General features: G+C 38.0%; 4 protein-coding genes across 14 annotated transcripts; 1 reads left to right on the plus strand and 3 right to left on the minus strand.

The window, feature by feature from the left end:
* Positions 1–9,590: 9,590 nt before the first annotated feature.
* Positions 9,591–28,281, minus strand: MYOZ2 (myozenin 2). Of its 2 annotated transcripts, XM_005510655.3 has the most exons (6): positions 28,107–28,278; positions 27,445–27,548; positions 21,890–22,059; positions 18,531–18,660; positions 16,598–16,781; positions 9,591–10,022 (listed from the first exon to the last, which is right to left on the minus strand). In XM_005510655.3, the coding sequence occupies exons 2-6, from the start codon at positions 27,518–27,520 to the stop codon at positions 9,791–9,793; spliced, it is 792 nt and encodes a 263-aa protein (XP_005510712.1). In that variant the 5' UTR covers positions 27,521–27,548; positions 28,107–28,278; the 3' UTR covers positions 9,591–9,790. The 2 variants fall into 2 exon arrangements, with proteins under 2 accessions (XP_005510712.1, XP_021154290.1); XM_021298615.2 differs by lacking the exon at positions 27,445–27,548 and having other exon boundaries at positions 28,107–28,281.
* Positions 28,282–49,702: 21,421 nt separating this feature from the next.
* SYNPO2 (synaptopodin 2) lies at positions 49,703–141,339 on the minus strand. Of its 4 annotated transcripts, none has more exons than XM_005510652.4 (5): positions 141,105–141,339; positions 81,860–82,011; positions 76,770–77,563; positions 71,239–73,421; positions 49,703–53,475 (listed from the first exon to the last, which is right to left on the minus strand). In XM_005510652.4, the coding sequence occupies exons 1-5, from the start codon at positions 141,231–141,233 to the stop codon at positions 52,909–52,911; spliced, it is 3,825 nt and encodes a 1,274-aa protein (XP_005510709.2). In that variant the 5' UTR covers positions 141,234–141,339; the 3' UTR covers positions 49,703–52,908. The 4 variants fall into 4 exon arrangements, with proteins under 4 accessions (XP_005510709.2, XP_064918820.1, XP_064918822.1 ...); XM_065062750.1 differs by lacking the exon at positions 49,703–53,475 and adding an exon at positions 55,350–65,224; XM_065062749.1 differs by lacking the exon at positions 49,703–53,475 and adding an exon at positions 67,783–68,165.
* SEC24D (SEC24 homolog D, COPII coat complex component) lies at positions 141,312–209,735 on the plus strand. Of its 2 annotated transcripts, XM_021298611.2 has the most exons (24): positions 141,312–141,452; positions 152,930–153,105; positions 157,525–157,719; positions 159,626–159,752; positions 161,201–161,349; positions 163,281–163,538; positions 164,332–164,453; positions 167,936–168,047; positions 169,363–169,490; positions 188,509–188,647; positions 190,370–190,485; positions 193,254–193,378; positions 197,351–197,542; positions 198,160–198,253; positions 200,616–200,732; positions 201,199–201,369; positions 202,008–202,104; positions 202,726–202,871; positions 204,080–204,218; positions 204,683–204,801; positions 206,159–206,338; positions 206,871–207,062; positions 207,544–207,633; positions 208,036–209,735. In XM_021298611.2, exons 3-24 carry the CDS (start codon positions 157,569–157,571, stop codon positions 208,174–208,176), a joined length of 3,105 nt encoding a protein of 1,034 aa, XP_021154286.1. In that variant the 5' UTR covers positions 141,312–141,452; positions 152,930–153,105; positions 157,525–157,568; the 3' UTR covers positions 208,177–209,735. The 2 variants fall into 2 exon arrangements, with proteins under 2 accessions (XP_021154286.1, XP_064918824.1); XM_065062752.1 differs by lacking the exons at positions 141,312–141,452; positions 152,930–153,105 and adding an exon at positions 154,592–154,798.
* On the minus strand, positions 197,965–240,638 carry METTL14 (methyltransferase 14, N6-adenosine-methyltransferase non-catalytic subunit). 6 transcript variants are annotated; one of them, XR_010472554.1, is made up of 14 exons: positions 233,879–240,638; positions 233,297–233,385; positions 232,468–232,555; positions 227,692–227,772; positions 227,218–227,305; positions 224,492–224,582; positions 222,875–223,016; positions 220,215–220,307; positions 218,766–218,882; positions 215,901–216,111; positions 213,392–213,715; positions 211,143–211,249; positions 203,373–203,503; positions 197,965–198,269 (listed from the first exon to the last, which is right to left on the minus strand). XR_010472554.1 is itself a non-coding variant. In XM_065062763.1 (12 exons), exons 1-11 carry the CDS (start codon positions 234,083–234,085, stop codon positions 213,402–213,404), a joined length of 1,521 nt encoding a protein of 506 aa, XP_064918835.1. In that variant the 5' UTR covers positions 234,086–240,638; the 3' UTR covers positions 197,965–198,269; positions 213,392–213,401. The 6 variants fall into 6 exon arrangements, 3 of the variants coding, with proteins under 3 accessions (XP_064918835.1, XP_064918834.1, XP_064918833.1); XR_010472553.1 differs by having other exon boundaries at positions 211,143–211,538; XR_010472555.1 differs by lacking the exon at positions 203,373–203,503.
* Positions 240,639–243,793: the final 3,155 nt, after the last annotated feature.

Consider the following 243,793-nt stretch of genomic DNA (forward strand, 5'->3'; position numbering starts at 1 on the left):
CCAGTAAGAATGAATGTTTGCAACAGAAAGATAAAAGAATGAGAGAGAGGCTCCCTCAAAAAGCTCATTCCTTGGATTCACATGTGGCTAAATTGAGCTTTTTGGGTGAAATACAACATGAAGTCAAACTAAGACAGAAAAGCAGTATTCAATGAATACAAAAATTAGGAATACTGTGGTGGTTAACATTACAAAATATGCAGTCTGTCTCATTAAAACTTGAAAATACATGAAATTTCTCCGATAATAGAATACAAAAATGTTCACAAGTATTTAAAAACCTGATTTTGTCCTGAGAAATTGAACATTTAAAATCAATGAATTCAGTCCACACCTCAGTCTATACCTAAGCAAAATTTAACAAGGTTGTGTTATAGAATAGGCTAATTTAAAAAAAAAAAAAATAAATAAATAATAAAAAAAAAACACGCCAAACCAACAACCAAACCCAAACCAGATGGTTTGTTAAGTGTTCTCAGTGTTTATTGCATTTCAGGATTTAGCTTATCCTTTTTTATTTTAATTTATTTTAATCCTTTCTGAAGTTATATGTGGTCCGTAGTGTAATATAAAATGTTTAGCCCTACTTCTGTGCACAGAAGCTAGTATTCATTTGAAAACCAGTAAATTACTTTACACATGTAAAATTTATGTATATATATATGAGTTCAATCTGTACAAAATTTAAAACCCAGTATTCAGAGAAAATGATGACTTTGTGAATATTATCATGCTGAGACATCCCTACTTTTTTCTGTTTCCAAAGCTAGCTAGTTCAAATGCCTCCATAGTATGGTCTGCTTGAATTGTGGAGGAATCTATGGGAATGTGGTTTTTTAAGTTGCCAGATTAATTTAAAGCCACATCAATTTTAACCTTTAGTAAAAACTTTTCTTTTAGTCCCTGGTTATTAATTCTCTTGTAAAGCCATGTCAGTACTATTTTTCTGGACAAGCAATGGAGGAGTAGGAACGACTTGCTTTTGGAGTCGAGTGAAGGTTTTCTTTGGGAGACTCAAAGCTGAAGTTAACAAATGATTAGTTTTCTGTAACATGGAGAGGACATGGACAGTAAGGTAGCTTGGCTTTTTGTAGAGTCCAAACACTTTTTAGCTTCTCCTTGTACAGATTAAAAAAAAATCTGGAGGAGATAAAAAAAAAATCAAGGAAATGGAAGTAAGTAGGATAAAACATCTTTTTCATAGATCATGCCAACCTTGCTTACTTTCTTTCTGTAATACAGTAACTCCTTTTCTAGATGAATGCAATTGTTAAACTGAAGAAGAGAGGAATTAGTAAATTAATTGTCAGATGAGCGAAGAAATACCTCAGAGGGAAAGATGGCAATATGTTATGCTGAATGGCAAGGGAAGGTTCTTAGAGCTCTGTCCAAAAATTTATATTGGAGCTGATATTGTTTAATATCTCCATTAGTGATCTTGGCACAAAAACTAGAACTTGCTAATTAAATTTGTTGACATCACAAAGGTGAGAAACAGTTTGTGTAGGGTGGTGGTGTACCAGAATAATTGGATGACCTTGAAGAGCAGAAAAATAAAATGTGATAGATTAGAATAATATAAAATACAAGGTCAGGGGCTTGGGACTGATAAGAAAGGCTCAGAGCTTGTCGGATAGTAGATAAGAGAATGAGAAAAATGGATGTATAAGCCAAAGAAAGGGCGGCTGTGAGCTACTGATTTGATGTTACTGTAGAAAATGTAAATTTAGCCCTGAATTTCTTTTACAGATAAGGAAGTACCAATACCATGTGCAGTACATGTGGCTGGTGAAACTTCATCTCTAAAACTGAGAACAGATCTGGAAAGCCACATGCAAGAAATTGAACTTAGAAGAGCTGTAAAATAAATAAGTATACAGTTAAAAAAAATCCTTACTAAAAGGGAGGAGTGGACAACAAACTGAAAGAACTTGGATTATTCAGTTTAGCCAAGTGTAAAAGACCTTACAGTTTTTGAATATACTAATTGAAGCAAATATGACAGGAAAGGAAGCTTGTTTTAATTTAAAGGAAAAAAAAAAAGCTTTTGTTAAGAAATTACTATAAGCTGGGTATGAATAAATTTAGAGTGGAAAGTAAGGGAAGGTTTTTTAACTGTCAAAGGCTCTCAACATTGCTAAGAGAAAATCTGATTGTTATATGATACAGTGATCTATAATGTGCAAGTGAGATACTGTAGAATGGAACTTGTTTTGTCCTGTGTTTCATTAAGGTGTAGTTAGAGCACACTCGGGGCTAAACTGTCTCATATATAGTAGTTTAAAGCAACCTTAGTCTAAACCAGGCTGATACAGGGGGTAGAGACAATTGTTAGATTTCTCCGCAGTGCTGCAAGTGATAGATACAAGCACTATGCTGAACAGTGTGCTGTTGGTGGTTTCTCTTTCCTTAGAAGAGAATCAGCAGGGTTGGGATAAATGCCTCCTATCTTCATCTCATGCAACTGCAGAGTTGCAGGTCTGCTTTACCACTTTCTTCCCACTGTGCTTCTGATTGCCACATTTTCCTTTCTCTGTCCCTATTTTATAGGACATAACTGAATGAATGGTAGAGTAGTATCATTAAATACATGGAGACATTTTCGTTTTTATTTTGAACTGTATGTAGTGTCACTTTCTTTTCACAAACCATGCATTAATGAAATGTATCGCTACAAACCCCATTTTAGTTCAGTAAATCTTGCTGTAACTCATCAGCTTTATCTTCTTCCTCTTTGAATGGCATGTTCTTTTGATTTTTTTCCTTGCCAGCAAATAGTCAAAATATTCTCATTATGAACCTGTGGAATGACATATTGCTAGAATTCAGCTGCCAGAATTAAGCATTGCTTGGCTTGTTGACATATGGTAGGCCAGCCTAGGAAGAGCCTGTCATGCCTCAAATGTTTGTTTATAGTCATTTGTAGTTATCTTGCGTAGTCATCTTTCAGTAATCTTGAGTGTAATGACTACAGTAACTACTGTTTAAAGTTAATATTTTGCCCAGCTTGAGTAACTTGGCTCTACAGAGGAGTTTTACAAAGGAAAAGGAAGTCGAATGCTACTGTCTAGACTACTGCATGGCTGCTGGTGTTTCCACTGTCGGAATTCTTAGCCTGCTGCTCTCCATGCCACTTAAGATCTCAATCCCTACACTGTCCTTTTAAATGCTTCTCCACTCTTTTCCTGCTCCTGATGTATTTTCTTGCAGAAGAATCCTGTCATGTTATGAGAAGAAGATTTGAACCTTTTTTTTTTTTGAAGATGACTGTCCAGATGTCCATCAGAACTACAGAGAAATCCAGTTCTAAGTTATACCTTCCACACAAAGCAGCCTGAGGGCATTCCTGCATTAATGAGTACAGCCAGCTCTGAACTGGCAAAGTTCAGGCTGTTCTTTGTACAAACCCCACTGAATATTTTAATCTCCATTTGCTTTTGAAAAAACAGTTGGCTCACAATATTCAGTCTTATTGTTACTATTACAGTGATTTATAAATCCTCTGCCTCTTGGAAGTGTTATTTAGTATTGTCTGAAAATGTCTCTCTGAAGTAGGGCAGTATAGCAAATGCTAGGCCAGGTGTTTTGGACAAAAAGTGTGTTCACAGGAAATACAATTTCCATCTGAAAATATAACATTTTTTAATTCAGCTAGTTTTGTCCAAATATAATAAGAAAGAAGTTACTTGGGCTTTTTAAAAACTAAAGTTATGTCTTTCTATTTAAAAACATTCCAAATACTAATTTGTTGATACTTACTTTGGTCAGTGAAAATCTGCCCCCTGTAGAATGGAATTTGTTATTTCAAATAAAATGAAAGCAGAATATTATTCTACCAGTAATAATTCATGTATTTGTTATGCGTGATAGCCTGGAATATTTTGCATATACTCTTGTACACCTATTTTTTACTTTATTTTTTTTTTTTACCATGAAATGTCTTGTTTAAAATGAACAAACAAACAAAAACCCAAACAAACAAAACAATAAACAAAAACAAATAAACAAAAAACCAAAACAAAAACCACCAACGTGCATTAGTGTTTCTATTTTATCAATAAGAACAAATTGTATATGTTCTGTCCAAAAGCAGTCTGTGATGGACCTGGGTAACAAAGCTTGGATTTTTCAGACTTCTTTTTCCCCAAGACTCTTCTTGTGTTCTGATTAGTAAAGTGAAACATTCCTTTCTCTTTTATCCATTTTCCTCAAACTTTGTATAATAATCATAACTTACTGAAAAACTTACCTTGATATACATGTGTAGTTAACATGTGGAACATGGTGAGTGTGGACACGGGGAGGGTGAGATCTCGCTGCACAGGATCAGGAGTCTTGCCAAAGGTGTAGCTGAGGTCAGGTTTTTGTGTTCCCTGCAGCGCCTGTGCTCTGTGTAGGAGATTTTAAGTTAACACTGGCTCTGTCTGGTTCTAACTTACATTTTAAGTGTTCTCATTCACATGTGGAAATTGGCTTTCCTCTAACTGATCCCATAATGGGTGTTTTGATGTAAATTAATAAACATATGTGCAAGTGTCACTTACTAGAATTGTCATAGTAGTTTAACATATGATTTTCATAAGACAGCTAGGACTTCTGGATTCTTCTAGTATATTATCAATCTTTGACAGCACACTGTAGAAGATATTTCTGGAAAGAAATTGGCTAAATGTGGGGTGATCTTTCTCATGCAGCTTTCTGCTTTCCAGTGATAGGTCCCAGATTCAGCTCGTATAGTAGCCATTGTCCATAATAGGCATAGTTACCACTATGAATTTATTTAATCCTGGTTTTAAGTTATTAATAGTTTTTGACCCACAACATCCTATAGCAGCAGGTTCCACATTTCAAGGCACTTTTTGAAAAAGTATTTATTCTGTTAATTTTAAATTTGTTTCCCTGTCATTTTATTAAGAGTCAGTTTGTTCCTGTGTTATTGTTCCCTCCTCATCTTCTCCATACCATTCATAGAGACCTCTGTCGTAACTTCCTTTATTTGTGCTTAGATAGTCTAATCACCATTTCCTTGTTTTTCATTGTCTTTTTATTTTCTGAGTCTCCTTTACTCTTAAACCATGTTAACTTTTTTAGAAGGAAGGGTTAAAGCTCTACAGTAGTTTTACTTACTCTGAACACTTAGCCTGCAGATTGTTTATCATAACGTATTATTTCCTTGAAAGGATTTTGCTCTTTCAGCTGCTTTTTAATTTCATCTTAATATAAATCTTTTATATTAAATTTTTGTTTCTTAAACTATATCAGTATGTTGACTGCACGCTATAACTTTTTAATCTATATTCTCACACCCAATTACGTAACAGCTCTGTGGCAAACATGTAATTTATAAATAATTTAGAGCACTTTATTTGTTTTTGAACAGTATGTAGCCTCTGGGAATAATGAAGGAGCCAGCACTGCATGGCTTGTCAGCCCTGTGGGGATCTTCTGGTATTTCTGTCTAGACTAATAGTAATTTATAGAACCCACACTGAGAAATTCTAAGCTAACATACATAGGATTTTATGTTCCACAGTCTTACTATATTTTATCCTGTTGTTTTAGGGATGGCCTGGCATATTTTGTGCTGGTTAGTAAGGCCATCTGACAACTGAAGCAGAATGCAGGTTATTCATGACTGCTCTGAAAATATTTTTTAGAAAATCTTGGTAGATACGTGCTCATTTTTTCCCCTACATTTCCATGCAGTTTCCCAGAGATGTGTGAGGCATGTTAGGGTTATTTGCACTTTGTCATACGTACCGTGCAAAATGGACTGCTTATGTAGTTAGGTCCAGCTCTACAATCTCAAACATCCTTCTTATGCTGAACGCATAGTAGCTTTGGTAGTGGCATACATTTCAATTTCAGTTACAAATACACATTTGAGGTGTGATAAATGCCACGAATGATGAAACTGTCTGCACAGAGGTCAGTGCCAAACCCCTTGTTTGTTTTCACTGGGATCAGAATTCCACCTCCAGTGGGTTTTTCATGCTTCTGATTGAGACAATGCATATTACATTAATTAACACAGAAATACTCTGAAACAATAGAATAATATTTTATTTCCGCAATTATTGTTTGTATGGGTTATGCAGGGGGGAAAGCAGCCAAGACATGCTGATATATTTAAGGCATCTAAGATGTGAGTATGCAGCTAAAATAAATATACATCTGAAGTACAAGATTAGGTATAAACAAAATGTTTCTGGACAGTAATAAGGTAACAGCATGAATTGTTCATTTCCTGGTACTGACCCATAATCTCTGTTACACAATAACTAGAAAACAATCGGCTGCAACTTTTTGTTGAAATTGGGAGAAAGACCATATGTCATTTCTATTACTGAATTCATGCAGACATACCTTATACCAGACAAGCAAATAGCATGCCATCAGAAATCAACATCACAGAGACTGTGGCCTACTGGATTCAAGAATGAATTTCAGATCATCTGCTGTATGAAGTACTTCTGAAGTTACTTCAGTGCTGCCAGTGAGGGACTTACATATTAGGGTAATTTGGCTTATGAGCTCAACTAAGTAAAATGAGATATGAATACATACTTTTAATGAGTCTGGTCAAAGTATGTGAAGTAGGAATGTCATAAGTGATACCGATAAGCATAGTTTCAGACCATAACTGTATAGGCTTAAAATACAAACTCCTTCTGATGACTGTTATAGCTGATATCAATTTTATCCTCAACACTGCAGGCAGCATAGGCCATGAACCCTGGCTTTTCATGTCAAAAGAGGTTTAAGGTGCAAATGTTTTAAAAAAACCCTTATATTCATGGAGCTACTCAGAAGTAGCTTACTTCTTTTCTACATAGTATAATCACAGGGTATTTTATATAGATTGGGAAAGAGCAGATATATTTTCTTAATCCACCACACTTTTAGTGAAAACAGTTAAATGAATTTTTGAGTTCGCTTTCCACTGCTGCAATGGGTACCTTAATTTAAATAAAAATGAAGCTTAAAAAACTTTGGAAACAAAGACTTCTAGACATTTAAAACGATATATTTACTCTCACCACTCTTCTGCCTTTTTGTCTTACCCTTTAGACTCTTTCTCTTTTGGAAGCCAATAGGGGTGTCATGTGATAAAGTGTAGATGACCTTATAAACACATTTTCTAAAATATTTATGTACCTGTGATCTATGTTTGTGTAAAGCTGTGCTTATGTGATTTTTCCATTTCAGCTGTATTCCTTAAACAAAAATGAGCTTTTAGAAGCACCACTGAAAAATTAAAAATATGTATTTGTTGATCTTTCCAGACATATAACTAAAGAAACCTTTATTCTCTCACTTCAGAGCCATCTCTTTGTCTAAAAAAATTAATACAAATATTGGCCTCTGAAGTTCCTCATCATTATTTACCCAAAGCTAATCTTTCCTCTAGTTACAGGATTCATTTCAAGTGCCATATTAATTATCTCACAAAATAAATGCAGGTGCTAAACCCCATTGAAGTCAATAGAGAATCTGAATTCCCAGTCTTAACAAGACATCTTCCTTTGTGGCTAAGGAATTGTTTTTTGGCAGAGAGATTTGTTCATTGCAGTGGGACTTGCACAATCAGGCTACCTCTAGGCTGATGCACCCAGGGAACATTCCTGGACACTGGCACTCGATCCTTGGTGGTGTTGAACACTCAGAACATTGCGCAGTCCTACCTTGTGCCAATGAATGTTCTCCCAAACAATTCCTAAGTGTGGTTCAAAAGTTTAGTGTGGCCAAGAGCCTGTTCCCAATAGGGGAAAAGCCACCCAGTATGGCAAGTTTAAATAGTATGGTGGCAAACTCTTCTCCGACCAGTGACCTTAGTTTTAAAAAGAGCTGTCTGGACACATCTGATTTACTACTGTATATGTTCACCCTATGGTAGTAGAGCCAGGAGAACTGGAGGCACAGAGTTCTTATTCTTCTGCTGTAGCTGATGATTGTAGCTGAGTGCTGAATTAGAGCTACCAGTTTTGCTGTGACACAGCTCATTTCAGAAGTCTCAGACTGAATTAGAGGACTTAAGGACTGTCACTAATTTCCAGACACATCCAGTGCTGTTATTTGGACCATCAACTGAACACATGGATAGCAGGCTCAGTACTTCTCTAACATCTTAAGCCTCCTGAGCTCATTCTGCCCCAGTGGATCTGTAGATGTATAAGAAAGTAAACTTACCATTATGTATGTTGTGTAAGAAGCAAGATGGTATATTCTGCATGTATAGGTTATTTTTATAGAGTATACAATAAATTTTGTGTTCCTTCTTCATGGGATGCACTGTGCAGGTGCTGTGCACTGATTTTCTCTCATTTCTGTTCAAATGGGCTTGTGAATGCTCATGGTGGCTCATAAAAAAACCAAATTCCTCTTGTTTGCATTGCTCCTCATGGTATTTTTTTTTCTTTAGCCTTTGTATTTTTAGGCTTGAAGAATTCATATTTTTTGTCATTGTCCATATAATTGTTATACAATGTCCACAGTTAGTGTCCCCAAACTAATCACTAATCACCAAAACCATAAAGAAAGTATCTGGAAAAACATGTTACCATAGACCTTGCAAAATTTTATGAATATTCTGATTTAAAGAAAAAAATAGTATCTGAGATACTCAGAAGCCTCTTGGATGTTGCATATACACCTGGAGACCATAATGGCCTGGAGAAGCACTCAGGATTTACGAGAGGAGAGTAGCCTGTTGCTTGAAGCCGAGTATCCTGTTTCAAAACACAAACAAACTAAACTGTATATTAGAGTATCCAAATTGGTATTTGCCTATTACTAGAATGTAGTTGTAACCTGAAAAATTATGCTGAAAACCAGCACCCTCTTACTGATTTTTGCCTGCCTTCCTGTATAGTTACAGATGCTTAAGAAGAGCCTGATACTTGTATTTCTAAAATGTCAGAGCTTGCCAGCATATTGAGAGCAAGAAAACCCGCATGCTTTTAAGTCCCAGTATATACTATGGCTGTAGGGGAAAAGGTGTATGAAATTTCTTTTTAGTAACAATAAAGCATTTGTGGTAACATAACTCAGCGACACTAATTTGGTATGTTTGACATAACCAGTCATTGGCAGGTTTTTTAGTTGTGATTAACACAAACATTCTAGACTCATCCAGGAAATACCTTTGTAATTTTTCATACCACTTTGTAATATTTGTCATTGCCAAATTCGTTGCATTTTCTGTAAACAAATCCAGGTGACATGAATATTGATGTCCATAATTAAAGCTGAGTAAGAGTCAGAAAGGAAGAAAATGGCCTCAACTTGCTGTCACTGAAGTAATGACAAAATTCTTAATTTTGGCTGAAAGCGGGGTTGGGACAAAAGGTTGTTTTGTCAGAGCTTATCTTGAGCGGGCAGTATTTGGAGTGCACTGAGTGCACTGTTGTGGTATTGCGCAGTTATTTTGCCATAATCAGCATACTTATCAAATAAAATCCCTTGATAATCGTGTCACTTTTTTTCTTTTTTCTTAATACACCTGTTCTTGAATGGCAAACAAACATTTTAGAAATATTGTAGTTTTCACTGGAGTAAGAGAAGATGTGGAAACACAAAAAAAATCTCAGTTGATATTTCCAAATTCCTTTATTTGTATTATGTCTACAGATGAAACTAAGTGCCAGAAAAGAGACACTGCATCAGACATTAATACTTATACTCCAGCTGCCAAGGAGAAATTTTGTCAGTAGCCTTTAGTAATATTTGGACCAAAAATACATGGATGTGCAGCTTTCAGCATTTTGTACGATGTAGAGTGCAGCTTCTCTCACAGGTCCTCTGTTTCTGGAACAGTGTCAGAATCAGAAGGCTGAATGAACACAACAGGAATATTCTCGGACGTCCATCCTTTAGGAGTCCTATTGAAGGATCTTCTGGTAGCGAGAGGGTTTGCAAGGATCATGAATCTGGGATCATTTAGCATCAGTAGATTATAATCTGGTACCTTGAATTTAACCAACTTTGATGCTCTCTCAAAACCACCAAAGGGAGTGGCAACCCTGTAGATAGTAGAAATAAAAGTGAAACATGAGTTTAAAAAGATCTGTTTTCCTTCCAGGAGCTGAAAAGAACAGAAGCTAGTTTAATTATGCAGATTTGGTACAGTTTCTTGTTTACATTTTCAGGCTTTTGGGGAAAGTACACTGATTGTTTTTCTGGCAAATTCTCTTTAAAATCTTATTTATTTTCCCTTAGATAAAGCCTCCAGCCTTCTTCAAAATTCAAATGCACTGAAAAGCTGAGGGAAGATGTTGCAAGAAAACCTTGTCGTTGGTGAGTCACAGTTGCTGAACTTCTTTTGTTGGTGATGAGTTGATAAGTCTGAAAACATAGTTCAACACATTCTCTCTAGTAGCTAATTAGTTTAGGAAGTTCTCACCCCATTTTCTCCTATCCCCAGTTGCTTGTTCCTCCTGCTACACTACGTTTCAGCTCCATATTGTTGTACCAGTTAGAATATGTGTGGGTTGTGCTGTATAAGCTTGAGTCACTTATGTGATCTGGGTTAAACAAAGACCCTTCAAAACAAAGGAGCATTTTAAAATCCAAATTATTTAAGAAATCTGTTTTATATCATTACACTCAAACAATCGTGGCAAAACAAGTGAGGAGGCAGTAAAGTGTAATGTGAAGCAAGAGGGGAACAGCCAAAGACAACAGGCTCTGGAAAGGAGGGGAATGGGTGAGGACTTCTTACACCAGTTTTGTTTCTGAAGAAAATGTTTGTGTAACTAAACCTTGAAACACTGGCTGAAAGTGACCCCTAGTCTGCAGACAGTATTTTTCACGTTATTTAAATGTAAATGTTCCATCAGGCGATAAGTTATAGAAAGTAAAAGATAAGAAATAGTAAGCAGGAACTGACTGTTACGTGTATTTGCAAACATTTTAGAACAACAGTGTTTCCAAATACCTCCCATGATTATTCTATATTTGAGTTTCTGTCTACTTTTTCCAGACTTCTTTGTATAAGCAAATGTGACTAAAGAGACTATTACATGTGCATTTTGATCAGCTGTATAACTTTGTTTGAATATTTTCTGACCAGGTGAGAGTGTCAGATTTCTAAACTACATATGAACACCTGATTTCTACAAATTGATGTACATGTGGCATGTGAAAAGGAATTTTTGTTGAAATAGAATTTCACCAACAGGTTTTGTGTGTTTGATACAAAACACCAGATCTCCTGGTTTATATTTCCAGTGTTTCCAGGTGTTACAGCAGAAGCCCAGACAAATCAATACCAACAGAAACTAAAATTATTTGAAGATCTGAGTCGGATTTTTAGCAAGACAACTATAGCTAAAACCTAGGGACAGCAAAGTACACAAAAATAGAGGTTAATTCAGCTAAATGAATCCATGACCTAAAAGAAATGGTACTGCTCTGTCATTACACAGATAATTCACTGAATTTCAGTACGAGCAGCATTTGTCAAAGGGGATGGCGTTAACTCCAAAGGGTCAATCCTGTAAGATCATGAAAGTTCTGGGCATGCACACATACTGACAGACGAGTGTGGCTTTGGGTTAAGCTCTAAAACTGTTTCTCAAATGAAGACAAGGCAAGATTTTGCAGCAGCAGCCAGTCTAGCCGTTAAACTCTCTTGAGGTCAAAGGAAATTCTTTATATGAAGTGCCTCTGGTATCAAGCTTTTCTTGTGAGACTGTCTTCTAGGTCACAGTGTCAAATTGGATACTGTATGATACTGATTAAAAATAATTGCTTGGTAATTGGCACAGAGTGAATGTAGTGATCTACATCTTACAGGATAATAACAATTGTTTTAATTGCTGCTCTAATTAAGATATACATTCTCACATTGTTATCATACTTAATTCTTATCAATATGTAAATTAAAGGTATAATCAATGTGAACAGAACAATAATAGCTGTATAAAATGCAAAACAATTTTAAAGTGTAAGACTTCCTCTTTGTAGTATATTTTGGTTTTAAATACAGCATTTTTCTGTAGCTAACAGAAACGGGGGGGGCATTCTGTGGAAATTTAAATCTCTTTTGTGGGGAAAAAAACCCATGTATTCCTATACAAAGTCTGGCCTCAGAGAGTTAGACATTCCTGCATGCTAGGCAGAAGCACATGACGATTGGCATAAAGGAGAGTACAGTAGTGGGCTAATTGATGCTAATTTTCCCTTGCAGCAGCAGTATATTTTTGTGAGCAGTAACTCGTCAGACAACATGGTGTTGTAATGTCCTGTGTTGTGTGCACATCAACTGTATCACTTGAGCTCTGAGTCATTGTATAGAAGCCTAAAACTCATGTGTAAAAAATTCCAGTAGTCATTGCTCATCGTAAGGGCAGAAATGCTGGTTCAGAGCCATAGGAAGTGGCACCAGGAAGTATAAGAGAGTGTTTAATATTCACTTTGTATATTCCTAAAAAGTCGGTGAATGATTTAACAACAGCAGGCACAACCACATTTATTTTTAGCTGTTGTTTTAGCAGGGCTTCTGGTTTTGGAGTTTATTGTTGTTTTTCTTGTTTGTTTTGTTTTGTTTTCCACAATCTTTCTTATTGAACATTGTATTGTCTCAACATAAGAGACTACTTGTAGTTGATTATTTGGGAAAACCTGAAGAAATATTTTAATTGTATTGGATTATCAGCTTCAATTACATAATTTCCAAAAATGTGAGTTTTGTGTTTTAAAATGGGACTACCATTCTTAGAACGTTCTGCTTATTGTTAATTCTGTGCAAAGAGGAGACAGAAGAGCAGAGAACCTGACCCTATAAAATGCTCAGAGCTTCATGATGCAAGAGCTAATGCGTATTTCACAGGGGGTTTTAGGTGCTAAGGAACCAGCTAAACACCCAGCTTCCACGAATCTCACATCACTTCAAGTTAGGCAACCAGAATTCATTTGAGACTCTGGATCTCAGCATTTTTACAATAGAGTTTATAATCCATTAATCGATAAAAGCAGAGCACATTCCAGATGCATGGGATTCCTGTAGTGCTTTTAAACAATAGTCTTTAGGAATTGAGAAAGCTGAGCAATAATTTATCTGGTAGAAGAGGCAGAACTAGTCAGACCTGCTTGTCTTATGTGAGCAAGATGTAGTGCTTTGTATGTCACTCATAATCCAACTTTGACATTTTATCCAGCTCCAAGAAAACAGGTGGAATAAAAGTACTAATTTCATTAATATTACGAACTCCTCAACAAATGTAGATTCATGCTGTCTTTCCCACAGATGATTACTATGTGCTTCCACACTGGTAAAAGAGGCAAGAAAATTTTTCATCAGCAAATAGTGCTTAAATCCTAATAGGAATTAATCTCCAAAAGAAATCAGATGGCATGGCTCTGCAGCATTTCTCTGCTAGCACGGATTCATTTTCATCCATGAGGAAGATGGGTAGTTGTGTCTGAACAATCTGTTCAGAGATTTTTCTCAGAACCCAGTTTCTCTGATCCTACATTCTGTCTAGTGCTATGTGCTGTTAAACCAGTACTAGATGTCTTACAAAAAGCCCTGCCTCAGAAGACAAATGTGCTTGACATTTGTTGCCACCACGTCTTCCTTTATGGACCTGCCAGCATTGAAAGAGTCAAGTCTGCAGGGATCTTATTAGACCCCAACTAATACCCCAATGAATTCAAAAGCTTCTGATTCTGCTGCTGTCATAAATTCTGCACTGCTACATGATATAGAGACCATGAGTCCAGAGACTTAATTGCTCGTAGTGGAAAAAAACCCATCTGAATGATGTTCAGCGTTGAATATACTTTTAAGCCATGCATGTGTGCACCTATTCCAACACATCAGACATCCTAGCTGCTAAAGTTGTGTTGCTTTTGCAGTTGATTGTGTAACAAGGAAAGCTGAAGGGAAACTTGATATGGCCTGTAAAGACTTGAATGCCATTTTAACAGATACCACTGAATGAACTGGGAAGAATGTCAGTCCCATTTCCTTTGGGAGTCCTATGCATCACACTTACTGTTAACCACACCCCCGCCTGACTAATGGTGACTGTACCAGTGTTTTGCAGTAGAATAAACATAAAGGCACTTTGCCGAATGATGAAGCATGATAGAAAGCCTTGACTGATACCCTCACTGATAACAAAATGGTGTCATTATATCACACTTTAATTTGTTTGATACACTATCATTTGCTTTCTCTCCAAGACTGCAATTAAAGAATTCAAGGATGCTGTGACCTAGATGCACAGAATGACTTAGTAGGATCTAGGCACAGAAGTCCAAAGAGATATCTCACCCTATGCGTAAGCCCATAGGCTGTGAAATTCCTGAAATGCCTCATATTTTCCTTGTACAAGTGCTTGTACAGATATGCCTTTATCTTAGATCTACTGGCTGGTGCACCTATCTCATACCAAGGCTCATCCGTGATTCTCTAATTAATAATGTCTTGCCTAAACTTCCGTGCTTGAAAACACACATGATATGCTACTGCAGCAAGCTTTGAGCAAAATAGCATATCACGGCACTTCGACTCAAAATCCATGGCTGTTGGTGTTGAACTTCTGTGTCAGATAATGGTATGTCTGTGACCAGAGCTGTTCTGCAGGAGATTTTGAGATTTGGATTCTCTTCAGCCTGAGGGCATCTCTTTGTAAGCGTGGACCTGACTGCCCCAGCAAATGCCATAACCAGCAAAACTGCTACCCAAAAATAAAAAGTTACTTAGATTAGACAGAGTGGGACTCTTAGCCTAGACATCAGTCTGTACAACTAATAGCAAAAGACTATAAATCCTGCTTTCTGCTCCTAAGTCTCTTTGTTTCCTTTACTGGGTAATAATTAAAGTGCATTTAAAGGTCTGGCAACTCAGATGTGGGCCCTGGTTTCTCTTTCCCCAAGTGAGTTTCTTAAGTGTTCAGCTAGAGAAGGAGGATGTTTACTCCTTCTAACCCAAAGAGGTTTAGTATTTTCTGTACTATGGCACAGGTCTTAATAAGGGAAGTGAAGAATGTTCTTACCTCTTCTGTGGAAGAGCCAGAAACTGGGTTGTTACACCCCTCCTCAGGGCTTGATATTCCTGTCACACATTCTGACTGGCCACATTCTAGGAAAATGCTCTTTCCAAATAAATGAAGCTTATTGTTTATACATATTTTAAAAGAATTTATGTGACCCCTGTTCAGCTGTTGGAAAGGGGAACCTTAATCTAATCCTGACTTGAAGGCATGCAGCCAGAATTAGGTGCAGATGGCCTTAGCAAAGAGAAATTTAAGTCACATTTAGTCTTCACTGTAATATTGTCTGTTGTTTAGCTTGGTATGCAGTGTGCTGGTTTGAATCCCATAATCAGATATCTCACTCTCCTGTGCATTTTTAGGAGTGTAGGTATCTAAGTCATGGCTGTAAAGTCCTCTCCAAGAGGCTAGTATCTTGAATTTCAGTTTTGTGAATTCTCTGTTTCTTTTTGGATCTACTCCTTCTTGCTCGAAAACATAAATCTGAGCATACTGTATCTAACAAACAGCTTTTCTAGGTCCACCAGACATCCTTTAATATTCTTCTGGATGTGGATTTCTTCCATGAGGAGAGTTGTGTTGGATTATATCTGTATGCCTTGTGTTTTGAGTTTACCAGTTTCACAGTCTAGATCTGGATTTATGTGCTGAGTTTTAAGTTTTTATGGCAGTTACAAGAGAGAATATTGACCTTTCCCCTACATGAAATTTGGACTGTGGTGTGCCACAGTTCTGCCATGTCATACATAGAGAAAAACCCTCATAGAAATAAATTGGACAGCTAACAGAATATGGGCCCATGGAGCAGCTAAAAATCCACAAAGAAGCCATCAGATGCCATCTCAATACACACACCCCTGTTAATGGGGCCTCTGTTCCCTGTCTGATCCTGTCTTTCACAGTAATGACTTGCATGCTGGACTCAGAATCTGTCTTGTGAGAGGGAGAACTGATTCTGCCTCTATTCCATGTGTATGTATCTTTGGCAGGTTTTTTTGTTCAGTGGTGTGGTTTTTTTGTTGGTTTGTTTTTCAGTTACAATAACCATAGTACCTAGACTGTGCTGTTACTGTTCCAATGTCAGCAGCTGTGGCACATCTCTCTGAGTTGTATGTGTCACTTTGTCTGCTGAGAAGAGCGTGCCACACAGACTTAATTATTAACATGGTTATGTATTATCTTGCTTTCTTTCTCTTTTCCCCTCTTTCTCTCTCTTTATCTCCCTCAGTCTCTTTCTTTCTCCTTTCCTTTATTTCTCCCTTTCTCCCTTCCTCTCCTTCTCCCTCTCTTTCCTCCACCCTCTTTCTCTCTCCTTCCTTCCTTCCTTCCTTCCTTCCTTCCTTCCTTAATTCATCTTACATACTTGGTTCTAGAATTTAATTTCAGGTCCATACTTCAGAGAGACACTACTTTTTTCCTTAAAGATCTTGTTTGCCACTTCTAATCTGTGTGTTTGTGTGTGTGTGTGTGTGTGTTCATTTTTATGCATATACTTGCAAAGACAGGTGGTAGGCTTTTTTTACAGCTGGTAGAAACATTTCATTTCATAGTAATTTTTCTCTGCACTTTAAAATTCAGCGTCCATTCAGAATTACCTGTTAAAGCTCCTGTAGTCAGGCAGTTCTGGCTTTGCTTCAGGTTTAAAAAGTTTAGGATATAAAGCTTCCAGCAGCTCTGGATCATCCCTAATGGCTTCTATCCAGGGAGACTGATAATACTTTGGCACAGCAGTAGTGTTGAACTTTTCAGGAGGAATTTCTTTCAGTGGTCCAGAATATCCTACAAGGCGATCAAGGTAAAACCATTATAACAATACTTTGCATTTTCTGCTTTCTTACCACCATCCTATGTAACTAGGAAGTAATATACCATCATTTCACAGGTAAAATAAACAATTGGATCAAGTCACTTGGCCAAAGATACGCAGAAGCAGAATGCTGGGAAGAGGGAATTTGTAGCCTTTTAGATAACTGCTCCCAAGTATTCTACCCTCTTTTGAGGCTAAATTTATTTTAGTTTTCTATAAATTTGGTTTTATCACCATAAGCGTTTGTTTGAAGCCAGACTATATCTACGCAGCTTTTGGGCTGAATTAATAAAAAGATTTTTAAAACAGCCTTTTGGTTAAAACTAAGACAATTACATAGTCTTTGGGTGAATTTTTCCAAAAGTATTGAAAAGAGTTAGGATCATAGCCATTATAGTGGAGGTTTTGTTTTTACCTCCACCTTAGGTGCTTTAAAATGTCCTGCCTACTTGGTTCTCTGGTCCTTTTCATTATCTGAAAAAGTGAAGAACCAGTTGTTTTCTCTGCATAATAATCTGAGGATCAGGCTGGGATCAGAATTTTACTAAGTAAGTAAATTCCATATTCAATGTGTTTTCTTCTAAAGCCAAGTACAATATGGCAGGAATAAACTGGGAGTGGAGTGAGGGGTGCACAGAGCCAGACCATAATGTACAAGTTGAAGAATTAAAACCAGCAAGGTAATACCCAATTATATGAGTTATACTATTTGTTTGAAAAACAAGGGAAATTATTCTACCCACTACATCTAGCTCTTTAAATCAATGTTATTTTCTTCTATAAGCTTAAAAGACTTCTGTGGTTTAATATCTACTTATTTTTCCAGAAGTAAACAAAATCTTTTTTTGCCTAAAGAAGGTCTTGAAGATTTCTATCATGTCTTAGCAATGGAAGTCACCTCTGTTTTCATTGTGTTTGACTCATGGATGCACAGTCTCAGTAGTCACTTACAGAGCACCGTTGACCTACTTTACATAGTCTGGAAAAGGTCTGCACAAAACATGCATTGAGTAATTCTGAACAAAGAATGAATTTGTAAAAACCCCAGTCTGCTCATGGATAATTCATAAACAGGAAGAAGTGCTATATCGCTGAATAAATTAATTAAAACAAATTACCCTTCTCTGGTCTTTAAAGAATACAAAATAAGGCCTTCTTGTGGTTCACTGTTTTAAATAAAGAAAACAGTATCCTCACAGTTAAGGACTTAAAAAAGAACAGTTTATACAGCCAGAGGCAAATTCCTTTTTGAGTTGATCTGTAAAGGTTTCTAGCAAAACCTGCAGTGACTTCAGATTCACATTTATGGGTAATTAAACTACAATGGACAACTTTCAGACTGTTGAGTACGGTGTTGCATATTAGAAAGAAAGGTTTGGAAACAAAAAATCACTATATTAATCTGATTTAAAATCTGAGGATCTGTTTCTCAGTGTTTATAAGATCAGTAAATATAGGAGCAGTCTCTCCTGATCTTAATGCATGTTTTCAGTTTAGGGAAAAGTAGTACAAAAGGCATATCAAATCTTAAAAAATGAACAGAAACAATCAAAGAACACTGCTTTACATTTCTGTGAATAATTATCTGACTCAAATTTATTGATTTCTAATACTAAGTCCACTAACAATTTCTTGTTAAAGATACTGTTTTATAAAGAGGTCCTTCCTCTGCTGTGAAATGAGAACTGAGTATATTTAATGTCTGTAAACTCATATATTACCTGGGGCAATGTTGTCAGGATGCGGTGGGCTCCGGGGATCAGGTGTATTAGGAGGTGTCATTGGGGCATGCTGGGGAATTCCTTCAACGCTGAGGCCGTCCATTTTAATACTTGGTATGGGCTCTCCATGCTGCATTCAAATAGAAATAAATGTCATTAACCAAACCAAGATAACAACAAAAAACACACAAACCAACCAACCAACCAGAGGGGGAAAAAAACAAAACCAAACAGCAAAACAGAACACAAGCCTCTTATTCTCTGTTGAGGGTTGGAGTGTGACTCCAATTTATAGCCCAGATATGAGATCCAGGGTATACTATCCAAAGGCCAACCATCCTGGTGTTTGGTAGGCTGTTTGCTAGATCGCATTTCCCAGGCTATGTAGGCAAAAATGAATCATTTTTCAGTGTTAAGAACAGTATCCCAGCACAATTTTAAATGTCTGTATCACAAGTCTGTGAATACTATATTGAAAGTATTGGAGGTGGTGCGAGCTATGATAGATCAGCAAGTCTCCTGAAGCCTCCTAACAATCCAACTGATTTGTCTGACCTTTTCCTACATTTGGGATATTGAAATATCGATGTGCAGTCTACAGAGTTCATCTCATCTGCTACTCACACCAGCCACCACAACCTCTACCTGTGCTTGTGGACTCTGTGGTTCACAGCAAAGGCCAGATCTGGTCACTTTGGCAGAGTGGCCCCTAACGTGTTCCTTAGGTCACTAGGCATCAGGAGCTGTTATGTGCCAGACAGAGCAGCCTTGCTAACCAAAGATTCAAGAAATCTGGCAAATTTGAGCCATTTGAGTTTCAAAGCACTGATTCTTCAAAGCTTCTCTTCCCATATTAGTTGAAAACTCACTGCGTTTGTTTAATTGCTTTTGCTTGGGATTTTCTTTTCCTTTATTTATAATAGAAATAACAAATTCAGTACAGATCACTTTCTGGAGATTAACGATATGCTGTTATTTTCCACCCTCCTATCAGGTCATCAGTTCTGAGGAAACATCCAAAGGCTTAATCATTGTTGCATAAATATAGAGTTAGAGTCTCATAAGAAGTCAGTATCTTATTTTAGCTATGACACATAGGCTAAAAGCAATTTAAATATAGACTGGTTTATAGTAAGAGTTTCTTAAAGTAGGAAAGCAAACAAATAATACTTGCTTAACCTTGAAACAAAAAAAGATCAAGGCAGTATGTTTTGTAGCCATCCTGAAGTATGTTAGAGAGATTAATTTGGCAGCCAGAATCATAAAGATGATGAAGACACCACCAGTGGTGGCTAAATAGGCATTTAAGAGACAGGAACAGAAACCAAAGAGGCTTCATTACTTCCCATGGCAGAACATCATACTGACTCTACTGCACTTGTAGTCTGTGTTTTTGTAGGAAGAAGTAGACTAGAGGGAACTGATCTGTCAGACTGAACTGGATACAGAAATTCTGATGAGATTGGTGGTGTGCTCAGAATTTATCTGGATACCTTCTAACACTCAATAGAAGGAGAGATTGGAGGGACAGTATTCATAGATAGGCTTCTGAATCATAGTGTTTTAATAATAGTTTTAGGTGTTCAATAGAGCTATGCAGATTTTTTATATGGGATTTCTTTTGTGCAGATTTATTTTTAAAAGGCAGATTTATCAAAACTCAAACATGATTTCATTTAATCCCTGTGTAATTTGATTTCTATTGAATGAGTGATGAAGAGAAGTTTGAAATATCTGCACCATAACAAATTAAAAGTAAATTTTTTCTTCTGTGGCATGGGGCATTAAGACATACTTTTCTTCCCAAGTAAAGTTCATTTTTTTTATTTGGGAAATGTAAATGTCAGAGAATTGCAAACCTTTACAGCCAACGGAGCATAGAAAATTCCTTCTTCAATAAGAGAAAAAAATGTTTTAGAGATTTCAGCTGTGATATTGGAAATATTGAATTCAGCTTCCATAACAGCCTCTCTGAATGTTGTGAAATCCATCAACATTTTGGTTAGCATGGACAACAGCAGATTGCAAATGCTTCTTCTATTATCTACTCCCAAAGCCTCTATATGAGATGCAACTAGACAAAAAGTTTCCTTAGAGTCAACAAATTGCATTCATTTTTTTTCTGATTAATTTATAAGCGTGTGTGTTTTCTTTAGTAAAATGCAACATAACATGAGTAAGCCCTTTGGTGTTTTGCTGTTCTGATTAATACATTATTTGTTTCCTGTTTATACTGAAACAAACTTTAGATTACATCACTACAACACATTACATGTAGTTACGATTTTTCTTATCCCAAGAAAAGATTCAGGAAGAATTGAGTCAAAATCTTTGTATCAATTCTATAGGAGTTGGATGCTAACACAATCATAGCACCAGCTATGCAATGATTAGTTGTAAAAGCTTCAGGGAAAGGGAATTGCTGTTCTAAAGAAATATTTCCTAGCTTGAATAATAATAACAAAGTTCTGTAGCATCTTATCATCTTCAAAGCAACTTAAAAGTACTGGGACAAATTCTGCCTCTTTAGTCATGTACCTTCATATCTGAAATCAGTGGGGATGCATACATGTGACTGGGAAGCAGAATTTAATACAATACTGGAATTAGAGGGACTGTCTACATGCTGTATTAGACTGGGCGTAGAGTATTCATGTTCAGATAGTTCAACCTCACAGCTGGCTGGAGAGTTAGGTAAAATTTGTGAATGTTGTTGTCCCTGTTTTCAGATATTAAGCAAAAGGTTTAAATATTTTGCAAAGGCCACAGATGAGACGAATGCCAGGTGCATTTAGTTCCTGCCATGAGGATTGGCAGGGTATCACTAACGCTTTAACCCAATTCCTGAATGACTAGTTCAAAGAATAATTGTCTTTTGGTGATGAGCTTCATCCTTTCTCTCCTTGTTGAGACAGGCAGGCCAGAGATGTATTAGTGCCCTTTTGCTACCTGGAAATCACATTGAGACCACAAACCTATTTTAATAATTATACTTACTAGTTGCATGAAGCAGACTTTTATTTCTTGCAGCCTTTGAATAACATTAACTAGTTAATTTTCAATAGCCAACGAGCCAATTATTACAGGATAAGCACTCTGATCACTAGTAACCTGAATCAGTTTGAATTAGAACAGTTTGAATCTGACATCTTTAAGTGTTGAAGTCTTCAGATACTTTGTCTGTAGGAGCTCAATAAAATACAAATGGCTCACTTCATATTAGCCTCATTCTACTACAAGATTTTGGTTTTATTCTTCCTGAAACTACAAATAAATCATGCACAATGTGTGTCATGAGCACCAAGAGAACCCCAGGCTAGTCTCACTTTTCCATTAATAAGTTTTTACAGAATACTTACATTTCTTGGCTTGTTTGCTACATAATGATAATTTTCGTACGTGTATTTGTCAGATCTCCGCTGACGTCTCTTGAAGAGTCTTGCACCTCTGTTGCTGAGTGTTGATAGTTCCTCTACCATTATATCTCTGGGGGTGCTGACCTTTTTTCCAAGGTTTAAGCTGGGTGAAACTGCAATACAACGGATAAATACATACCTCTGTTTTTCTTAAATGCCTGATATTGCATACCCTACACCTGAAATCCAACATGTTAATGCATACTTATCTAACACAACATAGTTTTGGACGGTGTTAGTGAAATTAATAATTCTTCCAAAATTTTGGAGCAGAGTATTGAACACCATGAACCTGCTCTTTTTTTTTTTTTTAAGATGCTAAGCACCCCAAGCTCCAAATTTACTTGTTGAATGGCATTCAGCTACTATGAAAATCAGATCTGTAATTTCCTACACACTGTCTTAATAGCAAACTGGTAAAAACTGGCTTCTGCTGAAACCAGGAACAAAATTCCATCAGACCCCAGTTTTCCCAAATCAAACCTTCAGCTTTGTGTGTACTGCATTGGATAGATAAGCAGGTAACCATTTTTAAAGACACCTACCAGTTTATTTTTGCTTATAAACATTTTATTTACACTTATTATTTAATATTTTGCTTGCTTTTGAAATCCAGGGCATGTTTTGTACTTTGAGAAAAGTTTACATTAGAAAGTCTGTATTAAATAGTATTTTTTAAGCTGTTTTTAAAGAAGCTTTCAAAATACGGCTCAAGGTGTTGAAAATTAGAGCCTTAACAAAGAATTACAATATGCATCTAGGAACTGGTACATTTAGAACATTTTCTTTTTTGTTCTCTCTAAGAGGAAACTGAATTACTAGGTGCAATACTATTTTATTCACTGCTTGGGAAAAAATTCTATCTTTGTCTTTAATTTAGTGACCTCCTGGGGCATTTGAAAATGAAGATGCACAAGCAGGGGAAGGGGAGATCAATTTGGTCTGTAAATGGGGGACTCTCAATATCAGAGATTCTACTGGTCACCTTTGTGGTAATATTCTGGAAACTGGGATGCTGATGGCAATCAGCAAACTGTTGATTAGTGACTGAACTCTCTCACTAGATGCCCTCAACCTATAGATAAAGCTTATACCTCAGATTGTAGTAACTTCAACACTGAACAAACTGCTTTCTACTAATTTATTTCTGCTTAGAAGGTAGTAGAATGTAACAAATATAACAATAAGCAGATCACAGAGTAAGAACAGAATTTTTAAGAAAACAATTCCTATTGCCACTTAATATTTATCATTTTATTAATTGAAATTGTTCTCCTCAGTTGTGCATAAGCTTCAGCATGAAAAATAGGAAGATGCAGTGTGCTTTGAGGATTATGTCAATGGTCTGGTGTTTTTCTTTGATCAACTTATTCAAAGTCACATTCTATTCTTTCTTTAAGAAGACATTCTATTCTTCACATATTCTTATGGTCTACAGGATTTAAATTCTGATCTTTGACATACATTTTAATGCATTAAAATGAAACGAAAGCAAATTATATGTAAGACACTGTATCTTGCTTCCAGAATAAGCACACAAGAAGCACATAAATTAACTGCAGAAAGTACCTAATGTCAAAGTTAATATTGCATGTGACAGGGGGGAAGTTATTTTTATTTTCAGAGTTTCACTTTGAGTACATGGCATGTTCAACATGGCCTATGTCTCCTAGTAACTTTATGTTGGAAAAACAATGTGGTTTACTGACAGGTAGGAAAACTTAGTTGAGACAAGTACATTAAATATTTAGCCTAAACTGTTTAGACAAACCTTTTCCTTGTAGTAAATCAAATGAGTTTGTGGGCCCTGGAGTGCATCACTGTTCATCCTCTTCTGTTCATGCTGGTTTCAGTTGAAGTTTTGCAATTGATTTAGCTGGAGCAGGAGCAAGCTAACTGTATTAGGAGCTAGAGCATGCACCTCTACTTTAAAAATAGTATACACAAAGAATCCTAACACTGTCCTGTTATTTAAGAGGTAACTACAAAACTGGGAGTTCTTAACGTGGAAGAAAATGACTCAGCTTGCCCAATGCAGCTGTATCAGTGACAGATAGTAGCAGGGGTTTGGCTCTGTGGTTGAGATAATTACCCTAGTTATTGGCCCATGGCCTGAAATCTTGACCCACGAGTCATATTTTGATTTTGTCATTTCTTGAGATCACTCCAGGGGTATGGACTGTTGGATGGTTTTATATGAGTAAGGAGTAAGAAATCTACCCATCAAATTAGCAACATTTTCACGCAGAAAAAGCTTTATTGTACACAGAGTGGGTAGTATGTACATCTTCAGAGACTACGGTGCCAAGGTGATCTCTGTCCAAACCACTCAGTATTCTTCTGGGACACGCCGGATGTTAACTATTTTTGGCCTTGCTGTTCCCTTACATGTGTACCGTTCTTGTTAATGTTAACTGAAGGCTCCAACGTACTTTGTAACCCACAGTTGTGTATTATTCTGTATCCAGGCAGCATCCCAAAAACTTAGGTGTGAAGTTCATTTGAATCCCTTGCCAACTAAAATCTAATCATCTGTCTAGTTTTATGATGTGTCTATGGATTGTTTCAGTGTCAGTGCAGGAGAGGTGATGAAGAATGAGAAAAGGAGGACATTTAGAGGATGACAGAAAGCAAACATCAATGTCATAAATGGACATTGTAAACTAACACTGGAAGTTTAATTCATAGTTTAATCCAAATCTTAACCTTTTATCTTAATTTCTCTATTTGTTCCTGCTAAGTCCAGTGCATAAAATCACAGCCGACTCTATTTAAATATGATTTATATAGTTCCTCCTGCATTCATTGCAGATTCTCCCTTTAATCCTCCAGTTTTCGATCTTCTAAATACCTTCATCTAGATTATAAATTTTAATAATGAATATCAGACAGCCTGTTTGTTGTATTATCAGAGATAAAATTTTTGTAGCTGTATCATGAAAGATAGTTAATCGTGTAGCTACTGAAGAATGCATTTAAGAAATCATATAGAACTATAGATATTTAAGTGTAATGGAAGGCTAGCCTGAGGAACTCCAAGGGCTTCCTTAAACATGTATATACATACATCTTTACCTTAACCAAGTAGCCTTAGAAATGTTATGATTAATCCAGTCTGCTAGTGGAAAACCAAGGGGTTGGGGAAATCACTACAACCACACGCCGGTTTACTACTACAGTCTCTCCTTCTAGACCATAAGAGGGTTTACTTTTGTCTATTCTTGCAGCATTTTATGACACATAGAACATCTCCAAAACACAGTCATGTCCCACACGCCAACAGGAGATGCGAACTTTCAGTCATTACCAACCTTGCCTAAATCTAGGACACTGACAAAAACTTGGCTGATTTTGTATCTTATCAACTGTTTCTGCTATGAATATCTTTTAAAAAGGAATTTGAGATTCACTGTTTTCCTGCAAGTGTTACAATAAAAAAGGGCTGAAATAAAAACGCAGTAGGTATGCTCTCTGGCTGTCATTCCAAACTACTGGGGCTTGCATTACAGAGTCTTCTGTTACTGTTTACCTCCATTAACTATGGAGAGTTTCATGGGTCCGTGAGACTGGCTGAAAAAGTACATTTAATTTTTATGTAATTACCAGGTACAGGACCTTCATTAATAATATTAATGCAAACTCCAGAAAGACAGCAGTTAGCCTGCCAGATACAGATCTCAGATTAAGCTTGTTGAATTAACAATTAGGGGGAAAAAAAATAATAGAGCTGAATTCAGTAATATAAAATACAGATTTCTTTTTGATTTTTCCAAGAGTTGTTCAGATTTGGTTCAAATCACTTTGTGCGATTACAACTTTGGTTATCCTTCTGTTTCTTAACTGGTTTCACTGAGCTTGCACAGTTACGTATTTCAGACTTTCATCACACCCAGTTCATTAAATGTCATATTTTTTATAACATTTAAATATTCCAGGCATTCAAAGAAGATGCAAAAGTAGAATGTACACTTAAGGAGCTGGTATGGCTTTAGTGGCCACCTATCACAGCATATCTTGTAGGATAAACTGTTATATCTATGTGTATGGATATAAACTTGACAGCAAATCTGATAATAAATAATAAAGGACAGATGATGTGAGGCAAATGCCAAGCATCAGCACAGATTATCCATTAACTCCAATGATTTCAGGGGCTGTATGCTAGATTTATTGACATTGCTGTCAATATTATCAACATTTACTATGTCAAATGTTCCAAACACATGAAAAGCCATTTTTTTAAACCTTTGGGTCTACAGTAACAAACAAAACAAAACAAACAAAACCCAAACAACAACAAACAAAACAAAACAAACAACAACAACAAAAAAGCAAACAAAGAAAGAAAGAAACAAAAAAGTTGTAATGAAATCTGTAAGGGCAGACTGGCTTTCACTTAAGTGTGTGTTCGGTGGAGAACAGAAAAAGGAAGGAGGTATTTGCTTAGGAATAGAAACTACAGGAAAAAAAAAGGAAATATCAGGAGTAGGACCAGGCACTGAAACTTGTAGCTTCTTTTTCTGAAAACCTTATGTGTCTTGTCCTGCTCTTCCTGCCATCAAAATGGCCAGTGATTGAGTACAGAAACCATCCACAGATTCTTTGGAACAAAAGCCCACAAGAAAGATTTACAATACTGGAATTTAATATGCAGTGTTTTATCCTATGTGAGTGGTATGATTTTCATAAATTCTAAATATTGATGGATCTCCCTGGTTTTTCAGTGAGGCTTGTGAGGTGCTTATCACTTTAAAAAACTGATCTTTGATGTAGATGGTAAACAAGTTTCACAGGACTGGAAGGGTCTCCAAAAGCATCCAGCATATACCTAATGGAAGCCAAGCAGATTTGTATTCTTAACTGAGTTAATTGCTGCTTAAGGTGTCACACTAGAACTGTAATTTTAAGAATCTGTTTTAGAAAATCAAACTACCTTCTTGTAAGTGTCTGCGTTTTCATCAGTGCAACAACAGAAGAGTAAGATTTCTGTATATCAGATTAATTGGTGGCTGTGCGTTAGAGAAATTTGCCAAATGCTAGTAAAATTTGTTAGTTACAAAGGAAGCTTGAGAGGAAGGTACAGAGATGTAAACAATTGTTTCAAAATTTTTTATCATTCATACAAAATGCAGCGTGAAACAGAGCTAAAAAAGAGGATACAGAGCAGCGTGTTTCTTACATGATAGCCTTTTGAATGGAATGAAGTCATGTTATTAACCCCAAATAATATTCAGAAAGGCTATCCTAGCAGAATGTACATCAGCTGTTAGATTACTTCATTCCTCCACAGCAGTTGTTCATCTGAAAATAGCTTTCAAATGAAAAGAGGCAACTACAAAAGGATTAGTTACCATAGGCAGCATGATACTCCCACAAGATTATTTATGGCAAAACACCCATAGACAAAGCTGTAAGAGAGTTAAACTCTATGATTAAAAAATATATTAGGGAGGGCTAGAGGACATTGCATATACAGTAAGCTGTGTACAGCGCTATACCATTTCTTTGTATTTCATCCATAATGGCTGATGCTTGTTGTTTCCTCTCTTTGACCATGGCAGAATGTGATAACATTGTGATTTTCTGATACGATTTTTCCTTGCTGAAAAAAAACAACACATTTTTACATTGTTGAGCTAGCTTGCACAATTCAGCTAACTTTAATTTCTAATAGCCTGTTTAGAATGGCTGAATAGTGAATTTAGTTATTTCTGATTTAGAAACATTGTGCTGTTAGTCGTGCAAAAAGCACTGGCAGTTTTTGCTTGCAGACAGATGCTAGGAAATGCTCTGATGGATAGATGATTCGAAGGAATGAACTTTGAGTTGGCTACATAAATTCTGTAGCAAAATCAGTGTCAATAGTCTAGGCCTTCTCACACCTACACATTATATTAAAAAGATGTAAAGTCATAACTAGTATTTTAATTACATCTTGATTTATTATTTCAGACATGCTATAATTGACATTTCTTAATCTAATAAAGAATTTGAGGAATTAAATGAGATGCTCTGGCATCTTTAAAGAAAGCGCATTTCTGACTAGGTAAAAAATGAAACATATTTTTAGTTGCAGAGTCAAGAGGTTACATAAATGTCTTTAATATGACAGCTTGTAGGACAGACAATGTCAAAATATTTCAGGAAACAATACACTTACCCTACTGTTTTGTTGTGCAGAAAAAAGCACTCTCAACCCCTTAGTTGAAGCTTCAGGAGTTAGTTACGTTTAGGGATGACCTGCCTGGTCCAGGATGGTTTCTACCCTTCTGCTTGGGTCTGCATGGTACCTAGTACCGAGACAAACTGGGGGCTGATCCTCTTCAAAGAGGCTGGCATCCAGCTGACATCAACTAGTTAAATATAGAATCAAACACTCCAGCCACTCATATCTTCCTGGCGAAAGAAGAGAACAGAAAAGATTCAACTGCACCCACAACAAAAAGAGTTTATATCCCTCTCAGAACTTATTAGAAGATTTAATTGAATGCTCCCCTCATACTCATACAGATCATCTCCTCATCACCTCTGAAAATAATAATCTCTGTGTTACAACCAGGAAAGAGACATTTAAAAATAAGGTGTTAAATATATAAATGTGCAAGACTATACCAGATGAGAATGGCATGAGCTAATCCCTTAGTGAAAGATGACACCGTGTTTCAATAGTAGCTGATGGCTAAAGTCAGGGGCAGATGACTGATACACGAAGTCTGTTCTGAAAAATAACTGAGAAAAGTTTCAGTATTATATGTGGTAGGGAGTAATTTCTCAACAAGCACAGACCTTGCAAACTGTTATTCAAAGTCTCTTCACGTTCTTTGTGCATTAGGAACAGAAACCTGCAGTAATTTGAACCTTAGTAATATTCAACATTCCAGGATACTGTTGTATCAGTTTATTGAAGAAATGCATGATGTGTTCAGCACAAATATTTTGTGACAGCAACTAACTTCAGACAGAAAGAAACAGTGGCAGAAGGAAGTGTTCCCCCTTACTATCCTGTCTGAATGAAGCTGTCTGAATTGTGGAGCAGTAAAGGAAGATGAAGCTTCTGAATATCGGATTCAGATTTGGGAGGTTTCTTTTTCTTATGGAAAAATATGGTCCTGTTTGGCTTGGAGGATTGATCAGAAAATTGCTTGGAAGGTACAGAGATGCTTGATACAGTGCACTAAAAGTCTACCCGTCCAACTGAAAAATGGCATTATTTTTTCATCAAGCTTTCTGTTCCTAGGCTTAGCTCTACAAGACATTTTTCTGAGGTCCTAGACATCTCTGTCCCAAAGAGGTGTTCATTTTCATCCTTGCAATCAGAATTTACCTGCTATTGTTACTCATTGGTAATTCTTTTCTAGTTTTTGTACTTGGGTCAGCCACTTTGAAAAGTACCAGCAAGCATGGTCCAAGTCTTGGTTAAATCTTATCTATTCAACTAAAGGCCAAGACTGTTCTGTGATTCAGCCCCAAGCTGCCAAGCGAGACTGAAGGGGAGTCTGGCAAGGGTTCCTGCTACTCAGTATTTTCAGTGATGAATTAGAGAATGTCACTTAAATGCCAACCTAGGAAAATTATAAGTGATCTGGAGGGAAGAACTTGAATGTTAAATTAACTTGATGAACTGGAAAAAAAAAAAAAAGAAAATAATAAGAACAAAATCAAATCAAATTCAGTAAAACCACATCCAAGTGAAGGTGGACACTCATGATAACAATCTCTTAACATGTAAAATGACTCTCCAATCTTGTTCACAAAGTTTGGAATAAGAAGTATTCAGCTAATTTTATATTATAAGTATAGATGCAATATTAGGAAGAACTTTCTGTCTTGGAGAATAGCTGGTGTTGGACCACATCACTCACCGATGTTGTGGAAAGAATCTTCTTGGCAATTTTTAAAAGCAGGTAGTTCAGACATCCTGGTCCTGCCTCAGGACATGGGTATGAACTTGATGACTTTAGATTTCACTTTTAGCCTTAAGTTTTGTATAATTCACATGGAAACAGATACTCCCTAGATAGGAGTAACAATTATTTAGCAATCCCCTGGGTGACCTATTGGAATTGATAACTGGAATTAGCTTCTATTTTTGCAGTTTTATTTCCAGCACTTAGTAAATCCAGGAGCTCCTGTTTGGCCTTCAGAAAGGGACAGTACTCACAGATTTCAGTTACACACATATGTTTTGTTTGTGTTTTAAGATTTTCGCAAGCTTTCACTTATGCATCCAGGACTTGCTTCTGATTGTGTTTGTGATATTTTATTATCTGAACAATGGAAATAGAATAATATCAGATGTTACATTTGGTGGCTCTGAGAAAAAATGTGAAGACAAACACTGAGATGTTTGGAAGTTTTGTGAATTCAACCTACTTATTTGTGATATTTGTGTACAAGTCCAAGTGTTTGTGGCAATATATGCAGTTCAGCAAAGTGCTTCTCATTAGAGTTTTAGGAATGTTTTTAGTACTTTTGTTTATTTTGAGACAATTTTCTATTTTATGTATTATCATTTACTGCATTGTTGGACTTCAAAAGTATATTTTATTCCAGACGAAAAGTGTGACAGCAATTTACAGATGACACAACTTGGAACTTTACAGGCAGATATTTCTCTCTGTAAATTTAATCATTTAGAAGTTGAACTTTAAAACACTTTGTAAGATGACTATCCTAGAATTTAATTTACTACTTACTAGTGTATCAAGATTTTGTGACTGACTTAAATAGAAATAAGCATATGTCACTGCAGTAAAGAATGTTTAACTGTCATAGTTGCAAAACCAGAACTGATCCTGTCGAATGCTTTTATAATGCTCAAAGGAATTCAGGGCCCCATAAAATATACAAAGTTGCTAAAACATCACATATATGTATACATGACTAATAGAATGTCCATAATAAAGAATAAATGTTGAGGAAGGTGAAAGAATTACAGTACCATGCTACCTCATAACAAAATCCAACCTCACATTTCAATGAGAAGTATTGGTTAGCAAGTAGCGATCTAGGATGATTAAGCCTGCAAACAGGGACACCATTTACCTGCCATTTCTCTTTGACCAAGGAAGACTTTCCTTTTTATTGCCTGTTCCAGCTCCTTGTGGGATCCTTCCCACCACACTGCTTCCTCTGAATTGCATAATTGACCAGAAAGGAGGCCCAGGCTGGCAAGTGGGAAAAGTCTGAACTGCATACAGTCATCCAGTTTTGTAACTCATTTCTCCCTCATTTTCTCTCCTTTTCAGTCCTTTTCTTTGCTTCTTGTCTCTTCTCTTCAACATGGAAAAGAATGAGTTACTGTAGTTTTATCTCAAAACCAACCTAATCTAGAGGCAATTTAAGTGTTGAATAATGCCTGAATTCTTAGCAGGTGCTTAAATTCATCCTGAGACTGTGACTGCCATATGTGCTTAATTTTATGGCATGAATTTAGATCAATGGACTATTCAGGGTATTAAAGTTAATATATGTATAATGTCTTATTCATAGTGTGAGTGAAATCAAGAGGTTCAGGGATTAGATATGTCTGTTTGTAAAAAAGGGGGTTGTGGTTACTACACAAGAACAAAGTCGCTGCTCAGTTAGTGGCAACTGACTTTTCTTTATACCTTTTAGCTTTAGACAGCTATTTACAGGTATAACGGTCACTGTGAAATACCTGACTGGAGCCAAAGAATAAATCAGGCAGAGGGTAAACTGCCAACAGTTGTGTTTTGTTTTGTTTTGTTTTTGAATTAAACTGCTCCTTAGGTTAATAAAGCATCACAAAAACAAGGGATGCAGGAGTTTCCCTCCTGAAGAAAAGTTCCACTCTCTTCTCTTGCAGTATTTAATTTCAGTAGTAGTCACAATAGAAGTATTGAATTTTTTAAGTACAGACAAGTGGACAATGTTGCAGCCAAATTCACCTCACAATGGATTTCCATGTGTCTATAGGACTTGTTTAGTTTGTGCTAAAATCAGATTATGTGTATGTAACAAAGAAATGAATGTGAGTAGAGAAAAAAATATTGTTTCATTTGCCAAGCTATGAGTTGCTAAAGAAAGCCTGTATTTTAATGTATTTCCTAATATATTTCCTAATATTTTAATATATTTGTATTTAATATATTTGCTAAAAGACAGTCCTAAAGAGGACTGTCACATTTTCTGTCACAGGTCATTCCAACTCGTATTTTTGCCTCTAATGCATTGAAAAATTTTCTTTGTTGGTTCTCTCACCTTCAGGGAAATCTGAAGACATGTTTCTCCCAAATTTGGTGTGATTTAACTGAATGAATGTTGTTCCTGACAGTAGTAGATAGGCTTGTTATGTCTTTGTAAAAGTTAAATCCCGAAGAAGACAGACCTACAGTCCTGCTTTTACTTAAATCTGAAGTTGAGCTAACCTAAACCTCCCACAGGTGTTGCAAATGAACTAAATCCTGTTATTGTTATAAATTTTCACAAAATGCTTCTTATATTCCAACAATGGCAGTATAGGGTTCCCTATGTTCACTTCTAAATTCAAATTCATCTGAATGAAAAAATTGTAGAGTTATCTAGAACATACTTCCCTGTCACGGTTGAGATGGACAAACGACATAGACCAAGTTCCTTTTATGTACAAATAGCAATCTTCATTTATTGCCACAAACGCCTTTTTATGTAGTCTTTACCAGCTCAAGTGTCTTATTGCTATTGGTTACAAGTTGCAGTAGTAACATCTCATTGGCTAATTTTGCTATCATCAAGGTTACTCTTTTACTCCCTTCTCTCTCACAGGTACACCTTAATACCTCTGGATACTCCTTTACTCCCATCTTTCTCACGGGTAGACCTTAATATCTTCAAGGCTAATCTCTGTTCCTATGCCCTCCGTCAGGGAATCAACGGACCCACCGTAGTCCCCCACACTTCTCTGTCTATGAAAAGTGTGCAAAAACATTTTAATGAATGTGTCCAGTTTTAAGTTTGCTTAGGGAAAAAAAAAATCATTGTTTTTTAAGCTGAAAAATCAAGTATTTTCACTTCAGTTATGTGCTGGATTGATAGTTTCTCTGTAGCTACATTGGACAAACTGGTAAGAGATCAATATATTTGAGGTATTGATATAATGTATTCAAGAATGTATGATGTATTCGATACATTATGTATTTTCAAAATACAGGGTGTTTTAAAAAGGTGGTCCAAAATCGAAATCATTATATCTTTGAAACTGGGTCCATCTTTTTGAAACACCCTGTATTGTTAGTGTTGTCTTTCTGTTCAAGATGCAATTATTATCACTCTTTTACTGGAATCCATAGGAAGGCGTTCTGAGATTAAGTATTCTCATTATCTTCAAGTTTTTTTAAAGAAAATGATATGGTTCATTTTGTATGATTTACATTTGCCGCATCACATCTAGTAACAATGTACATAGCAAGCTTGCAACCTCCTACCCCCTTCATTCACCACCCCCCCACCCCAACCCCCCCCGCAAAGAAAAATGACCTGAAGGAAGACAACAGGTAAATGTTGTCCTTGTTCACAGGCTCACAGGCTGGCTTAATCATCCTAGTTTGCCACGTGTCATTGAAAAGCATGGCTTGATAGTTATTATAAGTCTCTGGAGACTGTGGTCCACATTTGACTGAAGTTAAATGATCTGTAATGATAGGTACAAGAGGCAAAGAACATTGTCCAACAGCATTTTTTTGATGCTGTGGCACCCTTCTGCATTTAAGACAGATACACTAGAAATACATTTTCTGTGTAGACGTCATGATGAAACGGGGCTTCATTTTTTCCTGGAGGCATAACATCACCTCTGGCACTTAATGAGAATGCTGCAATTGCCTCAGCAGCCCCAGGGATGCTGTGGTACTGCTGGGGTGGCTGTAGTTCAGTCTACAAGAACAACTGATTAGGGGTGACTTCTTAAGGTTTATCACTTATAGTTGGCTCACATTTTCATGCTTTATTTCCAGTCTTTGAGAGTTGAAAGACTGTCATTACAAAAAACAAACAAAAAAACAAAAAAAAAGGAAGCTGAGATTGTGATTTAATCCCAAGAACTAAGGCCACAAGTACAGGCCTGTACTGTCAAAGACTTATACAGAGCCAGCAGCTGGCCAGAAAGCTTTAATTTAGTATTTGTGTTTTCTGATCATCACTAGTTGAAAACTCATTCATTTCTGTGGGTGGTCCACTGCACTGTGAGGCTGACATATTGCTTTTTTTTTTCATCCAAAGGATAGAAGCTTCTCACTAATTATAACAGCATTACAGTTAGACATAGTGTCACAAGCATGTATTGTACTTACAAAATAAGAAGCTCTTAGAGAAGCCTCGCTTCTTAAATTTCTCTTTGGCAGGTCAGTGTTTGTCTGGAAATAAGTCTTTTTCATACTGCATTTAATTCTAACTTCTTTATACACATCCAGTGAATCTAAGGATTTGGATACCTGAAATGTTTTTTATTCACTTTTGGTGCTGGTACTATGTTTTTTAAAGAAACCATTCTGAAAGAAAAATTAGTTCAAAGAAAAGACTCTGAACTTACCATTCTGACAATGTGTTGAACTACTTCTGTTTGCTGAAACATCAAATTGGCAGAGTATCTTGAGGCTTTTGTTTTTGAAGGTAAAGGGGGAAGTTCTAGTCCAAAATATGTTTCATAATGTTACAGTATGTAGCATGTTTTTAAAGCATTCGATGATGCAGATCCAACTCAAACCTCAATGTATATGTGGGTTTTTTTGAGCTCTATTGATACTATTAGATCAGCTGATTAATTCATACTTATTCTCCTAGCTTTGTATTGACAAATCTGACCATTCAGAGTTAAGATCCACAATCTGGACAATGGTTTATAAATAATGTGTGCTTTCAACTGCACTGGGGAAGGTACGTGCTAATTTTTGTCTGACATGCACTTCAGGCATCTTTTCAGTTTTCTGAAAATAAGCTAACAAAAAGCTGTGATTACTGTGAATGCAAAACCTGGAAATTGAAAACAAAACCAAACGTAAACACCAACTATAACAAAACACAGAAACAACAAAAAACCCCACGCAAACAACACCAACAACAAAAACCAAAATCACCACTATGAAAATTGAGATTAAATCCTGAAATCTTGACAGCATTGCTGTCCTGACTCTGCTTTGCTGCTCTTTGTCAGTCCTGACTCACAGGAAAAATACTTGCTTTCTTCATATCCATTTAATTCTTTTCTGTCTGTTAAGGCGGCCACAAGCTTGCCAAATACGCCCAGTGATTTTGGTGGTACTCATTATGCAAGTATCTTCTCAGTAGGAGTTAGGAGACGGTCACTGAAATGCCAGCAGATGATAAATCTTTGCATGTGGGTTTTTTCTCACTTACACTGCTGTGAATCAGAGGAGTCTCCAGAAAAGTGAGCTGAGTCCAGCTCCTGTTTGTGAAAGCAGAAATAGGACCACGCACATTAGAGCGGTGCCATCAGCAGCAACAGCAGTGCATGCTCAGCCATAGAGATGTTCAGGCCAGACGTTGTCCCTGGTTTCACAGCCTGACTTCGAAGTGGCTCCACCAATTAAAGCTGTTCTGCAACTCCTAAGGGTTCCTCAGCCTATGTCTAATATAATTTGTCTGAGCAGTGTTTTAAAAGCTTCTCTCAACAACCAACTCCAAACTTAGCCACCAGGCTTAAAATGTTGCTCTAACTTCTATAACTTTGGTGGTTTGAAACTAACTCAGAGAAGACAAGACTTCTTTTATGAGCAGGGCAAGTGTCTTTATATGTGGTTTACAGATCATATGTTTGTTTTAAAGTCAGAACAGTGTGAACTTTTAAAAATCAACAAGGAAGAGAGCAAAATTCCACCGTGTAAAAATTAGCCTTTAAATGGTAAACACTGGGAAACAAAGCTGAAAATAATCAGTAGGGAAAACTTGTGGTTTAAAGAAAAATAAACTCCTGCTCCTACCAGTAAACACCTGTTCAATTTTATGTATGCTTGGTCTACTGATTGCTAGAGGGCAACAGATCCAGAGCAAGACTGGACTAATTGAAGCACAAGTTCAAGAACGCTTCAGCAGAAAGGTGGTCTGCAGGAGAAAATAGAAGCTTTCAGAGCTTGAAACAAATTTGAACAGAAAGAAGAGTACTTCACAGTACTTGAACTGTTTTTCTTACATCCAAGCATAAGCAATATCAAGCCTGTGTTTATTAAATATGACTTATATAGCTTTTCATGCTGAAATAATTTTAAACTAAACATAAAAACTGCTAACCTGAGAATTACACCTGCGTGTAAAGGCAAAGAAGATGGAGTTGTGACTAAGTAAGAGCACTGTGGCATGCACTCAAAGGAACTGTGTTGGCAGGAAGGAGTTGACCTCAAAAAAAAAAAGGGGGGGGGAAGGGAAGGGAATCAGGTGGCCAAGTGTTTTGTAAGGAAATAGTTGGCAGGAAAACCTTGTATACATATATATTAAAAAAAAAAAAAAAAAAGTACAAATAAGGTGGAAAAGCTTACTTTATTGCTTCCTTTCTTTTTTTTTCCACCCTTGAGAAAGAGACTAGTTATCAACATTTTGACTTGCTTCAAAAACAGGCAGCCTGGCTGGCGGCCATAGCTAGCCCTGCTGTGAAAACATTTCTGTGGCTGATACTAATACTTTATGGTAACCGTTACCATCCGGCAAGAAGCACTCTACAGAAGTTTAACACAGTAGCTGTTTTATTGCTGATGTGTTTCAATTATTTTTAGCACTTTTTCCTGAAACAAATATATAAAGCAAGCACATTTTCTGTAAGGTATAGAATAAACAGAGTATTAGAGATGACACCAGTAATAGAAGCAAGCCATATTGCAAAGCCATCCCTTACAGCCTATCAATAAAGTAAAGGTGTTGCAGGGAAAGTAGTTTATTATAAGAAAAGTGCTGACAGTAGTCTTATATCTAGATGTCTCCATTTTTATTTAGTATTTTGCTAAAACCAGGTGCTCAGCATTGCTTCAGTTTGTTCCTTCATCATTTGGTACTCTGTATGGTTTTATCATCTTGGATGAGAGCTTTGCATAGTACTTCAGTGGACTTCTGGTTGACAACCAATGTCAGTGTTCTTTTAGTAACTCGGGTTTCATTTTTTATTTTAGTTCTTTCCCCTAGCTGATAAACTTACTGGGTACAAACTCACGTGGGTATATTTTTTATTTGTATAGTTTTTTTTAGGCCAATTGAATTCTCCCAAAAAGGAGAACGTGCCTTCTTCTATAATTATGAACTGCATCCAGAGGTCATCATCTTCTGAAGCAGAATTTTCTTCTGTTGGTTTATTTGTGTTCCAGACATATTCTTTTGTCAACATGATGTATATAATCTAACATAACTTCTAACTACTACTTTCACAAGGCCCTAGAGTGTATCATCATCCACTACATTCCAGCCATTAACTGAAAAACATTAAGCTATTTTCCCTTTAGGAAAGTAACAATTTCTCATTTTGTTAATAAACAAAATGTCATCCATCTGCTTTATGGTTAATCCTTGACCATATTCTCCCCAGCACTAGAAATACAGAAGCCAGATCACAGTACAGTCCTGCAGCTTCACAACCACCTGGTATGTCATATCACAAGTACACAGCTTATATATAAATGTGATTTATGTTGGCAAACATTCTGCCAGAAGAATTGATGGCAATTAATCTAGCAGCTACTGGAAGTTCTTGTGACTTTTTAATCAGATATGCCTTATTTTCACTTAAAACATGTCCAAGCATAGTAGGACAAAGTAGGTAAAATTCATTTAAGAAATTTAGTAAATAAAGTAATTTCATAGCTGACACATTTTCCAAATATATTTTTAACAGTATGTTCTAAATGTTTTCTACTGTCGTACTGCTTAAGGATCAGCTAGATATCTTACCAAGGGGATGTACCATGTTGTAAGCAGAGTAGATCTGTAGGGTTTATAGGCTTTGTAAGTTGTGTGAGTTCCTTTTGATGTTTTCTGTAATGGAAGTATCTGACATAAAAAGACTAGCAGATTTACTTGCTGAATTTCAAGCTGAGTCATGTAACTTAAATTTCCTTTTTGGTTAGTAAAACAGAGGGGATTTTTTACTGTTGCTGCTTATTGCCAGTGATATAGGGGTTAAATTTGTGAGATGCAGAAGGTTAAGCTGGAGGTTCAAGTTCTGCCTCCTCTGGCCCAGGAAGTAACTTGTGCATCATGGGGCATCCAATGTATCTACCACAGTTCAGTTTCATTGGAGAGACACAGCTTCTCTCCAAGCACATAGCACTGTCTGCATCTCCTAAACAGGAGACTGTAACTTTGCTACAGGCTTCAGGGACAAATGAGCTGTTACCCCCAAGCACAGTGTCTCCTACTCCCTGCTTCTTGCACCAGTGAAACAATCTGCAACTGCTGTGTCACTGAGAGAGACAAGCTTCCCTGTATCAGCCTGCCTGTGCCCCCACAGCCCCTTACTGGAGTCATGGCATTGAAGCCTCCCTTTCCCCACTGCCATGACAGAGGAATGATGAAGAACATCACCCCTCTAGAGGCTGTTCTCCTTGCCGAGTTGCATCCTGCGACAGGAAGGACCCAGATAATTTGACTTCCCTTTCAAAGTCACTGTGTTGGCTCTGCTACAGGTTGGAAAGCTGACCCCAGCGACTAGTAGACCTGAGCTAAAAATCCTATTTCTCGATGCAGACTTGTGTATGAGTGCCTGTGACCAAGCGCCTAATCCTGTTTTGCAAGAAAAATGGGGAATTAATCAGATACTCAGGCTGCCCTGAGGAAAAAAATGTTGTGAACACGTGTTATAATCCCTTAAATTGAGGTGAGTCTATCCTGGAAACTGTAGCACTGTTCCAAGACAAGTGTCACCCTAGGTAACAGGGTTTCTTTCCAAGACATTCCTTCATCTGGCTACAGTTGCTATTTGTAAGTGACTCAGACTAGTGTCTCAAAGTTTGGAGGAACCTTCAGTCCTGACACAGAGCAACTCTGTTAATTTTGCTGTATCCCAGATCATCTGGGGTAAGGGAGGTCTTGTGCTAATGGTACTGCTGAGTTTTAGGCCTCAGTGTCACAGGGATGATACTATTCTTTATGAGCCAGGGATATGTTGTGCTGTGGATATTCTGGTATTAGGTGTAACAGGTTGTAATTCTTCTACCTTAACATATCCCTGATGCTATACTCCAAAGAATACTTTACTGTAAATTTGAACAAATAACGGGAAATCTATTTGTGATTTAGAGCAGCTGAGGTCTCCCTCAGTGGCAAAGCTCTTGTTCACTTCAGAGAGTGCAGGATCAAATCCCCTTTCAGAGACATGAAGCATATTTCAGTAAGTACACATTACATAACTTGTCCCACATTTCTTTCTCTTTTTAGTATCCCACTGTTATGAAAATTATGTTCCCATTAATCATTATAGCTGCTCATCTTTTTCTGTGAAAATAAATTACCCTCTGCTGCCCTTCTTGTACAGAAACATATTTAAATTAAAACAAATATATATACATGATTGGTTCAGGGAAGGGAGTGTCAGCTAATGGGGGCTTTGCTACTGCAAAAGTATGAAACCAGGATTTGTCTCTGTACTCAGTGGATTGCAATGCTGTGTGGTAGTGTCACTTGCCAAATAAGATTTCCCCTTTAGTACACACATATCTTCTTTGAATGTCAATGGAAACTGCATGCATTCACTGCAGGGAGACCTGCAGTTTCATCTTAAATGTAATATTGAATCCTACAGCCTATTGTATCATATCTACATCTGAAAACACATTGGATGGAAAAGCGGTACTTTCTAGAAAGCACCTATACGACTAGCAAAAAAACAGAAGGCCTCTAAATTCCTGCTTAAGATTGTACTGACTTTACTGAGACTGCTTTTAGAAAGCATTTAAAATGTGGCTGTCTAAAACTGCATATGCAGCCCTATATTCAGGCTACAAAACAATGGGCTGATTTTAAGACATGATGGGCATTTATGCATTTTACTGGGTTTGGGTATCAACACTTCAGAAAAGTAAGTAAATTTTATTTACATGCTTTGAACATGGATTTAATGACTTAACTTATCCAACACCGTAAATATAGAGGCTAGGTTATTTTTAGCTTTCACAATGTGATACTGGGCAAAAGGACTTTCAAAATGCAGATTACTGGTTACAAAACCACAAACTTGGACCAATATTTTTCAGTGACTGCCTATTCACCTTTCTTTTTATTCAGGACATTAATTGGGAAGACTGAGATAGCAAGCTGAAGGGTGGTGGCGGGTGATCCTCAGGGAACAGATACTATATTTACAGGTCAGTTTTCTCCTGTGAAGAGATCTGAGGAAAACTCACCCTCAGGACAGATTGAATTTTCTTTTAAAGTATAAGAAATGAGTTGAGGATTGGTTGTACATGGAAAATGAGTTTCTTATTTGGCCCCTGAAGAGAGATGAATTTACATTGGTCTTGTGAAAGAGCACATGTTATATTTCAGAAAATATGCAATATAAAAAAGACCAGAAGTTTTAGGGCAAAATAGTTTAATTTCACTCAGACAAGGAAGTACTTAAGAGTCAAGATTTTCTGGTGACCTATTTAATTTTGTGGTGAAAGATTAAATCCTGACTTAGTGGAGGTAGCAGAAATTAATAAGCCATCCAAATGAACTTTCTAGTCATCTTCAGCTGACAATCATACGACCATTTTATTACCATGCAATATTTGCTGACGTTATAGATATTAAGTGTCAGTTAACATCCAGGCTTGTGAAGCAGGAACACCTGGATATGTTTTAAAAGCTTTCAGAGACTACTCATTTAATAAAGTAGCAGAATGAATATTTACTAGTAAGGTGACACTTCTCAAGTTTTATCTCTGACATTTGTGGAGGTTCTTCCCAAGGTGTTTTTACATAGGCGGACTCATTATTAGCAGAGAAGAAGTAGGATCTCTTGGTTTTTCTGTTGTATTTTGTTTCGTTTTGTTTCCAGAATCAGAATTGAAATGTAGACTCAATTTTTGCAGTTATGCTCTGGCTGAACTGGTTTTCCATTTGGTGTTTTCATTATCAAAGAAGCTCCAGAGTGTCTGTCTTGTCACAATTCATTTTGCTAAGGAAAAAGACATGCCTTTGCCCACCACCAAAGCCATCTCCATGTGAAAATGGAGATTTTTCTTTCAGAAACTCCAGCCCAACTTGAAAAAGATTCAACACTCTTGTTGTCACCATTAAAAAAAAATAAATACTTTTTTTTTTTAAATTGTATTTGGTCTTTTTCTTTCCTATCTCACGTTTAGGGAACCAATTGCTGCACTCAGTGGTGCAAATCATTAGCAACCATTTTTAGTGAATTTTTACTAAGTGGTACTGAAGATGTTGCTGTTCTACCTTGTGACATTTTCAGTGTTTGGCTATTTCCTGGTGATCCAATTAGCTTCTACGTTAGTTGGAACACTTAATGGCTGAAATGTAGATAGCCTATAGTTGAACAGATATTCCTTTTGTAAAGATAACATAAAGTGCCGAATTAGAAGTACCGTTTCTTTGTTGCGGTGTCATCAAGATGTATCATGACCTTATCTTTCAAAAGTTGTAACACTGTTTCCAAATAAATTTAAAAAGCTCTGCATATCAATACCTAACCTCATTACATTAAATTGAACACTGTATCATCTTAAGCAAGTAGAAACTTTAAAACTGTAACAAATCACAACTGAAGTGGTGTTACTGTATTATACCCTCTAAATATACTTTTCAATTTGACTCCTATGAAATGCAAATTGTAGTAGTTTGCACTGTGCAGAACACATCTGCTATACTACTGTGCAGTTCTGAGGATGATTTCTAAGTTGATGATTCATTCTTGGCATTTCTTCATGTTTTTCTTTAGCTGTTATTAGAGTCATACGCAAAAGATCCCCCAGGGAGGAGATTGCCATAGTAAGTACAGGTTTTACAGTATTTTTGGAAGGTATACAATAGGTTGGACACTATTCTTTACCAAGCATGAGCAACAGCATTGGAAGTAATACCTGCTGGATTACTATATCCAAATGAGACCATGAACAGGCTGTCTCTTTCATTTTTTTATACATGGTCTACTGCATCACAATAATAATGAATTCAAGTGCATAGCTTTTAAACATGGAGAATCAAAGACCAAATTTTGATCCATAGTTCCATCTTTGCATAGATGGCTACAAGAAGAAGTGTTTTTAAATAGTGCAAGGAACATTCTGCTCTTACAACAGGCTTAATGTTGTTGTTCGTATTTCTTTCTTCACAGATTCGCTTAGTTTAGAAACATTCCACAACTAATGGGCTTGTTAGATGGCAGAAAACAAAACTCCTACCGTCTCATATTTTCCGCTTTACGGGAGTCCAGCCATGCCATAGATATTTTCCATTCTCAGTCTTGATATCCTACAGATGTGGAATTAAAACTCCTTCCACTATATGGGAATGCATCATGGAGTTGTACATGTGTGTTTTACTTCACTGAGTAATCTCTCCATTACTTTAGCCACACTGAATGTGGGCATTGTGCCCAGTGGAATAACACTTGTACCAACACTTTTATACACCTTAATTCACATAAAGCTTATCTGTAAAATCAAATAGAAACTGCCAGCACTTGCAGATTATTTACTTTTCCAAATTCCTCTTTTGCTTGGGATAGTAAACAGAACTAAAAGGAACCAGGAACTATTGAATGCAAAAGCAGTAAAGCTTGTGTTTGTAGGGTTATGGAACTTCAAGTTGTCTTTATAATTCCATCCCTCTTGAAAAATATACTGCAAGAATAAAAGTCATTGGTGCAGGGCTTAGGGCTTTCTTGAGTGGAGTACCAGGAGTGTAAAGCTTATTTCCCCAAAAATGTGGACTCCCTTTTGTCTGAAAACTGAAACTGGTGCTATTCTTCAATTTCATTTCGCTAGGAAAAAATGTATCTATAAAACAGAGAATATACACACATAAATACAAAGGCTGAAAGTTTTTTTTCATAAGGAAATATTATCTTAATGCTATGATATTTGATTTAGAATAAATAGTTATAACATGTAGCCATAGGAAAGAAGAGGCATGCATAAGTGATATCTTAGGGAGTACAGGTACAATGTTTTTGCTTTTTTTCCTGTATTGTATTTACTACTAGAAATGAAACTAAAATAAACAGCCATATAATACTATCATTATCCTATTTGGAAGTGAAAGATAACTTAGGCGTGCATGGCAAGGAAGCTGGAGACACCAAAGTCTGCATGATTTTCAACAGTCTACATAACACGTTTTAATTATACCAACTTCCTTCTCTTTCTCCAGTCTCTGTTGAGCCACTTACTATTAGTATCTTGAACAGAAATGGCTAATACTTAAATTGTGTTTGCAGTGGCTGAACTTTGTGGATATGTATTACATAAACTTACTATGGGTTGATAGTTATACTAAGGCTGTTCCTTACTACTTTGCTTTTAAGGAAGATTCACTAGCAATGTGGGTGTTGTTTTCTATTCATGTACTTTCTCTCATTCCCAAAAAAATCTGTTTCCAGGAATTAGTATTGATAATTCATTAGAACAGATATTATTTTTCTTTAAGCTTTTTGTTTATAAAAATACTCTGCCGGTGAACTGTTTTTATCTACATTTATTATAATGCCACCTTTTTAGAAGCAGAGGTTAGTTGTTAACTCTGCTTTGTTGAGAAAGAAGTGGCAAGTTTGACAAGTTTTAGTCACTTTTTAAAATTAATTGTTCAGCTTCTTATTAAAGCCGTTTTCAGGGAGTCACAAAAGAACCTCTTATACCACCTACAGTGACATAATTTTTCTTGTATGTCATCTCCCCAGGTTAATGAAAGAGACTCTTGGCATAAACATGCCTTGTGTTGATTAACTGCCTTCATTTGGGGCCTTTAAATTTGGCTGTGTTATTCTTTTCCCTTCAGTGGCAGAGTTGAGCACATTGGTAACAGCTGAGTGTGTATTTTATATTACTGTTAGGATAGATTAAAAAAAAAATGTTCTCCTTAGTAACAGACATCATCAAGACCATCTGAGTCTTGAGACTGAACACATTGCCGGTGATGATTTGGCACACTGACTCAAGGGGAAACTCAAAGATTCTGATAATTTGCATGGGGTTTGTTGCTTTATTATAGACTTTGAGTGAGACTAGAGTGGTGACATGGCAGAAGACAGGTGCTTCCTTTATGATAAGAAAAAATGCAGATTTCCCCTTTTATTTCTTCGGGGTTTGTTTTGGTTTGATTGTTGTTGTTATGTTTTTGTGGGTGTTCATTTGTTTGTTTTTAAACTAATCCTTCTACTGCCCTTTGAGGTTAATCCCTATTCACCCTGCCGTGGTTACTATCAGTAAACAACTCCAAAGCCTTCCATTCTCATTGCAGAATTTGGTGAATTTTGTCTGACAGACTGGGCCGTAACTTGGTCAGCCTTGAATCACTAGATTGTTTCTTCAAAGGATTTGGAGCTCCCTTGCTATTTCTTTACCAAGCTATAAGAATGTAATTGTGCTGGTTGTTAAGTATGCACTACTACTATGAATAGTTCAGGGATTATAGGTGAAGGTAAGAGCCAGGAATGCCTGCATTGAAATCCACTGTTGCCATTGTCTTAACAGCCTTGGGCAATTCACATGTTCTTTCATTGTCATGTGTTCTTGTGTTTGTAAAATGACATAATGACATCCATCCACCCCATGGTGTTGAGGTCAGGAATAATTAGCTAGTATCTGTGTGGTAGTCATTAAATAGTGCTGTATGAATACCTTCTATATCATCTTATTTGTCCCAAACTGTAAAGTTTTATGGTATTTGAGTTCCTCTTCTGTTGCAGCATATATGTAGGCTACCTGCTAATTACATGGTTTGGTGTCTGATGTTCAGACTGATCTCCTTCACTGTACCATGTCTTGTCTGTTGAAACGGAGGCCTTGTCAGGCAGAGAATAATATATTAGCTTATATGGTTTATGAACCATTGTCCTCTATTGGACAGTGCTAGCCTTTAAGTTAAAGTGCTCATCTTGTTTTTAGCTTGTAAGATGGACAATGGAACAACACACTAAACATTTCTTCAGGAATTTAACTGAGTTTTGAAAAAGGCAATTGCATTGTCAGTACTTGGGCACTTCAGGATCTTCCCCTTCCTGAGCCATTAACAAAGATTAGATTTCACTGATTATGAAGATTTGCAAACAACTGTTTATGGACACTTACCTGGTAATTCAGCCAGCCTGAATTTTGTGTCAGACTCACTTGTGTCTTCATCAGCTAAGGAAACAGAAATATCTAACAGCTACAGCCTAGCCCAGCCAAACCACACAGCTCAATTTTTGGTAAACTTGAGCGATAAAACCCATGATAATATGCTATGAGTAAGTTTGAATTGTTTAGTGACGAAGTAACTGACTTGTAGCAAAAAATAAATGAAATTCACTTGCCAATTTAGTTATTGCAGCTAAGTACAGGTGCACATAGTGTCTTCACATTGTTTAGTGTCTATAACGTGCTCGTTTGCTCAGCTCTTTCATAAAAGAGGATAAAATTAAAGACAGTCTCTTAGATTTGATTATTTTACTGTCATGATATACCCATATGTCTTGGTCAGGGCATGAAGTCTCCAGTGGCAGAAAGACATTACGGACCACAAACCCATTTAGAATACTGCCCAGCACTATTGCCTTCTAACTTGTCTTAGTTCTGTTTTCTTGTACTCCCCCAGCTGTCTTGCTGTCCTGCTGTCTGTGCTAGTCATTGGGTAACAGGGACCAGAGACACATGTTCCAGAGATTGCAACAGTCCCTAAAATGCCATGGAACCATGGAAACCCACTACATCCTACATTCTAATATAACAGCATCTTTCTGCTTCTCTGTTAAGATATGATTTTTTGAGTTTTGTTTTTCCTCTCTTGGTCTCTGCCTGTCTCACATCATCTGTGGTCTGTGAGCATTCTGTGTGTGTATAGGTGAGAGTTCATGACAATGCACTGCCTGTTTGCCTTAACTAAGCTTTATCAGGAAGTATATATGCTTTGTCAAAAATTATAATGCATCTACTACACTATAGTGTATGAATTTGAGATAATGAATAACAGAAAAAAAATTAAAACAGGGGAAAGTAATAAGTATCAAAGTAAGACACAGTTACCACATGCTTTGGCAATGTCCTTAATTCTCACTTACTGTAGATTTGAACTTAGTCCTAAAGCACTTTTATGTTCTCTGCCCTCTGGTGCACAGTTTATGGCAGAACATTTGAAGGAGTAGAAACTATTATAAGGGTCACAAGGAAAAATAAAGCTACTGTTGTTACTGTCTGAATGTTATCTGTCCAAACATCTACCAGCTGCCATCCTAGCCTGTATTCATACTGCTATTCATTTGAGGTTAAATACAGAGGAGTCACATCTAACTCCAGTAATATACATCCAAACCACAGTGATCTGTATCTATTATAATTCTGCCGGAGTAAATATTAGCCCATTAAAACACAGGAGGGGATGACTAATGATTGGCTCCTTTAGGAAACTTCCATGTCAATTTTTAAAAAGTTTAACATCTGTGGTTTGATCTGTGGCTACCAAGATAACAATAATCACTATCCTTGGCTGGATTATCTGCTTTGTTGATGATCCATGTCACAAGTACAGAACTACACGATCTGACCTCTGTAAACCTAGATGAGCTTGGAGTGCTGTAAGTATGTGTCCAGGGCCCTAGGACTTAGTTTCTCACACCAGATCAAGTCTGGCTGGATAAGAAGCAAATTCAAGTTCAGCACTGCATTAGCATGGTTATATAGCTGCAGAGACTGAGCTGGCGTCGCACGCCCAGGCAGGGTGGTTTCAGAGCTGTAAAGTCCTCTCAAATGTCATTGTACCAGGATGTACCATAACATGAAAAACACCTCAGGTCCATAAAGAGAGGCATGTATTCTGTTTCTTTGTTTGCTATGTTGTCTTTTTATTTTACTATTTAGCTTAATGAGGAGTTGCTTGTAACCATGTACTTATCCTAATGGGACCCAAATTGAAATTTCACTTCCCATAATAGCTTCAGCCTTTAAAAAAAACAATTAATATGCCAAAGATTTTGCAATACTTGTACTGAAGAGATATCTGTACATGTAGAAAGAGAGAGGGAGGTGTATAATCACTCATCTTCTAGCACTCTTCGCACTGTCAAAAACTCTTCAATCCTCATCTGTCCAAATATCCTGTAGACTTAGAATCCAGTCCACTGATTTTAGGCATTTGTTTGGAGGTGGAGTGAATTTCTTTTTAAGAATACCTCTCCACATTGATTACACAGGGGGCCAAGACAGTAACTTGAGCTTCAACAGAGTCCCAGCTGAGATAACTATTCATACATCTGCACATTGAAAAGGGCAATTTTCTAACAGAAGATGACGTTAGAAAATCTGATTAATGCCCCTTACTGTTTTGTCGATCACGTTTTTTTTTAAACTACAGGCTTCAAAATACTATGGAACTGCTGACACCAGTTCAGTGCTTGTGAATTGTGTTTTGTGGTCCTGTGTATTTCTCTGTGAGGTGAAATCCTTGTCCTGCTGACATCCGTGGCAAATTAGTAGAACTCGCATTGACTTAGGTGAGATCAGGATTTTGCTCCATGTTCTGATATGCAAACTATTCAATAGGGAAGAGATTTGCAGTTAACTGTAAATATTAACTGTCTTGAACAGACCTGAAAATCAGAGTAGCTGATGAGCACCCAACCAATATCCTATGTGCTGTTTATGTTTTCAAGCTTTCCTGTTAGAAAATAATCAGAAATACTGTAAAGCATATGCTGACTTTATACTGAATCTTTTTTTTAAAAAAAAACCTGGTTTTTCTGATATTAAAATCAAGTGCATCCATTAGTAACAGAAAATGACTAATTAAGATGGCTTAGCAAATTATTAATAATATTGAAAAATGGCAATTGTTTTATAACTGCCATAGTCCTGTGAGGTTGTCCATGCTGGTAAAAGATACCAATGCATCTATTATTCTGATTCTGAATGCTGTGAAATTTCTTATTTTCCCTTTTTGCCTTGAGCAAATTCTGCTTATCTACAACCTGCTTAAAATCACTATTTACACACTGTCTACGCAATTATTTTTCCAGCAATTAGCATATCTTTAATAGGGTTCTCTATTTATATTGAAAAAATAAGTCACCAACCTCTGCACTATTTAGACAAAATTATACTCAGGTTTTGATTTATTTCAGAGGTGAAAATAGATCTGGGTATTATTAATAGCTAGGAGTTTATCAACACCTTCTTTTGTATCTGTGTGTCACTTACATTGTAGCCTTCCAGCTTATTGGGACTGTACTGCAGCACAGTATGTTCTCCTAGTTCTCTATTAATGTCTATTCATTAATCATTACTTTTCTGTCTACTTAAAAAAAAAAAGCGTGAGTGTGTGTGCACACAAACACTCCTGAGGTCATTTTGTTTTGAATATAGAATATGTCAGTCCTTTTTTTAGGATTGAAAGTGTGTGAACAAACACCAAACACTTTAGAGCATACTGAGCACCGTTTCTGACTCAGCAGCAACACAGCCTCTTTTTAAAATCCAATAAAATAGCCAGTGAACAATGTAAAAGCACTAGTGTTCAGTTTGAGGAGAACTGGATACTGGCCTGGAAACATCCACCTTTCTGAACCTGAATTACTCATTGCACCAAATATTAATTCCACTGGATTCACATTCAGTAATTGAGCAGTCTGCCTCACTGTAGTCATTCTAAATGCTCTTAAATGTTGCTGAATTTACCAGAAAATCTAGAGCATGTCAATAAACCCAAAGTACATTCTCTGGAGGGTAAGACATCATACAGAACCAATGACTGTTTATGTGTGTAGTGAGATTTTTAATGTATTGCAAATTACTGAAGTCAAAGGAGTTATGTTAAGCTGAATCTGGTTTATACCGAAGAAGAATGAAAGTGTAACCATGAAAAGGAATAATACTGAGTCTCTTACTACATTGTAAACCCTTTGTAGAGCAAAACTATTGTCAAACTTTATCAGTTTCCCAAGTTTTACATGCATCAATATTTTTTCTTGTATTGGGGGAAAATTCTGCTTGCTTTACAAAAGCAAAACAAACCCCTCATTTGTGATTCATTTCACATAAATTGTGAACATTTAATCTGGCTTTTTGCAGATAGATTGTGCATGTTCTGCTTATTTCTTTAAGGCTATTCACCCAAATAGCCAGAATAGTGTAAAGACTGTGTTCAAAATTTCTTCTCAAAAATTATTCTCAAAATTTATTTCTTTTTTAAATAGTATGTTTCAATTCAGAATAAACAATAAGAGAATACAGCAATGCAGCCCTTACAAACAAACCTACAGGAACTAAACAGAGGTTTAGATGCATGTAAAGTAGACAAGTAATTATAGTAAGTACACGTTAGTTGCAGCTTTTTACAGTGGGCATGTAAATGTTCAAACAATAGAAACTGCTCTGACCATCTTATTTTACCTGGGTAGACTGTGCTTCACTGCGTTTCCTTCCTCTGCTTTGTCAGTATGAAAACGAAATTCTACCGAATTTGATAAGTTGCCATTTGACCCGATGCTGATTTAAGCTTCTAGAAGCTCATATCAGCATGAGGTCACCGACAGGCAAAGTCAGTGAATCTAAAAATGGTGCAGAAAAAAGAGATTAGGCTTTACTTGGGTTCAGATTATTTAAACAAACAGACAAGAATTTAGGGAAAACAAAATTGTGTTTCTAACCTGATTGGTCAAATCACTTTATTAAATGATATGATTTACATCTCTGGCATGCACTCTGAAATAAAGTGTCCTTTGCAGTGAACAAGAAGTCTTTATAAGTGAAAAGCCTTTTATAAAGATAATACAGTCTTTGCTACTAGGCAGAAATGCAACGTGAATAGATATTTGGTTGTGTTAAAGCAAACCAAAATGAAAACAAATTATGAACAAGAGTTGTGAACATCATCATCTAACATAACTAAGGAAACTAAATTTTCAGTTATATTGTGTATTCAATACTCTGCATATTAACAGAGACATCTCTGAGGGCACACAGAAAAAACCACTTATTTAAAATATCAAGAGAATTTTATCCTCACATTTACTGAGCAGATCTGTGCATTCAAAATCAAATGTAAGAAATACTTGCATTAATGTATTCAAAGCTCACACACAACAGTCACAACTATATGACAGAAGGATGCATTGCTAGTGGAGGAATGTGGTGAAGAACAGAAAGTGAAAAATGCCATGTGATTCTTCATATAGCTCTGTGTGCAATAATATTTCATTTACTCATCTGGGCCTGTTGCTTCCATTGGAATCAGTGCATTATCTCAATCTGATTTTAGCCTCATACCCATTGTAAATGAGGCTATGTGATCTGTCTGCATACCTGTGTGTATGTCATCCTCTCATTAATAACTTTGAAAATGTTTATTTGTTTCATTTTTATGTGGCAGTGCAACAGATCTTAAAGCCAGTCCATTGCCCACAGACCTTGTAAAAATAGACGGCTGGCTGGAGGATGAATACGCTTAGCAGTGTTGCTATTGAGGAAAATGCTGCAGCGTGAACTCATTCCTTATTAGATAAGAGAGAATCAATATGGGAGAGCTAGTAAATCCTCAGCAGCAGGAAAAAAAATCCATAGTAGATCATGTTAAACACCCAAGTTAGTCTATGACAAGATATAAGGTATGAAGCCACATGAAACTCAACATCACTAAGTCTCGTCTTCAGAGAAGTACTTAATGATGGATTCCGTCTCATGAATAGAAGATTATTATAAGGCTACACTTTGTTTTTTCTTGGGACATTGACAGAATGTCAGTGATTTCTCTGAAACTCCTGATTCTACTGTTGTTACATGTTTATTGCATTTTTGGGGAGGATTTAGAGCTTTAACCTCAAGTGTTTATTGCTATGTGATAGCAGTAGTAAATCCTTTTTACTATCACTTTGTATCATATTTTTTCATAATATCAAAACTTAAAAATACTTTTGGCAATTTTTAATTGCATGTACCTTAAAATTATGCACACATTTTGTTTTGTGAGATGTGTGACCTTACAATTCACAACATTGGTTTCAATGAGAATTCAAAAATTAGGCATTTGATTCTGAGAATTAAAATAATAGTATTGGGTAAAAATATGCCTTACTTCAAGCTCATTAATCTGATTTCCAGTTTAACAATCTAAAGGATATAGTTCAAAAGAGAAACCTGAACTTGACTTGAATACAGGGAATCATTTAGAGAATTACTGCCAACTTAAACTTATTAAGAGCATATTTTTCATGTAATTATTTGTTCTTATGGGAAGTTCCAGATCAATTGAACTTGAGTTTTCATCTTTCCTTTATGCCAGTTACATTTTATAATTTCTATAATGGAAAATTCTTTGCAGATGCGAATGTTCTTTAGTATAGTCTTTCTTCCTGTATATATGTTTTAGTTCTTTCTAATCCAAACACTTTACTCATGGTTGACAACCTTACTGAAACTAAAGATAATTAACAGTGCTTCTGCAGTAATTTTAGTTGACAGTGCTTGACAGATGCTTGGAGAATGCCCCACCAAATGAGGAGAATGCAGAGCACTTTGTAAAACTTGGGGTATTCATTTAATGCTTTAACAACATCTAAACTACCCAATAAGCTTAGGTTATATATATTTTTAAGCAACACAATTCTGTTGTTTAAATAACCTGTAAATGCAAGATATGTAACACCAGCAAAAACCATTTATCATCTCTTCAGATCCATCAAGATAATTGAATTGTAACCAACTGTCCAAATATTTGCTACTCTTGCTAGACTCATACCATGTAACACATGTCGTAAACTCTCTTTCACATACCAGTTTCTATGTAGAACAGGTATTGTTCTTGATAAACAACTTATCTATGTCTTCCAAACTAGGAATACAAATCAAAATCTTTCTAAACATTGAACTACCTAGAGACTAAGAAAAACTGCAGAGCCACTCAGATTACTAGGCACCGTAGCATTAAATGTTCAGCAAGTAGTGCATTTCACTGAGAAATAAAGGCTGTTCAGCCTCTGACTTGTTTGACAGTTTATTACAAAATTAACTTGCAATCCAGTTTAAAGACATTCTAGATACTTTCCTTATCCTTTTTGTTGTTCAAGTATCATGGTACTGATATCTACTAGAAACACCTTTCTTCCTGTTGTGTTCAGATTATTTGATTAATTACAGTATGTAAGACTTTATTTGGACTGTCTTTAAATCCATCTGAAATGGATGGCTGCATAAGATAGCATATATCTACTTGTTGTAACGATTCAGGTACCATGACCACAGATGTATTTTCACTATTACCACAGTAAAAGTATTTCTTGATTTACTTTGTTAGCTCTTCTTAAAAATGCAGTAAAGAAAACATACGACACATAAGCCAGTGCTTCCAAGTATTCCACTTCCTTTGGAACTTTCCCAAGTCTGGTATATCTAGTACCTTGGAACTCAGATGTCAAACACACCCAGAAAACTTACAAGATCCCATAAAATACTTCTTGCCTTTAAAATGCCTGCTTTACATTTTTTTTTTTTTAATTTATTCCACATTAACTTAACTACAAGCACTTGTATTGTCTCCATCTACATCCTTTCTAGATTTTTATATCGAGCACATTGGTTCCCCCACTTTCATCCCACTCCTCACCCCCAAGAAATATGTGGTTTTGCCTTCTGACAAACAGAACAATCTTAGGCTAGGTGTAAAACTGAGTCTATTCTAGAGGTTGCTAGACCTGCAGTCATGTGAAAACTGTGCTCCATTCACTTTTGCCTTCTAATTTCTTTAGTTCAGAGATGGTCAGGCCAGCAAGAAACTTTCCTTCTCCAACTCAAATCTAAGGCTTGTTAAGCTGGAAGAAGGGAAAATATGCCAGGCCTTTCAGCTGCTCATGTTGGACGCCTCCATCCCCTTGGCTGTGGATTGTAGTTTGAATCAGCTGTTGACAAGCAATAGTCAGACCTGGAATCCATGGACATTATATCAGGATCTGTTCTGGACCGTTGACTGCAGTAAGCATACTGCAGCTGAGAGCCGGCCTGCGTGGTGGCACTTGGCACAGACAGGGAGCTTTTGGGGGGTGATACAAGGCCCGATTTCTTCCCTCCTAATAAGGCTATACTACCACTTGGGGCTGGAGGCTCATAAGAAACCTTTTGTTTCCATTCATCTGGTGGCTGAGGAAGTGTTTTCCTGCGAGCAGCTGATACTACATTAGCAGCAATGGATTCTTCCATATTTTGGGGCCCAAAAGCTTCATCCACCAGGCCAAGAGGGGATCTTGCAGCTGCTTCCCAGGGAGTCAGTCTCTTGCCAGGCTTGTCGGCTGCTGCATCTGGCTTGCTAACGTAGTCAGGGGCAGGCTGAAATACAAGAGGAGAAGGAGGAGACATGGCTCGAGAAACGAATGAAGAAGGTCTCCCAGGAAGCGATAATGAGCGTCCACTGCTTCTTTCCTAGGAAAACAAAATGTGAAATATAGCTACAGTTATTTATCAACAAAAAAAGGAAGTCCTTTCCTTTCCAACCTGGAAAAACAGACCGTGAAAACACATGACATCCTGGCATTCCCTTTCTATGTATATGGGTATTTTAATTTCTTAATTTAGTGGAAAAGAAGAGATATTAAGAAGAAGGCAAAGAAACAGGAACAAAGACAAAACAAATTGAGTTTTCGAGGAAAGTAAATAGACCAAAGACAGGCTTTGACTGAAAAGGCACAATTACATTAGCAACTGTACAGCTTTTCCACTACTTAGCTAGTGTGCCTTGTTCTGAAAAGGCCATTCTTAATAATGGAAAAGGAAGTCATGTTGTGACAGTTCCATGTATGTTTACGTGATTCTTTCCAACATGCAGACACAGCCTAATTTATTTGATAACAGGCTCTGTCTAAGACATCTGTCCAAAAACATATCTTTGGCAATCTCCTTTTGAGAAAGGCGTTTCTTACTCTAAAATCATTAGACTTATCATACATTTCACTTTTCAGGGCACAGAAATGAACACAAAAAATTACAGACGTTAATGCAACGATTCACTTAATACTCTTGCAGGACGCTACTTAACCTGGCTTCTTTAAAAGGCAATGCCCTCAAAATTTCAGTACATTCCGACCCATTTATAGGAGCAATCCATTCATGTTTGACAAATCCTAATCTTCTTAGTAATGCAGCACTTTGAAACAAAAACTGTGTTCATGAGGAGGTTCTGCTGCAACAGTCATGGGCAGAGTGCGAAACAGGTAGAGTCTTTTCCCCAAGCCAGCCGTGTTCTTTGTCTTACACAGACAAATGACATTGTTCTTACAGAGTAGCTTTTATACATATGTGGTTCCTAAACAAATTGATTTACGCTCACTGATTCATATCCTGAGGTTTAAATGCCTTTAACTCTGAAATCCAGTGTGAAATTCCAGGCTCTTTTGCCAAAGGCTTTGCTAGAATTTCATTCAAATGACATTGGCCTGTGTTACTTTTCCTAATAAGCTCCTAAAATACATTGATCATGAACTAGAACCCAGCCAGTACGTATCTGATTGTACAATGTGTAGCTTATCTAGCAAAGATTCACATAGAAATGTCACATTTTATAGGCTTTTCTGTCACGGGATCTTGACACATTTGAGAAATGTGAAAGATCTCTGCTTCACACAGTCTTTGAAGTTGTGTTTTAATATCAGCCTTCTACATGAGAGATGAAAATTCAGAAAGAGGCTACTGATTTCGTTATTTTCAGACAGTTTGGTGGTGCTCAGTCTGAATCTCTTTTAAAAAGTGTAGAGTGACACACAGAGGTTTTGTAATGAGAGTTTTGACAAGTTTCACAACTAATGCTTCAGAACAGGACTGTCCTTTCACCTCTTAGATATGACCAGTTATTCCCAGTTTGCAGCTCCAGAGCGGAAACTCCGCAACATTGTTAATGCTACCCACACACACTTATAGGAAATTTTCATAAGGTTCAACTTCTATCCAGAAAAAAATACTTCATTTTGGGCAGTTTAGCTCAGTTAATTTTTAAGAATCCTCACGTAAGCCTTGAGATCATCAGGCATTCAAATGTGGCTGATCAGATCATCAGATCATCACATACAGACGGGTCCCAAGTGAGTACTCTAAGATGGTAGCATATAAACAAAAAGCACAGTTTATCCATTTTTTCCTCCATTGATTAAGCAATATACTCTCAAGAATGTAAGAATAGATTGAAGTTTCTCCATTTCTTCACCTGTTGAGAGGGATATTTTTTCTTACCTGGAAAATAAAGAGTCCAGGTAATAGATCATGCTTGGGGCCAATGAGTGGCAGACCCATATAGGCTGGTCAGAATACTTCTCCTTCCTCTAATGTATTGCAATTGCTTTCTTCATTAAATCCACATAAAAGAGCTTATTCTGCAAGCCTGGTTAGTGCATTTTTAAAAAATTATTGGCAAGAATGTATTATTAAAACAGACAAAATCAAAATAAATATTCAAAATTAGATACAGTTTCTATTAGAAATTAATCTGATAACTTGAACCACTTGAAGGTTGTGCAGAGAGATTAAAAAGTTGATCAAATGTATCTACGTGTGTTAACTGTTCTCAAGAGGTTTCTAGAACATCGTCTATGAGCAGAGAGAAAAATTCCCCTTTGTTTAATGGAGATTCCAGTTCCAAGTCCCACAAGTAGTTCGTAGGACTCTAGAGATACAGAAGGAAATGATACCATTGAAAGAAGTGTTACATAAAATATCTGACATTTCAAGACAAATGAAGATACTGTATAGTCTGTAATGTTTAGAGAAAAACTCCAGAGTTCGTCAAGTTGCAGAAGTATCTTTTTGGCCTAACCATTAGAAATAGAGCAGGAGAATGGTGAGTTATCAAGTGCATTTCATTGTTTGTCTGACAAAACAGGCCATTCTACTATGATACAAAGATAGAAGTTCAACTTGTAAACACAGAAATAGTGTAGACAAAATTGAATATTCATATAATGGAGAGTTCTGCATTTTTTTAGTACAGGTGGTAGAGCAGATTCAAGCGAAAATCAAGGTCATTAATGAAAAGTAAGATATTATTCTATGATGATGGAAACTATTGTATGGATAGCTTTGTTATCATATAAGGCAAAGAAAGGGAACTGGCAGAAGAGAGCTAAAATGACCTAATAGAAAAACCTTCTGTATGAATCAAACAATACAGTGTACAGGAACTAGCACACAGTCTTGACAACCAGATTTGGCAAGGAGTGTTTCACTGCTTTGAGAATTTCCTATGTCCTTAATTTGGAAGACCTAAGACCTAACTTCAAATCATATCTATCCACAGCGTCAGGCACATTGTGCAAATGATAAATTCAGCATATAAGGGTTTTGTAAAAAAGCAGACTCAAATACTGATAATCTGGAGAACAGTATTACATCTTTCCAGTTGCTCTTTATGTGGGACAAGGGGAAGTGAAATACTTTGGATATGGAAGATTTTGGTCTTATAGGAAAATAAAAATATTTTCTCCGCTTTTGTATGAGATTCTGTTCAGTTTATTAGCTTTTGTACAGCATGGGTCTGTGTTTGGCTGGAATGTTAGGCCTTGCAGGAAGATAAGCAGTCAGCAAACTGGAACATCACTAGTGCCTTAGGGATGAGCTTGGTTATACTAAAATTCCTTGTATTCGTTCTTTGTTTTGTTTTTAACTGTAGTCAGGCTCTCAGAGACAAAATGGCTAGGTAAGAATCTAAACAGTTCATACTTTCTCATGAAGAAAAGAATGTTACATTATGTAAGGATGACTTTCCTTGGCTCTAAATAGGTGTGATTTCATCTATAGATGAAAACATCTGTCATTGATTTTTTGAATGGAATTTGATTTACAGATTGCCAGGTAACCTGGCCAGTGAGACATTGTCCTAATTTATCTGGAAAAAAATCTTTCTGCAAAAGCTGATAAATATTCTCATTTTCTACCTCAGAACCCCAAGATAGGAGTGATTCTTTCAAGTCTTGTCCATTTTGCCAAGGTACTATTTGAATGCACTGGCTTTCAATTTGCCAGAGTAGCTTACACCTATGTTTTTTTATTGGCCTCCTGGATCTTGCATATTTCTAGACTTCATCTTAATAGGGTCATCTGAGAGACTTTGTTCTGATGGAAGAACAGACCAGGTTATCCAAAGAATTCTGCAGTGGACAACTTTGTTAGATGCCAAGTATCTCGTTTGGAGACTAGGTACATTGGGTACAGTGAACACATCCAATAAGATCTGTATCACTGAAGAGAAGCAAGGACTGCTTCCTTCTGGATGGTTGTCATAACTATGCAGAAGAGGGATTGAAGACTCAGAAGATCCAAGAAGGTGACAAGATAGTGAGCCTTAGTTGTTTTGAATTACAGTCTTCTACAATAAACAGGAGTTGTCATCATCATCTACATTCCCATAAGCTCACAGAGAATGAAACAAAATTTTATATTAATTTTCTTTTTAATAAACTTGGGAAAATTAAATACCAGCTTTGGCCTGAAGCAATTCTACTGATTTATATAAAGCGGTTACTTGAAGCAGTTATACCCCTTTGGATTTAGCAGAATATTTTTCTGATTTTCATGTCTCTTTCAGAGAAAGTTATTGAATTTCTTTCATCACCCAAGGAAGAAATATAGAAAATGTATCAGATTCGTGCAGTGTGCTGTAATACCTCAGTGCTTACCTTAAGGAACAGGAATTTAGTCTCTGAGTCTACTGACTGCTAAGGTTGTTATGGTAGTATCTGTTGTAATAAAAGTAATCCAATAGCACCCTACACAGCAGATTTTTGCACATTGCATAGTGACACAGTTTTGCAATAATTTATTGAGTTTAAAAGAAGAATATTTCTGTCTATCCCAACTTTGTTCTGAAATTGAATAATCTTTGGCTTCAGAATATATAATATCACCACATTTTTTCACACTCTATGGTAGATAGGTTTTAGGCACTTGTAGAAAAGCATGATTTTGCTAAAATATGAGTGTATCTTAAAGGCAGAAACTGAGAAATGATCAGTATTGCCTTTATCATTGCAGTTAATTTTTATTATTTACAGTGGTGTTCCTAGACGGAGAGCCTAGGTCTGAACATTTCTAAACTTAAAGTGGATCTGTATTTTATACTGATAAATGGACTTCTATCACTGCTTTGGTGTTCAGCCCCTCCAAACTAACACAAACTTTGGAATTAAGGCAATATTTATCCACTAGAATTCATTAATCATTTACTGGACAGCAGCAGCAAGACGTACTCATACTTTCTGGTTTTTTGCCATCATATTTAATACTTGGAGATACATCTTTCAACAAGCATGTACTCAAATGAATGCACAAACCCCAGATCATAAGTGAGATGGTGGGCAATACAGAGTAAAATAGAAAATAACTATTCTACCCCTGTCTCCCTTAAGCTAGAAGAAGATCATAAAAAGAGGGTAGAGATTTTCCATTCTTCTTCCCAGAAATGAAGGGAGAGGGGAAAGAAGAGTAATATGCTACCAGAATTATTAAACTATTCCATGTTGTATTACTGTAATGTTGTTGTAAAAAAAGCATTACAATACTGTACCAGTACTCTAAATATTATCCTGCAAAACAAACCAGAACCCCATGCAGACATCAGTTGGTTTTTTGGGTTTTTTTTTGTTTCTATTGCCCTGTGGGAATATTTTCAGAAAGATCTTTTCTACAATAATGATTGAAGGGTAAGTTATTCTTGGATGTCAAGAAGAGTAAAAGCAGTTCAGAGGTGTCCATTGCAATCAGAATTTAACAGGTGCTGACTGCCCAGGTGTCAATGCAAACAGATTAAACTTTAGCTTTAGGTAACATTGATTTTTAAAATGAAAACTATTTTTAAACTGATCAATGAAGCAAACATTTATTGTACCACAAGCATCTTTGATATTTTTGTGTATTAACATAAACTAAAATGAACATAACATAATCTCCAAAAGAAACTATTTCAGTATATAAGCAAATGAATGTAAACACAGTACTTATAAAAGGTGTGTGCACATACAGATCTGTTTAATATAAGCAGGAGTGTGAATGTGTACTTTTGATTCAATAATATCCGAATCAATCATCCAGAAAAATCAGTTAATTGGAACTTACTCTTATTTCAAATTTCTTGATAATTCTGGAAAGCTGAGAGACAAGAAAAGCAATACTTTGTTTCATAAAACAGTGCAAACTTTAAAGGCAAGAGTCTGAAAGATATTGTTCGTCTTACAGACCAATGGGGAATACAAAATACTACTTAGGGAAATTATTTCACAATAACTCTTTTTCTGTCTCAGCTAGCACATCTCCTTAACAAGGAAAAACTGTTGATATGTTTGCATGCTGAAACTGCCTTTTCAGCAGTTAAGGAGGCATATATTAAATTGTCAAGAAAACTCAAGACTTCTTTTCACAAGTAGGTTGGACTCTTAATAGTCCATGTGTTAGTGAAACTCTCTGCAACATAGACTCCCACCTGATTCAGTCACTTAGTTGTCTAAGTCATTAAGGCAGTTTTATCTTTTCTTTTACTCCTTTTATCTTTTCTTTTACTCCTTTTAATCCAGTCCTTAATCCTATATCAAAACATGTTCAACTGTGAGTTAACACTAGTGCCTGGCTAATGTTTACATGAAAAAGGGGAGCAGATAAAACAGTTGTGCTATCTCAAAAAATAACCACCTTTGTACAAAGCTCAGTCTGAAGCATTTCTCGTTTTGCTTTCTGTGGGCTTGTAATGGCTACTGCAGTTAGAGACATAACCACTGAGAAATAGCAAGACAAAATAACTAATGCTTGCTTTTTATGCCTTCTTAATTCTTCCCTTCTTTCTATTTCTTTTACACATAAACAAGTACTTCAGATTTTTAAACTGAACTGCATATAGAAGGGAGACATATTGCTAATCTTGTAGTTTTTTTAATCCCAAATCATTTACAATTTAAACTTAACATAATGAAAATTTCATTCCTCTCTGAAATGCTGCCAGCTCTGCAGTAAATGCTACAGCTACAGCTATACAAATATTAAAAAAATGAAATAAAATGGGAAAAACTTGTTTATTTGAAACTCTGAAAATAATTTATAGCAGGCTAAATTTGAAATGCAGTGTTTTGGTGAATTGGGATATTAGTGGCTGGAGAGGCAGAGAATCTTACCTTTATAACAATTAAATTCTTGTCAGTGGCTGTACTGAGACTAGCAATAGATGAGAATCCCATAGTTCATGTCTGATCCTAACTTCCTCCAAGCTGCCTTACCGGGGCTGGTTTTCAAAAATTGTTAGGGAATTTTAGAACTGGAGCCTCATTTATTCTAAGTTTAGATTGTTTATAACTGTGGTATTACTTCAGGTGAGAATAGTCTTTTCATTATTATTATACAAACGAATGAAACCATTATTGTCAACTATCTTACATAAGTTTTGTAACAAATTCTGCTTTTGACAAGAAAGTCTTTTTAGTTGTCACGTAATGGTAGAGGAGAAAAGTAAGATATTATAATTAAGCCTTCACTACTGCAAAATGGAAAAGAAACATGAGAGTGCTGCTAAACTGTCATGAATTAGTTATTCAGTTAGCTCAGTTTGCATCTGTGTAAATGAAAGAAAATAAGTGCTTTCCATTATCATTTATTCTTTATCCATATAATATTATCAAAGTACCATACAGCTATGTCTAGAAAAAGCAAATGGCTGGAACTTATTTGTCCATAGGCATCTTGGCTTTCCTTGCAATAGACAGTTTACTTCTTGTAAGGAAGAATATTTGCTGCCACCTTCTGGACTTTTGTATTACACAGCTTAGAGAAAGGTCTTAGAAGAAAAAGCCTTTTGAATAGACATTTGAAAAACAAGTGTGCAGTTGTTTCTAGTTTCTGACCTTGATATTTTGTCTGAACAAGGAAAGGGTTTTTAATTGATACAAAGTAAATGCTAATTATATTTTTTTCTAAAATCAAAGAAAATAAATATAAATTACATTGTAATACTTGAAGGTGGTAGCAGTATTGTTGCTGAACATATCCAAACTAAAAGATAAATTATCCAGTTCCTTATAATTTTCTTATGAAATATTTCAAACTGAAATTTTCAGTCTTTTCTTTTTCTTATTTACTTTATTCCAAATGATGCATTTCAACCAAATGAACCTATATAGTTCAGCCATTTTGAAGAGTGAGAGCAGGGAAAAATACATGTCAATTAAAAAAATTCTAGCATCCTTTTCCTTGAAAAGTGGTACCACTACATGCTTTAGAACTGGTTTGATACTAATCGTTGTATCTGATGTGTCTCATATTTCCATGCAAACCTTCCTATGTGTATTCAAGTTGAGAAGCTTAGATAGGCTCTTTAAGAACACCTTGCTTTGCAGAGCTAGCTCCTGAGAGCTCTATTAGCAGCATTAATATTCTGTTAGGCAGCAGGACTTTATTCGTTATCACAGGTCTAAGCTCCTGTAGGCTGTGATGTCTTTGGACACCACATAGGAGAATGAGAAGACTGTTCTTGTGCTTTCTCTGTCTGTCTAAACTGCAGGCTATGTGGAACCTCACAGGCTGGAGAAGTCACTGGGTGTTCCACAACTCCTGTGCTGGCTGCACAGCTGGATTTTCACACCAAACAATTCGTGCATGCAGCATATAGTGCATACCCACACCTCTGCCCACCATCGGCTCTGGACCTGAGCCTGCACACTCACTGATGAGCCCTGAGATGGACTGCAGAGCACAGCTGCCCCTTGACAGAGCCCACAACCTCCTGTCTGGGCCCAAGCAGCCTTGAAGGAGACAACATCTGATCTGAGTATGGGAGGGGGCAAGAAGCTGACTTTCAACAGGGTGGAAGGAACACACAAGGGAAGGACAGAAAATTCTGTGACTGGACAAAGCAAAACGAGGAGTTGGTAATACTTGATACAGAAAGAAAAACTTGTTTTCAGTACTGGCTTGGAGAGTGTTGAGACTAGAACCTGATGGCCAAGGTACCTGAGTTTAGATGAGAAACCTAAGGAATGGAAAATTGACCTATGTAGCTTGCAATGAAGCTACTATAAGGAGACCAGGAAAAGAGAAAGATTAAGAAATGAGGCAAGGAAGGTATATTTGGAGAAAATAACCTGTACCCACTACTGTATACTTTTCTCCAGAGTTCCACAGAATTATTCCCCAGAGAAATTGAGTTGGTCCTTCCTCAGTCTCTCTGCTGTCAGAAAAGACCGTGAAAGAAACCAGTCTTATCTTCCCAGTGCTGATTGACAGAGATGATGTCAGCATGTGTTTGCTGCCAGTCACTGTAGCAGCATGGTGGCAGTTGGCGATGGTGGTTCAGGCCATGCTGGAGGACCCTGTTGGTTACAGTATGCTTTATGATAGTATTCCAGAATTTGGTTTGTTGTTCTTAGAAAACCCTTGGGTCTGAAGTTGGAAGGTCAAGTATTCAAAAGCAATGAAATGCAAGGATCATTGCCCAGTACATACGCATTTTGGTTAAATTTCAGGACCTCTGCCCCATCCAGTGCTGTTTCAGGGCTTCATTTAGAAAATACTAAGATTCTATAGCAAAGGAGTATATTGTGCAAAAAGTGTTTTCGTTGGTTGGATTTCACAGCTCGTCACTGAGGATTCCCTTTCTGGGCTTCCACTGGAGTCCTGTGATCTGTTAACCATCACAGACTTATGTTAAGGATCACATACTTTCATATGGTAACTAGTTCCCATGCTACCGGACTCTGAAAATACTAGGTGTCTTGTCATTTGTAAAATGTGGTGGTGTGAAAATGAACTATAGCTTCTGAATGACTTGGACACTAACAAAAAAACTATGAGGAAATAGTTCTGCCTGAAGAGCACACTTTGAAGAGTGTACATTAAGTCAAGAATGCTGCTAAGCACAGGATAATGTCAAAACAACACAGTGAAGGAGCTGTTTGTCAGATGAGCGGTACCATTCTGTGCCCTGAATTGAGTCAGGAATCCTACAGAACAAAATAGCACATGGCGACGTGATCACAGATGTTTTTATCACACACATGCACTAGAGAGTTGGATTAAGGTGATACAGACAACATTCATTCCAAGTGCCTCATTTTGCAATCTAAGCAGTAGTGTTTAATATTGTTTGGTGGTTTTTTTTTCATAATTACATATACATAAGCTCAGGTGCTTACTTCAGTACTGTTCCTGTAGAAGTACTAAGTGTGTCAAGTTTCTCTACCAAAATGCATGGCTGAAAGTAATCTTAGGATGAGAGAAGTTATACATCTGAAATGATCACAGCTGTGCAACAGAGTACAGAGCAGGTGCAGATTTACATCCCCATAAGAAGTTCTGTTGCTGCCTCTCATTTTGTGAAATCTTTTTTTTTAATGGAACACCATCATCACCATTTTCTTTCTCATTTGTCACACCTCTGCACTTTCTGACATCAGCCAAACAAGCAGCAAGGTATCTGAAAAAATTTACAGCCCACTTCAGTACCTAAAAGATATTCAAGTAGCATGGGTAGGACTAGCAGATATGTTTGTACATATCTAAAGCTATATAATTAGCTGAAGAAAACTAAACTGCAAGCAGATTTTGAGGTTTTCTTCTCGTCCTATCTCTGACTGGGAAAGTTATCAAGACTGTAGAAAGAAAATGAAGTGTACCCAGATGACCCTGCTTTGCTTTTGTTCACAGTAATGAAGTTGTGTACGAACAACAACCTGCACAACGAGACTGTACAAAGTAACATTCTCACAAATCAAAGAAAAATCAGTAGCACCTATTGACATTTTTTGGAAAAAAAAATAAAGGTTTTTTTTTCCCCAAAAAAATTTCTTTAAAAACTGAAAATATTCATTCATAGACTATTACTGCATGAAGACTTTTGCTTCTGATATAGGTATACTGAATTCTTTCCAAGCAATTAAAGCTCATACTGAAATCAATGACTGTTATGTTCCATGTGACCCTTTGTAATCTAACATGCATATGGTGATTTGGATTTTATTTCTATAATGTTCTTCCTTTCCTTCTGTTTGTTGCTCTTTTCTTAAACCAGTTAAAATCTATTATTTCAGGTATAGATGGAAATGTCAAGAGAATTACTCTATCTGTTCAACAGTTGAGCCTTTACATGTATTTAGCAATGACTTGGTTACTTTCATAGCAGTTTATCCTTCGATTGCCTGGAGTTCTGAGGGGAACTCTCTGTTGTAACAACTCTGTCTCAAACCATACAAAACAATCAAGGTTCCTTGTCTGAAAACACTTAGTATTGTGATATCAATTACCCCACACAGGAAGCGTTCATCCAGAAAGTCAATCTGTAAGCATGGTTCTGTAAGATATTTTTCTCATAGCTGTTTCCTCAGCCCAAAGGAACGTGCAGTTATTATAACATTCTAACACATTACTTTGTGCAGGTTTCATATGCACTGTAGTTAAAAACAGTTTGCCAAGGCCAGTACAAACAAGAATAGATTTTTTCCTCTGAAAACTGCAGAGGATAACAGGAGACTTGATTAGCATGCTATATCAAGAAAAAAGTCTTTTCCTGCCTTACTCAAGGAAGCAAATGTTAAAACCATGGAAATATCATCATATGGTTAGTCTTAGCTTGTAGAGGAAGAGTTCAAGTCTGCTTCTGTAGAGATCCTTCCAACACAGAATTTCACTGAGCTTCAGGATTTTTCCTACTTTTTAAATCATTTGATAAAAAACCTAGAATGCTTCCTGAAAAGCACTTGCCAAACATAGCTCTCGAGTGGTTCCAACTCCTCCCTTGTGTAACCATGTACAAAGGTAATGTTTACTATAAAGTAAGAACAGTCGTTGTCATGGTGGCACCAAGTGTGCTATGAAATCATAAGGCTCACATATTTTCCCAAGAAATCTACCATCAGGAAGTAAATTCAGAACTTCTGAATCCATGGGTTTTTGAAGATCTTGACAAGTTTCTTCTTTGTGTAACGTTTCTAATTCAAGCTGAGTAGACTGATTATAAAATAACATTGTGCCAAGCTGTGTAATTAAGGTTTGCACTTGCCATGCTGAACTGCCAAAGCGATCATTGGACTCCTGGATGTTTGACTTCAGGCAAAGAAAGTTGTATCATGGTTTTTTTTAAAAGGCAAGACTGGAAGAGTGGATCTTTTTAAAACCAATCATTTTTTATTCTTAAAGCTATGGAATCTGGAAAAGGATCCTGGAAAAAGAGAGGAGAAAGATTTTGCAAATCATTAGTTGTGAAGAGTGCTGTCCTTCCACTGGTATTTCCCTACCTCATCATGGAGAGGGGATTCCTCGCACAGATGCTGGAGCAGCAGAGCATGATGGTAAGCCTGGTCCTTTGTTGAGGTGTTGTCCAGGGTACTTGATAAACAGTGCTCCTCCCAGATCACATCAGCTGATATCGAGTTCTCTTTATAAATGCTTATCATCTTTTATCAGAGTTCACCTTAGCACTTTTGAAAACTCTCATGTATAGGAGCTATCTAGGGTAATATGTTTGTATATCTGGTGTTTCTCAGAGCAATAGTCTATTGATACGGCCTGGTTTTTTTTAGAGCTCACTTTTTTCTTTTTGCTGGGTATTAGCATTTTGTTTCTTTCACAATATGTTTTTGCAAATAGTAGAGGAAAAAAAAAAATCATACCCACTCTGTCATCCAAGAGTAATCTAGAACATTTCAACAAATTTGAGGGAGCTGGGGTTGTTTAGTCTAGAGAAGAGGAGGCTTAGAGGTGACCTCATCACTCTCTAGAACTACCTGAAGGGAAGTTATAGCCAGGTGGGGATTGGTCTCTTCTCCCAGGCAGTTAGCAATAGGACAAGGGGGCATGGGCTTAAACTCTACCAGGGGAAATTTAGGCTGGATATTAGAAAGAAATTCTTTACAGAGAGAGTGATCAGGCATTGGAATGGCCTGCCCAGGGAGATAGTGGACTCGCCGTCCCTAGAGGTTTTTAAACTGAGATTGGACATGGCACTTAGTGCCATGATCTAGTAAACGGACTAGAGTTGGACCAAGGGTTGGACTCGATGATCTCTGAGGTCTTTTCCAACCCAGTCGATTCTGTGATTCTGTGAAAAGTCTGGAAATAGTCAGCCATCTCTGTGCAGAATAATTAAATCCTTCTTGCTGATTGTTTTCTTTTCTTGTACTTCTGTATTTCATGATCGTCTGAGAGGTATTTTATCCTCTTGAGTCTGCTTTTTTTCTGGAGTTTTCTTCCCACTGCTTGGTTGCCTCTAATCCTAGTAGTATTTTCTCTCAAAATTGCTGTTCTACCAATCAACACTAGTTTTCCTATCTGAACCACACACCAGCCCCTCACATCCTATTTTTTGGGGCCTGCTAATAACTCTACCTTTTAGTATTTCTTTACTCAAAATACAAATTTATGAGAATTCTGAACATTCATTTTAGTGTGAATGATAACAGCACTCTGCCAACAAGAAAATCAACTCTTTGCTACATCGTTGCTGTGGTGACAGCAAAATAGGTCACTGCAGTTTTAGGGCTGATTTGTGTCTTGACTCTTGAATGTCTCATATAAAATAAAATTAAGCATACAAAATAAAATGAATGAAACAAAAATAGGTATATAAAATTAGGATCAGTGCAAGAGGACTTCAGATCAAAATTATCTGAAACCTTTTGGTGGTTGATCTCAGAATGGCATTGTCTTGATCTCAAAGTGAATAGCCCGTGTCTAGGAGAGAAGTGGGCATTCCCTGCTGCAAGTCTGAATTAGAGTGTATTATAAAGTCCCATGGCATTGACCAGGTGCTTTTGGAAACAAGCAGCTTATTGTCACTGGATATTGTCCCATGTCTTAGGACAATGCAAAATTATTTCTTCCGTAAGAGAGCAGAAAGAAAAAGAATAAGGCTTACTTGTAAGAAACAGTAACGTATATTCTGTAAATGTTCCTGCAGAAAAAGAAACATTTGAATAATACCTTTCTGTTTGTTTCATAATATGTTATCTTTTGCTGAGCAGGAACATGGTAAGAATGGTTCCCTTAGAGAAGCTGGGAGAAGTTAAACAGTTCTTTGTTCCGGAACTAAATTTTGTCTTTTATTTTCGCAACATAAATTCTAACTTTTTGTCTAAAAGCTACTCATCTCCAAAACAGAAGTTTTCAATTCAGGTTTTATAATAAGAGGTTTATAACTGAATCAGAAATTGAAAGTGTATAAACCCTTGATTGAGGTAGCCATTTCTGTGAAAGGGCTGTGTAGAATGTGAGATCCAAACTGGTGCAGTATAATACGTCCGGTATGTGCTATAATTAAATATGCTAAACAAAACATATAAGACTTCAATTCCTCTTTTAATGTGAACATACTGGAAGCATTGTTATTAGGGGTGGCCCAAAATCCACTGTTAAATATGCTTACATAGTAAATATAAGAATTGCATCTTGGTAGCCTTGTCATGTCATATTAAAATAATTCTAATAGCTCTTTCAGAAAACCATTTACAGAACCTCATTGCCATTTCAAAGTGAAATTTCAGATGGTACTCTCTACACAAACCATTCATTTGCTTGACATTGCAGCTATGTTTGACGTCATCGTTAGCTTTTAATTCGGACCCATGACAATGAACAGATCAACTTTCCTCTAAATATCTGCTTCCCAAGAGATGTCATCTTGGATAAAATTGTTAATTTAAGTAGGCTAGTCTTCTGAAATATTAATAAGAATTACAGACTTACCTGATTAGTAAAAAGAGTCTTGAAGCCAAGTTGGATCCAAGCACTATGCATGTAGAATGATGTACGTGTATGACAATGAATTCAGAGTTGGGCTTTGAATGGGATTTTCAAAGGATCTTAACTGAGTTAACAGCACTGGTGTCACAGGGGCTTTTAACTCTTATTGATGCTTTAAAAAATCCTTCTGTCATTGCTATAGGCCACGTGACATACTTGCATTTGAACAACAGCAAAAAATCCAAATGTGATCAAAATCCAAATTTTCAGCATAGACGCACTTCCTTTTCTTTTGGACAAAGTAAAGAGAAGGTAGGCTAATAGCTATATTTTATAATGCTATCACAGAAGCTGACTTTTCGCTTTTTGCTGTAAACATACATATGATTTAGTTGACTTCCTAAGTGAACTTCTGGGTTGTACTGAAAATGAAAGAAATAGCAAAATTATTTTAAAGATGACAAGTATGCATTTCTGTCTTCAGGTGAATTTAGTTCTAGACAGATGGCTGAAAAAACTGAAATAATTCCGTTTCAGTCCACAGCTCTCCTCTATCTCCTATTAACTTGACTTTTCTCTTTCTAGTGACCTGATTTCCTTTGGGTGAGAATATAACCCAGTTTTACCTCTTGTTTCCTCTGCTGATAATTAGAATAATAACACTTATTATTTCTTACTTGGAAAGTGGTATGCCATGTAGGCGTACATATGCTGGAAGTTAGATTTCAGTAATCCCCATATTTCACACAGGATACTCAGTAGCTGGTGACCAATTCCAAAGTTACTGCCCTAAGCCTGAGATGAACTGGTGGCCATGCTGTGTAAGCTGCTGGGTTGCGTTAGTAGCCACGTGCATCAACATCAACACTTGTGGTAGAAGTACAAAACTGCTAAAAATCTCCTAATTAAGGAAATATTCTTGGCGTGGTAGGGTGAACAAGTACAGAAATGTGATTATAATTGGCAAATGTATTTCACAGGAGGAGACTGTTAAATAAAAGGCTGATTGGATTGCTATGTATCTCCCTAGCAGCAGTACCCTTATCTTTGGTAGGGGATGTTTATTCCAAGTAGATACTAGTATCTTAGACTTCTAAAATAGTGTATATAACTTCAGATAAAACTTTTACTAGAGGAGAATGAGGAAAGGAAAGGAAAGGAAAGGAAAGGAAAGGAAAGGAAAGGAAAGGAAAGGAAAGGAAAGGAAAGGAAAGGAAAGGAAAGGAAAGGAAAGGAAAGGAAAGGAAAGGAAAGGAAAGGAAAGGAAAGGAAAGGAAAGGAAAGGAAAGGAAAGGAAAGGAAAGGAAAGGAAAGGAAAGGAAAGGAAAGGAAAGGAAAGGGGAGAGGAGAAGAGAAGAGGGGAGGGGAGGGGAGGGGAGGAGATTTCATATTAACAGCTTGCATAGAAAGTATATTTCCCCAAAAATGTACTGTCAGTCTGTGCAGGTAAGTGAAACAAAGATATAGCAACCAAACTGAAGGAAAAGAAAAACCAAACAGGCAGAGAGAAAAGGGACAAGTTTAATGGTAGAAGAAAAAATACAGATATTGACAGTGCAAAACAGATAGAAGGGAGATCTCCAAAGGATTAGAATATTGCTACTTTCTGTTTCCAGACAAATGCAGTGTAATTCTTTGTTGAGTTTTTCAAACTATTTTCTTCAAAATTTCCCATCATTCTCCTGAATTTTAAGAGAGAGAGGGATCACTTGGTCATTTTTTTCTAATGCAATCAGTATCCCAATCCAAAGTTAAAAGGGAGAGTAGGATTTTGGTGATCCAAAATTCAGAGTGATTTTTATTAGCTTGATTAGACTTTGATTCCAGTCTGCTTTCTGCATGTGCAGCTAAATCTTCTCAAATTTGACTGCAGTTTGAGTTACCATCAGGAGACCAAACTAAGGAGATTTTGTTCTTTCTGGGGAATGGTGTCTTCATCACAATATATAGTTCTACTGAAAGACCCTATGATAAAAAAAATCCATAATCTGGTCTGTGTCTAGCTGGATGGTAGTTTAAACAAATGTATCAACAGATTCTGCCACCACAGAGTGATGCTTTAATCTTTAGTTTCATGCTTGGGATGGATTTTTATACCCTTAGTTGTGTGAAACAACACCTTGCTTCAAACCTAGCACCACTGATGCTAACAGGACTGCTCACTGAAAAACATGCTGATTATTCTAATATAGCTCCTTGAGTTCAGCAAGCCTCCGTATTCACTGCGATATTATACAGTAGGTTTCAAGACCACAGACCCTTAAGAATTTTATACAGTAGCAGTATTTCAATCCTTAGTCCTCAGTATGACAAGTAAAAGGTGAAAGTATAAGACCAGAGTAAAAAGATTTAAAGTGGGAATAAGCATTGTAAGGCCCCAAGTGAAAGTTATAAAAGGTGTACAAGAGACCAATAGAAAGGCATGGTCATATTTATGATTTACTGTTAAGTGCTAATTCTGGCATATACTACTCTGGTTTCAAGAATCAGTACTCTTGAATATATGTATCACTCCATTCCCAATCACTGTGCTTTCACAAGAAACTATTGGATTACATTGCAGCTGTAAAATGCAGCACACCTCTCTGACTGTTCAATAATTTTGATTTACTGGCTTCTATCTCACTTGGTGGAGTCAAGGCAAACTTTGGCTAAACGTATGTCTGCACTTGCGATGTCAAATTTCCCCAAAATGGGAAATCTTTAACAATTTTTCCAGCTGTGTCTCCATCTCTTTTAAGTTAGTTTTCAGAATACTCCAGCATCCCTTATAGCACATTCTCTGTGAAATCACAGAGGCAATTCAATATTTTGGATCACAGCTGATCCACATAGCTTACAAACTAAGCCCCTGGCTGATCAATCAGATTCCAGTGGAAGGACCTTTGAGCCAGGACAGATTCTGACTGAATTCAGTGACGTTCTGTGCAGGCCAAAGGTCTATCCAGTTGTATTCTGCTAGTGATCAGTCAGAGTCTAATACTATATCTATTTTATGCTATGTTAGTAATACATATCACTATTAATATCATTTAATAAGGCACTTCTTAAAAAAAAAAAAAAGTCCTCAAATCCTCAAATCCCTACGTCATTAGAACATAGTTGGGGAGGGGGGCAGAAAAAAAGATCTTCTCTAACAGTTGGACACACCAGGAATATTGCTTACTGTTGTTTCTATTATAGTAGTCCTGAAGCAAAAACCTAGTGTCCTGCTTACTTAATACAATGGTATCTATTCATTTCAGGATGTTATGTGTATAAATCATCTGATAATATGCATAAATGTGCTAAAATTTGTCTCTATTTTTATTCCTTAGAAAAGTTCAAGTATTTTGGACCCAGATTTCAGGTGATATATCTGACGTTATTAAGCTAAGGAATACTATTGGCACTGTTTGTGCGCCAGGTTACCACTGCAAACAATTGCTTGCAAGCAAAATGGACACTAAGTTTCAGCTATAAGGTTTACTCTTCAATAATTGATGGCTTCCACACCTGTGCAGTGACGCCAGCTTTCTTTGCTGAAAATTTTGGCCTTGGAGCAATAAACGAAGAGGATTTGGTGTTTTCTGGCTTAGAAAAGGCAGAGTAACCTGTAGGTGAATAGGATTCATTTACAGGGGTAGAGGCATTTGACTGGAACGAAGGTTGTGAAGTGTAGGCTGGCACAGAGTACACAGAAGATGCCCGGGCGTTAGGAGGAGAGCCAGCACTAGGCGGTCTGAAAGGTAGAACTTGCTTTGAAGTGGGCGACTTCAAGGTCTGCTTAATAGCTAGGCTTTCCTTAGGACTAGGAGGTTGAAAAGTGAATAAAGATGCATCAAGTTGATAGGGTTTATGTTTCATGATATCCAAAGCATTGAGACCTTTCTTGGGTTTTCTTTTTGTATTTTTGGTAGCAGCAGTGGACATAGAGGAAGGCTTGGTAGCAGCAGAAGGAAAAGATGGGCAGTGGATGGGATTATAGGCAACAGGTGGGGGTGCCCGGACATTAGATGAATATTTCCAAGAAGCTGGTAATGATGGAGTTGGAGATGAGGCTCGTGCCATGTTTGCCTGCACAGTCTCTGAATCTACCACATACTTCTCCATTCGAGAGTGCCTTCTGGCAAATAACTGTGCTCCTTTTCCACGCATCTCTGGTGGCATCTCAAAGGTTGACTTTGTTCCTCCGGCACTTGGTGTGACTGGTGTCTTGGGTGTATGGTTTGGACTTGCTAGGGTTGCTTGAGGCCCTTTGAAAGGACCAGCTAGGTTAAGAGTACTTGGGGGATGGACAGGAGAATGCGGATACTGTGGAGATTTGAGTGGTGCAGGATATGCTGCCTGAGGTGAGGCTGGTGCTGGGAAGGAAGGAGCCTTGTTAGAAGCCACAGCTGGAGGTGACCAAACTGGTGAAACTGGGGTACCAGCAGGAGGAGAGACCTTGAGTGAAGGCTTTGGAGCAACAGGTGGAGGGGCCTTTTGTTTAGATGCTTGAGTCTGCATGAAATTGCAAGCTTCTGCTCCCAAACTGAGGTAGTCTTCTTCAGGTCCTGACTCAAAACCAGCTCCAGTACCTTTTTTGCCCTCTGCATTGTGCACAAGGGACAACAGGGCAGGGTTAGGACTTACTTTGGGTGTTTCTTTGAAATTGAACATAGGTTTTGAAGTGCTTCTTCTCTTTGCCTCTTGCAGTATCCCAGTTCTTTTGGCTGGCACTGCAATCCTTTCATCTCTGGATGCTATGTGTTCTGTTGGCTCGGCAGGTGACCACACCGTTGGGGCATGTCTGCTGGCTACAGGAGCTGAAACAGGTCTGTAGAAAGCCTCAGGTGGTGGGCTAATAGAGCAGTAAGGAGGTGGTCCTGGTATATCCGAAAGAGGACTGGTGACATTTCTTGTGGGTGAAAATGGTGCAGCTGCTCTGTTTTGAACTCCAGAAGGGAAGGGCTTAGCTGTTTTATTCAAAGACGCTGCTTTTTGAGATTCAGAGGACTGAAAAGAGAGGTTTGTGTGTGGTGCTAAGCCAAAGCCATTTTGCTGTACAATTTTGCTATGATTCTGGCTCATGTCTGTGTAGCTTTTGCTCATGCAGGTCTGCTGTCTTGATATTTCTTCTTCTTTTGTTTGATAGGCTGAAGAGCTTACTCTCTGGAAGTTCTCTGACATGGTGGCTTCCCTTTGTTCCTCTGTATGCATTGTGCGTGCCTTCAGCTCCTCTTGCTCAGCTGTAATCTGATCCATCCTCTGCCGTCTCTTGGCAAACATGAGGGCCCCTTTACCTGTGCTCTCTGGAAGCGTCTGCATCTCGTCTCCACCTTTTGTCTTCTTTTCAACCTCAAGTAGACCACTGTCCCAGTCAAACGTCAGAATCTTGCTGTCGTCAATGTCAGAGAAGAAATCTTCATCTATTTCTGACTCACTTGTTGCAAGCAAACTCACTTCAAAAGTGTTTTCTTTGTCACCCTCTTCACCTTCACCTTCACCTTCTTCACCCTCGTCTTCGTCACGTTCTAACTCCCCGGTACCGTAGCTGACTAAAGTATATTTCCTTGCCCTTTGACGACGCTTCTTGAACATCAACACCCCCTTGGAATTGGGATTGGGGGCTGCTGTCAGCAGCAATGCAATACTTTTACATTTAGATTTGGCTTCTTTGACCTGCTTCTCTGACAGACTCTCACTTCGCCGGAGCCCTGTGGAAATAATTGATGTGCACATTTAATTACGCGCAGCCCACAAAAATATAAGGAGACTAACAAGAAATACTGCATTTATCAATACTGAAATTTACCCAATGTCTCCTTCCCCCATATTAAAACATTCATTTTCTTCTGCATGGAGGCATCATTATACCTAAGGTTTTCCTACACCATCAACTGTGTTGTAAATACCGTACCCAGCATTCCACAGAGTCACACCTACACAAGTTCAAAGGCTACATCACTTTCTTTAGAACTTTCTTAGTTCAACAGGAGCGTTATATGGGTCTTTATTTCTAGCTTTCTCAATTCTTATTCCCAAAAGGAATCTTGGCAGCAACAGGCAGATGATAATTGCTCATTTTTTAAGTTTCTATGCCTCATACTTATGAAGTGTTTGACCACAGTTCCTAGGCTTAGAGCAGACATTCCCAGGCAGCCAGACTCATGACTGCTTAACATCTGAGACCAAGTAAAACTGAGTGTATTCTGTCTAATGGTGGTAGCAGCTTCTGCCATTTATGTATTTACTTTACTCATATGCATTACAAAATATATGTAGTTGATAAAACTGAGTATGCTTCTGTGTATTGGCTATTTAAAAGCAAGTATACATCCACAAAAGCATATACAGAAACTTTTAGCATTAAGTATCAGCCCCTTGGAAGACATGGGAGCTTGGCCATGGTACTCAAGGAAAACAGGTTTCAGTCTTTTAACAAGTGTCACTTGCCTGAAACATAATCCAAAATTGTATAGGATAATACAGTTCCAGAATATTTACTTTAAAAGTGTGGCAAGAATGGGTACGCAATTAAGAACTGAATGGAGGAGGCTCAGCTAACTTCTCAAGAGTATTCGCTAGCATATATCAATAATACGTATTTCTTAAAGCATGAATTATTGGTTTTCATCAAGTCACATGGAGCAGGAATAGATGCAGCTGTAAAGCTGATAGAGGCACTGTACATCTGCATGACTTCTCCCTTGTTATGTGACATGGAGCGTGTGCCTCATGGGGCAACACAGGCCAGGTGCCGTCCCTGTTTCTTTAGCCTCCTTATATTCTACCACTGCATCCCATGAATGAGGCCCTCAATAGTTTCTTCTTTTAAAAAATCTAGAATTTAAAGTTTTTTCTGCCTAAATTAATGCTCCCCTTCCACTTAATTTCAAAAGGAAAAAGTGTGCCTCTGATGTTTGAGAATAGAACAGTAAATTATTTAGTATCTTCTGCTAGCATAAATAAAGGGAACTCATTAAAGAAAGCAATGTGGTGTGTTTTCTATTAATAATCCTTTTAGCCATTTCAGTAGATGGAGTCTGATACTTCTCCTGTTAAAGACAACTGGAGTTTTGCCATGCCAGATGACAGCATGGCTGGACCAATGGTTCTCACAAGAACATATAAAAGAGAAAGGAGCATGACACCCAAACCCACAATTTGTAATATTTTATTTTGAGAGGGCCAAATCACAAAATCCTTGGCCCAGTCCTTTGAAAATCCAAATGCTTACAGTAGTCACTGAAGACATTTTCCAAAAGTATGGGCTTTAGTACTGGAGTGCCTCTGCAAACAGAAATGGTTGCCCTCCATGTCTAAGTGCTACACTTTAAAATTAACTACTTGTATCAGCAGTGAGTGATTTTCCTAGGAAACAGAATCAGCAGGTACCCATACAGTTCTGTGGGAAGCAAAAATTGAAACTTTTTATTTTGCTAGCATGTTTCTTCTTAATTATTAATCAGTAGTTTCAAAAGATGGCAGAACAAATGCCACCTGCTTGGGTAAATAGAATCTGATTACTATTTACATAGAAAATTTCTGCTAAAGAGTTCAAACACCTATAATAAATATTCTGCCCTAGTTTAGACTTAAATGATGCATTATAATTTTTAATTAAAAAAACCCAGGCACATTATTTGCTGCACACAGGTTATTCTCTTATGCTTGCCATATGATGATGATGATGATGATTATTATTATTATTATTATTATTATTATTATAATAGATTAATTCAGTGGTTCCCTAAGGATAACAATCAGCCACTATATTAGAAGGAATTGATATTGTCGAGATGTGAAAAAGACAGAACCTATGTCTTACTTGAGATAAGAGTTTATGATGTAATATATAGTTCATTCTTTATACTTTTGCCTTAATAGAAAGGCACTGCAAGTAATTCTCTAAGACAGGCACAGTCGCACAGTTGGTTCTGACTTCACAGCCAAAATGTAAAGCATGTGCACTTTTCTTTTATGCTTCATTTAATATGCCAAAAATATGTGGATTGCATACAGACACTTAGGCATAAGTAACTTCTTAATCCACTTGCCAATAAGATACAGATGGTTATCATGCTAAAAATATGCTTACAGAGGAATTAGCAGCGGGTTAGCGGACTAATTCCAACACTGCAAATGAAATAGCTTGTTGCTACAGTATATCACTGCACACATTCAAGCACCTTTGACATACTGCTACTAAATCCGCGGACAGGATTCTTAACATTGTTGGGAAAGAGCAAGCAACCAATAGAAAGGTCCCAAATAAATAAATGAATAGACAGATAAAGAAATAAATAAAGAGATGCATGGAATGTATATACACTCAGTAAATTAATGTTGAATCCAGTCGCAAGTTTACTTTCACGTAAACTTCTTGGATGCATTTTGAAGCTGACCTCTGGGTATGGGAGTCAGAAGAAATAGCATGTTCACTTTACAGTCTAGAGAAGACTGACAAAACTGAAAGGATCATGTAACACTTAAACACATGCTAGTGTCTGTCAAAATCACTTCTACAGGCAACATCAAGTTTTTCTACTAGCCTTTTTTGTTATTAACTTTTAAGAGCAGTGGCATGGCTTTGATTTTAGATGATGCAAATGGCAACACAAAGTTTTTGCTATAAAAGGAGAAATCTACAGGATTCACTTAAACATGTGCAAGCAACATGCTTTTTTTGTTAATATTCTACAGATTGCCTCTGAATATACATTAGAAGACCAGCAGAACACATCTTTTGGGAGATGTATTTTTAGTTGGACAAAGTAATGGGTTAGTTTCAAAGTAGAGGTGTACTCAGCAGAGTTATTCGGCACAGTTAAGGCAGGGGTATACTCTTGGCTCACCACCAGGAGCATTGTATTACTCTGAAAAAAATATATAAAGCAAGAACAGAAACATTTTTTAAAAGAAAAAGAGAGAGCAGAAGTTGGAAAACTGCAGAAAAAAACCCTAAACATTTTTTTCTAATGCAGTCTAAATTCTGAAATTAATGTTTAAAGTTACAAACTATACCCTCAGACAGTGCAAATGATTATATGGGACATACTTACTTGCGTGCCTCGCCCTGTGCTTGAGAGGTCTGTGATCCCTTTCCAAGTGCTGGTTGTCTTCTCCCTGCTCTGTGCCTTCTGATGAGATTGCAAAGGAGAGAAGGGAAGGAGGTGCTTCGGACTGCCCTCCTTCCACTTGAGAATCAACACACCCCCTTTCAGCTACAGACCTGGCTGCTTCCTTCTCCCTGTCCAAACAGTCCAGGATCACCTCCACCCTGGGGAGAGATGGAACTGCACCTTGGATCCTCTTGACCTCTTTGCTACTGGAAAACTGGACTACTTTGCTTGACCACTGGATGTTGCCCTCTTTCACACCCAGGGGAATTGCCATTACAGGGCTAGTCCCATCTTGTTGTGCACTGGGTCCTCTTCCTGCAGGGCTGCATTTTTCTGCCCCCAAGAGAGTCACAGCAGGAGCATTGGTGCCCTTGTGCCTGTCATTTGAGAGGGACAACTGCAGCTCAACCATAGTGCTTGGCCTTTTTTCTTCTGTATTCCCTCTGAAAGCAGCCTCATCTGTTACAAGCACTTTGGAGGTGCCTATCACTTTAGGAGTAATTCTGTGGCTTTGTGTGGTCTCTTGTTTAATTTCAGAAAAGTGTGTGTTGCTTTCTCCTTCTCCCTGCTGAGTCTCGCAGTATATCTCTGTGATGCATAGATCTCCATGGGGTATCTCCTTTGCTGTGTTATTTTGCAGTGTAGTGCTCTCCCTATAGTCCTCATTTTTCATGTTATCATGCTTTCCATTTTCTCTTTCAGCACTCAAGGTTTCATTTGTTCCACTGGAGGATCTGCACATACACAAACAAGTAATTCAAGAAATTAAGGTGCTGTAAGCACAGCAATGTAAGTACAGTTACTAAAACAATTTCTGTATAGTGTTTCCCCCCCTATATTAACTGTGGTACCTGCTAGCAGGTCCATTTAAGTAGAAGAATTTTCCCAGAATGTAGAGGTCTTAAATTAAAGCACCTTTGTGTCTTTCAAAATTCTTCAACTTAACAGTTATGGGAAATTACACTGTTGCGGTAGAACTGTGATCCTACTACCATCCTTCTTCATTGTTGAATTATATCATTCCTAACATCAGCATGCTTTCACAGACACATTCATGTTCTAGTATCTCCAGACAAATGCTACTGAGACTTCTGGGACAGCCTTCTTCATATTTCACACATGCATGAGAAAGTTAATTTTGCATGACACCAGAATCGTGGTTAATTTTTGCCTCTGTGGCTACTACTGCAGCTGTTTTAGGCACCATCCTCACGTACAGTTCCTGTCCCAAATAGTTTACTGTCTGAGGAACAGACAAGTACTGGGTGAGGATCAGAGGGAGGGGAATGCATACTTAAAATACACATTCAGAAAATTCTTATGAGGTTCATTATTCTTATGGATCATGCAATAATTAGAAAAGTATGGGCCAGTTGCAGTGATCCAGTGAAAAAGGGCAGCAAATTAATGAAATATTTCCTAGTTATTGAAAAATACACATTTCTTACTGGCGAAGGTTGCTTTGGCTTCCTGAATGATATAACTCAGTGTAGCTCCCTTTTTTAAACTACTAATTCTCCTGGCCCAGTTAGGCTGTTTTACTGGTGTTAGGACTCCTAGTGTAATCCAGCTTCTTCTTTCAGTATTCTGGGCCATACTGACTACTATTGATTCAAGAAGAAACCTTCTCTGTACATTAATAACGCAGCATGTTATTAAGGCTTTCCGTCGGCTAGAAAGTAGCAAAGCACTTTTTCAAGTGAAGGAAGTGGTGGTTACCCTCAGTAAAGTATTAATATCTAGTATTACAGAGATTTCTGAACTTAAAAATGAGTCCCAGGTATTCTGAAAGTTTGGATACCCTACAAAGAAAGGCTGGAAGAAGCAACAGAAGAAACAAATCTGTCAGTGCACTGAAGAAGCTTCAATATCACTTGATTTCTAACCACGTAGCATACTGTTTGTAGCAGTCTGGGTCTGCCTCAAATAGCACAAAATGTATAACACCCATTAAACCACATATGGAACTACATAAAGGTCAGACAGATTTTAATTTAGGGAGCTCCTTGTGTGTGCTGCTGGATTCCATCATATTATGCTATTTGGATGATCAATTGTACTGCTCTTAAGTACAGATAAATTACAGAAATCTGTAAACATTTCCTTGTAAGATATGAGACGGGAGGCTGGGCCAGTAAATGCTAGCCTTTATTGGTAGCTGAGTGATTGTGTGTATGTGTGAGAGAGAAAGATTTCCACCTTAAAAGGCCCTTGCTACTTATGGATGTGCTTCTACTCTATATAGACATAAATGCGTATCCATGTGTCAAGAGGCAGAATACTGCGTCTGATCTCTTTTTCGGAATTTAAGACTCTGTTTTGTCAAATTATTGGTTTTGTTTTAGGTCTTTCCAGCTCACTGCAGAAACGACACCCCTGGTGTGATTCCAGGAAGGAAGCAGAACTCATGGAGTCAGCACGGCAGGGTTTGTCTCAATCATGTTTTACTCCCTCCGTGGTGCATTTCATTCTGGTACGCACTGAGCACACTCCCTGCTTCCCCCTAGAAATTTTCTTTCTAAACTCAGCGGTAGCCCAAGAGCTGCTAACACTGATGTGAAAAGGGCAGGCTAGTGTTCCTGTTTCTGTCCCCATGCTTGATGTTCCCCGGCTACATCTGTTCAGCATTTCTTGGGAAGGACAGTAGGATGCTCCCTCACATGGCATCTGGAGAGTTCCTGCCTTGCAGTGTTATCTCTGTCCTCTGATCCTGGAAACAGAAGATTTTGTGGGCGCTGCTGGTCAGTCACTGACTGTGGTTTACATGGGATTGGAAAAACTTTTTGTAGACATTGAAGGCCAAATAGCATTTTTAAAACTACTTTAAAAGCCAAATTTTCCTCCCAGTGAGCTCAGTAAGAGCAGAATTAGGCCAACGATGAATGCATCTTTCATGCAAATATTTCAGGAACAGTCAGAAGCATCCCAAGGAGAAATATTCTTCCCTGCCAGCAAAAGAGGCTTGGATGCAAAAATCACCATTGGAACACCACTTTGATTAGGCATTATTCTTTGATTATTTTCAGCATTTTTTTGAGATGGCTGCTAACAAATGGCTTCTCAAGAAAGGAAGGATTTGCCCCTCATTGTTCTCAGAGGATGCTAAAACACATCCTGAAAAATCCTGCTAGTCATAGTGCTGAGTGGACTAGTACCCACAAAGGAGGAGGCAGGGGAGGAGAAGTGTTTCAGTTTATTTTCACCTACCCTGGAAGATATTGACAGTAGGGGCTGGGAGTTGGAGAAGATGAGCTGATGAGGAGGAATTCAAAGATTCTCATAGTGAGTTCCTTTAGAAAATGTTAGTCACTTTCAGAGCCAGCCAGCTGTTGAGCAACTGCAAGTTTTTAAAAATTCATAACAGAGTTTTGTTCCATGAAACACTGAATTATGTCATCTAAGCACTCTGGTTTGGTTCTGATTGTCAGGATATGTATTGCCCTTCATCATACATGCAGACAGGGGCAATGGAGTGAATGAAAGATGTGCTGTCACTTTCAGCTAGAATGTAATGTGGCCTTTAGACCAACTGAAATATCAGTTATAGCACAGCAACAGGCAGGACTCAAAGTGTATGGAGCTATTTCTATGACTGCAGACAGCCAGTCAGCCACAAATACAATTTTTACTAGTGCAGTTCTAGTAGTCATGTTATAAGTTAAAAATATAAGAATGCAGATTTCACATGAGGAGCATTCAAATAGTACAGTGCTGAACCAGAAACAAAAGTATGCACTATGGAGAAGGTAAGCTGTAATCCTCAGCTATCACTGTTCCTCTGATCTCAGCACATTGATCCATTACTCAGCCCGAGACAACATGAACAGACAGGCCATGCAAAATATCCACTCCTTGAGAACATCTTCTTTTGAAGGCAGATTGTAACTGAAATACTAGACACTTCAGGAAAGTTCCTTTGTGCAGGTTGCAGAAAGCTCAGAGGAATTTCATGTGCTGTTGAGACATCCCTGGTAACCAGAGGCAAGTGCCTTTTTTGTACCAGAGCCCTTTCAGACTTTCCAGGGTCGCTGCTCTGTTAGCTGTTGTCATGAGTCCTGACCCCTTCTGTCCTCCTGCTCCTGCCTGTGGGAGAGCAGACACGGGGAACTGCAGTAGCTGAGGGGAAGCTCTAATTCCTTACAAGGAATATGGAAGTCTCAGGTCTTTTCTTCCTCCTCTTACCCACACTGAAGGCAATTCAGAGTTCATCTTCTCTGAATTCACAGTCTGGGGAGAATGCACTTACTATAGGCAGTTGTGAACTCAAGATTGCATATAGCACACTGAATAAAATTACGGAAAGTCACTAGAATAGACTGATGTGCAGTGAGTAGTAATGCTGGCTTCATTGCAAATTTACGTGAAGGTTCTCTAAGAAGCTCAAAGCATTTTCAAGGAAAACTGAAATTCACTATCACTATTTTGTAAATGGAGAAGTTGAGACCCAGAGAGCTGTGACTTGCCCCACCTCACCTAGTGAAATGATAACAGCTCCAGAAATAGAGTTCATTGTTGCCAGACCCTCTCCCCCTCCTGACTGCTGACACATTTTGCCACCCAAGAAGACCATTTGCCATGTCATCATCAAGGCATATCTGTGTAACAGTTTCTCCATCTATACAGTCTTTGCTTTTTGTAAACCTCACTTCCCTATCTATGGGGAAAAACAACACTTCACTGCTTCAAAGGGGTGGAAAGAATAATTGAACTGAAGACTCTCTGGTATGCAGATATGGTAGCAGGCACCTTGTAAGTATTAAGAATACTTAATAAAATAAAATCATTACATTTGGAGACTGTACTCTTAATTCTGTGCCTGAACTGTGCTGTTCAAATTATACACATTAATTCCTTCAGATCAAATCCTCTGTCTTCCTTCCCTATTCTATACAGATAAGCAGAGTTACAAACATAAGAGAACTATAAGAAGCTCACAGTATATGTCTGCAAAATGAGTGCATTCAAAACCAGCATATTCCACATGGTTCACTGAACAGAATTGCACCAAAGCATTCTGAGCATTCTTGTACCTCTTGATAAGCATCTGCAGGACGTCAGTCAGGCTTTCCATCAGAACAATGACTTCAGCATAGGTTAAGTCTCCACAAGGCTGGCCATTGATAGATACCACCTCATCTCCCTCACACAGTCCAGCCTTAGCTGCTTTGCTCTTGCTGCGAACCTACAGTGAGTCAAAAACAAATGCCAAATTGAACAATTAGTCTTCATTTGAAAAGAGCAACAACCGTGTCTTCAACTCACTTTTGTCTGTACAAAAGAAAAAGGATCGGTATTATTGATCATAAACTAATTTCTAGTAACACAAATTAATAACCTGTCCCAGTCGAGGTTAATACTGTTCTGGCCAATAATAAAAAATACAAGAACTTCTGCTTTACTAAGGTTGTAAACTAGATGTCAAACAGGCTGGAGTTTTTTATTTTCAGGGAGACATAGAAGTTTAGGACAGCAATCAATCAGAGTTTAACAGAAATGCAAAAGAATCTCATTAGTTTCTCCTAAAATGAAAGGCTACTAGAGCTGAAATCTATGCCAAGATTTTAAAAGAAGAATGTATAACTTCAGACTCCTCTGGGCAGAATGTCAGTGTCTAAATGCTGTTAGAGCAGTAGGTGTGCGGACTTCTGGTGTATTCTACACTTTTTGTTAGATGCCCAACTGTAGGTTTAGTTGCCAAACCAGAAACATCTGAATCACTGGAGATCCTAAATCCATGTTTAGTCATCTGAGTAAGTGCTCCAATTTACTGAAGTTAAGAGATGCCTGTTACGATTTAGCCTTCCCAGTCAAGTACTCATTCAATAATCTTATGCAGCTTGATTTTTGTTGTTTCACTCCTTTTTGCACTGGCAGCATGTTATAACTTATCATAGTCTTTGTATAACAAAACCTAGACAGCTTTAACACCACTCAAAGTATGCCATACAGTTGCCTGCTATTTTTAAAGTACATATTTGGCAAACAGTATGTTATATTAACCAGGATGCTTGCAGGAGTCTATTTTAGAATGACACATACACATAAAAGGGCTGTCCTTGGGCTCTTTGCTCTCAGTCTTCTACCTATCTGTGCGAGTACTGTGGCTTTATACAATATTCAGTTGTGGGTTGATACATTATCCTTATAAAACCTCATAGCATTTTCTTGAAAATTTTTGAAGTAGTGTAGTTCTACCACATTCACAGCAGCAGAGTCAGTCCCCACTGACTCTAGGAAAGTTACTTTTGCTATACGCCAGATCTGAGGGGGCAACTGTCCCACAGACACATGGAATTAGCCCCAATATACTATTAGGCTGCGGGGCTGCTACCTAAGATTAATTTCTGGGGGCAATTTTGAAAAGTTTCTTAGAGTCACGGTGATATGTAGAATGAAGAGTGAGACTGCATGTTTTTCTGTGATGGGGCCATATATCTTTGTTGTTTCAATTTATACATACCCATATGTCATATTATGGCTTTTTGAGCAGTGAAGAAACAGAAGCCTGGTGCATACAGAAGCCAGTTTCTACCTTGCCTTGTTAACATTTACAAATATGGAGTGGTATGCTGCTCTGTTTATCTGCCCCTAGGCAAGAGCATAAACATCCCTGTACTTTGGGAAGAAATGATGGTTTACACAGTGTTTAGAATGTTTTGCTTCATATATGAGCTAGGATTTGGGCTGAGTTTTTTGTTGATGGTTTGTGGGGTTTTGTTTTGTTTTTAATAGGAGGGTATGCTATTAAAATTTTACAAGACATCTTAGATCTGAATGTAAATATTTAACGTGGATGCTAGGGAGAAATTAGAGTGACCTTCTTTCAAAAAACATATAAACAGCAATTACAGCAACATGTGAACTCTGAAATAGTATAATGTGATGCTTAGATTATGAGAAGAAAACTTCCTGTTTCTTTATTGTCTGAGAATTTGGGGTCACTTCTGTCATAGATTACCACTCCAGTCTCAGGAAAGAAACTGTTACCCATTCCCTAACGTCAGTGATTTATGTCAAAAAGCAGAAGTACAAATGTACCATGTTAATAGGTCTACGTGACTTGCTAGATGGCTCAACAAGTTTCATAATATTTAAACAGACTCCTTGGTAGCATTCGAAGAAAATAGACAAAGGCATTGAATTTCCTTTTAAAGTTCTTGAAAGGGCCTCTCGGTCCATTTTGCTGCCTTGTGAATTGTCGAAGGATCACAATTGTGAGGTATTTGGACCTTCATAAAATCTCAGCCCCTTCTTTGGTCATGCAGGAAAGAAATTACTGTAAGTTCCTATACCTCACTGCATTTCAGTTCCTGTGCACACTAGAGCAAATTTTCTGTCAGTATTATACTTCCAGGCTGACCCATATACATCAAACATTTTGCCATTGCAGGGTCTCACTGGACATGCTGGACCTATTAATTGTTCTCCTGACCGTCAGCCTTTTCCCCAGCCTCCCCTAGAGGCACCTGTGCCTCCCAAATTTGAATAATGTCTATATAAGCTCACCTCAGTTTTCTCCTTTTTATTTGGTGTTTCTATCAGGGGGATAAAAGGGAGGAGAGAGCACTGACAAAAAAAGGCGAAGGCAGGTTGTATAGTAAATTATAGCAGGTTGCCGCTAGGGTAGAAATATACCATCATCATTTTTGTTATTTTAGCCTCAGGATATTACCAGGTTACTCAGTAATATGTAGAGTATCTTACCAGGCAAGCTGTAATTGTTTTTGGTTTAGTTTATTTGCCTTCATTGGAAACCCACAAAAATGAACAAATTATTTAGTCATGTAAACCAAAACTTTTCAGATTTCTGGGGAAAAAACAACAACAAAACACACACAGAGAAGATTTGTGGAAACCAGGATCTTCCTGGTAAAATATGTGTTTAGCAGACATTTTTCTCTCAAAAGAAGTTTTGGCAGAAAGCCTTTGATGAGCCCACTGGGAGACAAACGCTGCCTTTGTTAGCAGAAATATGACTTGGTGACACTGGGGACATAAGTAAGCTTTATCCAGTTCTTGCGAACTTAAAGCAAAGCATATTTTGGTGTAAAGCAGAAGAGATTCTTCCAAAACCGGTGATTTCTCTTGCTTTATAGTGCAGCCCAGGCTTCCTCCGTTACTTGTTTCTCCTATCTGCTTTAGGCTGGAGTTTTCTTTGGAAAGGAAAACTTTTTCTTCCTGTAAAACTTGTGAATGGGATCTCAGTACTAGTAAAACATATTTGTAAGAATTTTCTTAGTTTTTCAATGCTTGCAGTACCGCTGTAACACAGGGAAGCTGAGCCTGTACCTTTAATGCTGAACCTGTGAAGACAGCAGCTGCCCCTGGGGTATGTTGAAGTCCTTTAGCCCACTTTTCCCTGGTGCTGCCCCTATTGCTTTTCTGCCCCTCAGTCAGGACTCTTCCTTTTTATTACTCAAGTTATGTATAATGCACTTGTTAGAATGCCTTGGTTTTCCTCCAGTCACAAAATTTCCATTGAAATGACAATGGAAATATCGACTCCGAATTCCAAAAGTTTTAAAGAAATTGTTATACAAGGTGTATTGGCATTGCAGCAGTACTGACCTTAGTTCTATGCATGTTCTGCCCATCAGGAATTTTACACTTCTGAATTTTTAACAGTATTCAAGTGTCGTACATAAACAGTTGTACATAAATCTGATTTCAAGTTATTCTGAGCCATTTATTATAATATTCTCTAATTTCAGGTGTTTAGATTGCTGTTGCTAGAAGGTGTGAAGAACAGTGCTGGATTACTTGGACAATTTACCTGAAGTATGTAATTTCTTTTAGTTCCCAGATTACTCTTCTATCCAGAATTTCCCATGAGCAGGACTGCCCCTTGCTACTTAAAATGTCAAGTGCTGAGCAATTCCTCATATCCACAGAGGTGTTACTCTTAGGGGAAACGTCCTTTGTGAAGAACTTACCCTGTATGCTCCCTGTTATCTGAGCACCAAGGAGACACCAGGAGCCCCTGTGAGCTGCAGGACAAGGCCATGGGAGCTGGGGCGGAGGAGCGGGGGGAAGCTGCTCCCCCCACACCTGGTATCTATTCACAATCTGCTGCTGCACAGAGGCACTGGGGGCTGTCCAGAGGCTCTTCAGGAGGCTTCATAAAGGCTTGGGCTGAAAACTGGGAGTAAGTTCTGGGTGTTGGGAGGCACTGGTGAGGGAGCACCTCTCAAAGACACAGGTATGTGGGTGGAAATGTGTGGGACAGTAACTTGCTGTGGGATGCTGCTAGGGCTGGAGTAGTCACGAGTACCTGCAGCACGTGGGAATTTCACTGTTTCTTAATCAGTGCAAGATTAATAAACTGAGGAATACAGAGCGGCTGTGTCCATGCTAGTGTGGGGCAAAGTAGGGGGTTTGTAGAGGAAGCTAATGCTGAGTGCCCAGCCTTTGTGCTATGTATGCTGTAGTGTTTTTACTTTCAGACCAGCTTTAGTCTCATTCTGTCACCTGGAGACTACTTGCCAGGTAGCATGTACTAAATCTGCTCCTTTGATTTCATCTGAAAGCAGTTTAGTTTGTACAACACAAAACTATTCCATGCTATGAAATAACATGTCGTATACCTAGATAATAGGGAAACTTGCTTCAGAAAATGTAATCCTGATGAAGCTAAAGAGCTGAAGTAGATGCACCTGTTACTTGTTGTGGCTCCAAGTGGATGCATAGACAGCAACTGGGGCTCAGTTTACCAGCTGATGATCTTGGTTGTGCGTCTGAGTCCTATAATAAGCAGATCAGAGAGTGGAGGTATGTTGAACCTGATAACAAGGTCAATGAGTTGTAGTTTAAAGTGAGGCAAATGGACTTGAGGACACTCTGCAGTCCTGGTCCTACAATTGTGCAACTAAGAAATTGTTAGGATGTTTCACAGTCTTGTTTTTATTGGTGACTTTTGGGAAAGATGATGTATATCTTAATCTGATTCTGGTGTGCTGCAGGAGTACACACCTGTATCTGAGATGCGTGTTGAAGTGATGTGCTTCAGATGTAGCCTGACAGAGCAATCAGGCTCAATGATTGCTTAGCCTGCCCGGGCAACCAGACTGAGAAAATTCATAAGCACAATCCATTTAGCCTAAACTTTTATCTATTGAAGTAAAACTTTTGTGGCTTTAAAGTATATATCTGTATTATTCACAGTTATTCACAGTTCAAAGCAAGCTTTCCAAACTGTGAGTTATTCTGACAAGTATTTATTGATCCTTTTTCAGTTTGCTAGCAGCTTTTAGACAACAGAACAGAAAATATTTCCACTGAATGTAGTGGAAATACGCTTCTCTGCTATTGAAGGTCCCTTGCTTGTATAAACAGAGTAGATTATTTCATTGAGGGGTCACCTCTGGAAGAACCTATTCAGTTGAATATCCTATCTGATTCCTGAAGCCTCTTCTGAACTGTTGTATGGCCCTCAAGGCTTGAAGCTGGTTTCAGTGAACCTTATTTACACGTGTTAAGTCCTCAGGGAAGCTACAGTTTAAAGTGTTAGTCTTGAGTTTCTGATGGCTGGCCTTGTGTTTTGTTATGTTGAAACATGTTGCCCAGAATAGCATGGCTTACCAGGCAAACTGTAGATCAGTTGTCCATTTTCATTATTGTTTGCTACTTCAGTTATGTCAGCTGCAAACTTTACCAGTAGTGACTTCGTGTTTTCTTTTAGAGTTATGTTTATGCATCAATAACCAAGAGTGAAGGGTGCTTAATAGGGATATGCCCTTTGACTACTGTTATGACCCTGTTGAATAATTATTTCAAATTTAAGGTTACTTTCTCAGACGCAACAGCTATTCAGCTTTTAAAGTAGTATTTTTTACTACAGTAGCAATCTATGCCCTTAGATGTCCTGCCATTATTAATAATGCAGAACTGTGTTTAAGAAATAACTATTGAATAGTCCCTTTGAATGAAAATAATAACATTTGGATTACAATACTTATTCTGTACAGTCACTTCAATCTCACCGTTATCTAATAGAGTAGATTTGTTTAAATGTGGCTGGTGTTGAGGTGTCTTGTTTTTCCCCATGAAATAGGTGACCTATTTTCTGTTTAGAGAAAGTTAATCAGTCTAGGTCTTCACATGATACAGAAATTGTGTATTTTTTTTTATTCTATAAGTAGGTTCTACCTACCTGCCACTTTACACAACTTTCTGCATGCAACATTAAGATTTTAGTGTCTCTTTTCAGGGATTGTCTGGCAGGTAACCAAGTAACCATTAGTGAGGGTTTTTTTAGGCCTTCCCCCTGATGGTTATCTTTACACTTGTCTGAGGCAGGAATATGCAATTTGGTGGTAAGCACAGTTAAAACTTCTCACATGATGTCAGTATATTGTTTCACACTTGTAAACACAAGTATCAGTTCTGTCTATTTGTGTTGAGAACTGTTTCTGGGTACAAAAGTATCATGTGAATTAAATTACTGTTATAAGGGGGTTTTTTAGGTTTCCAGAAATACTGATTCTTTTACTCTTGGAAAAAATGTGTCTGAGCACAGAACAAGATGTTTGGTTTCTTAGGTATAACTGTTTAATAGTAATGTTATATAGATAAAAAAGGGAAAGAAGCAGAGACAGTAGGTATCAGTATGCTGGAAATGGGGACTTGGGCTAGGAGTGTGGAGACCGTGCCTCTTCTTTCTATGTTCATACTGGTGTCAAAGCAACACATGTTTGATGCACTCTTTTAATAATATTTTTCCCTAAAAGAAACAATTCAAGTTTTAACATTTGACACCCTGAATACAGATCTGATGTTTCCAAATCTAGAACTTTTTTTATACAGTCAGATATCTTAAACAGAAGGTAAAATTAAGTAAAAAATCCAAGTTAAATGGACTATGTACTAGAAATACCAAGGAAGTCAACTGACTTGAATGTGACTTAGTCTTTGCTGTAAAAGAGGTGGTGATTCAAAGTGATTCAAGAGACAGGGACAGTGATGAAGTAATCCAAAATCCAAGCAATTAAAGTTGTATTCTGCTTGCTGACAAAGTGATGAATAGTACTGCAGGTGAAGTGCACAAAGCGTACATAGAACTCAGCTTTTCCACTTAAATAAATGCAACATAGTATTGCCACAATTAAAGGCCTGCCTGCTAGTTGCTGCAATCAATTTAGCTAGCTAGCATATTTCTCTTTAATATGCTTAAGGCCAGCATGAATGAGCTAATGTAGTCAATATTTAGTTTAATTTTATCAGACATTAGCTTGTGCTTTCCAGAAGTTAATTTCTCATGAATTGATTAGCTATGTGTTAGTCATGAAGTTCAGGATCTGGAATCACAGATCAGTGTTTCCTTTAGAGAGTATTTAAAAAAAGACACTTCAGCACTTCTCTTATGAAACGCTACAGCAAAGGCAGTGGCTAGTGAATGTATTTAAATATATTTAAAAGTTATCTGTCACTCAAATAGAATTAGCAATGTACAATGCTTTATTATGAGCAGGAAGCAGTAGCACTCAGTGGCACAACTAATATTGTATCAGTGGGTTTAGTTGTATGAAATTAGGGTTTTAAAAATGAAGTTACAAATTAATTCAGGCAGTTAATAAATTTGGGCTCTAAGGCCTTGTTTTACAATGTTTATCCATGTGGGAGTCCTTCAGACGAAATAAAATAACCTTCAGCTAGTTAGCTTTTTGGTTTTTAGATATAAACATCTGTACAGCAAGTTAAGCCTGCCACATAAAGGGTTTGGGTTTTTTAGGGGTCCTTTAAACAGCTCACGGACTTTGCTGACCTTGCTAAGTCGAAATCCTGGGTTTCAGCTCACAACTTAGTGCAAACCAGCATTTCCCAGTGCTCCTCAGTCCAGAGCACCAGCCCTTCCACCAACAGTGTTCTGAACTCTCCCAGGCAGCTTGTGGGAGACAGGTGAGAAACTCCATAGTCACATAATCAATAGAGGTGACACACTGACAAACTTGCATTCCTTCTCCTTTTTTTTTGGGAGGGTGTGTGGGGGGGTCGTTTTGTTTTTTTTCCTGCGGGGGGGGTTTGCTTGCTTATTTTGGGGTTTTTGTTGTTGCTGTTTTTTATTGGGGGGGCATTGTTGTTGTTTTTTGTGATTTGTTTTTTATTTTTAAACTCTGGTTTACAATATGAACATTGCAATGTATTTCCATGTTTATCTGAAAACAAACTGTCAATTTCTCGCTTTAAATCAATACCTTTGAAAACAAAGATATGGCCTATCAACCAGCCTGTAGATCTTGTTTCATACAAGGAATTAAGGCCTTTCCTGGTATAATCCCATTAAAGATGCTTTGACCCAAATCATGCTTTGGAAGCTAAGTAATGACTACAAATTATAGGGTGTATGCTTAAAATACTGAGGCAATCGGAAGAAAAAAGGGAAGAAAAAAACCCAAACCAAACAACTAACAAAAACCTACTAAAGCCATCATAAGTTAGACCACCTGTTTTACTGGCTGATAAATCTAGGCTTGTGAAGTTGGCCTGTGCTTGTGTGTTATTAATGTCTCTATGAACATGCCATTCAGCTCTTGAGCTTATTCTGGGTTTTCAGGCACACGGAATTGGTGCTCATACAACAGTTTTTTATGCATTAAATCTGTCTATGCAACAGATAGCTTTCTCTTACGTGGTTAACATGCAACTCCTATTCTAATTACACAGTAACAATGGCGTCTTCAGCAAGAAAGCAAATGTCTTCACAGCTATTACCTTGCCATCTCTTCCTCATACTTAGCTTAGTGTTCAAAACATTGCTCAAAATTTGTCTAAAATTCATCTCTTTAATACTGTGCTTGTGAAGGTCATTGGTGACACACGGATATTGGAGATAATGATTTGCTTTAGATAGACAGGTGGGCAAATCTAAGGTCAGGAAGTATTTGGTTTTCCTGGCCCACATGTCAGGGTAACAAAACAAGGCACCCTGCAGTTGGTTATCAGACCTTGTGCCTGTATATGAGGAAAACTGAATGACCTTTGTGTTCTTAGTTTCCTCTTTGAACATGGTTATAAAGAGAAAGTAGTTTTTGGTAGATAGATATAGATGAGCAGACAAGAAAAAGTCATCAGATCTTCAGGCTTGAGGCTCTGTGTCCACTTAAATTCATTTGAAATACCAGGTTTTCATCTAAACTGAAGGCCTGGTATTTTAGGCAGGCCAGAGCTCCAGGTTGGGGATTAAATCTTAAGCAAGCTGGGATATATACTATTGAGATAACACTGTCATAAGCTGGAGTTTGAGTGGGATGACTTACCTGTATAGGAGTATTCTGTATACAGATTCTAAAAATCCATGAGAGCTTTATACATTTTACTGTTAGGGCCTCTTTAGAGCTGGTATACCAAATTTTAGTATTTTCATTAGCCTTGCCTGTATTTGAGTAGAGTCTACTGCATGGTGTGGCTCAAGCCATTTGCATCTGTGATGCTTGGAGGTGAGTTGCATCAAGCTGATAGCAGTTCCTGTCACCTCCATACTGAATTTCTGCACCAGACAAGCTAGTTTCCTTTAGACTCAGTCACAGTGAAAGACAGAGTGTAAAACCTTCAGACAAGGCAAATTCATCAGGGGTGGGAGATCCAACATCTCCCCAGCTCCTCTGTTTGCATGGGCATGCAATAAAGAGCCTTGCCCCTAGAGCACGTTAGGTGCTAAAACTTGAATGCTGTGACATTAGCCAGTATAAATAGACAGTATAAGTATAGTAAAATAGTTTTCTGTATTTTACCTTTGAAGTCACTGTGTTTCTATTCTTTGGAGAGTATATGTAGAATTTGCATAGCAGGGCTAGTGAGATGATGTAAATGTCTGTAAATTAACTGGGTTAAACAAAGATGCTTGTAAGCTATCTCCTGAATGCTTTTCCTGAGAGGAAGCTTTGAATAATGAAGTATCTTTGGCTTGCAAGATAAGGACAGAAATATTTCCTGTCACCAAATTCTTCCCTGTAGCAAGATAATGATATTGGGAATTTGGCAGTTCAGCACACTCTTTTCTGCTTCTAGTCTTAAGGGAGGGCTCCTGGACACATCCAGTGTTGTTGAGATGACTTTCATGTTTGTCTCTGAAGTTAATTATATTTCTAAATGGGTTCCAAAGGGAAAAAATACAACATTAGGGAGATCAAAGGAGAAGAGTTAATAAGTTCACTCATATTTTTGTTACTTAATGTTCTTTAGTGTCTGATACAATTCTGGAACTGTTGGATTAAATCTAAAATGTCTTTCTAGAAAATGAGGTGGGATGTTACTCTTTGAGTTCATAGGAGTGCTGCCATTTATTGTCACCAAACTGAAAGGTTCTGGTTTTAGTTACCAACTCACAGCTAAAGCAAAACTTTAGTCATGGTTTACTCATGTAAAAGTTCACAGAAGATTCTTGCAGAGGGGTGGCTGTACCTCCTGGTTATTGGTTTACTTGTTGTTTAACTCTGTATCCAGTCAGTCCTCCCGTCGTACTGTGCATGTGAAATCACACCTTTTGGACACAGTTTCAGTTTGGCAACGGCTGTCTCCTACTTCCCATCATGTGAGAAGAACTTATATAAAGGTGCAGTTCTCCTCATAGTGTATTTGACAAATACAGAAGAATCTATTTCCTTGATACAGCTCCTTACACCTACTGTCATGGGAGGGTTAAAGAACATGTTTGACCATTTATATATTGATGGAGCACTTGTGCCATTGGAATTGGAGAGCAGACTGATCTCAGTGAAAAGAAAAGCTTGCTCAATTTCCCAAAAGCTGTGCCTAATGTACTAGTGTATCATCTTGCTAGCAGTTGCCTTTCTCTGGCAGATATCCAGAGTTAGCAGCTGAAGAAGGGATGAGATAATGACCTCTGAAATATTGAACTGGTATGCTGGCAATGCAGAAAATTTCCCAATAGTGAGCTTGGGTACAGCACTTAGGGTCTTTTTTTCACTTTGTACAACACTTCTACTGTAATTCAGTGCATAGACTGGCTATGGATTATCTTTATTTGGAGTGTACTACTGCATACTTGGTGTATCAAAACTAAAATGTGCTGATTTTTCTTTTCTACTAGTGCTGCTGGTGGATTGGTGAACATCTCACAAGGAGAGGAATGATGCTGTTGCCTCTCAGTAGTGGGCTGTGCATTGTCTGCTCTTTTCCATTCCCCTTTTCTTCTTGCCCTGCTTGAATAGTGACTGGCTATATGCTTTCTGGCTTATTTTCAAATCCTAACCAACTTTGATATTTCCATGAACATGGTAGCTATGTTTTCATTTCTTCTTTCCCACCACTCCCTGTACAGAGAGATAATTGAATTGTCAGTGCTTCTTTGGGACTGACAAAGTAATGTGTCTTTACTGAGTGCTTTAGTGTATAGGTAGCATTAAAAGTCTTTTGACTACAGCATAGCTTATGGCCTGAAGAAAAGAATTTGTGTTGATAAGGTTAAAGGAGAATAATATAGTCTAATATAGGCAAGAAATAGAAATGCCTATAATCGGCTTACTGGACAGTTTGAGGCAACATTGGAAGTGCTACAACAGACAGTCCCTGTGGTAAGCATATCCACTGCCTGATCTTGAGCTGAAGTCTTGTCACTGATGCAGCAGAGGAACTGCTACTTACTTGCAGTTAGTATGGTCTTAAGACCATGCACTAAGTTTTTCTAGTAGAAAAACTGGCACATTTCTTATACCAAAATTGCAGTCAAAGGACAGGTAAAAGAAAGGTAAAAAGCAAAAGCTGTTATCTGAAAGTGCTTATCTTCTAGTGGTGCTAAGATAATAATAGGGTATGTGTACGCTGTTACAAAGAGAAAAGCACTTCTAGCCTAGACTTATGGCTGCTGGTAGAAAGCAGCAAAGGTATGTGAGAAGTAGCTAAAAATGTAAGTGCTTTCAGACCTGCAATTCAGTTTCTTAAAACGAACAAAAAACCCACACACACTAACTTAAACAACTCCACGATTCTTTTCCTGTTCATTTCCATAAAAGAATGGGAAGGAAAGTGACCATATTCTTCTTTGTTTAACTGTGAGATACATGATATGAGGTATTTTTAGTCCATTCTATTGAGGTTGTATCACACCATGCATCACTGTAAAACAAAGATGTATAAGCTAGCTGCAGAACTATAAAGGGGGATAACTGTATGAGGAAGATACTGAACCAGAAGTCTGAACCATGCCAGCAGTTGCCTTCCTCTGGGAAGAGGAATTGCAGGTCCTTGTAGGCAAATGGAGGGAAAAAGAGAGGAGACAGAAACAGAGGCAGGGATACTGCAGTCAGGATACTGCTCAGCTCTGAAATACATTCATATAGCTTTAGCTATAACTAGAACAAACTGAATACACTAAGTGGTTTAGGAATGGCTTATTTGTCTGTGCTGGAGGCTGGATGGGCCAGCTGTCAGTCTTGACTAAAGCTGGAGTTATAGGCTCCAAATCCAAGGCTGCAGTTGGCAGTAACACAGATGCTGTGGTCAATGCTGAGAGGCTGACCTACTGTCTGTGGCTAAGGTAGAATTGTTGCAAAGTTAAGGACTCATTTGGTTTGACTTCTTTTAACTTGAGGACAGTTTGAGGATTTCAGTGCTACTTATTGCTTCTAACTCACTGCAATAATTCTGGGTAAAGGAACAGAAGAAAAGAGCAGTGTTCACACAGAGCAAGCTTGCATTCAGCCACCATGAAATGGGTTCTAAGTTTAATAGCTGGTTTCTTGCCTTGTCTGAGCTTTTGTGAAGTTTGGAGTTGTCCTGAGGTTTGTCTTAGGAGAACAGAGGCAGGCTTTTGAGTTCAGGCTGCAGCTAGTTTTCTCGTACCTCAGATTTGTAAAATTATCTACATAATCTAGGATAAACTAATTGCTGAGAAGAAGTTTATGAATGAGATTGAAGCAGATTTGAAAGTGCCAGCTGTTACTGGTTACAGAGCCTGCAGAGCCAGTAGGCTGAAATCTGATAATTCACCATTTTCTTCCAAGACAAAATTTTGCTGCCCTTTGGCACAGACCTGATCAATAGTAGAGGGTGCATAATCCCAGGAACATCACTGGGAGCTCCAGACCACTTTTGGCATCTTCGTAGCTGTGGGTCAAAGATAACAAGGAAGAGAAGAGAGTTGATTTGAATAAGAAAATAGACTCTTACCAGCTGAAAAGTTACCCAGTGCTGTGATAAGAATGGTGCTGAGATATGAAAATCTCCTGTCTTGGCAGGAGAATGGTGGTTTTTGGAAGGAAAGAGTTTGCTGGAGATCATTGTACTTTTCTGAAATTAATTCAAAGCATGTTTGTGTAACTTGGTTTGTCCTGTTACCTGCCTTTCAGACTATGCAATGTTTTGAGAGGGGAACAAGGGATATGTGCAGCTTTTGGGGGGTGGCAGGAAGAGGGGCAACTGGCTTCTTAATTAGTGACAGACAAGCTATAAATCCATCTTACTAGCAGGCTTACTGAGCCGCTCAGGTACTACTGTGCACTGTGTCAAACCCACTCATTCCTAGCTTCATATCCTGTATCAATTACTCTGTCCTGTGTGGCTCCCCTGTCTCACTTTCACTGCATTGGTCATCTGCCCAGCTTCTCTTGAAGTGGGGGGAGAGGGAACAGGCAGAGAGAGAAAAGGAGGGAGGGTTCTCATTATAAATCTGGATATGAGATGACACATTTAATCCTTAGAGCAAAGCAGGTCCAGTGACAGTTCAAATGAAATCGTTGCTCGGTCTCCTCAGCCCATTCCCTGAAATGGCATTGTTTATGACAGTCCCTTAACATTATGTCATAAGTTTGCAAATATACAAGTATGGCATATGATCATCCTCCCAAAAGGAATAGCAAAGGCAGCAAGAAGAAACAAATGCCGTCTTGCAGGTTTCTGTTTCAGTGAGGGCTGTAGCTATCACTGTCAATGATGTCAAGGTTATACTGAAATGTGTGCCCACAGATGATGTATTTCTTGCTACTTGCCTCACTGCTGAGGCAGCAAGTCAGTCAATGCCAGAAGGATCATGAAGAGGTAACTAGAAGCTTTGCCTCACTTCCAAAGGAGAAAGCAGTGGCACTGTGTTTATTAAGAGATCTTCCTCTGTGCACAATGCTCAGCACAATTGGGCCAGATTACAGGGTGGGGGTCTTTTTGGACTGCATTAGAACAAATGAGTCAGATTGTTCAAAGAAACCAAATAACATGGCCATCTGGTGAATGCAGTATCTAGATAATATACTTTAAACAGTTATTGTATTATGCACAGATAAAATGGCCAGTGTGCTCTTCAAATGAAAGCACAAAGCTCCCAGACTCAGCTGAGCTCAATACAGGCACTGAGGTCCAGCTGTCATTACTTACAGTCATTTGTAGCTGGACTGCTCAACTAAATAAAACTTACAGTTAGACTAAAGAAAATGGCCTGCTGCGAAAGCTGGTAGCTTTGTTTACTAGGATTTGGCATTAAACCCCATCATATTGTTCTCTCTTGAATGATTTCTGTTTTGTTCACTTTTCAGAATAACTCAGCTAGACTCAAGCTTATCTACGTCCCTGAAAATTGTCTACTGATCAACTTTCAGAATTGCCTGTTTCACTGTTTTGCCCAAATTTCACTATTCCCTGTCATTTCTCTACTTGCCTGAGTCCTCATATCTTAGTTTATGGAAAAAAGTTGTATTGGCTAATGGCTTTAGCCATGAAACACAGATTCAGACAAATTTCCCAGGACTCACTGTTTAAAACAAACAAAAGTATGCAATCTATTCCTCAGTCTTCTAATTTACTTAGCATCCCTCACACTTAGGGTGTATGTTTTGCAACAGATTTCATTGAACTTTAAAATGGTCATGGTTGAATTGATGCAAAGCATCACATAAAATTCTTCTTTCTTTTTCAATGGCTTATTCTGAAATGGCTTTAATTCAAAATAATTATAAATAGGAATAAGAATGTTTATTACAAAGATTTACTATGTCACTTTCTCAATACTTCCTTGTGTAGGCGATACTTGAATCCAGTTATCAATTTGTTTCATAAAATTGACAGGGAGATTAGTATGCATGAGCTGCCTTTCTGCTCTTACATAAAATACTGTATAAGGCTATATATCAGAATTCCAGTATGGAGCCAGCCAGAGTAAAAATGAAGTATCTTGCAAGTAGAGCATGCGACTTGCACTGGAACCGGAGGCCAAAAGATTCTCAAGGTAGGTTAGAATCATATACCCATCTCTTCTTTCAGATTTTAAGATCAGTACTTGCTTGTAGTTCTTCATTTGGAAATAATAGCACTTTCAATTTCATGTTAAATATGTTGCCAGGGGAATATTGGAGTGATGGAGGAATAATTTCTTTGGCATGGCAAAGGGATAGTTGTAGTTGGAACATCGAGGAAATGCCGTTTTACTCAGTGTAACTGTGGAGGCTGAGCCAGATTTCTGGCTCTCCTGTCAATAGTCCATCTGTGGCTGTTGCCCTTGCACCGTTGTGTCTGAGCATGTCTGACACTGAGGTGCTGAGCTCTATTTAATACTCCTGGGCTTAGTGCTCTGAAGAATGAGACCTCCTATTCTTGCAGTCTCCAATTCAGGCATGTTGGCAGTCAGCTTTTTCTGTCCCTGACTTTAGTAAGAGCAAGTTGTCAGTATTTTCTAAAGCTGGACAAGAGGATTTGTGCTACCTTTGCCCTTTCTTTTCTGTGTATTCTCAAGAAGAATATCTGCCTGAGAACTGGAAGAACTGCTACACTGATGTGCAAGATTTGTTTGCTTGTTTTCATCTGTTCTCAGTGCAAGAGTTGGGCTTAACTCATGATATCTTGCCCAGTCAGGCAGTCTGGGAATGCTGGCAGTTGCCTATGAGGGCAGCAGGGGGGAAAGAAAGGGTGTTATTTTTGAGGAGCTGTAAATCCAGCACCTTTTGCCAGTGCTGCATTCTCTTTTTATTGCTTGCTTCTAAGAAGCTATTGCTGCAACAGCCCTGGCTGCAAACAAAATCTCATTTACTCAAAAGTTCAAGACAGGACAGGTCGTGCATTTTGCACATTTGTGGGACACTTGTAAAAGAAACACACAGTGCGCTTTCCAAAAGCTTCAGCTTGAAATGCAACAGTTTCCATGCTGCCTGGAGCTTCAATGTCAAAGAGATTTCTATTTTTAGAGAGAGATTCTACTCAAAGAGCTATATAAGGCTATGCTGGGGAGACCTTTGATTTTTATAATATAAGAATACTTTGTTACTCAGTGGGGTAGAAAAAATTCTGTGTAAAACTGGAAAACACTAAAATACTCTGACTTGGATGTCTTTGTAGGGGAGAGGGAACTGAGATGAGAACTGAAGCCCCAGTGTTTGGTTTATAATATTCTAGTTTCTCTCAACTCCTTGAAAAAATTGCTTTAGCCATTAAAAATGCCAGAGAAGGCTCTTTATCATGAGTCATGATGCAAGAGGGAAGAGACAGTTCCAAGCACAGTCTGATGCCAAAAGACTGTGCTAACAGGTGACAACACTGGGAAAACCTAACAAATAACTGTCATGCCCTTCATGGGAATTAAAGTAAAACTCGATGTTACAGATTCAGTGTTTCCAGCTGTTTTTCTTAATTATCCTGAGTACAGAGTGCACGTAAACTGATTGGATGCTACACAAAATCATACAGAGTGGTCAGGTGGACTGAGAATAGTTGCCCCAGTTAATGGCAGAACAGAGCAGTGTCTGAAATGCTGGCTTTTAGCATGGCTTGCTAGGGAGCCTTCTTCTGACATCTATTTTTTCCTTACATAAAATCATCCAGCAAACACAACTCTGTTACCCTTAATGCCTAGTTTTGTATTAATAGATAGGAAAAAGGACTGAACAGAGTTGGTTAAACCTGTGTTCTCCATTAACTTTCCCAATGTCACTTCTGTTGCAGTTCTAAGAGAACTGTTTGGCATCCAAGGAGTAATTTCTCTATGAAGCACAGGAGACTTTCTGGTCTGGTTGAACTTCCAGAGGCAGCCCAGGTAACATTGGGTTTAGCAGCTCTTGCCAATGTTAGCACAGCAGTTGGGGCAAATGTGGGTTTGCTCGACTAAGAACTAGATGAGTTAACAGAACTAAAATAGGGACACTGGGTCCATTTCTGCTGTACTCTGACACAGCTCTTGAGGTGAAATCTAGATTGGAGGCAGGACTGAGCTGATGCTGGTTTTAACCTGCATTTGGTTTATAACTTGGGTTTTACATTGTCTATCTAGCTGTTTGGCTTCAGGCAAGTAAAGTTTTGAACAGCTAGACTATCTGAATTAGGGGTGAAAAAATGCAGCAAGTGGATGTGATGTCTGCATTTCAGGAACATAAGGAAAGCCAGCAATCTTGTGTCCTGCACACCGGGTGGTGACAAAGCAGAAGCATAGGCAGCAATTGCCAAGTAGTCTGAGGGAAATTCCTTCATCTGCCCAATGCACTGAACCAGAAATGGCAGGAGAAACAACACTCTGACATTTGCTATTCAGAAGAAATACAATTGATGTTGAAATGTGCATTTAGAATGCTTGTGAATACACAGACATACTAGTCCTGGCTTATTGTTAAAAGTATAAGAAGCAGTTCGAGTAATTTGGGGGAAATACCTCTCCAGCCAACTTGCAGTGCACGTGGGTACCCTTGCAGGTTTATGGGCAAGATCGGGTTTATGTATCTGGGTTTAGAACGCAGGGCACGGGCGGGCACGGTGCCGTTTGCAGGGCAGGGGCCGCCCCGGAGCAGACACTGAGGAGCCGGGGGGCGGCGCGCCCGGCGCTCGCTGTCCGCAGAACAGCACTGCCCCCTGGCGGGGTGGAGCGGCAGCGGAGGGCCGAGCAGCGGCCTGGCGCTTTGGCAGCAGAACGTCGAGAAGGCGCACGTGAGCCGTGACAATTTTAAGGTAATTGCAGGAATTGTAAGGGATTAATAATGATAAACTTCAGGAACTTAGTCGTAAGTCTACAGTGCAGTTCTGCTAAAGGCATCTTGCAGTGTCGTATTCATTCCTGGAGCAGTGCCACAGAAACCAGCCCCTCACCCCTTCCAGTCTGTGTTGAAGCACCTAACTCTGCTTTGAGTTGAAACTTTCTTTTCTCCTCTGTCCTGTGAAGTGCCTCTATACCTTCCCTTGCTAGACACCCAAGAAATCTTCCCATGACAGTCCCCTCTTCCTTCCTAAATGTCATCAGTCCTGCTGGTGTACTCTCCAGCAGAGACGTGTCCCTAATTTGATCCACTTTGCAGCTGTCTCAAATAGGAATCCCAGGCTGTGCCTCCCTCCATGCCTGAATAGTTTCCTTCTGGGATTAAACCTCTACACTTCCCTGAACAAGTGACGGGTTGAGGTTTTAGAGGTTATTTCTGACTTTTGTTGGCCATGCATTCAGACAGCAGTGAACTTAATCCTTGTCATTTGTATTAATAAATGTAGTGCTTTTACGATACTGAAAAGATATTCTTTAAAATGTTGTACATCTGGTCAGCAAGTTGTCTTAATGTATTCTCAATTAAATTGCTTGGTGTCATTTCCACTGCAAATTTCATGCTCTACTTGTAAGATACTCTTCTGTACTTGCATGTGTTTTCATTTTGTTAGATGGTGCACAGAGGGAGATTAGAACTGTAATTGCTAAATAAATACTTAAAGCTGATGAACGCTAACTGACATAAACCTATTATATACAGTGTTTCCTTTTGTAAAATGTAAATACAGATACATTAATATCACACGGTTGCCTAGTATAGGCAATAATAAAGGACTATAAGCTTCAGGGTTAATTTTTCGATCAGATGAAGGGAAGTCTTGAGGTAAATTATTTTTGTTCATTTATAGTGAGGTATAGAAACTTGAATCACTTGATTTTAGACCTGAAATTTTAGTAGTCATCAATTGATCATTTAAAATGGTGAGTGCAAGGATACATATTTGATCATTCAACATGGCTAATCTTTCTATTTTATTTATTTCAATTTGACTGAATAACATTAGAAACTGACTCTTCAATTTCTTTACTTTTATTCCGATATCAGTCTCTCATGCTCATCTAGGTAAGCATGCTTCTCTTTTTAGTGCATAGTATTCTCCAGTCATGTCAGACAATTGCTTTTAATCTGTAGAATGTTAGAGAGTCTTTAAAGGGTATAATGAGGATGGTGGGAAGCCCAACATGTTATTTAGGACTCTCTGAAAAAAGCAGCATCTTCTTACAGAAATGCTGCTGTAAGAGACAAATAAGATTAAGCAACAGCATTATCCTGTAAGCAAACACCGTCAGTCTGTAAGTTGTGATTGTACAATAATTTTATCAGGCCTCCTCTAAATAGCTGGAGGTTAAATCAGCAGCACAAAATGCATAATGTTACAGAAAACATCTGGGGGGGGGGAGAGGGAGATTGGTATAAGCCTGCATTTAGTTAAGGATAAAGATTTGTTTGAAAAGCCACTAACTTCCAACAAGTTTATAAACATAATCCTGCAGTCCTTTTGTGTAGCTGTTTTAGAAACATCTTTGCCATAGTACTGCCGTCTCTCACTGAGACCAGAAGGCAGCATCTCCCTTTCACTTCTCAAATATTTGCCCTTTCAAAATTCTTGTCTCAAACTAAATAAAGATTTCTGATTATTTCTTGAATACTATGGAAATTTATATTTGAGAAGAGTCTTTTGGGGCTTGAGGCCTGGATTATTTTTCCCCATCCCACTCTCCTCCAGTGTCTGACTTCAATATGATCTTTAATGACATCCTTGGCCAATGTATGTTTGTATGTGATCATCTGTTTGTCATTAAAACTAGATATGTAAGCATCATGTATAATGAACACCAGGTAAATGCAGGAATTTGTTTGCCTTTCACTCCACTGTTCTTTCTTTCCTGTGATATGGAAAATAACGATAAAAATTACATGGGATTATCATAAAGCATACATAAAAAACCATAACTGACACTATTAAAACTTCTGTCTCTAGCTTTATAAAGTTGGTGTGTGTTTAAGTATGATAACCATTCTTTTTTTAATATGGCGGTCATAATTCTTTAAAGAAAAACTATATATCAGACCTGTACATATACAGGATATGTTGTTCTCAGATTTGTGTCCACCTGTGCAAATACTAAATTTTCTTATATCAAGGAAGATATTTTGTTATTCTGGCAACTCTATTAGAAACCATTCAGTAGTATGCCAGCAGAAATATTAATATCTGGCTACTGTCTGTGTGGTACAGTGCTCAGGGTGGGGAGTTTTCTATATGTCTTTGATAAGACCAAGGTAATAATGGTTGTGTGTAGGTGATCATGGCCGTGGCGGCTTTGGCCACAATAGGTTCACTGTATATGATATATTTTAAGTGTCAGCATATAGATTTGCATGGTACAAGTCTGGATGCAAGCCTCATGTATGCTGTAACTGACGGGAGGACAACAACTGATCTTGACTGGGCTCCTTAGGAGGTCTGGTGTCAAAATACAAAGTAGTTAAAGTAGCTGACATTGATGAAAGTAGCTGAGACTGTCATTCACCAGCCACATGTACAGCTAAGACACAGAGTAATGTCTAGGGAAGAGGTCATGGCTTTTACTGACAGTAAAAACAGTAGCTGGAGAGGGAGGAAAGGCTGATAGCTACATAGCAGGGAATGGGCAGCATACAATATGAGTAAAGAGGCTTTTCCAAATACAGTTTCACCGTGGCTGCTTAAGAAGCAGCATCAGTGAAGACTCGTAGAATAGAGGGTATGATGGTTGTAAAAATACATTTCATTTTAAGAAAAAAAAAAAAAAAGCCTCAAACCAACCTGCAGTGTGAAGTTCTTCCTGAGGATTATTAACTTACTGCTGTTAGCAGTCTCTCTTCCTCATCAGTTTCTCTTGGCAAGTTATTGTAATCCCTAAAACATCTTAAGCTCTAGTATGACACTGCTTGTATGTTTTGAACAGAGTGAGAAGTGCTCAACAAGCTGTTGAATTGGGATTTATGTATTTGCAATGTGAATTACACTGTTGGAATAGGCGTAATGTTATTGTCACTAGTTGCTATCTTAAGGTAAAAATACTCTTGCTGTTTTCACCATGTTTCTGCCCTTGTTACTCTTGGTTTATTTCTCATGAGCTCAGTGACCAATGTGCCATTACATTATGCCATTGCATCTTAAATACATCAAATATTTATATACAAGTTGCTTTTTTTTCGTACAAGATATGTTGTACTGAAAATCCCCCTGTATACTAAACACAGCTCTAAAGCTTCTTACACTCTTAAAATCTGGATCTATATGTCATGTTGATCACCACCAGAAGGCCCAAATATTTCTTTGAACAAGATAGCTTAGGTATTAAAAGTAGGATCATGAAATTCCATATTACCATTCAACCTCAAGTTATATTACTTTATAAGAAGTTGAGATATTGCACTATTTTAGTGTGGTTTGAAGAGCTTGTCTGGAACTGAAGCATGTAATATATGGGCCCATGCAAAGTCTTGGTTCCAGATGTTGACATATGATTAGTTGTCTAGGTACCTTTTATAGTCAAAGATTACTAAATCTCACTTCATCTTTAAGTAAGCATCCATGTTTCATCAGAGAATGTATTACTAGATCTTAGTTTACTATTAGGTCTGAAGTCAGGGTGGGATTTTAAACATTAAATTTTACTGAAGGTCCAAGACTCTACATGTCTCAGTTTCTTGAGAATTTTTTCTATTCCTGTTGCTTGGGTGCACACACATGCTGTGAGCTTTGTACAAAGCAGCATGTGATTCAAACGCATTAATGAGATAATAACAAAGACCTTCACTCTACCTGCGTGTTGAAATGGAAAGCTTTACTGCTAGTACAAAGTTTAATTCTCCTTAAGAAGCAGGTGAGACTACGATTTTCTTATTACAGGTTTTCCAAGTCAGGTTGTGTTACAGTTGGTTTGTCAAGATAAATTGTTCACTTGTAGCTTTGCTCTAATCTTGAGCAGCAGAGGGCAGTGAAGCCACTACACATGAAAATAAAAATGTCTGGTCATAGGAAAATGATTCTCTTCCCTTACAATCACACTTGCTAGTCATTCCCTGTCAGAATAGTGCACTGTAGGGCACATGCAAACGACAAATCTGTGTAGATATCAATTTTTTTCATAATAGGCCCAGTACAGGCATAATTAGATACTGTGATCATTTTTAAACTGTTACATGCAGACCAGAGTACTGCTTGATACCTTGAACATGTAGTTTAAAACTATGCTATGGATTTTCAGTTGTTGTCTTGGTATGTTGTAAAAAGAACAGAGAAGCAAGGCAGAGAGAAAAAGAAAGGGAGATAAGGCCAAAATTAAAACTCAGGGGAAGTAGTACTGAGGATATGCAAAATATATCATGTGCAGCTACAGCTTTGGGTGGCTTTTCTGTAAATTTCTCTATCTGGATTTTTTTGACAGTACTGAAATAAGAACCCTGAAAGCTGCTCAGTTAGGGTGAGGTCAGAAACAACCATTAAAAAAAAAAGCCAGAAAGCTTGGGACTTTTTATCATGAAAACACAGATATTCTGTCAAAACTATTGAGTTTAAGACTCAGTTTTCTGAAGGAGAATATTTTGACATGAAATATTCAAGCAGCTATATTAAAAGCATTCCCAAAATAATTTCTGATGGAGTTACAGCCCATTCAGGTTGCACATGAAAAGTATTCCTGCTTACTCAGTCAGGACCATTTTCACATTTATTAATACGATTTTTACAGTCTGTTTAGATCAACACTAATAATGGGAAGTTGGGCCTAGCTGAGATAGGGCCTTTTTTGGTTTGGATTTTTTTTATCCTCAGTGAATGCATTCTGATACAGCATTTTTTGTTTCTCTGTATTCTCACATAGGGATTTCCACCAAATCTCTCTAGGCAGGAAAAAGTCCCCATGGTATTGAAAACTGGCTATTATTGTTAATGACACATCTCCTGTGAGTTTCTGGTTTTCCTTACACAAAGCATACCACACTTTATTGCAACAAGATTCCAGCTTTGATAGGAAAACTATTGATGCTGTGCTCATAGACACCAGGGAAGGATTTTTCTTACAAGCCTTTCAAGGGATTTATCATTATTGTCTGTATGAACTTTGCAAGGTTAGATCCTTTAGAAAAGGGTATGCTCTTTCAAAAGGAACATTCTAGATTGAAACAGTGTTATAGGCTTGTGTCATGGATCCCCTTCTATGACTTTTTCCACTAATTGTTCAGTGGATCACAAGTATAAACATAAAATTGGCTAATGATAACTCACTGGGTATGATTGCTTGCATTATAAAAGAGCCACATTCAAAATTATCTGGAAAATGAAAGACAAAAAGTGAAATGATACAATTCATTAGAGTAATTCAAACTTGGGAAAGAGAAATGGAATTTACAAAAGAAGTAATTCCAATTCACACCAATTCAGCTGCAAAGGTTCTGGAGGACATATCATGTGTTTCTAAATGAAGGGAAGACTGGGGCAGGAGGTGGAGGGGGGGTTGTTGGTTGTTTGTTTGTAGTGGGCTTTTGTTTGTTTTTCTTGCTTTATGGTTGTTTTGGTTTTCCCTTAAGGAAAGAGGGGAAACATGATCCTGGGCAGTATTAATAGGACAGCTCAATCTGCAGAACGGGGGAGGTAATTATTCATCTTTATTTGGCGCTGTAAGTACTCTGTCAAGTTCAGAAATTGAAAAGGGTCCAAAGTAGGCCAGCAAGTATGCTGAAAGAGTTAGAAAGCATGACCTATGAGGAAGCTCTACAGGAATCTAGTGTATTCAGTCTTCTTTTGACAAAAAAAAGCAGAGATGAGAGGGAGGGCTTAACCTCTTCACAGCAGAAAACTCTTATAAAGAAGGCAGTATAATTGCTTGTTCTTTTTTGTAGGCTAAAACTAACAAGAAAACAACTTTACAATGAAGAAAATTTAGGCCTAAATATTAAATATTTCTGAGGACTATGAAAGACTTTGCTGATTTAGGGATCCTGGAATCTCCTTCACTGGAGAATTTTAGAAGAGTTTAAGCAAACTTCTGTCAGGAATTGCCTAGGCTTATTTAATCCTCAGGGCTAAAAGGTGATTTTCAGTGGCTCTCGAATAAATTTTTACTCAGACTACAAGTCTGAAGTGATGACTTTGATTTTGACAAAGTCTAATTGCAAGAGGTCATAAATGTAGTTGGTAGATGTGGGGTGGTTTCAGCTCAAATCAGTGGAGTATATAATCTCTGGAGGTGCAAGCAGCCCCACAAATCTCTGGTCAATGCTAGCAACCATTTAAATAACCTTCTGAGAAAGGGGAAAAGCAGCTACAAGGGCCAGTCTACAGGACCTTACCAGGTCTGTAGTTGACACTAACAGAAAAGGTGCATGCAAACGTCTTGAATTGTACTCTAAACACAGCCTTGTTTCATCTTAGACATATTTTTGAGAGGAAGAGTGCTTATAAGATGAAACCTTGTAAATGACAGCCAAAGCAGGACCACTTTACCTCTGTCTGAGAAAACAGCATAGTAGAGGATGATTGTGTTCCTTTCTAGAACAATTTAGTACAGAGCTCCTCAGACTCTATAAGGTCCAGACTGATTTTACAGAAGAGGGCAGCAGCCACAGAGGAGAATGTTATATGGTCTCTCCCATTCTGCTTGGATCAATACAGGAAGATTTATTCTGTGCTAGAGAGGATTCTGCAATCATCTTGAAAAAATTACTTCACTTGCATTAGCAAGCCTGTTGGTGACTATAACAAGATTTGGGTATGAAACATAAGACTCCTATAGCTCCCAGTGCCTTTATCAGTATCTTCCATCTTGACTCATCTAGCAAAATTGATTTCAGATCACTTTGAGCATGCAATTACCTTCTAAAGTATGGCTAAGATGAGTTAAGTGCAGAATGATTCAATGAACAGGTGTTTGTTTCTTTCTTGACTTAAGTTCATATCTAATATAGTGGATCCGGAGTGATTTTGATGTCAGCCTAATCCCCTGCAAGTGGTTGTTCACCTTGGACTTGGACAGTACTTCAGCATTGAGTCATCCCTATTGAAGAGGCCCTGCACACTAAAAAAGCAGATCAAGACTGAAATATTGAGGAGAAAACAGGCACATGCCAAAAAAACTTTTGCAAAGTCTCTTCTTCCTGTGTTTATGCAATGAGATGGAAGAAGAAACCAGAATGCCTCCTGGCATGGCTAATGCAAGGTCCCTAACTACTTCATTTAGTGCTACTGTCACTTGATCAATTACTGCATCTAGACTTACCCTGAGGAACATGGTGTCACAACAGCAGAGTGAGCTTCCTAGTTAGACTGTCTAGGACCAAAAAGGCATGAGATTTTCTAAAAGACTAATGATACTTGTAGGTACTCATTGTATGTGTATAAACTGTATAAGTTAGGGAATGTTACATTCTGCCCCTAGAGTGTATAGAGATACATGTGGACCATGAAATGCTAAATCATTTCTCTACAGTTAATTAATACTCATATAGAGATTTATGCTTCATACAGCTCTTCTCCAGATTTTCTTTGGAGTCCTGGTAGGAAAAGGTAACAGAATGTATTCAGAAGCAGCATAACATATAAGAACAAAGGAGGGGGAGAATCTGCTGCATACAGAACCCATTCTTATGAGGTACCACAGAGTCTTTTAACATTTGGTTGTAGTCCAGCTGGATGTTTGCTGTTAAAATGTCTTCTCAAAATCCCTTGTAATAAACTGAGTAGAAATCAGCCTTACTTAGATGGCTGACTTAGATGAAGTTGGCTTAATTGTATCAGTTGTCATTACAAAGACTGCAGCAGTTTCAAACATGAAAACATGATGCATAAAAATTGAAACCACTAACCCTTGAAGATGCACCAAAAAAACCAGTAGTGGAATGGAAACTCAGTTTCCTGGCCAGTTCTGACAGTACTTTTTTTTGTTTTTTTCCTCTCCTTTCTAGGCAATTTCTTCTTTCCCACTGGGCACAACAGTAGCTTTGCATCCAGTGATATCACCTTTGGAAGACCCTACTTATCTATTCTTATCAAATAATCCTGTTGCTATGGGTTACATAGCCTTCAGAAAGTTCATCTGCTCAAATTCATATTCTGAGGAAGATGAGGAAATTGTCAACTAAATCGAACACACACAAGGCACTGGAGCTCACTATTTCAGACTGTCACTGTAAACAATCTGTGAGTTTCCAGGCCCTTGGACTTCTTCCTTCTATACCTCTGCTCCTCATTTTTCTGTAACTCAAATGCATGACGATGCATACCAGCCACCTGACTTGGTTCAAACTTCAAACATCTTTGTTTCTTGCTAAGCTTCCTCTTATGTATAAAAAGGCGATTACTCAGTCAGTGCTTATTTTTGCTCAATGCCAGGGAGGGGAGCTGCTTTTGACCCAAATTCTAGGCAAAAGGACTCAGTTGAGATTTTTGAGCTCTTCTTTTCCCACCCTATTTTTCAACTTAAACTCAGAAAATTATTCCAGTCTCAAACGCTGTGGATCACAAGAAACAAATACTGTGTAAAGAGGTTGCCCATACCTGCTATAATTCTGCAGTTGCTAGCACAACTGTCACTCAAGTTCCTTCTGGAGATGATTTTCCACTGTGGAGGGAGATATTTAAAGGTGTAGGGAAGGGTGCTAGCTTTGTTCTTTGTTTCTCTGGGAAATGGGGGAGAGCAGGAGGATAATGGCATCTCATTTTTTTTTCCATCCATCCCTACATGTAACACAAATGTATCCTGGCCTTGCAGATGCAAATGAGTAAGTTATGAGAGCACTGTCATAAAGGCAATCACCCTGTCATCAAACATGGAATAGTTCAGTGTGCAGACATTTTTCTGTTCAAAGTACTAAGGATTTTTAATTCAGAATTACTTCACTAATGTTCAAAGTTGAAGCCAGTTCTGGCTACTCTAGAGTATTCTGCTTCGAAGAGCTATGGGTGAGTTCTTCAGATTGGGAACTGAAAAGTTATTGCATTTTCATTTGGAACAATATTTGCTGTCTGAACCCCATTCTTGCCTGTTTTCACACTCAAATGAGATGAAATGAGAAACTTTAAACAGAGAGATCAATAAGTTTTCTTACAATTAATCACTCTGAGTAAGAACCATCTGATTCTGAGCAAACTAAATTTATGGAAGCAATGAGAAACGAGATGACATCTTAGAGCAGGGCTATATCTTAATATAAACAAATAACTCTTGTATTTTTTTTGGACCTCTTCTGTCCCAAGCCGTATATGAGAACAAACAAGACATTAGTTATATTTCCCAGTATGAAAGTCCCTTAAAGCAGTCTACTGAGAAAAGTTGGTCTGAAAACCCCTGGCATTGTCTGAGCCTAAGCTATTGAGGTTGTGATGAATTAAAAAGAACAACATTCTAATTTTAGGAGTTTTAAATAGACTTGTGAGAATGCAAAAGAGGATTCAGCTTGCTCACTCATAAGGAAATGCCTGTTAGTTGTGGTTTTTTTTTCCCTAAGAGGAAACTTAGTTTAAACAAATGTTAGTTAGGACATTGGCACACATCCCACAACCTTTTCTGCAGATAAGGAGATGATCAAAGAAGGGCAAAAGGCAGGTGTTATACCTTTCTTTCTCTAAGTACAGCCTGAGAGAGATGAGTTGCAAGTGCAGTTCTAGCAGGGAGCTTGCCAGCCACTATGATGATTGTACAGACAGTTTCCTTGCACGTTATATATTCCTCTACAGCAGGTTGCACCCAATAAGTAAATAAGGCTTCCTACTGCATTCCATCATCAGAAATTTATGTCAGGGTGATAGAAGGTGTAGGATAACAAGCTGGATATGACACATGGCTGGAAGAGGCATTGGCTGGGGAAGGTACAGGCAGCACAGGAACCCAAGAAAAGACAGGACAAAGAAATAACCTTTTCACTTGTCTGTGTAATGGCAACCATTGGCAACCTTCTATAAGAAAATGTCCCTTGACTTACATTTTGCTCACCGAACCAAACATTTCCCTTACTTTCTACTTAAGGCATCTCTAGCTATATTTTGTTTAATCAGCAGTATTTCTTCTGTTTAAAATAAATGAGTCAACCCCATTACAAAACATTCCTCGCTGTTGTCCCTTCTTCTGTTTAACTGAGATGTGCAGGCTTGCTCTGCAAATTCAGACTTCAGCATTTGCAAAAGCTAAAGGTCAGCCTGAAATCTCACGGCATACTTACTGTACAAAAGCCAAGCAAGGAAATGTTCAAGAAGTCTTTGGAGAGCATTATCCTAAAATAAAAATTTAAGAATCACTTCAAACCCATGTGCCTCATGGCCTGTATCTTTTCTTTTTTTACAAAGATGTTATTAATTTCTTCATATCCTGGAATCTCCAAATAAAACAGATTTTGTCATATGCAGGGACAGAAGTTGGACTCAATCCTTGTGACTGCCTTCCAACTCAGGACACTCTATGATTCCAATGCTTCCTTTTTCCATAAAGAATGGGGATGTTACCTTTGAGGTGAACCTACATTGGTTGTTTTAAATAGGTCAGAGTCTTATTTTTATTTAATGGTTAAGTTAGTTATTTTTTTTCCTTAGACTATATTTTGCCCTCAAATACCTCCTTTGTGATGTAAGGTAAACAGACTAGATATTGAATAAATATTTTAATATTCTTTAATTACAGTGGATGGTAACTACCCTTTGTAATTCTGTTACCATGGAGTACACTGGGATCTCTCTAGTCTTGAATAGGGAACTTACCCGGATGATAAGAATATTTATTTACTTTTCTTGGCTGCTTATCACAGCTTAAAGCCATCAGGGAGAGTTTTTCTCCAAAGTAAGTATAGAAAGTTAAGTGTATGGACACCCACACACATTTTCAGATTACTACAATTGTTGCTGAAAAGAAAATGCTTCCAACAAATCTGCTTATAATTAGACATGAAATGGTGCTGATTCTTCCAAATGGCTATGAAAATAGATACTAATTCCAATCAGAATTACTCATATTCTGTTGTAAGGCAGTGGGACTTACTGTTTACTGTCCATAATATTCTCCACAATATTTGAAAATGGTTGTGTAAACAGATAAAAATATATTCCTTCAGTAGGAAAATGGTAACGAAAGCAACTCAGTAGCACTTGGACAATGTTTAGTGAAATGGGAAACTGAACAAGAGAAAGAAGATCACAAGGAAACTGTTGCCTGAATATGGTGCAAACGGGATTCAGTTTGTGTGGAAGCCCCTTGTTCCTCTTGGTGCACTAAAGCTAAACAGCAGGAGATGATGCCAGGGAGTACAGCAAGTTGGAAAATGCTGAAGTCCTTGTGTACAAAAGTCCTTGTTAGCTCAGTAGTGCTTTTGTTGTTTGGGGGTTTGTTTCTTTTTGTTTTTTCTCTCCAGATAAATCAGATATAAACAGACATACAATATAGGAAAAGTTTGTGATGGCTACAATGGGAACAGAATCTACCCTGTAGACAGCAGTTTATTAAGTCCTCTTCCCAAACTTTTGTATAAGCTTCTATTCTGATAACTTTCAATGCTGAAACAACTGTAGTTAACATTACTTGTTGCTTGCATTTCCATATGTAACTCTGCCCTTTTGCTACTCAGTGTTAGAAATAGCAGAGCTCTAAAGGATTGTCCAGATTTATATCCCTAGCAGTGCTCAACAGTTCATGTGTGCAAGGGACTTGGGAGCTTCAGCTCAAGCTCGAGGCCTTAGAGTTTCTGTCATCACCACTGTAAAAGATAAACTTATGGTTGGCAACCAGACCATGCCAGCCCGGGCCTGGGGTGCAGCGCTCGTGTAAATCCACAAGTAACTGAGACTCAGGCAGACGCCAGGCTGCCAGACAGCAGGCCTCATTCCAGTTCTCTTTGATGTACAAATCGCTAGCTGAACTCTGTAGAAAGTGATACGTCTATAAGATTAAGGCAATAATTTTTAATGCTTTACATCTACATTGCACATTAAAGTTTAACAAGACTCGGCTCTTGTTACCTCTTTTTTTACCTGATAGTGAACCACAGTTCCCTATGCAAAGCTAAGGTTTTTAACTCTTAACATATATATCGTTTTAATCTACTCACTAGACTCTCCTGCTGCTAGAAAGCCCTTCACTCAGCTCTATTTTCCTCTTTTTTCCATGTTTATCTCTTATGTGAGTAAGGCAGATAGCCTTGGCATTCATTAATGCTTTTATATTTATACAAGTTATGCTCAAGCACTCTGCTGAGTTACGACTATTGTTAGTGCACGTCATACACCACTTCTGACTGAGATGGGAATCAGTGTTTATGAGTTGTAGACTCAACCCCAAAAGATGTGAAACTCAAAACTGGTCTCTAGGTACAAATGTACAGCATAACACTCCATGTTTTGTTGATTGCTCATTTCTATTTCTACAGTACATGCACATATATTGTTGTATGCATATTCTACAATTGCTGTTGTATAGCCTGTGCAAAGATGCTTGTTCTATAAATGTAACTAATGCTCATGATTAAGAAATCAAATATTATGATAAATTAATACGTAGCTTTATCTTTTAAGAATGCTTAGAAGAGGAAGATAGATATGATACTTGTCCTTCACTTCATAATGAACTTTTAAGTGTGTAGCTTTTATAGCTTCACATTTCAAAGTCTCAAGCATGGCTGTGAAAACTTAAGTTTTGCCTTCTATTTATATGTCCATGTAAACAGCTTATATGCTTGGAAATTCACATTGAATTTGAATGAAATGGAACAAATCTCCTTGCAAAACTCAATTAAAATTGCTCTGCTTCACTTGGTTCCACATGAAAACTGAAGAAACAACAAAGCAATTTCAGGCTCCTAAAAAACCGAGCTAAGGTTCTCCTAGCTTGCTTATTTATGGAAATGGTTGCATGATTAAATGAAAAGCAATGATAAAGTCTGTTATGGTTATTTGGCATTCCTTCAGGTGATCCCCACAGGAACATTTGCTTCCTACAGAAAGTGAAACCACGGTTTAAAATATGGTATTAAATTACTTTTCTGTTTTTAAAGTGGTTTTTACTTTTTTTCTTAATCTGGAATTTAATGTTCAGGCAAGGTTACAAGTTCTTCACACTGATGGAAAATTAGTAGGATTTAAGTGCTTTTCAGGGCTCATAATGGCTCCATGTATCACAATTCAATAATCAGAAGTATTTTTGCAGCTTGAATTTCAACTATTAGAGGACCAATTAATTTTATACACTGTATTGTACCTGTAGGGGCCACATTATGCTTAATAGTTGTTATATAAGGAATTTGGTTTTAGCCTTGGGGATAATTATCACTTCACAACTTTAAGAAAGCATACACACACTTATGGACAGAAGATAAATCAGAAAATGTATGTTTTGTTTAGTGTTTTATCAATTGAGTCTTTTATCTGTATCTTCTTCTTTAAAGAAAAGATCTCCATGTCTGACAGCTTTTCCAGGGGGGCAGTTTAAGATAATTTCTGTGGCTGTGTTTAATATATTCAGAACCTGAGATTACATGCTGTAATTAATCTACACTGGTTTGGAAGTAGATTCCTATTGCAAGTCATCACCAATGGATATCTACTGTGAAAGGCAGGAAAGTACATAATAGTATGTGGTGCTCTTAAGTAAGAAAGTAGCATTCAGCACTAGTTTGCTAGCTAGGAGCTTGGAGAATCACTTGCACATCATTTTGTATGTTTTGTACTCTGGATTCTTCTTGAAAGTACTGAACAGTGATGATTCTGTGATGGAGTTGGGGATACTGAGACTTTAAACTTTAGAAATGCTTGATTTATTTATCTGTAACAAAAGTTAAGTGCTAGGGAGGATTCTTTTTCTTTTTTTTTTTTTTTTTCAGGATGAAAAAGATGGATTAGAAAGAGGTTAACGTGGATATGAAAAGTGAAGGTAGCATTATTAACCAGTTTCCATGAGTATCCCATTGGACTGAGTCATCTCCAGTGGGATTTCAAAAACTTTAATCAATACAAGGCCTGTATTTGATCAGAGAAGCTGCCTTAGAGGAGAGGAAAAGGGGGTCACGAAGTTAGATGGGAATCGTAAAACTATGATTATTAAAGATCTTACCAACTTTTAAGTAACTATATATGAAAGCCTGAGAGAGCAGACATGGACCAAACCAACAAGATTTCTTTTGACCTCTAAACAGAAAGAAAGCAGCAGTAGTGAAGCTAGTGATCACCTACACAGAAAGAGAAGTCAGAAAGGATGGTCTTTTTTGTGGACTTAGGTGCTCTGTATCACTGTGATAATGCGGCTAAGGCCATAGCTTGTCCTATGGTGAACAGCCCTCTATCATATTAGTTGATCCTGTCTTAAAATAGGTAGTAAATCTGAAGTAGTTCCCCACAGTTCCTCTTTACTGATTGTACAGTAACTAGGAGTGGCAGTTGTGTGTTGCCTTTTTTTTTTTTTTTTTCTTTTGATGACTTGTCCAATTCCCCAAGGAGCTTTGTGGTTTTGCTCTTGTGTTCTCTATTCCTTTTTTTTCCCCTCCTCTGCCTTGTAGCCAGCTGCTTTTGGGCGGGACAAGAATAGCCACTGACTTGAAATATATTATTTCATCTCCTTATGAATGCAGGGAAAAGGCAGTTTATTTCTGAAGAACAGAGTGGGGAGATCTCATCTTATAGGAAGAGATGTTTGTGTTCTTGGATCTAAAAGGAAAGTGACTCTGCTCCTCATTCAGGAGGAATACTTGTGATTGTAACAATTGTCCTTGCTGATAGCGCATATTTTTGATGTTGTGGGAAAGCACGGAGGAAGATACCTGCTTTTACAGAGACAAAACTGGAAGGTTCCTTCTTGCCTGACTCACAAGTCAGTAGTCAGACAAAGCTTTGTATGATGGTCTTGTGTACAAAGTAAAACAATAAAGAGCAAATTGAACATTCTTTACTCCTTCCTGATAGTGAGATTCTCACTATGTTTATAAATGTCCTAGTTCCAGCTGGGAAAAGATGAATTTTCTTTCTAGTAGCTGTAGTTTGGATTTCGTACGAGAAGAATGTTGATAATACACTGATGTTTTGGTAGTCAAAGACTTTTCATGTTCCCATGTTCTACCAGGTGCACAAGAAGCTGGAAGGGAGCAAAGCCAGGGCAGGTGACCCAAGGGGTATGATGCCATGCTCAGGGTATAAGCTGGAGTTGGCCAGCAGGGCAAATACCACTGCTTGGGAACAAATGGGCTATCAGTGTCATGAGCAATGAGCAACAGCATTGTCTATAGCTTGGATTGTATATTCTGTTATTTTCCTTTGCTGTCCTGTTCAACTATTCTTATCTCAGCCCATGTTTTGGTTTGGTTTGTTTTTTTCTGATCCTCTCCTCCATCCCACCTGGGGTGGCGGAAGAGTGAGGAGCTGGCAAATAGCCAGCTGCATTTAAACCAGGACAATAAATGCTAGGATTTTTTTGTTTTACTTAAAAAATAGATAGAATACATGTAATAGATAGAACAAATGTCTCACAAAAAGCTTCTCTCTTAAAGGAACAAATTGTGGCACTCTGTACTTCATTCTTGATCTTATTTTTGATATAGCTGCTACCGTATGTCATAATTCTGCACCTGGTTTGGGGCTTGAACTGTGATAGACAAAGTTTAAGAAAATGTGACCAACATAAAGATGAGTTAGTGTAGTCTTAGCAAAGGCTTTTTGTGTATTTGAGGAAAGCAGGCAACATACTAGTGCAGGGTTACGAGGAAGAACATGTTTCATGTGGCTTTAATCAAAGCTGGGATGTCTGGAATTACGGGTCATCACCCTGCAAGGCACCTTGAGAAGAACTGCTGTTTCAAATAAGGCCATTGCTGACATGAATGTGGACTGAAAGTTATGCTTTGTTAGAAACCAGGCATAACAACCAAACAAAACAAAACCAGAAACAAAACCCACATATCAACAGAATATCTCAATCTGTAGTTTACAGTAATTTATAGTACATTAAAGAAGGAAGATTGTTTCATTGTCCAAGAAAATAATAAATTTGACTTGTTCAAGCACATCTAATATATTATACAGTAATGCTTCCCAACAATTCTGTAGCCAAGCCATACTTGAAAAAAATGGCAAGACTTGTTCTCTATTATATCCACTTCACCCTGCTTCTGAAGTTGGCTGCAGTGTCCTCCTTGCCTCTGCTGCCTGCAGATGCTGCTCTGCTGACTCCAGCAACAGCATTGAGCTTGGGATAATAAATCTGGTTCCACCTGACTGAACGTGCCTGTATCCCTCCATTGTCATCCCAAATACTCCCAGGACTGTGATACAGGGGCACATGAACCAACCTCAGGCTGACCTGCACGGCCTGACAGCCTTCGCACTGTGGGACTCCGCAGCGTGCCTGGCTTTATAATATGCAGAGCCACAGCTCGTCAGGTATTGCAAGAACTAACGCATTTTAGGTGGCTGATAGGTCATGGTACGTTGCTCTCAATGTATTTGAATGGGGAGCAGATAAAGATTAATCAAAACTGAATCTTCAGTTGATGGTAAAAGAACCATAGATGAGTTATGTCTGCAGGATTTGGATCAGAAGTTAAAGCTACCATCGTTTCTGTTAGTGATGCTGGGTGGTATTTTTTTATTTTTAAGAGATTAATATAGCATTAGAACCCCCAGATTCAGATTTTACATTTGATTTCGTCTTTGAAATTAAAAAAAAAAAAAAAAAAAAGAGAGAGAGAAAATAAAAGCAAGCTGGGCAAGTACAGCTTAATGCAATGCAGTTTTACCAGGTTCTGAGTAGCTGTTGCCCACTTGTTGCCTAGCTATCATGAGTACAAATAAAAATACCGTTCAAGGTAGCCATAGTTCTGTACGGTGGGAATGGCTAAAATGTTGTTATGGAAGACTTAAGTAAGCAGATGAAAATAGGTTCTGACACATTATACTGGCCTGTTTTGGCACAAAACTAGCCTTGTTTTTTGGCCAAAAATGATTAAAAATTGTGTTAGGATTGAAAAAATAAACTCATCTGAAGGAAAAAAGCTCAGAGATAAGACTGCAATAACATATGACAGCCCTCCATGCAATGCTTCCATCAAACTCTGTGGTGTCCAGTTACTTGTGAAAGGGAATTGTTGGATTGTTCAGCGAGGGCAGGAGCAATCTCCCTCACAGTGACCACAGGAGAACTAACCGCACAGCTACCAGGACGTCTTCATCATGAAATTTCGATATGCTTTACCCACTGCATCCTTATGAGATTCAAATACAAGTTTTACAGATAACTGGAAGCTTGAAGTTTCCAGTTAGCTGTCTTGACACGAAAGATTTCATAGTGAAGGAAGAAGATGAGAAAAAGGGAGAAGGGAAAGCAAAGGATCTAGATGTGGCCAAAAAGAAGTTACACATTTAGGTTCATTGGAATCTGAATATCTAATAATTTAAAATTGAACATTTAAATTTACCTTTATGTAATGTGGGACACAGAGAAGATAGAAGGAAAATGGCAAACATCTTCCTAGTGTTTTCACTCGGTTGCAGTTGTAAGGGAGCTACCCTGCACACCATTGAGGAAAACTCAGCCACATTTGGGTGTTTGCTCTTTGCTAGGAATGATGCTGCCGCTGCTGGTATCAGGCAACTTGTCCTACCTCTGTTTTCACTTCAATGTGCACCATGGATGTTCTGGCCATAAGGAAGCCAGTGGGCTGTATTGTGGGATGTCACAGGCCTGACTTGTACCGAGTAGCGTAATGTTCTTATTACAAGCACATAAAACACTGCAGAGCACATCTGGGGTCTGTTGCTTTCCAAATTTAGCTGCACAGGAGGAACCTTAACTTCTTTTTCCCAGAGCGTTGAATACAATCCAGCCCTTCCAAACTGCATGCTTAGAACATTTATGTTGTACGTGAATTTGATGCACTGTCTTGAAATTTATGGACATTACTATTTTGTGTACAAATGTAGTAAATCAGTAATACTAGCAAATTCTTTCTGAAAGGTAGCTGCCAACAGACTTCTTTCTTTAAGAGTCTAAACAGACCCTTTACAATTTTCCTTATGGACAAACCATGAAGTAGGATCTGTGCTTGCATTCTCATACTGCACTAAGAATGAAACTTATTGTCATTTTGGATCAGTTTGCAGTTACATTATTGAACCCAAACAAAGAAATTTGGACAAAAAAAATTCCTAAATAGGACAAGATAGTTACACCAGTTAATGCTGTAAAATTCAACATGCTGTAGAGTGCCAAGATATGAGTTTTTTTAGTTTTACTGTTCTCTGCAAAACCTAGTTAAATACTGAAGTATACCATAATTGGATATTGCTATTTGCAAACATCTATAGGTGATTTTCCCTGGGAAGTGGCAAGTTTACTTCTGTATTTTATATCTATGCTTTCAAAGTTGTGTTTGGCTGAGGGCTGTTTGAATATATAATATATAAATTAATTCCATTCAGTTTTTTATGTGTGTACTATACTATTTTGTGACTTGAATGGTCAAGCAGTTTATGTATTGGGCCATAAAAATGCTTACATGACTGGTTTTGATGCTGTTTTGATTCGGATTTTCTTGTGTCTGTGAGGGGGGGAAAGTGATATTAGGATTCTTTTAGAAAAGCCTTAAGCGTATTAAAAAAAAATGGGCATATCTTCAAAGCTGTCTCAACTGTACAGATGTATTCTTGTTACACAGTCCAAATAGTTTTCTTAGACCCCCTACCCGCTGGCTGAAGTAAACTTACTCAGCTGCATAAATGAAAAAGAATGTCATACTGAGTATGTTTGAAGGCTTGTGAACCAAGTTTAATCTACTGTCATTATCATTTACATCTTCTGGTGCACTCAGTATTTTTAGCAAAGCAGTTAATGCATTTAAATTACTGTTCTTCCTCACAATCCCAGACGGAACTGTAGACTTTATCATGTAACATGGCTTCCCATTACCGTTACATAGAACAGTTTCTTTCAAATATGGCTGTTCAATTATTTTCATTAAAACACCTGACAGGAATGAGAAATGTCAGGAAAGATGTGTATATGCCAGTAAACAGGAGGGAAGCACAACAGAGCTGTTTCATATGGTAGAAATTGTAAAAAAGAGGACCCTAACACCACAGATATTGGGCATATGTGGAAGGACAGAGAAAACGGACTGAAAGATAAGGGGAGAGTAGAAGAAAGTAGGGAACACACAGTTTAGGAGGCAGCTGAGCCTAAGCAAGGTAAAATGCTTGAAGATAGATTTTTAGACAGATTAGTTAGAAGAAGATTATTGAAGGACAGAAGTTGTATGCTCATGTCTCTGTATGCAGGAGGAAATCAGAGCAGCACACTGCAGCTGTTAGAGCCTGGGGAGAGATGAGGGAAAGGTGAGAAATTAGATGAGGCTCTGACTGAAAAACATGTTCAGAACCAATCCATTTAGTGTCTTAGATATGATGAAGGCAGATTTGCAGATTAAGAGCAGTAGTTGGAAACCCAAAGTCATAAATATTTCCAGATAAAGCTGTATCTGACTCATAAGTTTATATACTGGCCTGTAATGCTAAATGAAACGAATCTGTGCGGACTCTTAACTCATTCCTGCCCCTCATAAGCTCTTTCTGTCTGCCGCAACAATCACAGGAACTAGCTCTCCCACTGGAGCTCTTCAGCATAATTCCATTGACATTAATCGGTTCTGCTGATCACATTCATATGAAAGCTGAACATGTTTCTAACAGCAGTTTGCTGGAACAGTCCTGGGCCTAAACTAACAGTTTGGTCCTGGCATCCAAACCCCTCAAAATCTATAAGTGCAAAATTTTACAGCCATCTCACCCATATTGCAGAAGTCTGAAATAGGTTGAGATAGGAAGCTTGAATATAATTTCTAACTTTTTGGTTTGGGCTTTAGCTCTTTGAGAGTACACAACTGGTCATGCACTTTGGTCATTAGTACCTATTGTCACTTGTTCCATGCATCAGGCTATTTTTTATCAGAAGTAAGTATTGCAGTTATACAACAAGATTTGAAGCTAGCCATGCTTTCTCTTGCAGTTTTAGTTTTAGATATTTGAAGGAGAATGCTAAAATATGGTGGTTTACAGATGTGGCTATATCTTGCGTGTGTACTGTCAAAAATGGACTAGATTGCTATTTAGTAATATTTCAGCTCCTGGCAAGAATTAGGTTTGTGTCAGCACCACTGGGCCATAACCAAAAAAGGCATTACTTGGGGAAAAAAAAAAAATATCTTTCAAACATTTTTAGTTTCTGCTGATGGTTGCAAAAAGCAAGTAAAAGAACATTTTTAATTGTGAACATGGAAAAGTTCCTCCAGCAGAATTAGCGGCTAGGTTTTCTTCAGTAATGATTGGTTTAAATCCCAGTGCTTAGGATGTTAACCTTTCCATAGGAATTCACGGTTTAGAATGGAACCTCTTCAAGAGCACATTTATATTTATTAATTTGAACTAACGAATGTATTCTCAGCTGCATTTCATTCTCATGCATACCAAAATACATATTGAAAGCCTAGGACTGTGTTTATTACTTTTCTAAACTGGAGTGTGTAGGCCTCCAAAATACACCAAGTTGAAGTTCTGCTAATATCTGAATATACTATAAAGCAAATCTGTGAACATTCTGATATCTGTGGTCATACCCATTTCTGATTTAGGGAGGCCTGTTTATTTTAATAGTTCACTTAGTTTTGCTGATGCGCTCTAATTGAATTCAACCGAATTATTTCCCGATCTGGTGCCAGCCTTCTCCCTCCCGCAGCTCCCTGGCAACCAGGTCACGGACAGGCCTTTAAAGAAGCACAGACTCTTTTGCAGTCTTTTGCAGTATCACTCCCATCGCTATCAGAGCACTAGATGGGCAAAGTCCACAGCCTACTGCAATGGTAAATTATGGCTGTAACTGTAGGTCTCTCATCCTCAAAGGTACCTCATAAAGCATCAGCAGTGCAAGTCCTCACCTGTATTATACTGTGAATAGGCTACAGAATATTCTACATATATTCAGAAGATTCAAATGCAGTTAGTCTCATGACAATTTGAAATATTCAGCATTTTCCTGTAAACTTCCTAGGAATAGGAATTCAGACACATGAACAGTCTTGCCAGAATACTACCCTGTTTTTGCTTTCCAAATGTGAAACTCCCATTGAAATCGCTTGGTTGCTTTCTATTAACTTACACTTCAGTTGGAGCAATCCTAGGAGGAACACTCAGGGAAAAGTTCCATAGTGCTACGAGCACGAGAAATTAAATATGAAAAACATCCTGCTAGCACTTTCGGAAACTTTAGTTTACGTAAGTGGCCAATATTGGATATACATTTTCACATCAAAATTAAGCTACAGAATAATAGTTGTTTGATATTTAAGGAAACACAGAAACAGAATATGCCTTGACTACAGCTGATGAATGAAGCAAATTCCTTTACGATATCTGTGCACTAAGGACAAAGTAAATAAAAATCTTTAAAATATTAACACTTTTGTGTTGTGACTGACAAATCATTGTCATTGTTTAGAGGGTAATATTTATGCACAGTGTTCTTTGGTCTGCACAGTAAGAAGTGTCTTGATTTGAAGCAACCGGCTTATCATATAAAGTTCTATTCCTTTAGGGTGGCCTATAACTTTACGGCAAAATAATGTTTTTCCAGTATACTGTGTTTCCCTCCAGATGGTTTCTACAGGCTTTTGGCAGCCACATGTAACGATTAGCATGGTTGTCCTTCTAATCTCACACACTTTAAATAGACAAACCATATTCTTACAAAAGCTATTACAGACTCTTCAGGCAATCTTTAACTACCAAACCGTGTTCGACTATTCAAATAAATAGAATATCCTGACCTGTTGCTTGGGGTTTAGATAAAAACATCTGAGCACTTTGCTATTTAAAGAGAGGCTTATACAGCAGACTCTCATAATTCACGGTGTTTTGTACCAACTTGTCTTGCTAGAGTAGCAATATGTAAAAAGCTAGTGCTGAACCTAAAACAAAACAATCCTTTCTCCACATCTTGGATGGAATGCTCGCTAAGCAGTCAGCATCCTTATCCAGCTGTTTCATCTTGAAAATACATACACCAGCTAGCATGCACTTTTTCTGTGCATATTCCTAATATTAACAATCACAAAACCTGTTGAAATTTAGTTATGTGAGACATAACACCAGTTTCTCTCCCTTTTGTAAATGACGATAGGATATTGAGTGTTGCAGCACACAGAAAAGCAGAACTTCAAGTGGCATGTTGGAGCCCTGATTTCATACATAGAACTGTAAAAACTAAGAGGTTGTAATTAAAGGATACGATGATTACTTGAGTGCTGCCTCCTGCTTTCTGATCAGCCTCCCCTTTGAATGGCACAGTGAGCAAAAGCTAGAAGGTATGAGACTACTTCTTTCAGGTTCTTATGTTATGCCAAAAGTTTCAAATGTTGAATTGTAAGCAACAGAAGTTTAAGATAGAAGGGGCTTTTTTCTGTCTTAACTTTGCTATTGTATCCTTTAAGCTATTGGGGAAAAGCAATACAGGGAGTAATACAATAATATTTACATAATAATATAGCATTTGCAGTGTAATATCCACAGCATAGCTGCTTATGTCATTAATGTTGTTTCATTTGAAATAATTTTACTATTGTGAACAGTTTGGCTTTTATCATTGTGAACAGTGTTGGGGTTTTGAGGAATTTCCAAGTAACCAAAGTATGTGGGGTGCAGTAGAAAAGTCACGTTATCTGTGCATTGATTAACAAATGATGATCCCCAAATTTGTTGTGTGTTTTTGGCAGTCGGTGATTTGCAGTGGTGAGTGCAGGAGCTCACTTCCAGGCCAGACAAGAATAAAGTAAAGTTTGCTTGTGAAAGGATATTTGTCTTATCTATAGAACTGAAACTAGGGATAAATGTTTTATTATTTCCTGACCTTCTCCCCCTTGTCTTTAAAACACTACAATATTATGTTGATTTACAGCATTCTGAAAAATTCGATCTTTTCCTCCTTAAAACTTTCCTTATCGTGCCCAAAACAGAAGATAATTTGGTTTGGTTTTATTAAAATCCTTTCTGAACTTTTTAGACTGTAGCTATTCTTCTCAAATGAGTCATACAATAACCATTCCCAGTTTGTAGCCAGTTCTCCAAAGAAGCAGAAGAAAAAAGAAACAACTGCCTTTTAAGGGAATGAGACCTGTTTGTAATGATAAACCTCTCTCCATTTCTATTTGAAGACATTCTCCATAAGCCAAGAATTGATAGTTATAAAAACACTACCTACTCTCTTTGGATTACAAAAACATTCATAGCTATAGAACATTGTTTAATGTTAGCCTAAAGCGTCTGTATATACACTCGCACATAGGGGTACTGTTGAAATTACACATGCAACATGTCAAAGGAGCAGTTTACCAGAAATCTTTAAGAAACAGCCTGGAAATTGCTTCATTTCACTTAATAATACTTCTTTGTTTAAATTCATTTATTTAAATTTTAATATTTATGTGGAATGCAATTAGTTCAAGAGGATGTAATTGTATAAGTAAGCTAACACAGTAATTTCTATTAAAGTACTATATGATTCCCAAAATTCATAATACTGTTTGAATGCTGCAGGATTCGTATGTTCTTAGAATTTGGGAAAATATCTGTATGTCACACATCACTGTGACAATTCATGTAACATCTGAAAACAACTCTTATGTTAATAGCAGCTATTTCGTAGATCTACTCAGTTTCTGTCCATAGAAACTTTAATAGGTATGTAGATGCCTTCACAGTGCATTTTGTTCTCAGACTGAGCTCCTTCCAAACTTCTGCCATTATCCCTGCAACTACTAAATAATTTCTCCATTACCACATGAAAAAAAGATTTAAACATTAAAAACTTGGGAATACTTGTTTGTTTGTTTCTTTTATGGATGGGATCAATTTGCAATCCAGAAACATTCTCATTTTAGTGAAAGCTGTTACTCAGGCAAGAACCAGATTTCAGTATCTGGTACTGTAAGGAAAATAGCTTATGTCATGAGACTTGCAATCAATTGTAAAAAGTTGACCAGATAGCCATGATTATTTTATGTTTGTTTGTTGCTTGGTTTTGGTGGTTGGTTTGTTTTAAGATAACTGACTATAAGTAGAATTTTTTCAATATATTTTAATTTTGTAAAATGGTTGTTATTGCTTATGAGTTAAAATATTTCACTGAATGTGAAACTTAGATGGGAAATAAGAATAGAGTTACAAACTAGGTAAGGGTTGAAGCGGGGGGGAAAACCCTGATATTAAATTCAGACACAAAAGCAGAGATGAATTGTTTATGTTGTATTGCCATCCATTTAGCTCTGAACCCCTGACACTGTAGTTTATTAGAGAGGTGGAGACAACAGCATTCTTTGTAACATGGATTTATATTACCAGAGGAGCTACAGCAGACTTCTTCTGTGTTGTTAAAATAAATTAATCAAAACCAGCAGGGAAGCGTCCTTGAATTACAATGGTTGTATTATTCAGAAACTGTAAAGACTGAATTTTTAAGGAAATCCAAATGGCATGTAGCTTGGGAAAGAGCCAGTTGCTTTTTAACGCTGCCATTTTTAACGAGTCTTAATATAAGAAATTGGATTATTGTTTCAAGCAGATCTTCAGCATACATTTTCTATGGTTTTATTTAATTATCTTCCTCTGAAGTACTATTATTATGTACTAACCCAAGCATAATATGGCATCGTTCATCCCAAATAGATTCTGAAGTACTTTAATGACCTTTGGCTAAAATCTGTGCCAGCTTTAAGATGTGTTGGCTAACTCAAAGGATGCAGTTATATACAAGAAGGATGCAGTTCACACATCCATGAAAGGTAGCAATCCTATAGCGAGAACACCACTATGTGTGCCTTTTAGGAGATAAAGTATAATAATATTTTCCTAATATTTTCAAAGAGGAAAGGGACGCAGTGTAACTTATGTAATCAGATTGTAGGCACGTGTTGGAATTTGGTTGGTACACCAGAAGTAGTCTCTCTCCTGCAAAGGGATTATTAGAAGGTGAAATGACTGCAGGTGGCCAGAACCTCCAGGTACACGTTTCCTGCAAGGGCTACTCAGAGGCTGACTCAGCAAGGACGCAGCCACATTAACCTTCTGCAATACTCTGGTTTTGTCAAGAGGGAAGGGCCTTGGAAAACGAGATCACAATTTGAAGTGGTATTATTTAAATTTGATGTACAGTTTTTAGTTTTAGCATAGATAAAAGTTTCTAAAAACATACTACTAAATGTGACAGATAAATACCACCGCTGTTATTAGTTCCATTAAGTGATGCATAGCTCACAAATGCAGTGTATCAGTCAGCTGTGGTCTACCAGCAAGCTAGTCACATATAGTAGATGTGGGGCTACTTCTACTGTTCCTGAAGACAAGGAACCGAAGTGTAAAAGTATTTTTATAATGGAAGAACACGCATAAAAACGTTTGTGGTTTTTGAAGACATCATAGTTCCTGTGGATTGTAATTTTAGTAAATTTCCATGTAAATGTCAGAGTCAATTAGTGGGGACAAAATCCTTCTTCCTTAAGTAGTTTAAGTAGTCGTGCATTTTACTGCTATTGAACATTTGTATTTTGAAATCTCAAAGATCTGAAAAATTCTATAAGAATATAGTAGTTCTGAAAAACACTGTGTTACCCCGAATTACAGTAATATTCTCCCATGAAACCTTTTTTAATTCCCCTGGACTTTGCTGAAAATGTGCTACAGTTCTTCTAGCATAGCTCTATCACCTTCTGGAGAGTTACGCCATGGAGATATGCCCTATTCTATACAGTGTTACTGAAACAGACTTTAGAACCTGAAGCCATGACAGGCTTCTGTTCTTCTGTCTCTTCTTCCAAAAATATAAATAATAGAACTAAGGATTAAGGATTAAGATAATTGAAAAATGCTATGGGACTAAAATAAAAAATACTTTCAAATGTTACTCAGGTGATAGAATAATAGTAAGTTTTAAAGAATTTTCTAAAAATAACAAAAGAAACAAGCACATGTAAATTAACAGGATAATCTTGACTGTATCAAACATCTTGAAAATACAAGTGCACGTAAAAGACCTACTCATTTTAAGAATTTAATTTAATAATTCATCCCATTCAAGAAGATTAACACATAACGATAAAATACCTACTTGCCATTCAGAATATTCATCCCAACATAGTCATAGAAAGTTTTTTGACAGCCCTAGTTATATTAGTTTAGAACAACAGCATTCCAACTATGCTACAAGATATCCTGCATATTTTTCCACTGTAAAATGATGCATCTAACTTGGTTGCACTGTTATGGCCATATGGAACCACCAAGCAACTTCAGTATATACAAATCCAAAACTGTGCCAGATCTTGATGACTTGGTTTTCAGAGTGTGCACTGCTTTTACTACATAAGAAAGCAACAAAACCCAGTATCTTGCACAGAGCTGAGGCACTTTTTGTAAGTACTTCTGAAATTAAGGCATTCGCAGCCGCAAAATCAAAATTCTTCATGTACTGTTTCCTTTTAGATCTATGGAAAGTGATCTGGCTCCCAACCAGGTCAAATACTAGCTTAAAAAGATGAGACACAAGCAGAAAAGGAAATAGAAATCATTCTGTCTTCTGTCATATGTATTGTGCTGCTTTCAAAGCTTATTCGTGAAAGGAAAAGTAATCTGGAGGGGCTTTGGACAATATGACAGCATGGTATTGATGAAGGATTGTTCGAAGGAGTGTCAGGAAAGCTGTGCTAGTGGCACAGTCAGCCCCGATGTGTGGTGCTCTTCCAAATGCCAGGCACCAAGAGAGCAGAGGCTAGAAGGAACTTGGGAAGGCAGAGCTAGAAACTGAACACATATTTGTGTGGATCAGTTCTGTGATTTTGTGGTTTTTCTGCTGAGCAAGTGCTTACCTATGATTCATATTATTTTATACATTGGAAGTTGATAGGTGGTGTAACTCCTTATCCCACGGCACTGTTTATAGCTGTCCCTTCAAGAAACCTTTACAATCAGACACAGATTTCAGCATATTGGTGACATAAGAAGTCATTTGAAAATCAACTGAAGATCAAGAGTGGCATTTTAAGCAACTGAATAGGTATATAGAAATGTACAGTGCTCTCTTTTACCAAAAGGAAGATAATTTTACTCAAATTGCCTCAGAAGACTTCTAATTTTGTTTCACCTCTCTTACTAATATGATTTTGAGGGAAAGGTTCTGTTATATTAAATGCTAGTACCTTCTCAGGTTTCTCTGGAAAGCACACTTTTAGAGGATTGCATAGTCTTTAAACAGATGTCACAGGTCAACGCCTTCATAAATTAAATTCAGTGTCAGAATCAGTGTCCAGTTTCCTTTACTATTTATTGTTTCACCCTGAAACTTACCTTTTTCTTATTAACTTAAGCCTAATAATTAATTTAAAGAAAACAAACAGCAAGAGCATTTTAATGTCACTATATCAGAGGGGATCTCTTTCTAGTTCTTTTTGTATGGAAGAAACCAGAAATTTGCATGTTGAAGTAAAGTATATCTCACCCTCTGTGTCTGAAGTAAGAAGCCTTGATGCCAGAGATTAGTGTAATTTGTGAGAAGTGAAGACCAAGTTCAACTTCTTCCCACATCCCTCCCCCCATATTCCACACATGCTGCATAGGTATTTTACTCTGCGAAAATGTTTGTGTGACTGACACCACAGGAGTACAGCAAAGCTTTCTGCATTAAAAAGAAGACGGGTCCAGAGATGGAAGGGCTATTTCAACAAGGACAACCTCGGCAGATCTGGCAGACATGTACTTGCTTTGCAATAACCAATATTAGCTGAAGGGTGGGCTTGGGCCTGTGGCTGAGAGGCCTTTCCTTAAATACACCTTAGGTCTGTGCTCATTCCAAGCAAAAGAGTCGTACAGATACACTTCTGACCAGTCAATTGCAGTTATGGCAGGATCTGTATTTTAAATACTGGTTTAGATTGTAAGTAATTGTGTTAAAATGATGGAGAAACTAGAGGTACATAAGGCCTAAGGGAGCCAAGTGAAACAGCCAAAATGAAACTGGAGCATATGTAAATATGGTCTGGCCTGAGAGTTATCTTACAAATATAAAACTAGACAAATCAAAAATGTTTAAGCGAGCTTTTAAATGAAACTAAACTTGCTTGGGCCAATGTTTAAGTTTTGCTTTAAGTGACATATACAGGTATAACATGAGATTATGTGAATCCCTAATGGAGAGCACTGCTTTCCATAATATTACGAAACTATAAAAACAGAGAGGACTTTGTAGCATATCGTTTCCTCTCCCAGCAAGAGGAAAGAGATACAAGAGCCTTACAATATTAAAGGAACTGGCAATCACAAAGAAACCTATTCACACAGTATTTTGACCACGTGCAAACCAAACATATTCAGATATTAAACTCAGTCCCACAATCTGTGGATTGCTAAAAATACCAGGCTCATTGGGAGCTGCTGATGCCAGACAGCACAAGTCTCATTTGAAGGCGTACTCATAATGATCTGATGGACACCTATTAGAGGAAGGTTTTGGGGCAAGAGGCAATGCATAGGACTGAGGAAATATGTAACTCCTATAGGTATGACCATCAGGCTGTGTGCATGGAACAAAACGTATTTTCCAGCGTTTAAAAAAAGGTTTGGGTCTACAGCAGGAAAGGTTTTGGGGAAAGATTTGGTTTGGCTCTCATTTTAGGTGAGCTCAATTGCCGTGCTGTTGGTTAGAATACCTGAAAATAAGATCTTTTTTCATAAGAGGAAGGGTTCCTTTCCACTCTTCTCAGTTTCAGCTAATATTGTGCTAAAACATGGTCCCATTGCTGCCTCTCTATTTTTATCCCAGGACGCAGCAGCTGATGAGCCATGCCAGGGTTTAATTCTTCAGAGCTGGATAATGCAGGAATCCAGAAGGCCTGAGTTCAAACCTAATTTGAACAAGCCAATGAATCCTTATTTTTAGCCTGAGTCAATTAGTACCCAATATCAATTTGTGCTGATTCTGAGTCTCTGCAATTTTTCCAGGCCTCTTATGCAAATCAGGCCTGGAAGGAAACAAGGGAATGACCCAGAAGGCTGGTACGGGGCTGGGCACCATTGTTCTCGGGCAAAGCATTTCAGTGGCCCATTTGTTCATGTAGTAATGCTACAAAAGATGAGGAGCCACAAAGAAAACTATCTCCTCAGGCTTAATTATTGTACCCTTTGTACTATTCTTGGCAGTGTAGAAAAGAGGCATTCATGGTCATCTCACTATGTTCACTGGATTGTTTTTAACTGTTCCTGTAAATACACAGGAAGAAAACTATGAAAGTTTGGGAAGTTTTTGCTTTTGTAGAATGACAAGAGGTTTTAAAGTCAAATCCTTTTTGTAGTCACAAATTGTGCCATGATTTCAGAAATCTTTTGGTAAAATTACCCTGGCGATCTGGAAATGACTTAAAAATGTAGCACATGTAGGAGCTGAATCAGGGCCTTTCAAATAAATATTCAGTCATGGAAAAATGCATTGAATCACACTCGTACTGATCAGTTAATTTGAAACTATTCAATTAAAAATGCAAAACTCGAGTAGATTTCCAACACTCTAGCTGTTCAAGGATGCATTGTTGGATTTGGTTTTGGTGTACTTTATGGGAGTCTATTCTTCATCAGATTGATAAAATAATCTGGTTTTAGAAGAGCTAATACTACGGACTGAAGTCATGACTGAAAGCAGGGTCAAAAAGGAAAACCAGGATAATGAGGAATTAAAAAAAAATCATTTTAAGATAGCTTAAATTTTTTTCTAAGTTGGAAACCAGACCTAGGAGACGTTTTACATCTCTGGGGCTCCCAGCCTTGTCTGCTCTGGCTATTGTCAGGTTGGGTTGAAAGGAACCGATGTTTGATAAAATGGGTTCTTTGTACTTTGTGCAGAAATATTCTTCTGTTTTATCTTTAAAGGATTACAACTGCTTCTTTCTTAAGGCCTTCTGAAGTATTGCTTTTTAGTTATTTTTTTAAAAGATCAAAATGTGTCCTAATTATAGTGTTATGAAACCACAAATCAAACTCTAGTGCAAATTTATGGAGCCCTCCTTATGGGGATTACATTCTGTTTGTGTGCAAGAAATAATAAGTAGAATTGAAGGGCAGATTTGGAATGAACAATTTGATATTATGGTTTTTGATTAATTTGATGTTACATGATTCTTGATGTGTTTTATATACATATTTATCTTGAAGGCATTAATTTTACACTTTGAAGTTATTTGGTCTGTAAGGTACTGAGCTGAACAATACTTAGCAGCTTCAGTAAGAAAACATAAAAGCAGGCAGCCAAACTTTCTCCAACGTGTAATTGTCTTTACATTCACTTACCTATGATTTGGGGGATTGTGAATAAGAGCACCATCTAGTGATAATCCATAATATGTCAGTATAATGAAAAGGTGATTATTTAGTCTGGACATAAAGACACACTGTTAATTCACTTAGCAAAGGGATTTGGGGGCTTGAAAGAAAGAGTGTTCTAATTGTGATTTCCAGTTCAGTTTAATGAGTGACCTCTTCTAGATACAGACTCTAGACAATGCATCTAGAGACTAACTTTGGCTGATGGTATGGATACCATAAGATAACACTTTAACATTTTGTTTCATAAACCAATGATGTAATTTTATTGTGTATTATTGTAACAACACCTTCCTAGTTGCGAATGGCTCATTTTATATTGATCAACATAATATGCTTATTCCACTGACTGAGAATTTAGGTGAAACCATTCTAATTGCCTAGGTATCAAGTTTTTTGGAAACCAAACGATTCTGAAACTTTGGGTTTGTTTTAGTGAAGGATGTCAAACAGCTGCTCTATTGCAAGGGTCTTAGGCATTAAATACTATCATATATTAGAATTTGCTTAAAATACCCATGTTTAATGATAGTTTTTTTTCTAATTTGAAGAATTTCATAAGCAGGTCTTACACTATCTATTATTCTGCAAGCATTGTTTCAGTGTGCAGGAAGATCATTGTGAGTATATGATAACACATAAAACTATCCTTTTCAGATTACTTCCATACGCATCCTCTGTAATTACATCAGTAGCTTACGGCAGCTGGTCTTTGAAGTGATATTTTGCAAAACAGGAAAATGTAATTTGTGAAACAAAATGCTGATTGGTCTATTCCAGCCACATCTGTTAAGCTCTTGTAGTTCAGAGATTTCTGTGATGAGAGAGTTCGTGCAAAGCAGAAAGTTTCCTGTATTTCTTGCAGTCCAAAGGCAGTTCACTGGAAGTGATGGGCACTATTCTAACCAAATAACAAGGTTTCAAGTCTGAGGCATCATTTAGCCACAATTTTAGGTGAATTGACCGAAAGTGGTGTTTAAGTAGCTGTACTAGTATATTTAAGTAAAAGTACTACTGAGAAAATGTTAAGAGAAAGCAGAGCAAGAATTTCTGGCAGAGAAGACAAGGATTTAGAAAGATAAATGGAGAGATGATCTCTTTAGGAGCACCAGTGGTGGTGGTTGAGTAAAACTAATAAAACTCATGACATGATTCCCCTTGATTGCAGTAAATCTTGGAAACACCTGATATTATACAGGTATAGACAACCATTACAGTTACTGTTGCACAATTCTCCACGTAGATGCTTTCCTTCTGGAAGAAAAGCAGTTTTTTGCAGGACCCTTAGAACCTTTCCAAAGTGATGTCAGTTGAACTGTTGGCGACACATCTACACCAATGTGGGTATGCCAGCACAAGGGGTTACTGTCTGACTTGTCCAGCCACGGCTGTGCCTGCTGAAAAAGTTGCCACATACGGCAGCTTGGCATCCTCTCTCTTTCCTTCTCCCTGTCCTAACCTACCTGGACGTTTCTATACTTCAAATCTGATACGCGAGCTGCTCACATGAGGGTTCCCTGAGCTCTCAGGCAAAATGAGATGAGTTAGCAAAGCTCTGGTATCTAAATTGTTTAAGAAATACCTGTTCATTGCAACCAAGACAAGCCTGTCTGTTTGCAGTTGAAGCAAGCAAGAGGTTAGTTACAAGTAGTCCTTTTGACCAGTAAACATTTGCAACTGCGAGATATGTCCACAGTCTAAATTTTCTCCTTAGCTTACGCTGATCCAGTATCAGTCTTTTAATAAATGGCCTCTAGTTTCTACTAATGTCAGTCTAGTACCTATTATTAGCAATCATTTCACTTTCTTACAAATATGCAAACTGAAATGTCTTCAACTCAAGTGAGTATCTTTGTGCGTATGAAGACTCTAAGACAGTCTGGAAATTAATATACAATTATCAAATAACTTGAGAATAAATTACATTATTTAACAGTGTTATTGGAATATGCAGAAGTCTAAGGGGTTTTGTTCCTTTGAAGGGAATGACTTCTGCTAGATACAGAAAACTGTGGTAAGTAGATCCCTAGCAAAATCTGCTATACCCTTCGCAATGAGGATTTTTATTCATATCTGCTTCTAATTAAATAACTACTCTATATTATACATACTAAGGAACAATCCTTTGCCTTTTAAAGTCAATGGCAAAGCTCCCATTGAGTTCATGGGAAAAAATGTAACTCCTTAGTTAAGGCAGCTTTTACAGCAATTTCAACTGTTCATTTTTTAAAACAAAGATTCAGCTTTGCCACCTTTGCCTGCAGACAACAAACAGTTCCTGATCTGCCTTGTATTAGGCAGAGAGTACTATTTTAGAAACATTATTGGAATGTGATATTGTAGCAATTTATGCCATAAGTGGCACGTTCATGGTATAGAGAACATATCAAAGGAAACCAGCAATACAGAAAACCATAGCTTATCTACTTTGTTCATAGATTTGACTCATCACCATTGCATCTTACAAAAAGCCAAAACATCCAGCTTCCTAAATGGGACCGTATTTCTAAAATACAGTTACAAAAAGACAAGTTTATAAAATAGTGATTCTACAGCTATACAGTCCAGGATGACATAACTCTTTGGAAGCAAAAGGTTACCCATGCATTTGATGCCCCATCCCAGATGTAGGAAGGAGATATCAAACAAAGAAGGAAACTTAAAGGACTCAAAATACAGTTTTGTGGAAGTAAAAATAAGCCTTGTAGACAGTGTTTCCCTGCTAAACAGGAAAAGAAGATCCTGTGCTGTGCCCAGGACTGCAGCACATGATAGAGAGCTCAGGGTCTGAGCCCGTTGACTCTGGTGAGCTTAGAGCTAGGTTTTCATTATAATTTACCTTCTGCATCAGCAACAAACAAAGCAGCCAGTTCTTCACTGTTCTTAGCACCCTACTGAGAGCAAGGTGCTGACGTGTTTTGAAGATATTTGGCTCTCATGCTCAACAACATGTTATATTGGCAGGTAACCAAAATATAGCACTTCAATTTTGGTGCATGCTAAAGTATTTCAGTCTAAATGTGTGCTCATCTCATCCTAACATCCAATATGAATATGGACTACAGATTCTAATGAAATGGGACAGATGGGAAAAATTACAGAAAAGGAATCCTCTGTGTAACTTGTGTACATTAGGTCTGAAATTTAAAACCTTCAAGCTGATATCCAGGGGTTTTTTTACTGCCAGTTTCATTCCAGCCAATGAACAGTGCTTGTAAGTACTGGTTGCAATCTAAATGTTATCATTTTTGTCCACATTTAATTCTGTGCACAGAATTGTTCCTCTTAAAGCAGAAGCCATCTCTCCAAATCAGTCTCATTTTATAGAGTGCTGAGCATATAACCCATGAAATATGGTCCTTTACAGTAATTTCTGCTCTAAATATTTCTGCTGTGAATATGAAGCACACTGAGTTCTGTATTTGGAAGAAAGTCCTTCCATGATATGCATAAATTACTAGCTGTATCCTCTCAAAAAATCCAACACAATCCTAAAGGGTTTGTAAACAACATTTCCTGTTGTGATATTTTACTGTGAACTTGGCCAAAAGTCTTACTATTACATTCATATTCACAATAAGACTGCAATGGCAGAAAATACAGAACAATGAAATGTAATAATGTCGTGCAGTGTATTTTAAATGTTTCCAGTAAAGAACCTAAAAAATGAAGCAAAACTCTATACAAAGCAACTCATGTAATTTAGTAGGAGCACACTGTTTGGGTTGTTGTGGGGTTTTTTTAGCTTGTTTGGTTTAAATCAGTGTGAGTTATGTTGTTCATTCTATTCCATTGAAAGGTCTCCTAGCGTGAAAGTTGGAAAAGTATCTATTGGAAACAAGTGCAGATGAATACTACCATGTACCCAAAGCATGCATGTATGTGCCTAAATACTGTGGGAAGCATGCCAAAACCACCTTGGTTATGTAGCTCCTTAGATCCAAAACAGGGTATACAGTCATGTGCCAGTTCAGCCAGCAGATTTTAAACAACTAGATGGGACTTCAGTACTAAACATTTCCACTGGCACAACAGCTGGAATGCAGAAGTTTGAAACTAGAAAACACAGACCCCTAACCTTTGGAAGTACATGTAAACCTTTGCTGGTAAAGCTGTATGAAATTTTTTCCTCATAATTTTTATGTCTTTCAAGAGCAATGACAGGTTTGGGAAACTTAATTTGTTCCTTTGTTTTGCAAAATAAATTAACCTAACCTCTGTAAAGCTCTGCTTCTTCCTACTTTGTCAATGTAAGTTTTGTCATTTACTTGAATAGAATCTGAACTATGTCATCTAAACATGTGCAAAAATGCTATTAAAAAGGGTCAAGGCCTGTAATGGAGTCAAAATCCCCTCCAGAAAAGACAGAAAAAAACCCCACAAGTTTCTACATAACTCCTTATGTGAAAGAACATGTAAATATGCCCTACAGGGTTTTCTGAATATCAGCAAATACCAGCTGTGTCAGATGGCCTGAAGAGTGAGTTTGAGAATAAGATTTTGTCCAGGCTGCAAAAACAAACTATGTTTGGAAATGTATTAGCTAGCAAATTTAAACAAACAGCTTTAAATACAGTCCAAGTAAGGCAAGTTGTGTTTAAAATCATGTAGATTAACTCTAGACTCTTCTCCTTTGCTGCCAAAGTTCAGCTAGCATGTTTTAAACATGGTTTGCTCTGTCTACATTATCATAAAGTTGTGTTCAAATTCTGTTGAAAATGTCAATTGATACAAATGAGGAAATACCAGCAGGGTCATGTTAACTCAGCACCGAGCCTTTACACAGCATGCTGGGCGATCTTCATTTCCAATGCAGTAGCGTATAGTAAGATCTTACTTGACTATGAATTAACAAGTATATTTTCAGAAACAGATGGCACCAAAGCATCAGTTCCAACTCCAAGATGACTTTTTAATGCCATCTGGAGATGATCTGAAACACAGAACATTCTCTTACCTACATCTGACTGCAAGGATGGTGCTCGTAGGCCACCAGTGCCGAGGCAAGCAGGGGTGCAAAAAAACACTGTTTCAGCAACTGATGGTTTATAATCATCTGGGTGACTTCACACTGAAATGAGCTAGGAGCAGGGGTGTAACACAGCTATATTTATCATGTCTCAGTTAGAATGTAGTGACCAGAATCTCAGCTTTTACTTACCTAGGTTTTCTGCCTGGAAGTCTGAGCATTTGCCAATGGTGACAATGTAAGGCAACAACAAGAACTACAAAAAGTTTCCTTAAACCAAACATCTCTGGCAGGGGGATTGGACTAGATGATCTTTGAGGTCCCTTCCAGTCCCTGACATTCTGTGTTTTTGTGATCTGTGAAGAACAGGGTGTTTCAAAAAGATGGACCCAATGTCAAAGCAGTATATTTCATGATGACAACAACTTACAATTATACAAATATTCACAAAGAGTTTAATGAGTAATCAAGTGATAATAATTTGAAACTCTATGCCCTGCCCTTTCAAGGGGTAAGAGTTTCATTCATGGGCGGTTTGTGGTTGCAGAGTTATAGTGATTTCAAATTGGGTCCATCTTTTAGAAACACCCTGTACTTTGTGGATGGGCCAATTGTGTGCTGACGTACCTCTCACACATGTGACGGTGGCATGCTATCCCTTACCTCAGGACCAAAAGCATACCTGTGCTAACATGGCTTACCCTTTTTTTTTTCCTACTACACTAAGCGTAAAGGTCAACTTGATGAAAGCCACTTGGGGTTGTTCTGCATGTGTCAAATGTTTCAGATAAATGCAGGGAGAAAATCCAACTACCACAACAGAGCCCACCTCTGCATCCATCCAGTACTAAGTAATCACATTCAGACATCAGCTTTTCGCACTCTTGGTTCAAGTTGTTCCCAAGCCTTTGAGTTTCACTTTCAGTTTCAGGTTCCTATGAATCCAAAATGATGAAACTGAGACTTGAATTGAAATCGGAGAGTTTTGATGGACACGTTCACAAGTCTAAAAGGACCAGGAAGCCAGCTGTCACATTCCATTACTAAGCAAAAGGTAAACCTACTATTTTTTGCAGTAGTAGAAGTCTGTTTCAGAATTTGGCAAAACAGTCACAAATGGTAGAAGTTTTGCATGAAGCCCAGTTGAGGCCATTGGATTTGAACCCTGAATTATCCAAGTATTTCATAAGTTTAATTAAGACGACAGTTATCATTTACTAGACAATGCAAAAATGCACGATATTTTGCGTGTTTGGACATAAGAAAATGTAGAAAGAAGGAATTTTGCTTTTGTAAAGCAAAAATTGTCAGAGTGCAAAATCACATTGGTAAGAGTTTCAAAAGATCCATTTAATTGTTTCAAATAACTTGGCATTTTAGAGGATAGGCATCATAATTGTAGTTACACACTGGAAAGCTGACATAGTAGAAATCAAGGTAAGGGAAACGTTACTATTTTATTTTTCTAAAAATTTAGTTGAAAAAAGTGGCCAAAAAAAGTACATAAAATCTGTCAGCACTTAAAAAAGATGCTGTGTTTCTCCATATGCAACAACATGTTGTTCTGCCACTGATGAATCAGGGAAAGATCGGGATCTAAGTTCTCAGATATAAAATAGAACAACATGATCCCCTTTGAAGATTTATTTCTTGCTGAGGGGTATGGATGTAGAAATGTCTCAGTACAAACTGCATACAAACCGGAGTACCTCTGGAACTGACAGGATCTGAATTCAGTAACAAGTGGGGCACCTGGTCTCATTAATGTTAGTTCCCCCCATGTCTCAAGCATGAAAACCCTCAACACAAGTGATTGCACAGATTTCTAAACATCTGTTCATTTTTTCTAAGCGTCTGTTCATTTTTGCTTTTTGGACACTGATAGGAAAACGAGGGCTGAATTTCCTTTGAAGTGCTTAGAGTTCTGCGTAATGGAATTTACCACCCTCAAATACTAGAACTGTTCAGTTATGTTCCCAAATTTAAATTAGCAAGACTTTGACAGACACAAACAATAAACTCATCAAATTGCTGTGTGGTGTAGGCAACGAATATGCTGAGAATAATCTCTGTTGCAACCAAGTCATTTAATAGAGTTACATCATGATTGAATTATAAATCTAAATCATCTATAGGACAACTCCTTTAAATTACATGTTGCAAAAGAGATGCTTCTTAAAGGATCTAGCTTCACTATATATAACATAACTGTTATTAAGTATTAGTCTAAAAACTCAGAGGACTTCTTTTCAAATGCTTAGTCCAGACAATCATGTATCACTTCGTACACACAGTTTTAATATATTTTCAATTAAGAATGTTAAAGAAGTTTACAAAAAAAAAAAAAAGCTACGATATTCATAAGAAAAAGCATTCTTTCATACATCCCACAGTGGAAACAGAAAGTACTTCACGTGTCGCTTTGCTCTTATATATCTTGAATTCTTAGCCATCTAAGGCCAGTGTTGTATTGAGATTTCCCAACTGTCTCCTGCTTTGGGAAAGCTACAGTGCAATACTGACATGGCTCAGTGTCCTGGGGCACACACAGCACGACCGATACAACCGCTGGTTCCTTCACTTCATGCTCCCAAGTACCATTTAAAATAAAATAACATTCATTTACTAGGTATCCTTCTTAGCACAATATGCCATTTGACAGAGTATTTAAAACAATTGTGGACAAGTATATAAAATATGCGTATTCTTTTTAACTGGAAGTAAATTTTCATGGAGCACTTACAACATTAGTGGACATAACGAAGTAAGCTGATATATGGAGCCAGGGTTGGGAGGAAGAGGGGTGTTAAACAGTTTGTATGCCTCTACAGAAACTGAGACAAATGTTTTCAAAATGTACATGTTTTGACTAAGTGTTAAGAATGGACAAACAAAATTATACTTTATGATACCTTAAAAAAATCAAATTGTTCCAATCTCACATCTAACAAATTACTCAAATGTCTCAAATCTAATTTAATGGTTGTAAAATTATTTGCCAATGCAAATTTCCTATTTTACATGCTGGCGAGAAAAGATACTGAGATATTTCTGGGGAAAGCAAAAGGTTTATTACTATTTGTCTGTTAACACGTTGCATGATAATGGAAGACAATACTTTATACTACAGGCAAAACTCTTACTGATTTTAGTGGGAATGCTACTTGCATATGTGCTTTAAGAGGTAAGTAACAGACAATGGAGGGGGTGTTATGTATATTGATTTATTTATATTTATAAATGTAATAAAACAATATTTTAAAAGGCATAAACCAAACTGGTAAAAGTTGCTTTGGGCAGTGAACTGCAGTATCTTATTTCATTGGCTTTAAAAACAGTATGTTTCCTATATCAAAAGGGTAGATAAATGTGAATTGGGAATTTTGATATCCTGTTTTCATGTATTATCTCACTTCCCTCCATTTCACATCCCTCTCCCCTTTAGATCAGTACCACAACCACTGCCCTGCTCGTGCCCGGGGCTGCGCTGTGCTCGGGCTGTGTTTGCAGCCAGACCAGCAGCCCCTCCGCAGCTTTCCCGGCTCCTGCGAGCTGAGGCACCACCAGCACAAACACACACTTGTGATAAAGTCTCAGTTAGTGTAAATTGGCAATGACCCACTGGTTCCATGAAGCTACACTAATATGCACCAGTGGAGAAGCTAAGACAATTTTTTATTGTGTTTAAGGAAAAACAACCTTTGGATTTTGGAGCCAGTAGGAAAATTACGCTGCATGAGTTGGGTAATTCTTTATTCTTTCATGTGTTCCTAGTTTTAGTTTTCAAGGATAACAGAATAAAAGCTGAAAAAAATCACCTCTCCCCAAAAAGGGTCCCAGATGGTGGAGCTGCAGACCCCCCACCTCGCTGAGCCTCAACCTGGCGGTGGTGCCTGAGCTGGAGCCCCATGGCTGTGCACCTCCCAGAGAGCCCGGGCTTCCCGGGGAGGACAGCGGAGCCTGCACACGGTGAGTCCCAAAGGAACCCGTGGCCTGTCAACCCTGAATTTCAGCTTTTCAGCCGGGTACGAGTGTCAATTTTCAAATCTCACTGATCCTGACTAACTCATAAGCATGGATAAATGAACGATCTGGAACTCATAAAGCACCCAATTCACCACACTTATAACACATATATATGCTGATAGGCATGTACTCTTACAAAGGGTATTTTGAAGTATTGTGTTACGTGGCCTTTTGGTTTGGTTCACTTGCAAGAAAACAAACTCATGCTCCTCTTTTTTCTAAAAATATATATAATTATTTTTCTAAATTTATCTATGCTTTAATGGTGGCTTTCCCATTAGAAGTGAGGCACAACTATTACTGTGTATCTACGTCTCAAAGACCAAATTTTAGTGATAGAATAGAGCCTAGACTTAGGTGCTGCTGTCTAGGGTGTGAATATGGAGGAGGGAAAAAAAAAGGTATAGCTCATTTTTATCCAAAAAACCTACAGTTTAATCAGAATCTTGTGTTCACTGTGCTTTGTACTTTTGGTTTTACATAAGCAAGGCTACTTGCGTTTTACCGTTACTTATAATTTTGTAGGTTCTAGCTACAAGTTTTCACTAGATGGCAGGATTCCACTGTCATCTATTATCAGAGGCTTTACTTGCAAAGCAACAGTTGCCTATCGGTAGGAAAAAAACATGTTCAAGTTTTGCAAAATATAAAAACAAACAAAAAACTTAACAGTAATGAGAAAAAATACACACATACTCAATAAATCATAGCTCTGTTACTGAATATTATTAATATTATGGGCTCGAAATCATTGAAAAGAATAGTGAAAGATGTTCTTTTCTTGACAGAGAAACTAAAAGACCCTCCTTTTGTAAAATGAGGTAGACTCACTGTTTCTGCTTTTTGTGAAAAGTTAACTGATCCAGCAAATCAAATTTAACTAATTAATAAATCAACAGCTTAAGAAAGTTAGAGCTTAAATAGCTAAACTACTCAGCTAAAATACTATCTCAAAGTACAAAAAAGTTAATACTCAATGTACTGGATTACCAAGATACTAAAGGTTGATAAGACACGTTTTAATCTCTCTCCCTTAATTGAGCAAGGCAGAATTCATTGTATGATGATAATCAGTTCCAGTATCATTTCAGCCAGTGGTATTTTGCTGAACTCGGAGCCCTGGACAAAGTTTGTCCCTTTGGTCTAGGAGAACAGAACGCAGCCCCATACAGTTACATAAGCCTTAATAACCATGACAAATCTTCATTGTTGCAATGGAGTGAGCACTGATTTTTAACAAAACTACTTTAAAAACTACTATTTTTGCAACCTGGGGTTACCAGTTCTTGAGAGACTTATTTTTTGTTTATTCTGAATTTCTGCTCTCTCTTTCACTCTCATTTTATACATTCAGGTATTTTATGAAGTGTTCTGTAATTTTCAGTGTTGCTCATGAAATATAAAGGGGAATGTTTGGCATCTATTAAAGCTGCTTCTAAGACTGGATAACTTTCCAAAACCAGAGATAACTCAGTGTAATGCTTTCCAGGATTCCCAAAATAGTAGGAACATTTTCTCATGATACGGCTGTATTTATTCTATGCCTAAAGTAGAAAAGGTATCATAAATAGACAACTGAAACAGTGTTCATAATATGAGACTCAGTTTTGCCACATGGCGAGTGCATTCAAAAACATGCAGCGAATCAAACAGGAGCTGAAAGGCACACATAATTTCACAGTTTCAAACCTTTAACATTCAAGAAAATGTTTGCAATACTTGTAAGCTACCAAAAAAAGTAATCACTCCTTTTTATTCAAACAAACATAAGTAGCACCTGTAGAATCCCAGCAAAACATATTAGCAAATTCAAACAAGCATCACTGTAAGATCCACACCAAGCATTTCACTGGAAGCAGTATATATTCAAGCAAACTATTCTCTTCAACACCGATAACATCTTTCTCTCGTGATCCTACCTTGGCGATTTGCAAAGGCTGCTTTTGCTCCTTGCCACCTTGCAATCTAAAGCCCCAAGGCGCCCCTCCACTCATAGCAATGCAGAGATAATCCCCTGTGCCCATTTTCCTGGTGCAGTTAGGCAGCATTCACTGACAGAAGAACATGAAAAATTTGTCTTGCAGATGTTCGGAGAGGTTGAGGTTTGTCTGCCAGGCAGAGCTGGAGACGCAGAGCACCACACTGTTGCCGCTGCTGTGTACTGCACTAGCAAATGTAGTCATTCAGAAGAATGTAAGCTCCCTCGGATCAAGGGCACAGCCCACTCTTTCGTCAGATTCCTACGCTCAGCCCACCTTCAAAGTAAAGTAAGTAACATTGAGGAAATGCACACAAAGAGACTCAGCCACGAGGCAGAAAAGGTTATATTTAAACATGACTCTCGTGACAGCTAAATCAAAACAACAGCAAAAAGAAGCGTGCAATTCCCAGTGATAATTTAGGACGCAAGTTTACTTTAGTAAATGGTGCCAGACGTTTTAAACTCTAATTTACCCATTTCTTGCATTCATACTTCAAACAAAGAAGAAAGCAGAATCTCAAGTGAGAGATCGTGTGCATCCTCCAAATAACTGATAACACTTAGACTGAAAGCTAAGTTTACAATGTTCTTCTCTACCCCACATGCACTTTCTGCAGATCTGTATGTTAAAAGAAAAAAAGTAAAAAAGTTTTATAATTTCCCTGCCTTGGAATTGCTTCTTTTGCTGGTGCTTTCTAGTCTTAACACAGTTCAGTGTGCAGTGTTATTTAGTAATGACCTGAGCCATTATTGGACCCTAATAATACCTGTTCTTATGCAGCCTGTTGCCTTTTCCACCAGACAGGAAAGGGGATTGGTGGAATAAAGCATCAGATCTTTGTAGTCATGCTATCAACAGATGATTAGCACTATGTTAATAAAGGAGAACCTCACTATCAGCATCAGTTTCAGTGAGAAGTTAATTAGCCTTAGAAGACCTGGGTTCTATTCTGTTCCCCGTTGCTGACTTGGAGTAACGCAGACTGTAAATAGCTGAGCTCCTGCAGGTGTAGTTGGAGTGTTTTAAAAGGCGACTGTTCTTTAGCAAGGCATGAATATTCCCCAGGCTGAGTGTTAACAACTGACAGTGTAAATGCTTCTATTCGCCTCAGCAGAAAGTCAGTTAATTTGGCTTAAATCATGTTGCATTCTGAATTAAGCTGGTTCTAGGGGAGTGTTGAGCAAGTGGGCAGAAACATCTTTAATGGCTAGACGAGTTTCTGAAACACTTCTTGCTTTGAGACACAGGTTGCTGGGGGTTCATATCAGATTTCTACAGCCTAAATTCCAACAAGGTCCTTGTACGAAGTGTTTTCAGTTTTTCAGAGATGTCAGGGCAACCGGAAGCGCTCAGCATTTGTGTTACATGACTTTGCATCTAAGCAGCTGGGAACTGTTGAGGCTTTTAACTTAAGCGTGTGGGTCTGTCAGTTCAGTATCCCTGGCATGATGCTTCCTTACAGTACAGCAATGTTCTTTAAAGACCGTTAGGCAAAATATCAAGATAGAGACAAGATCTTCTGTTAAATTTAAATATTATGGCTGGAAAAAGTAGTCAAGCTTTTTAGGCACTTGAGCCCTTCATGAGGCCTCTGAAGGCACTAAGTTAACCCAAAGACTGGGTGGAGATCAGCTCTCTAATCAGAGGAAAATGAAACTCTCTAAATATCAGGATTTGATGGAAGGAAGAGTGCTTGCTTTATTGACTACAAGTCAAAGGCTCTGGAGAAACAAAATAAGCACAGCTTGGCATATAGTTAAAACTTGAAGAAAACACTATCGGAGAAGCCGTAGTCAGAAAGGGAATAGTCTTTAAAGGAACTTTGCTAGTCAACCCCTGAGTAGAAAAAAAACCTCATTTAAAATAACTCAGTTCAAGGTGGCTAACTGCTTCTTATTATCTTGTGCAATATTGAATTGTTGCTACAGCAGGCAGTCTTTCCCTAGGCAGACTCTTGATTTAGGCAAAATTCTCCCCCTTTTGCCTAATGATGAAAATTTTTATAGATACTTTTATGACAGTAACGTCCTTAAGTTTCTCCGTGACACTCTGGCCAAGGCAAAACTAAACACTTTATTTAAGGAAAATAACTCACATAATGTATCAGCCCTTCAAATGTTACAAATATTTGATTAAATTTATAAGTTTAATTACTGTTAGGGTGTTTCAAGCTTGTATTTAGCTCTCTTTTATAATATTGGTAAAAAGTTATAATCAAATCTGATCCCTGTTTCTGAACTTCATATTCTTATTGTGGAAAGAATGAAAATAGAGAAAAACACCTCTGCATTTGGATGGTCATTTATTTGATGAGAATTTGTACTAGATGTAGATGCTTTTAACTCCTTTGACCATATAATAGAACTGTGTAAAATTATAAACCAGAACAATCTTGATTAATCCTTGCTCAGCTGAAAAAATAACCAGTCAGAAGACCAGGATCTGTTTGATTTTGTTGTATGACATAGATGAAATGTCTTCATACAACTGCTGAAGTATCAGTAGTTGGTGTTCCTTGAAGTTAATGCTCCACCATCTATTTGACATTCTAAAGGAAAAAAAGCAGAGAAAAGCACTTTAGATTTGATTGTGTCATAGCAAAAGACAGCAAAATCATGCCAATGGTTTTGGCTAAAATCACCATGTAAAACATTAGAGAAATATATCTTAAATGCAAAATTAATAGTTGTCTACAACATTGTGATCTAGTTGTTTGGATCCTTAAATTTGAATGCTTTAGTGTTTGCTTAATATTCTACTGGCTTCTGATCTGTGAAATCTACATGGTGCTCTAGAAGTTAAATCATCTTGTGGAGGTAATGGCAACAACAGAGAACATCATTGGTGCTGTGACATCTCTGCTCTCCAAGGAAAAATGCTTTTTTTTTTTTCCTCTGAGTTTGTGTATCTGTTGTGTAGTGCTAATTACTCCAGAACAAGCTGTGAAAATAATGTAATATTTAAAAAAACTCCAAAACTTAAACTAACACTAAGCCAGTATAATGATAAAGCTTTGAGGACATTTAAACCTGATGCATTTAAACTGATGTAGGACTCTGCTTGAACTGGCAGGAATTGTGGTCCTGACAGGAGAACAAAGACAGGAAAGTTAACCTTTTTCTAGTCAGTGTGTTGAAGGGCTTTTATAACAACAATTCCAGACAAATTGCTGTTTTATTTTCTTAGAGAGAATTTGTTGCTTGCCCCTCAGTAAGAAAAACATTTGGAGTCTGTAACTAAACTACTCCCATCATGGAGAGATCCAAAGCTTCCTATGTCCTGATCTTTAACTAATAATGCTCCATAGGCATTAACAACTCCCATTTGCCATATGTGACTTAAATGCTTATGCCTCAGCATATCTTGCTTTTTAATGCTAGTCTTATCTTGTACATTCTCTGCATCCTTTGGGATTTCTAAATGCTGGTCAGAATCTGGACATCAAGATAAAAGTGGAGTCATTCATGGAGTTTATGACATTTTGGTCTCTAAATGGTCTCTATAGCATTAATAAATTGCAGTAATTCTAGGATAATTTTTCAAGACCACTAAAAAATTTAAAGCTAATGGCAACCACAGCCACTTAACCACTGCCACCATCTCCTTCATTTCACTAAAACCTACAGATCCAATTCTAGGCAACAACTCATAAAAAACATGTGTCACAAAAAATAACTTTACAAACTCAGCAAACGACAAATGCCAGAACTTAACAAATATTCATCTGTGCCCAAATACAGGTGAAGCTTTGGCTTGAATCTGATCTTCTGTGATGAGATTTGTATGAAAAAAAATCCAGGTCAAACTCCCACCTCCTCATCTGCTTTCAAGAACTGCCAGTCAAAAAATCTAGCACATTAGCCTTGATGAGCTGTGATAAACTAAGAATGGCCATACTCAGACCAAAATGAGGCCATCTACCCTAAAATGTTGTGTTCCATAGGGGGGGAAAAATGGTTGCTTAGGAAAAAAGATGTCCACTACTTTCCTCAGGTGGCCCCCCGTGACTTCCACTCCAATATTCCTCAGCTGGATGCAGTTCCTTTGTACTTTGTTACGAATTTCTCTTCCATTAACTTTCCCATGTGGTTTCCTCTTGAGCCCAGAGTTTTTAGTGTCTATAGCTTATTGTAGGAAGTCATCCCTAACTACACTGTGACACACAGAACCACCTTTTCTTCTGGATCCTACCATTTCACTTGCTGTCTCCTGCTTCTTGCATCAGAGGAAACTGTGACCAAGCAATTCCCAGCCACACTTTCCATGTACTTATTTTATAGACCTCTTACATATTCATCTTAGTCATCTATTTTCAAGGGAAGTAGAAAAGAATAATTAGTCATTCTTTATATGTCAGCTGTCTCATAGCTTTCATTATCCTTGTTGCCTTTCTCTACATCCTCTATAGTTCTATATCCTTTTTGAGGTGGGGGCCTGGAATGCCACAGTCTTCCAACTAGAAAGTTGGGATTTATATGATAATATTATAATATTATCTATTTTGTTCTGTAGTTGCTAACCTAAACATTGCTAACACCCAATTTTCATTTTCAGATGCTGCTGGGTTTGTTTTCTTAGAACTATATTTCAAAATCTTACAATCTTCTCTGATGATAGTCACTTCAAAGCTCATTTTTTTATACGTGAATTAATGTGTTGGGTTTTTTTTTTTCCCTGTGTGTATCACCTTATAGTTCTAAGCCACATTATGGTATGGCTGCTTAGTTTTCTTAAAAGCCTTTGGTGAAAGAATTTGTTGAAAGCCTTTTGTAAATCCAAGATCAATCAGAACACCCTTATCCACATGTTTTTTGATCCCCTCAAAGGACTATCTTATGTTTGTGAAGCAGGGCTTCCTTTTATGAAAACCTTTTTAAGTCTCCCCAGATAAATCATATTTATCCAGATGTCCACTGTTCCATATTATAGCTTCCACCTATTTATTTTGTATAGATACTGGGCTGACAGGCTTGTTGTTTTCTGAATCTCTGTTGGAACACTTCTGTTAAAAAATGACCCTCTCTAATCTCAGGTAACAGTTTTATGTAAGAGTCAGCTATTTCAGCCTGGAATTCCTTTAAAGCTCTGTGTGGTCTTGGTGACTACTTCTTAATTTCGTTTGCCTCTTCTACTGTCATTTGTCCATGTATTTTCATTTCTCATTGTAATAACCATAAGGATTCCGAACAGTTTTACTATAAGTGGATTTATATAAAATCAAATTTAAATCAAGTTGTTCAGTAGCTGAGTTCAGAAGACATTCCACAAATGTGAGAATAAATAAGACATATGTTTGTATTTAATTCAGCAAGGAAAGAAAAGCTGTCATTTCACCTAAAGTTTCCTACAATAGTATTCTGTATCTGTGGATTTTTTTAATAATGAAAACCTTTCCACCCATCCGTTGGTAATGAGGAAAAGAGAGAGGGAAAGGGGATGTCATGATCTGTAAGTTATGAGCAGCATTTTACTGCTGTAAATACCCAGATGGTCTGATTTCCTCCTTTTTAGGCTTTTCATTTTTTTTCCTATCCATTTTTTTTCACATAAAATTAACATAAGCTAGTTCCTCAAAAATGCCTAATTAACAGCTTTCTAGTAGATTCTAACTATCTAATCTGTGTCAACAACTTTATAAGCTACCCAGTTTATTGTAGAATGTGATTTTAGCCAAATGAGAGATCCAGCAGGGAGAAAAAAAGAAAGACAAAAAAAACCCCCAAAACCAAACAAACAACAGTGCTTTTGTTTGTTTCTTTGTTAATTACTTGGAAAAAAACACCACACTTGTAAATGTATGGCTAGTTTAATGGAACAAAAGGTATAATAAGAGCCATGCACTTAAGTAATATGCAGTCTCTTCCAAATGAAGTGAAAATGGCTTCTTTGAATATATTCCTTCAAATTAGGGGTTTTTTTTACAAAGTAGCTTCTGCAAACTGGGTAATGTGAGGCAATGTAGGATATGTTATTATTGCAAATCATTGCCTAATAACATTCCTTGTGTCATAGTACTACAATTCAGTAATTGCAAAGCTAAACATCATTTTCCCCAAACCTTACAGAAGCAGAAAAATACATATATGCTTAATTCCTTCCTCGGGTTTTTGTTCTCCTGACTTCAGAAGCAACAAGAAACAGCCACATGGAAAGGATTGAATTTACAAAAAAGGTATAAAATGACAGACAAAGCAAGTGAAATATATCGATGGAAGGTTCAAGTGCGTGGCTCCAGCCAACATTCATTAAACCTGATTGTTCTTCATTTTTTCCCATCTAATTTCTCTTGTCCTACAACAGAAATTAATATAATCCAGATGTTTTGATTGCATGAGGGACTCTGCAGTGTGCTGCAATCTAAAGAGGGTTTGCTGACTGAAAGCAGACATGGAGTGGTAAAGGTACTATAAAACAGTAATAGCAAGTTCTTAGTGAAAAGAAATTAAAAAGACAAGTCATCTATAATCATTAGCTACCTCCAAGGGCAGAGAGGAAAGCTCTGCCCACACTTGTAAGAAGCATGAGCAGTTCCTCACCAGTAAAGGTAAAGGCTTCAAAATTTAATCCCTAATGTGGATTATTAGGCTAGATACTGTGTGATGGGTTGGAATTTTAGAACTAGTCCTGCTTTATTATTTTTTCCCAACTTCAAGAATGGCAAATAAAGCACAGTGTAACCTTGAGAAATCTGCTTGAAGTTCTGAAAATCTTGGTTTGTAGTTTGATAGTTGGAATGCACCCATAGAACCCTGTTCTTCCCTCTTTTCCTCTGTACAACAAAATAAGCTGTAAAGCAGTTTCTACCATTCACTTTACAAATATAGTGAAGTATTTTGCTCAGTGACTTCCCCAGTGAGTCTGATGTTGGTGGTTCGAACTACATAATTTAGCAAAAGGACAGTGCATAGAGCTGCTATGGCATTCAAGTTACATCTGTCTAAGTCTAACAGAATTGCTGGCTCTCCACATCTGGATGGTTCTGTTTAGATTTTTACCAGAGAAACAGTAACAACAAAGATGATACAGCAAGGACCTCCCTGCATGAAATCTCACCTCCCATGCAAACAACTGCAATAAATTATAAAGCAAACCAAATGTCTGTTTCCTTGGCTATAGGAACAAGAATTCCAGCGCTCTGCTTCCATAACTAATTGCTTTCCAAATGGAGCAGATTATAGTAGAAAAATCTGCCCTCCAAAAACACCTTGATGTTTAACCCCTGCTGATCCTACATCCCTTCCTGTTGTGCTGCATATTCTTGCCAGGAACGCAGTTCCAGGCCTCTCAGCTCCTCTGTCTTTGGTACAGGCCGGCTTCTGCTCTTGGTGATCATCTGCTGCCTAACTGGTGTTGGCATGGATCCGCCAGTGTCTGCAAATCCTGAACAAGTGGGTTTTGTGCCTCCACAAAGCAATCCCAGTACACATCCTGTGACATCAAGTGTGATGTAGAATTTTGCTCCTATCCTTTGTGGTTTTTCTTCATGCCAGCTGCATCTCCTAGCCCTTTGCTGCATCCATCATGTAGAAATAACGTGACATTTTAAAAAAAATCTGATTTTCTTTGATTTAAGTCTGATGCTTGTTTTTGTTGATGATGGAGAAGGCATTGAACAGTTGATACTAAAGGTATCCAAATAGTGCAAAACCAGTATTTTGAAAAATAGTTTGTAATCAATACTGATATTTTTACAAATGACAGAAATGCTTTACTGCTATGTAGTACCTCTCTGATTTGTCCACACTCAGGCAGATTTTTTTACTCCCACATTAATGGTGGTGTAAAGCAGAAGCACAGTGAATGTGAGTGTGAATAAACATAAAAGTATTTGCATCTTATGTAATTTCTTAGTGATTTTGAAGAGCTGGTTTTCTTATGTAACATTCATTCAATAGTTATGAGTATTTGTCAAGACTAACAAATAGGAAACTTATTCTGCTTGCAGTATCAACTGATCAGAGAAAGGAAATAATATCATATGAGTTGCAGTACACAATCTATTATATGGAACAAATACGACTTACTAACAGTAGGACTCAGTGTTGAATGGTCACTAGAAAAGGCTGAAATGCAACTGCGTTATTAAATGGACGAATGGAAAAAAACAGACTGTAAGTCCATCCTATGTTTTCCAAAACCGAGCAAACCAGTCAAATAGCTAGTTTGCTGTTAAGAGTTTCCTACTTCTTATTCAATGCTACTTTTTTTAAGTGATAGTAAGCTTATTGGAGTACTTATCCATAGCAAGACTCCACAACACATCAGAAATTTTATACATGAACAGGAAATGTAAAACGGAAGACAATGAGAATAAAGCTACTTCAGATGCTTTTGAATGGAAAAGTGAAATATATTTAAGTTTGAGAAATTCCATACATTCAGCAAGCAAGCATGGAAAGGATCACATAACTTTCTGCTGCCTTTCTTAGTCTGATGGCTTAATGTTTATTCACAGTGCTTTGTATATTGTACATTATTCATCAGATTATAATGAGAAGTTCTCATCTTTGTTTTTATGCTACGCTTTGTTTTGTAGCAATTATGACAGGCTAATCAAGTCTTGGGTATTTCAAGAACTGGTAGCGCAATCTTCCCCTCTCATGCATCTTAGACAGTACTAAATTAATTTAAAAAAGATAATGAAATTCCCCAACTGAAACATCACGGCGGTTTTCTCAGAACACTGTATCTATCTCCTGTAAATGTTCCAGATCAAGTTGCCAGAATGCTGATTTCATTAGAAAACCAAAATAGCAACAACCAGTGGGAGCAGGCAGAGGAGCCTCACAGTTTGCAGATACTGAAAAATCCAGAGGCTTGAACTACCCAGAAAGTCTTTTTTTAAAGAAAGTAGCTACAGTTTTCTAAGGCAACTTTGCTTCTGTAATGTGTGACTTGCATAGAACTTATCACATGTGGAACATCGAGCATTTTATAATAAATTCTGTTTTACCGAGTTTCAGCAAAAGAAGTGATTTTAGCAAATAGGGACCAATCTAACAAGAAATCAGGAGCTTGGCTTTAAGGCAAGTGCCCTTTCACAAAACCAAGTCTCTCCTAGCCAAATAATAAGATGAAATACTATTTCACTTGCATATCATTTTTCTTTTGTAAATATAAATTTTTGTTTGGCAAATATGCCAGTAAGCTTTACCAACACTCTCCAAGGTAGGCTATGAATGTCCTCTTGTGCTCTGTTTGGGGGAGTTAGGCAGGATGAAGTCAAAAGGTTCTGTCATTGGGGACTTACCAGTTGCCAGTGATGTTCAAAGGGACTGAGGCAGGGAGGGAGGGATGCACTCCCGGTCCTTCCTCTCCTCTGCAGGATACAACAAAATGCAACCCTTTCTAGGGTGGAAAAATGCAGCTGTTCAGAAGCTGTCAGCAACTGTACAAGTGCAACAAAATCGCTCAGTTTACAGCAGGCAATGGAGAGTAATATTGGGTCTAAATTAATTTGCAGATGAATTCAGACAGACTGTAAGTTTATTAGTTGGATTTGGATTTACACTCCTGCTCATCTAAAAATATTTTGGAAACTTGAATGCACGGTTCTCTTTTAATGTCAGGATCTCTTTGTGTATGGTGTGATGGAAGCAGCCTGAGAGGTAGAACAGCCTTTACCAGCACTGTGGAGTGGGAGGTCAGTACTTGGCAGGAGGGAAAAGAGAATCACTTGCAGGATCCATGTGCTCCACAATCCCTAAATGTGTCCCAGTGGTCCCCCTGGATGGCCAGGCCTGATTTTGGTTCTGGGTGCTCTGACTCCCTACCTGCTGAATTAGTGTCTGCTCTTGAAAAATAAAAATTAAAAAAATTTATAAAAGTAAGGAATTAAGTCTTCCTCTATTGTGTCCCTGTGCTTGAGCTGAAACAGGACTTGGTGACAGAGGATGGTCACTATAGGAAGTTTCTATTACCACCAGTTACAGGATTTTAACATTATTGTATTAGTAATATTTTCCCTGAATAACAGCAGCTACATCAGTCTTATCTTCTGAGAAATCTTTGCTCTCTGTGTTTTCATTTTATATAGGGCAGTGTTTAAAGGGTGAACTCCAATATTTTCTAATTGCCATCAAGATTGTTTAATCAAAATGCCAGCATTCACTTCTGTTGTACCCCTATTTATGTTTCTATTGTGCTTAGTTTTTATATTAGAAGTGTGAGTCACAACACTGATGTGTTTCTTCTTACAGTGATGTTCTGTTTCTTGAAATATTACATCTTTCCTTTTTCTTCACGTAGCATTTTTTAATCTGACCTCACAGTCACACTGTTTTTTTTCAGGAAAAGCATAATCCATTCAAAATTTGATTGCTTCTTTTTTACCAAGGAATTTGCTTTCATTTTAAACAAATACAACTTTTATAAATATTAATTTGCATTTTGCTTGCAAAGCACTTTACACTGAATTGTAAACTGTGTTCCATAGATCTTAACTAGACAGTAGAAGAATACTTTAGTGATTATATGTAAGCAAGACAGGAAAAGAAAGTAATCTTTGTATGTAAACAGCTTTAAGGACCCTTCTGATGTTGTGTGAAAGCAAACCTGTGGCTTTGTCTGCAGGACACACACACATTAAACAGAGAAAAAAGTGTCCACAAAAAAAGTCTTTTAAAATGTAGAATCTTTGGAGTTTTCTGAACTATTCCTTGTAATGAAAGTCTTTTATTTAATGAATGTACTAAATATTGCCCATGTCTTCCCCCAGAAAATGGTTTAGAATATATATAGATTTTTAAAAAATCCATACAGCACTGAAGTGCTGATATTTGTCTTGTCACCGCTTTGTGTTAACACAATCAACATTAACTGTTACAAAAGCTGTACTAGACCTATCATAGTGAGAAAGACATGTCCGTATCTCAATTGCATCATCGTGGTGTTCCGATTATTCCTGGGAGCTTGTGCTGAGGCTTTATTTTAAGGACATCCTCTAAATGAAAAGGTTAGGTTAGGATTTAGGTTTCCTTGAAGCACACATTGTTTTAATGCAATGTGCTATGAGACACAGACAAGAATTCTGCACAGTTTGTCCATGAAGGGCTTCAACAGGCCTCCAGCAGTAACTTCAGGGAACAGATCAATCCCAAATGATAAAAATAATAATTTTTTAAATGAATATCAGGCTCTGAAAGATTTGAATTAGCCTTTAACAAAGCCTGTATTGGTTCCATAACCAATAACCACCCAAGCGGATGGAGAAGTATTTGTTTCCTTTGTTTCAGAACTAATAGAAAAAAATCTAATGAGAACTTGAAAAGCGAGATTTTAGAGGCAGGGGATTTGCTATTTTTTAATACAGATGAAAAAAGCATATAGATTTAGACAAATTATTCCATTTACTTCACCAGTACTAACTCCAGATTAGGTCTGAAATACATGAAATCACATTAGTTTCCAGCAGCACTGCATGGGTGCAACTTGTGGATAAACTGTTAAAAAAGGTAATTTAACCTACAAGATCTTCATTGTTGATGGTGATAGAGAAGAAGCCAGTCTGATGGTCAGATTTTTATTAATTAAAATTATATAATTAAAATGAGAACACCTTAGCAATCCTGCAGTGTCATTTTTATGAAATTCCTTTCCAGACCAGGAATGCACTTAAATCTTTAATGATGTTTCCACATTTCTGAAATGGAGACCCTTAAATTACTTTTAATGTTACAGGCAGAAACTGTAGATAAATACTACTTGTAGCTTCAAAACATCCTGGACCATGACATGCTGTGTGCCTTTCCTCTGTGTGCCAGGCTAAAGGACAATGGAAGCAAAGCTGCATCCACAAAAAAGAGGCAGCCTGATCCATTTCCAGAGCGTTTCTGAAACAGAGGAAGAGCTGACACCCTCACAGCTTCTCCGTGCTATCTTCTGCTGATCTCATCTCTCAGTTTCACTAGAGCTGATTTCAGGGAGAAGAAATCTGATAGTAAGTATTCAGTGGCCAAGTAAGTGCACGGTTCCTCAGTGCTGAATTATCCACAGCTGCTTACTGTTAATAGCTACCAGCCAGACACAACAGGACTAGTGGGACAGTGACCCCCCTGTCTCCACAACAAAATAGGGAATGTCCAAACTTCAAGCCATTATTTTCATCAGTGGCAAGGTATTTCAAAATTAGTGTGCCTAACTGAAGGTAATTGTATGTGTATTTTGCTCTGATATATCCAACAGCATCGGTTCCAATAAGATGTAGAAAAGCAGCTTGTATTACTTGGTGTTGAATCCAGCCCTGGATATGTGAAGACAGGTCAAGACTTGTTCTTGCCCACTTTGGTTTGCTTGCTTGAGCCTTCGTGCAAGTCTTTCATGTAAAGGACACCCCTGTGTACCTTCAACTTTACATCTATTTCAAAGGCGCTGGGATTTTTTTTCAGAATTATTTTGTGTAGTAATGAAGGCTTTTGACAATCTCATCTGAGGCAGCAGTTACTGAGATTTAGCACCATTTAGAACTGTTTACTACTTTCAAAGGTTTTTTTTAAGGTTGTAGAACACTCAAGGGATAAGAACGCTTGTGAAGCCTGAATTCCAGATGCATATAAGTTATGATGCAGTCTTTAACTGAATTATAACTTCCCCCCCCCCCAATCTTCTGCTACTTTTTTTTTATTATTATTTTTTACTTTAATATCACAGGAAATGGGTTTTTTTGACTGTGAAGAACAGTCACTTTACCAATACATCTTTCTCATGTTACTCCTGTGTTTCTACTTTGTTAATTAGAAAAACATTGACTCTATCCAGTAACCAAGGCAGCATTTTTAAATGTACTTGAACAGTAACTAAACCCAGAGTATGCAGACAGGTTGTACCTGTATTGTATTTCACTCTAGACATTCAGGTGGCATAATTTTACATACATATATAGCCACAGATAAAAATGAGGTTTAAGGTACATATGAGAAAAGTATCGTATTTTTAGGGCACTTCTATGTTTAAAGAGGAATTTCATCCCCAGCATAGAAGGGAAAATGAATTAATAATAACATTTACAAGCGGTAGGTACCGTGCGTGCGGGTTTCTAGCCGATCTAATCGGGTTACTCGGTGTGTTTCTATTTGGGAAGCCACGTCAGTCTTGCAGTCCGTGCCCCGAGCTGCTTTCTGAGCTGTTTCCGTCCCGAACCCGCTCCCGGGGGCGCTCAGCGGGCACCGCCGCCAGCGCGGCTCTTCTCTTTGGTTGCAATGAGCCGGCTTTGCACCCGCTGGCCGCCGGTGCCCAAAACCAAAACGGCTCGGGAAGACTCAGGCTTTCCAACAACAACGCGGGCCCGGGAGCCGCCACCTCGCTGCCCGGCCGGCGGAGAGGCCAGGCGCCCTCCCCGCTTCCCTCCCCCGCGGCGGCTGGTGCTGGCACGGCGTCACTGCGCGCACTGCGCATGCGCTGCCACGGGGCTGGGCGCGCTCCCGGCCCGGGAGGGGGAGCGAGAGGCGGTGGCGCGCGGGCAGGCTTAGACGTGGCAGTTGGGCGAGCGCGTGTTCCCGAGCGGCGGCGCGCGCGAGCGGGCGGGGGGCTGCGCGCGGCCCCAGGTAACGGTCCCAACGGCACAGCCGGGCCGGCGCCACAGCCCGCGGGGCAACTCCGGCCGCTGCCCTGCAGGTGCGGCGGGCACTGCCCAGGTGAGCAGCCGCGGGGGGCGGCGGGGTCGCGGCCGTGCCCTCGCGGGGAGCAACAGGCGCTTTCGCGGCGGTCCGGGGCGGGCGGGGGAGCGCCGGCAGAGGCAGCCCGAGGGGCGGTGGGAGAGGGCAGAGGCTTTGGGCGCCCTGCGGCAGCCGGGGCAGTGTGCATCGCACCTGTGTGCATCGCACCCGCGCAGCTTGCGGCCCACCTGCTGCCCCTCGGCCGGCGCGGGGGGCAGCGCACAGGTACCCGGCTCGCCGCTCTGCTGTGCCCGCGGGCTGGCACACGCGCCCTGCGCCCAGCGGGGCCATAGGGCCGACCGGATGGGGAGACCTGTTACACTGTTACAGGCATTTAAGATTGTTAGTTAACGGGGGAGAAAGATTGGCTGTGTGCAGGTTTTTCACTGCGTTGGAGTAAATTTAAGCTTATGCATTCATAGCTTATTTCAAAATGTGTGTGTTTGTTTGTTTGTTTGTTTTTTAAATATATCTAGCTATATTCCATTCTGTGTATATATTGTGTGTAGATGAACACACACACACACTCCGAAGAGGATTTGCCAAGTTGAGGTCATAGCATGCCTTGGGGAGGGATAGCACCTTTCCCTAGATGATGTCGTACCAAACACAGTGTATCTGAAGAAATGTAAAGTTAATAGTTTTTCAGTTAGCTGAGAATGTGGTGCTCAATTTTTGATTCTGTTATCCTACTTCTATATGCACATAGTGGATTTTTACATCTTCATAGAGATACCATTGCTGTAGCATTGCATAGATTTATCAATACTCTGAAAAAAAAAATGACTACTTGTTCTGTAATAGTGGTAAATTAAAGTGTTTGTGTTAGTGTTGTTCTTCAGGCTACGGGGTGTGAGGTAAACTAGTGTTGAGACAGGGGAAAAAAGCTTTCACATCCTTCTGTGTGGTGACACTTGTAGTAAACAAAACCACGGCAAGATCTGGGTTTAGCAGATCCTCTGATCTTTCTCATGTGATTTCCAGCATGAATCTATATGTCTCTTGTCAGAACCTGGTTGCTGAAACCACCTGATCAATTTCTATTGATATTTTGGGTCTTGCCTCCAAACTAGTTTTGTTGTGTGTTGGTATATGTATATGAAGGGAATAAATATGCTCAATGTTAAACAGAATGTGGAACTGTGTTTATTAAATCTGTACTATTTTGCCTATGGTTCCTGTCCCTCTTCAGCACAACCTCTGTGTGTTTATACTGTCTGTGGGAAGTTTGACGTGGCAAGATTTTTTTTGTGTGAGGAAGCTGTGGAGGAAGTCATTTCCCCTGGATGCTGTCACAGCTAAAGGTATTGGCTATTGCAGCTGCCTCAAAGTGAAAATTTCTTCCTTTATGTAGATATAAAAGGTATATGTGTTTGTGCTAGTATGTAGGTAATTTAGCGCTGATTTACTGTCTTTTGGAGCAACTGAAGCTCATACTGCCACGTCTTTTCTGATAGGAGCAGGGGAAGGAAGAAAGTATGACTGGCAGCAAGAAGCCTCTCTTGTTTAAACTTTTTTTCTTCTTCCCACGTTTACTTGGTTAACTAAGAAATAGAAGACTAATTCTCTAAGATTACCTGTCTGCAGCAGTTTAACGCTGCAACTGAGGAATTTTATGCCACAACGAAGAGTGTGGCTTACAGGATTGTACGACTAAAGCGTGAGGAGGGCTAGGCCCAGCTCAAGGTGATTTCTTGTCTGACATGGAAGATAAGCAAAACTGTTGCTTTTTTTTTTTTTTTTTCCGGAAATGTATGCTTAATTTGAGAAGTCTAGAGATGGATTTTCTGATAGGGATAGCTTTTCTCTGCTGACATGTGCCAGTGCAGCATGAATTTGCCTGTTGTGATCTTGGAGCTGCATGTAATTTTGAGATGCCTTTGTGCGTGCTTCTGCAGCACAACTCCCGTTTTACTTTACTCCAGTTTGCATACTCAAAGCTGAGTCCATGGCTCAGTCCTAAGAAGATGAAGTATAGATGGTTGGGAAAGCTAGTTCAAAGGAACACTTAACATCTAAAATCTTAGTTTATATCATATATCTTTAGTTCTTTGAGGATGCTTGACCTGTGTTCTTGGGACTCCAGAGGCATAGTAAGTGCTTATTCTCTCTCTCTTGTACTTTATACTCTGTTTTACCAGCATCAAACACAGGGAATCTTCCCTCATTTGCTTGTAATGGGGCTGATGAAGAAGGTGTGATTAAAAGCTGGTGCCATGTTCCATACTTGCTCTAAAAACAGACATACTAGCACAGGAGAAGGATTTGCTTAAAGGAGTTTCATATTCTGATCACTCAACCTTTCCTGATTTTTCAGTATGTTCATTGAGATGTCTGGTATTTGGGGAGCAGGACTCACAGTGTCTTTTTCAAGTCTAGGTTTTCCCAGTAAAGGGAACAGTTTAAGACTTTCCTTTGAGTTTTTGTCTACCTACATATCCATCACTTACAGTTTCTCTCTCTGTGGGCCTGGTACAGGTGAATCCCATTTGGATTAATTCAGTGATTTGGTTAAATTCATGCAGTATGCAGTAGTACTGGGGAAACTAACCAAGGAAGCAAACAAAACCACTATTTTTGCCAGACTTCCAGGTGCTTTTTTTGCCATCAGTTGTGGCTTTTGTCTTTTCAGGAACATAGTTCACAGCCTCTTATAATGCACAGAGAGTGAAGAGTAGTAGCAGGTGTCACTTTCTCTTTTGCAGATTCTTAAAAAGGACCCAATTCTTGGAATGAGAATATTGCCATCATGAGTCAACAAGGTTATGTTGCAGCTCCTCCGTATTCCCAATCCCAGCCAGGGATAGGAGGCTTTTCTGCAGGTTTTGGACCACCTAGTCCTTCACTTCATTATGGGCATTACGGGGACCCTAATTCATCATACTCAGCACCTCAACCAGGTATGAAGTTTGCTTAACATGTGTTTTCAGAGTCTACTTTTCTATGAAGGCATTTTGGATCTCCTTTTTACTTGTGTCAGCACAAAATGCTCAATTTTACACTGCTACTGCGACAGGATTATTGTTGGTGCTTAGATGATGATGTAAAATGCCTGGTAGTGGGCATCTGAACTTCATATGTAATTTCTGTTACTCAGAAAGCTATAAGCACCAGTGCTTAATGCTGTATTATGAGTAATACCTAATACAGAAAAATACAAAAGGAGTGATTTTTGGGAGTAGAGAAAGGTTTGTCAATTTATATGTGTTAATGGCAAGCAAGCTTTCTGAAAGGAGTTATATTCTTCATAATAGGACCTCAGTCCTACTGAATTCTTGAGTTCAAACTTGCCTATGAGTTGGTGTTCTTCTACTTAATCTTGCTTACTGGGTGATGTATATGGATAATGCATGATAAATAGAGCCAGTCTACATTCTAACCACTCAGGCAACAATTACTTTCTGTGAGGAAGCTCACCTTGGATATAAGCAAATTACAAGCAAATGGGATATTTGCTCCAGATGATGTAATTGATATCCAACAGAAAGCATGGCTGCATTAATTTTAATTTACTGTTGTGTGGCTTCAGATCTTTCAAGAAGAATAATGTTAGCACAGGGTGGCTGAATCTTAAAAAAAAAAAAAAAAGTAAAAATGAGAGCATGGAATTGAAGCCTGTTTTGCTGTAAGTCAGGCTGGCCTAATTTTAGTAAAACCAAAGTGGGCATGCTGGACTAGTGGACTGGGCCGTGGAAAATATCCAGAGAGTAAGGTTTCTTTTTCCCTTTGTAAGTCTACTAATAGACATAGCCAAGACAGGGAGACAGGAAGGGGGACCATCTCAATATTTTACCTGATGACACAGAGGAAAATTAATTAAAACAGTGAAGATGTCTAAATTATTCTCTAAAGTGTCCAAAAAAATGTATTTGTTAGATTTTTAGATAACATTCAGATCATGATAAGTTACATTAAATTTAGTATTTGAGATGGTGGAGGAGGGTAATGACAGAACTAATTATCCAAATATTTGAGTTTTGAAAAATATTCTGTGTGTCTTTGATTTTTTGTGGCATGTGAAAATAGGAAAAGAAGGTTTACCCAGTTTCTCTAAAACTTATAGACAGCAGGAGTTGTGTTACCATAATCCAGTGCTGAACATAGGCAGAAGATAGAATTACTTTTGGTGATTGGCTTATTAGAATACTAGGAGAAAATACCAGTTTTAGTATCAAACATCTTTTTGATGTTAGAGTAATTTAAAAGAAAATAATTCAAGAAATTGAGGTTGAAAAGTTGTTTATTCAGCACTGCTCTTTACATAAGTTATAGTTTTTTCACAGTCACTATTCTAGTTCAGAATTAAGAACCATTTTTACCACAGGTTTACAGATATGGAAACTTTTTTTTTTTTAAAAGGATTGTTCCAAGTTTTCTTTCTGATCGTGGTCTCCAAAATCAAAGGGACCTCTTGCTTCTCCCTATAAAGATAACCAGTTGACAGAGAATTTGCAGTATACCAAATTGAATTGCAGGGTCTGTTTGTCCATTCTTGCTTCTTTCTCACTGTCCCTCTTGGGTTCTTTTGCTGGAAAGTTACCAACTACTATTTGTTTCCTTTATACTATCTGTTCTCTTTCATATCTGCTTCTATAGCTGACAAGAAATCTGTCCTTTCTTATGGAATCACAGAATGACTGAGATTGGAAGGGACATCTGGAGGTCATCTAGTCCAACCCCCCTGCTCAAGCAGGGCCACCTGGAGCCGGTATTCTTATTGCTAGAGCTGGGCCATACACTAGGATTGCTTGGCGTTCTTGTGCTTTCTTACAGGGTTCTTACATGAAAGTACTTCTTCTTTTGCAGGTATTCCAAAATCAACTGCGCCTTTAGGATCTTCGGCTCCCGTTGGGCCTCCACCACCTGGTACGCACCAGTTCAACCAGACCAACTTCCACAATGGGCCCAGTGTGCCAGGACAACAGCCACATAGGTGACTTTCAAGAATTAATACACGAGATCTAAGCTATTTGACCTCTGTTTCCTCTCTTTGGCAGCCTCACTGATATTTAAGTGTGGCACCCCTTTTATCTTCAGCAGTTCTGACTTATTCCAATTCTGAACTGGATCTTTTAGTTTGTAACAGACAAACATTATTATACAGTGGTTGTATTGCAGGTAGTTTTAAGTGGGTAAATATGCTTAGCTCTTTTATTTAATTCTGTCAAATGTTAATTATTATGCTCACCTACCAGATGTGACAGAGTTAGAATTTGGGCACTGATAGCTATTTTAGTTTTAGTGAACTTGATGCTAACAACATTCTCATTTTAATTCGTTGAAATCTTAACCTGATTCTGTTCTTTTTAGTTGTTGTATAGTTGTGTTCAAATAAAGCCACGTATATGTTTCATTAGGCATCAAAATAGGGAAGTTTGTTTGTTGTCATTGTGCTATCACTGTGTAAAGACCTAGAGACTGGTGATTGATTCTACAGGACAGTGCAGAGGGAGAAGCGCTTGTCCTGAAGATGTAAAAACAAGGAAAGAAAAAACAAGGTGAACAGAGTCAAATTGATGTGACCAACCCAGCGAAATACCGATTCTCTTTCTTAACTTCTAGTCATTGCCCTGACAGCTGTACATCTCCTGTTTTTACCTGATTTGTTTTATTCCCACGTTGCTGAGAGCCTCTATATCCACATCAAAATTTCAAGGAAATGAATTCTACTTCTCTTGAATATAGCTAGTACCCTCCTCAGCGTTAGAAGTGGTTATGGGAAAATCAGTGTAGATCTTCTTTGGGAGGTAGCCTGAGATCTTATTTTTCTGGAGTGAAATAGTCTGTTAGAAAATATCTTTATAAGCCACATGTATGTTACCTCTTTATTTTCTTTAGTTCTTTTTCTTGCATGAATCGTTTTCCAGATCAGATAACCATAAAGCAGTTTTTTCCCTACCTGCAGCTTTTTTTCCACTACTACAGGGAACTCCTTAAGAGTTTCTAACTTCATTTTCCTCTCTTCACAGATTTTTCTCTTAATCTTATTCACTCATCCACAGTAGGGAATCTTCCTTTATAAGCATGAGAAGAGGATGGAGGAATGCAATATGTTCAGAAACTCGTCTTCCTTAATCCTCAGACTTTCCTATAGTTATTACTGCTCTCTCTTTGCCGTGGCATACTCTCTCTTCTTTGTTTCTAACTATGCAAACAAATATTTACTGTCTTTTTTTTTAACATTCTCATTGTGCATTCTCTGTGCTTCATGACTTTTAATACAAGCATATGTTTTCTGAGCAGAACATGAGCAAACTCTCTTAAGAGTTTGACTATCCTAATGAATTGTTTCCACACCACCCTTTAGAAGGTGTGAGACCTTCTAGAATTATGATTGGTTGATGTAAATTTTTGCATAACTGCACTAATTTTTCACTTTAGGTTTCAAGGCCCTCCACCTCCAAGCAATACTGGACCTTCCTATGCTCCCTACAGTCCTCAGTCACAACCAGCTTACTCAAATTCTGCATCCACGTCATCTACAACACAACTTGCTAACCAGCTCAACAGTATGCAGCTAAATAGCTATGGTAATCACTTCTATCTGATTGACTTTTTCTCAGTTAAAGCTATCGAGACTATGATAATTAGAAACTAACTGAATTTCTATTGAAGCAGAAAATGAAATCTCTGACCACTATCACTTGCTGAAGTTCTTAGATTTTTAATCTCATCCTAAATCAATATTCTTAGGTTAATTCTGAAGCCATGTTTGATGAACCTTCCGTAAAGGTCAGCTACCTCATCAGTCACTTAGATTATTTGGTGATCCCGTCAGTCACAACCAAGCATGAACAATAACATGCAGACAGGGTTTAATTTTTTCTTCAACTTTTTGGAGTTTCTCTCTGACACTATTTTATGGGTATTTTTGTCCAAATCCTATAGGTTAGTTTTTCATCTAAATTTATGTGTGTTTATTTTGAGGTTAGAACATCTCAAACCTAAGCCATGAGGTAAATTTCTTTCCATCACTTATTTTCTGTTTGGTTATATCTGCTTTTCTTGAGTATTTCCTGGTGAAATTTACCATTTCATTGAAAGTGAATGGAATTTACTTAGCATCTTGTTTTGCTAAGGCCAGTGTGTTTAGGAAGGTGAATTTTTTAAATGAAGATCACTTTGGTGGTGGATATCCTGGTAAGATACGTGTAAAGATGAATTTTTCAGTTCAGACCGCACTGACAATATCACTCTTCCTACCCTGACTTTACAAGTTGCTGATTTGTCTTGAATTAAACCTGCATACCTGCCATGGGGCTGTCCCTCTGTTTGTACAACTGGCTGTGAAAACTTACACATTTTTCACCTGAGAAAAATTAATTTGGGCTCTAATTCAACCCTGAGGTACTGAACTGCAAGTGCACAATTAACTCAGGCCTTTTTATACCGGATAAAGTGTGGCTCGGCACTTCTACAGCACTTAATTTAGAGCAGCTTGTAATATTTAGAGCCTTTTTGTTTGTTTCTGCCTTCATTATATGGCCTTCAGCAATAATTATTTAAAATATAATGTTCTTGCTTATCATGTTATATGCTAGAAGGCTGAGATACTCTTCACACCACTGAGGACACGCTTTCCTTACAACTCTGCCTCTGTGTTGGGTTTTTTTTCCTTCTGATTTTTCCTCAGCTGTAAGTCTGAGCTGGTATAACTTGGCAGAGTGCTGAAATTCACAGCTACTTGTAAAGCTACTGGAGTGATGTTTACTTGTATCAGCTGTGAACCTGAGCTTGTGTTTTGCGTGTGAATTTTTTTTTTCAGTTGGCGTATCTGGCAGAGATGCATTTTAATGTTAGTATATTAGCACATTGGTCCTTTTACTCCAGACCTGACTTTGGTTATTTTTTTTTTAACTTAGTTGAAAATTATTTTCCTGAAATAATAGAAATTTGACAAAAAAATGTAGGTTTTGTAAAGTAATAAGTATTTACAGATTGTAAGTCTCAAAGCCCCCCCTTTTTACAGGGTCCTCTTAATTCTAATTGGAATCTGTGTCTTATAAACAAGCAGCTATTCCTCACCAGTGTATACCAAGTCATTCCCACATGCAAACTAATGAAAACATGCCACATAAGAGAAATTGATTATTAAGCAAAAATAATGTTCTTTTGCATTATGAAATGGAATATTATTTCAAAAACAAATAGTGATTTATGTGTATTCTAAACAAGAATTGTCAAAGGCCAACCTCTCTCTGTCTTTCCCCATCCACCCCAGCTGCGCAGTTTCATTGAAAACAGAGCCAAAATAGAAAAAATTGAATGTCTAAGTCAGTTCAGACTTAAAACTATGAGGTCAGATTTGTTATGTGAACAGGCATTCAGAATCCCCATAATGCAGTATTACCAGTATGAGATACAATATGTTGCAAAAGTATCGATCAAAACCAGAACTCCTACAGCACAGAGTTAGTAGGTTATCATTTTTGATTCAGCTGACATAGAGTTTCTTACGCAGGTCCTGGCACTGCTCCGAGCTCTTGCATGTCTTCTGGGCATCCAACGTCTTTTCAGGGTCCACAGTTACCACCACCGACCCGGCAGCAAATTGCTTTACCACCTGGATCGCAGGTTCCTCCACTAGCAAACAATGTTAATGGACTTGGTGCTCCACCATCATTGCCTCCTATGGCCAGACAGGATGGGATCACTGGATCTGTCCCCCCAAATCCTAACTTAGGACAGCCTCCAGGGCCTGGATATCATCCTCAGCAAGGTGGGGAAAAATGTTTGTTATGTACTTGAAAACAAAATATGCATTGGGAATAACTGGTGGAAGTGTGATTGTTTATAGCTGATGTTTTGCTCACTTGGCAAAATGAAAATTTAATCCTCTTTTTCTACACTGGAAAGATTCACGTTGTCAGTCAGTGCATTTAAGGCGCGCTATGTTTTTGCTCAAAAGTTCAGCACTCTGTTGAGAATGTAACAAAAATAAAAGAGATTAATCTAGGTCAGGAACAGAAGTATTTGGTTAGCAGTGGGTTAAAGCACAACATGCTCCAGAAGGGAGTTTTTCTTATACTGTGTAAAGGTATAGGTTGCTCTCTATCTTACACTGTCTTTCATAAGCACCTTTCAAAAATGCTTTACTATAGCAATAATGAATTGTAATAGCATACAAAACGCATACTTTATTTCACTTGACATAGTTGAGTCAAATAGTTATTTTGGCAACTAAAAAGCCAGCTAACTAGACCAGTTTGCATTGACTGATGTTACAGGAGAGATTCTCAGTAACGTAATAGCCTGGTTTGAGAAGCTGTGGTAAACTCTGCTAACCCTCTTACTTGCCACATACCTGAAACCAAAGTTGTGACACCTCATTTATGCTTACCTTTACAACACCGACTGCATGAGCCAAAATGATTCGTTTCTTTTACTTGCTGAAAACAGAAGGGATGAAGTTGCATTTAGCTGTGCAAGAATGAAATGTATGGTAAAAGTTGGCGTTAAATTGATAACGCAACTTAAATACTTCAAATTAATTGTCACTTGTAACTCTGCAGCAAACTATGGTCCTCAGATGGCAGGATCTCAGCTGCCTTATCCTGGTGCTTTTCCTGGGGGTCCAGCACAGCTTTCGGGTCCACCGCAGAAAAAACTTGATCCTGACTCTATTCCAAGCCCAGTAAGTAATATGGCACTGATTTTTTTATTTTTTTTTTAATGACAGAAAATTTCTGCTGCATTTAGGATGAAGGAATGGCAATGCTAATATTGTATTTATTGTAGCTGTGTTTTTTGTTTGGTTTTGGTTATTGTTTGTATTGCAGGGGAGAGCTGGAGGTTTTTTGTGACATTTGTAATCTGTGCTGTCAGTTTTGGAGAAATGAGTAGTGCGTAACGTTAGTTTTAGAACTGAAGAGGCTTTATAACTTTAGCTACTGTGGGACATACCCATGACTCCGTATACTTTAATAGGAATTCTTAACAGGGTTAGTATGACAGTAAGCAGTACTGAAGGATTACTTGCATTCACTCCAGCTAATCACTTTTCTTTTCACTCCAGAAAGTTTGTAGGCTTAAACTTAGTAACAGATAGACACCTGAAGTGGGATTTGTGCTGAATATAGGTATGTGACCTTTAAAACTGCAATCTGGGAAATGCTGAGAAGTCCCATGCTCAGAAGGCACCTCACTGTTTGATCACAGGAGTTTCTCAGGCAACTGGAATTATTTCCCTGAGCATCCCTCCCGTTGCTGCAGCCTTGTAAGCATTTCAGTAGCTTGGAATATACTTAATGTATAAGGTTCCTACAGGTTCTAGAGGCATGGCTGTTGAAGCATGCCTGAACATGCACCAGTGGGACAGTGTCTGTTCTTCTCAGAATGGTGTTAGAGAAAGGGAAAACAAGGTTCATCTTTCTTAAATAAAGTTATTGTTACCTAAAGGAATAGCTAGTCAGATACAGGTTGCATTTAACTTCTTTTTTATTGAAAACAGCTGATTGAAATAGGGGGAGAAAACATGCTGAACTAATGGGGAAAACACATTCTGATGTACACACTTATACTTGTTCTGGCAATAGGTCAGAAGGTCCTTGAAGAGTCAGAATTCTTGAAGCAGGTCGTGTCCTGCAGATTTAACCTGGAAATTTCTACTTAGAAAAATGAATTAACCACCACACTGTCAGCTAGTCTGGGTGAAGGAATCATCCACGGCTCTGCTGAAGCAGTATTGCTGCCCAGGAAAGAGTTTCTGTTCCACTGAGATGAGGGAAAAGCATTTCTGTAAATGCCTGGCACTGTCTACTAGGGGACAGCCCTGCCTCCTTAAACTTGGATGTTACTTTATCCTTCTAGAAGAGATTATTTGTTTTATCCAGTAGTGATTTTGACATAAACGCCCCACAATTTTTGAAAAAATGTTTGTTGATAATCACTTAGAGGTTAACAATAACAACTGTAATTGCCCCTGTTAAAGGCAATTTTTAAGTTAAATGTAATTGAAACCCATTGTGTAAAAAAATGAAGTGTCTGAATAATTATCAAGTGCCTTTATTAGCTCAATCATTTATAGTGTTTCAGTATGGTGCTTTTTACATAAGAAGAATAAAATGGTCTTGTCTGATTAAAAAAAAAGGTGGGGGGAAGGGACGGAGACGGAGGTCTGGCATGAAAGCATGGACTGATGTCTTATTTCAATTACACATGTAGAATAAACAACTTTGACTATGACAGCAATGTTAAAATAGGTTAAAAGGTTTGTTTAAGCAGCACAAAGGGGATCAAAATGACATGTTTAAAAGAAACACGATCTGGGTCAATGTCCGTAAAGGGCAAAAAGCTAATTCAGAATGAGGAATAAGTATGACCATGTGTATTTTTCTTGTTATATTTACATTATGTAGTTACAGTAGTGTTGCCAGATAAATTTACTTCTTATCTGTAGCCATTGTTGATTTATATTTTCTTACATGTGTTAGAAGTTGATACATGCTCTGACAACATCTATGAAAAATAGCATCTGGGCTTTGTCAACAATTATTTCCAAGAACAATGATATATTTAGGTCAGCTAACTACAGAATACCATGGTACATTGATCCTTTGCAGAGCTAAATCTGAAAGTGGTTTGCTTTCTTCAGCCAGTGGACCTTTTTAGAGCAAACCCTTTTTCTTCCTAATGCAAGAGTTAGCAATAAGTATACAAGCCAAAGAGGCAGGGAAAAGTAATCAGGCAAAGATATAACAAGCTCCCTGAGGAATGTATTGTATATTTAAATTGCAATACAAAGACTTTATAGAGAATAAAAAAGTTACAGGCCCCAGATTACTTCCAGTGTGTTAGGAAATACCTCTTGGACAATGATCAGTAGAATCTTTGCGACTAATTTTGTTTTCCTTCTCTGTTTGCTTTCCAGCAGAGGCTTCTGAACGTCCCTAGCTATTATTAGAAATTCATGTGCAGTGTTAAAATATAATTCCATGGGATACCAGCAGCAGTGGCAAAGCCAGTTTCAGAAATTCCCTGTCTCATTCCTCTTGCCTCTCATAGCTGTTCAGCTACGCTCCGAACCAGATTACTAAAAAGATAGCTTCTTGGAGGGAAAGGAAGGAATAATGGTATCAAATTGGTCATCCAGTTTATGGTGTGGAACAAAATACAGCTTTGTGTAGCTTCAGTTATATCCTGAAAAGTATCAGTCTTAAACAGGAACAAGGGACTGTGCAAAAGTGACAGGGGAAGTAGTACATGGGAAAGGAATGTGTTAAATAGTAAAGCCAGCTTCCTGGGCATTTCATGACATTACATTGTAAATTGCTATAAACAAGGCTTCAACTAGAGTAAATCTCCAATGTTGAGGAACCCACCACTTCCCTGGGGAGATTAGAACTGTCTCACATTAATAAAAGTTTTCTATGATTGCTCTCTTTTACTTGCTTTTTAGGAGGAAGCTCACAACATGGTAGTCTGACCTAGCGAATGAAAACATTGAGCTCCAGTATTGAAAATACTACCTCATGGCCAGCAAGGCTTTTCTCAGGAGTTTAAATTTCTGCTTTCTAAATGGCAGTGCTGAAGTATAGCTCAGCTAGGAAGGTGATATACTATCTAGTTTATTGTTTATTTCTTAACCACCCTGTGCATGGAGCCTAGTCAGGAGGAATAAGGGCTAACCCCTCCCACCATTGCAGTCTGATCACCTGTGCATTCATTTATGAAAAAGAGCAGCTGGCACAACTATGGTCATACAAAAGATAACCTGGTAGATATGGCATCTGAGTAAGGTCATGCAGCCTTGCACTTCAGTTTGATCTGGGAGAATGTAAGGCCAGATTCAGTAGCAAGGACTTTTTTCGATTTGCTTCTAGCAGTTAATATACTTACTGTAAACAACTCAATTGTTACTGTATATAGGTCTTATCCACCCCAATTTGTAGTGTTAACCCTGATTTCCAACAGGCAGCTGCAGTTGTAAATGAGTTATACCACTCAGCTGCGTATATAGTTTTCTAGTTAAGTGTCCCTGAAGCCTGCATTGTGATTGATTTATAGCACCTGTGTATAAGGCAATGTCAATAGTGCTACTTGGTATAGATGTTAGCAGAGCTGTTTATGATTGTAGCTGAATGCATGGGCTTACTGTTCTTGCTTCTAATTCATCAGATTCAGGTAATTGAAAACGATAAAGCTTCTAGGGGCGGACAGATCTATACTACAAACCTAAAAGGACAGGTTCCTCCTCTTGTCACCACAGACTGCGTGATCCAAGACCAAGGTAACTGTCCTTGTTACTGCTTTGGGAGACTTTCTAGGTGAAATCACATATAATTATATAAAAAAAATAAAGACTAAATTCTCAAATTTCTCATCTGAAAATGATACTGCTTATGTTAAATTGGACATGAAATAGGAAACTGCCTTGAAAGAAGAAAAAAAAAAGGGGTGAGGTCAGGGGGAAAAAGTGGGAGTTGAATTCTTATACCTTGGGTTAATTCCAGTGAATGCTTTGAGACCACTGTGCCCTCACCTCTTCTACCATTCCTGACCTTTAAAATAATAGTTGAGACAACTTTTCTTTTTAACTTAAAGTTTTTCAAGGCTTTAGATTTCAAGTTAAATAATTTTTGGATTCTTTTGAGATTTTAAAAGCTGGATACTAGAAGACACAGTGAGACTAGCAGAGGGAGAACACAAGCTGTCTAGTTGACTTAATTTTTTCCTTTGGCCTTTGCCTCTTCCCAGAGCTTGGAATTACCATATTCTGTGTGCTGCTCTTGACAGCAGACTTGATATTTTAATACAGCTTAAACCGATGGTAACGTTCAGTCCAGCACATATTTATCTGTGTTTGGATAAACTGTAAAAAATATAGAAACACATCAAGATTTTTTGGCATTATCTGAGAATGGGGTCTTGCAGTTCTGATGAACAAAGAAATTCCTTTCAATAAAATGAGCAGAGCTGCAGCTTGATGGTTAAAAAAGGAGTATAAAGAAGCCAGTTTCTGAACTCATGTTGTGTTTCAGTGCTCTGGTCTGCAGTGCATGACAGTTTCTCATTGAGGGAACTGAGTTAAGTGTGTTACAAGAAGTGGTGTAGTAATTTCAGCACGCTATTTTGCAAGATGAATGAGCATGGTGATGTTAACACAGGTATTCTATTTTCTGAATCAGAGCTCACTTGTTAGAGCAGCCTTGACAGTACGTATCAGTCTGCAGCATTTCATTATATACAATTTCCACTGGGGATTTCATTCGTGTTATTTCCTCTTAAGATCTATGATATGTTTCAAACTAATCTCTATTGAGATTTGTGTTGCAAATAATTGTGGGTTTTTTCTCGACATGTTTAAATCTCTGCTTTAAACTCAAACTGTAAGAAAATATTTACCCATAGGGACAGGGAATGGGCTGATATATAAAGAGGACAGATGGGCAGAAATTTGCACGGGAGGGGAAAAAAGCACGTATTTAACTTAGCATAAGCGCTTGTAGCTTTATGTTGTTATGTTGATTTTTCTGGTTTGTGTTTGGGACAGGCACGTTCCTTTTAACAGCCTTTCATTCTGCATATTATGTTGGGTGTTTCAGGCCATGCCAGCCCTCGTTATATCCGATGCACTACCTACTGCTTCCCATCATCTTCAGATATGGCCAAACAGGCTCGCATTCCACTGGCAGCTGTCATCCAGCCTTTTGCTGTTGTTCCAACAAATGAGGTAAGGGCTAACTGAATATGTGGTTTTGTCTCCTAAATATTACTGACTTGTTCTTCTCTGATTGGGTTGGCGACAAAGGTGTTTTACCTCTGACTGTGAAGGAGTAAGAGAGTAGAGAGGTGGCAGAAGACTATGAGATGCACTTGGGTCATGGTGCAGCTTTAAGAACTAAAAATCTGTGTTTGGAAAAGGTACAAGACTGACGACTGTGTAATCTGAACAACTGGGTTCCTGTTGTTCTCCCAGCTGCCTGTAGTTTACGCCAGCTTTGTCAGTTGCTTGCTCTGCTGGAACTACTTAGGTATAGTCAAAGACGTTGAAAGAGGATGACCATAAACTACATCAAGTTAATTTTAAGACATGTACAGTTACATTCAAAGAATGGTATTTTTCCACTTAGTTCTTTACAAAATAATTTAATTTCACAACAGACTGAGAGGATGATGGTATTTTCTACTTGGATGAGCTGTCATAGAAGACAAATGTAACCACCCCTGTTTGGCACTCATTCAGAGACACTAACCTAATCAATTGCTTTTCTCACATTACGGTCTCTAATAGCCCTTCATATTCCAAACGTATCCCTAGTTCATCTGCAAAGTATTTCTGCAGACTGGCAGTATCCTATGGTCTTAGGTTAGTTATCTATATTTCCTGGCATCCCCAAAGGATGGTATCAGTAGCAGGGAAAAAAAAACAGTTTTCAAGTGCAGCATTTAACCGCATCATCTGTAGGATCATCTTTCTTGTTCTTCAACTCCGGCCTCCTCCATTGCATGTCATCTAAATTCTGCAACAAAGGTCTGCAGTATGCATTTCCCTCTAATGTGCTGGACTAACTTTCAGAGCACTCTTTGCTAGAAAAAAACCAGGGCTTTCATGGAAATTGTTGTATGTGATTGTGTCTTCAAAAACTCATAAAATGCATACACAGAAAAGCCTAATTAAAATTGCAAAGACTTTCAGGGCTTGGTTTTGCAGTCTTTGATTTTTCTTTAACTTTTTTTTATTACTTGTAAATTCTTAGTTTTTTTTAAAAAATATATTGGAAAAAAACAGATGTTGTTCTTCATCAAGCTGGATAACTTCCAATCCAACAGACCTCTGTAGTTTGAATTAAGAGTATTATTTTAGCCGGGTAGTGTGTAGTTATCTATTTTGTGGTCCCCAGGGAAACAGGATGTATTACTTACAGTTCTGCAGATACTGAGTCTCACCATTTGTCTGCTAGACAGCAATTTTGGGTTTCATTCCAGTTATTTTGGGGAATGTGCAAACTTGGCTTGTTGCCCCCCCTGCATATTCTCCTGGATGAAACTCCTGCTGTTACTGCTCCACCCCTTCACTTTATCAGCCAGCCTTTACTACCTTTTATCCCAGTTTCTTTGGCCAGATGGCACTTACCGATCCTGCTTTAATGCTGGCTCTTCATTTGTGTGTCTTTCAGTCTGTGCCTAGTCATTTACATCCCCCATGCATGGCTTCCCTGTCTCCTGCGTAGTGTTTAGATAGGGTGATCTAAGTATCTTCTGCATACATAAATTAGCAGTATGTACAAACACTTGCACTTGGCCAAGTTCAGGAGGCTTTTCCCAGCGTTCGCAAAAGGATGTACTCAGTGACCCACCAGTTCTGAAGTATAAGTGCTCTCAGGCTGTTGGGAAGGTCAGTGGAATTCATTAATCTGTAAAGAGCAGTGTATTTTTCCCCAGCCTCTTACTTGGAAGAGCCTAAAAAAACTCTGCAAGATGTCTCAAAATTGGCGCAAGTCCAGTGTGGAAAATTTTAGTCTGAACAATTATAGCTTGGTAAAGTTCTAAGAACTGAGGAGATGGTGTTATAGTAGGACATGCTGGGCAATCTTAGCTGAGGCCGTTTTTCCAAGGCTTGTCTGTGCCCTTTGTTTTCACTGTTACTGCCAAAGTAAGATCTTGCTCTTAACAACTTTTAATAAAAATGGTCTTCATATTGGATTTATAATGACTTTAATTCTAAAAAGTCACTTAATTTGAAAGAACTGGACTTTTAATAGAGGTAAAATACATTTAGGGGGTAATTTGTGTTTCTGAATTTCCTAGTATGGTGCATTCTGCCTGGAACTAGTGACTACAAGGGACAGAATGTTCTTTTCAGAATATCTAGCCTATCGTATGAATGCCTTTAAAGTGCCTTTTAACAATGCCTGCAGGTGATGCTCATCACATGATACAGGGCTCAGTGCAAAGTAGGAGAATCTGTCTTATCTCTTTATCTCTTGATAAACAGCATGTTGTACATAGTAACTGTTTAAAATAATGTTTTTCTAGCCTTTTAATGAACGATTTGCCTTCATTCATCTTTGCTGCAGCTTCAGCTGCAGATACAGCACAGTTTCTAAAATATTTAGTCTTAGCACCCAGAGAATTTCACTTTTGTTTCTTTTAAATGGAGGAGGAAGAAGAGTGATGGCTACAAGGGTTTAGTGGACCATGGATGTGAAATTGCCACAAATGGTTTGTGCAACTGGTAATGTGTTTAGGAACAGCTGAGAAACTGACCTATCTCACCTGAACTGTAGGGAATTTAGCAACTCTGCACAGTATATATAATCCATTATGATGAGTTTTGCAAAGACCATGCCTTTCTGTGTTAGGAAAGCTGTATTTAAACAGCTTTGGGCTATCAGGGTCATACAAGTAACTGATGAACTTATGAGTGTTCCATAAATATAATTAGTTCCATAAATATAATTAATTAGTATTTTGCTTTGATCATCACTTACAGTCAAGAATTAATTTAAACTAGTATATAAAACATATTTCCATTTTCAGTGGTCTGTTGCCATAGAATTAATGTCCATATTTTTTTTTTCTATGCTATTACTGTACTAAGACAGTTAGAAACAAAGCAAAAACCTTACATTGCTCTGATTTCCAAATAATATGAGGGTTCAGTGCGGTCTTCAGATGGCTTGTTCTTCCTCTCTGGAAGCCAATCCTGAACATAGATTTTGATTCATTGAGAGGATTGTTTTTTGCATTGATGAAGCATTATGTTCTGTCCAGGTGATCTAGATGATATCAAGAGAACTGCAGATATTTTATCCTATCCATGCTTTGTTTGGCACTGTGCGATCTAAACTGCAGCAAAAATTTGATAAAAGAGCAATGAAATAGTGAATTCTACTGACAATGATAGAATTAGATATGTGTTTGAGAGGGAGAGCACAATTGTACAGACCTTATTTTCTTTCTTAACATATTCATCATTTTGGTGAATGACTTGTAAATGATGTTATCTGTTGGTACCAGTTGGAGGGCTGTGCACTCTAATTAGTGTCTCTTGCTAAGTTTACACTTTGACCAACAGAGCAAAGTGTTGCACTGTTCTTGGGTGTGCAGGCAGAAAGGAGTGCCTGAGATATCCTTCATCTAAAGCAATTGGATAGGAGAGAGTAGGAAAAGGTAATTGGGGTCCTGGAGTTGGCAGAGGCATATGTGTAATGGAGATGATAGGCTTTGCTGTCAGATCTGTTTTGTTCCTGTCACTCATTGACAAGGAGTTCCTGGGAGAAAGTCTGTTTGGAGTTTACTGTAGCTTCTGCAGGTTAACAGCATTTTGTTCTGCCAATTAGGTATTTTTCGCTTATGTCTCATTCAGATTTTACTTCAAAGAAACAATAGTGCCCCAGCTGACAGAGCCTGGAACACTCCCTGAAGTTTTGGAATTGATGTCTGTCATGAGTTAAAAAACAAAACGCACCCAAACCAAAACAACCTGTCAATTGCATTCATAGAAAAAGCAGTCAACTGGCAATTGAGCTTTGAGGGTTTGTTTCCTTTGACTATGAACACAGGATGATGGAGATAAAAGGTCCTGGGAGCTTTCAAATAAAAAGTTTAGGTTCATTGACTGAACAGTATTTTTCTCAGAAATACTCTTCCAGTTTGGAGGTCCAACCTAGAAGAAGAGAATTCAGAATTTCAGCACATATGAAAGGCAGATATAAGTTCATTAGTCACTAGAATGTTTACACACAGGGGCTGGCGTCCCATCTCCAGAAGTGAAGTGGGAATGTTAGCACAGAAAGTGAGTATATATACATGTGTGTATATATATATATATATATATATGTATATATATATATATATATATATATACACACACACTTTTTTTTTTTTTTTTTTTTAACTGAGATCCATGAAAAACCTGTCAGGAGCTGAGAAATACACCAACTTGATCAGGACCATCTTTTGGATATGTGTACAACAGATATCTGTGTTTCCAGTAAAGAATGCAATGCAAGTTATCCCTGTGGTAGAAAATAAGAACAAAAAGAAAAATCGTGGTGCTAGATAGGACGTTAAATGAAAAGATGTCATGCATGTCTTTTGAATAAGTGTTTTGGGTGGGGTAGTGTTTTGGGATGGAGTAGTACTGTGTCTGAGAAGTTCCACAGCATCTCGAAGTCTGGTAGAAATTCTAATTTGTGAGGACACAAGGCCAACATAAGTGAATACAAATCAAGGCATAAAAATATACCTATACCAGTAAGCTGTAATATCAGTCTTCACATCAAGAGAGGAAAGTTCACCTCGGCAACAATTTATAGTTGAAAGAGTAAGAAAGATCTAATGCAACTGAGATGCAGGATTTCAGGTGTTCACATGTAACCTGGTAAAACTGCATGATGAAAACATTCTAGAGAAGTCATTATTGAAATTCAAATAGTAAACCTGGCCACACTGAACATTAGTGAATAAAGGAGGCTTTACTTCAGTAATGTTAAATCACGAGTGAGAGCTAATTTAGGACATAAACAAACTGTTCAATAAAGGTGGCTGTAGGCTTGTGTTTGATGTTGCAAGAACAGCTAAGTCAGCAGCACTTGGCACATTAAGCACTGAGCTTCAGAACAGCCGAGCAAGTGAAATGGGCTTATTCATAAAAGCCCTCAAGTTGAAAGTTAGAGAGTCAGAATTCATGGAGGGCACACAGTCTCTCAAAGATGGCTACAAAAAACCTGTTAGACCCAGTCTAGAAAATTCTAAACTGGTGAATGTTACATGAATGCTGTATATCATTTGAAACAAAGGTTGTTAAAGCATTCATGCTTTCCACTCCTCCCCTGCCCTGTGTCTTAACAGCTCTAGGCATTTCTGAATCTTATCTTTACTAAGTCCTTATTTATTATTTCTCAAAATTAACAGTTCATTCTCATTCTCCTGATTTGGATGATCTATGGAAAGTATTTGTTTGTTATAGATTGAGAATACAGTATCATTGTTTGACAGAACTTATTTTTAGTCCACCAGTGCTTTAGCAACGGTCTATAAAAATAAACTAGCTCTCACACTTATCATCATAGACCAAGCCCTACATGAATTTGTTTTGGAGATGTACGAATGTTTCCAGAGCCTGAATAAACCATGTGATCTTGATTTAACATTTAATACTAATTGCTAACAAAAGGTAGTTAAAAGAATATTTCATATTTCAAAAGCAAATATAAACAACTGCAAATAATGATCTATAGCTTTTAATATCTAAATTACTTTATCGATTGTTCCTTAGTAGATTTGTGTCATCATTCTCTACCATATTCTTTCCCATTTAGTTGACTTTTTTTGGTAGAAATATTCATTGGTAGGATTTTAATATTTCACTTTGCATTTTCTCCACAGTTAATTAAGTAGTTAAAAGATAAAATTGGAATGGAATTACTTCTCAGAAACAGTGATGTTCTTGAGTTACAAGACATTTAACCTTTTCAGAATAGCGAACTTTGAATATCACCAGTGCAGCCGAGTGGTTTGGAAAGCCGTGGTTTTTAAAGGGATGATAGTTCAATATCCTGGGTAGAGCTGTAAGGTGAGCAGCAGCTAAAATTGAGTAAGGTGAATAACTAGCACATGATACAATATTATAAATATTTTTTTGTTTCAAGAACAAAGTAAAGTACTAAAGTGCAAATTTTCTTTTAGACCCCCAGCCTGCTCCTTCGGGTTTTAAATACATCATTTAAATGTTAAATCTTGAGAATCAGGGAAAGCCCCACACTCTCATAGTGTACCCTGGGCTCAATGGGGACTCAGGTTCTGCTGTCCTTATTCTGCAGATAGTAAGAAGGGTGAGCGGGCTGTAGCTTTGGTTTAAAGTGTATTTTTATATAGACACATGCATTTATTAGTGGTTTTGTGCTCACGCAGAACTCTGCTTTGAGGAAAGTGAGGAATGCTTAGTTTGCAGGCAATATGAAATGATTCATACTGAACATTTTACTGATTGCTCCTTTCTATTAGGGTTTTGTTAGATACCACAGACTGCAGAATAGTTCCTTGAGGTGCTTGTTGATAACATCTATCCACTTTTATTTTACCCTTTGATTTCTGTCTTGTTACTTTTTCACAGGAGGCCCTTCCCCCATATTGCAGAGAGCCTAGCTAATTTAATAGTTTTTGTTGAGGGATTCTACAGAAAGACTTTTTTCAGAAAGAATACGTTATATCAGCTAGGTCATGCTTACCTGCATGGTGGCTGACTCTTGGCAGAACTCATTAGATGTCATGACATCCCTCTTTAAGAGCTGCATCAGATCTTCCTCTGTATATCCTACTTTTCCATGTGTCTTTTAATGTTCTCCCCTGTAGTATCTACCAATTTGCTCTCTGTGGAAGTAAGACTTGCTAGTCTGTAGCTCTGGGATCACCCAGCAAGTTCTTCTTAAAGTTTCTCTTTGTATTGCTGCCTTTTTCCTTGTGGGGGATTAGGCCTATGTAAGCAATTAATTTTGTGTGCAGTTCAACAATTTCACTCTGTGAGTCTTTTTAGACAGGAATTATGTGGTTAGACAGTAAAATTGTCCATACTACTGGTAAGCTACTTTTGAACTATCAAAAGATTATTATTATTGTTCCTTTCTGAAGGAGAAGTTCTGAAAGAGAGACTGTCAACAGCGTTGCCCTGCTCTGTGATCTGAAATTGTCTCAGCATTCTCAGTGTTGGCTTGTAACATTGTAATCCCCATATGTACTTGGGACTTGATGGGAGATTCGTCTTCATAGTCACAACTACTGGAAATGAAATGTCAGCACTTATTGAATGTTCAGTGACCTTTTTCCTTTGTGTAGACTTCATATGGCACTTTATATCTAGGTTATTCAACATTGTTTCATGTCTGTTGATAAATCTGGACTTTGCTCCAGTGTAGGTAACTCCATAGCACAGCCAGTAAGTGTTGACCAGTGAGGAGAAAAAATTTGCTATCTCTGAATCGTAAATGGGACAGACTGCTTTGCGTGCTCAGCAGTTCTGTTCTCTGGATTGTCCAAGATCCAGCAGAGAATGATTTTGTCAATGTCTTTGGGGTGCACTGCCATAGTAGTCTATGTTAGTTGTCATGTTTTTTTAAAACATAGTGAGAGTAAAAGTCCTGCACATGTGGTGTAACTTAACAGTTAGGACACTTAGTCTGACAGTGTTGACACCCTTGTTCTTCCTCCAGGAAAGGGGGGCTGACCACCAAGCCATTTACCGGTTTATACAGAAGAGTTTGTTGCCTCTCTTTAAATTTCCAGAGATGGAAGTCAGTGGACCAGAAAGCAAGCATATGTACCAGTACCGCACTGTAGATTACAGCTAGGCCAGTCAGCTTGGAGATAGGGCCATGCTACCAGACGTTCCTACTTGTTCTTAGGACTGCCTTGGTATTTTTACAACCAAGCCATTGTTGAGCTATTTGGAACAATCAATCCATGTAGAGATTGTCCAGGTAGCGTAAACTTGTATCCTGAGCTGACTGCTGTATACCATACTGTTAAACGTGAGCCTAAGCACTGCTATTTCTTCAATTTTCCAGGTATTAAAATAGAACAAGTTCCAAAGCATCCTTGTTGATGCCTTCATTTGGGAGAGAACTGTGAGACTGCAGTCTCAGTTCTGAGTCTGTCTGGCCTATGGATCAGGATGGGTGTTGGACAATATTTGTTGCTCTGTCAATGCTTTTAAAATGTTTTTCCTACTAGCTAGCAGCAGGTTGGTGTCTGGGATTTTTGCAGAGCTCCTCTGGAGTGCCTGACTCTCCTATGCATGGTATAGCGAGCCCAGAACTCTCAAGCATGTCCGGGTGCCTCACCCCAAAATTTTTATATCGCTCCGGAGGTCAGTGCCTGTAAGCTGGGTTTGCAATGCCTAATTTAGAGGTGCATAAATCCTCTATTAGATGAGGCGTTCTTTATGGAGTATGCCTTGTGCTAGTCTGCATTTGGTAGTAAAGTGTTTGAAATTGGATTGCTTCCCAAGGCTTCATGTAGGAGAACGTTTTTGTTAGCCTGTTGGGCTGTAACTACACCCTGTAACTAAAATGGACTTTCAGAGCCAAATTTAGCAAAGGCTTTAGCATCAGAGCTTTCCCTGATTCAAGTAAATTGCCCGATTTAGTTTTTTATGCCTTTTTTTTAGTGTACATTTTAAAATACTCTTTAAGTGGACTCTTCAAAATACTTCTGTAGTATATTAATCCATTCACCATTTTTATGGTAAGGAGGTGATTACAAAAATGATAGGTGTGATAACTTGAAAGTTTGACATTTATATAAACGTTACTTATAATCAGAATTCCTAATTAATTTCTTACAAATTCGATATTTAGACTGAAAAAATGCCTTTCTAAAGATGTTGTAATTAGTTTTTGATAAGTTGGAGACTGTGTCTGTTCTTCAGAATGATGATGACAAAAGAAAAACCTGACTAGCAACAGTAAATATAGAAGCAAAACAAAAAGTAGCATTCATATCTACTTAATTAGCCGGCCAACGATATTGGTAATTTGCTTTGCCAACAAAAATTACACTCAAGTAAAAATTACTCGCTAGATACCTCTAACTCTAAATAGCTGCTTGAATGACATCTGCCATTCTACATGTGTATTTTTCTCTACGGACTGTGTGTTGCTGTCCTGAAAAGGTCTTTCTCTTCTCTTATGCACTGGCCAAAGTGAATCATAGCAACAGCAGTAAATTAAACATTATAAGACTCTGCAAGCTCTAACTTTAAGCCATCAAGGATGTTACTTAGTTACCTTGGAAACTTCACAGAGTCAGAACATGCTGGTATTTAGTAAGATCCGGAGGAAGAGTTTGTATTTTGCTTTTAAACTGAAGTTGTTATTGCATTTTCAGTTTATATGTATTTTAGTTATCTGTACATATTAGTGCAGTGTTGTATTTTGAATGCAACCATGTAAAGTGTGTAATTACATAGAAAAATGTGTTTTAAAGTTTAATAGGAAACTGATGTTGGGGGTTTGTGTTTGTGGTTGGGTGATTTGTTATTTGGTATGAAAAAAGCGCTGTACCGGGTTACATAGGGGCCTAATCACAGCAGGCTCTTAATGCCACCCTGTAGAAAAATAGGAGAGACTGAGTGTTCTTTCACAGAATGTCCCTTCGTTAATTCTCTGGGTAGGGAAACTCCTTGTAGGACGGGGAGTAGGTGGAGGGGGCTGCTTTCTCATATGGCGTTTAACAGAATTAGGTAATCCATGCTTGCGAAGTAGAGGCATAGATTACCCCCTCAGCCCCAGACTGAAGGAGCAATAGAACAGGTCTGTGCCTTTCCCAGGACTGCGTAGCTCATAACTCAGTTCTGCACAGCCCCCTGCTTGTGACATTCAGTCACAGCTCAACATTGATAAAAGAGAAGGAGGTAGTTGCATACAAACGTTATTAATGTTTGGAGGTTCTGGGGTCTGCTTGTAGCATCCTAGCTATCGTAGTAGGGAGAGAGACTAAGAGTATGAACATTCCTACCTGATGCAGTATTTTTAAAGTAAGAGCTAGTTTTGCAACTGACCTTCAAAACTAACATTGTAGAAAAGACTTAACTTTTAAAAAGGATATTAAACTCATCCCAAATATCCTTGCTTCAGAGATGAAGATGTTCAGTACTGCCTTTTGCTCACGTGACAAAAATTCTTCTTATACTTTCTAAGTACTCCTGTGGCAATTCGCTAGCAATAGTTGGCCTGTGAATGCTGCATGACACTTAAAGTACTCCCAGTTCTTTCTGATTTCAATGTAAATAAATGAATTAGCCTTATAAGGATGTTTGCTTATAAACCTTTTTTAAGAAGGCCTTCAAGTAAGCAGAACAACCTTATCCACCTCCAGTTAATACACTCTTAAACCTGTATATGCTTTTTTTTTTTCTAATGAAAGTTTCTTTCTTTAATATGTTTGACCGCACAGAAATAGGAGCAAGAGAATTCCTATTGTAGAAAGTTCTCAGCAATGCAAACATGAGTAGTCAGTTGATTTAAAAAGTCACAGTAATGATGTCTAACATGCCCTGGTGCCCTGGTGACAGAAGATACAGAGAAGACAGTGTTACTGAATGCCTTCTTTGTCTCTGTCTACCCTGCCGGAGGCTGTCCTGAGGAGCCCCGTACCGCTGAGGCCCCAGAGGAAGGCAGGACAATGGAGGAGTTTGCCTCGGTTGATGAGGACTGGGTTAGGCAATCTGGACATCCATAAATCCATGGGTCCAGATGGGATATACCCGCGGGTGTTGAGGGAGCTGGCTGAGGTCGTTGCTGGACCACTCTCCATCATCTTTGCCAAATGTTGGGAAACGGGAGTGGTGCCTGAGGAGTGGAGGAAAGCAAATGTCACTGCAGTCTTCAACAAGGGCAAGAAGGAGGACCTGGGTAACTATAGACTGGTCAGCCTCACCTCCATCCCTGGGAAACTGAAGGAACGATATATCCTTGGTGCCATCTCAAGGCATATCAGGGATAAGAGGGTCATTAGGGGCAGTCAGCATGGCTTCACCAAGGGGAAGTCGTGCTTGACCAACCTCATTGACTTTTATGAGGATATAACAAGATGGATGGATGATGGCAGAGCGGTGGATGTGGTCTACCTTGACTTGAGTAAGGCACTCGACACAGTCTCCCACAGCATCCTTGCAGCTAAACTGAGGGAGTGCAGTCTGGATGATCAGGTAGTGAGGTGGACTGTGAACTGGCTGAAGGGAAGAAGCCAGAGAGTTGTGGTCAATGGGGCAGAGTCTAGTTGGAGGCCAGTATCTAGTGGCGTGCCTCAGGGGTCAGTACTGGGGCCTATATTATTCAATATATTCATCAATGACTTGGATGAGGGACTAGAGTGTACTATCAGCAAGTTTGCTGATGACACCAAGCTGGGAGGAGTGGCTGACATGCCAGAAGGCTGTGCTGCCATCCAGAGACCTGGACAGGCTGGAGAGTTGGGCGAGGAAAAATTTAATGAAATATAATAAGGGCAAGTGTAGAGTCTTGCATCTGGGTAGGAACAACCCCAGGTTCCAGTATAAGTTGGAGAATGACCTGTTAGAGAGCAGCATAGGGGAAAGGGACCTGGGGGTCCTGGTGGACAGCAGGGTGACCATGAGCCAGCACTGTGCCCTTGTGGCCAGGAAGGCCAATGGCATCCTGGGGTGTATTAGAAAGGGGATGGTTAGTAGGTCGAGAGAGGTTCTCCTCCCCCTCTACTCTGCCCTGGTGAGACCACATCTGGAGTATTGTGTCCAGTTCTGGGCCCCTCAGTTCCAGAAGGACAGGGAACTGCTGGAGAGAGTCCAGTGCAGAGCAACAAAGATGATGGAGTGGAGCATCTCCCTATGAGGAAAGGCTGAGGGAGCTGGGGCTCTTCAGCTTGGAGAAGAGGAGACTGAGGGGTGACCTCATTAATATTTACGGATATATAAAGGGTGAGTGTCATGAGGATGGAGCCAGGCTCTTCTCGGTGACAACCAATGATACGACAAGGGGTAATGGGTTCAAACTGGAACACAAGAGGTTCCACTTAAATTTGAGAAGAAACTTCTGGATTTGAAACATTTGGATTTATTTACAAACTTAAATATTTGTTCCCTAAACCTAGAGCTTCATGTTCCATTAGTACTATTTGGAGTGTTGCTTGATTGGCTATTTTAAGGATATTTGAGTGCATGGTCACAGCTGTGTTTGTATTAAATGGTTTTGACAGAACTGATAAGTCCCTTTACCTGTTATCTTTGTATGTTACAGGCTGTGCATGTATTTTAAACTGTGGTGTTAGATTTGTCATCTATTTAGCAGAAATGAAAAATTTTGTTTTGGAGTAAATTAACAATAATGTGACCATACAGCACATGTAAGAGACTGGGCCTGTCAAGGAGAAGACAGTACTAATAGTATGTGGAGCCCAAATTCTGTCTGCTATTTTGAAGATCACCTAGAGCTTTCCTGCAGTGGTCTGCAAAAATGATGCCTTTAAGAGTTGTATTTACTTCTGTAAAATATATTTCTAAATATCTTTTGTTCAGTGCTGAATGAATTTCAAGCCAGAGAATAAATCACTGAAAATCAAACTTCTAATTTTATTGTGGAAGACTTGTGATCAATCAACCTAGACTACCTCCTTGTAATTATTATTTACTGTTTCTGTAGAGAAGCTTCCTAAAACTTGCCTATCTTATTTTTTAGTGGTTTTGCTGCTAGTGTGACAATCATACCTACTAATCTCAGGGAAGGACTGCAGTGGTGTACCATCTATGGTACTGATAGGTGGGAAGCAGAGCTGTGGATTAGCACAGGCATGAATCCAAGTTCTCTCATGATGTAACACGTGTATATCATCCTCAGGAGTGCTAACAGGAACCGGGGATGGGGGTGGGGGATGGAGAGGGGGACTGACACTGTCCTAGAGTAGTTTAGTCTGTCTCTTACACCTTTCTTTGCCCTCTTCTTGTGTATGTGCCTCTGCACCAGCTCCCACTCTTGCTAGGATGAGTACAGACTGGACTGAGGCAGGTTGAGACATGGTTGTTTCAAAGTGCAAACATTTTAAAAGTCTGTTGTTCAGCACAGTTTCTTGATTATCCAATTTCACGCTCCTGCTTATATCATCAGTTAATCCTGGCTGCTGACCTTCACTTGAGATACAGCATGTCCGTACATCCAAATAACAGTCAGCACTTCACAGCTGAGAAGTGCTGGAGAGGGCTGACTTGTTAATGCGTGGGATTCCTGGCCCAGCATCATCACTGGGAGAACTTGTGGTGCCTCTCTTAAGCATGGGTAGTAAACTTTTTTGTGCTTGTTTGTTTTTCCTTCTGCCACCTGTATGATAAGGAAGTTCTAATAAGAAGCTAACTGACGTTGGTGCTTCTTTACATCAAAATTTTATCATTATTACATGAATTTTCCCTCCATCCTCATCATTTAAAAATCTCTTATTCTGCTGATTAGAATAGCCTGTATTTACACTCTTCAAGCTGCCAACTCTATTCAGTTAGTTGCAATGCTCCCCTTAAAAGGTGAATACTGAGTAAAAATTTCAAGGATAGCCTGAGGTATGATGTGCTGAAATCAAGATCTAGCTCTCTGTTTGTCATACACACTGGATCATATCCCATGTGCAGTGTCGACTTAAACTCACCTACTGTGCCACAGTATTTTTTGCACTGCTGTGTATGCAGGTGAATGTTCAGCCTTGGTCTGCAGGGTTTCTGAGCAAGAAAGTTTGAACATACTTTTTGCGTTTTTACATGAACTGTAAAACTGAGGTTAAAGCCAAGAGATAATCACATGGTTGATGCTTTAGCTGTGCTGCAGTTATGCAAACAAGCAAGGAAATAGATGAAAAAGCACTGTTATGGAAAATACTTTAACCTGCTGTGAGCCTTGCAGAGGAGACAGACCAAATAGGCTTGAGTCGTCAGCTGAGGACACTGATAGTGTTGAACGTGTACGAACCAAGAGCAGGCAAAATCATTTCTGTCTTCAGAGGGAATGGCTTCTGATTAAAGGCAGTAGGAACATCACAAAGGGAAATGCTTTCTTGACATTTTAATGTGAATCAGTAAAGCAACTCAAAACCAAGGGATTATTTTTAGACTGGTTAATCTTTCTCAAAAGCAATCTATGACGGTATAATAAAAGCAAACAAACCCCTTCAACAGTCCTAGGAAACAGAGACAGTTTGGTTCATGACCTAGTTTTTGTTGTTGTGTTTTGTTGGTTTGCCTTTTTTTTCCCCCCAAGAACATCAGTGTTACATTTCAAAATCATCTTTGATTTACCATAATTGGCCAAAACTCCTCTCCTCTGTTCATTAGAAAGTTGCATTGTATAATGTATTTTAAAATTCTCATATGAACATTTTAATAATTAGATGTGCATCAATGTCAGTGTAAAAAGTAACTCTAGAAACACTGCCTTTATGAATTTGTTGTGCTGGCAAACTGCACAGTCTATATGTTTACTGAACTGTTTGAATTGAATAGCTGGCAGTTTTGTGTCTTTTTTGTTAATCAGCCGTGCAAATACAGTGTTTAATGTTCACTCTACATCAGAAATAGAAAATATTTTTTCTGCTGTAGTACTGCTCATCATGGAGTATCATTTTCAGGAACTGTCATATTAGAAGTCATCAGTAGTTGTGTATCTGTGCAGCTCTCTAAACCTATAAGATGCTTTTCCCTTTTAAACAAATAACCCTCATCTAGGCCATGCTTTCAGAATCATTTGCCCCTGAGATGATTTGTGGTTGAAAAGGCAACTTGTCATGAGTAGTATGCTATGTTAGGTGGTGTAGAGTGACACTCTATGTTTGCCGGTGGTAATGTTCTTCAAAAGTGTATAGAAAAACTGGTGGTAAATTCCACTTCTTTTGGGGATGAATAAGCATGTGATAGAGATACCGGTCTAATAGAAAACTACACTCATGGAAAGAGCTTTTGTGCTCTTCTTGGATGTAGGCAAACTGTTAGGTTGCATGGGTCTCTTTCCCATAAGACAGTGTTCCTGTTGTCTCACTGCTGGTGTGTTAAATGCACCCAACTGGTGGCAGAGGTAAACTAAGGGCAAAACCACAAGTCCTCATGCAGACTTGTCACTGTATTGACAGAGCATGTGTCAAGGAGTGGATAGGAATCTGCAGGTAGGAAAAAGCAAAGACAAGATGTGGTGTCCGTTGCATGTGAAGATTTGCCTTGCAACACAGCTACAAAATATTTTTGTGCAGCCCAGTCTATATGCAAGCTTGGCAATGAAAACAGATGCTGTACATGGCTAGCTTTCTTCAGTGTTTGCGGATGCCTCTTTTGTTCTCCAGAGGCTCTCTCATGGTTTTTCTCTTTAGGATGTCTTACTGAGATATGCCATGATGATCTTGAGTTTCATCACAGTTCTTACTCCTACGTTTATAATTTCCAGCTGTGGCTCAGATCCTGCAATATGGATATGGTGATACTTTGCAGGCATCACAGGAAACCCTCATGAGTGGGTCAGGACTTCATTTTTAAAGCAAGCGATAGTAATTCAGCTTTCTCAGCCTTTAAAGTGCAGGTTACAGTCCCTTTGGAAATTTTTATGGATGTATTTCATCTTGGAGCTGTGCCACCAATGTCTATCTGTTGCTTTGTGATGTTGTTCTGACTCCTGAGAGATGTTCTTGCTGAAATATTTCCAAAATAAAGCTGGCTATCCCAGCTATATTTGGTCTAATAGTGGGATAAGTTATGGTTTATCAGATCGGCTTTCACGACTCATGCTCCAGTGGGGCCCTGAGGTTCCAGACAAGGGAAAGTTTCTGCAGGTCTGTTAGAGCCTTTCCTATCTCTTCTGACCAGTTTTCCTTTGCTTTAACCTAAAACTGTCATGTTCTGCCTCACAGCACAACTGGTTCTTTCTGCCTCTTTACTCTTCTGGCTTACATAAAAGGCCTCTCTTTTATGTGTCCTCTTCTGATTTAGGCTACCAAGTATTAGTTTAGTCCTGGGCTTTAATAAATATTTATATTTTGATAGCGCTGCTACACTAACAACTCATACCTAAGTGTTCCTTTCTGTGAGGCCTGTCTCTGTTCTTGATTAGATAGGCAAGTTGAGCAAAGGTTTGTTGAAGAAATGAGGGGGAGGAGAGGTGTGAGGCCATAACAACTCCACAAGAGCAAAAGTCCAAATAGTTATGGTAGGTATCTAACTTGATTCACTTATTATTGGTAGGGAATTAAGGGAGGAGAGAAAGGAAATCTTTAGAGGTGGAAAGGCGAAAAACCAACAACTATTGTTTATTTTGTTTTATTCCCCTGCTTCTATGAGAGTTTGCCACTGACTTCCATGGGACCATAAACAGATCTCTGCTTTATCTTCTGGTACACAGTGACATCTACAGAGAGTGGAGCACATCAAACAATACTTTCCTATTTCATACCATGTATTTTTATGACCATTTTTCTTTTCAATATTCAGTAGTTTAAACTTATTACTCTGTATTATGCTTTCTAATGCATGTACAGTATTATTTGTCTTTGTAAATTCCCAGAAGATCTATGTTTGTTTGTTTGTTTAAGTTACTTCACCCTGGCAGAAGTTATTTTGACATTTGGAAATGCGATAGCAGTTTATGTACCCAATCAGCAATTAATTTCTCTTGATGGGTTGAATGTCTCGTCTCATGGTGCAATGCCCGGGAAGTTTTCAGCTCTTTTGAGGGAAAGTTTCTGTGTTGCTCCCATCAAGAAGTGGGGTTTTGATGCTTCTGGTCTGAGTGCTTATTCTGAAATCATCATATAAATATCTTTATTATTAGATATGTTCATTATTGAAGTAATGTTTTAAATTATTAAAAAAAAATACTAAAATGTAAATTCCAATGTAAAATCCAAATGAATAAATCAATAAAGCTACACATAGTGCTGTTTTTTTTCAGGATTTGTTCTTTGTTAGACAAAATCCCTAGTTCTATTGCAGGCATATTTTTTGCTTGGTTTTTCTTCATTGATTTTCTTTTTCTCCTTCATTTTTTATTTAAGTTTCTGCAATCTTATTAAGAAGAAAAAATAGCTAAGTTCTGCAGTATGATTTTATAGGTATTTCATCCTTTATTTCTCTGGGTAAGACAAACCAGAGTCCAGCCTAGTGTACGTTTACAGAGCATTGCCTGTGGATACTATTTTCTGCAGACCTGGGCACGTTTTAACCTCATGCACTGCACGTAGTCGCAGTAACTTCAAGACAACCATTTAATGCAGAAAGTTAAACATGCGAGTAGATCTTTGCAAACGTAACCCTTAGGCTACTGGGGCTCTAACTCCACTCTTTCAAAAGGACTGTAATAGGTGATTTTTTTAAAGAAGCCTAAAGGCGGGGGAAACTAAAATTTCCACTCAAAATATGAAAAGACAAGAAAAGAAATTATTTTTGTTTCTACTGTCTTTAAAAAGCTTGTTTATTAAGTGTGTGTAAGAACATAGACGCTTAGGCTCTGAACTTCATGGCATTTATTTTTGTTTTGTTTTGCGTGTTCATGTTTTATATGTAAAGGTCTTAATTTTGGTAAAGTATTTGATTATTTGGGGGTATTTTTTCTTTGCTCTTGGATAACTTTAAGTGTATCAAAATAAGGTTTAAAATTACCACATCAATGTGCATACATGCATATTGTTTTAGTCTTGCCCCCCCCCCTTACTTGGTCAGATACTATAATAATATTAACTGCAAACCAGATCCAGGCCTTATTAAACTAATACAGCAGAATGATAATCAGAAAATTGCCAAGTACTGAACAAAACCTAGAAGTTTTAAAACTTATTAAGCGATTGTGGCTGATGAGCAGGTTTTATAGCCAAGGCTTTCATATCTGAAAAATGACCCCGATAGTTTGCCAGATGACATTATTGTATAGTTTGTGGTGAACTCAATTTTTGTAGAAGAAAGAGCACAAAGTGTATTAATATCCCAGTGGAGCAGGAGGGAGCACTGGAAACCCATGTAGTGAAAATCTCATGTGTATAAAATCCTTGGTAAAAAGCATTAAACCCTTTAGAGAAATAAATAGGTAAAATAGACTCTGTAAAATATAAACAAGCAATAAAATACATGTAAGCATTGAATGCTAGAAGGATATGTACGATTTTCTAGGTATTCAAAGACAATTAATGCTACAATAAAAGATAAAGTTTATAATAGATGCAGTATGTCCATTCCATAAGAAGAAACAGAATAATTAAAAAGAAAAAAGTAGTGAATACACTAGTAGAAAAGTTTTAGCGTTCAAAGGTCATCAGCATTTTTCCTCTTTTAGAGATCTGTTATGTGTCCAAACTCTGCATTTCCTTTCTTATTCTTACGGTCAGAGATTTTTAATTGGAGGGAGTAAGAAAGAAAGAAAGAAAAATATAGAACATGTTTATGCTCCGTATAGTTTTACAAATAATTGAGCAAACTTCCATTTGTATAGTGGTTTCAAGTATGACTTTTCTAACATGAAATATAATCACAGGAATCTTTCGGTTGCTGCGCAGTTATTACTGCGAGAGGCATCTGGAAAATGTTTTCCATTATCTGTGGGTTTTGGCAGAGGCTATAAGCAAGCATGGTCAGTGTAATTAAACTGACAAGTGCTTGAGATACTGTATTTGTCTGCTCCATGTACTTTCCTTCAATAAATATTAGTATTTCTTCCAAATCTTCTACTTTAGCTGGTCACCCTGGCAACATTTAAACGTTAATACAGCATGTAACACGGCAGTGTTCGGGGGCAGCGTTTATGATAAATTATTAGCAGCTTTCTAGTAAATAACTGTTTGAGAGACCATTTGCAATAGGTGAGAGCAACAGATTTCTTTAGGAAAAGCTCAGACTGACAGAAGGTGAAATACCTGACTCCAGCAGATTGCTCTTCATGAGCTGTAAAAACCCTGGGCTGGAGAAAATCAGCCTGGAGGCCTAAACTTCCAATGCTTTCAAAACTTTGTAGGCTGTTGGTGTGAATCCTTACCCTCTTTCTGATAAATGTTGGAATATGGCCTGTGGACTTCTAAATTTAGCCCTTCAGGGGACCTATGGGTTGAGCCACCCGTACTGCAGATTTTGGGTAAAATCTGAACAATTACTGATCTTTTAACCAGGTGATCTCTTCCAGGAGTCAGGTCTGAGCAGTAGCTTTCTAGCTCATTTTATTTGGTTTCAAGTTTGCATTGCTTTTTATAACTTCATGTATCGCTTCATCTAGGCACCTCTTTATGTGGTAAACCATGGTGAGACTGGACCAATCCGATGCAACAGGTGCAAAGCTTATATGTGTCCCTTCATGCAGTTTATTGAAGGTGGAAGAAGATACCAGTGTGGGTTTTGCAATTGTATAAATGATGGTAAGTGGTGTTTCTCTGATCTGTGCTGCATACAAATTCCATGAAACTAAAAAGAAACCATATCCCTAAAATTATTTTCTTGACTTGCTGACTTGATGAAAAAGAAGTTTAGTGAGATGCAATGACTAAGCCGATTTTACAATTAAAAAAAATACTACCCAAGAAAAATACTTAGAATTTGTTCAGTACAATTAAAAATAAATGTATGAAAAATAATGCTGACTCACAAAGTCCAGTCTGATATGATCAAAACTTTATTTAAAAATATTATGTCAGTATAGGATACAAAGCCGCTTGTATTGCTAACTAAAAGCAACTTTTGTGTGGAGAAGAATATTTTCTTTAAGAAATCTAAATGTCCAGCAAGAACCAAATATTTAGAACCATGTTAGCCTAGTCCTGTCCATGACTGTGGATGCAACGGTTAAATAACCTATTAATCTTATTGTGACAAGTGTTGGTTTTCACAGAAGATACCATGCCATATTTGTTCAAGTGTGCTGCATGTGACTCATAACTGTTCTTGTGCTCTTGGCTAAATCCCAAAGCTTTGCCAGAACTAGCCTTTCTAGACATTTGTATCATGTTGGATTTCCTCAGCTGGATCACAGCAGTATGTGCTTTCCCTAATACAGTCATCTTTTCACGTCTGAAATGTGAACCTTGACAGGATCATTCCAGCTTCTTTTCTGCTTAACGCTCAAATGTTTGTGCAAGCATAGCAGATAACTCATTTCATGGTTTGTTAGCAATTTAAACTCTCATAAAGAGAAATTTAAATGCACAGTGAACATGCTATGAAAGACATTTAAGTTGCAGTGTCATTTTAAATCATGCTTTGTATTACTACAGTGTCTTCTATGCAAGTCAGAAGGCACTTAACCAAACCAAAACCACAAAAAACCCCACAGAACTTTAACAAGGACTAAAAATGGCCAACAAACTAGGTAGATATTCCTCTCCCTTCCCCGGCCCCCCCTCCCCTTTTTACGAGCAAAAATGTGAAAAATAAGCATTCTAAATATATATTGATTAAGGAAAGAGGAGCTAAAATCCAGAGGTGATTCCTCCTCAATGTGACTTCCAACTGTGAGACTAGCTGTGTATCAATTAATGGAGGAAAGCCCACTTGATTTCTTAATGCTTTGAAGTTCTGCAGCTTTTATGTGTAGCTGCAGAAGGTTCCCAATACAATGAGCCCAGTGCTTCTTGCTGCACAGTGGGCCAGGCTCGTGAACCTGTTAGAGCATTTTCCAGTGAAATGGTGGTTTTGGATAAAGTGGTACAGGCTTTAGGAAAAGTGCTGGTTTTACCCCTGTCCCCCTGCAAAGCTCTGGTGATCTGAATTAACAGCCACTGTGAAGTCTGGATCCCGAGGGTGACAGACTCCTGCCTGTGGAAATGACCTGGCTCAGTTTTACCTACTCAAGCCTGACAGTGGATGGGTAGGAGAAAAGGGTCATGTATAAGGGAATATGCCCTATCCTCCAAATACAAAAGGAGCTGCCATTACTAGAATTTTGTGGGATTTTGTTTCATTTGCTTCAGTGTGGGAAAAAAACCCCAAAACAGTGCAACCCGGCTAAGTGTTTAAACTCTTCCCTTGATCTAGTAACACAGGAGCCTAGATTAGTACATTGTATCTGTTGAAATACCTTGTTGGCTTGTTTCCCTCCTCCCGAAAATATAAACATTTTTTTCTGCTCTTGTGTTGGCTTTTAGTCCCTCCGTTCTTCTTTCAACATCTGGACCACATTGGCCGACGGGTAGATCACTATGAACGGCCCGAGCTGTCTCTGGGATCTTATGAATATGTTGCCACTTTGGATTATTGCCGAGTAAGTCTTTCCAGGATGTAAACTAATTTACAATATTATACCTTCAGTGGAGGAAATGCACATGTAAGCTGAACATTGGAGTCCAGGAACATTCTAGAAAATATATTTAGATTTGAAGAATGTAAGCTTGCAATATTATGTTTTGATCTTTTGTGCTGCAGACTACAAGACTAACAAGTAAGAATAACAAATAGTACAGTAAAGTTGTGGATCACCAGTCTTTAACTGGGGCATTCGCTTGGTCCTAGCTAGCACGCTGCACTGTTTAGAGGATATGGCTGAAACTCTGATGCAGTGTTGTATTTTAGCTGAATGTCTTTTATTAATATTGAAAACATGCAGACGCCTAAATGGCCTTCTGAATGTTGAAAACCTTAGCAAGGGAATTTGACCTTGTAATCTTTTCCTGGCAAGATTAGTTTTAGTTTTCAGATCAGGAATAAGTTACAATGGAATGGGTTCTCTCTTATAACATTAATTCACTGAAGAACTTAATCCAAAACCCACTCAAGTCACTGGAAATATTTGTAGGTGCTTTTATTAGAGAACTGTTATTGGATACTTCCAAAAGCATAAATTACTTAAATTGGCTAATTTTACAAAACTGCAAGTGTGATTTCATCTGTCCACAGTATGGACGTAGTTTTCTGTTCTTGCTGAAATCAGGCATAATTTTCTTCCTGTCAGAGGAACTGAGGTCACGATAAGGTTAGGAAAAGCAATTGGATCCCATAAAGTCTCGAAGTAGATAGCAGTCACTTCCTCAGACAGTCAGATTATTACTGGTATATAGAAAACGAACAGGTTTAATTCTGCTTTCTCACTAGAGTGCTGTTCCAGAATCCAGTGAAATCCCTGAGACCACCTCTATTCATTTTATTGAGATCTGGGTTAGACCTCAGAACAGGAGAGAACTGTAGTGAGGCTTTACAGAAATACAGTGTGGGATCCTTAGTGTGCATCCAGTGTAGATTCAGCAAGTTCAGTTAAGCTTTACTGATTTCTGGCACCTAAACCTTCGGAAGCTTATGTGTGGCTTTGTGCCATTTTCACAGTTCTTTTTCTCCACTCTGGAGTGTAACCCTGAGTGATGCAGTTTGCAGTGCAGTGGCTTTTGCCATAGAGCTTACTTAAAACAGGGAGTTTTCTTGACCAAGCCATCCAGTGTGGTCTGGCATCTTGTTGCAAAGACCTGCCCATAGACTTCCTGGAATATTAGAAAAAAGAAAACTCTTACCAAATTAACATGCTGGAAATGCTAAGTCATTACATTTTAGAGATGTTACTGTTATAATTACTTTTTCATTTTGTTGCAAGTTACAAAAGTTTAATTCCTTTATAAATCCAGTTTAAGACCAGAACTGAAAAGTCATTTCCTTTTGTGCTTATCAAATGACAAGGATGAACAGCTACAAAAAATGTTAACAAATAACAGCTGTTTTGCATTATTGCGCTCCTGCTATAGCAGATGTGGCAAGAGCACAAGTCCTCAATTCTGCCATATATTTGTCAGAAATTATGCAGGGATTCTTTATAAATGATGATGCGATACAAGAGTTTAGAAGTAGTGTTTGATGTAATTTTTGAAACTTGAATCCAGATACAGTAAACAGAGCAGCTCTTAAAAATCCTGCCTGGTTTTAGTTGACAGTAGTTAATCCTGATTTACATGATTCAAATGAAGTGAGATCAAAGGCTATAAAGTTTAGTTTCAAGCGTGCCAGGGACTATGGTTAAGTCAGTTCGAGGCTTAGATGATTTTTTTCTTAAATGGAGTTTTCTGAGGTTTAGTTAAAGAATAATTTGGTAGGTGGTCAGAACTCTATATATGAAGGCTATGAAACAGTATAATGGAAAATCTGTCCTGAATTTGACAAAAATTAATGGCCACTACTCATCTTAATGAGAATTTGGAAAGCTTTGCTTAGGGAGTATGATGATTACTGTTGCTGTGTTCACTTTAGGTGATCCCCTTCCTGGGTACATCTCAAAGAATTACATTGCTTTATTTGAAAACAAAAGACCTTCATCATACTTTTTCTTACTTAGAAAAAGTTGTGTCAGTAGTGTATGTCACTATTGTGTGCCATTTACATTATGAATAAGAGACTATGCTAAGAAGTCATGCCCAAAGGAATCCATACCAGCCCAAGTCACTGCTGTTTAGGCAGCAGTTACATACATTAAATGTTCCTCTCTCATGCTCTGATTATCTTACAGAAAGTCAGCTTATTCCCGGAAGTACAATTCAGCTGTCCAGAATGCACTGCAGCATGAGACAGCAAAACAGACAGGATGCAGATGATCAGCACTTAGTACTGCTAAGAACTGAGATATTTTAATTCTGGTTCAGTACCAGCAAATGCTAACAAAAACTGAATTTAAGCATTTCTATTAACAAGACAGCATTATATATTGATACAGGGAATGCAAAAACAGTATGGGTACAGAAAAAAGGCAAAAGGCAAATTTGTTTAAACACTTGAGTTCCAGGAGAAAATGTTTGTGTTTCATTCTATCTAATAAACTTTTACCCTTTCCATATTTTATTCCATTATGATGCTGTTTTCTAGTAATAATGTTTTATTGCAGGGGTGGACTTTAGCCAATATGTGTCAGCTTTCTGCAATAATTTCTGTTTCTGGTCCATAGCATTTTTCAAACAATTGAACACTGTATTTAGATCGCCTTATGGTACCACCTGTCAATTTTTTAAATGTAACAGGACACTGTCTAATTTTCCCTGTGAACCGTCATTTTTTCTGTAGAACAACAAGCCTCCAAATCCACCAGCTTATATCTTCATGATTGATGTATCACACAGAAACATAAACAGTGGCCTAGTCAAACTCATATGTGATGAACTGAAGACTCTGCTAGATAAGCTTCCAAGGTAAAGAAACATACGTGTGCTTTGCTTAACTCACTACACTGCAGTTTTCATGCAGCTTTGCATGTTGGGAGGTAAAAAGAAGGTACAGAATATGTCAAAATTTACCATGCAGGCATTTTTGGGGTGACAGTGACCATATGTTGATTTTAACTCTGCTGGCAGTTCTTAGACTTTGATGTCTGGGCTTAGTACACAGATGGAAAGAAACTGTCATACTAACAGCACATGCAGCACGCCTTCTTTTCCTTTCTTGTAGTGAACCCTAGTGGTGTTATCAGCTATGTCCAAGCTTGTAGTTTTCACTTTACTTGCTGTAATTCTGTTTATTGCAATGCTATATTAAATTAAGCAGGGAAATATCAAAACCAGAATACTCAAGAATGGCAAGTCTCTCTAAAGCTGAAGTGCTGGTGGCTTGTGTCTTTTATTGTTAATTAGCAAAACTTTTAAAGCTTCCTGCTGTGCTGTGAGACTTTTCTGTCCTGGTATGTATCTGGAAGGAGAACAAATCTTGTAGGCAGCAAATATTTTATGAAATATAGCACATTTGCTTTGTGAGCATGAAACACACAGTACTAGTATTACTGCTGATCAATATTAATAGCAATATCTTATTTTAGTGTAGTTTTGAGTATAGTACGTTAGTATAGTTTTCATTAAAGACATTTCTCAGCTAAGGTGTGTAAAAGCATTGAAGCACATGAAGAAAGAAAATGCATTCCAAGTAACAATACTGGCAGAGGGAGGACAGACTTAAGAAACGGAGGGAGCAAAGTGAGGAAGGGTGGGAGACGAGATCCTTGAGATCATCTGGGATATGTTAAAAATCTTTAATCATATGTCATTCTGGGATCTCTGTGCATGAAGGAAATTCCAGTCCAGGGTGGGGGGGTTAGTCTGTAAGATGCCCATGTAAGGTGCCTCTCAAGTACTTTATCATTGAAGATTACACTGGAGACACAAGTGTTTGATATTATCCTGAACATATCTCAGAGCTTTCCATCAGGATTGGTCATGACTCTGAAGATATTATGATAAAAGGCATGAGTGTAGTAACAAAAAGCAGTTGGCAGTTCAGGAACACCTAGGCTTGGAAGCTGAGATAAAATGAAAGCAAGTATATCTATATCACAAAAAAGATATATTAATTCTTCTCCTCACCAGCACTCTGCAGAGATCTGCTGCTATATCATTTGTTTGCAGGGCCAAATTCTTCATGTCCACCGAAAAAAAGAAAAACAATACAAAATGTAAAGGCACTTCAGTTTACTCAGAGACTTGTCTGTTGTCTTTAAGTGATATTAATTAAAAAAAAAAAAAAAAGGCATTCCAACAAAATTTGTGGTGAAACTTCTATTTTGGTGCTGAGACACAAAGGTTACTGTGTGTTCATTTTCTGTTGCTTGGAGAAAGACACCTGCAAAAATATTCTGCTGTTCTCATGTGAGATAAAAGGCCTGTGCTGGGAATTCACCCTGTGTTCAGATCCTGAAGAGGAAAGGCTTGGGATAGCAAAGCAATATCCGTGTAACAAAAAGGCCATTGGTGTACAGGCCTGGGCCAGATAAGCCTGTGAAAGTGGCTGCGAAATGAGGAGTTAGAGGCAGCGAAGGAAGAATGAAGGTCGGTAGTTCAAGACCTGGTGTTTTTGTAGCACAGCAAACACATTATTTAGTTGCTTGAAATTTTAGAGCAGACATTTTCAGATTTATGTGTTCCAAACCAGAAACCCCTGACTCTGTACTTAGAGAAATAGGGATAAATGTGTTTAGAGAAATCATGCTTATGAGCTTGGAAAATCAGGCTAACTACTTCCGCAAGTATGATTTTTAGGTGCCTAATTTAAAAAATAAATAATTTTAATGCATTTCTGTACACATGATCCAGACATCTCATTCTGAGATGTTAAAAAAAACTAAATAGTGTGTGAGCTACATAGGCAGTTGGCTGTGACATGTACAGCTGATCTTTAAAACTGATAGCAGCAGCTGGATGAAGCGTGGCAGTGCAGACTGCCACAGGGAAGAGCAGCATCTGAAAAAATTGTCCCAAGTACCTGCTGTGTAACAGCTTTGGGACTCGATGATGTGGCTGTTTCTCTTTCAGGTAAGAAAGTGCTGTATGTGCAGAACGTTAATAATACTTTGTCTTTATCAAACTCCTGCATCATTACTAAGAGCGTAGTAGTGTTGCGACCTCACTTAGGCATTCCTGCTCCAGCAGGGGGATTGGACTAGATGATATTTTGAGGTCCCTTCCAATCCCAAACATACTGAGATACTGTGAGTGCTGGGAATTACTAGAAATTTACATCCAGAAATACTTCTGTTTGAATATCTTGGAGGAATTATTTAAAATGCTTCTTCATGGAGTGTGTTCAATATAGAATATTATTTTGAGAACAAAGTAGCCCCCTTTTCATCTAGCTGTATTCCCATAAAGCAGAAATGGTGGATTAACATTCTAGACTGACATGAGAGTTAAAGACCGTAGACAAGAAAAATTATTTGCCTCCAAAGCTCAAGATTTTAGATGAAGCTTATGAAAATGCCAATGGCAACTCCCTCCTCCTCCCCCTGAGGACAAACAGATTTGATAGGAAAAACACTGACAGTTTTTTCTATTTGCTGTAAGAAAAATATAAACAAGAATTGCAGATGTGTTTCTATGTTGTTCCTCCTCTTTAGTTTGACTTCTGATTTTGCTAGCATTTGTGAACTCATGAAATACAATCTCTTGATTGCAGTGGAACGAATGGATCATTCAATGAATGGATCAATTGCCATTGATTTTGGTGGGGTCAAGGCTTTATGCTGCTTAGGAGGACATTTTCAGAGCCTGGCTGCTGTACTGTGCTGAAGGCTCAAGGTGACTGCTAACACTCCCTGGATAAATAGTAGTTTGTGGGGTTTTTTGCCATGAATACCTAGTAACTGGAAATACTATATGCCACAGCTCTGTTATTAAATTCCTTTGGTGTGATAGTAGCACTGAAACTCTTTGCTCTCAAACATGCAAGAGCATTAGACTACAGACTCGGTATTTGCTGGTTTTGTGACACCTCACTATAAGTTAAGTAGGCTCCTTAAATGTTTAATGTACATTTAATGTACAGAGCATATGGGCTGATGTGTACTAACTGCAGGTACTACAGACTTGTCTGGCATTTTTCATACTAAAGGCTTGGTTTGTCATTTATGAGAGGAACTCCTTCCTGCTGTGAGAAGGTGCCATTTTATTAGTAATTAAGACTGATTTTTTGAGTAGGATTGCCTTTTACAGAAAAAAAACCACTGAACTTGGAATGCAAGCCTGGTAAGGGTCTGACTAGTACTATTAATAGTACTGCTACTCATGGCACAGTGGGCTGCTGCTTAGAGGAGTCACCAGGAGTGAGCCTGGCTTGGGCTGAGAACTTAGTGGCCATCATGAGCCATTTCTACAGTGTTTTCTGGGTGATACACAGCTATGGAGATCTAAGAGCTTGTGCTGATTAAAAGCAGCCATGTGACTCACCAAAGTCAATAGACATTATTCAAGCCTAGCTAGTGTTCTTACTAGGCATCAATCATCAGTGTCACTGAATTACAGTGTATTCTAAATAAAGCTGATTTTCTGATTGTATCTCGTAAATAATTGCCCTGCTCTCTCTTTTCCATGTTTCGAGGACAGCATGGTTTATTCTTTATCTTAGGGACTTTTGACTTTCTTGGACAGGATGCACAACCTATAGGATTGATGTAAATACTTTCTTTTTCAAAAAATAAATAATATAGCAGTTTTTTTTTATCAGGGTGTTTTCATTTGACCTAAGGCAAAGATTGGGGTCACTACATCTGCCTGGTGGTTGTTTGCTTTGTTGTTCCCAGTACCGATAATGATCTGAAAGCAGCCTTGCATTTCAAAGGATTACTTGTATTGCAAGGGCAGAATTTCAGAATTCTAACCAGTTGGACTTTGTTTTTCTTACAGGGAAGAGCAAGAAGAAACCTCAGCAATTCGAGTTGGGTTTGTCACTTATAACAAGGTCCTTCACTTCTTTAACGTAAAAAGCAGCTTAGCCCAACCTCAGATGATGGTGGTTTCAGATGTTGGAGAAGTTTTTGTTCCTTTGCTGGATGGCTTCCTTGTTAACTTTCAGGAATCACGATCTGTTATTATCAAGTAAAGTATAATTATTCCATATGTAAATAAGATCTGAATGCTTATGATATACATTATAACTTCAGTCAATTGTGTTGGGTTTTAGGGGGTGCATGTGTTTATTGAAATACTTCAGAAGCCAGCAGATGCTTCAGAGTTGTATATTTACACCTCTGATGCAAAGATAAAGTGGTATCGACAAGCCCCAGCACTGAATTTGAAAGCTTGTTTAGGCCAGGGGTAAGCCACACATCTTCAGCTGTCCTTCTTCACAGCTGGGAGGGGGTTGCAGCTGTGTGCCACCTTGCATGTTTTTACTCTTTTGATGTGTATGATGCACACCAGGGTATGATCTAAAGGATTCTTAAGTCCTTACAGCACGCTAGAACTCTTTAATTTTTAGTTATTTTTTATTTATTATTGAAATAATGTATGTCATAGAATTTACAAATTCATATTTTGTTTTATTCTGGCTAGAATCCTAAGAAATGGAGCAATTAAAATTCATGGGTTTTTAAAATACAAATTTACATGGAAAACACCTTCCTGTGTGAAAACTTGGTATGTGAAAAGGTATATTTGAAGACTACCCTAAATATGCTAACCAGCTGAGGCACTGATCCTTTTGTCTTTCATAGCTTGTTGGACCAGATTCCAGAGATGTTTGCAGACACCAATGAGAGTGAGACGATCTTTGCTCCTGTTATCCAGGCTGGCATGGAGGCGCTCAAGGTTAGAATGTTCCTCTCTGTAAGAGAAACAGCACTTTAATGAGAATAAGACTTGATAAGCTGCAGAAAGTTCCCTTTGCTAAAAGCCAGTACCATGTGTTCCTACAAATCACAATGGGAAATGAGAAAAAATGTTGTTGATTGTTTCCAGGACTAATGTTCTGTTATTCTAACACTATGTTTCAACTGCTTTAGTCCAGATGAGAACACTGACAAGCATAACATCTGTTTCCAGATTTTGCTTATTGAGGGAAATCAGTCTCTAGTGTCTGTTCCACACAGAATTGATGTTTGGGAGAAGATGAGGAGCAGGAGTCGGTTTCTTGTTCAGCATTTGAAAGAAATAAAAGTGTTTAGTTACTGCAACAGAACTAAAGAGATGCTCTGGATGTTTCCACAGACATCCAGTCCTTGCACATGTGATGGGCAGGAAGAGAGTCGGTGTAAGATGCAGTTTTACCCTGTCTGTTGTCCCACTTCTGCTGACTTCTTGTGCAAAACAAGATATTTATGACTGAATTTGGTGGACAGCGGGTTCACCACAAGATTCGTAGGGGCAGAAAACAGCCAGTGGTGGTTTAAAATAGTTGATTTATCTGCGAGCCGTGCATAAGGAAAGCATGAACTTTGAGTAGATAAAGTTCTTGAACCAAAAATACACAATACTTGTCAAATCTGTTTCTTTAATATTTAATTATTACCTGTTTTCTTGTTACTTATTTATACTGCCAGAAGGTATGTGTGCAAAACATATGTTTGGTTACAACTTCTATCAGAATGCATGTCCCTAATAGCTGACTTCTACAGAACAAACTTAAGGACCATAATTGTACGTTTCCTTCAATGCTGACTTTAAAAGAAAGCAGCTCTTAATTAAGCTTTTTATGTAGCTCAGTATTTTACAGTTATAAATCGCAAGGATTTTCACTGTGAGTTGTTGTGCATATGTGTGCTCAAGAAAACAATTATTGTCTAAAAATAATAAAATGGATTGTGTTCTTGAGATGAATTTTAATATGTTGCTAGAAATAATACATATATTTTAGCAAGTTTGTCAAAAGCAGTGTTAGTAATTCCTGATGCGTATCATGACAAATAGATATTAAGTCTTTCAGACTTCAGCAGAATGCTTCTTAACAGAAATTCAAGAAATGGGCATTCATGATTAAAGGTAACTATGCTTGAAATAGTAGAGGTGAAATTTCAGCTCTGTTGCAAGTAAAGATACCATCTTCAATTGCATTTCTGCCACAGCAAAGAGTTTTCCCAGAAGAGTGCTGTAGCTTATTCTAAAATGTGGAACGTTTATCTTGTGAAATCTTAAGATTTGGAGAGACAGTACCCAAGCTGATTGGTGTCTGTAGTTTTGGGTATTGCAGTTTTAACCTGTATGTGAGGTTAAGTTTGGAGCAGGAAAAGGACAAATGTCTCTTTCCTCCTTCCTTCCCTTCACCCAACTTCTTCAGTACTTGAAGACCTCAGAATTGCTTAACAGTTTTCATTTCCCTTTGCTGTAACTTCTGGTCAGCCCTGAAGTGCTCAGGCAGTTGGGCTAGATGATCATTGCAGGTCCATTCCATTCCATTCATTTGCTGTCTCAATAGTAAGAGTGAGTGATAAACTGCATTTTCTAAACGGTGGTGGAAAAGTTTGTTGAGCACACAGATGCCTGCAGTACTGCTACTGCTGTTATTCTTTTCTTTGGAATTCAGGGTTTTTCTGTCAGTGGTTTGTTATCTTGGTAAATATCATGTTCTCATTAGAGTTCTAATTATGAAAGAAAACAAATAAGACTGGCAGTTACTTCATATCTTAGTGACAAGAGGAAATGTTCATCACATGTTTTGATACTCCTGCATTTCAGCGTAGATTTGAATGCGGAGTCTACTACAGGAATGTAATCGTTGCTTGTCTATAAAAACGTAATGTATGCTATTGTGCCTAAACAGAAAGAAATAATTTTTTAGTTAAATTATAGTTCCTTTTAATTTTATCCAATTTAGTATTTATACTTTTGATACTTGTTGCTTGTTGCATAATGTTTGTATCCAATTGGCAAGTCTCTGAAAGAGGTACTCCTGGTTTTGCCCATCAAGGTTTTAGATTCTTGTGTAGAAATTACTGTAACAATGTGTCAGCCAACATATCTGTGTGCTAGACTCAGCTGTTTACTGGCATAAAATTCACAGTTTGTTTCAGGACTTATTTCCATCAAGTAAGTTTTGAGTTTCTCAATGAATTATTTAGCTCTGAAGAACTTGCAGAAACTATACGTTGTTCTTTGCGATACCACAATGTATGAAAATTAGGCTTTTTTAAATCTTAGCAGTAATAAAAATGCCAATATGGTGTCTTTGCAACAGGCTGCAGAATGTGCTGGAAAACTGTATATCTTCCATTCCTCATTGCCAACTGCGGAAGCACCAGGGAAGCTGAGAAACAGAGATGACAAAAAACTACTCAATACAGATAAAGAAAAGGTATTTTCTACTCTGAGTTAACAAGGACTGCTGTTACATTGAGTTTCTCTAACAGAGCCTTGATATTTTTTAATGTATTTTCTTTTACAAAGATGTGTTAATATTCCCATTTTCATTGTGCCCTGATTCCATAGGTCTATTGGTTTGGGCCCTACAGGAACACCAAAGTCAAAGTAGGGTAGAGCTGCCATTCCCATCCATAAAGGAAATCTGCCAGCTGCAAATAATTCCACCCATCTAGAGCCTTTGCTGCCCACCTGTTTAGCTCTCCAAGACTGTACTGAGTTGGTTCCCTGCATACGAGTATCACTGGACTGTGTGGGCCGGGGCAACGCGCTTTTAATCCAATCCGTGCCTCACTTAAAACTTTCACTTCATCTTTTTTTCTTCACGTGGGCATTTGGATTGTGGTTGGCTGCCAACAGCATCTCATGTTATGCCACTTCTATTTTTCAATTCTGTGCAGACACTCTTCCAGCCCCAGGTAAACTTGTATGAGGCCTTAGCCCGGGATTGCGTGGCTAACGGCTGCTGTGTGAATCTGTTCCTCTTCCCGAATCAATATGTGGATGTAGCCTCCATGGGTCTCGTCACAATGTACACTGGAGGAACCTTGTACAAGTACAACAATTTCCAGGTAAGTGATACAGGTTTCCAGCCTTTCAGATGGCAACACCTGGGGATTTGTTGGTTTTCCTGTCATTTCAAAGTGTGCTTCAACAAAAAGAGAGGAACTCTAGAAAACTTACTTCTGAACTCCAAGGGATAAAGTTCAAACTTAAAAATGACAGATCAGGCTCAAATATATGTCCTGAAACAGTAATAAACTGGTCAGTATCTTAAAATGAAATCTACTTAATTAAATATGCCAGCATCTGAGCAGGGAAGTCAGTTACTCCTGTGTATACAGCTAAAAATGCTGATGATAAAGACCCCAAAAAAAGCAGTAACAACACCTGTTTATGTAAAATTTCATGGCAATCTCTATGGGGCGATAAAAGCCCAGCTAGGCCGCAAGGTTAAGGGCAAGAATGGATGTTATTGGAGATAATTCTATCAGATAGAAATTCTGGATATTCAAACCTAGTGATGAACTGGTGAATATTTGCATATATACGGTTCTGTTAAGAAAACAATGGTCAACATTTTTAATCTCTTTTTAACTGAAAAGAGAGATATTAAATGTTAACAGATCTATGTTGGGTGGGAAAGAGGTGGGTTTCTGCTGCCACCCCGTGGTGAACTGCAACTTTTGCTTTTGCTTTGCATTTCTAGCTCGGTTCTGACAGCCCACAGTTCTTAAGTGACCTCAGGAGGGACATAGTAAAAAAGACCGGATTTGATGCAATAATGAGAGTTCGGACAAGTACAGGTAATAGCACCCATTGGGAATAAAAATAAACATGAATACATATGACAATATATAATTTTAAGTGTGCTGTACAGATCACTTGTAACACCCAAGCTAACTGTTTTAACTTATCTACTTGTTGAAAAGTAATTGGATAGACTGATAAAACAATTGAATATGTCCTTCCTGTATACACCTCCTAATTTTCAAATATGAGTAAGGCCTCTGATCATTATAGATGCAGCTTGGATTGCAAGTTGTATAAAAAAAGTGTTGCAGCTGCCTTACATTTTACTTCATTTTCTAAATACTTCAAACGAAATTACGGTGTCTACTTTTCCAGCATTCATTCTTAGCTCAAACGCAGGTAATTGAGAAACATACAAATTCAACAAACCAAGTCAACAGTGCAAAAGGTTCTGGAGTCCTGGAGTCACCGTGCGGCTTGGTGGCCCATCAGCTTTTTGCTCCCACTCAACTGTAAAAAAATGCCACTGGCAAGGACAGCTGGTGGGGCCCCCTGGTGCTGCAAATCCCTCCTGTTTCAATAAGCAAAACTGACCATAAAGTCACAAAATAATGTCAAATGTATTTGCAGTTTTTACGTAAAAGGTCATTTGTTTTATTTTCATTTGGCTGTAGGCTTCAGGGCTACAGACTTCTTTGGTGCTGTTTACATGAACAATACCACAGATGTAGAGATGGCAGCAGTTGACTGTGACAAGGCAGTGACAGTGGAGTTCAAACATGATGACAAACTGAATGAAGACACTGGAGCCTTAATTCAGGTAAAAAGAAAAAAAAAAAAACTTAATTCTATGTCATTTCATGACACTGTGAGCAAGAATTTTTGCAGCCATAACAGAAAACATTTATGGTGTAGGACTGATGGGAGCAAGGCACAGACTCTGGTGTCATTATGCCACTAATAAAATAAGGTTCTAATTAACCAGCCAAAGACTGCATCTTACCTCAAATTGCAGTCTTCTGGTTGCGAGTTAAGCATGAATGCAGGAATGCCCCTTGTGATAATTAGTGTGTTCAACTACCTCTATACTGCATGTTCTCTATTTAGAGATACCAAAATGCTTTCTAAATACTAAGACCTTGTCAACTATTTTGTCATTTTACTCAACAAGTTTGTTTTGAGTGCAAGATTCTAGCATTACCTCTTGTATGGAAACTGTTATTGCTGTGGCATTCCTTGTGACATAGTTAAGTCAGAAGCAGTTCTCACTAAACATCACAGCCAACCCTGTGGACTGTGCAAAACCCACCAGCACTGGTACCTGTGCAACGAAAGCTCTCACTTGCAAACCAGCCGGCTGCCCTGCTCCTTCAGGCTCTCGGCAGGTGAGCGCTAGAAGCCCCATGGCAGTAACTGGGAGTCTGTGTTTGCCCTGCAGGCTTTGGACCACACCTGAGATTGAAGTAGAATTGGAGTCATAAGCAAATTCTTGAATTACCCCTTCAATTTTTAATACCTAACCTCATAGTAGATGCAGGATACAGGGGTTAGCAGGACCTCTTGTGTCACTTCATAAGCATCTTATTCCTGCAAAAAGAAACCTCTCATTTTTTAAGATTAGGAAGTTTTTCTGTGTTGTTCTTTGCCAAGAGCAAAGGTGACCAGCACAGTACTTCCCAGCAAGCTTCCCATCTCCTGTATGGCATCTTTTTCAGATACATTTGTTTGAGCTGTTCAAATACTACACAATTACAAGGTATGATTTACCAATTTACAATCAGCATGTAGCAAATAAGAGTAATAAGCCTTTCAATCAGTCATATTGTTTTTTATAAGTTTAGTAACTTTGATAAAATGTTGAATACGCTTCCATTAAAAATACAGGTATGCCAGGCCTATAGATCACTGACACAGCCCTAGGCTGCCTTCAGAAGTAACGATATGCCTTTTACGCACAAAGTAGGTGGCTCTTGCATGCTAGAGCTTTTTGTTCTAAAATAAACATGGTAATTTGCTCTTCTGCTGCAGTGTGCTGTCCTCTACACATCAATAAGTGGGCAAAGACGACTTCGCATACACAATATAGGTTTAAATTGTAGCTCACAGTTAGCTGATGTCTACAAGACTTGTGAGACTGATGCACTTATCAACTTCTTTGCTAAGTCAGGTAAGTTAGAACAGACCAATTTTGTTTCCTTTATTTCTTTGGAGTAGAAGAAGGGGAAGGAAAGGGAGTTGAAGTGATTACCCTAGTGGGAACTCATGTTTTGTAACTTGCTGCTCCAAGCCTGATAAATTCCTGAAGTATAACAAGACAAATAGATAACATCATTTCGACATCCTGCCATAAAAGCAATGCGTGGGAAGGCAGCTAGAAACACGTAATGCACAAAACTGCATAGACACAGTAGTGGAAATGCACATATTATTGCAGTGGGTTGTTTTTGTTGTTTTGTTGGTGGGGTTTGTTTGTTTTGTTTTCAAAGAATTAATAGTCTTAAAGATGCAGTAAAAGAGACTAAGAAAGACTAAATAGAATGGAGTTCAGAAAAATTAGAAGCTAGCAGCATTATAGATGCTGTATAAGTGTCCACCTTTAGCATGCCTTTTTTTGTTCTTCTATGTTTGTAGCTTTTAAGGCCATTCTAAGCCAACCCCTGAAGACAGTCAGAGAGATCCTGGTGAATCAGACAGCTCACATGCTGGCGTGTTACAGGAAGAACTGTGCCAGCCCATCGGCAGTGAGCCAGGTAAAACACACCCAGCCTCGCACCCCCCTCAGCCAGACTTTGAAGCACATGAACCACCTCCCTGCAATATCAGCAGTGCCAGAAATTTGAAGACAAACTTTTCCTTTTCTTTCAATATGATTAATGACAGGTGGGATTCAAAGGTAGCAATTGTAAGACACAGAGGCGGTAGCTCTGGAACAAGTGGCAATACCATTGAAGGAGACTGATGATCACATTCACATGAAGGAGCTTAGACAGGCTTTTTCTTCCTGCTGGAATTATACACTGATTCACAAAGCTTTCATTTTTTTTATTCTTATGTTGTTAAAGATTTTAAGATCCTAACTTTTGAGAAATAAGACTGCTATTGTCAGAAAATGAAACGAACATTGTATCTTAGTAAACAATCTAAGTTTGCACATAGGTCTCTAAGTGTGCTAAAATGATACATACCTGATGTCTAGATGGAGTGAAACTCCTTGGGGGAAAAAAAAATCCATGGTGATTAAGATGTCTATTAACTCTTCTATTTACCAAAGAAAGAAGCTCAAGGAACCTGATTACTTATATTCCACAGTACTTGAAAATTCTCTCAAGACAACTCTATTATTTTTCAGCCTATTCTTTTATATATTCAGAACATTTGGGGAGGTCTAACTGAACTAACAGGAAGGTGTTTTCAAGTCCTTTCAGCAATTATTGCTGAGAAAAGTCTTTTTCCGTTTCAAACACCCAAAATGCTAACTTCAAATCCTGCAAGCATTTGAATTAAACTCTCAAAATATTTCACTGTCAGATTTTAGAGCACTTCTAAGGATAGCAGGAATGGTTGGCTGAGAATTTTTTTGAATGACAATTAGCGATTTTGTACATGAATGCTGAAGTTAAGAGGCCAAAGGAGTCTGAAAATGCTGGACATATTTGATTTAGATTAGTTCTTTTGATCTCCTTTTTATTTTCCAATTATTTCTTCCTTCTTCTTGAATGTGATGTTTACGATTATTAAATAGCACATCCTAATTATATGACTTAAATTTGAATGCTCCAGTAAAATCAGCAGTTGTTTCCTTTTGAATCCGCTTTATTTTAGTACCTGAAAATGAGCATGAGTGGCAGGGAGATGAGAACATCCAAGATGATCACCACAGTCCAGAGAGCAAAAGTTTCCTGTTGGAGTGCTATTGAATATATTAACCACTTAGACCTGTCATATCTCATTTGAAACAATACACATTTTTCTAGTTTTTTGTTGTTTTTTTTTCCTGTAATCAAAGAAAACAAGCAGCTGTCTATTTTTAAATGTTTGAAAGTCCAGCTCTCGTTTCCCCCATCCCTCATGGGCTATATTAAACAACCATCTTTCTCTGGCTCACAGCTCATCCTCCCAGATGCGATGAAGGTGCTGCCTGTGTACCTGAACTCTCTGCTGAAGAGCTGCACACTAGTTGGCAGACCAGAAATTCCAACTGACGAGAGAACCTACCACCGACAGCTGGTCATGGCTATGGGGGTGGCCGACACACAGCTCTATTTTTATCCCCAGCTTCTGCCAATTGTAAGTATGTTGCTTGCACATCTTTTAATCTTCACTAACAAACACTGTTTTCAGTATGTGGTGATTTTATAATTGTGCAGATGCAAAAAAGATGGTGTCTGCTGGGCAAGTGTTGTACTACCAAGCTGGATTACATTTTTACTGTGATGTACTTGGTAGCTGAACTAAATTGAGGGAGGGTACAACCAGTAGTTAATGGAAAATGGGGAAGTAACATTATCAGTCATTGACATCAGCATCCTCTAAGAATGTCACTGTCCTTTCAACAAGGTTTTTGACCAGGCTAATGAAAGGCACCAACTTTACTACAGATCAACACTGGTATGCAAGTGTCTTCCTGCTTGCAGCAGGTATTCCTTTGCACTCAGTGCACTAACTACAAGAGATTTTTAATTTCAAATTACCTCTAATCTGGAAAGGAAGCACAAAGATGCACTAAACCTTTCAATTAGTTATTTTTCAGTGTCTAATTAAAGCTTTAGTCACCTTGTAGCTGCCGAGTCTGCAACTCTTGCGTATTTTTGCCCCACAGCACAGCCTGGATCTGAAGAGTGACGCTGTCCCAGCTGCAGTCCGCTGCTCAGAGGAACGTCTCTCCGAAGGAGGGGCCTTCATTCTGGCCACTGGGCTGAGTATGTTCCTATGGCTGGGAGTCAGCGCACCCCCAGAGCTCATCCAAGGGCTTTTCAACGTGCCGTCCTTCGCACACATCAGCACAGAGGCTGTGAGTACATGGAGACCAGTCACATTTTCAGAATTTGTGATTCAGTATGAGCAGACTGCTCATCAGAGAAACAAGTGAGATGGATTTGATCATTCAACTAAGAGCAGAAATGGGTGACCAGGAGGTGTTAAGACATCAGAATTAACACCTAAAAACTTTAATGGAGTGAAAGTTTAGGAAGGTTTAAAAATCTTGTGAGAGTAAAAGCTTATTGAAGTCCTATTTAATGTGTATTGCTAAGATGGGAACAAAACACTTTGCCATAGTTAAACTTCCTTATGATGATGAATTTTCATGTAGTGATTATGTTGAAGTGAAAAATGGCTTAGACAAGTGCATGTTTTTGTGATGGAGATGGCATTTCCCCGTTTAGAATGAAATCCACAGTAACTCGCATCATAAAGAGCAGCAGCTAGTCTTGTACGAATTCACAAGTGATGTGACAGGACTAGAACAAACTGCCATACTTTCATTCTAACAGACACTGCTGCCTGACCTGGACAACCCAGTTTCTAAGAAACTTAAGTCAATACTGGAGCGTATCCAGAGCCACAAGCCCTACACTATGAAGGTAAGACTTCTCTCTGCCTCAACTCATTCCTCATGCCTGTTCAAAACACCACCACAGACTTTGACAAAACTCACTGTAGCTGTAAAAGATTTTTTAAATATCAGGAATTTTAGTGTATGACAGCAAGTTCCAGCATGCATTGTAGGCGCAAGCATCTCACATGTGCTTAGTTCTCAGTCAGAGTGCTTACGTCTAAATGTTATCATTTTATTCTGCAAACCTTATTTCACACTAATCTTTCTCAGCTGTGGTCATAAATACAATTACTGAAATGTGGAGATCGATTATGTTGTTGGTTCCCACACCCCCCCCCCCCCAACAGCATCCAGTAACAGATGCAGGAAAACAGTACTGCTGTTTGCTATGATTGTAGCCTAAAAACTATTTATCTCCTCTTTTCAGCTGATAATAGTGAAACAGCGGGAGCAGCCAGAGATGCTTTTCCGACAGTTCCTAGTAGAAGACAAGAGTATTTATGGAGGAGCTTCTTATGTGGATTTCTTATGCTGTGTTCACAAAGAGATCTGCCAGCTGCTCAGTTAAGACAAATTGAGTAAAAATTTGTCAGTTGCTTTTTGGTTTTGCAAGAGGGAGAGTCATTGGTGCCGGAAGGCTGGCCCACAGCTCCACCATACCCAGGCATTCTCCTGTGCTTTAGTGAACCTTTTCTGTGCTCTTCTTGTACAGTTTCATTTCACACAATCTTACTATTTAGTTCACTTATTAAGCTGTAGAATAGAATATTCTGCACTCAGGTATTAATCTTCTGGGAGTCTCGAGTCTTTAAGCTGAACTGCCAGATTTCAACCTGTCAATGTTTAAGAGCATATGGTATACATTTTCAAATATCAAAATATAATTTAGAGAACTCTTTAATTATTCCTTGTGCTCATCATAAGTTGTATGAGTGCCAGGAAAGATCTCACAATCTATACAGAAGAGGAAAAGAATACAAAACACAGCTTTTTCTAAGTGAGGGCACACAGCTGAATCACACTTGCAGTAATCATGTAGTTCAATCTGAGTACTTAAAAGTCCTCAATGTAAAGCTAATCTCTAAAAGATAATCCCCTTTTTTCCTGGAAGGGACTTTCTACAGAAACAGAGCTCTGAGTAACCTTCTCCACCAGGGGTTATCCAGGACACAGAAGTGCCTCACTTTATAACTGGACTTAAGTTTAACGACAATGGACCACAGGAAGAGTAGTACTCAAACAGTCCTTATCCTGAGTTAGGCAGGTAGTGCCACACTAGTGCGGTACAAGTCACTGGTCTTAAAGCAGCAATTATTTTAGCATACTATTTAATTACATCTCCAAAACTGAACATGTTAGGTTTTATTTGGTATGCTTGCTAACTGGAATATTCCCAGTACAACTTAGATAAACGTCTGTCCATCAAATTTTCAGTGGCAGGTCAACCACAAGACAGTTGACACATTAACCAAATGTTATATGTGGTGCTACAAAAAGCAAGCCTTTTGTTTAACACCAGTGCTATCTATTACATGACTGATTCATTCAACAGTCACTACTTTGAAAAACAAACCTCTGCTAATATAAATATTTAAGGTAGAATTTAGAAGGGCAGAATCTTCAGAAGAGCTGTTTACCTCAGATACTTCATCAGTCTGTTTGTATCTTTAGGACCAACACCTCTGCACAAGAGGTCTGAACTTCTCCAGACTTGAAAAGCTACTGTTACATAAATCAGCGTATCAAGGAAAACAAAAACTGGCAAAAGTAACGATAAGACTTGGGCCTCATGAGGAGAAAAAATAAAAAGTGCCTTTAAACATGTCAGTGTTGCTAATTAGTGCTAATCATTTTTATAGCCAAGGTAAGCAGTCCAAATGCGTATCTTTTTGGTTTGACTGCTTACCAAAACAATTATATCCTTTTGCATTGACTGAGAACTCTTAAACTAAGTGGATATATTATAAAAGGATCATCAGACTAAATTCAGCTGCCAAGACAAGCACTTTTTAGTTGAAGAGTTTACCTTGTAAAAAGTATTTGTTGCCATTCCAAATCAGTGTACTTTGTAAAATGACACCAGCAACTATTTGTAAAGACATAACCAATTATTAAATATAATCATTATGTGTGTGTTTATTCTTTCATATACTAAACGTTCTCTGTTTTTTTATGCTATTGAATCCTGTTGAAAGCTGTCCAACACTTCATAAGTAGCTCATAACAGCAGGACTCAGATTTACAGAAGCTAGGCCTGGTTTATCCTTTTTAATTGCTGCAATAATTCTAGTCAAAATTACTTCATGTTTCACTACAAAACTTACCTAGTGCTTGCTTTTTTGCCCATGGGAATGGCTCTCTAATGGAAAGGATCAGTAAGCTTTCCTCCATGTTATTAAGTTGACCTTCAACACATTACACAGGCAAGATTTCTACTACAGCAGTTAAGCTGCCGCTACCAACTATACCAATTTTGGAAGGAAAAATAATTTTTCAACTATATACAGAAACAAGAGGGCTCACTACCTCACCCTTTCAGTTAATGCATCCTTTAAAAGCCATATTCAAGAAACAAAGACTTAAGTTAATGGGCTTTACATGTTGTTTTTTTTTTTTTTTTCCTATAGTCTGTTCTGGTTATTTCTATCCCCTGCAAAGGATTTTAGAACATCTGAGTATTCTAAAATTAATCCCTTGACTTAATGCCATTTAACTTCCACTGTCAGATTAAAATTGCTCCTTAGTTTTTGCAGCCTAAATCCCATGCCACGGAACAAAGCATTCAGTATCTATGAATGTGCACTGTGAGCCTGTGCTCATGATACTGTGTTAAGGAACAACATCAAAACCCCCAGGTCATTGCCCACTGACCTGCATGGCACACCCAGCATTTCCAACAACTTCTTAATAGCCAGCAATATCAGAAAGTGGGAAGAACTGTCAAGCCAAAGCCTGGATTTATACATGGTGGGTTACAGCTAGACTGATGTTTTAAAATCCCTTTGGAGCTAAATGCTAAGACATCCCAAGTATCTCGTCAGTGTAATTGTCAAATCCTTCACTTGATTTATATGGGATGTAAGATACTCAAAGTACTATAAGCCTCTTCCAGAATGGAAAGATAAAACCTAGACAGGCATCCCAAATCAGACCGGTGGCATTATGCATTTGATAAAATTGGAAAGAAAAACAACTTGTTAGGCTTTTTATCTTAAAGGACAACATGCTTCAGTTAAGTCACTTGTAGCAGATGAAATATTCATCAGTTCAGTGGTGATGAGTTTTACCCTTCTCCTTTTGTTAAAGTGTTATAGCTGAGAAATTAACTGACAACCGGTAACGAAATTAAAAGCTTTTCATCTCTAAACATCACTTTAGATATAGACCAGATCAAAAGTGTTTAAAATAAAAAAAATGACCAGACGTTTTTACTGTATAATGGGGGTGGGAGGGGGAATGCTGTCCTACTAGGGTATTTTTCTAAGTATGATCTCCACAGCCACAAGTACATGACATGAAGCCTTACTGCCTTACCTTTACAGCCCGTCTGTGACTGCTGAAACAGCACCTTCCGAGTATGACCAGCAGGTGTCTTTCTTCACAGAGGATGGGTAGAATTTTCTATTTCCTTCTCCATTAACCTCAATTTTAAAAAGTAGGTTGCTTGTTAATAACATGTACATTATACTTTCCTGGTGAAGATGGCCCATCCATATAGATAAAAATCAAACACTCTCTGGAGCGGTGTTCTTTTTTTTTTTTCTTTAGACTACTTTTTAGCTACTTCAGCTTCTTTAAGGGAAAAACTGAGAAACGGAACTCTGCATGCTCAGGAAGGATGAATTTGGTAGGTTGTTTTTTTTTACAAGACCATGTGCAGTTAATTTCTCAAGTCACTGAAGTCTTGAGCAGCATCCTGAGTTCTGCAAACTGATAGAGATATACATCTTAAACAGTTATTTTTGAGTAGCCTAATCTTCTATATTAAGAGAAGCCTAAGCATTTAACTATTAGCTATGAACATATAACTGAAAGAAGAAAATAGGAGTTAATATTTTCTACAAATTGAGAAAAAAAGGAATAAGATTTGTTGCTGGCACAAAAACAACCTTCCTAAGGTTGTCGCTGGTATTTACTTTTTGGGTAAGAACATGATTAGCTCAAAAATCAAGAAGAAAGTCTTCTTAATGCAGCATGTAACTACCAAATGCTGTTCTAAGTAGTCTTTTGCAGTCAATGAGTGCTACCCTTAGAACACCTCCAAACCCCATCACTCCTCAGATGTGCTAATATAACACCGAAAGAATCAAAATGTAAACAGGTGACTTTCACCTACACCTCTGCAGTCCCTTACCAACCACAACAGCAAGGCCCTGAAGTTGACAACCTATAAAAATTTCTGTGCTAAGATTTCATGCACCAGAAGAACAGTTACTGCCTGTAAGGTAAGGAGGAAACCACAGTAAAACTTAGTCACCCCAAAACCTCAAGGAAAACAAACCCACAAAATATTAAGAAAAATATTTCAAAATTAGCTTTGATAAACAAGTTTAATAATCCACTAATTTACAGGACAGTCATTTAAAAGCCAGGCTTCAACAGAGAAACTTCATGAGACTTAAAAGCCAATTTTCCCAAATCCACAACTAAGCATCTGAGACTTCAACAGCCAAGTTTGTTCAGTCTACCAAGCATTGACTGAAAAGGTCAGCGTTGTGGTTTTGCTAAAAACAAATATTGTACGTACCAAAGTGAATTCCTTCCTCTTCACTCGATACTGCAGAGCTGATCACCAACAATCTATTTCCAATGAGCATAACGGCCACAGGCAAAGCAAAACACTCAGTTCGCCCTCATTCTCCAGGTGGTTATTTTCAGGAAGCTCTCGCTCTTACAGCATTGCCTCACATTTCCAACATGACCTCCAGCGAGGCCTTTCCACTACTTATATTGCAACTACTCTGCAATAAAACTGTTTTCCCCACCAAAGAACAAGGCTATTTATGAACAGACACTGGGTGAAAATCCCAAAGCAATTCAGACCTATGTGGAAGTTCTGGACTGCATATACACCCACAACTTCTTGCTTACCATGAAGCACAACATGCAACTGCACAGAATTAACACTCTCCCCACAACAAACATGAAAAGTGACGGCTTATACACCACAAATAAAAAATGAACTTGTTCCCTATTCCCAGGAATAATTTGGGAAATTTAAACCAAATAAGAAAAAATAGAATTCTATTTATTCAATTTGCTCCTTGGTTTAAAAGAAGTTAAAATAGGTGTCAATATAGACACAGCACTTTTTCTTCCATAAATAAGAGAGTAAGTCTGCTATGGCCATGCAATTAAGAACTGCCCATTCCAACATATTACTCCAAGTCAGTCCAAACGCGGCCCTACAAAGAAGGAAGAGGAATCCATGTTTTGGAGAAAATGACAGTTGTAAAAAAGCCTACATGTTGCAAGTTTTGTAAGGGAAAAGCAAGTATCTTCACTTCAATCCTGTCCATGGTTTGCAGAGATGATGCTCTCTGCTTTGACAAACAGAAGCTGTCAGGAGGCTGAGTTTAGTGCTGTCAGGTGCAGGGTCCTGCCTGCCAGGTGAGGTGATGTGCCAGGCTGGTCACTGGAAGGCAAACTATCTGTAACTGCTTGCACCAAAACCAATTTTAAAATTTATCTAGCTTGAGTCCCCAGATAATTCACTTTATCAAAAACAAGACTAAGAAAAAGATTCAGAGATGAGGCATGGGAACAGGGTAGGAAACAATTACCTAACAGTCATCAGCGGGTGGGGAAGCCTCCTCTGTGGGTACCTCCACGTCCCCCTCTGAAGCCACCCCTCTCACCCCGAAAGTTAGTTCTGTTCCTCTCTCTGCCCCTTTCTCCTCGGCCAGCCGAAGTCCCGCCTCTTCCTCCTCCCCTTGGGGCACCACCTCCCCGGTCAGACTTGGACTTGGGTGGTGGTGACTTGGGCCGCAGTCTCTCAATCTCCTCAGTACAGCCGGTCAGGTGGGAATTTGGAGCCGTGAAGTACGAAGAATATGTTTCTGCATTGAAATTGCTGTTTGTGAGAGTGGGTCCTACAGTCAGCCAACCTAAGGAACAAAGCCAGAGTCAACAAAAGCAGTAACAAGCTGCATGGCCATTATTGCCTTTCCCAAGCAAACAAACACTCGGGTGATGGGGACAGACTCTTGTAGATATGACCTGTATTGAACTGAATGAAAAGGTCACCTCTAGGAAAGCCACAGTTTGACACTCTTAAGGCCGCCTTCTTTCCCCTCCCCTCTTTTTTTAAAAAAAATTACATCTGGCTATGGGAACACTGAAGCTGTGGTTTCACAAGACCCTTTCCCGCTCCTTCCCACTTGCTCTTACACTACAATGTTTTCCAGTCCCTCTGCGGCCACATTGTAAACCAGATCAGTAAATTCATCTATTTAAAAGTAACATCATCATCCTCCCTTTTTAAAAAGGCATTTAAACATGAATTGAGTAATTTTGTATCCAGAAACCAGTTGTGACAGTGCATCCAAGAGCACAGCATATTGAAAGCACACATCTGAAAACACAATAAAATGGCAATGCTGTTGTCGAAGCCCACAAGATAAGAAAATAGAGCTTAAAGAGTTAAACTAACCTGTTTACGCACAAACATAACATTCAGTGGGCTCTTCAGCTTCACCAAGTCAAGCACAGCAGGCAGACATTTAAAACAAATATGTGCCTATTTCTCCATATTATGAGCTAACATAGAATTTTGACTTAAAATGGGGCTGATAAAATAGGGCTTAGACGACTAAAAACGTCAATGGAAACTTAATTTTCAGCTGTATCATATATTAATGAAGAAAAATGTAGTTCAGTAATCTCAACAACATGCTTATAAGGAAAAGAAGAATAATAAAAAAATAAAACCAAACCCAACAAGACCAGTTCTTTAACACTGTTTGCTTTACCCTGGGAGTTTACATAACATTTGCCTTGTTTACTGCACATTTCAAAAGAAAAAAAAGGAGAGGGGGAGAAAGAAGGAGAGGGGCTCATAGTGATTTAAAATCGGTTTAGAGAAAGAAATGGTGCTTCTGAGAAGTGTAAATGCACCACACACAGGGAAAAAAGAAAACTCAGTTTTGTTATACTGATAAATTAGACACATGAACAGACAAAAATATTGGTTAACAAAAAATTCTTCTGAAAAAAAGTAATAGTTGTCTCAGACTTTCCGAACAATGCTGCTTTGTGACTGACACACAAACCAAAAATGCACCTCCTTGAAGTCTTTTTCTGACCCATGACTTATCTCTAGAAACCTCTTCGGGACACTGATGGGAATTTTACAAGCAGAGAATTCTGCTACTCTGTCTCACACACGATATAGATATTTTAATTTTTAGAGCTAGTATAGAGTTTACTTCACTATTAAGTCCAAAAATAAAAGTTTCATAGAAAAGAAATATCCAGAATATTACCCTAGAAAGACAGAAATCATATATTTCAGTATTCCAGTAGAATACTGAATAATTTCAGCATTTATTTTCAATTAGAGAAAACATGGAGAAAACAAAAGCCTGAAGGTTTTCTTGTTTGAGCAAATATTTACTTCTAAAAATGAATACTTACAAACCAAAACTTAACAGTAAGCAGTGTTAAACTGGATTTGCGATTTGGTCTTGCTCCCAAACATAATAGTAAGAGCAGAAATTATAACCTAACTGTAATAACACTTAATAGGGTTCTATATGACATCCCTGCAACACAGGCCAAGGATTCACCCTAGACAGACATTCTTGCTAAGAAAATACACGTGAGAACTTCAGTTCTAGCAAAAGTTTCTTCTATTTCATCACGAGGGTCAGAACATGAACTAGAGCAGAAGCCACTTTGATACTGTCACGGTGTTGAACTGTCAAGTGATGCCACAATCCCTCTCTGATGCTGAACATTAGGCTGGTTAGTTCTCTGAAGGGGAGGGCTGGAAACCTGGGCAGTATCTCCATTCAGTAGATTGTCTCACTCCTGACTAGATTTCCACTATGGAGAAGCCACCAAGAAAGTTCATCTGGCTTTATCTTGTAGTGTAATCCCATAGTGGGAGAAATGGGGATAGATGCAGAAATACATAGCTATTCAGCTGGTGCAAGTGCTGGCAGAAGTATCATACATTTGGATTAACCGTTATTGGCTCAGCTTCCATCAGAACCCACCAAGTGGCCTCAGTTGATGGAAGATGGTTATTGAAGTAAATTAACATTCGACAAAAATAAGCATAAGAGCTACCTGGTCGAATTGTACTGTCCCTTCCGAAAAGATGAAGACGTCGTCGTCCAAGGCAGAAATGCTCAATGATGTGAAAGATCTCTACAGGTTTTTCTATGTTGCCAATTTCAGGCTCTTCTGTGATGATGAGGTCAATATCAACATTAGCGTGGATGAAGTCACCATCTGTACTGCGACGCACAGTTCCTTTAATGCCCATGAGGCAGTGCTCCTATGTACAAGGAACACAGAAGAGGACCTGTCACATGCCACACATGCTACTACAGCACAGACGTCTGTGATTTGAGCAAAATGGAGAGAAAAGGAAATTCTAGGCAGAGTAGATCCTACTCTCAGAGTAGATCCTACTCTCAGAAACGAGTCTGACGCATGAACTAGAACAGAACAAGCTGGAGCTACGAAAAAAACCCTTGGAAAACAAAGCAGAGAGTAGGGTGAGCTATCTGCCTTGAAAAACTACACTACAAAGTGATAATACTCAGACAGAGGCTGAGATAAGATACTTGAACTTCTTCAATTACAGCAAAGGTAGAGCTTTAAGTTGGAAAGGCCAAGAAATCACCACAAGGAGAGTACAAGTTGAAGGCAAGACTAAGGGAGTAGGTATTAATTAATACTTGTATTAGCATTCTGATCCTAACTTTATTCATACATATAATTTTCAAAGTTCCCAGTCATGAAACAGTCTGTCGGTGAAAATAAGATGTATTTTTTTCACATTGTACCTCTGCTACAAAAGTAGCCTTCAGCCTCAGATTCCCTACTAGAAGATAACACTGCATCCAAAAAGTAAAACCACTAGCAAACTGTGAATACACTCTCAGTCAACTCCATCAGCATTAAAAATGTTCTTTAACTGTAACATGCATTGCTTTTCTTTCCTCTGAAACATTATAGATGAATGGAAGTGACTAGCATGTACAATCTATGAATGATGAATCACCACCATTGGTACAGCAGGAAATGAGGGGTTTACTTATTTATTTCAGAGTTCTGTTTCTGGGAATATTAAACTCAGATGAGTGATCTTCCCCTGTATCCTAAAACACTGATTCACTAACCACCACCAGATGGCTCTAAAAAAAGTTGCAGACAAGAGTATGTAATCGTTCCCAGATTTCTGGCAAGGGTTTTAAGAGTTAGTGACTAAATATGAAAAGTAGAATAGGTGACCTATCAAATCTTCGCAGTTGATCAACTGCACCCAAGCTACAGGGTTTTCGGATCTTACATTTAACTAAATAATAAGGCGGAACACTGCTAAGCAAACTGGCCATCAAGTAAAGCCTCACAAATCTAGTCTTCAGAAGAACTACACACAACATGTTACTTTTATAAAATACAGAACCTTAAGAGAATCTTAGTACCTAAGACTCTGTAACAGGTGGCAGAGCATAAAGCATCCATCAAGAGAGATGTCTAAACTAAATATAACAGGATAGCACTTGCTGTTGTAATCACTGGTAAATATTTCTTGTACAACAGACTACGTTTAAGTCAGAATAAGCTAGCTCAATTTTCAATGTTTCTTATGAAGAGCGACCTCAACCCAACCCTTGTTCAATAAACAGAGAAACTGTCTGATACCAGAAATTGTTCTCCTTTGCCAAACAAAGTCACCCCCAAATTGTCTTGTGTTAGTGTTAACCTCTCCCTCACAAGTGAGCTATACATACTTGCCATACTATATGCAATAAACATACAATATTTATACTTACAAACATTTATAACTACTACAACACACTTGCAAACAAACTTCAGATTAATCTAAACGCAAGTCGAAGAAAGACTCCAGATATCTTAAACGGAAGTTTATATTCCTAAAAAATGGCAAATATAAGACAGAGCTGAGGATGCTTAGCACTAACAAATGATTAATGAATGTGGAATGAGTCCTGAGATCAATGACACTTTAAATTATCAAACTGTCAGCCAATATTCTGTATTCAGTAAAACTGCCAGTTACACCCACATATACCCTAAACAGTTATTTATTAATCCTGTCTACATTTTTCTAAATTTTTGAATAACATACATTTAAGCCTCTTAAATCATCTTTTCTCTACACCACATCCCTAAGAAACAGTTTACTTTAAACCAATTCTGTCACTTGTGCATTAGAATCACCTTCAGGAAGTCAGGAGATCCTGGCTGAGCTCTGGTCCCTAACAGTCCTGTATGTGGTTCCAGCTCTGGGCACATACCTGTACGTGGGTATTTAGCCAGTCTTCCAGAGTTATTTTTTCTGACTGCATCCATTTATAATCTACAGTTGTAAAGACTTCTTTCAGCATTAAAATTAGTCAAATTCTACAGCTTAGTTTAGTTCCGTTCAAAAGCTGTTCCTCCACCTGCAAGTTTTCTCCTCTAATATGGAAGAGTTTGCATGTCATACAACAGGTATTGCAAAAAGACTAACTGCTTATTTACCATTCACCCATAACTGAAACAACCCAGAAGTCAAAAACATTGCAATGTACAATAACTTTTTCTATCCAGCTTCCATTTTTCCTCTCAGGATGTCATTCCTGTTGCACCCATCTATGAACCCTGAGCTACATGCACTTCAACACGCCTTAAATGAGTATCACATTTAGAAGACTACAATAGAAATGTACCAAGCAGTGCTAAATGTTGATGAAACTTCTATACCTCACACTGACTACAGTCGAGAAGGGGGCAGAAGTTCATCATTTGTCCTATGAATATGTTTATTTCTATATAATGTACTTTGCAGAAGAGAACTCTGAAGTCCTAGTGTCTGCTTTCCTGAAAGCACATCAAAAACTGCTGTGGAACACCAGGTGTTTCATTAGCACGAAGAGACAGGATGGGAACAGAGGAGAAACTGAGCCGAACCTTTACCTTGGTTCTTTGGAAAACAGCCTTAGGGTCTAGAGTCTTGGTCTTTCCAGGATTGTTCTTATTCGTTTTAATCCAGCAAATGTCCTCACATCTTCTGTAACCCCATTTGCGTAGACACTAAATATTATAGACAGATAAAGCAGTTCACATTACACCAAAAGCTAAAGGAATCTAAACTGAACCCTCATATAGGTACTTGACTTTTTGTAAAGCATAGATGGAAAAGAAATTTGTCATAGAGTAATAAAATACCTTGTTTACTGGCATGACCGTACTGTGTTTTGTCAAGCTGTCAATTTTTTTTTAAAAAGAGGTTTATGTGCACATCAATTTGTCCATGTATCACTCTCATTTAAAAAACAAACACCGCACAGATCCCCTATGCAACTATGCACTCATTTTCACCTACTGACATTTAAATTTAATCTAGACCAGTCTTAACAACATAGCGATCAGCTGTCTTGTCCTTATCTCCACTAATACCTGCACTCTGAAAGTGCTTCATATCAATGCAAAGTTCTATAAACGAGAAGATAAACAACCAAAGGCTTTTGCTACCACTTTGTGTTTTTTTTTCCAATCCTTAACGCCTGCAAGTGTAGTCTTGAGAAGGGAAGAAATTGGGCATTAAGGACTCAAGCTCATTTGGCTATTGCTGTATTCAAGAACTGTCTAGCTGCTATGAATATGTCTATGACCAAAATCTATCTATCCAAAATAGCTACTTTAACTAACTTCAGAATGAAATGCAGATGATAAAGCAAACAGATTAGTAACCACATGTTGTCTGTTAACAAATGCCATCTTGTTTTAACAGAAAGGACTGCTCAAACTAAGGAAAGAATGTTTCAACATAGCAGAAGCCAACTGGAAACTCTGACCCCACCACCCTCAACACAAGCAGTGCTACCTTGGCAGGCAGAACGATTACTCTGAAACTGAAAGATCTTATAGGGAAGTAGAACTTAATAGAGCTCACTAAGAGTAAACCTATTTAAACTCCAGGTGTCTTCTGAAAACAAGCAGTGCTATGCACGCCATTTTAACTCAGTTTATGCAACAGTAGGACCTTTCTACTAGCATGAATATTTTTGGCATAAAACTATTAAGACACCTGTTAACCAGTGATGTAAATGCACTCAACATGGCAACCTGCTCCTATGGCAACATGCATACATCAAGAACGAGACAGCAGTACAGCTTTCTGGTCACTACAGAATTACACTTCCTCACATAGTCACAATGACTCATCTGGAAAATAACAGTATCTAAACAGTTAAGGGCAGATACACTTAAATATATTTAATCTACTTTAAGTTATATATCCTCTACCACAGTAACAAAACATCTCTCAGCATTTATAGTTGAGAATTCTATACAGAAAAAGTCAAGGATAAAAATAAACTCTTAAGCCCATCCCCGATGAATTAAATTAAAACATCATCTTACCACGCGGCCAAGATCCAGACCCTCGCCTGAACCGCACCACAGAAACACAAATGACCTCGGGGCTGCAATTTCTTCAATTTCCAATTTCATGATCTAATAATAACAAAAGTCTTTCTGAATTAAATATAAATTACCAATTATCTCAGGAAGAACACTAAACAAGTGTGGAAGCCTTATCACAGAAACCATCAGGAGGCACTTTCATTAAATATGTTAGTCTGTATACCATTCGCAGCCATCCTCTTAAACTTGTTTCCCAGAAAGTATGTTATAAAAATTACCATATCAGTACCAAGTACATGTTTTCAACAGAACTGATGATCAGCTTAATTATTCAACAGAAATTGTATCTGTATAGAAAATTCTAGACTTAAAAGACTAATGTAACCCATATGGTTATTTTTTCCCCCTAAACCTCTGCTTCGTTTGATTATTCCATTAGTAGTAAAAAGATTTAAAACAGAGCAATAGTGTTCTGTTTCTCTTCAGCCCTGGAACTACATATGTGAAGACACATTATGAAGAAAAAACAGCTTAATTCCTATTATCATATAGGAAAGACATCCTCTCCATTTCCACTCCCAGGAAAATTTTAAAAAAAGCAAGAATTTATCAGGACAGTGGTTCAACAATGACGAATGAGTAACATTCAGGATGAAATAACTTCAGATGCAAAGCATCTGTTACTCATTACAAGTTGAAAAGATTCATCTGTAACTTGCTAACACATCAAATCAAGCTTCATTCAGTGCCATTGTGGAGAAAAATAATGCAGCAGAAGCCATTCTAAGAGGATATAAATCCCAACTAAGAGGATGACTCCTGACTCCAACACTTCCAGGTTTTTTTGTCAGGACAGAATGATTTTTACCCTGGCAATGCTGCCAGGCACCATTTTTGCCTGACGTAACAGAGTGGTGAACATAGACACTACCTCTTCTTTGACATGTACATCACCTCGTGTCTTATTGGAGGCATGAATGCCTTTGTTTTCAAATTAATTCCTTAAAGGTAGACTGAATTTTGATTTGTTCTCATGATCCTTTAGTTTGATTGATTCACTTCTGAAGTTATGCATGTGCAGCCTAAGGGACACACTAAATCTACTTTAAGGTAGCACCACCACCTTGTTCCCCAGAAACGCATAGAACACAGTTAAAAAAAAATCTCAGCAACAACTGCTTCAGCCTATTGATTCACTCATATTATGACAAATTTGCTGAAAATACAGAGTCCTGCATACCTTTCAAATAGGGTTTCTAAATAACAGGTATTTATTAGTTGCATATTCCCACCTGTGTGCCTGAACTTAAGAATTCCTAACATGGTTAAGCAAATAGTTTTTTTTTTTTAATCAGCTGTTCCTCTATATTACAGGTTGGCCACTTTGTTGTGAGGGTGGGTTTGTTCTTTGGTTTTGGTGGTTGGGTTTTTTTGGGGGGCTGGTGGGGGGTTTTGTTGGTGGTGGTTTTTTTGGTGATTCTTGTTTTGTTGATTTTTTTTTTTTTTAGTGAGTTTGTTTGGGTTTTTTTTTGTTGTTGTTGTTTGTCTGTGATTTTGCTATTTTGTTGTTGTTTGTCTGTGGTTTTATGAGTAAAGTGTAGATCCATAGAGCAGACAGAGCCAATTCATCGCTATTAGCATTACAAGTGTTTAGTTTAATGTGATAAGGAATACTCAGGTTCAGTCTTGAAGAACAGGACAACTTGGAAGGAGGTTTTGTGTCATCAAATTGTTATGCTTGATGACACACAGCATTTCAGAGCCTCCAGCCTTCACCTTGCTTTTCTATAGCTGACTTCATTGAAAAGGAGTTACAGAATGGAGTCACCAATACATCTTCAGTGTTTCCTTCTTTACAAGTATCTACATGAATTACTACAGAAAGAACTTTAAAATCTTTTCTACAAGTCAATTCTCTAAATGTTTACTAGAGCACAATAAAACAAAAGCACCAACAGTGATCTGGAAAAGGATCACATCTTGCACATTAAGACTGCTCTTTGTTCCCAAAAAGGGGTCAGAAATCAAAGTGGCTTCAAAAAAAATCTTTGATGTAACTAAACAGTAAAGGAACACATAAATAAAAGAAAAAAACTCCATAAGTAAGGTCTATCAATTCTGTTAGGCTTCTCAGGACTACAATTGGTTTGACTGTTAAAATTTCCTACCTAATCAATACTTGGGAGAAAGGAGGCATGCGAGTGAATCAAACTCATCTATTCTTTTGACTAGAAGACCAGAGCATTAAAAAGCACACCTTAAAAATTTCTTCAAGAATTTTGAGAAACAAGGGAATATTTAAATGGATATTCTGAATTTCAACAGCAAAAACCAAACAGAAAACTCATGGAATTTGGGGGTAGGGAGAAAACTCACTATTATTACATTTAAGTTTCAAGCAGGCTCAGAGAGAACAAAAAGGTGTATTTAGTTCAATAAACTCCTCAGAAAAAGTCCTTTAACACAAATAATGTAGGCAGGCATACAATAAAAAACAGTCTTTTTAAGAATCTAGTCTTTTCTTAAAAAAAAAAATTAAAAAAAAAATCCCTTTTTCCTTAAAACACATCTCAAACATTTTGATACGAAGTTAAATCCTCCAAGTATTTGCTTATGTGCATGTACAAAATCTTTTTCATGTCAAGAAAAATACTTACGTCATCCCAGGTCCAGCATTTTTCATTGGCAGTGATGCCAGTCTCTCGGTAGTATTCTTCCAGTGGTGGTTCCAGGAGAATCACATCAAATTTGGATTTCAGTTCTCTAATATCAAAAGCTTCCAAGTCTGCTTGTAGATACCTATTTAAACAAAGTTACCACAGTGGTTTGAAAACTACTCCACACAACACTTCTGTGTAGCCAGTTACAAGAAGGGTCTCCTGTGTAGCTCACATAGCTCCAATGCACAAAATTCAGATAAGATGCATAATGCATTCTCAGTTAACCTAGACTGGATGATGTTGCATTAAGATTTGCTTTTTTAAAGTTGTCTTTCAATAAACAGCTTTTAGGATTCTACTGTGGCAAGCTGGAAATGACTACAGAATCACCAAGCTTTCTGTATAGGAGAACGCATCAACATTTAAGAAGCAAACACTCGCTGACTGGCTAACAGACTTCTCTTCTGCTTCACTTAGGGAAAGTGACATATTTTAGGAATTCCCATTTATTATAAGTCATGTTCAGGAGATTCTGAATACCAGAAGTGTGATTACTTTTCATATAGTATAAAAGTATTTCTCTATCCCAATAACGAAGTCATAATTCTCCCAACGTTGATTTTATTAAATACGTGCTCAAATACATCCATATCTGCCCAGTCACTGTTGTATCACTATAAAAAATTATACACCCCTCAATACATTTAACCTTGAAAAAGCTGATTATCAGACACACAGCCCCCTTCCTAAGAAAGTGTCTGGAAGGGATTATTGTACCATAAGCGTACTTGGTGTTATCAGAAGGCAGCTTTTGATCAGAATTGTTTCCCTTTTGTGCTTTAAGGCTAACAATGCCAAAACACATCTAACTTCAAAATAGCAAGTTGCAGTTTGTATCTCAGTTATTCAGACAACTATTTCAGAGCTTTTCATGTGACTATCATGAAATAATGCTATTTTACTGGGTACAGATTAGGACTCCAGTATATTAAAAGCATTAGGGTCACATTCAGTTGGTTCAGATTCCTGGGAGTAACATGCTCCACGCTTATACTGTGTCAAAAGTTCAGCAAAAACTCAGAGGTAATCTGAAATTAACAGGACAAATCACTGCCAGCCAGCCTAAACATTTTTTGGTCTTAAACTACAAAGTAACATCTGATTAATGGATACCAAGATAATAACTGAATATTATTAAAAAAAAAAACTGTTACAAGAACAACTAAGGTTATATTAAGAGGCATATTTTAAAAGTTTTTCTTGTTATTGTAAACTGCATCATATAATGAGATTCATGATCATATGACATTCCTTTAGTTCCCACACTAAAACCGGCAGCCCAATCAGCTGACAGTTCGGTCTTAAAAACCAAAGCTTTAGATACTATAAATAATCACACTCTGGAAAGTTTACACACTATATTAAACAGCTAGAATAAACTAACAAAACCAAACTGATTTTATTCTTCTGAAGTTTCAATTGTTTAATTCGAATATACAAACAAAAACAGAAAATGTAAATTTTGAACAGGTGCTAAAGATAGAGATTTGCAAAGCAGACAGCTAACTTCAAACAGCTCTGGAGAAGAAAGGCATTTTCCACAAGAACACTTACATGGGAGGAGTGTTAGATTTAGATATCAGCTCATCCTTCAATCTGATGAGCTCTCTAAGTTTTGGGTATTCTTCAAACCTATCTGCTAAGCCTAAGAAGAAGAAAACATGAAGTTAACAACTACTTAGAGAGTAAAACTGTATCAATTAAGCATTGTCCAGTATTCTGAATAGGTCCAAATATTAATACTTGGCCTCATTTAAATTTTTGTTAGAACAAACTAAACCCTTTAAAGCAGTTTTTTAGTTCACTACTTGACCAAAGCCTCCTGCCTTCACCCAGTTAATTATGGCTGTTACTGAACACAGTGTCTATGCACTGGTCTTCTCGAGACCACTACAGTGACTGAAAGTTCACAGCTTCTTTTATCATCAGGAACCAATCTTTCATTTCAAGAGCCAGAATGATGAAAGTTATTTTGTTATGACCCCCATCCATAAGTTTACACTAAGATCTAATTAACACTCATTTACAGAATACTCTTATTTAACCTTTGAAGGCTATTTCTAAGATGGCAATTGGGTTGTTGCTGGTTCCCTTAAACAACACTTTTGTTGAGATGTGGCACTTTGGCATCAGTCACAAAGACCTGAATTACATGTATGTTTATTTATTGGGTTCCTAGACTTAGCTTTATTACATTAATTTTCAAACCTTTCATATATACAGAATACAAAAGGGATAACCCTAATTAGGTTTTCTGCAGCAAACTTTTTTTTTAAAAAAGAGAAAAACAAACAAACTTTTCAGTATGTTACATTCCCCCGTCAAAAAAATTAAGTAGAAACAGTGCGTTTTTGCTACAGCTAGCAATAGTCTCAGCACAAACCAAAAAGGTACCATTCCTGCCTCCCAGTTCAACTTCAGTAGGAGTTATTTAAAAGGTTCATGTTCATTTAAATTTACAACATTAAATGGTCCTAATCCATGGAGTACAACCAACCAACCAAAGAACACAACCCAACAAAAAACCTCCACAAAACAACCAAAAAAGCCCCCCACAACAAAAAACAAACCCAAATCCACAAATCGCGCAACCTTTCATCCTTCTCCTTATATTAATTCAAAACTTCTGAATTTCCAACCCTAGCATCACACCAGTAAATGCAAAGTTCTTACTATGTAACCTTATTATCTATTATTACATGTGCATAGAAACCCCAGAAGTTATTTCATTCTTTTCCTTAAATATGTAACATCTTAAAAACACCATCATGCTCTTCTGATTTCCACTGCTGTGCTGCTTCCAGACAGTGCAAGTCAAATACTCCTGAACCAGCAGAAATGGAAGCCAGTTAGCAGCTAAGCAACAGATGTAAAAGAATTTTCAATTGAGATGACTTAAGTTGTTTAAACCAAAACAAAACCCCAAACCAATCAACCAAAAAAACCCACAACAAACCACCAAGAAAACTAAAACCAAAATGAACCCACACAAAGACACACAAAAATAACCCCACAGGTGTCTCCTCTTCCAACAGCAACATCAAAAAGGTGTAACTGGGTACTCTAGAACTAATACTCCCCTACAGCGTTTTGTAGGGTCATGTCCAACTATGAAGTAGCACCTAAGCAGAGGTCTGATCTTCACGTAGAAAGACTTTGCTAACCAACATGACATACCTCATTTCTAATAAAGGGTCTAGACTAACTGCTGCTGATACGCTCATTTCCATACTACCACTCGTATAACAATTTGTCCTGTTCATTCCCAATTCTTTATGCAGCACAGAAGTCAGGAGTCAATAACACAGGCTGCTATGTCTTCATTTCTCATCTTATTTCAAAGAACAGTGTTGAAGTACTGCAAGTACAAAACTGTTGAGGCCCAGATGCTTTTCAGACAGAAACATAACTGAGTCAGGACGGGTTTTCATACTGAACATCCAGATGCCTTTCACAGAAGCATTCACAAAATACAGAGAGAAACAAACTGCCTCAATGCACAAACAAAACCTCTTTGGGCTGACAACTATAAACACAACACACTTAGCCTGACAAACTTGATAAAATATAGGGAACCATTGCAGAAAACTGCAGAGGGAGATGTCCTGCTTTTTGTTTTTTAATCAAATAACTACCAGGCACCCCTTCTGGGAAACAAGAACAAACATTACCTTAGCTTTAGAAGGATTAAATTCACCCTAATAAAGTAAGATTTCTATAACAAATTCAGTGATGGCTGGATGAACATAAACTTAAAAAAATAACATCCTCTAAGCTCAATAACATTTTGGGCCTTCTAGTGAGTTGCCAGCAGTTACATAATTGAGCTGGTGAATACTATCCATATTGCGCACTGACATAAATGTAAGTATTTGCCATACTTTACATGTTATATGCATTATTGGAGGCAGCACAATGCAGGAAACAGCGGAACTGTAAGTCAGTTATTCAAATTTCCAAAAGTTTCAGTATCTGCTCACTAGACTCACCTATTTTTTGGAACAAGAGCAGCTTAGTTTTTTAAAAAAAAATAATTCCTGATTAAATACTTTCAAATAAAACCAAGAGTAAGAACAGCCTTGGTAATAATCACCTCCTAACTGATTAAAAATAAAATAATTCATATAAATTTATACATTGAAATATATGCACTAAGAGAGACAAAACTATGAAGTATATGTGTATCTACACTTCCCAGTAACTGTAAGGAATTAAAAAGGGGAAGAAAAAGAAGTGCTGTCAAATCAGTTATCTTCAAACAGTTACTGACAATGACATACCAACATCTCTGATGAAGTTCTGCGGTCTGTGTCCAGTATCCACGAAGTGTTGGCAGTAATCGTTGTGTGGATTTAAGCTCTGAGTACCCTGGAAATCAAAAGGGACTTCAGTGACAGAAATGGGGAGATAACTGGACATACACATACAGTACATGTGTTCGTCTGATAAATGAGAAAGTAACAGATTTCTTTTTTATAACATGCCTTTATAAGATACAGTAGTCAAGACTGTTGTGTTTTCAGTTTCAAATCAGGCCCACTGTTGCTCCAGCTTATTGTAGATTGACTCAGGTGTTTAGTCAGATCAATGTAAGCACTACTTAGTCACATATTTCACAGGAAACTTCCATATTTGCGAATTCCAGTCAATTGCTTCAGCCTTTAAAGCTGTATTTCAAATACCATCAATTGCAGAAAGAGTTTAACACAACTATGTCAGCTTTGACTAGACTCCTAACTGCAAAAGCAGCTCACCTTAAGAAAAGTACTGGAATCTTTGTAAATCTCTTCTTCATAGGGCAGGTTCTCTTCATCCTGCTGCAGCTCTACTTCATCCTTTGGAAAGAAATCAGATATTACAAATTTGCAAGACCATGATGTTTCTCTCCTCATTATGATTCTGCTTCTTAAGGAAAGCAGTGGCTTGTCTGCAAACATAAGTCTCCTGAAACAGCAGATCATGAATGATTCCAAATTCAGTTTTGGACAGGGAAAAAAAATACCTATTCCCAAAAAGTCTACTTCTCACTAATGAGGAGAGTCTCTGGGAAAGACCTCTGAAAGAAGAATAAAATTAGAAACTTTTCATTTCTAGACCCTGACAGTGTAGGCAGTGCTTTACAACCTTGCACTAAAGCAAGTGACATCTTTCATTGAAGTTTTTCTGTAGTAGAACCTTTGAACGTTTATATCCATGCAATCATCTCTTACGTTGCAGCCTTAGCAGCTGAAACCATCTTTATATAATCTGTTAAAGCCCACACTTTGCAGAAACAGCACATGGTACAAACCTGTATTTCATTTGGACTGTTCTTAAAAGTAACTTTAAAATTGCCATTTTGTAATCTCAAAATGTACAGGAGACAGGAATCTTATTGCTATTTTTCCCCAGTTGTGTGTCACCAACTGTTCATTCATCAGATTTCTGAGATTCAGAAATCTGTCACACTGACATACTCTGAACATCCAACATAGAACTCAGAAAAGAGAAACAAAAGGTAGACTTGCTTCTTCACGTCACTTTCTGTTTTCCCATTGATCCTGAAGCAACCCAGTACATAAATTATATATAAATAAAACTGAAGAACCAATTAATAATATGATCTCCCATATTTTAGTAGGATGCATGTACTTTTCCATACATTACTTATAACAACAGAAATCTTGATCATTTAGTATAGTGCTTCATATGAGGAGGAAAGCTGTTTCAAGGCTGAGATATTTAAGAAAAAAAAAAGGAAAAAAGACATTTTAACACATGGAAATAAAATGAAAGATTGAGAACCAGATTCCTCATAGAAAGGAACCAAACTTCTCTCTTGTAAAACACATCTTAGGTCAAAAATGCAGAGAAGAGGCTATTATTAACTGCTGCATTTACCCTATGCTATATATGCTGTCCGAATGCAGAATATTCTATTGAAATTGGAGCTTTGAACCAACTTCTGAAATGCCTGCTGTGACTAACAGATCACAAGTTCACCCTCTCCCCACTATTCAGGTAGAGAACTTGCAGAGATATAGTCTTTTGTTCATTTAACCAGACCAAAAAGAGAAAGATTACTCAATCAGAAACAGCAACAGTGTTTACAAGGAAAAGGAACGAACAGCAGATAAAGAGCAGCAAGTGTTATTCAGGCAAAAAGAGCTGAAAGCTTGAGTTTTACTAAAAACTGCTTATGTCATCATAAGCTTACACCTGTTTCCCCTCTCCCATCTTCCTCTAAATCTTAGCCTTCTGATGATGAACACTTGTTAGACACCTACTTCTGAGTCATCCCAGTTCTCTTTATGCCTTCGTAAGTGATTAAAAAAAGAAGAAAAAAAGAAGTCTTGTGGTTGCAAACAAAAAACCCAAACCACCAACTTTCAAAGGGAAAAGGACACAGTCAAAGCCAAGGCACAATGAAATTAACCATAATACAAGATACCGGGCTCTTGTACATTCATCATCCTCATTTCCCAAATCTGGTATATTGTTGCTGAGTTAGGGAAACAAAAACTACCCACAATATTCAAATTACAAAAGACACATTAAGCAAATATGATGATTCAACCCAGTAAGATTTTTTCAGACTCCAGTACAATGACATGGAAGCGTTACAAGCTTGCAGGCTGCTGCTTGCAGAAACAAAGTAAAAAATGCTGTATCAAATGAGGCTGCCAGACAGCAAATTTGAATCACAGGGGTTTTTGTACTTCATACAAACTTAAAACTGGAACAATTTCCCACAATACACTGTTAATACCAGACATTTATACACGTTCAAACAATTGAGTAAATTCACACGGGGAAGGGGAGATGTGGAGCAACAACCCCAGCTCTCAGGAGGCTATGAAGAGTCTGGGAGCAGCAGTAGATGGTCTGGTTCCTTTACCTGACACTTCCAAATACAGAGCATGAAGCTCAACTAACCCTAGTACAACACAGTTCCACAAGAACAAGAATACTGCAGAAGTTCTAAAGAACTAATATCAATTACTCATTTTTGCCAATAATGCATCTCTTCCATATCTCCCACTTCTGTGGTTTGCAATGCAAAGTCAAGCAGGAAACTTAACAAGCACCCTTGTGATCCTTTATTTTCCTATCAGCCTGATGCTCTTTAAGAACCGTCACCGTAAGTTTACACTTATTCTACCAAAAAAAACCCCAAATCCACAAAACCAAAAAATACCAACTTTTTTTTTAATCAGATGTTCCTACATGGCTGAGATAACATGTTTCATGTTTCATTTGAAAAACAGCTCTTGCGCTTCTCCCATATAATAAAAAAGTCGATGTCATCGCTCAGCCTTTTCTCAAAACATCAAGTGTAAGGCACTAAGGTGCCATCAGCTCACTTCACTTTCCATCTGCAACACCAGAAACTGACAGAAATCCTCTAAAACACCCACCTACATTTGTTTAACGGTTTCATGCCCACATCCACACACAGTGCCCCTGCAGACCTTCTGCCATCACACTGCACCACAGTAATGTCACATCTTCCCAGTAACCCTCCTCCACTAGCAATTACAGCTTGCTCCTCAGGCTCCAGCTAGAGCAGTTGAGGTTTGAGGACGCATTCATTTCCACCAAATCTGAAGTCAGGGCACTTAAAAAGACTGTGAAACCGCTTCAGAAGGATTAACTGATACTACCACATAGAACCCAACAAGATGGGTTTTAAAGACGCGAATCACTTAACATCAAAAATACCTTTAATTTTCCTAGCAGAACTGACAAACTTGCAATATTTGTCTGTAACGCTAATAGTTAAGTGTTACTTTTGTCTAAAGAGTATTAATCACAACTCAATAGGGCTTGATATCACAAGGATCTAGATTCTTACATCAGTTCATATTACAAGGCTAAATTTAAACAGGCTTAGAGTACTAATGAAAACGTTACATAAATATAGATGGGATCTTACTATGTTCTCATCTCTTTGCCAATAGGCAATTAGCGATGTCTGTAGAAAACAGCTGATGGCGCCACTACAGATGTTCTACTTGGGGGTTTCAAGTTTCTCAGATCTGTTCACTTGCTTGACTGAGGTTGGTCAGAGGTAGTATTATTAAAATATTCTTCAATTTCAACTATACAGCAAGAGCCTGGCCACTTGCAAGTGGTTACAGCCCAAATCAGGGTAAATCTTCTCCATGCTAATGGAGAAAATTCTAAGATTCATATGCTTCGTCAACTGAAGTGACTTATCCACTTATATTTCACAGAAAGAACAACTAGCTGTTTAAACACATACTTGGTGAAGGAGTAGAACTGATATTAACTCATCACTAATGTGAGCACAAAAAGCCCACTTCACAAATAGCACATGTACTCTGTAAATCCTTTGAGGTGGTAACTTAATTGGTTTGCTAAACAAGATGTACAGACTAACACTTGCATGTTAAGAAAAAAGTCTGTCCATTTTACAGATTGGCTGCAAAAACTAGTCATCAAGGAATGTTCTGTCATAAATCAACTTTTTGTTTTAGTAAGACAGACATTATTACAGAAAGATTTATAAACCTGAACACAAATGTAACACTACCAAGCACTCACATTTCAAAAATTACTATTTTTAGGCATCCAAGAGAACAGCACACACTGCATTATTTCATAAATGCACTGACCTTGATCCTACATAACCACAGAAGCAAGGTTATGAGGACAAAGAAAAAGGGGGAGGGGATAGGATATATACTACAACAAAATCACAAAGCAAATCAGAAAGACAGCTGTTTCATAACCATGCATTTGTTTAATGTCCTTTCTCTACCACTCATCTTAGCCAAAACATCACAGTAGATATCAAAGAAGAAAGCTATCAAATAGCTCTTGGATAAGCACTTGAAAAATGAAGGGCATATGAGTTTGACAACCACTAATTGTTCAGTGGCAACGCATGTGTTTTTCTTTGTTTTTTAAACTGACCTTTTCCTGGATATTTTGGATACTTAAAGAATACCCCAAACCAGGCATCTTGCTTCCATTCCCTCAGAATGCCTTATTTCTTCCATTCATCCAGAACCAAATTCCTTTGCACTTAACAGGCAGGTTTGGAAGATACCCTCAGTCTCCCCATATTTCATCCAATCACCTGTGCCGCTTGCTGAAATGCAAGCTTTTCTTCTCAAACAAAGAAATTCTGGTCAAGACGTCTTTTTCTTTTGTGCGTGTACCCAAGCACACACACATTTCACCACTTCTTCCCACAGAAGACAACGAGCCTTAGCACAGTGCTGTTTCCTGTGGGCACTATCACCTAAGCCTACCTCCTCCTAGGAGCAGTACTAAATTAAGCCTCCAAATATTGGGTTCTAGTGAGTGCAGAGTTCAACGCACCTAAGCCACATCTGAAGAAAACCACTAAGCATCCATGCCCCCTCTCTTAGATCATCAAGGGAGATACCACTGAGGGACACCTACTTTAAAGTATCTACACACATCACATTTGTTTTTATTTATACACACATGTATTTTATATGTCCCCCTAGAGACACAAGAACACTGAGAAAAAAAGACATTTCTTCCTTTTTTCTTACCTTATATTCTTCAATCTCTTCCTCATCAGCTTCTCCCTCATCTGGATATTTGCGTTTTGCATTTGGTGCAGAAGTATCATAAGCAGCCCTACAAACATACAAAAAAAAATCATCATATAGAACAGTTTCTCTCTGGAGAGAGAACACTTCAGAAATCTCTGATCATCTGCCTTGACTACATATTTCTGCTAAAGTCTGAAATTATTTTGAAAACTTGCATACCAAAAGTTGTTCCTCTCTCAGTATATTTGAGACCAGCACAACTTCTTAAGGACAGACTCCTTAATGAAAGACTCCTGACAACAGGTATTTCATGGAATAACTTTCCTGCTCTAGAAAGTACAGCTTATTTTAACCAAAACAGTACAGAAACAAATTCAAGCCTGCACACACAAGGAAATTACTATTACACATGAGAATTAATAAGCACTAGCTATACTGTCCTAGACACGTCTTTTGTTCCATAAGAACTTTTGAACTAAATTGCCCTGTAATTACTCTTAGCAGAAGTATAAAGGCTGGAGGGCAATGCAGGTGGCAGACTCTCAATTCACACCTGTTTTGCTCCACAGCAACTTTTTAACATACAAAGCAAAAGTCAGCCTTGATTTCCAAACTGTTACTAGAAGTTAACAGGGAAAACTTTCTCACCTTATTCAAAGTTCAGATTTGAGTACATAAACCATTTTTGTTCACTAAATTGTATGTTTTAAAATCAACTGTGGGATTTTATCTTGCTTTTTTGGAAAGCATTCTCATTGTATGTCAAAAACTTGTATTACTATTATAAGAAAGTAATTTCTAACAGATACCGCGCAACAATACTGACCGACACGTTTCTCTTGTTTCAGCGATTTCCCGCTGGTCATCTTTACTGTTCAGCACAGCACCAATGCTGTCTGCGTTTTCAGCTCCTAACTGAACAAGGGGCAACACAAATTCAAGCAAAAGTTACCTCTGATTGAAAAAACAAAAACGAACCCAAAACACTAACAATCACCAACTCAAAGGGCCGCTCTTTCAACCCGACATCCTCTCCCACGAGCCAGGCCCGGCTGGAGCCCCCGGCAGCGACCGCCTCCTCCTCACCGGGCCTGCGGGGCCGAATCGCGCGGCTCCCCGGGGGTCCCCGTTTCCCCTGCCCACCCACTGGGCAGCCGGGGTCAGCGGCACGACCGATCTGTGGCGACGGGGACAAGCGGCCGCCCCGAGGGGACCCAAAGGCCAAACGGCCCCCGCGCTGCCGTTAGGGAAACCGTTACACCTGAGGCAGCGCGCGCCCGCTCCCCCCTGCCCGCGGGGAAAGGGCGGGGCCTACGAGCTCGAGCGCCCGTCGGCGGGCCCTGCCGGGGGGGACGGTCTCGCTGCCCGTTCAGCGCAGCGGCCGGGCCGGCCGACCCCTGCCCGCTACCTGCTGTGCCAAGAGCTGCCGGCGGAGCTTCTGCCGCTCCCGGATCTCCTGCAGGCGGCTGTTCATCGCCGTGCGGCGGGAGTCCGCCACCGCGCTCCGCCGGGCTCCTGCCGGTACGTCACTTCCGTCCCCTGTGCCAATGGGTGCGGCGGGGCGGCCGCGTGACGCTGTGGCCATGGCGGTTGCGGCAGGGGAGGCTGCCGCCATCCGGCCCCGCTCGGCTGGAGAACGGGCAGCCCAGCACCGAGGCGGCGTCCGAGAGGCACAACTGCCCTTCGCAGCAGCGGGCTGCCGTGCTCGGGGAGCCGGCGCGGTCAAGCTAAAACCGCCCGGAAACCCTTGAAGAAACTTGGGGTGATAAACCTGCTTCAGGTCCGAAGTGTCACACGTTAGCCTCTAGACTGATGGAAATCCCATTTCCAGACTCTCCCGGAGTCACTGAGCACACCACTTACCTGGTTTAATGTAGTTTATGTGTTACTCAAATACAGATGTTAAATTCATTTTCACTCGACCATTGCAATGGAAGTTCCATCACTTATTCCAGGCAACCAGCTGTGCAAAATCTTTGGAGAGGTTTTCTTCAGCAAGATCTGTGCTCTGGGGTATTTCACAGCTGTGACAGCTTACTGCAATTTATTGCTTTTTGAAGGTCCAAATCTTAGTTTTACATACCGCTGTTTTTCTTCTTCCTTCTCTCTTAAGGCCAGAACACTACTTCTTTCCTACACCTCTTTCACCCTAGTACCTCCTTTATATCCAATATCAATATATATTTCAAAATATAATTATTTGTAGGTTAACCTTTACATTTTGCTTCCATCTTTCAGATTGTTTAAAAAGTTACAGTTTGAGGGAGTTTTGCGAAATCTTTAAAGCATTTTTCATCTAATTTTTGGTCTTTCTCCTGCTTCCTTCTTTCCTCCCCCTCTCATATTTTATTCTGTGTCTTTGTATATAATTCATATTACATGCTGATTTTCATTCTGACAGCTATTCATACTACAAGAAGAATGGAGATCGAAATAAAGGCCCACAGTCTGAATTCAGAAGTTGTGTAATAAATAAACTTCAGTTTGTAGCATCTCACAAAAGGAAACTTAACAAAAGAATACACATCACAAATTATCTCAGCAGTTACAATTAATGCTAATGTTTGCTTTCCTGAAATAGACCATTTTTTCCTGTAATTATCAGACTCAAATATGTGGACAAGAAGAGCTGAATAGTGACATTCAGTGCTCTGTTGCATGGTGTTCCTCTCCTGTTATCTTACTGACAGATGCCACCACAGGTTTGTGATACAAGCTGTTACTCTCTTTTAATGTGGTATATATGGTATACATGTCAATAACATTATGCAGGTCAAACTTAAAGATACGTGAAGAGAAGGAAATGAGAGCAGTGCAGACTAATGCAGAAAGAAACAGTAATTCCAAGTATTCACTTTTCTCAGTGACAGAACATCCTAGAAGAATGATGGAGTTTTACAAATTAAAAACCTAAAATACCAAGAGGTGGGGTTTTTAATCTCCTTAGGAAATACATTACTGTCCTATATAAGGAGATGTTATGGAGAAAGAAATGCTGTCTTGCACTACTGGACACTTCCTTGATGTTGGCTGTAATGAATACAGTGGAAGTCCCTGCACAGTAACACAATCCCTTCCTCCTGGATATGATTTGATGAACTTTGCACGAGCCTGCACTCCGTTAGTAGAACTGGTTGCTAAGATGAGCTAATCTTTACAAATACTAATGGCTGTGAAAGATGCTACGCTATATACATACAGTGTTTCAAAATTAAAAGTTTGTTTTTTTGCAGACTGCTTCTTGCCTTTCTTCTCTGTGTACAGTGTGTGGTTTTGGCTCTCTGAGCCTTGTATACAGTCTTACATTTAGCTTTTTTTCCTAGTCTCCAGTCTAAATATTTGTTGCTGGAATTTTTAATCTCTGCTCCACATGGACAGCAACAGAAATGTGTTTTGTACTGTTTGCCATGAGCAGGCAGAAGTTTATTTGCTTTCCTGTCCAACAGCCCTTAGTGCCTAGGAATACTGCTGTTGCATTTCTTTTCACCTTGCTGTTACATATTTCTGATCCTTCTGCATCCTGGACATTTATCTAATTAAGTCAACCCCTATTCCCCAAACAAAGCATTCAGCTCAGATGAAGCCTTGACCAATGCTATAGGAAATACAACCATGATGTACTATGTGCTGTAAGCTACCAAGCTGTCCCGAGTTCTCTGTGCGCTTTTCCTCTGTTTTGCAACCGACTCCATTGCACTGCATTCAATCCTGATCCATTATCCAGATTTTTTCCATCAGATTTATGAAGCCAATTGTTTTCTCATCCTGTTTTTATATAACGGCTTATTTCTGAGTATATTACCTTCTCTTTAATGACCTGCATTAGCTCTTTTAAAAATATTTCTACTGTTGCAATAATTTTGAATTCAACTCCTGTCCTCAGCATACTTTGTATCTACTTCCAACCTCAAGTAGTCATCTCTGAATGTAATAAGCAGACATTCTATGCCACTTTGTTTAACCATTTTTAGCATTGCAAAATATTTATAAAACAAAACCAAATAATGGTATAATTTAACAGCTACTTGGGAACTGTGTTATACTGACATATATTCTAGTCTAGTCTACTTCAATTAGCAAAATGTGCTAGCTAATTTTGTGTCAACAGAAATGATCGTAGAAGTTACAGAGAATTAGGCTCATGCTGCATAATTTATTGTTGTTCTCTCACCTTAATTGTTCTTCACATCACAAACCTCAAACCAAATTATGCCCAATAAATTCATAAATTAAAAGCACCGGATTGACCAAATAGATGAAATAAAAGACAACTTCATCTCAACTCAAAACAGATTGAATAGAATGCAGCATAGACTACCATCACACTCTTCTTATTGCATGTTTCTTTTCCCCGTGCTTTTAGTGAAGTTCCTAGATCTACCCCTTTAAAATATCCTTTAAAGTTGCTAATCTCAGCTTCGGGGCTGATTTTGAATAAGCGATGGTATCCCCAACATCCAGTGATTGTGGCTGCATGTGTTTTTCTACCTCTGCCTTAGGCTGTGTCCCTGCAAGATGGCAAGTCTGACTTAATGAGCATATTGCAAAAACACTACAACCACGAATCTGTATCAACTCACTGTAGTAGTTCAAATTTTGTTTAAAAATCTCATAGAAGTAACTTAGTACCAGTAGAGTTTTTATTAGGCCAGTACTGCTTGTCCTTAGCAAGCCAACATACAGCCAAAAAAGAGCCCTTGTAAACACACCACCATATGCTCTGGGTAATTTGACAGACATGTTGCAATTTCACACTTGGTCTAGATCAAATGTCAGTGCCATTTGATCCAGTATTGTCCATGTCCTTTGTAACAGACATGAAGCCTTGATGTTGCACGTCGCTCACAGCATGAAAGCTGCTGCCTCTGGACCAGACTATTGAAAGGAATTTTGGAAGAGATTATGTAATTGCTTTGCTTTTGCATGGCATCGTGTTGCATTGTACTTTGTCAGCAAGAACAAATAACTTGCACGCAAATGTTTAAAAAGTTATACAAAAATCTTTCTAATTCCCCCACATGGAGTAAACTCTTCTAGTTTCTTAAATGTTCTTAGCAAAATATTGTTCTGGCTTCTTAAGCAGAGTCCGACATTGCCCAAAGAAGAGCAATATTGGAGTGGTGCTACAGAACCTTGTTGAACTGAACTATGTTTTGCTGAAAAACGTGGATGGGTCAAGAGAGCATTTTAGGAACGTGCATTAAATTTGTTAAATTACTGGGAATTAAAATTATTCCCACTTTAAAAAATTTATCCGATCAACACGTTTTGTTCTAGAAATGTCACAAACATCCTTTTTCAGTTACCTGTTGCAGAAACTTACTTGCCACTTGCCTATATACTCTAAGGTAAACTATATATAGCAATGGACCTCAGAACTGAGAATTTGCCCCATGGTTCCTGGACAATCTGGGCATTTTAACTCTCCTAGGGACACAGTTGTACTGCACCATCCTAGCTCACCTGAGTTCACATGAGCTCACGTGTCCCAGATCACCCATCATTAAGAGCTCCACTGAAGTCACTGGGACTATTCACACAGGACAGACAATGCAATGCTATTAAATGTGAATAAGGTGGGCACAATATGAACCTACCTCATCTTCACCACTGTAGGATATTGTGTATTTTTTGTGGAGCTATAATGACTTGTATTTTGATACCTCTCACTTTGAAGATTCAGATGATCAGCGTATGTGATTTCAGAGATGCTACCTTGCATGCTACAGTCATCCATATAGCTCACCAACAGTTACAGCCATATTGTAACAACTAGATCAACAGAGTCTTTCTTTTGAAAATTCAGTCAATCGTGGCAATGAATTCACAGTCCTTCTTCTAAATTAATAAAAAATGTAGTCAAAACAGTCCCCTGAGCCCCCAAGTCTCACTTTACTTAGAGATGAAGCATTACTGATTTCCCACCAGGTTCAGAGAGTGTGTTAAAATACAACTGGGTTTTTAACTGAAATGGCTATGTACATGCATCAAAAACTAGAATGTGAAAAGGGGATGCAGCACAGCTTTATCTAGCCCTGCATTTACTCCTTTGCATTTTAACACTGCCCACAAATTGGCCCCTTTCTCATTTTAACAGTGGCCTTAGTGTGGCAGGAGCAAATCTCTGGTGACTATATGAACTTCAATGATATTATTTGTTCTAAGCTGCGCTGAATTTGATCCACCCCCGTCAAGGGCAGTACAAATCTAATTACATTACATCTGCTGGCTTTATTATTATTCTAATTCAAAGTGTTAAGTGTGAATTTGTTTTGCTTTGAAGAACAAAGAAACATACTTTCATGCACCTCAGTGTTCATTGACTTATAGACTTAACTCTGTAAGCACTGAGAAAATATTATGTATCACCTTCCTGCTTTCCCTATGTTTCTCACAGAAGATATTATACTGCCAGATCATTTTACAGTCAGAAACTGCATCCTATTGTGCTTGCAAAACAACCTGGCACATGTTTGTGGTTAAATACAGTACTTGTGCATATTTTCTATGATTATAGTACCCTTACTATGTCTCAGAGCTGGTTTGTTTGTACCAAACAGTGATAAAGGTGACTAGATAATGATACTATACAGAATACCACAGTATCTGGTAGCTTTGTATACTGAAAACCTCATATGTCTAAAGTCTTTGTATTCCAGAAAACTCATATATTACCTTATATTCTCTGTACTTTTCAGTTTTAAATTTGTTTTTGATATTATTTAATGTTTTCCTGGATACCTCCATAGCTGATTAGATGGAGTATTTTGCATCAGCATGTTATTTGCACAGAACATTTAAAAACATATCCCCAAATTTATTGTTTACCTTCTCTTCCTAGTCTCCCATTTACTTCCATGTTTTCAAGAACATTTACAGTGTTCCCAGTTAACTGTGGCTTCTATGAATACTCCAGTTCTTGATATCTACATTTTCATGCTTTCTTGTAGAAGTTTATAGCATATTAAGTTAAACAACTCCTACATCTGCCGCTTATTTCTACATTCACGCCAGTTCCCTATCTATTGTGGGTTTTGTGTGGCTGTGCAATAAACCTGTCTGTCTGATCTTTTAACTCAGTTTAGATTATTTTGCAGCAAATGTGCAACCACAGCTTCAGAAACAACATAAGAACAGACAGAAGGCAGTTAAAAAATATGAAAAATATTACTCCGGAGGATGGCTTGTAGTTAAATCCTAGAGAAACAAGTTATTCCACTGCTTTTTATCTTTCCTGGGTAATAGGAAATTCAGAAGGAAGCTTCAGGAAGAAGAACCTATGTATACAATGAAAAAGGTGGACACATGGACTACTCATGATTCCAACTGCATGTCTACCTCCTACAGCTCCAAACAGAAGTGACTTATTCGATTCTTAAGGGCCAAACGAAGGTCCTGATGAAACTAATAGTAAAACTCTTGAGACCTGTTTCCAAAATAGGATAACAATAAAACAATAATAAAACAATAATAAAAAAAAAGCACTGAGAGGTTTTGAGATGTTATGATTCATAAACTTAGCAGTGTTCTAGTTCATATAACCTGGGTATTTGGTCTAGCAGGATTTAGTTACACACTGTTAGAATGTTTGGGTAAACTAATGATGTGTAGGAGTCTAAAGTACAAAAGTAGTGTGTACTGTAACATAGTGTTTATTTTATTTACAAAAAGAAATGGTGTGCTAGGCAGAGCAATATAAAAACAGGACAAGTCACTATATATGTTTTGTAAAGCTATATCCATAACAAAATACACGGCTTTCCATAACCCAATTATTTAGTATTAATTTTTACTTTTTAGTTGACAAATCATTATCCCAGCCGAGACGACTAAATATGAAAATAGTAAGTTGGAATGTGTAATCCCACATTGCTTTAGATTGTCAGAAAATAGCAATGGGGAAATTATCGTGATGGGACAAGAGGGATCAGTAGATTCAAGAAAGGGACATCAGTCAGAAGTCAGGAAAGAGTAAGAGATTATTAACTCAATAATGCACATTATAAGAAAGCAGATTGTTTTGCCAATAGTGACAGCAGTGAATGTCACCTTCTTTGCTGCTTCTCCATCTGTCTCCCTTCCTCCCTGCCCTTCCTGAAGCTCCTGAAAGACATTTTCCACATTCTGTGGTAATGAAGGCGATCTAAGTGCAAATCTCTGTCACAGGTCTGCGGAATAAGTACAGGAGTCATAGTTCAATAGTGCAAGCTGAGCCCTGATCCCATCTAGTACAGTTATCTCCTTGCAATTGCAGATGCTATCCTCGCTTTATTTATTTTAAAGCGTATTTAGCTGCATTTGAAAATTTCAATGAAAATGTTGAAAGGACGTGCAAGTAGCAAGTACATCTTTGTGCATCACTTTATATTAATCAATGTGAAATGGTTGCTCCAGCTTAGTATATATTTCTGAAAGTAATCTAGGAGCTCCTGAGATTTATATTTTTTAAAAATGGTAAAAATATGAGTAAAGTAATGCTTGTATTCATAATGCACAAAATCTATTCACTAACATGAGAAGACTCACTGATTTTGATGAAGTTATTAACTAATGCAGCAAACAGGACCTGGTTTATAAACACTGAGCAACATACTCCCCTCCTTAACAGCTAAGCCCAAAAGAAAACAAAGAAAGATCATGTGTTATGAACATGTGCTGATAAGTTCCAAGAGCTCTTTCAGTACCCTTATGAGGTAAAAATGAACATTTCTTAAATCTCTTTGTGGTAGCACCACATTCAGTTTCTTCAGGTAATTATAAATCCCAGCTTCCTTAAGTCAATTAGGTATTAACTGGTTTTTTAGCTTTCCCTTGGGTAGTGTTGACAAAACACCTGTTTCAGTGGGCAGTCAAGAGAATGCAGCACCTAGCAGAAGGGACATATGAATACTTCCATAGTAGTTCAGGTCTCTCTTTTAAATCTTGATAGATGGAGAATTGAGACTGAAAATAAGAAGAGGCAAAATCCTGCTTTTTTTTTGTTCTAACTTTGTGAGACTAATTGTTTTCAAGTTCATATACAATAAACTTCCCAAGTGAGAGGTTTATTATTTCATTTTGCCATACAATGGTGAAATCTTTTTAAAAGTCTATCTGTGAACTGACTAAAACTAATAGACATAAAACAAACTTTGGAAATATGTGACATTTACATTGTCAATTATTTCAGCACTTGGAGGTGAACAAAGACTTAACCTAAATAACAGTCAGTTATAGGGGAATTATATTTTATTCTTCTGTGCCTCTTTGAGAAAATATGTATTGAAACATATTAATATGTATTTGAAAAAAAATAGCAGTATTTTTTATGTTAACAGCACATTTTACAGTCTTAAAAGTCATATCTATTGAGTTATATTTTAAGAGTGCACTGCAGAAGCATATCAAGAAAACATAGATGTACTGAACACATATTTTCTTCAAAAGGGGTTTCCTCCAAAGTATTTTTAAGTATATAAAACATATGGGCCATATTATAACGGTGTATATATATATAGGACGGGAAAAATGGAAAAGGAACATGTTTTGCTTTGCATTTCAATTGGGAGACCAAATGCCCTCATGGTAAGTTTTGAGCTAGTCTGAAGCAGAAATTCAGAGTCTATAATGTGTTAAATATGGCTTCATGGACAAAACGAATCCTGCTCCAAGAAGCATTTATCTTAATTTCTCCCTTTTTAGGTTTATTTTACATATTTTAATAAGTTATATTTAAATAATAACTTATATTTAAATAATTATGTAGTATGTGCTTGCATTATGCATAATTGTAAAAACATAAAAATACAGCTGTAACTCACTTTATCCTTTCTCATTCCCAGTAACAGGATCTGATGTTAATGAAGGTCAGTGAAGGGTCACTGCGTGTATCTAAACTCTTAGCTCAGCACTAAAGTAATTCCGGCATCACTCGGAAACTCTGGAGATAAAAAGTCTTATTTCCACATTGTATGTATGCTGCTGGTGGATTTTGGGAAGGACACTGAGAAATATTAGAAATGACTCATTCCATTGCTGCTAATGGGAAGGTGACACTTGGGTTAGATGGACGATGAAAACACAAACCAACACTGCTTGACTTTTCTTTCTGTGGTGTGCACTTAAATTTCACAACAGGGAATTGCAAAATTCTGAAATAGATGTTATTTAGCACTGTTTTCAGAAGATTAACTGTGAACAAAGAGAAAACACCTGCTACCACTCCAGATATAAAAATTAATAATTGGAAGAGAACTACCTGGATTATTTGTGATAGAATTTATTTAAACAACTGCATTTATAAAGCATTGTTTACCCCAGGGAACCTTCTATGCCATGAATGTCAGAGGAAATTGAAGAAGGTCATATATCTCAGCTCTATGAACCAGTTGTCCTCATTGACAGTGGATGTGTTGAATAAATAAGGCTTCATCCTGCTCTGTGGCAGGCTTACCTAATGTTGAGTGATTTGTAAAGAGTCCAGAATATATGTTTTATGTTTTATGATGAAGACTTTAATATTTTTTTCACCTTTTCTCTCTTAGATCTAAACCAAAATGTTAAACATTTCCGCTGATGTTAGCTATTTTTACAACATGTAGCCTGCCCATTGATTTTTTTTAGTAGATTGTCTCTTCAGCATGAGCACAGAATTAATCACATATGCAGACCTTCCCTTAAAGGACAGACTCAGTGAATCAAATACCAAAAAAATCACATATGCCCAGGGCAGTCAGATTAGGAACTGAAGTTCGATTTCTTAGCAAATTTGTGTTAAGACTGTTGGTTAACAAATACCATTTTCCATTTAATTTCTTCAAAGAATCCTTTTTGATATATACTTGCCTCTTTAAATATGCTTATTTATAGAACGGCTACACAAACCCACCTTTCACCTACTTAACAGACTGCAACATATGTGATGCTGGTTTTACTTCCTATTCTAAGCATCAGGAGCTAAACGGGCACTTCTGCTGTATTTGTAAGGCCGTGCTGGGGCACTCCGACTCTCACATCTGAGTCTCCCTCCCCGCTCAGGCACCACGTCTGCACGTGGTGTTGCACACTTGGGATCTGCTCAATGGTCCTTCTGGGAGAGGAATGTCAAGGAGTGCCTGGAGCTTGCTCATGGAAACAACATCAACCACAGCCCCAAACGCCATCACACTGCAACTGCATGAACAAGACTGTACGTTGTACTAGTTGTACGTTTCCAGGTGTTGCTGAAACAGTAGCAACACCATGAACAAATCATGTCTCCTGTCATCCCAAGTTCGACACATGGTACCCACGTAACCTACTTTACACACGGAGACATCACAGTTTGCAGACGTGTGCATACTAT

The sequence above is a fragment of the Columba livia genome, chromosome 4, assembly GCF_036013475.1.
Source record: "Columba livia isolate bColLiv1 breed racing homer chromosome 4, bColLiv1.pat.W.v2, whole genome shotgun sequence".
Classification (NCBI taxonomy): Eukaryota; Metazoa; Chordata; class Aves; order Columbiformes; family Columbidae; genus Columba; species Columba livia.

What these genes read in the sequence shown, in the direction of transcription:
- METTL14 (XM_065062763.1), bottom strand. Translation starts at nt 234,085, where the DNA reads ATGGCGGCAGCCTCCCCTGCCGCAACCGCCATGGCCACAGCGTCACGC. An exon ending in ATTCCAGTACTTTTCTTAAG is followed by an intron (nt 227,306 to 227,691) that starts GTGAGCTGCTTT and finishes TTTGATTTCCAG; the next exon opens with GGTACTCAGAGCTTAAATCC. An exon ending in GAACTTCATCAGAGATGTTG is followed by an intron (nt 224,583 to 227,217) that starts GTATGTCATTGT and finishes TCTTCTTCTTAG; the next exon opens with GCTTAGCAGATAGGTTTGAA.
- SEC24D (XM_021298611.2), top strand. Translation starts at nt 157,569, where the DNA reads ATGAGTCAACAAGGTTATGTTGCAGCTCCTCCGTATTCCCAATCCCAG. An exon ending in CTGACTCTATTCCAAGCCCA is followed by an intron (nt 164,454 to 167,935) that starts GTAAGTAATATG and finishes CTAATTCATCAG; the next exon opens with ATTCAGGTAATTGAAAACGA. An exon ending in ATCCCCAGCTTCTGCCAATT is followed by an intron (nt 206,339 to 206,870) that starts GTAAGTATGTTG and finishes TTTGCCCCACAG; the next exon opens with CACAGCCTGGATCTGAAGAG.
- MYOZ2 (XM_005510655.3), bottom strand. Translation starts at nt 27,520, where the DNA reads ATGTTATCACATTCTGCCATGGTCAAAGAGAGGAAACAACAAGCATCA. An exon ending in TAGCAAACAAGCCAAGAAAT is followed by an intron (nt 18,661 to 21,889) that starts GTAAGTATTCTG and finishes ATTTGAATGCAG; the next exon opens with CATGGAGAGCCCATACCAAG. An exon ending in TCCTGACAACATTGCCCCAG is followed by an intron (nt 16,782 to 18,530) that starts GTAATATATGAG and finishes ATCGCCTTGTAG; the next exon opens with GATATTCTGGACCACTGAAA.
- SYNPO2 (XM_005510652.4), bottom strand. Translation starts at nt 141,233, where the DNA reads ATGCTGCCTAACTGCACCAGGAAAATGGGCACAGGGGATTATCTCTGC. An exon ending in AGCCTTTGCAAATCGCCAAG is followed by an intron (nt 82,012 to 141,104) that starts GTAGGATCACGA and finishes GACTCACTGTAG; the next exon opens with GTTCGCAGCAAGAGCAAAGC. An exon ending in AAGCTGGCGTCACTGCACAG is followed by an intron (nt 53,476 to 71,238) that starts GTGTGGAAGCCA and finishes TTGTTTTCCTAG; the next exon opens with GAAAGAAGCAGTGGACGCTC.